This window comes from Bufo bufo, chromosome 5 (assembly GCF_905171765.1).
Source record: "Bufo bufo chromosome 5, aBufBuf1.1, whole genome shotgun sequence".
In the NCBI taxonomy this organism is placed as follows: domain Eukaryota; kingdom Metazoa; phylum Chordata; class Amphibia; order Anura; family Bufonidae; genus Bufo; species Bufo bufo.
In genome coordinates, this window is record NC_053393.1 from 517,106,245 (window position 1) to 517,394,602 (window position 288,358).

General features: G+C 44.7%; 2 protein-coding genes and 2 long non-coding RNA genes across 4 annotated transcripts; 2 read left to right on the forward strand and 2 right to left on the reverse strand.

The window, feature by feature from the left end:
- Positions 1 to 28,211: 28,211 nt before the first annotated feature.
- ST8SIA6 (ST8 alpha-N-acetyl-neuraminide alpha-2,8-sialyltransferase 6) lies at positions 28,212 to 157,588 on the forward strand. Its single transcript, XM_040433041.1, has 8 exons — positions 28,212 to 28,400; positions 96,799 to 96,852; positions 103,578 to 103,661; positions 110,922 to 111,008; positions 112,357 to 112,501; positions 123,915 to 124,027; positions 139,991 to 140,083; positions 156,453 to 157,588. The coding sequence occupies exons 1-8, from the start codon at positions 28,294 to 28,296 to the stop codon at positions 156,919 to 156,921; spliced, it is 1,152 nt and encodes a 383-aa protein (XP_040288975.1). The 5' UTR covers positions 28,212 to 28,293; the 3' UTR covers positions 156,922 to 157,588.
- A 62,270-nt stretch (positions 157,589 to 219,858) lies between these two features.
- LOC121001830 lies at positions 219,859 to 242,876 on the forward strand. Its single transcript, XR_005779151.1, has 3 exons — positions 219,859 to 219,869; positions 234,353 to 234,358; positions 242,790 to 242,876. It is a non-coding gene; the product is annotated as an uncharacterized LOC121001830 (long non-coding RNA).
- LOC121001831 lies at positions 229,799 to 243,017 on the reverse strand. Its single transcript, XR_005779152.1, has 3 exons — positions 243,006 to 243,017; positions 241,473 to 241,475; positions 229,799 to 229,889 (listed from the first exon to the last, which is right to left on the reverse strand). It is a non-coding gene; the product is annotated as an uncharacterized LOC121001831 (long non-coding RNA).
- Positions 243,018 to 245,880: 2,863 nt separating this feature from the next.
- VIM (vimentin) lies at positions 245,881 to 263,271 on the reverse strand. Its single transcript, XM_040434055.1, is given in 8 exon segments — positions 245,881 to 245,925; positions 253,439 to 253,524; positions 254,532 to 254,575; positions 254,675 to 254,915; positions 257,996 to 258,013; positions 262,673 to 262,760; positions 262,965 to 263,126; positions 263,215 to 263,271. Coding segments are annotated over 8 exon segments (741 nt in total).
- Between the last annotated feature and the right edge of the window lie 25,087 nt (positions 263,272 to 288,358).

Genomic DNA, 288,358 nt, shown 5'->3' on the forward strand with positions numbered 1-288,358 from the left:
AAAGACAGTGAGAAACCAAGAGGGTCGGCAGGTAAGAACCCAGAGACAGGAATCCCACAGGATAACTGCAGCGTACTCAAGTTGTGTTTAATAGAGTTTCTGGGTGTAGTAGTGCAATAGACACTAACCTGAGACGGCTGACTCTCTGCAAGGGCAGGTGATGGTAGAAAATGTTCGTGACGCCAGTGCCAATTAAACGGTGGCACGCCGTTTGCTGATAGCAGGAATAAATGAGGAACACCGTGATGTTAAAACAGAACTCCAACTTTAGTAGTTTTCATAGAGACATTAACGGAAGCGCAGTTCCTTTGCATACAGTTGATTTTTCAATACGGTTGATGCAGGCAATACAGATTAAGCAAGGTGACTTCAGAGTGTGAAACACAGGACTTGCAGTACAGGAGCTTGCACTCTATTTCTGACTGATCCTGGGACATAGAAAATCTTCTCCAAGGCCCAATACCTTAACTCTGGCGTATATCCTTGGTTTTCTCTTTATAAAGTACCTCCTCTGTTATCTTGAGTACCTCTTGCTTTTCTGCGCTTTGCCTCTGTCTCTCTCTCAACTTCCTCAGGCTCTAGAAACTTCTGAGCTCTAGACTAGACTGACTTTTGCTTCCCTGACTGGGCCTTATATAAACTAGGGCTCCCTAGCTCCCTCTAGTGACTAAGAGCTGGAATGACACCCCTAGCAGGCCTGTACATGCAAGTTTCACAGTAACAGGGAAATACATAACATTACATTACATGACATTTTATAAAACTGACATATACCAACTTCCCCATAATTAAGGAGGGACGACAGCACACCAAGTGACACTTTTGTAGTGACGGGCATTACAGTCCCCGTACACTACATACCCCACTGCTTTAAGCTGAGTACGACCTCGTACTCCATCAGGGCTCGCCCAACTGGAATCTCTACCTGAAACAGAAAATAGAGACATGCAGGCATACATACATGTAATTCATCTGCATTTACATTCATATCAGGTCCAATTGGCAAAGGTGAAGGGTAGTGACAAGGGGCGTCGTTCTCTTCTCTCAGGATAGTGAATGGAACGGGGGCGCTGACCTGGCACAGCGTAACATTATAACCAGGATAGTCCATGACAATGAATAAGTCCATAATAGAACAGCAAAATAGATAAAACAGTATAAAAGTTCTTGGAGGCTCAAAGAACAAACATGAGTCCGTACCCAGGTTACTTTCCTATAAATCACAGAGGCTCTCGTGCGGTGGAGTCCATCTCTGGGCACATTTCCTTTTAAAAGAGCAAAAATCTCAGAGGCTCAGGTTCTTTTGAGTCTGTCTCCGGGCACGGTTCCTTAGTATGAAGTTGCACAATAAAAGGACAGCAAAGACAAGTGCTGTAATACCCCTGATCAACCTGAAAAGGGGGTGAAGGGTAAAAGGTGCAACTAAGGAACAGGCACAACTTGGCGTGGGGTAGCAAAAGCAGGCAGGAGGTCCTGGAAACAAACTTGGCTTTGTTGGCTTTATTACTTCAGTGGTCAACACCTACCACTGAGCCGTGGATGAACTGGCAGCCGCAACAAACGACCAGGAAACATAGGACTCCTGTCCTGGAAGGGTTAATACCCTCATTCATTGATGAAATAAATCAAAAGGCCTAGCAGGCTGATTTACAGAGGCATATCATAATCACTTGACCCTGCTGGCAAATATGGCCTGTAGTAGTCCTCTACAGGAGGATGGGCCCACATAACGGTGTTAGGGGGCAGCTGCAGAGTAAAGGGGCCCCTAATAGGTATTGGCCCCATGGGCCTAGGGGTAAACCCTTGGGTGGACCGTACCGGTCCCGGCATGATAATGGTGGGATGGAATGGAGCGGTTACCGCCGCCTCAAGCGGTCCGGTAGGCTCTGTGCAGCTACTCACAGCAACAGGAGGCCTTCTTTGGGGCACTGACGGAGCGGTGGCAGCAGAAGGTGGTCTACGGGTGGTGACAGGCACCCTTACCTCGTCCTTCTTTGGCGGCGTCTGGATCCTGGCGGTCGCGATCTTGCGCAGCTCCCGCAACTTCTCCTCCAGCCGGACAATCTGTTCACCGATGCTCTCCGTGTCGGAGTCGCTGTCATCTGCTGGCGCCGCCGGCGCAGGTACAGTCAACGATGGCGCGGACTCGGCCTCTGCAGGTTCTGGTGATGCATCGGGTCTCCGACCCCTCCGGATGTTCTCAAAGGTATTGCGAAGTCCTTTTAAGTTGTCCATATCTTGCATGGTCTTCTCCCGACGAGGCAGCTCGGGGGAAGGATAGGGGCTCACCCATTTTTCCAACACGGTTGGCTGCCAGAAGACGTTGGGCCCAATGAAGGAGCTCTGCTCCTGGAAGGCGTGAAGGGCCGGCTCTGGAGAGCGTTCCGGTTCCCGCTCGCAGCCAGAGTAGTCTTCTTCTTCTGCCTCCCAGTCCTCAGGTACTCGCTTGGGACGGGTCACGGCAGTGGCATAAGGGCCTCTCAGGCTCTCGGCAGGGGTGAACTCCACTTCCTCTCCCTCGCGGAGGCTGTGCTGATAGGAAGGGAGGTAGTCTCTCTTGACAGACCTTCTATTCACATATAGGTCTCTACCAGTCAGGTAATCTTGGATAAACCCGTAGCCACGGGTTTTGTCAAAGGACACCACCACTCCCTTTCTCCTTTCCAGGCGGGGTTGGGTGTTGGTGTGTCGTTCATGAATTGTCTTGGTCAACTCTTCATAGTAGATCTTGGTCTTGGTATTCCGCTTTATTGCGGCCTCCCGGATCTCCGCCATTAGTGAGGACCATTTGAAAGAGGGCTGAAAGAAGTCTCTCCACGAGCCATAGCAGGGCACTGGTTCTTTCTCCCTTGGGCGGCAGGCGGGTTTCTCCGGTCCCGGAGAGTAGGCCGGTGGAGCCTCCTCTGGCTCTACACCAATATCAGTCATCTCTGGTATGTCAGGCGCGGACGCTGCAGCAACGCTCTGTTCACTTTCCAACATGCTCGATCCTTCTCTGGAGAGCGATAGGGTCGCGTCAATTAAATCAGCCAGCTCCTCCCACTGCACTGGGAGGCCGCCCCCCAGGTATTCCAGTATATGGAAGGCGGTGTCCATGCTGGCAGACATGCAAATGTCCAGATAAGCAGTGGCGCCTGACCTTGAACTCCTTCCCGCTTTTTCCTCAGAAAGGCGCCAATTTTTCCCGCCTTTTCGGGATGAAGATGACGCAGCAGCTATTTCAGCAGCCTCAGCGGCCATCTTTGGGTATAAACGCTGTCTATTCACTGACAGCAAGCAGGATTGTAAAAAGTCCACAAAACCACACTCCGATGTGGCGATTTTCTTCCTCTTGGTAGCGCAATACTGCACAGCGCTTTTTAGAGGTTTTGGGTACACTTTGGGTAGGATTTTCAGTCCACAAAGTCCACTTTCAATAAACAGGCAATTTGTCACTTTGGTCACAGGGCAACTGTATAAGGCACAAAGTTCACGCTTCTTGCACTATAAAGCGTGCGTATCCTGTTCGTGACGCCAAAAGAGAGGTGCAGCGTACTCAAGTTGTGTTTAATAGAGTTTCTGGGTGTAGTAGTGCAATAGACACTAACCTGAGACGGCTGACTCTCTGCAAGGGCAGGTGATGGTAGAAAATGTTCGTGACGCCAGTGCCAATTAAACGGTGGCGCGCCGTTTGCTGATAGCAGGAATAAATGAGGAACACCGTGATGTTAAAACAGAACTCCAACTTTAATAGTTTTCATAGAGACATTAACGGAAGCGCAGTTCCTTTGCATACAGTTGATTTTTCAATACGGTTGATGCAGGCAATACAGATTAAGCAAGGTGACTTCAGAGTGTGACACACAGGACTTGCAGTACAGGAGCTTGCACTCTATTTCTGACTGATCCTGGGACATAGAAAATCTTCTCCAAGGCCCAATACCTTAACTCTGGCGTATATCCTTGGTTTTCTCTTTATAAAGTACCTCCTCTGTTATCTTGAGTACCTCTTGCTTTTCTGCGCTTTGCCTCTGTCTCTCTCTCAACTTCCTCAGGCTCTAGAAACTTCTGAGCTCTAGACTAGACTGACTTTTGCTTCCCTGACTGGGCCTTATATAAACTAGGGCTCCCTAGCTCCCTCTAGTGACTAAGAGCTGGAATGACACCCCTAGCAGGCCTGTACATGCAAGTTTCACAGTAACAGGGAAATACATAACATTACATTACATGACATTTTATAAAACTGACATATACCAACTTCCCCATAATTAAGGAGGGACGACAGCACACCAAGTGACACTTTTGTAGTGACGGGCATTACAGTCCCCGTACACTACATAACAAGCTCTGGGACAAATAGCACTTACCCCCCGCAGCAACGAGAAGAAAGACGCTTACTGCCTAGACTTGTGGTTAATCCCTCCGGAAAACCATGGAGCCCACTTCCGCAGGCTGGTGATCAACGATGTTCCCCCTCTGAGGAACACAGAAGCCCCCTCACCAGAGGCACAACACCCAGGGTAACGCCTTGCATACATGCCAGACATAAAACACCAACTGACCAGACATGTAACAACAGCAAGACGAGACACCACAACCTGAACATAAACCCACACCAAACAACCACACAAGTAAGATAGGGGAACAAGGATAGAATGGGAAGACAAACTATGTTCAACAAGGTGGCCCTCAAGCTGGACGATGGAAAGGTCCAGGATGGCAGTACAACTTCAGCTCCAGCTCCAACCTCAGGCTCCAAACACCAGTACTATAAGAGCCAAGACGCCTCACCCAGTGCCACCTTCCTCACACCATGGGAAGGGAACCAGACTTAAAGGGAAAGTGTCAAAACACGCTACAAACTACATGTTGCCACCAGCAACAAGCATGCACGGCAAACTAACACCAGACCATGACACAGCCGTGACACCCGGGCTGAGATCAGGGAAGGCGTTCCATTGCAGTAATAAGCCAGAGCCTGTACTAAGTTTCTAAGCTTATAGCTTCTATATTACAATTAGGCCAGCAGGTGGCAGCACTGTATTGGAATATACTGATCTTTGTATATTGTAATGGATACAATTCCATTACTTTATATAAATTGCAATCTAATGATTGCATGTTAGGCACCTCTTGGGGGCCTAAAAAAGAAAAAGTTAAAAAATATTTTAAAAAAATTAAAAAGATTACAAATTCAAATCACACCTCTTTCACCAAAGTTAAAATAAAAATAAATAAACAATAAATAAGTAAACCTCACAGGCATTGCTGCATCCGAAAACCCATACTATTGAAAAAAAAAAAAATTCATCCCATATGGTGAATGGTGTAACGGAAAAAAATCAATATGGCCGATTTGCTGTTTTTTCACCACTTCACCTCCCACTAGGAGCAATGGGGGCAATGCTGTTACACCTAGAGGCTTTACTTTCTCTACAACTGCCGTGCCTCCTCCACTGTGATCGACAGGGTCAGGTATAATGATGTTCTCACTGCCTGTTCCTGTCAATCATAGGGGAGAGGGTGTGGCAGTTGCAGAGAGAGCAGAGCCTCTAGGTGTAACAGCGACGCCCCTGTTGCTCCTAGAGGCTCATTTGCATATATTTTTCTCAGCAATGCGGGCACATATGAACATGGGACCAACACAGATGCCTTCAGCTGCCAAGCGCACATGTAACAGGTCAGCCAGTGTCATAGGTACAAAACTGCTGACAGATGCTCTTTAAAACAGACACGGAAACCAGCGCAAATAATAAATTCCTCCGTTTGTGTTTTCCCACCAGAGCACTCACTTCTAATGTACAAAAATCAAAAGCTGAACGTCTTGTGCCTGGCTTGTGCTTGATCTACAAAATGTACTTTTTCGTCTTGAAGTCTGACGTGCTATAAAAATCAATTCATTCCATGAGATTACACTGTAACCTGGCCCTCAGGTCTCAACTGTCTAAGTGAAAGACTTATATAGTGTATGCCACTAATTCCGCTCCCTTAGAGCATTGATCAAGGGGAAATGGAAAATGTGTTGGAGCCTAATGAAATAGCGGCAGGCAGTAATAGCAAATTTAGGGAAATGTGAGACAATGGCAGTGCTTGAAGTATGTCATTATTCCAAATTGATTTAGTATGATGAGCAATGCAAATTTAATCACTTCCCTACCACAGCACGACTATACATATCAGCAGCAGAGTCATCAAAGATGGAACCTGGAGCACAGCAGGCTCCATAGCCACCAGGTTTCTGCAGTTTTAAGCAGCAGACACATGGAGGCAAAGTCTGCGATTGGCGATAACACCGGTCACAGACATTTAACCCCACAGATGCTGTGGTCAATTGTGACCATGGCATCTGAGAAGCTTTCCCCGAGAGCACTGTGCTTCTGGGTCCCAAATGGTACCCCTATGCGGTAATCAGGGAGCCGTTAATTCGTTGTGGTAGCCCCGAACCTGCTATAAGCTACCATGCCTTCCACAGCAATGTTCCTATGGAGCCCCATAGACTGCAATGTTAAATCATTGCAGTCTATGGGAGAAGCGATAACATGATAGCGTGTTAAAGTCCCCTGGGGGGAAAGGGGCTTTAATAAAGTGAAAAAAAAAGTTTAAACAAGTTTTTCAAAATATACCAAATAAAGTAAAAAATATAAAAATTAATATCAATTCTCCATTTTAAAATTAAAAATTAACAATAAAAAATAGGGATCATAGGCAGCAAAATGTCCATAGTATTAAAATCTGAAAATATATTTACCCCGTACAGTAAACACTGTTACAAAAAAAAATATTAAAATGGCTGATTCAGTGGTTTTTCATCACTTCACGTGACAAACAAATTGAATAAAAAGTGATCAAAAATTCATACTCACTCCAAAATGGTATCAATAAAAATTACAGATCGCCACATCCATGTGGGCGTTCCACAAATTATACAACATGTCGTATTCTTGTCCGTTTTGTGGATAAGAATAGGCATTTTTCTATAATAGGGACCAAGGAAAGTCCAGGATGCAAATAAAAAATAATTTTTTCAAAGTTTTTTTTTTTGTATTAAAACACAAGAAAACCTACGGTATATAAACGTGGTATCGTTGTAATTGTATTGACCCAGAAAATTAAGGGAACAGGTCAGTTTTACTGCATATGGAATGCTGTAAAAACAAAACCCTTAAAACTGTGGCAGAATTGCATTTTTTTTTTTTATTCCACCTCACTTGGAATTTTTAACCAGCTTCCCACTACATCATATGCAATATTAAATGTTGCCATTAATAAGTACAACTTGTCCGGCAAACAACAAGCTCTTATACGGCAATGTGAACAGAAAAATAAAGTTATGGCTCCGGGAAGACATGGAGTGAAAAATGAAATAGCAAAAACCGGAAAATCACTCGGGAATCAAGTTGTTAAACAGAGATATTTGCCTATGTGTTAATGGAAGGTGCCTACACGCATGCCTCCCAACCATCCTAGATCCAACAGGACAGTCCCTGAATTTCAGCCTTTATACTGGGGTACTGTGGTGGCTGCCAAATGTCCTGACTTCAACTGTATGTGCTTCCTCAGGACGTACATACAGTGGTGAAGCCGGGAGCCGTCAGCTTCCTGCTCCATCATTCCCCTGCCGCCTGTGGTCCTGCGCAGGCAGGGGCAATACAATGACATCATCGCGCCTGCTGCGCCCAGCCACAGACTGGAGGCCAGAGCAGTCCTGTTTTGCACTACTTGTTGTGGGAATGTGAGACAGGTGAGTATTCAAAATAAGGGGGCGTCACTGTGTTTGAGGCACTAATGGGGGTCTTACACTGTGCGGGGGGCACTTATAGGAGCCTCTTACGGTGTGAGGGTACTTATGGGTTCCTCATACTATGTGGGGCCACTTAAAAGGGGCATCACCTTGTACGGGGACACTTTTCAAGGGGCCTCATACTATATGGGTCATGCACAGGGACTTCATACTATGTGCACTTAAAGGGGCATCACTCTGTGTAGGGGACAGTTATGGGAACTTTCTGCTTTGAGGGGGCATTGTGTGGGGGCACTTGGAGGCACTAAACTGCATAGAGGCACTAAGTGGGCATGATACTGTGTGGAGAGGCACTAAGGGTCATTCTTACAGTGCATGCACACTAGGGGGTATTCATACTCTGTATGGTGCACTATTATATTGTGTAGTTGACAGACATGGGGACTGGGCGGAATGGGGTGCGTACAGATAGAGATTGGGCAGAGTTACAGGAAGCTATGGCTTGGTTTTTTAAAAAAATTAGCCTAACGCTGATATTGTCCTTCCTTGGGCTTTTTTTAAAAATTTGGGAGGTATGTATATGGTTATTGCAACGGGGTCTCTGGCTGCAGGGATCTTCTTAAAGGAACACAAAACCTATATTAGAAAGCTACTGTATAAAAGATGAAGACCCTAATATTTTCACTGAGCCCTGTCCGTGGACCCTGTAGGGTGGTACACAGAGGTGGATGGCTCCCTAGTACAGAGCCCCATGGCCTCATTGTGCTGACATACATCATATATGTGTTATTGTATGGGGAGAATGCCCCCATACATGCAGAGTTCAATGAGGCATGCCATTGGAGTTACACAGAGGTACAGTAGAGGTACTATACACCTCTTCAGTATACCCAATGCAGAGCCATAATATGGCCCTTTGTATGAGCCCATCATCTTTATAATTTGCACCCCTGTAATTTTTTAAATGGAGCCAAAATAAGGTTTCCCCAGGCTTTACTGGGAATCAGGTGTTCTCAAGTTAACTGTACCCCAAACAATTCCCAAATCCACATCAGCACACAGGAGGTGGGAGGCCTAGACCTGGGTTGTTACGTGACCATTACCCCCTATGAATGTCACCAGTTTATTGTACTCCTTAAAGGGTTTGTCCCACCAGTGTATCAAACTTTCACTGGATAGGTGGTAAGTATGTGATCTGTGGGGGTCCAACCATTAGAATTCCTACCAACAGTGACTTAGCTATAGGGGTCTCAGTGGTGGCAATTTGCTAGTGGCGCACCGCCAATTACCATATTTTTCCATTATGGAAGCGATCACTAGTATTCAGGAGGAGGAGGAGCAGTAAGTGAAGCACTGTACTCAGCCCTCATCCCTGGTCTTCTTCAGGTGCCGCACTGCACTGTCCTGACTGCGTTAGGTGACGGAGAAGACCAGGGAGCGGAGACTGCAGGAGAGAACAATGGATGTGGAGAGTGGGGGCAGAGCAGGAAAGGTAAGTGAATTTATTTATTTTGGGTCTAATCTGAGGTCTGATATGGGGGTCTGATCTGAGTTCTGATATGGGGGTCTGATATGATCTCATATGGGGGTCTGACATGGAGGTCTAAAGGGGGTCTGATTTGAGGATCTGATATGGGGGTCTGATTTGAGGTCTGATATGGGGGTCTGATTTGAGGATCTGATATGGGGGTCTGATTTAAGGATCTGATAAGGGTTTGATCTGAAGATCTGATATGGGGTCTGATCTGAGGTCTGATATGGGGGTCTGATTTGAGGTCTGATATGGGGTCTGATCTGAAAGGTAAGGGATTATTTTTTTGTACATGCACACATTATGAGTGGGTATTTTTTCATTGGCACACATTGTAAGGGGGGATTTTTTGTACGGGTGCACGTTATCAGGAGAATTATTACTTCTGAGGGACTACGGGGAACATGATTACTAGTATGGGGACAATGGGGGCATTATTACTATTGGGGTCACTGTTAACACTAAGTGCACATTATTTCTATTGGTGTGACTTTAGGGAGCACTATTACTGTGGGGGCACCCTGTCAGCTTAGCACAATTAAGTTTACACTATTAGTGTCAGGGACACTATTTGCTGGGTGCAGTTATTTTTAGGGCACTATGTGCCAATAATTATTGAAGGGGCACTTTTATTGGTGGTACTAGTATTTTCAGGGGGAATATCTGTTTCTGCAGTATTGTATTGGGAAGCACAGCAGCACAGTATTGGAGGTGGTAGGATGATTTGTCCAGAAGGTAGGAGGAGGATAGAAAAGTAGGAAACTAATGTCTTTTTGTCAAACTCAGACAACAGATGGTTGAAAGAAATCATCATGGTGGTCTGGTCCAAATGGAAAAGATGAGGAAAGTGAACATCTACTGTACATCAGAGCAGACATCACTGGATGTAAGAGGTATGTGGCGCTGTATTATCCTGTATTACCCTGAGTAAATGGACGATGGTCACCCACTCAAGATGCTGCTCCATTCAACTCTATGGAACTGCTGAAGAGAAGCCTAGACAGGCTGGCCTAGGAATGCCATAAGACAACCACAATGGGAGTTGACAAGTTGCCCAACATTCCTAGAAACAGATTTCCTTTAAGTAATAAAGAGCTAAAGACATTGAAACCAGCTTGAGAAGAGGACAACTCTAGAGGGAAATGCACTTTAGCATCTGGCAGTAATCTCCAAAACCTACAGGAGATGGAAGGGTCCCTTCTGCTGGATCCTCACCTAGGTGCAATCCCCCTCCCCTCCTTTATTTCCTCTCTCTCCCCCATCAGCAGTATTAGTAGCTGGGGCAGAAGCAGTAAATTACCACACAGGAGAGGTTTTATGATGGAAGGGCTTTAGCAGATAGTTATCAAGCTGCAGGAATCCCCCTCCCATGAGACAGGAGAAAACTGGTGTTCTCATAGACGTATTATGCACTTTGAAGATACCCCGCTAAGCGCAGTCTGTAATTTTCCATTCAGATAATGGTATGCTGCGGAGCCGATAGCTTTGTACCAGGAGCATTATTAAAGCTCTCTTCTGTATATATTTATAGGTGTAGGGAGATAATATACAGATCTGCAAGTTATAGTAGAAAACTGGCTTCCAAGGATTTAACAGACTGCTCAACTCAGTGCAGGAGTTTTCCAGGACTACAATAATAATGTCCTATCCTCGGGATAGGCCATCAATATCTGATCTGTGATGGTCTGACTCCCGCCACCCCAAGCGATCAGCTGTTTTTAGAGTTGGCGGAGCTCTGGTGATAGCGGCAGCCTCCTCCTAAGGCCAGTGATGTCACGTTCACCGAAGCACCACAGCCTCTTTAAACAATTGATCAATGGCGTTGCGGGATGATGGACGCCCACGATCAATATATTTTACTCCCGGTAAACTTTTTTGTGGAGGTTATCAGATATAGGATATAGATAAGCTGTAAGGGGGACGTCAAATGTTACTTAGGAACTTTTTGGACCTGATTGTTGTTCATGGCTCCACACTCAGGGCGCAGATGTAATGTGAACAACCGCTTTGCCGATCTCCCTTGGGGCAACAAGCTTGATGGTTGCAGAGTCTCTTAGAGGCAACAAACCTGGAGCTAACAAAGTTCCTACTTGGTGGCAACAGGCTTACTTGCTTCTCTGGCATTCACCCAGTTTAATGGTGTCAACAACTCTGCCCTGGAGTTTCCCTTTGGTGGTAGCGATGAAGATGGCTAAGCTGCTTGGTCTAGGCTGCAGCTTCTCTCCACGTGACAGACAGTCTTCAGGCTTGGCGCTATCACCGTCATAATAATCTGCACATGCTGACTGTTTCTATTCATCACAGTCTGGTCAGCCACTATTTACACAGGCGTTCCTTAATGCGGCAAACCGGCTAGTTTGTTCCTCCCAACCTGGCTCATCTCAGGTCCACCAAACTCTTGTGGATGAAGACTAGGCAGGGGGTTGGCTGCCCCTGTTCCACACAACCCTCTGCTGTAGGTGTCACTGCCCTGACATCTACCAAGGTCCCTAGTGTGGAGCGCAAATTGATGAGCATCATGCGGAACCCCCCACCACCCTTGCTAGCTAACTAGTATGTGGCTGGTGCTCTCCATACCAGCAGCTGTGACGTTCTCTCGGAGCTCTCTCTCTCTCTGCAATACCGTAGTGCAGACAAAATACCGCCCCAGCAGAAACAAAAACCATAGTGCCCTTACTGCAGTGTTCAACTGTATCACCATCCTGAGGACTTGAATTCAGGAGGGCATCTGCGGCTGCCGGCCAGGTGCATATGCACCAGATGCTCCTAGCATTAATTAAGGGGGTTGTCCCATCTTGGAAATTGGGGGCATATCGCTTGGATATTAAGGATGGTGGATGCATGGTGTGCCCTCCTGCACTTTGTGGGCTCCATTCTAGCGATAGCGATATGCCTCCAATGTCCAAGATGGGACAACCCCTTTAATGCTGTGAGCATCAGATCATTGTGAACCTAGCCGGTGTCGTAAGGTGGACTTAGGTCGCCCCCTGGGAATTGGTTCACTGGGAAATTTCCCTGTAGGGTCTATGGCCAGTCCAATCTTGCCTTGCTACACAATATGGGGACGTCCTAGGCATATCCCCTATGGAAGAAACCCCTTACTCAGCCCAGTGTTGCGGGTTGCATTCATTGGCAACTAATAAACTCCAGCGAATTTAGCAATCCAGAATGCCCGCATTAATAGTACCAGCCACAGTGCCCAACACAGAGCCACAGCATCTCCAGTTAGAGTGCTACCATAATATGTGCCAGCAAGAGAGCCCCCATAATTAGTGACAGTAAGCATGAAAAAATGACTCTTCTTGCTTAAAGGGCTTCTGTCACCCCCCAAAAGTCATTTTTCATTTTTGGCCTAATTAAAATCCTTATAGTGCGATTATTCAATATATAGTGATCTTACCTTTTTCTGTGGCTTAGTTTCTTTAAAAACCGCACTTTTATAATATGTTAATTACCTCGCTACCAGCAAGTAGGGCGGTTACTTGCTGGTAGCCGCCGCATCCTCCTTTAAAAAAAATGCCCCCTCCTCCTGTTGATTGACAGGGCCAGCGAGCGCTCTCCTCCTCCGGCTGGCGCTGTCTGCAATTCAAATCCCGCGCCTGCGCCTTACGTGTCTTCATTCGGCGCAGACGCTCTGAGAGAAGGACGCTCGCTTCCTCAGCACTCCCTCAGTGCGCCTGCGCCGATGACGTCTTCTCTTTTGGGTTTAGAGGTGACGTCATCGGCGCAGGCGCACTGAGGGAATGCTGAGGAAGCGAGCGTCCTTCTTTCAGAGCGTCTGCGCCGAATGAAGACACGTAAGGCGCAGGCGCGGGATTTGAATTGCAGCCGGAGGAGGAGAGCGCTCGCTACTCTTCTGAATGGATTGGCCAGTGACTGATGGCTCCGATCCAAGGACTTGTGTGCTAAAGAGGATGGCCCTGTGGTTCCTATGATGCCAGTGGATAAAGGCTGCATTATTAGTGGTGAGAACTGGTGCAAAAATTACATATAACATTAAATGACCGAGAAGCATGGAAAGAAAATTGGGAGCAAACAAGCACCAAGTCCTCTTGACTATGATGGTGTTTTAACCGGTATCAGATGGAGGTCCTCTTCTCCGCGCATGCCCCTAATGGAGAGTCGTGGCTTTGCAGGAGATGCCTTCAATGCCTGGGGTCTCCTCCTTATCAGTAGCAATACACAGGGCTTGTGAAGTATAAAGGCTTTTGTAGCAGAGATTTTTAGTCCTCAGGTGCAGTGATCTCATGGCCAGGATTACTTTTAACTTGTCTCAAGGTGACTCAGAGTCTAAATTGGGGTTGTCTGAACTGTAACACACCGTTAAAGGGGTTGTTCCATCATTAAAGGGGTTGTCCTGCTGCTAAATATTTTTTTAAAAAAAGGGTCAGAATGGCTGAAAAAATATTAAAAAGCAATACACATGGATCACCCGCCGCTCAGTTCTGACACTCTCCACGTCCCTCACTGCTCTATACTTCCTTATCACTCTCACTGCAGTAAAGACCTGCCTCAGACAGTGATTGGCTGAGCGGCCGCATTTCCGTATCGAAAGGGATTAGGAAGTAGAGACCATAGAGACCAGCACAGCGCCCTGGAAGTGTCAGAATTGGGGTGGCAGCGGTTCAGTGAGGTATTACCTTTCGTGACCTTCTTTTAAAAATTCTTTAGTAGTCGGACAAATATTTCATTTCTCAGACAAAACAAAACCATGTTTCAAAGTTAGGCCCCTTTCACACGGGCGAGTTTTCCGCACGGGTGCAATGCGTGAGTTGAACGCATTGCACCCGCACTGAATCCGGACCCATTAATTTCTATGGGGCTGTGCAGCGGTGATTTTCACGCATCACTCGTGCGTTGCGTGAAAATCGCAGCATGCTCTATATTGTGCGTTTTTTCACGCAACGCAGGCCCATAGAAGTGAATGGGGCTGCGTGAAAATCGCAAGTATCCGCAAGCAAGTGCGGATGCGGTGCGATTTTCACGCATGGTTTCTAGGCGACGATCGGGATGGGGACCCGATCATTATTATTTTCCGTTATAACATGGTTATAAGGGAAAATAATAGCATTCTTAATACAGAATGCATAGTACAATAGGGCTGGAGGGGTTAAAAAAATTAATAAAAAATTAAACTCGTCTTTTCTTCTTCTTTGATGACCTGGGAGGAAAAGGACCTTTGGTGACGTCACTGCGCTCATCACATGGTCCATCACCATGGTGATGGACTATGTGATGGACCATGTGACGGACCATGTGATGAGCACAGTGACGTCACCAAAGATCCTTTTCTCCCAGGTCCTCAAAGAAGAAGGCAAGTCGGGCTGCGCGAACAAGTGGATGAGGTGATTTATTTATTTATTTTTTGACCCCTCCATCCCTAATTTACTTAGCATTCTGTATTCAGAATGCTATTATTTTCCCTTATAACCATGTTATAAGGGAAAATAATAACATCTACACAACACCGAACCCAAACCCGAACTTCTGTAAAGAAGTCCGGGTTCGGGTCTGGGTACCAAGCATTAAAACGCTTTGTACTCGCGTGGAAAAATTGCGCATTTTCCCACAACGCACCCACATCCTATTCAGCCCTCACACGCGACGCCCGTGTGAAAGAGGCCTTACTTTTTATTGCGTCCCCTGGTTTTATTCTGATTCCCTCACAGCAAGGGCGTACATAGAAATCAACAGGCCCCCATAGCAAGATCTGGTATAGTCCCCCAGCCCACCCAGTAAGGCTACTTTCACACTTGCATTTTGGGCGGATCCGTCATAGATCCGGAAAAATGGATACGTTACAATAATACAACCGCATGCATCCATCATGAACGGATCCGTTTGTATCATCTGTAACATAGCCAAGACGGATTCGTCTTGAACACCATTGAAAGTCAATGGGGGACGGATCCGTTTTCTATTGTGCCAGATTGTGTCAGAGAAAACGGATCCGTCCCGACACACAATGTAAGTCAATGGGGATGGATCTGTTTTCTCTGACACAATCTGGCACAATTGAAAACGGATCCGTCTCAGTTTCGTCAAGTGGACAGCAAAACGCTGCAGGCAGTGTTTTGGTGTCCGTCTCCAGAGCTGAATGGAGACTGAACGGAGGCAAACTGATGCATTCTGAGCGGATCCTTTTCCATTCAGAATGCATTAGGGCAAAAACGGATCGGTTTTGGGCCGCTTGTGAGAGCCCAAAAACGGAACAGAAACGGAAGACATATGGATGCATTTCCGTATGTGTTCCGTTTTTTTGCGGACCCATTGACTTGAATGGAGCCACGGAACGTGATTTGCGGGCAATAATAGGACATGTTCTATCTTTAAACGGAATGGAAAAGGAATGCATACGGAGTACATGTCCGTTTCGTTGCCCCGCAAAAAATAATAGAACACGTCCTGTTCTTGTCCGTTTTAGGCATTGTTACAATGGATCCGCAATGGATGTCATCCGTTTTTTTTTTTTGCGAATCCGCAATTTGCGGACCCCAAAACACATATGGTCGTGTGCATGAAGCCTAAGCAAAATGTTCTTTGAGCACAGGAAAATATATGGTTAATATGTGTTTACCCATAAACGCGATACAAGAGACAAGATGGAGTCTTGGGCAAGTCCGAGTTCTTTCACATTTGGAATGTCTGCCATGTGTCCCCTGCAGCGGCCGTCAGCAGTTTTCTCTAGCGGTAGCCAGCTGCTCTGCATTCAGAAATGAGATTTCAATCATGACAGCAAAAAAAAAAAAATGTCTTTTGTCAAGAAATGAATTTGGTCTGACAAGTTAGGAAGGATGATTTATTGTGTGGTACATGGAACATCATGACGATCCAACAGAAAAGGTTTTTTATGGCTTTTACTTTTATGTTCTCGGAAATGAAAATTGAATCTTTTTTTTTTTTTTCGGATTCAGCCTCTGAGCTGACATCTGGAGGACCAGCGCTGTATGGGTGGTACATATTTGCTTCATGCATGTCCGTCTGATTCCCAACATATTGGCCGGAACTCTGCCAGATCCCATTATAGTTAGGGTCCATTCACACATCCGCAAAATGTGCGGACCCATTCCTTTTTAATGGGGCCGCAAAAGATGCGGATCGCACACCGTGTGCTGTCCGCATCCGCACTTCCGGAACGCAGCCCCGCAAAAAGATAGAACATGTCCTATTCTTGTCCGCAGCCACAGACAAGAAAAGGCATTTCTATTATAGTGCTGGCCATGCGCGGTCCGCAAAATGCGGAACGCACATGGTCGGTGTCCGTGTTTTGTGGATTTCGCAATTTGCAGACCGCAAATGGACCCTCAATGGGATCCAGTGGGAATGCGGCACTACCTAGAAACACCAGCAAGGCTTTTCTCTGCCGGAACAGCCTGCCGGATGGTTGTGTCTCGGATGTGAAAGAAGCCTTGACTTGCATTGTGAGTTATACTGTTTTATACTGTTTAATTGAATTGGATATGATATATCCTGTCCATTTGCACTGGTATTGGACTGTATTTGCACTGAATTATGAAAAGGGTTAATGCACAGCCAGATCACACTAAGAGACTGTGGGAATTTCCAGCCTGTGCACTGAGAAGCTAGTCATTTTCCGCTGCTGCCACAAAGGACTATGCAGAGCCGAGTTTTGGAGGTGAAAGCCACACACAGTGAACATTTGACCATCTGGTTTAGATAGTTGTTAACTTCTGGAAACCGCTTAGTCATTCTCATTGACTTGCATTGAGGAATCCTTTTGAGATTCGGTTATATTAGGTTCGCCAAATTTTTCAAAAACTTCAATTCGGACCTGAAACGATTCTACCTTAGGGCTCATGCACACGAACATATTTTCCTTCCGCTTCCGTTCCGTTCCGTTTTTTTTTTGCAGATCGTATGCGGAACCATTCACTTCAAGTGTCCGCAAAAACAACGGAAGGTACTCCATGTGCATTCCGTTTCCGTATTTTCGTACCGCAAAAAAAGTAGTGCACGTCCTATCATTGTCCGCAAATCACGGTCCGAGGCCCCATTCAAGTCAACGGGTCCGCGAAAAATACGGAACGCACACGGAACACATCCGTATTTTGCGGATCCATACTGTAGAAATGCTATGCCCAGCCCGTATTGCTCATGTGTTTGGTGATTAATAAGTTACTGTTTCCATTTCCGATCTGCAAAAAAACGGATCGCATAAGGAAACCATACGGATATGTTTTGTGGAAAAGCGGAACGGAAGAGGACTTAAATCAGAGAAAAAAAACCCTCAGATATGGAACAACGGATCAGTGAAAAACGGACCGCATAACAACAATGGTCGTGTGCATGAGCCCTTAACCAAAGTTGCTCTAATTGCCCTGAAAATTGGTGTATGACTCCCTCTAGTCTCCTAGGGCTCAGAATTTTTTGGAAAATATGTCATCTTTATATGTTATATTTTTAGGAATTTTTGCACTTTCCCTCCCCCCTCCCTAAGCTCTTGAACGCAATGACAGCAACAGCAAATTATGTTAGAATGACACTAACATACATAGTGTCCGAGTAGTTCAATATTCAGGTACAGGTAATCAAGATGAAATAATTAAATCAATCAGTCGACACAAAGAGACAATCAGGTTTGATGTGTCTGTGGAGATCTCTCTTGAGACCGCCCCAAACTCTTTATTATATACCCTTAGGATATGGGAGTAACATGGGGGGTTCAGGGCGGTTACACTGCATATTATTGGACAATATAGGTTACATAATTGCACGTGATATACAGTCAGGTCCATAAATATTGGGACATCGACACAATTGTAACATTTTGGGCTCTATACAACACCACAATGGATTTGAAATAAAACGAACAAGACGTGCTTTACCTGCAGACTGTCAGCTTTAATTTGAGGTATTTACATCCAAATCAGGTGAACGGTGCAGGAATTACAACAGTTTGCATATGTGCCTCCCACTTGTTAAGGGACCAAAAGTAATGGGACAGTTGGCTTCTCAGGTGTGTGTTATTCCCTCATTATCCCAATTACAATGAGCAGATAAAAGGTCCAGAGGTCATTTCTAGTGTGCTATTTGCATTTGGAATCTGTTGCTGTCAACTCTCAAGATGAGACCCAAAGAGCTGTCACTATCAGTGAAGCAAGCCATCATTAGGCTGAAAAAACAAAACAAACCCATCAGAGAGATAGCAAAAACATTAGGCATGGCCAAAACAACTGTTTGGAACATTCTTAAAAAGAAGGAACACATCGGTGAGCTCAGCAACACCAAAAGACCCGGAAGACCACGGAAAACAACTGTGGTGGATGACTGAAGAATTCTTTCCCTGGTGAAGAAAACACCCTTCACAACAGTTGGCCAGATCAAGAACACTCTCCAGGAGGTAGATGTATGTGTGTCAAAGTCAACAATCAAGAGAAGTGTTTCGGGCAATATTATCTGCTCATATTCAGCCAAATGCTTCAGAACTCATTGCACGGTGCAGATGGACAATGACCCAAAGCATACTGCAAAAGCAACCAAAGAGTTTTTTAAGGGAAAGAAGTGGAATGTTATGCAATGGCCAAGTCAATCACCTGACCTGAATCCGATTGAGCATGCATTTCACTTGCTAAAGACAAAACTGAAGGGAAAATGCCCCAAGAACAAGCAGGAACTGAAGACAGTTGCAGTAGAGGCCTGGCAGAGCATCACCAGGGATGAAACCCAGCGTCTGGTGACTGACAGTCTGCGGTTAAAGCACATCTTGTTTGTTTCATTTCAAATCCATTGTTCTGGTGTATAGAGTCAAAAATGTTAGAATTGTGTTGATGTCCCAATATTTATGGACCTGACTGTATATTGGCAATGTCTTATAGTCATATTATTAGGTAATAGATCCTTGAGACAATACTCTAAACTAAATGTCAGGCTCCCAGGAATTGAATCCAACTTTACCACATGTCCTTCATTTGAAAAACATTTCCTAAAATTTGATGGACATAAGCTCAAATATCACCACAAAAATACATTTCTCAATACTCTTCTTTGTTGTATGAAATACTCCCTTTTCCTCAAATTATGCAGACAAACAACTTTACCGAAAAACATCCCCAGCCAGGCCAGTCACGAGACATAGGAATATGATCATCTTAAAGGTTCACACTAAATGAAGCAATGCAATCATATAAATATTCATGTATATGAAATATACACTGCTCAAAAAAATAAAGGGAACACAAAATAACACATCCTAGATCTGAATTAATTAAATATTCTTCTGAAATACTTTGTTCTTTACATAGTTGAATGTGCTGACAAAATCACACAAAAAAAAAAAATGGAAATCAAATTTTTCAACCCATGGAGGTCTGGATTTGGAGTCACACTCAAAATTAAAGTGGAAAAACACACTACAGGCTGATCCAACTTTGATGTAATGTCCTTAAAACAAGTCAAAATGAGGCTCAGTAGTGTGTGTGGCCTCCACGTGCCTGTATGACCTCCCTACAACGCCTGTGCATGCTCCTGATGAGGTGGCGGACGGTCTCCTGAGGGATCTCCTCCCAGACCTGGACTAAAGCATCTGCCAACTCCTGGACAGTTTGTGGTGCAACGTGACATTGGTGGATAGAGCGAGACATGATGTCCCAGATGTGCTCAATTGGATTCAGGTCTGGAGAACGGGCGGGCCAGTCCATAGCATCAATGCCTTCGTCTTGCAGGAACTGCTGACACACTCCAGCCACATGAGGTCTAGCATTGTCTTGCATTAGGAGGAACCCAGGGCCAACCGCACCAGCATATGGTCACACAAGGGGTCTGAGGATCTCATCTCGGAACCTAATGGCAGTCAGGCTACCTCTGGCGAGCACATGGAGGGATGTGCGTCCCTCCAAAGAAATGCCACCCCACACCATTACTGACCCAATGCCAAAACGGTCATGCTGGAAGATGTTGCAGGCAGCAGAACGTTCTCCACGGCGTCTCCAGACTCTGTCACGTCTGTCACATGTGCTCAGTGTGAACCTGCTTTCATCTGTGAAGAGCACAGGGGGCGCCAGTGGCGAATTTGCCAATCTTTGTGTTCTCTGGCAAATGCCAAACGTCCTGCACGGTGTTGGGCTGTAAGCACAACCCTCACCTGTGGACGTCGGGCCCTCATATCACCCTCATGGAGTCTGTTTCTGACCGTTTGAGCAGACACATGTACATTTGTGGCCTGCTGGAGGTCATTTTGCAGGGCTCTGGCAGTGCTCCTCCTGTTCCTCCTTGCACAAAGACGGAGGTAGCGGTCCTGCTGCTGGGTTGTTGCCCTCCTACGGCCTCCTTCACGTCTCCTGATGTACTGGCCTGTCTCCTGGTAGCGCCTCCATGCTCTGGACACTACGCTGACAGACCCAGCAAACCTTCTTGCCACAGCTCGCATTGATGTGCCATCCTGGATAAGCTGCACTACCTGAGCCACTTGTGTGGGTTGTAGACTCCGTCTCATGCTACCACTAGAGTGAAAGCACCGCCAGCATTCAAAAGTGACCAAAACATCAGCCAGGAAGCATAGGAACTGAGAAGTGGTCTGTAGTCACCACCTGCAGAACCACTCCTTTATTGGGGGTGTCTTGCTAATTGCCTATAATTTCCACCTGTTGTCTATTCCATTTGCACAACAGCATGTGAAATTGATTGTCACTCAGTGTTGCCTCCTAAGTGGACAGTTTGATTTCACAGAAGTGTGATTGACTTGGAGTTACATTGTGTTTTTTAAGTGTTCCCTTTATTTTTTTGAGCAGTGTACGTATAACCAATAAATGTATGGACCATTACCCTCACAATAGTTACGGGTAAACGCACGGTTGACGGGGGTTATCAAACAGCACCACGCCGTCACTTGTTTTGCTTTTTCCTAAAAAGCTTCGGAAAATTGTTACTTATCGGGGGGCAGGTGGTGTTATGGGAAAAAACAGTGGCTTGTTGGGGGACCAAGTGTCCAAAAATTATGTGACTGCACCTCCAGCAACTTTTTAAGCTTGCACCCTTTTAGATTGCAGATTGTGTAAAGTTGTTTCCTGGTTACACATTCCATTATCAATGGCCAACGATGGAGCGGAGGAGAAGTCTTAGTGGGAAAAGCAGAACGTGATGACAACAATGGCTGAGACAACATACTGCCCTTGGATATGGCCTGGCTGCTGCAAAGGAGACTAGGGGAAGGAGGAATTCATCGGGTAAGGGGATCGTTTGTGCGGTCACCTAAACCATTGTTTGTCAGCACCAGATTGTGCCATCTAAAAAGCCTCTGCTGCCTGCCAACAATGATTCAGTATAGGGAAGAGCGATGGCCTTAGTTATTACTCCTCCCCATATTGTAGAGGACATCACAACATGAAAATGTCTCCTCCACTGATGAGCAGGTGATTCTTGGGAAGGAATGCTTCTTTCCCAACAATTATCTGCTCAATTGAGTAGTGTAAAGAAGCCTCAAGTCCTGGAAAACCCCTTTAACTAATCAGAGAAGAGACCTGAAGGTCCTGCTCACAAGAGCTTACAATGGAAAAGCAGATGGCGGTAGAGCTAAATCTGAAGAATTTCAGAACGAGAAAAAAAGGAATTGGAGAAAGAAGAGATCTGGTTGTGAGGACTGAGGCAGAGTCAAGTAAGGGATGAGATAGACCCACCTAAAAAGATGGCATGCTTAAAGCTGTGGATGTCGGGAGGGAAGCGCAATCCAGAGAACAGGGGCAGCACGAGAGAAATCTTGGAGAACAGGTCTGGACCATGGCGGATGTTTTTGTAGACCATCGACAGGAGCTAGAGCATGGGTATGGTGGTAGACGGATGATGGAGGAGATGTAGCGAGGTGCAGCACTTGGGGATAACTCCCACATTCTGCTCATACACGGCCGTTCATCAGGACACTCCAGTGTGAAAACAGACGCTGGTTTTATGGTATTTGACTTGAATCCCATTGTTAAGCTGTAAATGTAACCAGCAAGAGCTAATAATGTTTATTGGTGACTGGGCTGAGGCCGACATGGGCTGGGGTCCTGCACTTTGATCACTGATGGTTGGTGTAAGGAGATGACAGCAGCTTGCTGCAGCAGAAGCTCCTCTGCTGGGATAAATCCCTCTCAGCCAGCGGTGCACAGACATGTATTATCAGTAATGCTGGGGGAGCAGCAGAATCCACTCACACACAGCCGGGGGACTGCTCGCATCACTGTACACATCACCATCCCTGTGCACATCATCATCATCCCTGTGCACATCATCATCATCGTCATCCCTGTACACATCATCATCATCTTCATCCCTGTACACATCATCATCATCGTCATGCCTGTACACATCATCATCATCTTCATCCCTGTACACATCATCATAATCGTCATCCCTGTGCACATCATCATCATCTTCATCCCTGTACACATCATCATCATCCCTGTACACATCATCATCATCTTCATCCCTGTACACATCATCATCATCCCTGTACACATCATCATCCCTGTACACATCATCATCCCTGTACACATCATCATCATCCCTGTACACATCATCATCATCCCTGTACACATCATCATCATCGTCATCCCTGTGCACATCATCTTCATCCCTGTACACATCATCATCATCGTCATCCCTGTACACATCATCATCATCATCCCTGTGCACATCATCATCATCCCTGTACACATCATCATCATCATCCCTGTACACATCATCATCATCCCTGTACACATCATCATAATCCCTGAACACATCATCGTCATCCCTGTACACATCCTCATCATCATCCCTGTACACATCATCATCATCCCTTAACACATCATCATCATCCCTGAACACATCATCATCCCTGAACACATCATCGTCATCCCTGTGCACATCATCATCATCATCCCTGTACACATCATCATCATCGTCATCCCTGTGCACATCATCATTATCGTCATCCCTGTGCACATCATCATCATCTTCATCCCTGTACACATCATCATTATCGTCATCCCTGTGCACATCATCATCATCTTCATCCCTGTACACATCATCATCATCGTCATCCCTGTACACATCATCATCCCTGTGCACATCATCATCATCGTCATCCCTGTACACATCATCATCATCATCCCTGTACACATCATCATCATCCCTGTACACATCATCATCCCTGTACACATCATCATCCCTGTACACATCATCATCATCGTCATCCCTGTACACATCATCATAATCCCTGAACACATCATCATCATCGTCATCCCTGTGCACATCATCATCATCCCTGAACACATCATCATCATCCCTGAACACATCATCATCATCCCTGAACACATCATCATCATCATCATCCCTGTACACATCATTATCATCGTCATCCCTGTGCACATCATCATTATCGACATCCCTGTGCACATCATCATCATCGTCATCCCTGTACACATCATTATCGTCATCCCTGTGCACATCATCATCATCGTCATCCCTGTGCACATCATCATCATCTTCATCCCTGTACACATCATCATCATCGTCATCCCTGTACACATCATCATCATCATCCCTGTGCACATCATCATCATCGTCATCCCTGTGCACATCATCATCATCGTCATCCCTGTACACATCATTATCGTCATCCCTGTGCACATCATCATCGTCATCCCTGTACACATCAATATCGTCATCCCTGTGCACATCATCATCATCGTCATCCCTGTGCACATCATCATCATCTTCATCCCTGTACACATCATCATCATCGTCATCCCTGTACACATCATCATCATCATCCCTGTGCACATCATCATCATCGTCATCCCTGTACACATCATCATCATCCCTGTACACATCATCATCCCTGTACACATCATCATCATCGTCATCCCTGTACACATCATCATCATCATCCCTGTACACATCATTATCCCTGTACACATCATCATCATCGTCATCCCTGTACACATCATCATAATCCCTGTACACATCATCATCCCTGAACACATCATCATCATCCCTGAACACATCATCATCATCCCTGAACACATCATCATCATCCCTGAACACATCATCATCATCATCGTCATCCCTGAGCACATCATCATCATCCCTGTACACATCATTATCATCGTCATCCCTGTGCACATCATCATCATCATCATCATCCCTGTACACATCATCATCATCCCTTAACACATCATCATCCCTTAACACATCATCATCCCTGAACACATCATCGTCATCCCTGTACACATCATCATCATCGTCATCCCTGTGCACATCATCATCATCGTCATCCCTGTGCACATCATCATCATCATCCCTGTACACATCATCATCATCATCATCCCTTAACACATCATCATCATCCCTTAACACATCATCATCCCTGAACACATCATTGTCATCCCTGTGCACATCATCATCATCGTCATCCCTGTGCCCATCATCATCGTCATCCCTGTACACATCATCATCATCGTCATCCCTGTACACATCATCATCATCTTCATCCCTGTACACATCATCATCATCATCGTCATCCCTGTACACATCATCATCATCTTCATCCCTGTACACATCATCATCATCGTCATCCCTGTACACATCATCGTCATCCCTGTACACATCATCATCATCTTCATCCCTGTACACATCATCATCATCGTCATCCCTGTACACATCATCATCATCTTCATCCCTGTACACATCATCATAATCGTCATCCCTGTGCACATCATCATCATCTTCATCCCTGTACACATCATCATCATCCCTGTACACATCATCATCATCTTCATCCCTGTACACATCATCATCATCCCTGTACACATCATCATCCCTGTACACATCATCGTCATCCCTGTACACATCCTCATCGTCATCCCTGTGCACATCATCATCATCATCCCTGTGCACATCATCATCGTCATCCCTGTACACATCATCATCATCCCTTAACACATCATCATCATCCCTGAACACATCATCATCCCTGAACACATCATCGTCATCCCTGTGCACATCATCATCATCATCCCTGTGCACATCATCATCGTCATCCCTGTACACATCATCATCATCCCTTAACACATCATCATCATCCCTGAACACATCATCATCCCTGAACACATCATCGTCATCCCTGTGCACATCATCATCATCATCCCTGTACACATCATCATTATCGTCATCCCTGTGCACATCATCATCATCGTCATCCCTGTGCACATCATCATCATCTTCATCCCTGTACACATCATCATCATCGTCATCCCTGTACACATCATCATCATCATCCCTGTACACATCATCATCATCATCCCTGTACACATCATCATCCCTGTACACATCATCATCCCTGTACACATCATCATCATCGTCATCCCTGTACACATCATCATCATCATCATCCCTGTACACATCATCATCATCGTCATCCCTGTGCACATCATCATCATCTTCATCCCTGTACACATCATCATCATCGTCATCCCTGTACACATCATCATCATCATCCCTGTACACATCATCATCATCATCCCTGTACACATCATCATCCCTGTACACATCATCATCCCTGTACACATCATCATCATCGTCATCCCTGTACACATCATCATCATCATCATCCCTGTACACATCATCATCCCTGAACACATCATCATCATCCCTGAACACATCATCATCATCGTCATCCCTGTACACATCATCATCATCCCTGTACACATCATCATCATCCCTGTACACATCATTATCATCGTCATCCCTGTGCACATCATCATCATCATCCCTGTACACATCATCATCATCATCATCCCTTAACACATCATCATCATCCCTTAACACATCATCATCCCTTAACACATCATCATCCCTGAACACATCATCGTCATCCCTGTGCACATCATCATCATCGTCATGCCTGTGCACATCATCATCATCCCTGTACACATCATCATCATCCCTTAACACATCATCATCATCCCTTAACACATCATCATCCCTGAACACATCATTGTCATCCCTGTGCACATCATCATCATCATCCCTGTACACATCATCATCATCGTCATCCCTGTACACATCATCATCATCGTCATCCCTGTACACATCATCATCATCGTCATCCCTGTACACATCATCGTCATCCCTGTACACATCATCATCATCGTCATCCCTGTACACATCATCATCATCTTCATCCCTGTACACATCATCATCATCGTCATCCCTGTGCACATCATCATCTTCATCCCTGTGCACATCATCATCTTCATCCCTATACACATCATCATCATCGTCATCCCTGTACACATTATCATCATCCCTGTACACATCATCATCATCGTCATCCCTGTACACATCATCATCATCTTCATCCCTGTACACATCATCATAATCGTCATCCCTGTGCACATCATCATCATCTTCATCCCTGTACACATCATCATCATCCCTGTACACATCATCATCATCTTCATCCCTGTACACATCATCATCATCCCTGTACACATCATCATCATCCCTGTACACATCATCATCATCATCGTCATCCCTGTGCACATCATCATCATCGTCATCCCTGTACACATCATCATCATCGTCATCCCTGTACACATTATCATCATCATCCCTGTGCACATCATCATCATCGTCATCCCTGTACACATCATCATCATCATCCCTGTACACATCATCATCCCTGAACACATCATCATCGTCATCCCTGTGCACATCATCATCATCGTCATCCCTGTGCACATCATCCCTTAACACATCATCATCCCTTAACACATCATCATCATCCCTTAACACATCATCATCATCGTCATCCCTGTGCACATCATCATTATCGTCATCCCTGTGCACATTATCATCATCGTCATCCCTGTACACATCATCATCGTCATCCCTGTACACATCATAATCGTCATCCCTGTACACATCATCATCCCTGTACACATCATCATCATCCCTGTACACATCATCATCATCCCTGAACACATCATCATCATCATCCCTGAACACATCATCATCATCGTCATCCCTGTACACATCATCATCGTCATCCCTGTGCACATCATCATCATCATCCCTGAACACATCATCGTCATCCCTGTACACATCATCATCATCGTCATCCCTGTACACATCATCATCATCCCTTAACACATCATCATCCCTGTACACATCATCATCATCGTCATCCCTGTACACATCATCATCATCTTCATCCCTATACACATCATCATCATCCTCTGTATCCTTATTCCAAGCTGCCACCTCTGAAAGAATACAGCATGGGTTAATTCTACACCAATAATACTGTTTATAAATATAATCCACACCTCAGATGCTGCAGATCTTACTTTTGAAATGTGGGAGGGAATTTTATATCAGCCTGTAGTGGACAGGACTCTCCCCTTCACTCTTCCAAAAGCTGTTCTGCAGCAGCTGAGGTGTGTATTATGATGTTCTGCAGCAGCTGAGGTGTGTATTATGATGTTCTGCAGCAGCTGAGGTGTGTATTATGATGTTCTGCAGCAGCTGAGGTGTGTATTATGAGGAATAACTTACCCCCTACTGTACAATATTAGAGCTCCCTGTATGAATACCTCCCTGGTGTCCTGTGTTATTCCTGTACTGTACAGTAGGGGGCGTCTTTCAGCACCTGCCATTTAATAAGGGCTTTCACCCCTTTCATGAGGGCTTCTGGAGCCTCCTGACGGATTATTAGATGCCGGATTAAGGGGATGTATTATCCCACAGGCGCTGTGTAGTAATATGTATGGCTGGCGCAGACGGTATATGCCGGTGCCAGGGATGACAGGTACCTTAGGTGGAGGGGCTCCCGGGGGCCCCGCAGCTGGGAGGCTGTGACTAGAAGGTGAGGACATGTGGGACGCCCGGGGGAGGAGGAGCGGGAGGAGGAGGAGGCAGCAGGGTGGGCTACAGGCGGAGGCGGGCAGGGGACAGCGCAGGCTGGATGCTGGTGCCACGGTCTGCAGACAGGTGGGGGCTCCCGGTGACCTGGGAGGGCGGCTGGGCAGCTGCCGCTGTCATACCCGGGGGCACGCCTGGCATGTGGGTGCAAGACATGAAGAGGAGCGCGGGCATCCTGCTGCTGACCTGCCTGCTGCTGCTGCTGCTCACTGGATGGCTGACCATCCGGGACCCGCCACACTACAGGTACCGACCGCCTACATACGGTGTACATACCGGACAGTGTACATACCGGGCAGTGTACATACCGGACAGTGTACATACCGGACAGCGTGCATACCGGACAGCGTGCATACCGGACAGCGTGCATACCGGACAGTGTATATACCGGACAGTGTGCATACCGGACAGCGTGCATACCGGACAGTGTACATACCATCCAGGGCTGCCACCGGGGCACCCATAGCCGGGAGCCTACAGCCTGTGTACAGCTATGGAGGGGTCAGAGCTAGAAGTTGTATCATCAGTGTCTGTCATCTGTGTGCAGTGTCCTATCATCTATCTATCTATCTATCTATCTATCTATCTATCTATCTATCTATCTATCTATCTATCTCCTATCTATCTATCTATCTCTATCTATCTATCTATCTATCTATCTATCTATCTATCTATCTATCTATCTATCTATCTATTATCTATCTATCTATCTATTATCTATCTATCTATCTATCTATCTATCTATTATCTATCTATCTATCTATTATCTATCTCTATCTATCTATCTATCTATCTATCTATTATCTATCTATCTATCTATTATCTATCTATCTATCTATCTATCTATCTATCTATCTATTATCTATCTATCTATCTCTATCTATCTATATCTATCTCTATCTATCTATCTATCTATCTATTATCTATCTATCTATCTATCTATCTATCTATCTATATCTATCTCTATCTATCTATCTATCTATCTATCTATCTATCTATCTATTATCTATCTATCTATCTATCTCTATCTATCTATCTATCTATCTATCTATCTATCTATTATCTATCTATCTATCTATCTATCTATCTATCTATTATCTATCTATCTATCTCTATCTATCTATCTATCTATCTATCTATCTATTATCTATCTATCTATCTATCTATCTATCTATCTATCTATTATCTATCTATCTATCTATCTCTATCTATCTATCTATCTATCTATCTATCTATCTATTATCTATCTATCTATATCTATCTATCTATCTATCTATTATCTATCTATCTATCTCTATCTATCTATCTATCTATCTATCTATCTATATCTATCTATCTATCTATCTATCTATCTAACTCTTATCTATCTATCTATTATCTATCTAACTCTTATCTATCTATCTATTATCTATCTATCTATTATCTATCTATCTATCTATCTATCTATCTATCTATCTATTATCTATCTATCTATCTCCTATCTATCTATCTATCTATCTATCTATCTATCTATCTATTATCTATCTATCTATCTATCTATTATCTATCTATCTATCTATTATCTATCTATCTATCTATCTATTATCTATCTATCTATCTATCTATCTATCTATCTATCTATCTATCTATTATCTATCTATCTATCTCTATCTATCTATATCTATCTCTATCTATCTATCTATCTATTATCTATCTATCTATCTATCTATATCTATCTCTATCTATCTATCTATCTATCTATCTATCTATCTATCTATCTATCTATCTATTATCTATCTATCTATCTATCTATCTCTATCTATCTATCTATCTATCTATCTATCTATTATCTATCTATCTATCTATCTCTATCTATCTATCTATCTATCTATCTATTATCTATCTATCTATATCTATCTATCTATCTATCTATCTATCTATCTATTATCTATCTATCTATCTCTATCTATCTATCTATCTATCTATCTATCTATCTATTATCTATCTAACTCTTATCTATCTATCTATCTATCTATCTATCTATCTATCTATTATCTATCTATCTATCTATCTATCTATTATCTATCTATCTATCTATCTATCTATCTATCTATCTATCTATCTATCTATTATCTATCTATCTATTATCTATCTATCTATCTATCTATCTATCTATTATCTATCTATCTATCTATCTATCTATCTATCTATCTATTATCTATCTATCTATCTATCTATCTATCTATCTATCTATCTATCTATCTCTCATATCTATCTATCTGACCCCTCCGCTCCTGTTCCTCCTCCTGATCCGTTGCTCTGTATTATAGTTTTCTATCACCACAGTTGCTTTATATGGTTGTGGACTGATAGGATCACTTTGTACTGGTAACATTCTGTCAGTATATCTGTATTACAGAGCCGTGATTTGTGTTGCTCTGGATTAATAGACTACTCTACTTTGTAAAATTTTGAACATTTTTTACTTGGCTTCTATATTGTTGATAGATAGAGAAATAGAATAGATAGATAAAAAATTAAAACAATCCTAGTAAGGCTACTTTCACACTAGCGTTAATGTTTTACGGTATTGAGATCCGTCATAGAGGTCTCAATACCGGAAAAAAACCGCTTCTGTTTTGTCCCCATTCATTGTCAATGGAGACAAAAAAACGTAACTGAACAGAACGGAGCGCTCCGAAATCCTGGGATGCAGAGCAAGACAGATCTGTCATGACCCACAATGCAAGTCATTGACTTTCAATGGGGTTCATGACGGATCCGTCTTGGCTATGTTAAAGATAATACAACCGGATCTGTTCATAACGGATGCAGATGGTTGTATTATCAGTAACGGATGCGTTTTTGCTGAACCCTGCCGGATCTAGCAAAAACACTAGTGTGGAAGTAGCCTAAGAGGACTGAAACATTGCGTTTTCTGGTGAATAAAGGACTTGAACTACTACGGGAGTGTTGTAGAATTTCTTTACTTTTTGTAAGATAAAAAGATAGATAGAAAATAGATAGAAAATAGATATGAGATAGATGATAGATAGATAAATATTAGATGGATTATAGATAATAGATAGGAGATATATAGATATACATAGACAGATATAGATTTGAGATAGACAGATATAGATATATAGATAATAGATAGATAGACAGACAATCCACCGGCAGTGTGGTCGGGTAGCTTGTATTTCTTCCTCTCTGTGGGTGTCGCTCTTATAGCCGTTATGGACAATTATTTATACCACTTTGCTGCTCCAAAAGTCAAAACTGTCACAAAATGATCTTTGCTGTTTTTATACACGAGGCTGAATTAAGATTTTCTCCCCGACCTTGTGTTGTGTGTTGTACACATGGACAAACATACCGCCACACAGACATTCCCAATCTGCACCCATATTTTGTACCTTACATTGCATGTACACACATAAACACCTATACAGACACTAAAAAGTTACTAGGATTCACCGGTCTGGCAGCTTCAGCACACATAGTTCCAGTCTGATTTACCTATATACAGACAGTACCAGTCTGATTTACCTGTATACACACAGTACCAGTCTGATTTACCTATATACAGACAGTACCAGTCTGATTTACCTGTATACAGACAGTACCAGTCTGATTTACCTGTATACACACAGTACCAGTCTGATTTACCTGTAAACACACAGTACCAGTCTGATTTACCTGTATACACACAGTACCAGTCTGATTTACCTGTATACACACAGTACCAGTCTGATTTACCTGTATACACACAGTACCAGTCTGATTTACCTGTATACACACAGTACCTGTCTGATTAAACTGTATACGTACAGTACCAGTCTGATTTACCTGTATACACACACAGTACCAGTCTGATTTACCTGTATACACACAGTTCCAGTCTGATTTACCTGTATACACACAGTTCCAGTCTGATTTACCTGTATACACACTGTACCAGTCTGATTTACCTGTATACACACAGTACCAGTCTGATTTACCTGTATACACACAGTACCAGTCTGATTTACCTGTATACACACACAGTACCAGTCTGATTAAACTGTATACGTACAGTACCAGTCTGATTTACCTGTATACACACAGTACCAGTCTGATTTACCTGTATACACACACACAGTACCAGTCTGATTTACCTGTATACACACAGTTCCAGTCTGATTTACCTGTATACACACAGTACCAGTCTGATTTACCTGTATACACACAGTACCAGTCTGATTTACCTGTATACACACAGTACCAGTCTGATTAAACTGTATACGTACAGTACCAGTCTGATTTACCTGTATACACACAGTACCAGTCTGATTTACCTGTAAACACACACACAGTACCAGTCTGATTTACCTGTATACAGACAGTACCAGTCTGATTTACCTGTATACACACAGTACCAGTCTGATTTACCTGTAAACACACAGTACCAGTCTGATTTACCTGTATACACACAGTACCAGTCTGATTTACCTGTATACACACAGTACCAGTCTGATTTACCTGTATACACACAGTACCAGTCTGATTTACCTGTATACACACAGTACCTGTCTGATTAAACTGTATACGTACAGTACCAGTCTGATTTACCTGTATACACACACAGTACCAGTCTGATTTACCTGTATACACACAGTTCCAGTCTGATTTACCTGTATACACACAGTTCCAGTCTGATTTACCTGTATACACACTGTACCAGTCTGATTTACCTGTATACACACAGTACCAGTCTGATTTACCTGTATACACACAGTACCAGTCTGATTTACCTGTATACACACACAGTACCAGTCTGATTAAACTGTATACGTACAGTACCAGTCTGATTTACCTGTATACACACAGTACCAGTCTGATTTACCTGTATACACACAGTATCAGTCTGATTAAACTGTATACGTACAGTACCAGTCTGATTTACCTGTATACACACAGTACCAGTCTGATTTACCTGTATACACACACAGTACCAGTCTGATCTACCTGTATACACAGTACCAGTCTGATTTACCTGTATACGTACAGTACCAGTCTGATCTACCTGTATACACACACAGTACCAGTCTGATTTACCTGTATACACACAGTATCAGTCTGATTAAACTGTATACGTACAGTACCAGTCTGATTTACCTGTACACACACAGTACCAGTCTGATTTACCTGTATACACACACAGTTCCAGTCTGATTTACCTGTATACACACAGTACCAGTCTGATTTACCTGTATACACACAGTACCAGTCTGATTTACCTGTATACACACAGTATCAGTCTGATTAAACTGTATACGTACAGTACCAGTCTGATTTACCTGTATACACACAGTACCAGTCTGATTTACCTGTATACACACACAGTACCAGTCTGATCTACCTGTATACACAGTACCAGTCTGATTTACCTGTATACGTACAGTACCAGTCTGATCTACCTGTATACACACACAGTACCAGTCTGATTTACCTGTATACACACAGTATCAGTCTGATTAAACTGTATACGTACAGTACCAGTCTGATTTACCTGTACACACACAGTACCAGTCTGATTTACCTGTATACACACACAGTACCAGTCTGATTTACCTGTAAACACACAGTACCAGTCTGATTAAACTGTATACGTACAGTACCAGTCTGATTTACCTGTATACACACAGTACCAGTCTGATTTACCTGTATACACACAGTACCAGTCTGATTTACCTGTATACACACACACAGTACCAGTCTGATTTACCTGTATACAGACAGTACCAGTCTGATTTACCTGTATACACACAGTACCAGTCTGATTTACCTGTAAACACACAGTACCAGTCTGATTTACCTGTATACACACAGTACCAGTCTGATTTACCTGTATACACACAGTACCAGTCTGATTTACCTGTATACACACAGTACCAGTCTGATTTACCTGTATACACACAGTACCTGTCTGATTAAACTGTATACGTACAGTACCAGTCTGATTTACCTGTATACACACACAGTACCAGTCTGATTTACCTGTATACACACAGTTCCAGTCTGATTTACCTGTATACACACAGTTCCAGTCTGATTTACCTGTATACACACTGTACCAGTCTGATTTACCTGTATACACACAGTACCAGTCTGATTTACCTGTATACACACAGTACCAGTCTGATTTACCTGTATACACACACAGTACCAGTCTGATTAAACTGTATACGTACAGTACCAGTCTGATTTACCTGTATACACACAGTACCAGTCTGATTTACCTGTATACACACACACAGTACCAGTCTGATTTACCTGTATACACACAGTTCCAGTCTGATTTACCTGTATACACACAGTACCAGTCTGATTTACCTGTATACACACAGTACCAGTCTGATTTACCTGTATACACACAGTACCAGTCTGATTAAACTGTATACGTACAGTACCAGTCTGATTTACCTGTATACACACAGTACCAGTCTGATTTACCTGTATACACACACAGTTCCAGTCTGATTTACCTGTATACACACAGTACCAGTCTGATTTACCTGTATACACACAGTACCAGTCTGATTTACCTGTATACACACAGTATCAGTCTGATTAAACTGTATACGTACAGTACCAGTCTGATTTACCTGTATACACACAGTACCAGTCTGATTTACCTGTATACACACACAGTACCAGTCTGATCTACCTGTATACACAGTACCAGTCTGATTTACCTGTATACGTACAGTACCAGTCTGATCTACCTGTATACACACACAGTACCAGTCTGATTTACCTGTATACACACAGTATCAGTCTGATTAAACTGTATACGTACAGTACCAGTCTGATTTACCTGTACACACACAGTACCAGTCTGATTTACCTGTATACACACACAGTACCAGTCTGATTTACCTGTAAACACACAGTACCAGTCTGATTAAACTGTATACGTACAGTACCAGTCTGATTTACCTGTATACACACAGTACCAGTCTGATTTACCTGTAAACACACAGTACCTGTCTGATTTACCTGTATACACACACAGTACCAGTCTGATTTACCTGTATACACACAGTACCAGTCTGATTTACCTGTATACACACAGTACCAGTCTGATTTACCTGTATACACACAGTACCAGTCTGATTTACCTGTATACATACAGTACCAGTCTAATTTACCTGTATACACACACAGTACCAGTCTGATTTACCTGTATACACACACAGTACCAGTCTGATTTACCTGTAAACACACAGTACCAGTCTGATTTACCTGTATACACACACAGTACCAGTCTGATTTAACTGTATGCACAACTGTGTGTGTATACAGGTAAATCAGACTGGTACTGTGTGTGTATACAGGTAAATCAGACTGGTACTGTGTGTATACAGGTAAATCAGACTGGTACTGTGTGTGTATACAGGTAAATCAGACTGGTACTGTATGTATACAGGTAAATCAGACAGGTACTGTGTGTGTATATAGGTAAATCAGACTGGTGCTGTGTATACAGGTAAATCAGACTGGTACTGTGTGTGTATACAGGTATATCTGACTGGTACTGTGTGTATACAGGTAAATCAGACTAGTACTGTGTGTGTATACAGGTATATCAGACTGGTACTGTGTGTATACAGGTAAATCAGACTAGTACTGTGTGTGTATACAGGTAAATCAGACTAGTACTGTGTGTGTATACAGATAAATCAGACTGGTACTGTGTGTATACAGGTATATCAGACTGGTACTGTGTGTGTTTACAGGTAAATCAGACTAGTACTGTGTGTGTATACAGGTAAATCAGACTAGTAATGTGTGTGTATACAGGTAAATCAGACTTGTACTGTCAGTACCAGTCTGATTTAACTGTATACACACAGTACCAGTCTGATTTACCTGTATACACACACAGTACCAGTCTCATTTACCTGTATACACACACAGTACTAGTCTGATTTACCTGTATACACACAGTACCAGTCTGATTTACCTGTATACACACACAGTACCAGTCTCATTTACCTGTATACATATAGACACAGACTGTGAGGTCCAGAAGCGCCAGAAGTAGACTTAAACTGTTTTCATACACATAGCCCCAATTTTAAGATGAAAATTTGACCTTTGCCCACTGTGTCTTGTGCACCCGAGCCTCGTACATGTCACACACAGGTCCATCTTCAGGACATAAAATTGTCTTATACTATTTGTATGTATTTGATACCAAGTATAAAGACTGATTTAGGGCTAATGCACACGACCGTTGTTGTTTTGCGGTCCTTGGGAACGGATCTCCCGGCCCCTAATAGAACAGTCCTATCCTTGTCCATGCGGACGTTCGGACACGGAATGCACACAGAGTCATTTCCGTTTTTTTGCTGCCGAATTGAAGCGAATGGTTCTGTATACGGACGCAAAAAATGACGGAACGGACACGGACAAAAAATAAGTTCTTGTGCATGAGTCCTTATTGTGTATACTTCAGCCTCACAATGTGCACACACGGTGAGACACAAATACTCAGAAATGAACACAAAATTCTGTATATACGGTACACACAGACACAGGTACACAAACATAAAGTACAGACCAAAAGTTTGGACACACCTTCTCATTCAAAGAGTTTTTTTTATTTTCATGACTATGAAAATTGTAGATTCACACTGAAGGCATCAAAACTATGAATTAACACATGTGGAATTATATACATAACAAACAAGTGTGAAACAACTGAAAATATGTCATATTCTAGGTTCTTCAAAGTAGCCACCTTTTGCTTTGATTACTGCTTTGCACACTCTTGGCATTCTCTTGATGAGCTTCAAGAGGTAGTCCCCTGAAATGGTTTTCACTTCACATGTGTGCCCTGTCAGGTTTAATAAGTGGGATTTCTTGCCTTATAAATGGGGTTGGGACCATCAGTGGCGTTGAGGAGAAGTCAGGTGGATACACAGCTGATAGTCCTACTGAATAGACTGTTAGAATTTGTATTATGGAAAGAAAAAAGCAGCTAAGTAAAGAAAAACGAGTGGCCATCATTACTTTAAGAAATGAAGGTCAGTCAGTCAGCCGAAAAATTGGGAAAACTTTGAAAGTAAGGGCTATTTGACCATGAAGGAGAGTGATGGGGTGCTGCGCCAGATGACCTGGCCTCCACAGTCACCGGACCTGAACCCAATCAAGAGGGTTTGGGGTGAGCTGGACCGCAGAGTGAAGGCAAAAGGGCCAACAAGTGCTAAGCATCTCTGGGAACTCCTTCAAGACTGTTGGAAAACCATTTCAGGTGACTACCTCTTGAAGCTTATCAAGAGAATGCCAAGAGTGTGCAAAGCAGTAATCAAAGCAAAAGGTGGCTACTTTGAAGAACCTAGAATATGACATATTTTCAGTTGTTTCACACTTGTTTGTTATGTATATAATTCCACATGTGTCAATTCATAGTTTTGATGCCTTCATAGTCATGAAACTAAAGAAAACTCTTTGAATGAGAAGGTGTGTCCAAACTTTTGGTCTGTACTGTACGTACACAGCACACACACACATATGTACATATACACACATATATGCAGACTTACTCACACATAGAGACACACGCCCGTGTGCACACAGTTACACACGCAGACACAAATTCTCAGACACGCATGTTCATACAGAGATACATGCTTTGACGCAGAGAGAGACCCATTCATGCACACACATACATACTGTACACAGACAAATGCAAACAGTGACCCAAACATATACACATAGACATACACACATATGCACACTCACATTGAGACTCACACATATGTGCATGCAGGCGCACACATATCAAAACACACTCTGGCACAGAGATAGATGAAAATACAAAGACTCCTTCATGCGCACACATGCACATGGGCACACAGATACATACACAGTCCCAGACACACGCACACGCATTCACACAGAGAGACACACATCTATGTGCACACGGAGCCAGATATAAATACACAGACACACATGTTCACACGCATGTATACACAAGACAGATACCCACTTTGACACAGAGACATACACACACATACGCTGGCACATTCACACATGTATGTACACACAAACACAAATAGTATTCATGAACATGCACACACGCACATACGCTGGCACATTCTCACATAGAGACACATATACACCAACATTCATAAACATACACAGACATGCGCACATAGACACACCTATATAAACACGCACTCATACACACATAGACATACATATTAGGCTACTTTCACACTTGCATTTTGGGCGGATCCGTCATGGATCTGCAAAAACGGATCCGTTACAATAATGCAACCGCATGCATCCGCCATGAACGGATCCGTTTGTATTATCTGTAACATAGCCAAGACGGATCCGTCATGAACTCCATTGAAAGTCAACGGGGGACGGATCCGTTTTCTATTGTGCCAGATTGTGTCAGAGAAAACGGATCCGTCCCCATTGACTCAGTTTTGTCAAACGCTGCAGGCGGCCTCCAGAGCGGAATGGAGACTGAACGGAGGCGAACTGATGCATTCTGAGCGGATCCTTTTCCATTCAGAATGCATTAGGGCAAAACAGATCCGTTTTGGACCGCTTGTGGGAGCCCTGAACGGATCTGACAAACGGAAAGCCAAAACGCGAGTGTGAAAGTAGCCTGACATACACATGCACACACCCACATACACCTGTACACACAATTTACTAGCTGGGTATCGATTTCTGTGCATCTGTGTGTATGCTGTGATGTCAGGTAATGGTGATGAATACTCGAAGTCCTCGTCATTACGCCGCACACGCGATCATGTGTCACAGTTTATATTTCAGGGCTACCTAAGGCGATTTTCCTGGGTGAGATCAATAGATGCATGTGGGGTAGATCAGGTAATCCATTTCAGGACGAGAGCTGGTAATGGGGACTTCATCATATTAGTGCAGCCGCACGACTGAGAGAGTTATGAACTGCTCAAATACCATTACGGTGCAGTGAATTATTAAAGGGGTTATCCCATGATTAGTGTAAAAAAATGTAAATCAGACATCATATAGTACATGACAATCTCTTTCCAATAAAGCTAGAACCAGCCCTGCACCTCCCATGGATCCAGAGATCTCCTCATTCATTGCTAAAGAGGGAGTGTCCACTCTGCTGCAGCTCAGGGGGCGTGTCTTTTCTGCTGCAGCTCAGGGGGCGTGTCCATGCTCTCCCTATCACAGCTCAGGGGGCGTGTCCATGCTCTCCCTATCACAGCTCAGGGGGCGTGTCCATGCTCTCCCTATCACAGCTCAGGGGGCGTGTCCATGCTCTCCCTATCACAGCTCAGGGGGCGTGTCCATGCTCTCCCTATCACAGCTCAGATGGCAATTGGAGGATGAAACTGAGCATGTGCAGCCTCCTCAGTCAGCAGGACAAAGAAATAAGAAAAAACAAACAGCAGGTGGCGCCCTTCAGATACATTTTACTCAGTGGCTATACAACATTTTTAATTACATGCAATTACAAAAGTATTCAGATCCAGGCGCTGGTTTAAAAACTGTAGAATATTTTTAGTGGAACAACCCAATGAGTATAAGTATTTTCCCCCCATTACCTAGCTCAAGCTGCAGGAATGGACGGTCACTATAACCACTAATGGCATGGCAGTATCTGACTACGGGGATCCCTAAGGCCTCCTTTCACACGGGTGTCCCGGATTTGCTCCGGATGCGTCGCGTGTGCATTGCGGGAAACCGCACGCAATTTCAGTCAGTTTTGACTGCGATTGTGTTGCGTTGTTCAGTTTTTATCGCGCGGGGGCAATGCGTTTTGCACGCGTGTGATAAAAAAACTGAATGTGGTACCCAGACCCGAACCCGGACTTCTTCACTGAAGTTCAGGTTTGGGTTAGGTGTAGGGGTGGGCGATATAGACGATATGCGATATCAATTTGTGCCACGATATGGATTTTGTGCATATCGCCTATATCGCCGGACCGCGATATGACCACAGAGCGGTAGTAAATGATCGCGCTCTCGGCGCGCACCATGTTCTCCTGAGCCGGCACAGTGGAGATGGAGGGAGTCCCTCCCTCCCCACTGTGCGCGGCTGCCGCTGGCCACTAATAAGAACAGAGTAGGAGGAGGAGGGGAGGGACTGTGGCCACTGCGCCACCAATGAATGCCTGAATACCAACGTAGCGTTCATGTGCCGGCCATATCCCGGCCCCTATGACTGCACGCTGCGATCCGCCGCAATTAGCCCCTCAGTTGAGGGGTTAATCGCGCGGATCACAGCGTCCTGTCAGAGGTTACACTGCTGGGACTCCGATCGGAACTGCCCACTGCCACCAATGATGGGGGGAAGGAGGGGGACCCTGTGGCCACTGCCACCAATGATTAATACTGGGGAGGGAGGGGGGGGTGGGTTTGAGTTACCAGAGGGGGCTGATAAGAGGGAGAGGCTGGGGGGCGGATCAGAGGCTGGGGAACACATGAGAGGCTGGGGGGCTGATCAGAGGCTGGGGGGCTGATCAGAGGCTGGGGGGCACATGAGAGGCTGGGGGGCTGATCAGAGGCTGGGGGGCACATGAGAGGCTAGGGTGGCGGATCAGGGGCTGGGGGGCACATGAGAAGCTGGGGGGCGGATCAGGGGCTGGGGGGCACATGAGAAGCTGGGGGGCGGATCAGGGGCTGGGGGGCACATGAGAGTCTGGGGGGCGGATCAGAGGCTGGGGGGCTGATCAGAGGCTGGGGGGCACCTGAGTGGCTGGGGGCACATGAGAGGCTCCCTGCTGTGTGTACTATGCACAGGGCAGCAGGGAGAGTGTAAAGTCCTATTTACCATAGAGCTCTATTAGGGTGAATATGACAAGGGTTCTAGCCCTTAAGGAGGCTAATAGTTTAGATAAAAAGTAAAAAAAAAAAAAAAGTTTAAACCCCCCCCCCAAATATAGAAAACAATATATTGCGATATATATAGCATATCGCACATGCTTAAAATTATATTGCAATATAGATTTTAGGCCATATCGCCCACCACCCCTAGTTAGATGTTCTGTATATTTTATTATTTTCCCTTATAACATGGTATAAGGGAAAATAATAACATTCTTAATACAGAATGCTTACTAAAATGTTGATTGAGGGGTTAAAAAAAAATAATAATTAAATCACCTCATCCACTTGATCGCGCAGCCGGCATCGTCTTCTTTCTTCTTCTTTCAGGACCTGCAAAAGGACCTTTGATGATGTAATCGCGCTTACCACATGGTGAGCGCGATGACGTCATCAAAGGTCCTTTTGCAGGTCCTGAAAGAAGAAGAAAGAAAACGATGCCGGCTGCTCCCATTCATTTCTATGGGCCCGAGCCAGCGCTCTGCTATTTTCCTGCGGCCCGATAGAAATGAATCGAGGGCAGCTGCGCATGCGCAGTATGCTCTCCGCCACTTTCGGAGCTTCGTGATGAGACAACCCCTTTGGACGTGCACTGAACCACAAAAAAATGATCTGATCGTTAAGGAGGGGTTGTCCCCTCTACTGACATGTCTGTTTTAGTAGCTACTTGCATTCCTTGTGAAATAATAATACTGGATCATCTATTCTTATGACACTATTCTGTGCCGTTCCTCTGTTATTCCTACTAAATGTTTTGAATGAATTGCCAGCAATTTGCAGTAAAGGTCCAGATATGTGTTACCAGTTAGGGGGTGTCCCTGATCAGTCTGACACTATCCAGATTGCTGCCCAATCTTTGTTAACCAGTCATTGTGACCACGGCGTCTGAAACGTAAAAAAAAAAACTAGAAGCGTGCTCCTCCCAGGCTCTTCCCCTTCACCTGGCTGAGATTGTGGAAGGTGTTGCATGTAATAGGCTAGGTCAGGCATCCTCAACCTGCGGCCCTCCAGCTGTTGTAAAACTACAACTCCCACAATGCCCTGCTGTAGGCTGATAGCTGTAGGCTGTTGGGGCATGCTGGGAGTCGTCGTTTTGCAACAGCTGGAGGGCCGCAGTTTGAGGATGCCTGGGCTAAAGCCTATAAAAGGATTCTAGGCCTATTACAGGTATATTCCAATGCAGACCTGCAGGTGGCAGCACTGAATTATAGAAAATACTTATCTTTATATTCTGGAATGGATACAACTCCATTACTTGATGCAAAAGGCAATCTAAATGAAGAAGACAAAGTTTAAAAAAAAATAAAAACTTAAAAATTTTGATAAATAAACAGCCAAAAAATATAAACATCATAGGCATTGTCATGTCTGAAAACGCCCCTGTACTAAAATAAAAATATTATACAGTAAAAAATGTTTAGCCCATAAATCGAATGGCGTAACAAGAAAAAAAAAAAAAATTTGATTTGTTTTTTCATAGCTTCACTTTTCCCAAGAAATGGAATCAAAAGTGATCAAAAAGTTATTCACACCCTAAAACATTATCAATAAAAACTATAGGAGAGAGTGTGCTACAAAAAACGAGCCCTCGCACAGCTCCTGAGACGTAACTATAAAAAGTTATGGGAGGCAGGATATGGCGATGAAAAGAAAAAAATGAATATTACCGATATGTTTTTTTCAGTATTAGAACACAAGAAAAGCAATATAAATGTGTTATGGCTGTATCGTACTAAACCAGAGAAGGAAGGTAACAGGTCCGTTTTACGGCACAGTGAACGACGTAAAAACAAAACCAATAAAACTATGGTGGGATTTGGAATTTTTGTTTTAGATTTCCACTACATAATAGTACAAGAAGCCCTCATACGGCTATATGAATGAAAAAATAAAAAAAGTTATAGCTGGCTCCAAGAAGTCTGGAAGTAAAAATTGAAAATGCAAAAATGGAAAATCGCCCCTGTCAGGAGGGGGTTAAAATTGAGCAATTGACATCTGCCTCATAGGGGTTTTTGCCTTTCTCTGGAATAACAAGCTAGAATTATAGGTTGAACTTGATCGACCCATGTCTTTTTCGAGCCTTACCAACGGTATAACTAGGTACTTTATCGCCTCAGTGAGCGCTCGCTCATGACGGCAGTCTGCTCCTGCAATCTAGCCCGATGAATGAAATGGCCCTTAAGGAGTGGACTATACTGTCCGACTTTCTACAGTCCCTTTATTCTAGTGACCGGTGGGGGTCCCAGCGCCTGGGTATATACTATTTTATATTCCTTGTGTTCACCATGTTGAATATTTGCTGCCTTTTACAGCAGCCTGTAGTCTGCTAGTGGACTGTGGACTGAAGCCTTACACAAAATGTGTTGTACCTCCCAACTATGCAACTTGTATTATTAATTATTATTTGTATGTATGTAGCTTTGTTACTCCGTTGGCCTGTGCTCTGCCATCTAGAAAAAAATTCAGTGTTGCATTGCCATAAGAAGATGGAGATAAGCAGCTGCTATACACATCTGGAGCCGCTGATCTCTCTGGAGAACAAAGGTCAGACTTCTTAAAAGCCAACCCAACCCAGCTGCTGGTTGTCCTCATATGTGTCAGGGCATCATTACCAGGGGGTCAACAACTAAGGGAGCTCATTTCTGATCAGATTTGTTTGCTATGGAGCCCCAATGATTACCCCTGTTCTGTAATTTCTGCAGAATTACTTTTTTGCCATTAATTCTTGCACTATGACATCATTATATTTTTTTGCCATGCTGTGATGTCATCGTGTGCATGGCGACCATTTTTGTGTGCATTATTCCTGTGTTCCTGTGATATCATGATGTGCATTATCCCTGTACTGTGACATCACATTTTATTATCCCTGTACTGTGACATCACTGTGTCTATTTTCCCCTGTACTGTGACATCACTGTGTTTATTATCTCTGTACTGTGACATCAATGTCTACTACACCCCGTACTGTGACATCACTGTATTTATTAACCCTGTACTGTGACATCACTGTATTTATTAACCCTGTACTGTGACATCACTGTGTTTATTATCCCTGTACTGTGACATCACTGTGTTTATTATCCCTGTACTGTGACATCACTGTGTTTATTATCCCTGTACTGTGACATCACTGTCTACTAGATCCCTGTACTGTGACATCACTGTGTTTATTATCCCTGTACTGTGACATCACTGAGTCTATTTTCCCCTGTACTGTGACATCACTGTGTTTATTATCTCTGTACTGTGACATCACTGTGTCTACTACCCCCTGTACTGTGACATCACTGTGTCTATTTTCCCCTGTACTGTGACATCACTGTGTCTATTTTCCCCTGTACTGTGACATCACTGTGGTTATTATTAGAGATGAGCGAATTTCATGTTATGAAATTTGTTGACGCTTCGTTTGGTGGTAAAAGTTGAATTGCGTTATGGATTCTGTTACCACGGACCATAACACAATTCTACGATGGACCGCAACGCCTTTAGCGGAATTCTGTTATTTATTCCGTCATAATAGAAGTCTATGGCCTTCATAACGGATCCGTCCGCTTTCCATTATGCTGGAGTCCTCTCCTGCATAATGGAAACGGGGCGGGTGTATGCGTGAGCCTTTAAAGGGGTTGTCTGACTTCAGCAAATGGCATTTATTATGTAGGGGAAGTTAATACAAGGCACTTACTAATGTAATGTGATTGTCCATATTGCCTCCTTTGCTGGCTGGGTTAATTTTTCTATTGCTTTATACACTTCTCGTTTCCATGGTTATGACCACCCTGCAATCCAGCACGGGCGGTCGAGCTTGCACAGTATAGGAAAAAGCGTCAGCCTATGTGCATTCTTACTGTCCCAGTCACCCGAGAGGCTGACGCTTTTTTCATAAAGTGTGCAAGCATGGCCACCGCTGCTGGATTACAGGGTGGTCGTAACCATGGAAATGAGCAGTGTATAATGTGATGGAAAAATGAATCCAGCCAGCAAAGGAGGTAATCTGGATAATAACACTACATTAGTAAGTGCCTTAACTTTCTCTACATGATAAATGCCATTTGCTGAAGTGAGACGACCCCCTTAAAGGGGTTATCCCATCTTAGACGATGGGGGCATATCGCTAGGATATGCCCCCATTGTCTGATAGGTGCGGGTCCCACCTCTGGGATCCGCACCTACAAGGAGAACGGAGCCGGGTAAAGTTGTGGCTGGAGGACCCCGGGTTGTCCGGGGTCCGTCCACCACCAGGCGCAGCTCCCCGCCTTTCCCATTGAAGTGAATGGGAGCGCACCGCTCATTTCTATGGGGCCGACGGAAATAGCCGAGCCAGCGCTTGCCTATTTTCGGCGGCTCCATAGAAATGAATGGAGGGCGGCTGCGCATGCGCGGTGCGCTCCCATTCACTTCAATGGGAGAGGCGGGGAGCTGCGCCTGGTGGTGGACGGACCCCGGGAAACCCGGGGTCCTCCAGCCACAACTCTACCCGGCTCCGTTCTCCTTGTAGGTGCGGGTCCCAGAGGTAGGACCCGATCCTATCAGACAATGGGGGCATATCCTAGCGATATGCCCCCATTGTCTAATATGGTATAACCCCTTTAAGCCAGATTCACAAGTGACTGATAATCCAGCAGAAAAATCAGCTCCGGTGTTTGGGGCATTGCCACAGGAAAAACTAAGCATGTAATACATACATTTTTTACCATGGAAAACCAGCAGATTTCACTCTCTCCATTGCAAAGGGTGAATACCACAAGATAAAGACATGCTGCGGATTTCCGCAAATCCGCCATGCTGTACCTTTTCAATCTTTTCTGCTGCATTTTATTTTTTTTGCGCAGCGTGTGGATAAGAATTCAGAAATACTCCTCCATTCTGCCGGTACTGTACAACGCTGCGGATTTGCTGTGCAAAAATCCGCAACGGCAAATCCGCAGCTAATTAGTCACGTGTGACCCCGACCTTACAGTGTCTCTACGCTGACACTTCCCTTTAATACATCTACCAACATTCTGCAAGATCTGCAGTCCCGCCAGCCAAAAAGAAGTCGGTGTACAATTTAGCGTCTGGCCAGGAGGGTATCAGTGACAGGTAATCCCGGAGACGTACACATGTGCCCTCTGTCTGCCGGGTCCACGACGCCTCAGTTTGTTTGCTATCCGTTTGTAGTTCAAGATGCCAGGAACTTCTTAGGAGGAATCCCTGCTTGTGGGAGATGAATAGTAACCAGATGTGGCCTCGGTGATTACAGAGGCTTGTTTTACGTCTGCGCCATCAGACTCGCCATGTTTCCTATTTACTTTAATCTCATTTAGCATCATAATGGGAGCAGTGTGTAATTATAGGACCCGGGTGAACATTATCGGGAGGGCGTCTCATAACGTCTTCCATTTAGACATATACAGTATCTGGGAGGAGAGCGACGTATGCAGAAACATTCGCGGATCAGATGATCCATGCTGGATGCAAACCAATAGGTCCTTCTTGGATGATTAGCTGGGAACGATCACTTCAACAGCCGGACGATTTTCAAGGAGCTGGTGACATGGTCCAACGTGGCCATGAATGGGTGCTCATGGCACCGTCCAATGGGTGCCATGGTACCTACTACCTGGTTTATGTGGGATCATCGTTGTATCCCACATATGTCATACTTACCCATCCAGCGCGTTTCTTATGCCCTACAGCTGCCACGATAACCCTGGCGGGGGCTGCTGCTCAGCCGGTGGGGAGACGTGGCACAATATTTCGTTACTAGACCCGTTTCCTTGTAAATTGTGGCGGACTACTGTTTACCCCGGCTTCCATTGGACTCTGTACTCGTTCTGCTGCAGCTCTGCTACTGGTTTGTCTGACTGCGTTCCTGACTGCAGCACCACATACCCAGCTCTGCTACATCTTGGTTACTGACTCCTATATTCTTGTCTCACCCCTTCTGTTGACAGATTCCAAACTGCTTGACCTCGCAACATCTCTCGCCGCCTTCCCTGAGTATTTTTATAGACTTTTTCACCCATTCCCTCTTGTATTTGGCCAAGGTTCTCCACAGTCTTACAATTAACCAGGTGCGGTATATTGACAGCAAAAGTCCTCCAAGTCAATGGAAAAGTGGGTGCTGTAGGTGAAATTTTGCTGTCTGCTTTGTTCTTTTTCTGGGTATTATAGGAATTAGATCAGATCATCAACTGAGGGAAGGTTCTGTCCCGCACTGGGCCCCAGGCGACCTTCTAACATGCCCCTCTATTCAAATAGACCTACCATGTAATAATGATTTGCTTTAAAGGGAGTCTATCTCCAAAATTAGCTTCAAAATAAGCATACCGCCATGTAGGGTAGGATAATCGTACCTTTCTTTTGAAAATCTATGGCTCTGTCAATCAGAGGTGACAGGCTCCCTTTAAAGGGGTTTTCTCACTTCGGCAAATAGCATTTATAATGTAGAGAAAGTGAATACAAGGCACTTACTAATGTATTGTGATTGTCCATATTGCTTCCTTTGCTGGTTGGATTCATTTTTCTATCACATTATACACTGCTCGTTTCCATGGTTACGACCACCCTGCAATACAGCAGTGGTGGTCGTGCTTGCACACTATAGGAAAAAAGCCCCAGCCTCTCTGGTGGCCGGGACCGCTGGAGTGTGCATAGGGCAATGCTTTTTTTTTCTATAGTGTGAAAACATGATCACCTCTGCTGGATTGCAGAGTGGTCGTAACCATGGAAACGAGCAGCGTATAATGTGATAGAAAAATGAATCCAGCCAGCAAAGGAGGCAAAATGGACAATCACAATTCATTAGTAAGTGCCTGGTATTAACTTTCTCTACATGAGAAATGCAATTACTGTAGCTGAAGTGAGACAACCCTTTAAGGGTTAAGTCCATACAAGACGGTGGAAAAAATTTGCAAAAACAGTGTTACATGCAGATTTGCCTTGTGTAAAGGGGTTAAAATGAAGTGCTCCCCCTCTTACAATAAGTAGCTATATCCTTTCAGTTAGGCCTCCTGCACACGACCGTATGGCTTTTTCAGTGTTTTGAGGTCCGTTTTTCACGGATCCGTTGTTCCGTTGTTTGTTTCCGTTTCTGTTCCGTTTTTCCGTTCCATTTTTCCGTATGGCATATACAGTATACAGTAATTACATAGATAAAATTGGGCTGGGCATAACATTTTCAATAGATGGTTCCGCAAAAAATGGAACGGAAACGGAAGACATACGTATGCATTTCTGTATGTGTTCCGTTTTTTTGCGGACCCATTGACTTAAATAGAGCCACGGAACGTGATTTGCGGGCAATATTAGGACATGTTCTATCTTTAAATGGAACGGAAATACAGAAACGGAATGCATACGGAGTACATTCCGTTTTTTTTTGCGGAACTATTGAAATGAATGGTTCCGTTACGGGCCGTATGGGGAATGCAAAAAACGTTTACTGGGGAATCCAGTAAACGGGGAAAAAAACGGTCGTGTGCAGGAGGCCTTAACCTGTTGCATTGGGTCACGGTTTGACCCTGTTGTGGTGGTCATTCCATCTCAGTTGACATGTTGGACTGATGGGCGACTGTACTGAGCCTCCGCGCTCTTTGAATTGTCACCTGTCGTTCATATGTGTATGATATACCTTGTGATACGTAAAATGTTACTTATGTTCTAAGGTGGATCCGGTATCGCTGAGAAGCCCCAGTGAAGCTACCCAAAATGTATTGCACTGAGGTGGGTAGTGTCCTGCATGCACAGGACCTATGTTTAGGTTAATGTAGGCAGCCTGCTCTGGGCAAATCATATTGCCCCAGTCAGAATGTGATGGACATTGCAGTGCCGTCCACAATGAGATATTCAGAATGAGATATGCTACACTGTATATGTTGAATACTGTATATGTGTATGCTGTAAACAGCATAGGTTGTGCTGCCCCCTAGTGGTATTATTGTCATTGGATAATATACTGCTCGATGCAGAGGACCTTTTGATCATGTGGTCTCATTATGCACAGATCTGTGAGTTGATAATCAGCAGTGACCTGCAGACCTTACGTCAGTAGTAAGCAGGCAGAGCTGCTGCTGGAGACAGACCCAGCCAAACTTCTGCATGTAGCTAGCTAGTAGTGGAGGTGTGAAGTACTAGCTATAATGGTACACCGCCTCAGTTCCTAGCTTCTCCCTGAAGCAGGTAGAGACCTGTGAAGTAGTCCAGGCCTTTAATAAAGATCAGCCAACCACTGGCTCTTGCAAAGGGCATGCCGGTTGTGTGCACCATACGATGTCGCGAGGAAGAGGGATACCACAGCCGGTCAGAAACAATTCACATTGTGCAGTACTGCAGAGATAGCTGTGATTATGACTACGGAATGGATAGATGTTTTCATTGCTGCTGCTCTGAGGAGATGGAAGCCAGCAAATCCATCCGGAAAGTCTGCATTGTTTCTACTATGCAGCAGTGCTACCCCTTCATTGTCAGGATTGGGAAGGCACCCCGGAGTTAGCCCCTCTCAGTGGCGTAGCTTTAACTGACTGCCCCCCCAAAAAATAATAGTTACCTTTCTTCTCCTCTTGTGGGCGCCTCCGCTCTTCGTGCAGCACTTCGTCTAGGCATGCACTACACTGCGTTCTGATGTCGCACAGCATCCGGTCATAGTGCGCGTCCTGAAGCTGTGCGCTGCCAGGACAAAGTGCAGCACAGGTACCCGGAGAAGGAGACCAGGGAGCGGTGAGTAATACCAGCGCTAGGACTAGAAGCACTAGAAGCTCCCTGGGTCCTGTTGCTTCCCCTGCTTCCATGGTAGCTACAGCCATGGTCCCCGCTGATCACAAAGTGATGGCATATCCTAATTCTGTGACTCTAATTCTTTTTGTGATATTATTTCCAGTTGTCCCAGATCATTTTTCACGTTTAGGTATTATGAAAAAAGGCAGTCCCTATTTTTGCCCCAATTATTCAGATGTATGCGCCAAACGATCGGCTTCAGATAACGTTTTCACGTCATATTTTGATTCGGGAATCAAAACTGATTGTGTTAAAAAGCATTTACGGCAGAAAATATAGAGCAGAACGCATCGGCCATTGTTCACGCATGTTATTGTAAAGGTTAAGTTATGCAGTGCAGCGACCATGATAACAGCTATTTTGAACGGTGAACGCTCATGTATTACGGGAACATCTGTCATTTACCACGCCATAATACTATGTTGTAAGGTCTTTTGTCAGATGAAACTGCACGCTGCTCCGGAGATGCATTTTACAGTCATTATAGATGTCAGTTTTACAGAGAAAAGTTAAATGTGAGCATTTTTGTCATAACATTTCATAAAGGTAAAAGTCAAAGAGGAACCTTGAGATTTGATTCTTTTCAGTTAAAGGGAATCTGTCACCAGAACCATCACCATTAAACTAAAACTATTGTCTTGCAGCACTTATTACCTCCTTTCCTGATGTGCTTATCTTTCCTTGCTGCTTGGTTTCTATCTTGAAAAAAATCTACTTTATTCCTATGCAAATGAGCCAGTAAGGTGCCCAGGAACGGCCCCATTGAGTGCCCAGGCCCGCCATCCAGCAGAGCCCAAGCACGCCTCTCCTCGGCTCATACTCTACGCCCCCAGCAGCGCTGTTGCTGACGCCCACTACATCACTAACAGCAGATAACCTCGCCCATCCTTGCCTTCAGTGTCACTGACAAATCTTGCTGCGCTTCTTCTTTCTGATGGTCCTATATTTATATATTTTATTCCCTAGAGGTCTAAAGCCATACCTGAGGTTGTATAATGGCTGTGCTTCTTTGTACAATCATAACTGCGAAGGAACAGTTATATTTGGTCTTCCCTAAAGTCTCTTTCAGCCATAGTATTCCCTGTTTCAGCTGCACAGCTAGATGCATTTCTCTCAGGAGCAGGGGGTGTCTCCTTTCTGCCAGTACTGTGTGCAGTGACCTCACTTCCCTTACTTCCCACTATGTTTGTTTTCTTCTACGGAGCTCAGATAAGAAGGCATACATCACACTTACAGAAAGGCAGGAGGTAGAAGCAGTTTTATCAGGCTCATAATCTCAGCTAGCTCTGACACACACCAATTTCCTGGAGCCATCTTCTGAGTCTCTGTTACGAGGGAAGGATCTTTCCTTGACGACAGGCAGTTCACTGTAACTTAGATGGAAATGAGACCCCTAGTGGCCATGACAGCACAGCTTTTTTTCAGGTGAATGCAGGCTTATTTTTTAAATAAAGTGATTTAGAAATTTGCTAGTTACACTATTTTCTATTAAATGGAATGAAATTGTGTGAAAGTACAGTGACTCTTTAAAGTAGGGGTTCGTGCTTAGACCTGAGCTGCATTACCAAGCACAGCCACCATACACAGTATGGCGCTGCTGTGCTTGGTATGCTGTGTAGGGGTTGCTTCAAACAGCTGATCGGTGGGTTTGCCGGGAGTCAGGACCCCCACGATCATATACCGATGACCTATCCTCACGATATATCATTAATATTATTGGAATCTGGTCCTAGCTAAATATGTTCTTTTACAAAGAAATTATAGGATACAATTTTTGGTAGAAATATCCCTTGTTTTTATAAATTATTAGTAAGCGCCACAAGACGTAAAACATTACTTTACACCTACCGTAATAAGAATGGAGTTGAAAAGGGCACGTCTGGGATTTTGTATGTGATCGGGTTATAAAAGATAATGGATATGAAGTTATACTGGGAATTGAATTTCAATTAATACAGATTATGCGGTGGCGAGATAAGGGAACATCTGTTAAAATCTGCTTATATCATCCGGAGGAATAAAGACTATAAAGGCGTTTAATTGTACTACATAAAGAGGATGTAATGATAGCGCTCGTAACTGAGGAACACAAACTTAGGTAGTCTATGGTCATAAGTTCTGTAAGTGGATGGAATTGTTACGCTTGGTAGTAACATTTTTTATACTTTACAAATTCTTTCGATTGGGTTATAATCCGTGGAGGTCCGAGCGCTGAGACCCCCGACGATCACTAAAACCAGGAGTTGGAAGCGTTGTGCTGGAGATGGAAGTGAAGACGGCGCCAATAGAAAGTCTATGGGGAGATTTATCATCTCTCTTGCGCCTGAAAAGTGGGGTTAAAAAGTCGCAAACACGTCACTCGGTTTTTACGCCGCCCTCGCCACTTTTACTAGAGGGGGCGTGGCAAGGGCAGGAAGGGGGTGTGGCCTGTCACAGTTCCACATTTATCTTCATTTTCGCCAGTTTTCTGGCGCAGTTGAAGCCAGACGTCCACGGCTGCTCTGAGCTGTCGATTATTTTATATAAAGTCCTGAATTTGCAGGGACTGTCCCTAATTTTCAGGGTCAGTCCTGGGACATTCAGACTATCCAGGAGTGAAGATGGTTGAGCATTATGTTGACCACACTCACAAATGGGTGGTCCCAGATAGGTTTGTGGGCAAATTTACCAACTACAATATTGGTATGTGTATGGCTGGAAAGACAGATAGATAGATAGATAGCCTTGATGAAAAAATGGAACATATAGACCAAGATGACTGAAACCTGGGGCCTCGGTTAGCAAAACTGCCTAACTGTAAAACTGTTGTCTTAGTTGCCCATAGCAACCAATCAGAGCTCAGCTTTCATTTGTTCAGAACCCTTTTGGAAATGAAAGCTAAGCTGTGATTGGTTGCTATGGGCAATGAAGACAGTTTCACTGTATTTATTGCCTAGGACAACCAATCACAGCACAACTTTCATTTTAACAGAGTATGAAATAAAAGCTGCGCTATGATTGGTTGCTATGGGCAACAAAAACAGGTTTCCTTGTAGGCAGTTCTCATACATTTCTGGTCGCTTTGTGGCCACTCTGTTACTGCTTTGTACAAAACAGAGCCACAACTCGCCTGTGATCACGAGCCCTAATATGTCAGGTCTCTGTCACAGTCTCTGACTGTACTGTACAGAAAGTAGCTGCTAATAAAACTACAAATGGCCCTGTAGGATGCAAGTTCTGCGGCTTATGATGCAATTACTATTATTTCCGCTCATCACCTTTCGGTCCCTAGTTGCTTAGTAATTATGGAAAACAGGTTGAAATGAGACACGCTGCCAGATGGATCAAACACTGAAAAGGTGAAAAATCATTAAAAAATAAAGCGTGCCTGCTGCCGTAGTGCAGGGCCATCACACAGAGGTGCTCCAGTACCATGGCGTGTCATACAGCACATTCTGAGGCGTCACAAGCCCACACAACGTGATAATCACCCGATCTGTGACCTCTTCATGGCAGATCCTGTGATCTAAGTGACAAGCGAGACATTTATGGATCACCTCTCATCTCACCAGAACACTCCTGTGGCTAAAAGCGTGCGTGTCATGTCAGGTGACGTTTCAGAACAAGCTGTCATGTTTTACATTAGGAGCGCCGCTTTATCTTGGCATTTAATGACCTGTATTCTGCCATTTTTGCCAGTTTTAGGCAGGCTCTTTCTATAGCCGCCAGTTTTCCTGAGCTAGCTTCTATGATGTCTCACATACACAGCACAGACAGAGAAGAATATATCTCCTAGCACACCTTCAAATGCAGCAGCAGCATGGAGGACATCATAGGACACTACTGAGCAGTGTAGCTGTGAATCCAGCAATGGGGTGAGAGAGAAAATGTATGACTGAGCAGTGTAGCTGTGAATCCATCACTGGGGAGAGATAGAAAACCTATTAGAGGCTGTTGCAGCATCACTTTACGTTTGTAACTCTGTCTCCCTCCAGCAGCTCTTCCTTCCTATACATTTCTATCGGCTGCGGCTGTAACTTCAGAGCTGAACCCGGACATATCTCTGTTTTCACCCTCTGATATAAGCATTGGAGCATTTTATGCTTCTGTGCTCTACCTTGACCTCTGCTATATGGCTTTTTTGTTTATATTTTTACACTGCTAGGCTGAGGCCTCTGCCTAGCAGGGTGTCACAGTCCCTCCCGTGACAGAGGTGAGAAGATCGGATAGACTTGCTGCACGTGAGGCTATCTGACAGGTCTCTCTGTTTTCCTCTTTGTATATTGTTGTTTGGCAGGATCTCACCTCTCCTCAGGTTTTGCTTGTTGTCAGTTATGGGGCTCTATTTAGGTCCACCTCACACTGCTGACCATGCGGTTGATCTTTCCTCTTGGCGTTGCTAGAGCTTGTTTGTCTTGGATCTCCTGCGTCTCCATTCATCTCAAAGCTAGTACAGGTTGCCTGTTCTGTTTGTTGTTCTCTAGTGTTTTTTGGTTCTAGGCCTCAGGGAGACGTGGGTTTCTTCATCTGGGAAGGAACCTGCTGTCTCGTCTCCCGCTACCTATCCTAGGGCTCGTCAGTTTTAGCAGGGCATAGGTATCCGGCGTTTGAGCATGTCCACACTCAGGATCTGCTAATACTGGCAGGAGTTAGGGAAAGGCCTAGGGATTACTAGGAGGTCACCATCCCTCTTCCTTAGCTTTTGAGGCTTAGACTGTTGTCTATTTCTTTTGTGTGTATCTGGTGTTTTCCCCTATCCCCATTACTCGTGACACAGGGTTCCCGGTGATGTCATTGGTACTGATGGTCGGGCTTTAGTGCTGCTCTAGCCCAATGCTAAAGCCCGCCCATTAGTGCCAGTGACGTCACCTGGCTCACTGCTAGGCGGAAGCCTCCTAGCTTTCCCCATGGGGAGCCCGGTACGTCATTGGATCTCCAGAAAAAGCTCTTTGTGATTCAGCTCAGGGCAAGAGAGAGCATCAGGCCACCAAAGGAGGCAATATGGAGAATCACAATACATTAGTAAGTGCCTTGTATTCACTTCCTCTACATGATAAATACCATTTGCTGAAGTGACACAACCCCTTTAATACCGCAGTAGTCTGTCTAGCCTCTCAAGATGGATTTTATCAGTGAATTAAGGGTGAATGGTAAGTGCAGGAGAGGGAATAGGAGAAGTGGCTCATAAATAATAGTTGCTCAATAGCACTATTGAGCAACTATTATTTAATATATACAGTACAGCAACTGTTATTGTTGTAGTGTAAACCATCATCTTGTTAGCCATCATCATTATCTGGTTTTATTTCTAAAGAATGAAAACCAACCAAAAGGAGTGGGTCAATTGAATACAAAACACTTATAATACTGAGGTAATCAAAAAATGACATAATTTTATTTGAAAATCACAACAAGACATAATTGGCACAAATCACAAAAGACAAATAGTACAGGTCACAATACATAAAAATATTAAAAACCAAGAGGACCGATGGTGGACTGCTGGTATATATTTATAAAGTGCAAGTGCAATAATCCTGATGGGTCATTAGTAGAGAGGTATATTACACCAAACCACTATGGCTCCAAACTACATAATACAATAGAACCCATATTCATATACTGTATATACAACAGATACCAGAATTGGGGGTGAAGATACACACCACAAAGGCTCACTGAGGCAATAGGGTAACCAAAAATGGAATAGGCACATAGAAAATACTGACCAACCAACCTAGTATACCACACAGAAGCACCACCGGTCCGCTCCCCAACGCACGTTTCGCGTTTAGCTTTTTCAAGGGGTACTCAAGTGCTCACTAACACAGATTTAGACAGATTTGTGAACAATATTTGAGAGTAAAGGGTCTTTTGTGTATGTAAAAATTTTTTCAGATCTTTGAGTTCAGCTCATGCAAAATGGGAGCAAAACCGAAAGTGTAGCATTTATATTTTTGCTCAGTGTATTTGAGGCACCTGTTCCACTTTTTCCAACATAAGTCAGATAAAGTGGTTGAGGCCAAAGGCAACTTTTTATTACAGTTCGTAGTTCATTAAAATTTCTTCCACTTTTTTTCTTCCAAAAAAACCCGTAAATTCAGCATTACGCATGTTCTGCATTGGCTGGGCATGATTGACGTGCACTCCATACACGGGTAAACTAGGTGCACGTGGCCCATGCTAAGTTTTGCTATGGGGCCCTAGGAGATCTGTGTGCGCCCCTGAAGCGATGTATTCAGATAATGCTAATTACCAATATTTAATCCTATTCATTTGCTATAAGATTGAGCATTCAGCCATTTAAATTGTACGCGTGTGAACAGGACTCTGCACAGTAGTTACCGTATGTTTGATTTAATTCATTATTTTAGCAAATAACGCATCCGATGAGAACAGAATGTTAATATGAGAGATCGTAATATGTGAACTTGGGGGAGACATATTAATACCATTGAAAAATCTCACTTTAAGGGCTCATGCACACGCTGTTGCCTGGCCGTGCCCGTATTGCGGTCCGCAAACAGTGCCTCCACACCGCCAAAAAATAGGACATGTTCTATTTTTTTGCGGTGTGGACGGATCACGGACCCATTCAAGTTGAATGGGACCGGATCCATCTGTGGAATGCGCACAGATGTTGCCCATGCATTGGGGACCGCAATTGCGGTCGCCAGCGCATGGAACGGCCGTCCAACGACCGTGTGCATGTGCATGAGCCCGTATATTTTCTAGTTAACCACGAAGGCCTCACGGTAGATTTTTGGACCAAGATGTATTTTATTATTATCTGGTTATTATTATTTTCATTTTCCAATTGAATTATTTTTATTATTGTTTTATGTTTTTAATATATTTTATATTATTAGTTATCTCTTCTCTGCCACTGTAGTAAGAAATACTGGGATACTTGTGAGTCTATTGTCTCTTGTCCCCAGAGTATCTCCGCCCCCATGACTCCAGCGAGGTAATCAGTGTATAACGCATTTTTGCCAAAGTCCTCCTTCTACTTTGCCACACAAGGACATCTTTAGGCCTCTTGCACACGACCGTATGCCCTCCGAGACATACGGTCCGTGAGCGGGCCATATGTCCCGAAGCGGCATTGATTGTGCACACGGGAGCACACAGCATCATGGATTACAATGATGCTGTGCACGTCGGGCCGCCCGCGGGGCTATTGTCCCGCACTCATATGATCATATGCCGTGGTGGGTGGAGCTTTGGAGTGGATAGTCCTTCTGACACATTCACTTTAAATCTCAAGAAAATGTTTTTGAAATAGCAAAACATTATATGACGATCGAGAAGTGATGTGTGCTCTGCTCAGGAGACCTTTCAGAAGAGAAAAGGAAGACAGATGAAGGTCTTGAGCTAGAATTGGGTCATATGCCGCTCATTAGGCAGTTCTAATGGAGACTTCCTGACACACGGTAAAGCAGGTCTAACGATGTTGAAGTGCATGATAAGAACTACGTGTTCTGTCTAGAAAATAATATTTCTTGGAGCTTACAGGTTTCCGAGAACAAAGGTCTTGTCTGGAAAATATCAGCCAAAACGGGAATTACAGAAGATGCACTAATGTCAAGTGCCAATCAGAAATGTGGAAGTGTGCGGAGCTTTTATTACATTTTTAACTAGGTTATTATTCATCAGAACATGGCAAAAATATATCTCGACGAAGGAAAATATTCTAATACAATTTTCCTTGTCAGCAATACAGTGGAGCGTCGAATGGAAAACATGCCCCATGCCCTAGTCATTACAGTATTTCCTCCTCACTGGGAAGAGGACTATTGTAAAGGACTACTTCCGTCAGAAGGGGATATTTTTTAAACTCAGTGGCAGAGATTTATCAAAACTAGTGTAAACGAAAACTGTTTTAAGGTGGATTTAGATAAAGCAATAATCATCCAGATTATCGGGAACGAACTTTCCTGCGGACGCTCGTTCCCGATAATCTGGCCATCTATATGTGCCGCTGATCACCCGATAAATGAGCAAAACGCTGCAGTACTGTACCATTAAAAATGAAATGCTAAATATTATCCTTCTGCTGCAGCCAGACATAAAGCAGCTGTATAGATAGGTAATCCATTGTCAGTTTACTGCTGTTGTGAGGGGAAGTTCCTAACTGCCCGTATAATAGTATGTATAGAATAGGGATAACAGTATGTCAGCTAAATTGTGACGTTGACATGTGATGCTGTAATTGAGTCACTACTGTGGAATTATCTCTGGTCACAGTGATGGTCTGACTAGGAGAGTTAAGAGACACTGTTTTCTGTGCTAAAAGAAAGAAGAAGTTAGGCTAGTTTTACACTGCCTGAACAGCCTGCTGGGAATTCACACCGGAGGTGCCAGGACAGGATGTAGAATACGCGGAGTGACTTCTAAAAATTATTTCCAGAAAACCATCCACTTGTTTTTATAAAAAAAAAACAAAAAACATCACATATAGGCTATTAATATGTGATAAAAAATGATGGTAGTGTTTCTTAAAGGATAGAGTTCAACCATAATGGTTTAGATTTCAGCATGTTATTGCCACGGGGGCCAACAGACAAATGATGAAGCCGGCTAGGTTAGAGCAGGGAGTGGAGTCTAAAGGGTTATTCTTTGTCACCCTTTACTCCCTCATGTAGGTATGGATTTTTCCAGAGGGAATTCTCAAACCTTTGCCCCGACACAGCAGGCTGAAGACACCAAGCACAAGACCAAGATACCAGAGACCTAGTTGTGACAAAGCTAGGGCCAGGACAGGAGGAATTCTTGCAATACAGGTCACTAACCACAGGTTCAGGGCGAGTGACGCACAGATAGTGTCGAAGTCAAGCTGCATCGAAACGAGTGGCAGCAAACACCTTTGGAGATAACCAAAGGAGAAAAGGAGTCCCAAAAAAGCTCCTTCCTGGCCCTTTAAAAATTCACAGCAACTTGTCACTACAGCTGTTTGTTGGGGAGGAGAGAGGAAAGACAGTGTGGAGGTAAGTAGCACATCAGTAGAAGATACAGTGCCCCTCCATCCATGAACTCAAACTCCTCAGATTCTACATAATCTACAGTATATTTAATAGGGTTGTCCTACCATAATGACCTATTGCCTATCTACAGGATAGGTGATAAATATCAGATTGCTGGGATCTGACTGCTGGAACAACCACTGATCATGAAAAAAGGGGTCCTGAGACATTCAATTACATTACCACCAATCTAAGTACACAAGGGTCTTAAGACCACTTTCCCTTGATCATGGGGGTCCCAGCAGTCAGACCCCCACCAATCAGACACTTATCACCTGTCGTGTCATAGCTGTTGGACCTTTTCACATTTCCTATCTTTAAAGGTTTTCTTTTGGTGTAAAAACTAAAATTAAAATAAAAAATCTGGCCTAAAATATGTGTCAAACTAAACTAGAAATGCTCGCCTGTTAAAGGTCCTGTGTCCACTTTTCTAGTTATCCTCTATCCACAGGAACGGGGATGTCTAAGTGATCCGGGGGGGTCTGAACGCTGGAGCCCCCACTGATCCCCCTTCTTGATTGAGTGACAGGTGGAGCATATGCCCTGCCTCTCCATCTATTCTCTATGTTGGGGTCGCTGGAGATGGCGGAGTACAGCGCTGGCTATTCCCAGTGGTCCCAAAGAGAATAAATGGAGCAGCAGGGCGTATGTGTGGCCTGCCACAACATCAAAAAGTGGGAACAGGACCCGTTCCTGGGATCAGTGGGGGGGTCGCAGAATCAGACCCCACTAATCACATAGTTATGCCCTATGGTGTGGAGAGAATAACTTGAAAACCTGCACAACCCCTTTAAATCCTCCACCACCAGTATCTCTTTACATGGCAGCAGTGATGCCTGTAAATATGGAATATCATCACTGCAGCCATGTAAACTATACCTGTCAGTACTGGAGAATGTGATAGTGGTGATCCTGGAGCAGAGGTATTAGGGGGGCAACTGGAGAAGAAGCAATATTAGGGGTGCATTTAGAGTGAGGGCATCTGGAGCTGTGGCACCTAGGGCAGAGTCCCCCCAATGCCACTCTGAACTCTGCAGAGAGCAGCACACATACACAGATCTGAGTCTGCTATAAACAAATCCCCTATTTCCCCCTTACAGTCTCCTACAGCTCACTACTGTCACACACCTGAGAAATCAGCCCAGCACTGCAGAGGAGTCCTTCTCTCCAGCAACCACAGTTTTCTGACAACAGGGAGGGCAGAAGGATGGCCAGACATGTTCTCTCCTCCTTCACTGCCAGCAGCCCGGGAAGCTTAGAAGATACTGCGGGGCTTCCTGTACAATGTACACCAGTAGGAGGCTGCATCACTGTGCAATACTGCCACCTAGTGGCTACAATAATTATCTCTCCTGAGAAAAGAGAAATAATTACTCCTCTGTCTTATCTCCGGGCGCAGGAGACTGGGGGCCCACCGAGGAATCCCCCGCCTCCCCGGTGGGCCAGTCCGAGCCTGATTGTGTATACATTTGTGCCCCCTGTACTTTGGCCTCTGATGACCTTCCCGGTTGAGATAGCATTTGGTGCGGTATCTGGTTATGGTTTTTAGCCTAATGAATACAAGTATTCCGGGTCGTCTGCTGGTACCCTTTGAGGTTTTCAGGATTTGTACACTGCCCTTTCTGTAGTGCAAGTCTCCTGACCTGGGACTGATTCTGAACCGGTGGCAATGAATTACCCTCACAATTTATTAAGACTTTCTGCGGTAGTAACTTGGCCGTATGCCCATGTCTACACTACACTGTGCACCAAGAACTTTCTCCTCTTATTCATGTAATGTGTTCATCTTTACTTATGGCTGAAGATTGGTTTGGATGGCAGCCAAGAGTTGATTTCAGAAGCTGGAGTTCCGTATATATAGATTATAGAGGACGGAGATGTGTCTCATGACGGATCAATCATTTTAAGATAATATGGACAACATTATAAAATAAGCAACCAAAGCCTCGTCATTGTTTGCTCCTCTCACGTGACATTTGCGAGATCCACTCTCTGGTTTGTCTATCGTAACAAAGATGAAGATCATATCTCGACACAAGGGAAGAGAAAGATTCCCTAATTTTTAAAGGGATTGTTCAGTTTAGAAAACTCATTTACATACTTAAAAGGGTTGTCCTGGTTCAGAGCTGAAACCGGACATATCCACTTCTTCACCCAGGCAACCCCTCTGAGTGGAGCATCAAAAAACTCCACTCAGGGATAAAGCACAGGGCAAGGGAGAGCATGGGAGCAGCTCCTGTCAGAGGGGCTGGAGGGTGGACAACCCCTTTAATAGAGGGAGTCCTCTATTCAGGATCGTCATCTCTTGGCCAGAGTGGACAGTGGCTGCAAAGAGCGTCTCTGGCTCTGGAGGACCTGTACTGTCCTGCTTAACCAAAAGTCCCATTGATTTGAATGAATACTGTGTAATACTTCATTTCCCATGGTGGTGGCGCTGCAGAGAAACTTTACACTTTACTGACAGTTTTCCCCACAGTGTACAACAGACTGCTGGGGATGCCAGCAGGGAGGACAATTTTTGCTCTGCCTATGGTTAAGGGACCCTTCTAACGAAAATTAATTGTCCAAAATGGAGAACCACATTCTCTCCCTTGTGTCATAGGGGTTGTCTCACTTCAGCAAATGGCATTTATCGTGTAGATACTAATGTATTGTGATTGTCCATATTGCCTCCTTTCATTTTTCCATCGCATTATACACTGCTCGTTTCCAGGGTTTATGACCACCCTGCAATCCAGCAGCGGTGGTCGTGCTTGCACACTATAGGAAAAGACACTGGCCTCTCTGGTGGTCGGGACCTTGGGAGCGCACATAGGCATGCATGCGCAGAAGCTTTTTTCCCAGCACCCTTTTATCTGCGCCGAACACATGCAAACCACAGTTGATCATGCCAAAACCCACGGAAGGGAGCAGATGGCGCAGGCGCAATCAGACGGGTGATATGCGCCTGCATGAGCTTTCAAGCTCTGGGTTTCTCATGCCAGGAGTGGAGGGAGGTGTAAGAAGATAGGAGGATCAGGACTCGATTCTAATGAGATCGGGTGGATTCCGATGCCCAAGGGTACTACCCCTTGGGCTCTTTCAACCTCTTCCGGACACAGGGCGTACAGGTACGCCCTTATGTCCTGGTACTTAGGGACCTGTACGCCCTGTGTATTTTCGATCACCGGCGGGCGGTGATCGGAACCCAGTGCCTGCTCAAATCATTGAGCAGGCACCTGGGGAAAATGTGCCGGGGGGTCCTGTGACCCCCCCCCCCCCCCCCGTGTAGGCGATCGCAGCAAACCGCAGGTAAATTCAGACCTGCAGTTTGCTGCGTTTCCGGGTTATTCGGGTCTCTGAGGACCCGATAACCCGGAACAGGATGGTGATCGGTGGTGTGTTTTTACCCCACCAATCACCATCCTTAGATCCTGAGTGGTAATGGTGACATCACCTCTCAGGATCGCCTCTGATTGGTAGGAGGGCGGATCGGCGGGAGATTCAAATCATAGCAGTGCTCCTCTCCTCCTCCTTTTGTGTCCGGAGCCCGAGGAGAGAGGAGCACTGCCTGCATGTGTGGAGCATCACCCCATCTGTGCCCCCTCACCCATCCTTGCCCCCAGGACCCGATCTGTGCCCCAGCACCCCCCATCTGATCAGCAGGTAATTAGGGAAAGTATAGGGAAAGGTTGGGCTAGGCAGGGATAATAAAGGGAAAGTTAGTGTGAAATTTTTTTTTTATTGCATCACCCTAAGTAGGGTGTCTGGGGTCCACAGCACAGCTGTGTGACCCTAGACCCCCCAGGGGTGCTGCCTCTTGCCCCCACCCCCCCACAACTTTTTTGGGGCGCAGGCATTTTTTTTTTTTGTGTGCGTATGCTGACTGTGGCCGGCACTCTTAGGCTAGGTTCACACCAGAGCGTTTTACAGCGCGTTCCTACGCGCTGTAAAAAACGCTCAACAGGCAAAAACCAATGTTTCCCTATGGGCATGGTTCTCACCTGAGCGTTTTACAGCGCGTACGAACGCGCTGTAAAACGCCCTACACCCCAAGAAGTACAGGAGCTTCTTTGGGGCGTATTGTCGCGCGTAACACCTCTGTTTTTCATTGTACGCCTTTGTGGTCAATAGCAAGAACAAAATACAAAAACGCCCCAAAATATGCCTCAAAAACGCCCGATAAAAACGCCTGTAAACAGCGCTTATCGAATATGCTCAGGTGTGAACCCAGCCTTAGCGTCCGGCCACTGTTAGCGCATCGCACACCCCACCGCTGATCAAATTCGGACGGTTGATCAGCGGTTTAGAATTTTTATTTTTATTTTTTTCAAATTTTTCCCCTTTTTTTTAGTTAGTCTTTTTTTTTCTGTTAGTTTTAGGGATAAGTACGTGAACACCCGTGCCCCCACACACACGCACACTGAATAAAGATTTACCTTCACACACACACACACGCAGACACACACTCCCCTATGGCCCGCCGGATGTTCTCGGCCGAGGAGGCATACGCCCAGCTTGCCTCTGAGTCCGAGACTCCTAGTGAGGACGAGGATGACCCCACTTTCCTGTTGTCATCCGCGTCCTCCTTATCATCTAGCGATGATGATGAGCCCCCAAGGCGGCAGAGACGCCGCCAGGCGGAGCAAGGGGACCACCATGCTAGGGACCCTGTGGCCCACCCTAGTACGAGCAGCTCTGGGGCTCGTACTAGTTTTTCGGCCAACCAGTTAAATCCACCGGAGCCCCCTGCCGGTGAACTTGTCTGGTTTACCCCAGAGCGATTTGAGCCCGTGATTCCTGAGTTTGTAGGCCAATCAGGAATCCAGATTTCCACAGTGGGCTTCACTGAATATGCCTGCATTATTCAGATAATAATGGTGGTCCTGCCTATGACCGTCTGTATAAGATACGGCCGGTCATCGATCACTTTGGGGCCAAATTTGTACAGGCCTATGTACCTGGAAGGGAGGTCGCGGTTGATAAGTCTCTCATTGCGTTCAAGGGGAGACTCATTTTCCGCTAGTATGTTCCCTCAAAGCGGGCGAGGTATGGCGTGAAGCTGTACAAACTTTGTGAGAGTACCTCAGGGTACACTTGCAAGTTTCGTGTGTGCGAGGGGCGAGATTCCCGTATTCAACCCCCAGAATGTCCCCCCACTCTGGGTGTTAGCGGGAAACTTGTGTTGGACCTTATGCACCCACTGCTAGATAAGGGTTACCACCTTTACGTGGATACATTTTATACTAGTATCCCCTTGTTCCAGCCCTCGCCGCCAGATCCACGTCCGCTTATGGGACCGTGCGTAAAAATCAACGAGGCCTCCCTGCCCACCCCCTCCAGGTACCTATCCCCAGGGGTGAGACCCGTGCCCTTACCAGTGGAAACCTGTTGCTGGTCAGATATAAGGACAAGAGGGATGTCCTTGTACTGTCCACAATTCATGGTAATGGCATCACCCCTGTCCCTGTGCGAGGTACCGCAGTGCGAGGTCCTCAAGCCCGATTGTATCGTCGACTACAATCGGTATATGGGAGGAGTTGATCTCTCTGATCAAGTCCTCAAGCCATATAACGCCATGCACAAAACCCGGGCATGGTACAAAAAAGTTGCGGTCTACTTGGTGCAGGTTGCCTTGTACAACTCTTTTGTGCTGTCCCGGAGCGCTGGCAACACAGGGACATTCCTCCAGTTCTATGAGGCAGTCCTCAAGGCCATGATCTTTTCGGACCGGGAAAGAGCAGGCCGGAGTACCTCGGGAACTGTAGGCGCCCGGATCGTCCCTGGCCAACACTTTCAAGGTGTGGTCCCCCATACTGGAAAGAAGGGACGAACCCCAAAAAAGTGCAGAGTGTGTCGCAGGAGGGCGATACGGAAGGACACCACTACTCAGTGCGACACGTGCCCCGATCATCCGGGCCTCTGACGGTTGCTTCAGGGAGTACCACACTGCCATGGAGTACTAAATTTATATCCCAATTTAGCCACTGACTATTGGATAAAAAAACTGGTTCTCAGACTTGAGACACCCAACAAATCTGTAAAAACTAAAATAATAAAAAAAAGTATACAAATTAGGTATCGCCGCGTCGGTAATAATCTCCTCTATAAAAATACCCCATGACCTAACCACCCAGATTAACATGGCCCCAAAAAAAAAAAAACGGTGCAAAAAAAGAACTTTTTTTGTCACCTTACACAACAAAAATTTTAATAGCAAGCGATCAAAAAGTCATATAGCCCCCAAAATAGTGCCAATAAAACCGTCCTCTTATCCCGCAAAAAATGAGCCCCTACATAAGATAATCGGCTAAAAAAAATGACTCTTAGACTTTAGAGATACAAAAAAAAAAATGTTTTTATCAAAAAGGATAATATAGTCGAAAACCTAAATAATTGTAAAAAAGTAGACTTATTAGGTATCGCCGCGTCCGTAAGAATCTCCTCTATAAAAATACCCCATGACCTAACACCCCAGATTAACATGGTCAAAAAATTAAAATAAAAACGGTGCCAAAACAGCTATTTTTGGCACTTTTCCATTTCAATCCGTTTTTTCCTGTAACAAAGCAAGGGTTAACAACCAAACAAAACTTAATATTTATTACCCTGATACTGCAGTTTACAGAAATGCCACATTTGTGGTCGTAAACTGCTGTATCAGTAAAAGGCAGGGCGCAAAAGGAAAGGACCGACATGGTTTCTGGAAGGCCAATTTTGATGGCCTTTTTTATTGATCCTATGTCCCTTTTGAAGCCTCCCTGCTGCACCCCTAGAGTAGAAACTCCCTAAAAGTGACCCCATCTAAGAAACTACACCCCTCAAGGTATTTAAAACTGATTTTACTAACTTTATTAACCCTTTAGGTGTTCCTCAACAGTTAATGGCAAATGGAGATGAAATTTCAGAATTTAAATTTTTGGTAACCTTACCTCACAAAAATATAATATAGAGCAACCAAAAATCATATGTACCCTAAAAATAGTCCCAACAAAACCACCACCTTATCCCGTAGTTTCCAAAATGGGGTCACTTTTGGGGAGTTTCTACTCCAGGGGTGCATCAGGGTGGTTGAAACAGGACACGGTGTAAATAAACCGATCCATAAAAATCAGCCATCCAAAAACCACACGGCGCTCCTTTCCCTCTACGCCCCGCTGTGTGGTCGTACAGTAGTGTACGACCACATATGGGGTGTTTCTGTAAACGGCAGAGTCAGGGCAATAAAGATACAGTCTTGTTTGGCTGTTAACCCTTGCTTGCTTAAATGTGTTAAAATGGAAAATTTTGCAAAAAAAATGAAATTCTCAAATTGCATCCCCATTTGCCAATAACTCTTGTGCAACACCTGAAGGGTTAACAAAGTTCGTAAAATCAGTTTTGAATACCTTGAGGGGTGTAGTTTCTTAGATGGGGTCACTTTTATGGAGTTTCTACACTAGGGGTGCATCAGGGGGGCTTCAAATGGGACATGGTGTGAATAAACCAGTCCAGCAAAATCTGCCTTCCAAAAACCATATGGCGCACCTTTCGCTCTACGCCCTACTGTGTGCCCTTACAGTAGTTTACGGCCACATATGGGGTGTTTCTGCAAACTACAGAATCGGGGCAATAAATATTGAGTTTTGTTTGGCTGTTAACCCTTGCTTTTTTACTGGAAAAAATAGATAAAAATGGAAAATTTGCCAAAAATTCAAAATTCTTAAATTTTATCTCCATTTGCCATTAACTCTTGTGGAACACCTAAAGGGTTAACGACATTTGTAAAATCAGTTTTGAATAGCTTGAGGGGTGTAGTTTCTAGAATGGGCCGGTCATCCATTTTTGGGTGGTTTCTATTATATAAGCCTCACAAAGTGACTTCAGACCTGAACTGGTCCCTAAAAATTGGGTTTTTTAAAATTTCTGAAAAATTTCAAGATTTGCTTCCAAACTTCTAAGCCTTGTAACATCCCCAAAATATAAAATATCATTCCCAAAATGATCCAAACATGAAGTAGACATATCGGGAATGTAAAGTAATAACTATTTTTGTAGGTATTACTATGTATTATAGAAGTAGAGAAATTGAAACTTGGAAATTAGCAATTTTTTTCAAATTTTTGGTAAATTTTGTATTTTTTTTATAAATAAAAATATAAATTTTTGACTTCATTTTACCAGTGTCATGAAGTACAATATGTGACGAAAAAACTATCTCAGAATGGCCTGGATAAGTCAAAGCGTTTTAAAGTTATCAACACTTAAAGTGGTTTGCAAAAAATTGCCTGGTCCTTAAGGTGAAATAAGGCTGTGTCCTTAAGGAGTTAAGCAAATTTGCTTAGCATAATAAAGATCTTTTTGGGAAGAAACAAAGATTGACCTGCATATCAACAATAAGGTATGTCTGGGATACAGTAATTGTGATCTACAGGACACGGGAGCAGTTTATAATGAAAAAGGTGGTGACAGACTCCCTTTAGTACGGTACTCCTATACGACACATTAATTGATGAGAAAAAAATTCTCTGATTGACATGAAGGTATAATATGGACCCATAGATTTTTGTTTGTATTGTATTACAAATCCATACAATATAAACCCACCATATGGTTGAGTACACGAGGCCTGAGGTTTCTCTTGTTAAAAACCCAATACCTTTCCTTTCTTTTCACACATGTGTATATCAGGCCATGTACTAGAGTGAGAGGAATTGAGTTGGAGGGTCCTCTGATTAGGATCGGCTGTCAGGCATACCTAAAATAATAGGGTTGTTTCGATACCAAAATTTTGATTCGGTTTCAATACCATAAAAAAGTATTGCGATACTCGATACCATTCGATACCACGCGAAAAAAATAAAACACCAAAAAAAGCAGCGTGCATTCCGCATTTTATGGAACATCCGGCCCATAATAGAACAGTTCGATCCTATTTTTTTGGGGGGACAAGGTGGCTAAAAAAAAAAGGCGAATAGCGCAGTTTTTTTTTTTTCTTTTTTTTTTTTTTACGGCGTTCACCACATAGGACTTTTTAAAATATTTTAATAGTTTGGACTTAGCGAAGCCTAGTATCGAAGCCTAGTATCGAAAAAAGGCAAATCCTAATTAGCCGTCAGCTGAGCTGCTTGGAAAGAGTAAAAACACAGATCCTGCTACTATAGAATCTCAGCCTTGTACAGAGAAAAGGGCTCAACATTTTTAATATAGAACAATTGAAAAAAAAAATTGAGCTAAAAATGAGTACAATACAATAATAAACAAAATGCCCCCAAAGGTGTACATAGCCTTTAAAAACTTTCTCTTTTTAAATTCCACTATAATTCAATGTACATACCACAGTGCTATTTATTAGCAGAATTGCTGGGACTATTTTATGCCCATGAGAGGAAGGGTTGAACAAGAGCTGACTGCAATGCACTCCTGGAGATGCTCACATGGGACAAGCTGCTGCCCACTCACAGAAAGTGAAGAGACCAGAGCTGCAGAGTGATGAGTGAAAAAAACATGCCGCTTAATAAATATGGTGCATCTTCTTGATATTTGTTGATCAGAAAATGAAATCCTAGCTGGCTTAGATTTAAAGAGGACCTTTCACCATAATAAAACCTCCCTGCACTTACTGTTATCCCCGGGCGCCGCTCCGTTCTCCGGTATAGGCTCCGGTATCTTCATAGTTAGGCTCCACCCAGGGGAACCTGACGGCGTCTCTTTCTCCTATGCTGTAGGGCTGGCCAATCGCAGCGCTCAGCTCATAGCCTGAGAGTTTTTTTTCTCTCTCAGGCTATGAGCTGAGCGCTGCGATTGGCCAGCGCTACAGCATGGAAGAATGAGACGCCGGCAGGTTCCCCTGGGTGGAGCCTAACTATGAAGATACCGGAGGCTATAACTGGAGAACGGAGCGGCGCCCAGGTATAACAGTAAGTGCAGGGGGATCCCTGGGCGCCGCTCTACGCGTCTGTATAGTTAGTTTAGAGGTTTTATTATGGTGAAGGGTCCTCTTTAAGTAATAATTTGTCAGCTACTAGCGCCACTGGAGGCCATGCCCCGGCCCTTATTTAAGTCCCACCCACATTTTTACACCATGAATAGTGATAAAAAGTAGGAAAAGTTACAAATTATTCCACAAATATTTAGATTCAGTAAACTGCTCTTGTTATCCAGGAGAGTCCTGGGAGTCTTAGCCCCTACCCCACCAAATTGTTAAAGGGGTTGTCCGGGTTCAGAGCTGAACCCGGACATAACCCCATTTTCACCCAGGCAGCCCCTCTAACTTGAGCATCGGAGCAGTTCATGCTCCGATGCTCTCCTTTGCCCTGTGCTAAATCGCACAGGGCAAAGGCATTTTTTGGAGATCCGGTGACGTACCGGGGCTCTCCATGGGGCTACCAGGAAGCCCAGTGGCATCACCAGCACTGATGGGCGGGATTTAGCGCTGCCCTAGCCAGTAAAACGGATAGGGCAGCGCTAAAGCCCGCCTATCAGAGCCGGTGACGTCACCGAACACACTGCCGGGCGGAAGTTTCCGCCCGGCAGTGTGTTATTGAAAACAAAAGAGACCTTGCCCTGCGCGATTTAGCGCAGGGCAAGGAAGCGCATCAGAGCATGAGATGCTCCGATGCTAGCCTCAGGGGGGCTGCCTGGGTGAAAATAAGGGTATGTCCGGGTTCAGCTCAGAACCCGGACAACCCCTTTAATCCAGTGGGGCATGGAAGGCTGGGCATGTGGTAGGCATTGTATACAGGAGCAGGCACTGTGTATGATAGGATTTGTGCCTGGAACCTATAGGGACATATATACCTTGCATTTCTGGGAGGTACGTTGTAGGCACTGTATATAGGAGTATGTATCATGTACTGCATGTGGGAGAGAATGTGGCTGCACTGTATATAGGAGGATGTGTGGCTGGGACTGTGTATGGTGGAGCACCTGTTTAGCACTGTATTTGGAGTCCTGTGTCCGCTGCTGTATACAGAGTGTACAGTATATATGATGTTCTGCTGCTGAGATTTTATTTGCACCCTGTAGCTGGAATTATGTAGACTCTTAATAGATCCAGAGAAGCAGGAAATGAAAACTTGGTGTAAGGGTACTTTCACACTTGCATTGTGAAGATCCGGCAGCCAGTTACGTGGCCGGAAATCCGTGTGCAAACGGATAGCATTGAAACACCGGATCCGTCTCTGGTGTCATCCGGAAAAACGGATCCGGTATTTTCTTTTTTTTTTTTTTTGCATTTTCAAAGGTCTGCGCATGCCAGATCCCAGGTCCTTTTTGCCGGAACACTTGGTGCCGGATCCGACATTAATGCATCTCCTCAGGATAGGTCATCAATATCAGATCGTCAGGGGTCCGAATAGAAGAGGGGTCAGTGCGAGCACAGCCGTGTTGCGATGTCGACAGCAAGCAGGTACAAGCAAACAATGAAGGAAAGGCTGCACACGGAGTACGGCCTTCTTTTCAACCAGCGGATCAACTGGGGTGCCGGGTGCCGGACCCCCACCGGTCTGATATTGATGACCTATCCTGAGGATAGGTCATCAATATTAAAATCCTGAAAAACCCCTTTAAAGGGGTTGTCTGAGATAATAAAAATCTTAGATGTGTCCCCGAATGGTGTAAAATAAAAATGATGGCATATTCTCTGCGCTGTTCTCTTCGCCGCTGATTATTTACAGACTGCAGGCGTCCATCCATGCTGCAGCCCGTAAACAACAAAGTAGAAGTGGAACTTACGCCAGCACTATCTAAAACGTTCTCTTTGCGCGGGCCCGTTCCTGCTCGTAGGTACCAATTTTGAAGAAGAGAATGTCCAGCACCGGAATAAAAATTTGAGCTCTATTGTAAGATTTATTAAAATTGCATCTCCACAGTACAAGGATAATTTATAGCCAAGACGTTTCGATCGAAATGTTCTTAGTCATGACTGATCGTTCCGATCGAAACGCGCTGGATGTAAATTATCTGTGTACTGTGGAAATGGAATTTTAATAAATCATACATTAAAGCTCAAGATTTTATTCCGGTGCTGGACATTCTTGTCATGACCGGCGTGCCGATCACATACGTGACGCAAGGGGAGGGAAAAGGGAAGGCCCTGTCCAGGGGAGAGGGAAAGGTGGTGACCCCTAACTCACCTTGAGGCTGGCACCTGACGTCCCTAGACGGGTTCCTTACCCGTACGCCGATCACGTGCCTAAACCCTGGCTTTCCCTAAGATGAGCCCTACGTAGTGAATAGGGCGGTGGGATCACTAGTCCGCACCACTGACACTAAGAGGAAAACACCAAGGAGAGGACAGACAATACAGACAAACATATAATCCCAGGTGGGCGACAACAGCAGACAACAGAAGCCCAACAGGAATCCGGAGGGTAACGCTCTGGAACAACAACCAGGGATCTCAGCTACTCAGCTCCAGTGGGTCAGTATAGAAGTCCAGGCAGGAAGCTCTATATCTGGCAACCAGAGAAGTGGGAGAGGGGAATATAAGGAGGGTGCGAGTGCTGGACAAGAAACAGCTGAGGAGAAGGAGCTACGGATCCCTGAGTGAGCCAAAAAGGGTTGCAAGGCAAACCCAGAAAGCTATCATTAAGAAGCAGCGCGATCTTTATACATAGAACGCGCAGCCACCCGCTGTAACTTCCTGACCCCGGGTATAGCGGAGTCAGGCGTGGCTCTTGACACCCTCGTGACAATTCTCTTCTTCAAAGTCTGTAAACAAGAAGCGACAGTAGGACCAGGCTGGAGGTGCAGAGAACGAGATAAACTTGCAATCATTTTTATTTTGCACCATTTTGGGATTTCTTCGAGAATTTAAATTATCTTCGACAACCACTTTAAAGCAAGTCTATTACAGGGAGTGCAGAATTATTAGGCAAGTTGTATTTTTGAGGATTAATTTTATTATTGAACAACAACCATGTTCTCAATGAACCCAAAAAACTCATTAATATCAAAGCTGAATATTTTTGGAAGTAGTTTTTAGTTTGTTTTTAGTTTTAGCTATTTTAGGGGGATATCTGTGTGTGCAGGTGACTATTACTGTGCATAATTATTAGGCAACTTAACAAAAAACAAATATATACCCATTTCAATTATTTATTTTTACCAGTGAAACCAATATAACATCTCAACATTCACAAATATACATTTCTGACATTCAAAAACAAAACAAAAACAAATCAGTGACCAATATAGCCACCTTTCTTTGCAAGGACACTCAAAAGCCTGCCATCCATGGATTCTGTCAGTGTTTTGATCTGTTCACCATCAACATTGCGTGCAGCAGCAACCACAGCCTCCCAGACACTGTTCAGAGAGGTGTACTGTTTTCCCTCCTTGTAAATCTCACATTTGATGATGAACCACAGGTTCTCAATGGGGTTCAGATCAGGTGAACAAGGAGGCCATGTCATTAGATTTTCTTCTTTTATACCCTTTCTTGCCAGCCACGCTGTGGAGTACTTGGACGCGTGTGATGGAGCATTGTCCTGCATGAAAATCATGTTTTTCTTGAAGGATGCAGACTTCTTCCTGTACCACTGCTTGAAGAAGGTGTCTTCCAGAAACTGGCAGTAGGACTGGGAGTTGAGCTTGACTCCATCCTCAACCCGAAAAGGCCCCACAAGCTCATCTTTGATGATACCAGCCCAAACCAGTACTCCACCTCCACCTTGCTGGCGTCTGAGTCGGACTGGAGCTCTCTGCCCTTTACCAATCCAGCCACGGGCCCATCCATCTGGCCCATCAAGACTCACTCTCATTTCATCAGTCCATAAAACCTTAGAAAAATCAGTCTTGAGATATTTCTTGGCCCAGTCTTGACGTTTCAGCTTGTGTGTCTTGTTCAGTGGTGGTCGTCTTTCAGCCTTTCTTACCTTGGCCATGTCTCTGAGTATTGCACACCTTGTGCTTTTGGGCTCTCCAGTGATGTTGCAGCTCTGAAATATGGCCAAACTGGTGGCAAGTGGCATCTTGGCAGCTGCACGCTTGACTTTTCTCAGTTCATGGGCAGTTATTTTGCGCCTTGGTTTTTCCACACGCTTCTTGCGACCCTGTTGACTATTTTGAATGAAACGCTTGATTGTTCAATGATCACGCTTCAGAAGCTTTGCAATTTTAAGAGTGCTGCATCCCTCTGCAAGATATCTCACTATTTTTGACTTTTCTGAGCCTGTCAAGTCCTTCTTTTGACCCATTTTGCCAAAGGAAAGGAAGTTGCCTAATAATTATGCACACCTGATATAGGGTGTTCATGTCATTAGACCACACCCCTTCTCATTACAGAGATGCACATCACCTAATATGCTTAATTGGTAGTAGGCTTTCGAGCCTATACAGCTTGGAGTAAGACAACATGCATAAAGAGGATGATGTGGTCAAAATACTCATTTGCCTAATAATTCTGCACGCAGTGTATATTCTGTATGCTTAATATCTCGATAGTAGCGCCCAGTAAACACATGTGGGAATGCAGTGAGCCCATGAGGAGCCAGAGCAGAGGATGGGAGTAGTAGTGGCTGCTGTCATAACACAGTCTATTATGGTGACTGTCCTCTCACTGTTGGTCCCTAGGGCAAGGACATTGCAGGGAGGGGGCACCCATTCTTCCTTTGGGGCACACCCTGATTCTGGAGCTCATGCCTGATTCTAGCTGGATTACCCTTGATGTTAGATGTTTGGATGGGTGCAAGGCAGGGCGTGTATGGCCAGTGTATGATATAGGAGTCAGCAAACCAGGCCAGATGTCGTAGAACAGATGTCTCACTTTACCATAGTACAAAATAGGAGTTGTAGTACATCCAACAACAATCTTTACAAAGTGCAAATTCTTTCCCCAAATGGGGAGGTATGAAGGCTGGAACAGTGGCAAATAGTATGATATCTTGCTAAAGTCTCTCTCACTAGATTCTCTGGCTAGTGACTGTAATCTGCCAATAATGACTGTAGTGTGATGGGTGTCTTAACTGTAATCCCGCACAGGCAGCAAAGTCTGTACAGCTGTGGTCGTAGGTTACCTTGCTGACTCCTATGCTTGGCCATGCAGATTCCAATTTCTTCTTTCTTTCTCTTTTTTCTTTTTGTAGCAGAGGCAGTAAAGTTCACAAAGATCTGTTAGTCTCTGGATCCAGAAGCCTAAGGAGAAGGCGCACACGGACTTGCTCCCTCCCTCCTCACACAGTAGCCTGCTCTCTCTCTCCAGTCAGGAAGGGGTGTAACAGGGTGATTAACCATGTCCCTGCGAACCATACCAGACCTTACTGGGTGTACGTTAGATTAAATAACAACATTATATTACGTATCATCACAAACTAATTGCAGATACCCCTCTACTGGGGTACTGCAGAAACCTACCTTGTGGCAGTAGAAAGAGTTAGCATTGCAGAATTGATAAAGCAGCTTGCACGTGTCCCGTGGGTTTTCCCAAGGCTGACAGGTTCTCCGACTCTCATCAGTAAGCCGTACGATTGACGGCTCCAGCGGTGTACTGCGTCACTGTACTTGGCGGAATGCTGGAGACCAAAAGGGAGGCAGTGGGCACGGTTTACTGACGAGAGTCAGAGCACTTGCCGGTCAGGGGACCACCTGCGGGGCACTTCCAGGCTCAATTAAAGTTTGTTTTCTCTACGGACCCACGCGTTTTAGTCCCTGACCATTTAAAGGCCTTACCTTTGGACACGGGTCGCGGTCACTGGTGTGTTACATGTGATGCGGCCGCTGTGTAACCTACCGTATAATGTCGTGTGAGTAATGAGGCAGGAAGAATTTTACGCGCTTTGAGAAGGTTACTGACGGCCTCATTAGCTGGACAGGAGAAGGGCACTCATCTGCTCGGATCCCGGCGTCACCTTTATCCTGCCTGCTGTAATCTTTGCTGACGCGCTGGCAGTCGGAGCGGTTGGTATGGCAATTATTATCCTATTCAGGAGGACTGCAGTTGGCGCTGCCAGCTGATCGGCTTGTTGACAGGATATTATTAGGTTATGTATTCAGAGAACAATGCAGGAATCACGAACATCTCCTCATCTCGTGTCTGTAATTTAAATATCCTCCCTTTTTATCACACAAATTAAAAAGCCCTGACACCCTACTGGGGAGATAAAATGGTCTTAAAGGGAACCTGCCAGCATGAAATTCACTGTTACCCCAGGCACAATGGCTTGTAGAGCAAGCACAATGATAGCTTTCTCTTAGCAATCTGTTGCTTTATTCTAGGGAAAAAGTACTTTTAATCCATATAGTTAAGTGCACTGGGGGCGGACCCAAGCCGCTCTGTGCACCGTTACTCCTCCTCCTTCCTCTGCCAGCCCCTCGCTCTCCTTGATTGTCAGGGCTGGTTTACTGCCGGGTCATCTCTCCTGACCCTGTCAATCGGGAAGGAGAGGATGGAAGAGGAAGCATGAGGAGCTATTGCCCGCCCTCAGTGCACTTAACTGTTCGTTTGCATATGGATTCAGAGTTTTTTTCTCTCGAATGAAGCAACGGATCGTTAAAGGGGTTATCCCATGACTAATGTAAAAAATTAAAATCAGACTCCATATAGGACATGACAATGTCTTTCTAATAAATCTAGAACCAGCCCTGCACCTCACATGGATCCAGAGATCTCCCCATTCACTGCTCTGCTAGATTTATATCAAGGGGAGTGTCTTTTCTGCTGCAGCTCAGGGGGCGTGTCCATGCTCTCCCTATCACAGCTCAGGGGGTGTGTCCATGCTCTTCCTATCACAGCTCAGGAGGCAGTTGAAGGATGTAACTGAGCATGTGCGTCCTTTTTAGTGAGCAGGTCAAAGAAATAAGACAAACAGCAGGTGGCGCTATACAGATTTTTTTTTTTTTATAACTCAGTAACTGTGCAAAATTTTTAATTACATGCAATAACAAAAGTATTCAGGTCCAGGTGCTGGTTTGAAAATTGTAAAATATTTTTCGTGGGACAACCCCTCTAAGTGAAAGGTATCACTACCAATGTGTCTGGTTTTACAGGGAGCTTCCTGGTGACAGACTCCACTTAAAGTGGGGCTCCGATACAGGATGGCGCAAAATAGGCATTAATTGTTGCAACGCCCAGCGCTGCCATTCTGGTCCTCCTCCCTGGTCTTGTTTTACAGGGCTGCAGCTGTGACATTGCATTGACAACCAGTGACCCTCCAGCCAATGACCACAGCCATCATGTGTAGTCGGGCGGTGGTCACTGGTGGAGCAGCAGGTAAATAATGCTTCTTTGGTTATTTTGCCTGTACCCCACTTTTTCCTAATTTCAGAGAACCCCTTAAAAGAAACACTGTCTTTGTTGCCCACAGCCCAGTCCTCACCATTTCCAAGATCTCTGTTTGCTGTAAGTGAATAGAACCATTCTTGTTTTTATGTAAAGGCTAAAAACCTTCGCTGAACGACTGCTTTGTAAAGCCCCTGCTGTTTTTTTCTGTCTCTGTTGTCAATAGCTGTGTCATGTGTGACTGATTTTATAAAGGCTTTTCTAAACTGACAGCCTCAGTAGTAGCAGCAGCATCCTATTCCTCAGAACAAGCAGGGAGATCAGTGTCCCTGATTCGATTACATATGACTGGAGTAAGATGGCGGTGTGGGCTGAGTGCCAACAATTTCTAAGTTAAAGGGTTTGTCTCACTGCAGACAAAGTTAATACCAGGCACTTACTAATGTATTGTGATTGTCCATATTGCTGCCTTCGCTGGCTGGATTCATTTTTCCATCACATTATACACTGTTATATACAAACCGGATTCCAAAAAAGTTGGGACACTATACAAATTGTGAATAAAAACTGAATGCAATGATGTGGAGGTGCCAACTTCTAATATTTTATTCAGAATAGAACATAAATCACGGAACAAAAGTTTAAACTGAGAAAATGTACCATTTTAAGGGAAAAATATGTTGAATCAGAATTTCATGGTGTCAACAAATCCCCAAAAAGTTGGGACAGGGCCATTTTCACCACTGTGTGGCATCTCCCCTTCTTCTTACAACACACAGATGTCTGGGGACCGAGGAGACCAGTTTCTCAAGTTTAGAAATAGGAATGCTCTCCCATTCTTGTCTAATACAGGCCTCTAACTGTTCAATCGTCTTGGGCCTTCTTTGTTGCACCTTCCTCTTTATGATGCACCAAATGTTCTCTATAGGTGAAAGATCTGGACTGCAGACTGGCCATTTCAGTCCCCGGATCCTTCTCCTACGCAGCCATGATGTTGTGATTGATGCAGAATGTGGTCTGGCATTATCTTGTTGAAAAATGCAGGGTCTTCCCTGAAAGAGATGACGTCTGGATGGGAGCATATGTTGTTCTAGAACCTGAATATATTTTTCTGCATTGATGGTGCCTTTCCAGACATGCAAGCTGCCCATGCCACACGCACTCATGCAACCCCATACCATCAGAGATGCAGGCTTCTGAACTGAGCGTTGATAACAACTTGGGTTGTCCTTGTCCTCTTTGGTCCGGATGACATGGCGTCCCAGATTTCCAAAAAGAACTTCGAATTGTGACTCGTCTGACCACAGAACAGTCTTCCATTTTGCCACACTCCATTTAAAATGATCCCTGTCCCAGTGAAAACGCCTGAGCTTGTGGATCTTGCTTAGAAATGGCTTCTTCTTTGCACTGTAGAGTTTCAGCTGGCAACGGCGGATGGCACGGTGGATTGTGTTCACTGACAATGGTCCTCTCCCAATATTAGAAGCATCATACTTACCTGCTGCGCTGTCTGCGACCGGCCGAGAGCTCCTCCTACTGGTAAGTGACAGATCATTAAGCAATGCGCCGCACAGACCTGTCACTTACCAGTAGGAGGAGCTTCCGGCCAGTCACAGACAGCGCAGCAGGTAAGTATGATGCTTCTAATATTGCTAAGTAACCATGGCAACCAGGACTGCAGTAGCATCCTGGTTGCCATGGTTACCGATCGGAGCCCCAGCGATTAAACTGGGACTCCAATCGGAACTCTCCGCTGCCACCAATGATGGGGGGGGGGGGGGGGAGGGGAGGCCACACACTGTGCCACCAATGAAAATAATACAATAGAGGGAGGGGGGCCGCACACTGTGCCACCAATGAAAATAATACAATAGAGGGAGGGAGGGCCGGGGGGGGGCCTCACACTGTGCCACCAATGAAAATAATACAATAGAGGGAGGGGGGGGGGGGCCGCACACTGTGCCACCAATGAAAATAATACAATAGAGGGAGGGAGGGGGGGCGCACACTGTGCCACTAATGAAAATAATACAATAGAGGGAGGGAGGGGGGCCGCACACTGTGCCACCAATGAAAATAATACAATGGACGGAGGGAGGGGGGCCGCACACTGTGCCACCAATGAAAATAATACAATAGAGGGAGGGGGGGCCGCACACTGTGCCACCAATGAAAATAATACAATAGAGGGAGGGAGGGGGGGCGCACACTGTGCCACCAATGAAATTAATACAATAGAGGGAGGGAGGGGGGTCTGCCCCCTGCTGCCTGGCAGCCCCTGATCTCTTACAGGGGACTTTGATACGCACAATTAACCCCCCTCAGGTGCGGCACCTGATGGGTTAATTGTGCGGATCACAGCCCCCTGTAAGAGATCGGGTGCTGCCAGGCAGCAGGGGGCAGTCATGTACAAAGTTCTTAGTATATTCTAACTTGAAGCATCCCCATCACCATGGGAACGCCTCTGTGTTAGAATATACTGTCGGATATGAGTTTCATGATCTAACTCATATCCGACAGTATATTCTAACATAGAGGCGTTCCCATGGTGATGGGGACGCTTCAAGTTAAAATATACCATCGGATTGGAGAAATCTCCGATCCGATGGTATAAGAGGGACTCCTGACTTTACATTGAAAGTCAATGGGGGACGGATCCGTTTGAAATTGCACCATATTGTGTCAACGTCAAACGGATCCGTCCCCATTGACTTGCATTGTAATTCAGGACGGATCCGTTTGGCTCCGCACGGCTAGGCGGACACCAAAACGACTTTTTTTTCATGTCCGTGGATCCTCCAAAAATCAAGGAAGACCCACGGATGAAAAAACGGTCACGGATCACGGACCTACGGACCCCGGTCGTGTGCATGAGGCCTTAGTGGTGTATATCTATGGCAGAGAGGCCTCTTCCCATTAAAAGGGGGCTCTCATTCTGCAATGGGATTGTTCAAAGTAGACCAAAATACAGACCATAAATGAGAGATGCCCCAAAGAGCTGTGGCTGGATTACACGGTGCAATGAAGCAGGTGTTTGTCAGGAAGGGAGCGTTCTTCCCCACAATCCCCTGCTTGTCAATGAAGGTGACGCTCTGCATTTACATGCAGCCATTCCCCCCCTATACCCATTGTATAGGAATGAGTGATGACTACCTCTATCACCCATCCTCATACAGCTGCATTGTTTGTGGGCAGTAGATCCCCGTTCACACACCACGACCTGCTGCCCAGAAATGATGATTTAGGTATCTGCATGAACGGTTGTTTCACCTGATGAATGAGTGTTTCTCTTCTCCATCGGTTGATCGGCGGCACCTATACACAAGCCGGTTATCTGGAACAAGCATTCGTATGAACGTTCATCCCCGATAATCTGCCCAACAATCAGGCTGTGTAAAACCACCCTTAAAGGGTACCAGTCCCCCCCCCCCCCTGACATGTCTGTTTTAATAAATACTTGTATAACCCCATGAAATAACAGTTTTGGAGCATCGATTCTTAACTCTGTGATGTATTTTTCTGCTTATAATTGTATGTATTCATTGACAACAGGGTGTTACCAGATGGGGGCGTGTCCCTTCACACTCTGATACTGTCCAATCAGTGCTCACAGTGACAACCGTGTAGGAACACATTCTTTTCACATGCGAAATGGTAACGCCCAGCTGTAAATTTTTTTATTAACCAGCTCTCCCGTGCGAGGATCGGGGGAGCCAGATGTAGTGTTCGGTAGCCTCTGTCCTCCTAAGTGACACAAGGCTGCCACACATTCCTATGGTAATAATGAAAAGTACAGAACCCTCACGCAGCTCCGTACACATAAAAGTTAAAAAGTTATGGAGGTCAGAATATGACGATGCAAAGAAAACATTTCCAAAGTTTTTTTTTTTTTTCAGTATTAAAAACGCAAAAAAAAACACTATACATATGTGGTATCTTTGTAATGTTAATGACCCAGAGAATAAAAATAACAGGTCAGTTTTACCGCATAGGAAAACCCAGAAAACTGTGCGCAATTGTGATCTTTTTTTAATAATTCCACCCTACTTGGATTTTTTTTTTCCTGCTTCCTACTACATTGTATGCAATCGTAAATGGTGCCATTAAAAAGTAGAACTTTTCCCTCAAAAAAAAAACAAGCCATGAGATGGCTATGTGAATGAAAAAATAAAAAAGTTATGGCTTTGGGAAGTCTGGGAGGAAAAAGGGAGGAAAAAATTGAAAATTTCCTGGTCATTGAGGATAAATTCAGTTCTAAGTCTGTATATTTTCAGTCAAACACTTGTGAGCTTGACTTATTTTTCCTTAAAAATAATATATGCCAAGCTCCATGCCGGATTATACCCTTCCGGGAAGAGCCAGAGACAGCGCCGTGATGTGAAGTGACAGGCAGAGCACTTCCCCCGTCTCCGCAGACCTGGTGTTCAGAACAAAACACATTTAAGTAAATACAGACATAGAATGAAACCTCTGCGGACTCGGTGCTCGGCAGTGAGCGTTCCCACAGTCTTCTCTTTTTTCTTATTTTGATGTCTCGTTAAATAGCTTTTCATTAACACTGTGCAGTGTAAACAGAACTGACACGTCATAAGCTAGGTTCGCTTTACTGCTGTGAGGCGGGCACAGGTGAAGCTGGCGGGCGGAGGGCTGCTGTCACTGGCAGGGTATGTACTGCAGGGACTGTGAGGGGAAATGCTGTTGTCAGGTCTATAGCTAAACCTGCCCAAGAGCTGCGTCCCAGACAAGGGATCCAACTTGACACAGCAATTATCACTGCAGCACTCTGCCCATTTATACGGGGGGAGACCTGCAGACCTCCTGTAGTGTACTCTGCCTCCGCACCACCTGTGACATACTGTTTCCTCAGGAAGAAATAAGTAGCGTCCCATGTAGTGCTGCTTATCTCTGTATCAGCATCAGATTCTCACATTCAAATGTAATGTTTATACACAGTAGATTTTAGCCTGCTCTATTATAATGATAGTAAAAATGCTAATAATTATAATAATAATAAACTGTAAAATGTACCATGAATAGACAGTGTCCTTAAAAGACCCCTCTGGAGGCAATTTTTGTTTATGATTGCATTTTACTCATTTTTGGCTAAAAATCATATTTTCAATTGGTCTTTATTAAAAGATATTGAGCCATTCTGTCACAAAGGGTTAGCTGTTTTTCTAACTGTGTGACTTCACTTTCACTTTGTCAGTAATATAAGAATTGAGCTTTAATGAGTGTTTATAAGGTCAAAGAGCAGAGATAAGGAGCAGTGGCGTCTCTAGCTTTCAAATTTTGGGGGGGCACACTGGGGGCCAGGACAAAAGTAGGGGGGGGCAGCTATAACAACGATACATTTACACAAGTATGCTTAGAAATGCTGCGATACTTTACCCAATACCTAAAACCGCAACAGGGAAGAATAGTCCTGCTTTCTGTGGTTTAAAAAAAAAAAAGCAATCACTCAGATTTCAACATGTCCTAGTTGCCTGTGGATGACACTGTTATAGGGAGAGGGATCTGTGGATGACACTGCTATGGGGGGGGGATCTGTGGATGACACTGTTATGGAGGGGGATCTGTGGATGACACATACCGTATATAGCTATATGTGTCATCCACAGATCCACCCCATGACAGTGTCATCCACAGATCCACCTCCCTATAACAGTGTCATCCACAGATCCCCCTCCCTATAACAGTGTCATCCACAGATCCCCCTTCATAACAGTGTCATCCACAGATCCCCCTCCCTATAACAGTGTCATCCACAGATCCCCCTCCATAACAGTGTCATCCACAGATCCCCCTCCCTATAACAGTGTCATACACATATCCCTCTCCCTATAACAGTGTCATCCACAGATCTCCCTCCCCGCCGCTCACAGGAGTGTACATTTGACATTTCTAAACTGTAGTCAATATCCTCCAGTAACTTTAACTTTAAATCAGGATTCAGAGGCCGCTCATCTCTACTAGTACTACTATCCCCCCATCATGTGCCAGTAATAAGAGCCCTCCCATCATGTGCCAGTAACAAGAGCCCCCCATCATGTGCCAGTAACAAGAGCCCCTCCATGTGCCAGTAACAAGAGCCCCTCCATGTGCCAGTAATAAGAGCCACCCCATCATGTGCCAGTAATAAGAGCCCACCATCACGTGCCAGTAATAAGAGTCCCCATCACGTGCCAGTAATAAGAGCCCCACATCACGTGCCAGTAATAAGACCCCCCATCATGTGCCAGTAACAAGAGCCCCCAATCATGTGCCAGTAATAAACCCCCATGATGTGCCAGTAATAAGCCCCCCATTATGTGCCAGTAATAAGCCCCCCATCATGTGCCAGTAACAAGAGCCGCTCCATGTGCCAGTAATAGGAGCCCCCCATAATGTGCCAGTACCAAGAGCCCCCCATGTGCCAGTAAGAGCCCCCCCATCATGTGCCAGTAACAAGCCACCCCATCATGTGCCAGGAATAAGCTCCACAGTAACAAGAGCCCCCTCATCATGTGCCAGTAATAATCCCCCCCATCATGTGCTAGTAATAAAAGCCCCCCCAATGTGCCAGTAACAAGAGCCCCCCCATCATGTGCCAGGAATAAGCTCCATCATGTGCCAGTAACAAGCCCCCATCATGTGCCAGTAATAAGCCCCCCATCATGTGCCAGTAACAAAAGCCTCCCACTGTGCCAGTAAGAGCCCCCCATCATGTGCCAGTAACAAGAGCCCCCCATCCCGAGGACGGCGATACAGATGACTATCGAGATGAAAGCAATGGAAGCGCTCATCTCCCTGTGCCCTGCGGCCGCCGCCCCCCTTCCCCCGAGCTCCACAGATCCACCTCCCTATAACAGTGTCATCCACAGATCCCCCTCCCTATAACAGTGTCATCCACAGATCCCCCTTCATAACAGTGTCATCCACAGATCCCCCTCCCTATAACAGTGTCATCCACAGATCCCCCTCCATAACAGTGTCATCCACAGATCCCCCTCCCTATAACAGTGTCATACACATATCCCTCTCCCTATAACAGTGTCATCCACAGATCTCCCTCCCCGCCGCTCACAGGAGTGTACATTTGACATTTCTAAACTGTAATCAATATCCTGCAGTAACTTTAACTTTAAATCAGGATTCAGAGGCCGCTCATCTCTACTAGTACTACTATCCCCCATCATGTGCCAGTAATAAGAGCCCTCCCATCATGTGCCAGTAACAAGAGCCCCCCATCATGTGCCAGTAACAAGAGCCCCTCCATGTGCCAGTAACAAGAGCCCCTCCATGTGCCAGTAATAAGAGCCACCCCATCATGTGCCAGTAATGAGAGCCCACCATCACGTGCCAGTAATAAGACCCCCTATCACGTGCCAGTAATAAGAGCCCCACATCACGTGCCAGTAATAAGACCCCCCATCATGTGCCAGTAACAAGAGCCCCCAATCATGTGCCAGTAATAAACCCCCATGATGTGCCAGTAATAAGCCCCCCATTATGTGCCAGTAATAAGCCCCCCATCATGTGCCAGTAACAAGAGCCGCTCCATGTGCCAGTAATAAGAGCCCCCCCATAATGTGCCAGTACCAAGAGCCCCCCATGTGCCAGTAAGAGCCCCCCATCATGTGCCAGTAACAAGAGCCCCCATGTGCCAGTAAGAGCCACCCCATCATGTGCCAGGAATAAGCTCCACAGTAACAAGAGCCCCCTCATCATGTGCCAGTAATAATCCCCCCCATCATGTGCTAGTAATAAGAGCCCCCCCAATGTGCCAGTAACAAGAGCCCCCCCATCATGTGCCAGGAATAAGCTCCATCATGTGCCAGTAACAAGCCCCCATCATGTGCCAGTAATAAGCCCCACATCATGTGCCAGTAACAAAAGCCTCCCCCTGTGCCAATAAGAGCCCCCCATTATGTGCCAGTAACAAGAGCCCCCCATCCTGAGGACGGCGATACAGATGACTATCGAGATGAGAGTAATAGAAGCGCTCATCTCCCTGTGCCCTGCGGCCGCTGCCCCCCTTCCCCGGAGCTGCACAGTTGGGGGGGCATTTCAGTTGGGGGGGAACATGGGGGGCACAGCGTGATGTAGAGGGGGCTGTGGTCCCCTCTGGCCCCCCTTGGCGATGCCACTGATAAGGAGTCTGTTGACGGAAAAAACTGAAAATTCAGAGGCAGCTAGTAGAGCATGTTAGCTATGTACATACAAAAGGATTCCAAATTATTAATAAAGACCAATTGAAAAAATTATTTTAGCTCAAAATAAGTACAATGCAATAATAAAACAAAATTGTCCCCAAAGATGTACATAGCCTTTAAAGGCTATGGACACCTTTAGGGCAACTATTTTGGGCATTTTACTCATTTTGGGCTAAAAATAATTTCTTCAATTGGTCTTTAAATTTTCAGCAGTTGTGATACCTGGGGCTAAATATCATTCTATTTGCAGACTATCCCTCCTGAGTTCCATCAGCTGACTGCTCATGTGAAGTCTTATCTCTGATCTCCTGACCTCATAAACACTCATTTAGGCCATATTCTTATCAGTTTGATAAGAGTTCAGCTATAATGCGTGTATATGACGTCAGGAGAACAGAGATAAGGCTTCACATGAACCATCAATTGATGGAACTCCGGAGAGGCAGTCTGATCTTTAACCATATGTATCACAAAAACTGCTTTTTAAAGGGTTTCTATCACTTCGTATGACATAATTAGCTCTCAGACACTAGCGATCCGCTAGTGTCTGCTCTGGCCAACCATCCTAATATAACAGCTTTTGGGGCAGCCGTTTTGCTAAAAAAAATAACTTTTATAAATATGCTAATGAGCCTCTAGGTGCTATGTGGGCGTCATTAGCACCTAGAGGCTCCGTCTACCTTCATACACAGCCACCGCCCAGCGCGTCCCTCCAGCCCGCCCATCTCCTGCTGAATGCGATCCTCCGTGTGAGGCAACGGACGAATTCACGCGCATGCGCCATGCGCGGCTGTATTCGGCGCATGCGCAGTGAATGTCTGACCGCTTCCCTGCTCAGACATCTCCACTGCGCCTGCGCCGATGACGTCATAGTGCTCCAAGGAACAGGCGCAGTGGAGATGTCTGAGCAGGGAAGCGTCAGACATTCACTGCGCATGCGCCGAATACAGCCGCGCATGGCGCATGCGCGAGAATTCGTCCGTTGCGTCACACGGAGGATCGCATTCAGCAGGAGATGGGCGGGCTGGAGGGACGCGCTGGGCGGTGGCTGTGTATGAAGGTAGACGGAGCCTCTAGGTGCTAATGACGCCCACATATCACCTAGAGGCTCATTAGCATATTTATAAAAGTTATTTTTTTAGCAAAACGGCTGCCCCAAAAGCTGTTATATTAGGATGGTTGGCCAGAGCAGACACTAGCGGATCGCTAGTGTCTGAGAGCTAATTATGTCATACGAAGTGATAGAAACCCTTTAATAAAGACCAATAAAAAAATTTGATTTATTTTTTGCCCAAAATGAGTAAAGTGCAATAATAAAAATTGCCCCAAAGGTTTCTATAGCCTGTAACTCTCAATTTTGCTAGCAAAAATGATCTCACACAAACAGTATTCAAAATTTTGACCCGCTATGTTCAAGAGCAACACTTATACACCTATATCTAATAACTGCACAGCACTCCCAGAGTCGGAGTCATATATCACAGGCTGTACAGGCTAGAAGATATATTATAGCATAGCCGTGCTGCAATGATTCATATCTCATTTCCTCTCTCTTCTTCTACGGCTTTTACCACTATTTGTCACTGACTGGTGGAATTGTTCCTAAAAAAGATTTACAGTTATTTTTAGCTATATATCTCATTGGAAGACATGGCCAATATACAAACATGTTATTAGCATCTACCGGGTTTTTCGGACTATAAGGGCTCTTTCACACTTGCGTTCTTGTCTTCCGGCATAGAGTTCCGTCGTCGGGGCTCTATGCCGGAAGAATCCTGATCAGTTTTATCCTAATGCATTCTGAATGGAGAGAAATCCGTTCAGGATGCATCAGGATGTCTTCAGTTCCGGAACGGAACATTTTTTGGCCGGAGAAAATACTGCAGCATGCTGCGCTTTTTGCTCCGGCCAAAAATCCGGAACACTTGCCGCAAGGCCGGATCCGGAATTAATGCCCATTGAAAGGCATTGATCCGGATCCGGCCTTAAGCTAAACGTCGTTTCGGCGCATTGCCGGAGCCGACATTTAGCTTTTTCAGAGTGGTTACCATGGCTGCCGGGACGCTAAAGTCCTGGCAGCCATGGTAAAGTGTAGCGGGGGAGCAGTGTACTTACCGTCCGTGCGGCTCCCCGGGCTCTCCAGAGTGACGTCAGGGCGCCCCAAGCGCATGGATCACGTGATCACATGGACACGTCATCCATGTGCATGGGGCGCTCTGACGTCATTCTGGAGCGCCCTGGGGAGCCGCACGGACTGTAAGTATACCGCTCCCCCGCTCCCCGCTCCTACTATGGCAACCAGGACTTTAATAGCGTCCTGGGTGCCATAGTAACACTGAACACATTTGGAAGACGGTTCCGTCTTCAAATGCTTTCAGTACACTTGCGTTTTTCCGGATCCGGAGTGTAATTCCGGCAAGTGGAGTACACGCCGGATCCGGACAACGCAAGTGTGAAAGAGGCCTTAGATGTACCGGACTATAAGAAGCATCTGGGTTTTTGAGGAGGAAAATAAGAAAAAAAATATCCCCATTCTTCATCAGACCTTAGATCAGACCCTAAAATCAGACTCCCAAGATCCATCAGCCTCAGATCAGACCCCCCCTGCCTCCATCAGCCTCAGATCAGACTCCTTAGCCCTATCAGATCAGACCCCCAATCAGCTTTAGATCAGACCCCCAAATCAGCCTCCGATCAGACCCCCCCAACCCCCATCAGACTCAAATCAGAGCCTATTAGCCTCAGATCGGACCCGACAGCCCCAAGCAGCTTCAGATCGGACTCCCGTGCGTGAAGCAGCCTCAGATTGGACACCCATCAGACCCTCCTAGCCCCTATCACACTCAGGTCAGACTCCCAATCAGCCTCAGGTCAGACTCCCAATCAGCCTCAGGTCAGACTCCCAATCAGCCTCAGATTGGACCCGAGAGCACCAATCAGCCTCAGATCGGACCCCCTAGCCCTCATTAGCTTCAGATTAGACCCTAGATCACACGTTACAATAAAATTAAATAGACATACTTACCTCACTTGCTCCGGACGACGCAGCAGATGCAGGACACACTGCTCGTGCTCCATCGCTTCTGGTAGAAGCTGTGACAGTCACAGAGAAGGGGCTGCAGCGGAAAGGACACATCTTCTGAGAAAGAACACACCCCTTGAGCTTTGACAGGAAGAGATCTTCAGCAGAAATGACACACCCACTGAGCTACCAGCTTGAAATACAGTCAGGTCTATAAATATTGGGACATCAACACAATTGTAAAATTTTTGGCTCTATACACCACCACAATGGATTTGAAATGAAATGAACAAGATGTGCTTTAACTGCAGACTGACAGCTTTAATTTGAGGGTATTTCCATCCAAATCAGTTGAACGGTGTAGGAATTACAACCGTTTGGATATGTGCCTCCCACTTGTTAAGGAACCAAAAGTAATGGGACAATTGGCTTCTCAGCTGTTCCATGGCCAGGTGTGTGTTATTCCCTCATTATCACAATTACAATGAGCAGATAAAAGGTCCAGAGTTCATTTCAAGTGTGCTATTTGCATTTGGAATCTGTTGCTGTTAACTCTCAAGATGAGACCCAAAAGCTGTCCTTATCAGTGAAGCAAGCCATCATTAGGCTGAAAAAAACAACAAACCCATCAGAGAGATAGCAAAAACATTAGGCGTGGCCAAAACAACTGTTTGGAACATTCGTAAAAAGAAGGAACGCACCGGTGAGCTCAGCAACACCAAAAGACCCGGAAGACCACGGAAAACAACTGAGGTGGATGACCGAAGAATTCTTTCCCTGGTGAAGAAAACACCCTTCACAACAGTTGGCCAGATCAATAACACTCTCCAGGAGGTAGGTGTATGTGTGTCAAAGTCAACAATCGAGAGAAGACTTCACCAGAGTGAATACAGAGGGTTCACCACAAGATGTAAACCATTGGTGAGCCTCAAAAACAGGAAGGCCAGATTAGAGTTTGCCAAACGACATCTAAAAAAGCCTTCACAGTTCTGGAACAACATCCTATGGACAGATGAGACCAAGATCAAATTGTACCAGAGTGATGGGAAGAGAAGAGTATGGAGAAAGAAAGGAACTGCTCATGAAGCATACCACCTCATCAGTGAAGCATGGTGGTGGTAGTGTCATGGCGTGGGCATGTATGGCTGCCAATGGAACTGGTTCTCTTGTATTTATTGATGAGGTGACTGCTGACAAAAGCAGCAGGATAAATTCTGAAGTGTTTTGGGCAATATTATCTGGTCATATTCAGCCAAATGCTTCAGAACTCATTGGACGGCGCTTCACAGTGCAGATGGACAATGACCCAAAGCATACTGCAAAAGCAACCAAAGAGTTTTTTAAGGGAAAGAAGTGGAATGTTATGCAATGGCCAAGTCAATCACCTGACCTGAATCCGATTGAGCATGCATTTCACTTGGTGAAGACAAAACTGAAGGGAAAATGCCCCAAGAACAAGCAGGAACTGAAGACAGTTGCAGTAGAGGCCTGGCAGAGCATCACCAGGGATGAAACCCAGCGTCTGGTGATGTCTTTGCGTTCCAGACTTCAGGATGTAACTGACTGCAAAGGATTTGTAACCAAGTATTAAAAAGTGAAAGTTTGATTTATGATTATTATTCTGTCCCATTACTTTTGGCCCCTAAACAAGTGGGAGGCACATATGCAAACTGTTGTAATTCCTGCACCGTTCACCTGATTTGGATGTAAATACCCTCAAATTAAAGTTGACAGTCTGCAGTTAAAGCACATCTTGTTAGTTTCTTTTCAAATCCATTGTGGTGGTGTATAGAGCCAAAAATGTTAGAATCGTGTCAATGTCCCAATATTTATGGACCTGACTGTACATCTAGCAGAAAAACTGGAGCAATAAATGGGGAGATCTCTGGATCCATGTGAGGTACAGGGCTGGTTCTAGCTTTGCTAGAAAGAGATCGTCATGTACTGTATTGTCTAAGGACCCTGAGGATATGTCATCAATACAGGGAGTGCAGAATTATTAGGCAAGTTGTATTTTTGAGGATTAATTTTATTATTGAACAACAACCATGTTCTCAATGAACCCAAAAAACTCATTAATATCAAAGCTGAATATTTTTGGAAGTAGTTTTTAGTTTGTTTTTAGTTTTAGCTATTTTAGGGGGATATCTGTGTGTGCAGGTGACTATTACTGTGCATAATTATTAGGCAACTTAACAAAAAACAAATATATACCCATTTCAATTATTTATTTTTACCAGTGAAACCAATATAACATCTCAACATTCACAAATATACATTTCTGACATTCAAAAACAAAACAAAAACAAATCAGTGACCAATATAGCCACCTTTCTTTGCAAGGACACTCAAAAGCCTGCCATCCATGGATTCTGTCAGTGTTTTGATCTGTTCACCATCAACATTGCGTGCAGAAGCAACCACAGCCTCCCAGACACTGTTCAGAGAGGTGTACTGTTTTCCCTCCTTGTAAATCTCACATTTGATGATGGACTACAGGTTCTCAATGGGGTTCAGATCAGGTGAACAAGGAGGCCATGTCATTAGATTTTCTTCTTTTATACCCTTTCTTGCGAGCCACGCTGTGGAGTACTTGGACGCGTGTGATGGAGCATTGTCCTGCATGAAAATCATGTTTTTCTTGAAGGATGCAGACTTCTTCCTGTACTACTGCTTGAAGAAGGTGTCTTCCAGAAACTGGCAGTAGGACTGGGAGTTGAGCTTGACTCCATCCTCAACCCGAAAAGGCCCCACAAGCTCATCTTTGATGATACCAGCCCAAACCAGTACTCCACCTCCACCTTGCTGGCGTCTGAGTCGAACTGGAGCTCTCTGCCCTTTACCAATCCAGCCACGGGCCCATCCATCTGGCCCATCAAGACTCACTCTCATTTCATCAGTCCATAAAACCATAGAAAAATAAGTCTTGAGATATTTCTTGGCCCAGTCTTGACGTTTCAGCTTGTGTGTCTTGTTCAGTGGTGGTCGTCTTTCAGCCTTTCTTACCTTGGCCATGTCTCTGAGTATTGCACACCTTGTGCTTTTGGGCACTCCAGTGATGTTGCAGCTCTGAAATATGGCCAAACTGGTGGCAAGTGGCATCTTGGCAGCTGCACGCTTGACTTTTCTCAGTTCATGGGCAGTTATTTTGCGCCTTGGTTTTTCCACACGCTTCTTGCGACCCTGTTGACTATTTTGAATGAAACGCTTGATTGTTCGATGATCACGCTTCAGAAGCTTTGCAATTTTAAGAGTGCTGCATCCCTCTGCAAGATATCTCACTATTTTTGACTTTTCTGAGCCTGTCAAGTCCTTCTTTTGACCCATTTTGCCAAAGGAAAGGAAAGGAAGTTGCCTAATAATTATGCACACCTAATATAGGGTGTTGATGTCATTAGACCACACCCCTTCTCATTACAGAGATGCACATCACCTAATATGCTTAATTGGTAGTAGGCTTTCGAGCCTATACAGCTTGGAGTAAGACAACATGCATAAAGAGGATGATGTGGTCAAAATACTCATTTGCCTAATAATTCTGCACTCCCTGTATAAAACACCCTAAAAACCCCTTTAAAAGAAACTTTTAGAATGAATATCATACTCAGTTTACACTCTTACCAAGTTCTGAAAAGAAATAAGATAAGAAATGCCAACACAATATCGAAGCTGCCTAGCACTGTAAAGCATGGAGAACATTACATGAATGGTAGAAATATGCTGAACCCCAATTAGATTTAGAACTCATTCCTTATAGCAGACCTAACAGACAGAGCTGTAACTAGGATTTCCAACCTGCGGGCATAGATTCAATTACACCGACGAGCAAAAGGTTAACAATGTTTTGAACTTTTGACTTTCAGGCTCCATATCTCACCATTCACTACAGCTTCCAACGTGAGACTACCATCATTTTATAGACAATCATCTTGGCTATCTCATACATAAATTGGACTTGCAACTATTTAGCATATGACATTGTTAGGCCCCTTTCACACGGGCGAGTATTCCGTGCGGGTGCAATGCGTGAGGTGCATTGCATTGCACCCGCACTGAATCCGGACCCATTCATTTCTATGGGGCTGTGCACACGAGCGTTGATTTTCACACATCACTTATGCGTTGCATGAAAATCGCAGCATGCTCTATATTGTGTGTTTATCACGCAACGCAGGCCCCATAGAAGTGAATGGGGCTGCGTGAAAATCGCAAGCATCCACAAGCAAGTGCGGATGCGGTGCGATTTTCACGCACGGTTGCTAGGAGACGATCGGGATGGAGACCCGATCATTATTATTTTCCCTTATAACATGGTTATAAGGGAAAATAATAGCATTCTGAATACAGAATGCATAGTACAATAGCGCTGGAGGGGTTAAAAAATAAATAATAATTTAACTCACCTTAGTCCACTTGATCGCGCAGCCGGCATCTCTTCTGTCTTCTTCTTTGCTGTGTGTAGGAAAAGGACCTGTGATGACGTCACTCCGGTCATCACATGATCCATCACCATGGTAAAAGATCATGTGACGGACCATGTGATGGCCGGAGTGACGTCACCACAGGTCCTTTTCTTGCATGAAGAAGACAGAAGAGAAGCCAGGCTGCGCGAGAAAGTGGATTAAGGAGAGTTAAAATATATATTATTATTTTTTAACCCCTCCAGCACCATTTTACTCTGCATTCTGTATTCAGAATGCTATTATTTCCCCTTATAACCATGTTATAAGGGAAAATAATACAATCTACAGAACACCGATCCCAAGCCCGAACTTCTGTGAAGAAGTTCGGGTTTGGGTACCAAACATGCCGATTTTTCTCACGCGCGTGCAAAACGCATTACATCATTTTGCACTCGAGCGTGTTCCCGCAACGCACCCGCACCTTTTCCCGCAACGCCCGTGTGAAAGAGGCCTTACTCTTTTGGTCGTCAGTGTATCTAACCTAGCCTTGTATCCAAAGACCATGGCCCAGCTTATTGCCACCCCATGGCACTCGGAGTACAAGCCCCACCAGTACACCCCTTTACATCCCTGTGTAGACAAATATCTATGGTTCTCAAATATTCTGACCTTGGTTCCTTTCTGCGATGCATGACTATTTCTTTACTATTTTGACACATCTTAGTAAGAACTCATTAGCTATAATTATATGAAATTGCAAAAGTATTCAGATCCAGGTGCTGGTTTTAAAACCGTACAATGTGTTTCGTGGGACAACCCCTTTAAGCTCATATGAAAATAGGATGAAACTATTAGGCAATAAAAAAAAAATACTAAGTGTAATGTTTTGTTTTGCAGCATGACATAAAGCAATTTAGCAATTGAATGCTTTTCTTCTCCTAATTCCACCACCTTATTGCCTTTATGTAACGAATATAAGCAGTCACAGCTACCGCAAATGCTTCACTGTGAGAAATAAAATTAGACAAGACCTCATAAGCGCCGAGCACAACATCATGTTTTATTTTCACGCCGGCCAAGGTATTGTTATTTCATCAGTCTCGTTTTTCTCTCTGCAGAAAATGTACTGTAGATGCAAAGCGAGGTTGACTTTAATCAGAGCGGGAATCAAATCACTAGCCGAAAATACACACAGCCATTCATCTGGAAACGAGATATCTGCTCGGTGTTTGAATGCACTGCCTGGTCAAATACAGATCTGGGAGATTAGTCTGTGAGGTGATGGTGCCATAGCCGCAGCAGAAGCAGATGACGTTTTCAAGTGACTCAACATAATAGTTCATTCAAGTTGACTTTTAGAAATGGAAATACATGGCTTATTCTGTAAGAAAACTGAACCGACAGAAAACAGCATGTTAATTACAGTATTTTTCGCCCTATAAGACGCACCTGCACATAAGAGGTTTTAAAGGAGAAAAATAGGAAAAAAATATTTTTCATTAGACCTCAGCTCAAACCCCCAATGTTAATCAGACCTCAGATCATACTCCCAATGTTAATGGGACCTCCAATCACACCTCAGATCAGACCCCCAATGTTAATAAGACTCAAAATCAGACCTCAGATCAGACCCCCAATGTTTAGAAGGTCCCCAATCAGACCTCAGCTCAGACCCCAATTTTAAGAAGACACCAATCAGACCTCAGATGAGACTCCTAATGTTTATAAGACCCCCAATCAGACCCCCAATGTTAATAAGACCCCATTCAGACCTCTGCTCAGACTTTCAATGTTCATAAGACCCCTAATAAGACCTCAGCTCAGACCCCAATTTTAAGAAGACACCAATCAGACCTCAGATTAGACTCCCAATGTTTATAAGACCCCCAATGTTAATAAGACCCCATTCAGACCTCTGCTCAAACTTTCAATGTTCATAAGACCCCTAATCAGACCTCAGATCAGACCCCCAATGTGAATGACCCCAATTAGAACTCAGATCAGACCCCAAATGTGAATGACCCCCAATCAGACCTCCGATCACAGCCCCAATGTTAATCAAAGCTCAGAGCAGAAAAAAATTTAAAAAATCAACTTACTTCTCCTGCTCCGGCCGCCGCCGCTCCTAACATCCGGTCTTCCTGCTGCGGTGTGCTGTGACCCAATGTCACACAGCTTAAAGTCCTCGCACAGCTGATGTCCTCGCACTGTACAGAGGTCACAGCGCACCATGCAACAGCCAGCAGATGATGACCAGGAAGCGGTAAATACAGAGCCTGCACAAGGAGCGCTGCATTCAGAGCTCCATGGTCCTCCTGTACTAATGAGCGCTTTCATAATGGAATCATTCGTTAGTATTTTCCCCATAAGACACACTGACATTCACCCCTATTCGTCTTATAGGACGAAAAATACAGTGATTTTTTTTAAATCTGTGTTTTGCTTTTATTGCATTTATTTTTGTGACTGTCCTCATAAAAAAAATATTCAAATATTTCAGTTTTTACACTGACCCTTAGAGCAGTCACAAAAAAAACCTGATGCTTCCTGCATTCTGGAGCTCCCTTTTCAGCTTGACTGTATAGACTGGGACAGGATGAGCAGAGTCATCAGAATTAATAGCCATTTATAAAATAAAAAAAAGACGGCTCACTTGTTGAACACAGAATATTTTTATATATGTAATTAAATATAGTCTGAGGACTTCTCACTTATCTGGTGCCAACAGACGAAAAGGAACCATAAAATTTGCAAAAAGTGAGTACCTCCAAGAATAAATTAAAAATAAATCTAAAAAAAAACAAACCACACATAAAATTACATAAATATAGCAAGGGTTCAGACAGATAGTAATGTCCAGAATAATGAAATAACCTGCGGGCCCAGCAGCTAAAAATGGGTCAAGGTATATGGATCCATACAACAATCCCAAAACAGTGCATAAGAAAAGTTTAGGATCTACTTCTATGTCTTTTTATTTTAAAGTTCATTTCCTATAATCCCGATATGGAAAAGCAAATGATTAGGTCTTGTCCATAGTGAACAAAAATGGCAGGGTCCTTAAAGGTATTTTCTAGAAGTTGAATATTGATACCCTATTCTCGGGATAGGTCATCAGTATGTGATTGGTGGGGATCCAACTCCCAGCACCACCACTGATCAGCTGTTTGAAGATGCTGCGGCGCTTCTACACAACTCACCAAGCACAGCGCCCTACATTGTATAGTGGTGGCGCCTGTTATTGCAGCTCACGCATATTCACTCAAATGGAACTGAGATGTTCCTAGACCATGTGACCGCTGAACGTGACATCACTGGCTTAGGAAGAGGCCGCGGTGCCTTCAATTAGCTGATCGACGGGGGGGGGGTCACACCTCCACCATTTAGATATTTACTCCCCTTTAAGGGGTTAATAATTGGCCATATCATGTGTTGCAGCCTTGTTATTCATTTGATATGTCATCGCTCAGATTTTCGAAATTATTTTAGTTTGGTTTTGTACAAGGCGTTTCCCCCCCCCAGTTTCTTATTATTTTACAGAATGCATTCAGTACAAGAAATCTCAAGTGTTGTATTCAGATTTGGCAGCGCCTTGGACACGTTCTATAATTTGGGCAGTAAAGCAGTTTGTACCTTCTGGGCCATCGAGCAATACACTTATAATGTATCATTTGTTTTTAAGCGCCAGTCGGTTTACGACCGGCTCTCGTCTGCAGTTCAGAAGCTTATCTTGTTCTCTTCATGGTTTGGTCTTAAATCATGACACCCGGGAGGCAGAGGAACTGCAAAACTCCCTGTCTTCATTAAGTTGATGCATCTCCATATTGCTCCGTAGATGCCAACGCTCCCATCTTGGCCCTTTCTAATTGCTCCAGGCTAAGTCTCATAATACTGCATATCAGTAACTTTGCAGAATACACTAGATGATGTGGATAGGATCTTGGAAAGCACTAGGAACTGGAACCTTGGCCATTTTATCCCAACGTACAACCTCTGACCTACAGTATATGGAGACTTCTGGGAAATGTAGTATTATATGGTGACCACTCAATTAAATGGCCAACCATTGTAATGCACGGAAGAGCCAGGTCCACTGGAGAGGAAGCCACCCTTACAGAGCAGCTCCTCGGCCTCGCTCTTAGATGGGGTCCATCCATATTATCATGTACACGTAACATCGTTTTAATGTGGGGTCTCTGTCAACCTAATTGTCCTGGCCGACTGAAGTAATGGTCCAAAAAGGTTTAGAAAAGAATGTGAATAAAGCTCCTGGAGCGGATGCGTTACATCCTTGTACTCTTAAAGAGTTGTCCAATTTTTTTTACGTATGGCTCACAATGGGTTAAAAATGCGCGTCACCCTCTCTGATTCCTCCCTTCTGCCGTTTGATGCTGCTCTGGTCCCCTCTGCTGTCCACTCCCTGAACCAGGTTCGACACACTAGTGAAGCCAGAAGATGCATGATCAGGTCAATGCTACGGCCAGTGATTGGGCGCGCAGGCGCCTACGGGCATTCCAGTGTGCCGATCCGGGCACCAGGAACCGGAGAGGGATCGGTGAGGTAAGTATGGCTTACCTAAAAAAAAAACTTCTAGAGCAGGGATGCCCAACCTGCAGCCCTCCAGCTTTTGCAAAACCACAACTCCCAGTATGCTTGGCAGCCGACAGCTATTAGGGCATGCTTGGAGTTGTAGTTTTGCAACAACTGGTGGGCTGCAGGTTGGGCATCCCTGTTCTAAGGTATGTTCAGGTGACAGATTTCTCCGCTGTAAAAATCTTTGGCTGAATCCCCAGAAGAGATCAAAGTCTTTTTTTTTTTTTTCCAGAAACAGCGCCACTCTCATCCATGGGCTGTGCCTGGTATTGCAGTTCAGCCCCATGCACTTGAATGGTGCTGTTTTTTTTTTCTAATTCCGTTAATTAGAATGACTTTGTGTCCGTGAGGTTATTTAGCTCAGTCATAAACAAGCTGTTTCATGCCCAGGCGAGGATTTAATTGCCGTTTAATGGGTGATAATTGCTTAAAACCTGCTGTAAATGAGTAACAATAGGAGCAAATAAAGCAGTTCTGAGTATCGATCAGGTCGTTTAGTAACGAACCGCTTTCCATCTGCTGTTTTACATTGTGTTCTGTATAGTAACCATCTATCGACCGGTGATCGCTGACTTCCCAAACACATCAATACCTGAGTGTGATCTCTGCTTCCTCTACAGGCCTGGAAAAACCACAACCAGAGTGGGACTGGTCAAGCCTGAAGTGAACCACAGGTAAGTCTTCCTTTTAGCCTTTTTGCTTGTGTCTCTATTCTGACCTACTGGCCACGGCATGCGTGGGAAAATCCACAGATCTGAAACCTTTTTAGGCAGGCATGCTCAACCTGTGGCCCTCCAGCTGTTGTAAAACTACCACTCCCACAATGCTGTTCGGGCATGCTGGGAGTTATAGTTTTGCTCTCCGGTATGAGAACGGAATGCATTTCGGAGCGCTCCGTTCTGTTCAGTTCAGTTTTGTCCCCATTGACAATGAATGGGGGCAAAACTGAAGCGTTTGTTTCCGGTATTGAGCCCCTATGATGGATTTCAATACTGGAAAACTAAAACGCTACTGTTAAAGTAGCCTTAGATCGTAAAGGGGTACTCTTATTTTTACAACTCTGTTTTCTTTTCTTTTTTAAGTGTTCCTGAAAAATAATCTGATCACAGGTTGTCCACATGTTGAGATCCCCATTGATCTGCTGTAATGTGCAGGGGGAACCAATGTTTAAAGCTTTTATGGAAATGAAGCATTACATGTGGCTTCTACGGTACCATAGACTGCACTGGCTTACCAGTGCAGTGTATAGGAGAATCATTGTGTTCCTGTTAAGCCCTGCCCTGCCATGTTCCACTTTCTCAAGTCCCTCATAGGTGGTCACTGAAGTGCTCTGCTCTCTGCAGTAAGCGCTCCACAACCACTCCCCCCGATCTTGAGTGATAGTGTCCAATGAGGAGTCACTTAGTGCACAGTAAAAGGGTTTTAGAGAACTTATTGCAAACAGCTGACACCACCTAAGTGTCAGGGACCACCTACGAGGCTGAAATGCGCAATTAAAACTTCTCTTTCACAGTGCATGCTGATAAGAAAACCATACACAGAGGTGAGGGTTAAACAGCTCAGCTCTCCAGGTCTCCTGCCTAGAGCTGACAGCAGTTTTGCAGGGACAGGGTTGCTGTCAGACTCCTATTAATCCTTTCCTGATATGTTGGCTCTTTAAAGATGGCTGCAGCTCAGAAGAGGAGCAGGCGCCATAATGGGCAGGTGCCTGATGTTTTACACAGCATGGTAGTATGCAAGAATAGACAATGGGGACTGTTTCCAGTGACCGACACCCCCACCCCCTCCCCATTATGAGATTGTCGGAGCCATTTGCTTCCTGTAGCAGCTGGGAGCCTTGTTAACGCTCCCAGGTCTGCCATAGTAAAGCTCTTTAGGCAGGGCTTAATAGGAACACAGTGATTTTCTCATAGACTGCAGTGGTAAGCCATTGCAGTCCATGGTAGAAGCGATCTATTGGTCGCATGTTCAAGTGCCTTAAGGGGGACTAAAAATAAGGTAAAAAAAAAAAGTTAACAAAAGTTGTTAAAAATATATAAAAAATGAATTCATAAAAATTATGAATTAAAAATCCAGATCACACCCTCCTTAAAAGTAGAGATAATTGGTATCGCTGCATCGGGAAATGCCCAAACTAGTAAAATATAAAAGTATTTATGCAGGACAGTGCATTCTGTAATGGAAAACAAATCATAATACCAGAATCGCTGTTTTTCAGTTGCTTCTCCTCCTCCAAAAAATATGATATAATAAAATGCTATCAAAATGTCATACACATCCAAGTATGGGATAAATAAAATACATATAGCCCTGCAAGAAAAGAAAACATAAAATGTTACAGGTGTTAGAATATGACGATGCAAAGAAAAACATAAATATAATAAAATATAACAAAAACTATACAAATATGGTATCTATGTAATCGTACTGACCAACAGAATGTAGGTAATGTGTCACTTTTACCACACAGGCAATGCCGTAAGAGCAAAACCTGCAAAACTGTGGTGCAATTTTATTTTTCCAATTATACCCTTTTAATTTTTGCCCAGCTTCTCAGTACATTTTATGAAATATTAGATATTGCCATTAAAAGGCACAACATGTCCGGCAAATGAAATTAGCCCTGAATAGAACATTTTAAAAGTCAGTGCATTTGGAAGGCAGGATGTAAAAAACAAAAATGGAAAAAAATGTTTTTGCCCTTTTTCCAATAACAATAAAGTAGCACTGACGCTGGGGTTCACCTTTCTATATTAGCTGATTGTGGGGCTTGGAGCAACCCCGTCCCTCTATCAGAGCCCCTCTTACAAAAGTACAAGCTGTGGATAATTGGTGAAAGAGGGAGAAAGCAAGGCCCTGCCGCCTTCTCTTTCTTCCAGTGACGTAAGGAATGTGCTTGCCATTAACCGCTAGGATGTGGCGCACATTAACACGGATACCTGCGAGTCTTGCTGGGGTGCAGCACACTTGTAAACTGGTTTTATGAGACTCACAATGGAACGGAAAAGAGCAGCTTTTGTTTTACAAGACAAGAGAGAGCTGCAAGGAATAAAGCTGTTAGCGCGCTCGCGGAAGACGCAGGCATTCGGCGCCTGGCTTCTTAACCGTTTAAGTACCAGTCTATGCCGATCCATGCCAAGGGCCAACAGAATGACATGTATTGTATGCAGATATTTTTCTGGAGTATGACCCGTCAGATACCACGTTCCCAGTCAGTTAAATCAAGCCTTCTGCATTGACTATTAGGGCTCATGCACACGACCGTATGTATTTTGCGGTCCGCAAAACAAGGATCCTAAAAAAAAAAAAAACGGATGACGTCTGTGTTGCATCCGTTATTTTTGCAGATCCATTGTAACAATGCCTGAAGAATCGGACATGTTCTATTTATTTTTTTTGCGGAACGGACATACGGAAATGGAATGCGCTCTGAGTCATTTCAGTTTTTTTTCAAGCCCTATTGAAATGAATGGTTCCGTACACGGACCGGTAAAAAAAACGGAACGGAAGAAAAGTACATTTGTGTGCATGAGCCCTTACAGCATGGTTTCTACATTGTAGCAAAGTACTGTATGAGTATTATCTCCCTGGCACTAGGAGATGTTTGAGTCACATACACCTTCAATACCTTTTAACTAAATGCTCTCCTCCCAAATCCCCCCACACATGCATGCTCAGTACAGCCGAGCATGCATTTTTGAAGGCAAGAAAAGGCTTTGAAAAAAAAACTCCTGCCAGAACAAAAGGATTGGTTGTAACAATTGAACTTGCCTTTCTTTCCTCAATAGGAGAAAGGGGAGAGTCGGGAGGCCTCCTTGCACCTGATAGTTGGCCGGCCGCTCCAGATTTGGTCAGCATTGATCTAATGTGTGCGGGGGCCTTTAAATAATGGGGCGTCTGACCTAAATAAGATTCTCCATAAGGGGTTTATACATTTCCATTCTTACGTCACAGGGGCACATACGTGTTAAATATTAGATGTAATACCAGGCGTAGCCCATAGATAACAATGGTGCTGTTTCTATTCTCTTACAACACATAGAGTTTGAAACATAAAATTTTCCATGGTTCATTTAAAAATCAGACATCATACAGTACATGACAATTTCTTTCTAACAAAGTTAGAACCAGCCCTGGACCTCACATGGATCCAGAGATCTCCCCATTCATTGCTCTGCTAGATTTTTGTTCAAGCTGGCAGATGATGGGGTGTGTCCTTTCTGCTGCAGCTTTCAGCCTATCACAACTCAGTGGGCCTATCCTTTCTCAGGTGGCATGTTGTTTCTGCTGCAGTTCTCTCCTTGTCACAGCTCAGAGTGCGTGTTCTTCCGCAGGGGCATGTAAAGGTTCTTCTAAAAAAAATTAGCATATTGTGATAAAGTTCATTATTTTCTGTAATGTACTAGACTTTCATATATTTTAGATTCATTACACAGAACTGAAGTAGTTCAAGCCTTTTCTTGTTTTAATATTGATGATTTTGGCATACAGCTCATGAAAACCCAAAATTCCTATCTCAAAAAATTAGCATATCATGAAAAGGTTCTCTAAACGAGCTATTAACCTAATCATCTGAATCAACTAATTAACTCTAAACACCTGCAAAAGATTCCTGAGGCTTTTAAAAACTCCCAGCCTGGTTCATTGCTCAAAACCGCAATCATGGGTAAGACTGCCGACCTGACTGCTGTCCAGAAGGCCATCATTGACACCCTCAAGCAAGAGGGTAAGACACAGAAAGAAATTTCTGAACGAATAGGCTGTTCCCAGAGTGCTGTATCAAGGCACCTCAGTGGGAAGTCTGTGGGAAGGAAAAAGTGTGGCAGAAAACGCTGCACAACGAGAAGAGGTGACCGGACCCTGAGGAAGATTGTGGAGAAGGACCGATTCCAGACCTTGGGGGACCTGCGAAAGCAGTGGACTGAGTCTGGAGTAGAAACATCCAGAGCCACCATGTACAGGCGTGTGCAGGAAATGGGCTACAGGTGCCGCATTCCCCAGGTCAAGCCACTTTTGAACCAGAAACAGCGGCAGAAGCGCCTGACCTGAGCTACAGAGAAGCAGCACTGGACTGTTGCTCAGTGGTCCAAAGTACTTTTTTCGGATGAAAGCAAATTTTGCATGTCATTCGGAAATCAAGGTGCCAGAGTCTGGAGGAAGACTGGGGAGAGGGAAATGCCAAAATGCCTGAAGTGCAGTGTCAAGTACCCACAGTCAGTGATGGTCTGGGGTGCCATGTCAGCTGCTGGTGTTGGTCCACTGTGTTTTATCAAGGGCAGGGTCAATGCAGCTAGCTATCAGGAGATTTTGGAGCACTTCATGCTTCCATCTGCTGAAAAGCTTTATGGAGATGAAGATTTCATTTTTCAGCACGACCTGGCACCTGCTCACAGTGCCAAAACCACTGGTAAATGGTTTACTGACCATGGTATTACTGTGCTCAATTGGCCTGCCAACTCTCCTGACCTGAACCCCATAGAGAATCTGTGGGATATTGGGAAGAGAAAGTTGAGAGACGCAAGACCCAACACTCTGGATGAGCTTAAAGGGTTTCTGTCACCCCATTAAACCGTTTTTTTTTTTTTTTCATTAATAATAATCCCTATAGTGCGATCTCATGATACATAATCAAATTAATAATTTTGGTTCAGTAGATTTTACTAAAAAACGATTTTTAAAATATGCTAATTACCTTGCTACCAGCAAGTAGGGCGGCTATTTGCTGGTAGCAGCCGCATCCTCCGATGGTAATGACGCCCCCTCGGCATGCTGATTGACAGGGCCAGGGAAGGTAATCCTTCTCTGCTGGCGCTGTTAGAATTTGAAATCTCGCGCCTGCGCCGTACCTGGCTTCAATCGGCGCAGGCGCACTGAGAGGCGGCCGCTCGCTCGACCGCTCCATCCTCAATGCGCCTGCGTCGATGACGTCATCAAGTACACCCGGAAGAGAAGACGCCGGCATCTTCTCTTCCGGGTGTATGCGATGACGTCATCGACGCAGGCGCATTGAGGATGGAGCGGTCGAGCGAGCGGCCGCCTCTCAGTGCGCCTGCGCCGATTGAAGCCAGGTACGGCGCAGGCGCGAGATTTCAAATTCTAACAGCGCCAGCAGAGAAGGATTACCTTCCCTGGCCCTGTCAATCAGCATGCCAAGGGGGCGTCATTACCATCGGAGGATGCGGCTGCTACCAGCAAATAGCCGCCCTACTTGCTGGTAGCAAGGTAATTAACATATTTTAAAAATCGTTTTTTAGCAAAATCTACTGAACCAAAATTATTAATTTGATTATGTATCATGAGATCGCACTATAGGGATTATTATTAAAGAAAAAAAAAAAAAACGGTTTAATGGGGTGACAGAAACCCTTTAAGGCCGCTATCGAAGCATCCTGGGCTGCCATAACACCTCAGCAGTGCCACAGGCTGATTGCCTCCATGCCACGCCGCATTGAAGCAGTCATTTCTGCAAAAGGATTCCCGACCAAGTATTGAGTGCATAACTGAACTTAATTATTTGAAGGTTGACTTTTTTTGTATTAAAAACACTTTTCTTTTATTGGTCGGATGAAATATGCTAATTTTTTGAGATAGGAATTTTGGGTTTTCATGAGCTGTATGCCGAAATCATCAATATTAAAACAAGAAAAGGCTTGAACTACTTCAGTTGTGTGTAATGAATCTAAAATATATGAAAGTCTAATGTTTATCAGTACATTACAGAAAATAATGAACTTTATCACAATATGCTAATTTTTTTAGAAGAACCTGTACTTTCTGCAGCGCCTCTCTCTCCCTATCACAGCTCATGGGGCATGTCCTTTCTCAGGGGCTGGTCCTTTCTGCTGCAGCTCTCTATCCCTGTAACAGTCACAGCTTCTATGATACGGCTGGTGGCAATTGAAAGATGGAACTGAGCATGTGCGTGGTGGACAGAGAAATAAGGAACAGTACAAACAGCAGGTGGCGCTATACAGATACATTTTATTGAATGGCTCACTGGCTGTGCTAAATGTATAATTACATGCAGTTACAAAAGTATTCAGATCCAGGAGCTTGTTTGAAAAATTTTGAATATCTTTCATGGGTCCCTATAATATCTGTCTGGGTTTCAAGGCCGTCCTGTTGAAATAACGTGGCTTTTTTGGTGGCCCAATGTGCGTGTTGTGGGGGTTGTATTGGGCTGGGCAACCACTTCTAAAATATTAGAGCATTTTTAAATGTGTAAATAATGACGTCCCCTATTACCTTAGCTTGAACGGGGGTAAACTCTGAAATCCTTGGTTGGCCTGTTCATTTTAATGGGAGGCAACTTAATTTCAAGGACCCGCAGCCACTAAAGTCCTGGGTATCTCACAATGTCATAAAATAGTTCAGTTACTTATTTTTGTTCATTTTGTAGAATTTTAGCACCGAACAATTACACGACCGACGTATTCTGCAGAGATATTCCGGATCGCCTCCTGACGGTGTCCCTTAGGAAAAGGTAGGATAAGATGTTTCAGCAATGAGAATGTTGGTCCTTATCAAAACCCCGGATGTCAAGAATTCAGTAAAAAAAAAAGACTGCATTGGGTGCACTGGGAAACACGTCCTCAAGGCAACTGTTTTGGCCCCTGCCCCAGTAGAGAAGACATGTCCTGGCATGGACTTCATATGCCCGGTGACCTTCATTAGTACACTTGGATAGACAGGCTTGAAGAAGAAACCAGTGATCTGATTAGTTGCAGGGGTCAATTCCCCGTTTTAGCCATTTATTAGTTGCTAGGTATGAGGACCATATTATTTATCACCACTTTATACTATTCCATCTCTTTGATATTTTCTCATCCTTTCATGTCCAAAGCTACATGTAGAAACATTGTAATGCGTTTTGCACTCGCGTGAGAAAAATCGGCATGTTTGGTACCCAAACCCGAACTAATTCACAGAAGTTCGGGTTTGGGTTAGGTGCTGGGTAGATTGTATTATTTTCCCTTATAACATGGTTATAAGGGAAAATAATAGCATTCTGAATACAGAATGCATAGTACAATAGCACTGAAGGGGTTAAAAAATAATAATAATAATTAAACTCACCTTAATCCACTTGCTCGCGCAGCCCGGCTTCTCTTCTGTCTTCTTTTTTGCTGTGTGCAGGAAAAGGACCTGTGGTGACGTCACTCCGGTCATCACATGGTCCATCACATGATCCATCACCATGGTAAAAGATCATGTGACGGACCATGTGATGACCGGAGTGACGTCACCACAGGTCCTTTTCCTGCACACAGCAAAAAAGAAGACAGAAGAGAAGCCTGGCTGCGCGAGCAAGTGGATTAAGGTGAGTTTAATTATTTATTTATTTTAACCCCTCCAGCGCTATTGTACTATGCATTCTGTATTAAGAATGCTATTATTTTCCCTTATAACCATATTATAAGGGAAAATAATAATGATCGGGTCTCCATCCCGATCATCTCCTAGCAACCGTGCGTGAAAATCGCACCGCATCCGCACTTGCTTGCTGATGCTTGCGATTTTCACGCAGCCCCATTCACTTCTATGATAAACGCACAATATAGAGCATGCTGCGATTTTCACGCAAGTGATGCGTGAAAATCACCGCTCATGTGCACAGCCCCATAGAAATGAATGGGTCCGGATTCAGTGTGGGGGCAATACGTTCACCTCACGCAACGCACCAGCGCGGAAATCTCGCCCGTGTGAAAGGGGCCTAAGGCTTTTTATTTCAAAATAAGTGAACTATTTGCAAAGTTTCCAGTGGCTTCCCCATTGAAGTGGATGATTTCGCAGTTTACTATGATCGCTCTGATATCTGCGTTATTTTTTGTCATAGACAATAGAAATGTAAGTAAATGATTTCGCTGTCAGTCGCCGGAGGATGGCTTGCTGTACATGCTCGTTAGTTCTAATGTAATTACCAGCAAAGCAGATGTGTGACCGGCACAGGCAGATTCACTGTAATCACTTTATTACATAACCCCTGGCAAAACTGCCGCTCCAGCAGGCCCCTATTTCCTCCATAAAAGGTTTAATTGACCCTTAGACGTATTTACATCCCTGACAGTTTCCTTTATCCGCCCCCACCCCATGCATTTTTCAGGTAGAGCTGTAAATCTCACCGAGCAGATGATTACTCCCCGATCTATAAGGAATCTGATTAGGTTATGATGAATGCACATGCGTTTTCTATAAATAGGGAAGCCATACCGCCTGCAAACCTCCTCACACGCTAAGCCATGCAGACAGTTTTCAATTCACTTAAAAGGGTTGTCTGAGATTAGGAAAAAAAAACAGTTTTTTTTTTTCGCCAGCAACAGCGCCACCCCTGTCCATGGGTCATGCATGGTATGGCATGCCATTCAAATCAATGGGGCTAAGCTGCAATACCACGCACAGCCCATGGACAAGAGTGGTGGTGTTTTTTAAGAAAGCAGCCATGTTTTTTTTTTTGTTTTGTTCTTTCCAAGTGATCCAGGGTAATCAGGTAATGGGAATTCATCAGATTGGGAATACAGAAAGACCAGTCGGCCGGATCGGGGTAGCAAATCCGGTGTACTGATCCCGCTCCAACAACGTGATGAATCGAAGTAACAAAGGATTGATCCGGCACCAGTATATTCTTAGTATATTCTAACTTGAAGCGTCCCCTTCACTATGGGAACGCCTCTGTGTTAGAATATACTGTCGGATCTGAGTTTTCACGATATAACTCAAATCCGATGGTATATTTTAACATAGAGGCGTTCCCATGGTGATGGGGATGCTTCAAGTTAAAATATACCATCGGATTTGAGAAAACTCCGATCCGATGGTATAATAGGGACTCCTGACTTTACATTGAAAGTCAATGGGGGACGGATCCGTTTGCAATTGCACCATATTGTGTCAACGTCAAACGGATCCGTCCCCATTGACTTGCACGGAAGAAAAAACGGACATGGATCACGGAGCTATGGAACCCGTTTTTGCGGACCACAAAAAAAAAACGGTCGTGTGCATGAGGCCTTAGGCTGCTGCGATTTTTTGGGGTTTTGCTTTTTTGAAAAAAAAAACAAAAAACATGCCAGCCTTGAGCTGTGGTTTTCTTTTTAGTGCTTTTAGCAGGTTTTTTTGCTGCTTTTATGTGATATAGCAGAAGACATTTATCAAATGTTTTATGGTGCTATTGCGCCATAAAAAAGTCACAAATTATGACACGCTCCATATTTCCTCCATAATTTGACGACTTTTTGAGCTTCTTGCCACTTTTCAAAAGTGAAAAGAAAAGGGTCTAGTAGCCTGTAGCTGGCAGGGCCAAAAAAAATTGTGGATGTCTATAGGACGAATGCGCAAGAAAATGCCAGACCAAGTCCACGCCGCGATTCCAAAAGAATGCCATTGGCCCTAAAAAGCAAATGTACTGTACAATACAGCATTCCATCATACACAGCCGGGTTTGCAGTGTGGCACACAAAGGGTGCCCCTGCTGGTCCCTGGCTCTGACCGCTGGAGGATGCGGTGTGCCCACCCCACTGGTGTAATCCATCAAGTCCTACTCAATAGCAGGAGGCAGAAGTGCTCTAGTCAGCATGGCTGCTCAGGACGAGATGATGAGCTTGTCTCATACTGTGACCTGAAGCTTCTCCCGGGGGTTAATGCATACCCCCGGCCTTGGTGGCACTGCTGAACTAATATCATTGAGGGTTCAAGAGATGTAAGAAAATAGAAGAAAGGTTTGCCCCCCCCCCCCCCAAAGAAAAAAACTGCTCCACTCTTGACTCGGGCAGAGTTGCCAACCATATTTTTTCTTTTTTCTGGACAGCTTTTTCCAAAATCACGGACAGCCAACATTTTTTACGGACGAATTGGAAATCTAGAATGAATGGTGCGGCAAAGGATTCCGGCAGCAGTTGTCGGCAATCCGGACGCAAACTGATGGCATTTGTCAGACGGATCCGGATGCGGATCTGTCTGACAAATGCATTGAAATATCGGATCCGTCTCTCCGGGGTCATCTGGAAAAAACGGATCCGATATTATTTTTTTTTGCATTTTTAAAGGTCTGCGCATGCGCAGACGGGAAAGCCGGATCCGTTTTGCCGGAACACTTAGTGCCGGATACGGCATTAATACACTTCAATGTAAATTAATGCCGGATCCGGCATTCCGGCAAGTGTTCAGTATTTTTGGCCGGAGAGAAAACTGCAGCATGCTGCGGTGTTTTCTCCGTCCAAAAAACGTAAAAGGGACTGAACTCATGCATCCTGATGCATCCTGAACGGATTACTCTCCATTCAGAATGCATTAGGTGGAACTCAACACCGGAAAAGAAAAACGCTAGTGTGAAAGTAGCCTAATACGTGTCTATAGCTCAATAGTCTCATAAGTACCAACAGCTTTAAAAAAAAAAATCACAGAGACATACAGTATTTTCTTTTTTACTGACACAGGAAAAATGTTGCCTATTTTTACGGACTGTCTAGAAATTTCTGGACGGTTGGCAACCCTGGTCCCGGGCTGTGTCAGGTATTGCCACATACGGCCCATTCATGTCAGCGGAGGTGAACTTCAATATTAGAAGTGGCGCACAGGCAAAAGTGGTCTCTTTTTTGGAAGAAAAAAAAAAAGACGAGTGACCTGTACCTATCAGACAATGGTGCCATATCCTAGCGATATGCCCCCCATTGTCTGAGATGGGAATACTCTTTTAATGGCCAGAGTGAAAACTGCAGGATTTTATGGTTTTTATTTAAATAAAGATATTGACGTGGAAAATAAAAAATGACATCACCAAAAATTCTATGGAAATACATTACATTTTCTGATGACACATTCCCTTTAAGTGGTTGCATTTTCCATTATATAGGGAATCTCCATAAAATTTGGAGCGCTGTCTGGCGGCATACACTCGTGCAGTCATACGTTATACTGCGGTTAGGGCAGTTGATTACACTGCAGTATTACATGGCGTCTAATCTTATAATAACCCTTTTACTGGTCTAGTGCTGGGATGTCTTATTGATCAGACAACTTGCCCTACAGATCACAGGTTCATTAGTGACGTATATGTCATGGTATACGTGTGAAGTCATTTATAAATGGATTATATCGATATTTTGTGTTGGATTAATTTATGTCATGTGCATAATGGATATGCAGGCCAAACACATTAGATTACTGTTGCTAGCCCGCAAATTTTTGCTGAACCAGCTGATCATTCGGTGTAGATGCGAGTGTCCTGACCCTTTAATTTTCAGGGGAGATAAGCTGCCTCCAGGGCTGTCTGTTAACGGCCCATTCCCCTCTCTGCATTCAGAACACATGCATGCTCAGCCGAACCTGAGGGTACATGTTTATGGGGGGGAAGGGCGGTCGACAAGAAAAATTAGCTAACAGCCAAACAAGCCTTCATCTGACTGCCATCTGAAGTGTATGGCCACCTTTAATCTTGAAGCTCCCATGTCTATGGGGTTGGTTTCTGAGAAGTGGTGGAGGAGATGGTGTGTCAAAGGTGGAGACTAATAGGCCCCTTTCACACGGGCGAGTATTCCGCGCGGATGCGATGCTTGAGTTGAACGCATTGCACCCGCACTGAATACCGACCCATTCATTTCTATGGGGCTGTGCACACGAGCGGTGATTTTCACGCATCAGTTGTGCGTTGCGTGAAAATCGCAGCATGCTCCTCTTTGTGCGTTTTTCACGTAACGCAGGCCCCATAGAAATGAATTGGGTTGCGTGAAAATCGCAAGCATCCGCAAGCAAGTGCGGATGCGGTGCGATTTTCACGTACGGTTACTAGGAGATGATCGGGATGGGGACCCGATCATTATTATTTTCCCTTATAACATGGTTATAAGGGAAAATAATAGCATTCTGAATACAGAATGTATAGTACAATAGGGCTGGAGGGGTTAAAAAAAAAAATATATAATTAAACTCACCTTAATCCACTTGCTCGCGCAGCCAGCATCTCTTCTGTCTTCTTTTTTGCTGTGTGCAGGAAAAGGACGTGTGGTGACGTCACTCCAGTCATCACATGGTCCATCACATGATCTTTTACCATGGTGATGGACCATGTGATGACCGGAGTGACGTCACCACAGGTCCTTTTCCTGCACACAGCAAAAAAGAAGACAGAAGAGATGTCGGGCTGCGCGAGCAAGTGGATTAAGGTGAGTTAAATTTTTTTATTTTTTTTAACCCCTCCAGCCCTATTGTACTATGCATTCTGTATTAAGAATGCTATTATTTTCCCTTATAACCATGTTATAAGGGAAAATAATACAATCTACAGAACACCGATCCCAAGCCCGGACTTCTGTGAAGAAGTTCGTGTTTGGGTACCAAACATGCACGATTTTTCTCACGCGAGTTCAAAACGCATTACAATGTTTTGCACTCGTGCGGAAAAATCGCGCATGTTCCCGCAACGCACCCGCACCTTTTCCCGCAACGCCCGTGTGAAAGAGGCCTTAAGGGTTACAACTCTTTCTTTCTGACCCAGAGCTCCAAATATGATTTTGCATGCTGTGACAGAGTTAAAAGATAAAATTCTGCCTACAGCCACTAGGTGGATTATTCTTCTCCCATTGAAGGCTTTTATATAATATATACATGTATACGTTATCTGCAGTGAGCTCCCCCTAGTGGAAACTAGTTAACATACATTTCTTGGAAAGGGAATCAGCAGGGGCAGTTCTCTCCTCACCATTGTCCCAATAACAGTGTTGTGGCCAGCCCAGTGCCGGACTGGGGTACTAGTAAAATTTGTGCAAATATTACCTGACCCCTGTTCGCAAATCCATAAAATTGCACTAGCCTGCTGCCTCCGACTGTTCTGTCTTGGACACCCTGTCAGCATCCTACTGACTGGCTCTTGCCTTGGACTAGGACTCTTTAAGCAAGGAACACAAGCTCACACAGCAGCAACAAGACACTGCATGATTGGTGATGGGCCCCCCTGCAGTAACACTGGGCCCCTGGCAAAAGAGGATACTGGCTGGCCTACCTCTGTGGACAGAGGTCATCTCAGCCACCCGATGCATCTATAATAATAAACTGGGCAGTTTGTTAGATAGTCTAGCCAGTTCTTATATGGAGGCATAGGCTGGTAGAGATGCTGTATGTTGCCTGTCATTATATAGTGCAGTCAGTCTACTGAGTTGTGCTGGGTGTGGACGACTGGGGGCCCACACTTACTCAAGGGCCCACCATGGTGGTTATCTGTTCCCCTGTGGGCCAGTCGAGCCTGGAAAGGCCTCTGTGGTGGGTAGGTCACTGCACTTCATATAATTAATCCTTCCCATCTCAGACATTAATGGCATATCTCTAGGATATGCCGTCAATGTCAGATAGGTGAGGGTACCACCTCTGGGGCCCGCTCCTATCTCCAGAATGGGCTTCCAAAGTGAACAGAGAGCAACCCCACATCTGCACGGCCACCCTCTGTTCACGTCTATGGGAGCTCTGAAAATAGCGTCCAGCTATTTTCAGAACTCCCATAGCAGTGAAGAAAAAGCACTGCGCTCCACTTCGGGGGGCCCTATTTGGGGGAAAAGAGAGGGTCTTACACCTATCTGACATTGGTGATTGACCCTAGTCATACGCCGTCAATGTCTGAGATGGGAATACCCCTTTAAGAATTAGGCTACTCAATTAGAAACTGAAGCATTGTTCAGATAACAAAAAAATCTAATCAATTTCAAGAGAGGATATTCTGGTTCTGGAAAATTGCAGTCTGACTCCTCTGTTTCTGCAGGTACTCAGAAGATTGCTACATCCAGGCTGTAAATGAAGTGCAGAACTGTACGTGGCAAAAGAATCCTCAGGAATATAGTAGATTCAGGTACAGTGCCAGAAAGACATTCTTCAAAACCAGTTTTTCAAATGCGCTCAAAATGACTTATTAAAGGCCAGTATCTTAAAGGGTATTTCCACCAAAAAAATAAATAAATTTGGACCCCATACCTCACGCCTTTCACTTGCACAGCAGTTCACAACCTCCTCCTCTGCCCATAATGCCTAGAGTGTATGGGTTTCTGGAAGGCTTCAGTTATGTGAAGAGGTAACATGAGATGGATTCTGAGTCGTTTCTTGGTAGGTCTGGATTCCTGCACATATGTCCTTCAACAGTAACAGAGATCAGCATTACTTGCAGAAGGACCTGAATATGGTCATATGACCATGCACGTGCAGGTCCTTCTGCAGGTTCTGCTGATTATTGTACAGAATGGTTTTGTTGTGTTTGTTTTGCAGCAGTTCACTGCTAAAACCACAGTAAAGCTGCAGTGTCTTTGGGCACTTTGAAAGGCATTGGGCCCCCTTGAAGCCTTGGGCCCTTGGGATGAGTTTGCTGTTTGTCTGTGACTTTAGGCCTTAAAGGGATGGTTCATCTTCTGGGGATCCTTCACAGACCTCCCCCCTCATAGCTGAGAGAAGCATACTTACTTGCTCCCTGCCACTTGGTTCCGGCTCCTTCAATCCCCTGCCGATGCTGCAGTGCTCTCGGGCCCTTGTTGACAACATCTGGTTTGACGCAGTTTTAGCCAGTGACTGGCTGCAGCAGTGACCTGCACTCTTGCATCACTTGCTCCAATTGACATGATGCAAGAGAGGCAGGTCCCAGCTGAGGCCTGTCATTGGCTGCAGTGGTGTCAAACAGGATGTTGACAGCAGGGGACCAGAGCGCTGCAGCGAGGGAGCAAAGGAGCTGGAACCCAGTGTCAGGGAGAAGGTAAGTATGCTTCCCTCTAGAGGTCCATCGATGGGACCAAAGACCACCAGAAGATGAGCAACCCCTGTAAGTCTAAAGTCTTTGGGCACTTAGATTGGCCTTGTATCCCCTTGAAGCCATGAGCGCCAGGCGGCCGCTGGGAATGAGTATGACACATACTGTAGCACATCCCTCCTGTGTGCTTGAGTGTTTAGAGAGAGGGGAGGGGGAGGAGATACATTAGGAGCTGCCTGGAGGGGAAGAAGAGCTACTGTTGAGGAAGAGTGATGCTGGCGATACAGACGATCCTGGGGAGGAGAAGTGCAGTGTAAAGTAATTTGTGTAGGCCCGTTCATTTAAAGATAAAAAAAGCAACAGTAAATTATATTTCCTTTGATAGTAAAATTATTACTCACACAGGCTTATAACTAATAGAGAACCTTCCGTGATGTCTGGATTGATCATTTGACTTTCTTTGCAGATTTTACCTGTCTTCCTGCTGCAACGCAGTGAACAACTTCATAGTATCCCAGAACAATACCTCACTTGGAAGTAACATCACTTACGAAGTGGAAAGTAAGAAGAACATTTTAATTGCAGAAGACATTTATAAGATGCTACCAAAGGTAAGAAGCCTACCAGGCGATAAGTCCATGTGCGAGGAAATGAACTATACCATATTACTGGTAAATGAAATGTCCACTTCTGAGAAGCTGCAGAGTCTTAGAGAAGTCCCAGGGGTGACGTCTATGACTGATATGTTGATATATTGCTGTGATCATGTGACAGGTCTGTATATTGGCGTGACTACACGCTGCTGAATACTCACATAGGTCAGTCTAAACACACGATCTCATAGTTGCCAACATATCCCGGGACATTTAAACCTCGCCCCTGCGACTGGCTGCCCTTGCCCCAAGGATCACCTTGAAATGCCCGGGATACTTCCGTAAACCGCCCACTTTGGGGTACATTTAGTAACATAGTAACATAGTATATAAGGCCAAAAAAAGACATTTGTCCACCCAGTTCGGCCTGTTATCCTGCAAGTTGATCCAGAGGAAGGCAAAAAAAAACTGTGAGGTAGAAGCCAATTTTCCCCACTTAAGGGTGAAAAAATTCCTTCCTGACTCCAATCAGACAATCAGAATAGCTCCCTGGATTAACGACCCCTCTCTAGTAGCTATAGCCTGTAATATTATTACGCTCCAGAAATACATCCAGGCCCCTCTTGAATTCCTTTATTGTACTCACCATCACCACCTCCTCAGGCAGAGAGTTCCATAGTCTCACTGCTCTTACCGTAAAGAATCCTCTTCTATGTGCAGCCAGCCAGTAGCGCAGGGGGTACACGTGAGGTGCACGGTGGACCGATGAGGGGCCAAATTATAACACACAGTTCATCAGTTTACTCACTGTTAGCAGAAAGCCTCCCTGGGCTGGCAGCACAGTGTTGAGGTGGACAGCACGAAATCCTCCGGGGCACGATCTGTGGTAGGGAAGCATCAGCCAAGATGGTGGTGTTAACAGAGTTGATTCTGCAAATCCACTGTTTCTAGGCTTTTTAGGCTTAGCTTGGAGCTGTGGGTAAGGAGTACCTTGTTCCTGTTGATGTGCTATTCCTTGTCCTTTCCCTACAAGCTGAACATTGGGACAGGTAAACTCATCTGTCTCTCAGAAGTATGGTGTGGCTGCCAGAAGCTATATGTCCTCCACCATGCGCAAAGGTGTCTGTGGCCCTCAATAATGGCTTCCTTAGGAAGCTTGTTTCTATTCCAGGGAGGCAAACTCTCTCCTACTGGTCAGGGATGCAAGTGTATAGTCCGGCCACAGAAGGAAAACGCTCTTCTGCGCCTCACATCTTACTATCACCTCATAGCGAACTTGGTTCCACTCACTAATCTGTGTCATGGAGTCTTCACTCTACATTCTCTCCCACTAATCTGATCTGAACTACTCAGATCTGCTCTGATCTGAACTAACTACATTCTCCACTCTGATCTGATCTCCTCAGAGAGCCCTCAACTAGGCCTGACCTAGGTATATATAGAACCTACGTTTTATCCCCATCTAGTGGTGGGATGTATAAATTACACCTAATCTGCCTGGTAACAGGGATTTTGCAGATACATTAATACAAAGTCATACAATACAACATAATGCAATTGACAAGATAAAAAGTGCTTTTAAGCGGTGCCCACACACACGTAGTGGGACGCTGCATATGTTTGTGTAGAAACCTTCTTTCCTCCAGACGCAGAGGATGTCCCCTCGTCTCAGTCCTGGGGATAAATAGATGATGGGAGAGATCTCTGTACTGACCCCTGATAGATTTATACATAGTAATTAGATCTCCCCTCAGTCGTCTTTTTTCTAAATTGAAGAACCCTAATGTTGATAATCTTTCAGGGTACTGTAGTTGCCCCATTCCAGTTATTACTTTAGTTGCCCTCCTCTGAACACTCTCCAGCTCTGCTATGTCTGCCTTGCTCACAGGAGCCCAGAACTGTACACAGTACTCCATGTGTGGTCTGACAAATGATTTGTAAATGGTTGTTCTCATCACGGGCATCTATGCTTATTCGCATTAGCTCTTGATGCAACCCATTATCTTATTAGCCTTGGCAGCAGCTGCCTGACACTGGTTTTTACTGCTTAGTTTGCTGTTTATTAAAATTCCTAGGTCATTTTCCATGTCAGTGTTACCCAGTGTTTTACCATTTGGTATGTATGGGTGATTTGCATTATTCCTTCCCATGTGCATACCCTTACATTTGTCAGTGTTAAACCTCATCTGCCACTTATCTGCCCAAGCCTCTAATCTATCCAGATCCATCTGTAGCTGTATATTGTCCTCTTCAGTGTTAATTACTTTACACAGTTTAGTGTCATCTGCAAAAATTTCTATTTTACTGTGCAAGCCTTCTACAAGATCATTAATAAATATATTGAAGAGAATAGGGCCCAATACTGACCCCTGAGGTACCCCACTAGTGACAGTGACCCAATCTGAGTGTGTACCACAAAAAACCACCCTCTGTTTTCTATCACTCAGCCAGTTACTTACCCACATACAGATGTTTTCTCCCAGTCTGAGCATTCTCATTTTATATACTAACCTTTTATGTGGTACAGTGTCAAATGCTTTGGAGAAGTCCATATATACGACATCCATTGATTCGCCGCTGTCAAGTCTAGAACTTACCTCCTCATAAAAACTGATTAAATTAGTTTAACATGACCGATCCCTCATGATGCCATGCTTATATGATGTTATTTGCTTGTTTTCATTGAGATCCTCCAAGATAGCATCTCTTAGAAAACCTTCAAACAGTTAACCCACAACAGATGTTAAACTTACCGGCCTATAGTTTCCGGGGTCTGTTTTTGCACCCTTTTTGAATATTGGCACCACATTTGCTATGCGCCAATCCTGTGGAACACTCCCTGTCAGTATAGAGTCTGTAAATATCAGAAATAATGGTCTGGCTATGACATTACTTAATTCTCTTAGGATACGGAGGTGTATGCCATCTGGCCCTGGCGATTTGTCTATTTTAATCTTTTTAAGTCGCTGTTGTACTTCTTCCTGGGTCAGACAGGGCACTTTTAATGGGGAATTTACTTTTACATTCTGCATTTCATCTGACAGTTTATTTTCCTCAGTGAATAAAAAAATATTTAATAGCTTTGCTTTCTCCTCATCGCTCCCTGTAACTTTCCCCTCATTGCTCTGTAGAGGGCCGACACCTTCAGATTTATACTTTTTACCATTTATATAATAAAGAACATTTTAAGGTTAGTTTTTCTCTCTTTGGCAATTAATCTCTCGGTCTCTAGTTTGGCGGCTTTTATTTGTTTTTTACATATTCTATTTTTTTTCTTAGAGTTTTTCAGTGCTTCCTCGCTGCCCTCCTGTTTTAGTGATTTAAATGCTTTGTTTTTGTCATTTATTGCCTTCTTTACAGTTCTATTTATCCACATTGTTTTTTTCTTGTTGCTTAACCTTTTATTCCCATAAGCTATGTACCTCTCACAATTAGATTTTAGGATGCTTTTAAAGATATCCTATTTTGTGGCTGTATTTTTATTTTTGAGGACTTTGTCCCAGTTGGTTAGGCCTATGGCCTCTCTTAGTTGGCTAAAGTTAGCTTTTTTGAAGTTTGGTATTTTTGTTCCTCCCTGTAGAAACGCTCGTTTGAAGGATAATTGGAAGGTTATTCCTTTATGGTCACTATTTCCCAGGTGTCCCCCAACCTGCACATCTGTTGTTCTGTCAGGTCTATTGGTTAATACTAAGTCCAGTATGGCCGTCCCTCTAGTCGGGTCCTGAACCAGTTGGGAAAGGTAATTGTCTTTGGTTATTGCCAAGAACCTGTTTCCTTTATGAGATGTACAGCTTTCAGTTTCCCAGTCTATATCTGGGTAGTTCAAGTCCCCCATAATAAGCACCTCATTATGATTTGCCGCCTTCTCTATCTCGTTTAGTAGTAGATTTTTGGTGGACTCTGGTATATTAGGAGGTTTATAATAAACTCCTATTAGTAATTTATTATTATTTTTGCCTCCATGTATCTCTACCCACAGTGACTCCACATGTTCATGTCCCTCACTTATATCTTCTTGGACTGTGGGCTTTAGACAGGACTTTACATAAAGGCAGACCCCTCTCCCTCTCTGTTTTTGATGATCCTTTCTAAACAGACTGTAACCCTGTACATCAACCGCCCAGTCATAGCTATCATCCAGCCATGTCTCAGTTATTCCCACTATGTCATAGTTCTCCTCACACATCACTAATTCCAGTTCACCAGTTTTATTAGTCAGGCTTCTGGCATTAGCATACATACAATTAAGAGGTTTATGTATATTTTTTACCCTACACCTTTCCTTCTAAACCAGGGGTGTCAAACTCTGGCCCGCGGGCCAAATTTGGCCCGCAGTGTAATTATATTTGGCCCGCGAGGCTATACCAAATGACTACTAGAGCTAGCCCGCCGGTATTATACAGCGCATTCATTCATCGCTAATACTACAAATCCCATAATGCCTTGCTGATGTTTTGGCGTGTCAATAAGGACAGGTCCCAGAAACGCCCTCTCCTGTGTGACAGAAGTCATAGCGATCTCAAGCTACAACTGTCACTGTGGAACCCCTTCCCAAAAATGGCAAAAAGAAAGGCAGACAACAGGAACTCTCTGGACAGGTGGGAGACAGAATATCTGTTTACATATGTAAAAGACAGACCTGTTTGTCTGATTTGTGGAGTCAACGTGGCTATAACTAAGGAGTACAACATTCGACGACACTATGAAACAAAACACCATGACAAGTACAAGGACCTGGACATGACTCAAAAGAGCCAGAAAGTGGAGGAGATGGTTTCACAACAGAATATGTTCAAAAAAGCCACATCACAAAGTGAGGCTGCTGTAAAAGCTAGTTATATTGTAGCAGTAGAGATCGCAAAATCAGCCCGGCCCTTTAATGAGGGAGAGTTTGTGAAAAAGTGCATGTTGAAAGTTTGTGACATTGTGTGCCCAGAGAAAAAGCAAGCCTTTTCAAACGTGAGCCTGAGCAGAAACACAGGAGCTGATCGCACATGTGATCTTGCCACCAATCTGTATGACCAGCTTTTGGAAAAGGGAAAAGATTTCGTTGCATTCTCCCTTGCTGTGGATGAGAGCAGCGACGCATCTGATACTGCTCAGCTGTCAGTCTTCATCCGTGGAGTGGACTCAAATATGTGTGTTACGGAGGAGCTATTGGGATTCAAATCAATGCATGGCACAACCACAGGAAAGGAAATCTTTGAGGAGGTTTCCAAATGCGTAACTGAAATAAAGCTGTCGTGGGATAAACTCGTGGGATTAACGACAGATGGTGCGCCAGCGATGTGCGGTAAAACAAGTGGACTGGTGGGCAGGGTCCGGGAGAAGATGCAGGAAGAGAACTGTGCAGGTGAACTAACTGTTTATCACTGCATCATACATCAGGAATCACTGTGTGGCAAAGCCCTAAAGATGGAACATGTTATGACCACAGTAACACAAGTAGTTAACTTTATAAGAGCCAAAGGTCTGAATCACCGCCAGTTTAAGTCTTTTCTGGAGGAGTGTGGTTCGGCGTATTCAGACGTGCCGTATCACACAGAGGTGAGATGGTTAAGCCGAGGAAAAGTACTGAATAGATGTTTTGAGCTGCATGAGGAAATATGTCAGTTTCTGGAAAGCAAAGGGAAGGACACAGCAGAGCTTCGGGAGAAAAAGTTTCTGTGTGAGCTGGCCTTTCTGTGTGACATCTCGAGCCATCTCGATGCGCTGAACCTGCAGCTTCAGGGGCGCGGGCGCATCATCACAGACATGTACGCTGCAGTGAGGGCTTTTAAAACTAAGCTGTGCCTGTGGGAGAATCAGATGCTGCAAGGAAACCTTGGCCATTTTCCCTGCTGCCAAACCATGAAAACGCAGTTCTTTACCAACTTGTTCCCATGCGCACAGTTTGCTGAAAAACTCAGTGTACTCGGCGATGAGTTTAGCCGGCGATTTGCCGACTTTGATGTCCAGAAATGTAGGTTTGAACTGCTCAGTAATCCCTTCGCAGTTAATGTGGAAAACGCACCAACCAACCTCCAAATGGAGCTAATTGAACTCCAGTGTAATGACACGCTGAAGTCAAAGTATGATGCTGTGGGCGCCGCACAGTTTCCACAGTTCATCCCTGACACAATATGCCAAGCTGCTCAGATGCTCTCCATGTTCGGCAGCACTTATCTATGTGAGCAACTTTTCTCCTCGATGAAGATGACCAAAACATCTCACAGGAGACGTCTGACTGATGAACACCTTCGCTCGATACTGAGGATTTCCTCAGCTCAAAGCCTGAGCCCAGACATTGATGAACTATCATCCAAGAAGAGATGCCAGGTATCTGGCTTGGGCACATCAGATTAGATCAGTGTGCAGCAAACTGAGCAATAATTAATGTTTTCTTTATGTACTTTTTCTTGCTACTCCAAGACATGGGCTTGAATGGTTGATTGATTTTATTATTGTTATTTTATTTTAAAAATTATTATTATTTATTATTATTTAAATCTTATTTAATAAATGAATATGCTTGTTCCATATTCAATGTTAAAGCAAATCTTGTTTGGGTCCATGTTAAAAGGTTCATTTGTTCAATGCTGGCCCACGACTTTGTTCAAGTTTTACATTTTGGCCCACTGTGTATTTGAGTTTGACACCCCTGTTCTAAACTGTTCTAGTCCCTCCTTCCATTTCTCCCCCAGTCCCATTACCTTGCCCCGGGTCTCTATCTGCACTATTTTCCCATCCTATAACGTAATTATCCTCCCCCCCAGTCCCTACAGTAGGTGAACCCGATTTTGTGTCAATCTCGCTGTATTTCTCGGCGAGATTGAGCACATACGAGCCCCATCGCGGGAGCCAGCGCCGAGCTGGCTTGCCGCGATGGAGACAGAGCCGTCATAGAAGCGACGGGAGATCCGACTTGGATTCCCGCCAATTCTACACGTGTGCGGCGTTTGTTATGAATCCTGAGGGGGAAGTCCCCGCCGGATTTTAAATAAAAATCCGGCCTGGGTCCCGCCCTCAGGAGCATACCGGGCCCTTAGGTCTGTTATGGGTTGTAAGGAGAGCCCCCCCTACGCCGAAAAAAACGGCGTAGGGGGTCCCCCTACAATCCATACCAGACCCGTATCCAAAGCACGCTACCCGGCCAGCCAGGAAGGGAGTGGGGACGAGCGAGCGCCCCCCCCCCCCCCCCCTCCTGAGCCGTACCAGGCTGCATGCCCCCAACATGGGGGGTTGGGTGCTCTGGGGCAGGGGGCGCACTGCGGCCCCCCCACCTCAGAGCACCCTGTCCCCATGTTGATGAGGACAGGGCCCCTTCCCGACAACCCTGGCCGTTGGTTGTCGGGGTATGCGGGCGGGAGGCTTATCGGAATCTGGGAGCCCCCTTTAATAAGGGGGCCCCCAGATACCGGCCCCCCCACCCTAAGTGAATGAGTATGGGGTACATCGTACCCCTACCCATTCACCTGCAAGAAAAGTGGTAAAAACACAAATAAACCACACAGTGTATTAAAATATTTTATTTTTCTGCTCCGGAGGCCGCCCCCTGTCTTCTTTATTAGCTCTTTTACCAGGGGGGGGCTCTTCTTCTTCCGATATCCCGACGGGTCTTCTCCGCTATCCGGGGGGGTCTTCTCAACTCTCCGGGGTTCTCCTTCTGTCTTCTCCTTCTGTCTTGTTGTCTCCTTCTGTCTTCTGTCTCCGGGGTTCTCCTTCTGTCTTCTCCGCTATCCGGGGGGGTCTTCTCAACTCTCCGGGGTTCTCCTTCTGTCTTCTCCTTCTGTCTTGTTGTCTCCTTCTGTCTTCTCCTTCTGTCTTGTTGTCTCCTTCTGTCTTCTGTCTCCGGGGTTCTCCTTCTGTTTTCGCCTCTCTCTGTTGTTGACTCGGCGCACCCCGGTTCTTCGTCTCGCGAGACTCGGCGCACCCCGATTCTTCGTCTCGCGAGACGAAGAACCGGGGTGCGCCGAGTCAACAACAGAGAGAGGCGAAAACAGAAGGAGAACCCCGGAGACAGAAGACAGAAGGAGACAACAAGACAGAAGGAGACAACAAGACAGAAGGAGAAGACAGAAGGAGAACCCCGGAGAGTTGAGAAGACCCCCCCGGATAGCGGAGAAGACCCGTCGGGATATCAGAAGAAGAAGAGCCCCCCCCTGGTAAAAGAGCTAATAAAGAAGACAGGGGGCGGCCTCCGGAGCAGAAAAATAAAATATTTTAATACACTGTGTGGTTTATTTGTGTTTTTACCACTTTTCTTGCAGGTGAATGGGTAGGGGTACGATGTACCCCATACTCATTCACTTAGGGTGGGGGGCCGGTATCTGGGGGCCCCCTTATTAAAGGGGGCTCCCAGATTCCGATAAGCCTCCCGCCCGCATACCCCGACAACCAACGGCCAGGGTTGTCGGGAAGGGGCCCTGTCCTCATCAACATGGGGACAGGGTGCTCTGAGGTGGGGGGGCCGCAGTGCGCCCCCTGCCCCAGAGCACCCAACCCCCCATGTTGAGGGCATGCAGCCTGGTACGGCTCAGGAGGGGGGGGGGCGCTCGCTCGTCCCCACTCCCTTCCTGGCTGGCCGGGTAGCGTGCTTTGGATACGGGTCTGGTATGGATTGTAGGGGGACCCCCTACGCCGTTTTTTTCGGCGTAGGGGGGGCTCTCCTTACAACCCATAACAGACCTAAGGGCCCGGTATGCTCCTGAGGGCGGGACCCAGGCCGGATTTTTATTTAAAATCCGGCGGGGACTTCCCCCTCAGGATTCATAACAAACGCCGCACACGTGTAGAATTGGCGGGAATCCAAGTCGGATCTCCCATCGCTTCTATGACGCGCTTGCTGGGATGTGCTGTCACTATCCCAGTGAGTGCGAGATCTCGGCACCATGTTGCCGAGTATCAGCGCGACGCTGTCGTGCTAAAAACACAATGTCAGAAACACCTACTGTAGTTTAAACACTCCTCCAACCTTCTAGCCATCTTCTCCCCAACACAGCTGCTCCTTCCCCATTGAGGTGCAGCCCATCATTACGAGCCACTTGTTAACCTCCCTTATCTCCCGCTGCCTTTTTTGTGTGGCTCGTGCAAAAATTCTACCCCTCCCCCTTTCCATGGACCCTTGCCATCTACGTGACCCCTCTTAGTGGAGAGTGATACACGCTCATTTGTATACTGTGTATGCCTTTTAACCCTTCCTTATCAAGAATGGGTTCAGGGGACGCTCAGTGAGTCCAGTTGCACCCACCTACACTGTTTAACCCCCTTTCCACAAAATGCAAGAAACTGACAGCTGGACTGTTTCACTAACAGGAATATTAGACTGGTGGGAGTCCGACCACTGGGACCACTACCGATCATGAGAACAGGGGCCCCATACAGTACAATGTGCTCAGCTTTTTCCGGCAGTCCCATAGAGATTAATGGAGGAGTAGTACGCATGCTCGACCTGCCGCTTCATTCATTTTGGGCGGTCTCTAGCGGTCAGACCCCCAGCCAATCTAATAGGTGGATAGACGATAACTTGCTGGAATCAGAATACCCCATTAACTTCCTCTGCTCGGCAATCAGTGTTGACCAGACCAGAGTTATGTAGGTCCATCTTTGTATATGGAGCAGGTAGCATCTGAAGTCCAGGTCTTCAGAGCATGGCTGAGCGCCAATCTTTAAAAAAAAATTCCTTTTCTTTTGCTTACATGTTAAGCCATGGGCTGAAAGGCCATGCGTGTCAAGTAGAGTTGCACTTGTGGCTAATTTATCAAAAATGGTTTTGGAGGCCATGCCGTCACCAGCACCAGGCAGACCTGGGGGCCAACTGGGGTTGGGAAGAAGTATTGCAATGTGGATAAAAATGCTTAATACTTCGTATAGTCAGGGGCCCAATGTGACAATGTCACCCAGTGGCCCACAGGGTCCCTATGCAACTGTTCAGCCTTAAAATATCATGTCTGCCCCAGTCCAGTTGTCTTTATTGTACCTGTATTCATAGTGTGAGGAGCTTCAGCAGCTCCTCTTTAATTAAAGATGTGGAATTAGTGCGTTACGACTGATAACTAGTGGGCACTTTTGAATTTTTACTGGTAATAAAGCTAATTGTGTGGAACTGATGATGTTGGCACCGTGCCTCTAATCACTTTTTGTGTTGAACAGCACTAAAGTTAGCACACCGTGTCAGCAGAACTATAGCATCTCATCGCCAACATACAGTGGTAGCCAGCACCCCCAAATTAAAAATAAGGACAAATTATGCCACTTTCTTTTAAACTGCCATGCACCTACAACGATTGGGCACCACGTGGCACGTTACAATAGATGGTAGCAAACTCCACAAACAATGCCTAGAAAGGGCATGCTGTGGGAGTGATATCTAATTCATTAAAAGAGTTCAAGAGGGGCCTGAATGTATTTCTGGAGTGTAATAATATTACAGGTTATAGTAATTAGATTTCTGGAGAGGTTGTTGATCCAGGGAGTTATTCTGATTGTCTGATTGGAGTTAAGAAGGAATTTGGCATCTACCGGAGAGGGTTTTTTGCCTTCCTCTGGAAACATACAAACTATGTTACTATTTTACTGAAACTGTTCTCCTGTTCCTGCCAAGAGCAAGAGAAACCATCAAGCTGTGCTCCATTTCTAGGGACTGTAACCATTACGTGTAGGTACCACTGTAAGTGACAATAACTGTTAAGAGTATTGTGCTTCTACACAAGAAAATAAAGCATTACTGTTTGCATCCAAAAAGGGTCATCAACATTCCATCGGGGCGTAGTATGTGTTTTTAGTTTCTGGCACAGGTGGAATTACTGGTTGAATAGAGTTCTAATACATTCGTCTCATGAAGGACTCCACTGACAGGTGCTTACCCATTTCTCAACATGCACCCCGGCAGCCCAACATAATTTATGCCAGAAAAATGCAGTAGATTACAGAGCTCAGCTGGTTCAGCTCCTGACACACAGACAGTCCAGAGATTCTTCAATTGGACCTCTTAATAAATTTCGTTGCATCTTACTCCCACACTCTTCTGATAACCTAGGAAATGTCAGTCTTAATAAATTTCCCCTACTGTTTTAAAGAAGGACCTATGGCCTGAAACAGGCTGTCTATGATCTATCCCATACGTAGAGATTCCATTTTGGAAAAAGAAAATACAGTATCTCAAAGAAAAATTGCATTGACCTACTACTAAGCAATTTGGTAGCTCTTCTCACCCATGCTGGACACAACTGCGGAGGTGGACATGCCTTTTAAATATATGGCAGGGTCTGGAAGCTTTTATCAGCGTGTTTTACTATATTTTTCACTGTATTATATTGGGTTACATATTGTTCCATACCGTATAAAAGCATTCCTCTGCTTTTGCTCGTGCCACCAATTGCTTGGCCTGAATTGGACGGAAAATGACCAGAAAACACCTGTTAATGACATTTTGTGCTTTGTATTATTACAGTCACAACCCTTTGAAGGAATCCCCTTCAAGCAATGTGCTGTAGTTGGAAATGGCGGAATATTAACTAATAGCAGCTGCGGTGCTGAAATCGACCAGTCAGATTTTGTCTTTAGGTAAGAAAAAAATGATTACTTTGGGTTTCAATTCAAACCAACATTAATATATAGAATTTGTAGTTCTCTGAGGAGGGGAAGCGAAGCCCGATTTGAGATGGTCAGGCAGTATGCAAAAAGTAAAAAAATAATAATCTCACTTGTCATAAGTGCTCCAAGTCCAGTGCTGAGCTCCTTTCTCTTCCACTTCCAGTCCTCACTGGACCAGACGTGCCAATCAGTGACCTCAGCAGTATAGTGTACAGGCATGATATGTGACTGCTGCCACTCCTGAAGCCATTAATTGGCTACCACCGGTGGTGTGTATATAGATGGCATATCACACTTACGGTCCATCGGGACCGGATGCAGCGGAGAAAGGAGCTTGGCTCTGGACCTAAAGCACATGTGACAGATTAACTTTTTTTTTTTACTTTTGCACCCTGCCAGGCCATCTAAACAGGTGTACCCAGTCTCAAGACAACCCCTTTAAAGGGATATTCACATCTTAAGCACATACAACATAATATTAAGCACATACAACAAAATATTCCATTAATGATTGATAGGAGCAGGTTCTGCCTCTTGGACCCTCATTGATTAAGAGAATAGGAGTCCACTGGCCTCCATTGTATGATTTCTTGCACAGCCTTCTCCGTAGAGAGGTGGATGGTTGTTACAGGACTGTCGAGTAGAAGTTCTCACAATGACAGCCCTTCTCTGACATCACTTCCTGCTCTGCAGCTATTGGCTGAGGCTGCACTTCACAGACTTCCTGCTCTGCTGCCGCCTCCATGCACTTTCCACATAATACTGGTAAGACTTCATGCAGACGGCGGTGTTCATATTTTGGTCTACAAACAATGGACCCACAAGATATGTATACCTTCTGTGTGCATTCCATATCTTTCTCACTACCATCTATAGAAGGGACTATTCTCAATGTGGACCTTATAGGATGTTTTCTATAATTTGTGGAACGTCCATATAGGTCAGTGTGCTATCTGCAAACAATGAGGATAGCACACAGCTGAAAATACGGTCGTGTGCATGAGGACTTATACTGAAAGGCCCCAGCTCCATTTCAGGTAAGTATTTTCTTTAACAAAAATCACAGAAATAAGGTAATAATGCACTTAATAAAGTAGATGCAAGATTATATATGGACAAAGTCCTCACTCTGATATGATAAAATCTGAGAGACTTAGCCAATATATTTTGATCAAAACACATCTGTGCCCGCCTACCAAGCGCCAAGTTGGTCTCAGGTCAGGCAGGTCCTACGATAAACCTACTTAAGCCATTGGGCTTCTATGTTCAGGAGCGCAGACCCCGCACATATGCACACATGCGGGGTCTGCGCTCCTGAACATAGAAGAGCAATGGCTTAGGTAGGTTAAGCGTAGGGCCTGCCTGATCTGAGACCACCTTGGTGCTTGGTAGGCGGGCACAGATGTGTTTTGATCAAAATATATTGGCTAAGTGTCTCAGATTTTATCATATCAGAGTGAGGACTTTGTCCATATATAATCTTGCATCCATTTTATTAAGTGCATTATTACCTTATTTCTGTGATTTTTTTTCATGAATATGGCCAGGGACATCTGCACATTTATTTATCATACCATGCAGGATGTTTTTATCTTTGTTTTTTCTGTGATTTTTTTGTTTATTAAGTATTTTTTTTCTGGTTCAAATGTACAAGGAAGCATCTAAAATATTTTTAACAGTATTTTATACTTAATGCATGCAGAGGGTGGCAGAACAGGAAGTCTGTGAGGTACAGCCTCAGCCAATAGCTGAAAAGTAGGAAATTATGTCAGAGAAGGGGTGTCATTTTGTTATCTTCTCCTGTAGAACCCAGTAACGTGCAGCAAGTTGCTTATTTACTGTGGTGTTGAGGACCTATAGTCATAGCGGTGAAAACTTGCATATGGGTAAAAAAAGGTTCTTCATTGAAAAAAAAAATAATGGAAATAAGAAAAATGATATGTAGACTTTCTGTTCTCTCCCTAAATTTGATTTAAGGATAATGTCACATGTCCTACCTCCTCTAAGAGTGTTGTCTAAGTAAACCCCTCGATCTTCACAGTACCCCTGATGGTGGGGATAGACTTTCCCGAGGGGAACACCAGGTCGCTACCTCTTGAGGAGGATAGGCACACGAGGCAGCTGGTCCAGGCAGACCAGGAGGTACCTGAGAAAGGTACCAGAGGTACAGGCATTGTCAGCAGGCTGAGTCGTTACCAGGAGCAATAGGTCAGGGCAGGCGGCAATAGGTCAGGGCAGGCGGCACGGGTACAGGTCAAGCAATCCGGATCGGCAACAGGAGAGTCAAGGCAGGCAGGGATCAAACGGGTAGCAGAATCTAGGAACACAAGTACGAGTCAGGAACACAAGCGAATATCAGGAACCTTAGCAGGACACAAGGACCTTGACACTGAGGCATCTGGGAAGGGGTCTGAGCCACTTATATATGTGCAGGAGGGCTAGGATTGGTTGGCGAGGTCACATGATCCAACCCATGAAACACATGAAGTGATGCCCTTAAGGAAATGCTGCAGGAAACAAGCATGCTGTGGCCGGGGCAGAAAGGAATCACTGGCTGTCACGGCGGACATGCAAAGTTAGATAAAACACCAACCAGGCTCTGGACGAGAGACGGGGGAAGGGTCACCTCCTAATTTATCCCTGACCTCTTTCCCTACAATGCTCAGCCCACAGACCAAATCTTGATGGTAGATTTGCTGTGTCCACCAGCCTATGCTAACAGAACCCTGAACTCCCTGAGATGGTGAAGTGGGGAGAAAGGAGCTGCCAGCTCGCACAGAACCTGGATGGGTAAGATGACATAAACAACCAAACAATAAAATACACTTATCTGCTGAGAGCAGGAACAAACAGCCAACCTTCCTTCCAAGACCACAATGAAGAGTATAATCCGCTCAGAGCACCTTGGCTGGAGACTATTTAAACTAATGACTCCACCCAGTGCACCTGATGAGGGGCGGATGCAGCACAGCATCAAAACAAATACTAGACTCGTGCTGCAATCCTGGCTGACCTCCGCACATCGTCAGAGTGGGGCATGACAGTACCCCCCCTTCTACGGGTGACCTCCGGACACCCTGGACCAACCTTATCCAGATGGGACCTATGAAAGGCCCTCACCAGACGGCTGGCGTTGACATCTGACGCCGGAACCCACATCCTCTCCTCAGGACCGTATCCCCTCCAGTGAACCAGGTACTGGAGGGAACCCCACAGAACTCTTGAGTCGAGAATCCTGGAGATCTCAAACTCCAAGTTTCCCTCGACCAGAACAGGAGGAGGAGGCAATGGCGATGGTACCACCGGTTTAACATATTTTTTTAGTAAAGACTTGTGGAAGACATTATGGATCCTCCAAGTCTGCGGCAGATCAAGTCGAAATGCCACAGGATTGATCACAGCAGAAATCCTATATGGACCAACAAATCTTGGACCCAGTTTCCAAGATGGCATTCTCAACTTGATATTCCTAGTGGACAACCACACCAAATCACCCACACACAGGTCCGGACCAGTCACACGTCTCCTGTCAGCCATTCGTTTATACCTCTCACCCATCCTCTCCAAATTCCCTTGAATCCCCCGCCAGATAGAGGATAAGGCAGAAGAGAATCTCTCCTCCTCTGGCATCCCGGAGGAACCAGACCCAGAAAAGGTACCAAACTGAGGATGGAAACCGTATGCGCCAAAAAATGGCGACTTACCTGTGGACTCCTGCCTACGGTTATTCAATGCAAATTCTGCTAAGGGCAAGAATGAGGACCAGTCCTCCTGATTCTCAGCCACAAAGCACCTCAAGTAGGTCTCCAGGTTTTGATTAGTACGCTCAGTCTGACCATTCGACTGTGGGTGAAAAGCCGACGAGAAAGAAAGTTGAATGCCAAGTCGAGAGCAGAACGCCCTCCAAAACCTGGAGACAAACTGCGTGCCCCTATCAGAGACAATATCCGAAGGAATACCGTGCAATTTAACAATATTATCCACAAAAATCTGCGCAAGAGTCTTAGCGTTAGGCAGACTTGTTAGTGGTATAAAGTGAGCCATTTTACTGAAACGATCGACTACCACCAAGATCACTGTTCTCCCGGAGGAACTCGGTAGGTCCGTAATAAAGTCCATGGACAAATGTGTCCAAGGACGAGATGGAATAGACAATGGAAGAAGTGAACCAGGCGGTCGAGTATGAGCAACCTTAGACCGAGCGCAGGTTTCACAAGCTGCCACGTAATTCTCAATACTCTTACGCAAACCTGGCCACCAGAACCTCCGGGACACCAGATCACAGGTGGACTTACCACCAGGATGTCCAGCGAGAACAGTATCGTGATGTTCCTTGAACACCTTGTATCGTAGGCCCTCAGGAACAAACAACCTCCCTGGGGGACACGAACCAGGAGCCCCCTCCTGAGCTCCCAACACCTCCATCTCTAATTCAGGGTACAGAGCGGAGACCACCACTCCATCCGCCAAAATCGGCGCTGGATCTTCTGAATCACCTCCCCCAGGGAAGCTGCGAGACAAGGCATCTGCCTTGACGTTCTTGACCCCTGGGCGAAAGGTAACCACGAAATTGAACCTGGTAAAAAACAATGACCGTCTGGCCTGTCTAGGGTTCAGACGCTTGGCAGATTGCAGGTAAGCCAAATTCTTATGGTCTGTAGACACAGTAACGGGGTGAGAAGCCCCCTCTAACCAGTGACGCCATTCTTCAAAGGCCAACTTGATCGCCAACAACTCCCTATCTCCAACATCATAATTCCTCTCAGCGACCGAGAGCTTCCTGGAGAAGAAGGCACACGGGACCCACTTGCCAGGAGAAGGACCCTGCGAAAGCACCGCCCCAACCCCCACCTCTGATGCATCAACCTCGACCACGAATGGCTGAGATACATCCGGCTGCACCAGAATGGGAGCAGACGCAAAACGCTCCTTAATAGCCGAAAAGGCCTGCAATGCCTCATCCGACCAGACAAAGACATCAGCGCCCTTCTTGGTCATATCAGTAAGAGGTTTGACTAGCGTGAAATAATTCAAAATAAATTTTCTATAATAATTTGTAAACCCCAAAAATCGCATCAAAGCTTTCTGATTCTCCGGTCGGTCCCACTCCAGAACCGCCTGGACCTTTTCAGGGTCCATACGAAAACCAGAATCAGAAAGCATGTATCCCAAAAATGGAAGCTCTTGCACCGCAAACAAACATTTCTCCAATTTGGCGTATAACTTATTCTCCCGCAGGATCGTCAAAACCTGTCTCACATGATCCTGATGGGTCTTCAGATCAGGAGAATAAATTAAAATGTCATCAAGGTAGACTACTACGAACCTCCCCACCAAATGATGAAAAATATCATTGACGAATCGCTGAAATACCGCTGGCGCATTCGTCAACCCAAAAGGCATTACCAGGTTCTCAAAATGACCCTCGTGCGTATTGAAGGCCGTTTTCCACTCATCCCCCTCCTTGATCCTGATCAGATTGTATGCTCCTCTCAAATCCAACTTGGAGAACACCTTGGCTCCAACAATCTGATCAAAAAGATCAGAGATCAAAGGAAGGGGATATGGATCCCGGACTGTAATACGATTCAGCTCCCGGAAATCCAAACACGGTCTCAGTGATCCATCTTTCTTCTTCACGAAGAACAAACCTACAGCCACTGGAGACTTAGATGGTCTAATATGACCCTTTGCCAAACTCTCAGCGACATACTTTCGCATGACCTCTCTCTCGGGTTGAGAGAGGTTGTAGAGCCGAGACTTGGGCAACTTGGCGCCAGGAATGAGATTCACAGGACAATCATAGTCACGATGAGGGGGCAATTCCTGAGCCCCACCCTCCGCAAACACGTCCGAAAAATCTGAGAGATACTGAGGCAAGGCCGTAACGGACACTTCAGAAATAGATGTGACAAGACAATTATCCGAACAAAACTTGCTCCAACCAATAATTTGTCTCGCCTGCCAGTCTATAGTTGAGTTATGTTTAGACAACCATGGCAACCCCAAAACTATTGGAGCTGGCAAATCCTTCATGACAAAACAGGAAATAATCTAAGTATGTGAATCACCCACCCTTAAATGAATATCATGAACAACGTGAGTAAGGCTCCCTTGAGAAAGAGGGGAAGAATCAATGGCAAAAACACGAATCTGCTGAGAGCAGGAACAAACAGCCAACCTTCCTTCCAAGAACACAATGAAGAGTATAATCCGCTCAGAGCACCTTGGCTGGAGACTATTTAAACTAATGACTCCACCCAGTGCACCTGATGAAAGGTGGATCCAGCACAGCATCAAAACAAATACTAGACTCGTGCTGCAATCCTGGCTGACCTCCGCACATCGTCAGAGTGGGGCATGACACTGGCAGCAGATCACCGCTCAACACGGCGCCCGGGACCGTGGTGGTAAGCAGGGGAACAGTGGCGTACAGCAGCCGCTGTTACAGTACCCCCCCCCCCCCCCAAGCCCCTTCTTCTTGAGTCCACGACAAGACAGAAACTTTTCTATCAAGTTCCAAGCATGAATTTTCTCTTCTGGTTCCCAAGACCTCTCCTCAGGACCAAAGTCCTTCCAGTCCACAAGATAGTACAGTCGTGGCCAAAAGTTTTGAGAATTACATAAATATTGGAAATTGGAAAAGTTGCTGCTTAAGTTTTTATAATAGCAATTTGCATATACTCCAGAATGTTATGAAGAGTGATCAGATGAATTGCATAGTCCTTCTTTGCCATGAAAATTAACTTAATCCCAAAAAAAAATTTCCACTGCATTTCATTCCTGTCATTAAAGGACCTGCTGAGATCATTTCAGTAATCGTCTTGTTAACTCAGGTGAGAATGTTGATGAGCACAAGGCTGGAGATCATTATGTCAGGCTGATTGGGTTAAAATGGCAGACTTGACATGTTAAAAGGAGGGTGATGCTTGAAATCATTGTTCTTCCATTGTTAACCATGGTGACCTGCAAAGAAACGCGTGCAGCCATCATTGCATTGCATAAAAATGGCTTCCCAGGCAAGGTTATTGTGGCTACTAAGATTGCACCTCAATCAACAATTTATAGGATCATCAAAAACTTCAAGGAAAGAGGTTAAATTCTTGTTAAGAAGGCTTCAGGGCGTCCAAGAAAGTCCAGCGAGCGCCAGGATCGTCTCCTAAAGAGGATTTAGCTGCGGGATCGGAGTGCCACCAGTGCAGAGCTTGCTCAGGAATGGCAGCAGGCAGGTGTGAGCGCATCTGCACGCACAGTGAGGCGAAGACTTTTGGAAGGTGGCCTGGTGTCAAGAAGGGCAGCAAAGAAGCCACTTCTCTCCCAAAAAAACATCAGGGACAGATTGATCTGCTGCAGAAAGTATGGTGAATGGACTGCTGAGGACTGGGGCAAAGTCATATTCTCCGATGAAGCCTCTTTCCGATTGTTTGGGGCATCTGGAAAAAGGCTTGTCCGGAAAAGAAAAGGTGAGCGCTACCATCAGTCCTGTGTCATGCCAACAGTAAAGCATCCTGAGACCATTCATGTGTGGGGTTGCTTCTCATCCAAGGCAGTGGGCTCACTCACAATTTTGCCCAAAAACACAGCCATGAATAAAGAATGGTACCAAAACAGCCTCCAACAGCAACTTCTTCCAACAATCCAACAACAGTTTGGTGAAGAACAATACATTTTCCAGCACGATGGAGCACCGTGCCATAAGGCAAAAGTGATAACTAAGTGGCTCGGGGACCAAAACGTTGACATTTTGGGTCCATGGCCTGGAAACTCCCCAGATCTTAATCCCATTGAGAACTTCTGGTCAATCCTCAAGAGGCGGGTGGACAAACAAAAAAACACTAATTCTGACAAACTCCAAGAAGTGATTATGAAAGAATGGGTTGCTATCAGTCAGGAATTGGCCCAGAAGTTGATTGAGAGCATGCCCAGTCGAATTGCAGAGGTCCTGAAAAAGAAGAGCCAACACTGCAAATACTGACTCTTTGCATAAATGTCATGTAATTGTCAATAAAAGCCTTTGAAACGTATGAAGTGCGTGTAATTATATTTCACTACATCACAGAAACAACTGAAACAAAGATCTAAAAGCAGTGTAGCGGCAAACTTTGTGAAAACTATTATTTGTGTCATTCTCAAAACTTTTGGCCACGACTGTAGGTCTTCTTGCCACGCTTCTTTATGTCCAGAATTTTTTTGACCTCAAATATCTCGTCAGAATCTTCAGATACCGGAGTTGGAGTAGAAGGATTTGTCGAGAAGCGATTAAGAACTTCGGGTTTTAGTAAGGACACGTGGAAGACATTAGGAATACGCAGAAAGAGAGGCAGACGTAACTTATTTGTCAATTCGTTGATCCTCCTCAGTACTTCAAAGGGTCCAAGGAACCTATGAGCAAACTTGAAACTGGGAACCCTTTAACTGATGTTTTTAGAGGAGAGCAATACCTTTTCTCCAGACGAGAACTAAGGCGGTTTTCTTCTTCTCTTGTCTGCATTCGTTTTCATGCGAGTCACCGCTTTGTTGATGCAGTCCTTGGTGTCACGCCAAATCTTTAAAACATCCCTAAAAGAGGAATCCGCAGCTGGTACCCCAGAAGATGTAGGAACAGGGAGAGGAGTACGAGGGTGTTGTTCATAAACTACAAAGAATGGAGAGGATCCAGTAGACTCACTAGAGTGGTTGTTATAGGAGAATTCAGCCCAAGGCAGCAATTGTACCCAATTGTCGTGTTGGGCTAAAACAAAATGCTGGAGATAGTTCTCTAATATTTGATTGACCCACTCTGCTTGCCCGTTGGTCTGGGGATGATAACCGGAAGAGAAGTCCAGCTCAATTTCGAGCAGCCGGCAAAGAGCTCTCCAGAGCTTAGAGGTAAACTGGTCTCCGCGATCGGAAACAATATGCCAAGGAAGGCCATGCAAGCGGAATATGTGTCACGGATGTAGTAGGGGAGAACACCAAAGGGCAACAAGAAGGAAGGGAAAAGACACTAGGCCTCACCGCTAGGGAAGGAAAAGGGTCACCACCTAAAAAATCCTACTCCTGGCCCTAACTCCTATCCGTATGGGCACCTCTCGATGGTAGAAATGCCCATACACAGGAACCAAGAAAACCCTGGTGGCCCTCAGTTGCCCTAATAGTAATGACCAGGCAGAGACAACCCACTCCTTCCCTGGTGAAGGAACCAGCGTCTCGCTGAGGCCTAGTAAACAACAAAGGTGGGGGGGAATACAAAACACAACAAGCGGAACAGTTAACTTCTGAGGCTGATGGATGATGGACGAACAGGACTTCACCACGAACCACACTCCAGCTCTTCCAAAAACCAAATTAAGCTATCCAGAGCAAGGAGTGATGGGTAAAGTCAGACTAAATAGGGGGAGGTGAAGGTCACATGATCCACACCTGAACAGGGGGTGTGGACATACCAGCAAGACACAGACAAAGTCAAACCAAAAGAGGCTGTCAGATAACTAATGTGCAGATATTCTTTCAGACCTTCTCAAACCTGTCACCAGCGTGACAATATGTGTCTCATGAACAGTTTAGCAACTTCAGCAGCCGAGGGCAGTCCAGCCAAAGGAACGAAGTCCGCCACCTTGGAGAACGGTCCACAACCACCCAGATAGCTGTACATCCGGCAGAAGAAGGCAGATCTGTAACAAAGTCCATGGCAATGTGTTGCCATGGGGCATCAGGAACAGGAGGAGGTAACAACAGCCCGGGTGGTTTGGTCCTGGAGACTTTATTCTGAGCAAAGATGGTGCAGGCAGACACATAATCCCGCATATTCTTAGACAGTGTGGGCCACCAGTAGTGGCGAGACAAAAGTTCTGTAGTCTTGCGGATCCCTGGGTGTTTTCTCTTGGCAGATGGCACGAATGTCTTCCCGGGAAGGATGTCTTTTACCAGGACAGGAGCCACTGTGATCAAGCGAGCAGGATCTACAATGTACTGGGGCTCCTCCTGCTTTTCAGAGAAGTCAAATGACCGAGACAGAGCATCGGCCTTAATGTTCTTCTCGGCCGGGCGAAAGTGAAGCTCAAAACCAAAAAGGGAGAAGAAGAGTGCCCATCTGGCTTGGCGAGGGTTCAGACGCTAGGCTGTCTGCAGATATGTAAGGTCCTTGTGGTCGGTGAAGATTATCACTGGATGCTGGGCCCTCTCCAATAGATAACATCACTCCTCAAAGGCAAGTTTTATGGCCAGAAAAATCTACATGTAAACATCTTACTCTTGGAACTTTTCTGTAGTAAAACAGTACGGCTCCTATGGAGGAGGGGTCCACTTCTAAAAAGAATTGGCAGGAGACATCAGGATGACGCAGAAAAGGTGCAGAAGCAAAGGACCTTTTTAATTGGATGAAGGCGGCCTCCGCCTCAGGAGTCCAGACTCTGGCATTCACCCCTTTCTTAGTAAGACCGGAGAACGAAGATGTAAGAGATGAAAAATTCGGGATGAACTGACGATAGAAATGAGCAAATCCAAGGAAGCGCTGTATAGCACGAAGACCCTGTGTGTGGGTGGGGGTAAGGTTGTATGCGCCACACAGCTCGAATTTTGTGAAGACCGTAGCTCCCTGGATCCTGTCAAAGAGTTCAGAGATTAGCGGAAGAGGGTATTGATTCTTGACTGTGACCTTATTCAGACCTCGATAGTCGATACAGAGCCTTAAGGATTAATTTTTTTTCTGCACAAAGAAGAACCCGGCAACGGCTGGTGAAGTAGATTTCCAAATAAACCCCTCTTGAGATTCTCCTTGATGTACGGTAATCAGACATCGCTTAGGCCTCAGGATGTGAGAGTGGGTAGACTCGACCACGAGGAGTAGTGGCACCAGGCAGAAGGTCAATCGGACAATCATAAGGACGATGAGGAGGCAGGGTCTCTGCCTCTTTCTTACTGAAGACATCCGCAAAACTGGCATACTGCTGTGGAAGTCCAGGCAGATCTCCAGGTACAGTAGGCATGGAAGCAGGTCAGACTTCTGATAAGCAGGTGGACTGGCAGGATGATCCCCAACGCAGAATCTGACCGGAGTGCCAGTCCAGAACTGGAGTGTGCTGAAGCAGCCAGGGAAGACCAAGGATAATCAGATTCACAGACGCTGGCAGTGCGTAGAAGGAGATCATCTCTGAATGCAGAACCCCTATTTTCAACTTAAGGGGCATAGTAACAGAAAGCACCAGTCGGGGAAATGGCAGTCCATTTACGGAAGCCACTGATAGAGGCCTTTCTAGACGGATGGTAGGAAGCCAGTACTGATAGACCACAGCTTGCTGAATGAAGTTACCGGCTGACCCAGAGTCCAGGAATGCAGGAACAGACTGTGTGACTACCTTGTGAGAGAGAGTCACCGGAACTGAAGGTTTCAGAGAGGACTTCTCCTTGTCTAGGACCACCTCTCCAACTGACCCTAGACATTGGCGTTGTCGGCTTCTGTGGACAATTATTCACAAAGTGGGCCTTGCCTCCACAATACAGACACAGGTTCTCTGCTTTACGGCTTAAATGTTCCTGGTCAGAAAATCGAAGGCGCTCTATTTGCATTGGCTCTTCAGATGGGATTGACACTAGAGGAAGAATCGGCCTCTGGAAGTATGGAGCCAAACAGGGCTGCAACCTCCCTAGAAACTTTCCTTGAAACGCATATCTATCCTTGTGGCCAAGGTGATCAGGTCATTCAGAGTAGACGGACGGTCGCGACCAGCTAATTCATCCTTAATCTGGTCAGAAAGACCCTCCCAGAACACTGCCAGTTGAGCCTCATTGTTCCATGCAAGTTCGGAAGCCAGGGTATGAAACTGGATGGCGTACTAACCCACAAACAAGGAACCCTGTCGTAGACGCAGCAGAGCTGATGCAGCGGAGGTGCGGCCAGGCTCTTCAAAGACTAGTCGGAAGGTAGCCAGGAAAGACTGTAGATTAGTGGTCTCTGGACCTCCATGTTCTCAAATAGGATTTGCCCAAGCAAGGGCCTCATCAGACAGCAGGACACAATTAAGTCAATCTTGGACCGCTCAGTGGAAAACTTCTGCCCATGCAACTCAAAGTGGATCAGACACTGGTTCATGAATCCACAACAGGTTTTTGGATCTCCACCATAGTGTGATGGCAGAGGGAGTTGCACACCAACGGCACACAAATCCGGATTCACCAGTGTGGGAATTGCAGGAGTAGAAGCGACTGGCGGCCCTGCAGTAGCTGGAGAAGAGATGTCATCCAGACGAGCAGCAACATTTTGCATGAACTGTATTATGACATTCTGACGTTTGCTCTGACGCCTCACTTCATGTAACAATTCCTGAACGACAGGCTTGGGGTGACCAGTGGGGTTCACGGCCTCAGTGTACTGTCACGAACCAGCGGGTGTGAACCCACTGTGCCACGTGTCATAACTCCTCTAATGGCATTGTCTAAGTGAACCCTTTAATCTTCACAGTACCCCTGATAGTGGGATAGACTTTCCTGAGGGGAACACCAGGTCGCTACCTCTTGAGGAGGATAGGCACACAAGGCATCTGGCCCAGGAGGACCAGAAGGTACCTGAGAAAGGTACCAGTGGTACAGGCGTTGTCAGCAGGCTGAGTCGTTACCAGGAGCAACAGTGCAGGACCGAAGGATGAGGCAGAGGCGAAGTCAGACAGTCAATAGGGCAGGCGGCAGAGGTACAGGTCAGGCAATCCAGGTCGGCAACAGGAGAGTCAAGGAAAGCAGGCAGGGATCAAATGGGTAGCAGAATCCAGGATCACAAGTACGAGTCAGGAGCACGGGAACACAAGAAGATATCAGGAACCTAAGCAGGACACAAGGACCTTGACACTGAGGCATCTGGGAAGGGGGCTAGGATTGGTTGGCGAGGTCACATGATCCATTCCATTAAACACAGGAAGTGATGCGCTCCAGCCCTTAAGAAAATGCTGCAGGAAACAAGCAGCAAGCATGCTGTGGCCAGGGCTGAAAGGAAACACTGGCAGCAGATCACCGCTGAACACGGCGCCTGGGACCGTGGCAGTAAGCAGGGGAACAGCGGCGCACAGCAGCCGCTGTTACAGATAAGTACCCATCATGATCGTTCTGCAGTTGGGCAAGCGTTAAATAAAACAAGGAGATGTACAATGCTTTATTAAGTGTAATAAATGACGGCAATAAAAGTATCAGATTAGTTATTTTTCTAGAGCTGCTGTGTAAGCATCAGTATTTATGAGCCATATTAACTTTTGTAATGTTCTCTCCTGGATGTGGCCGTCATCTGGAGACCACAATTTAGCAAGATAAAATAATCAGATTCATTTTTGATGGTGGTTATTCCTCCCGCCATAAATCTTTACATGGTAATGATCTGGGAGATTAATGAACACTTGAGATCTGGAGAACATTAAGTCATTGTCCTTTGCTTTGTTCTTGAAGAACTAATAAGGTTACGATTCATGTCCGCGCGATTTATGGTATATTAACTAGAGATGAGTCTTGCGTATCCCATGAGATGTGAACTCTGGTAAATCATGGTGGTGAGAGGCAGCATTCTAATGTAAACTGTGAGGACAAGGGATAAATAGACAGGACTTTAATTGGTAGTTTTATTACTTCTTTTATCTGCTGAGGAATAGCAAATGCAAAATAATGGGGGAGATTGGTATATCGGTTTATATAGTGGTTTATGAACCTAAGAATGCACATTGGTTTTACTGTGAATTCTGGGATACAGGAATAAATAGGCTTAAGTGAATAGATGATTTACTAAAAAGAATTTAAAGTAAAGAAGCAGTCCCTTAGCGCGGATCAGATTAGGAAAAGGGAAATAACGCTATGTAGCTGACTGACATTAGCGATGTGCTAATGTCAGCAGTACATAACAGTATGCTTTATAACTCCCTGCCTGCCGCCGTTCTCTTAAAATAAAGATTTTCTAAATATGCTAATGAGCCTCTAGGTATTATTAGGGCGTTGCTTCAGCACCTAGAGGCTCGGTCTACGCCCCCTTTGGCACGCCCAGATCCAGTTGATTGACTTTCAAGTTCTCCGCGCCATCTCATTTAGTATTCAGTGCAGGCGCAGGGAGTGAAAGACGCACTCCTGCTGCCGGCTTCCTTCCTTCGGCGCAGGCGCAGTGAGGCAGGGAGTTATAAAGCATACTGTTATGTACTGCTGACATTAGCACATTGCTAATGTCAGTCAGCTACATAACGTTATTTCTCATGACAGAAACCCTAAAATTCGAGTAAAAATTTATTTTGGCATGCCTGAAAGAATCGGACATTTTCTGATATGCCCTTTAATTTATTTATTTTACGCATTTATGTAGCACTACTATATTCCGCAGCACTTTACAGACATTAGCATCAACCTGTCCCCAATGGGGCTCACAATCTAAGGCCCCTATCAGTATGTACTTTGGAGTGTGGCAGGAAACTGCAGTACCCGGAGGAAACCCACGCAAACACGGGTAGAACATACAAACTCCATGCAGATGTTGTCCTTGGTCAAATTCAAACCTAGGACCCCAGCGATGCAAGACACCAGTGCTAACCCTTGAGCCACCGTGCTGCTTTAAAATTCTTATTCTAAAGTTTATAAAGATAATGATAATATGGTAAATAAAGGAAAACTCTAAGACAATCTTAAAGGTTTTAGCATATTCAAATAACATTAAAAACAATTAGACGCCACATCTTCAGTCGATGCCAGGCAAATCTGTTTGTAGCTGACATGACCGTTTTAATATTACCTATCCATCAGTCATAAATGTATGATCACTGGGGACCCGACTGCAGGGACACCCACTCACCCACTTCTCACCAGGATAGAGATCCTGAGTTCCTCCATTCCTTCTTACCCCACAACCACTGTTGAGGAGGAGGAGGTTGTGTGAAGTGGCAGTCATGCATATGGCCTGCTCCATTCAAAGTCTATTGGGCTAAGGGAAACAGCTGAGCACTGTACTCATATAGCGAAATAATGTCTTTTTTGGGAAAACACTTTCAAGGGACATGAGTCCAACTATAAAACCATGCATATATCACTTATTGTATGGTGGTATTGTTTGGGCTTGGCATGGTGGTATTTTTTGGGCAAGGTATTGTGATATTGTTTGAATGCTGTAATTATCACCAACATTTTCATCAGTATATTCAGGACATTTAAGCCCTGCATCCGGGCATGGCCAGATCTGCTGGCATCACCCACTTATGGTTGGTGTTCATATGACCCGCCCATTTTCAGACTGGGACAAGCCTAACTTCCTTGTATTATCTCAGAAAATTCATAACAATCCCTGCAAATTTGCGACTGTTGACATATTGTTTAGGTTTTGTATGGTAATGATGTTAGGAGGATCCTGTATGGTGATATTGTTTGGGCGATGTATAGTGATATTGTTTGGGTCTTGTATGGCGATATTGTTTCGATCTTGTATGGTGATATTGTTTGGGTCTTGTATGGTGATATTGTGTGGGTCTTGTATGATGATGTTGTTTGGGTCTTCTATCGTGTTATTGTTTGTGTTGTGTATGGGGATATTGTTTAGGTATTGTATGGTGATATTATTTTGGTCTTGTATGGTGATATTGTTAAGGTCTTGTATAGGGATTTTGTTTGGGTCTTGTATGGTAATATTGTGTGGGTCTTGTATGATGATGTTGTTTGGGTCTTCTATCGTGTTATTGTTTGTTTTGTGTATGGTGATATTATTTTGGTCTTGTATAGTGATATTGTTAAGGTCTTGTATAGGGATTTTGTTTGGGCCTTGTATGGTGATTTTGTTTCGGTCTTGTATGTTGATATCACTTGGACCTTGTATGGTGATATTGTTTGGGTCTTCGATGTAGATATTGTTTGGGTCTTGTATGACAATATTGATAACTGTTTAGTGGTTTTATAGGGTCAATTTACATAATGCCTAATTCCTTTGATTTATAGCTGTCCTTTTTCTTCCAGGTGTAACCTCCCACCCATCTGGGGAAATGCGGTTGTCGATGTTGGAAATAAGACAGATTTGGTCACAGTCAACCCAAGTATTATTGCTCTTAAGTAAGTGGTGGCATGTTCTATAGCTTAGTGATTACTTGTTCCTTAGTTAATAATTTTTGTTTGTATGAATCCAGATAAACGTTTTTATATAAAAACATAATTGTTAGACACCCCTAATACCGGTAAACTATTGCCCCATATGGCTGATAGTGGGCAGTTTGGGCTACAGCCACAGACCTCATGAATAACAACTATTGTAAGAAAATGGATCAGTGTAGCCAAAGGTAGAACAAGCTACTGTATATCCTTGCCAAAATATCTGGTTTCAGATGGTTCCCTGCACCTTCAATTCTTTAACTTAGGCATCAGGAGCAAACATATGATTTTTAAAGGAGAGGTTACAAATGCATTGGTGCCTACAGTAAAATGCCCCATCTGCCAATCTAAATAATTTCTAAATTCGTTATGGGGTCAGGCTCTGGTTTTATGATACAAAGTTCCAAATTTCCTGTTTACCTTCACACATGAACATACTGCAATTACCTGATAAAATTCTGCTGGCAGCCACCACTAGGGGGAGCTTACTGCATAGAAATTTATACAGCTTCCATTGAATTTTAAAATAAGTTCATATGCAGTTGGCTCCCCCTAGTGGCAACAGGAATAATTTTATCACTTAAAGGGGTTTCTCCATATACAACATTTATCACCTATCCATCGAATGGTTAATATATGATCACTGGGACCCCCACAAATCACAAGAACGGCAGTTTCCAATCCCCCTGTGTGCAGATGTGTGACCACCACCATTCACTGCCTCTGGGACTGTGGATAGGTGTTAAATGTTGTTTATGGGAAAACCTCTTTAAAGAGGACCTTTCACCGATTATGACAATGTGAACTAAGTATACATACATGTGGAGCGGCGCCCGGGGATCTCACTGCACTTACTATTATCCCCGGGCGCCGCTCCGTTCTCCCGTTATGCCCTCCGGTATCTTCACTCAGTAAGTTATAGTAGGCGGAGATTTCAGTCACTAAGTTATGGTAGGCGGAGTCAGCCCTTGTTCTGCTGTAGCGCTGGCCAATCGCAGCTCAGAGCTCACAGCCTGGGAGGTTCTTTTCTCTGCAATGCGATTGGCCAGCGCTACAGCAGAACAAGGGCAGACTCCGCCTACCATAACTTTGTGACCGAAGATACCGGAGGGCATAGCGGGAGAAAGGAGCGGCGCCCAGGGATAATAGTAAGTGCAGTGAGATCCCCGGGCGCCGCTCTCCATGTCTGTATACTTAGTTCACATTGTCATAATCGGTGAAAGGTCCTCTTTAAATTGGTTTCGCATTAACAGCTCAGAGATGTATGTCCAGGCCCTCTCCTAAATGATGCCCCCTATTGCACCTCTCCTACCAATCCGTAGCCTGGAAGAACATTGCTTTAAGAGGCTCTGTCAGCACAATCGACCCTATTAAATCAGGCATACTGCCTGGTAGGGCTCATTATTTTCACTAAAACAATACCTTTCTTTTGTCTGTATGCTAAACATCTGCAGAGATTGTGTTTTTTTATTTGCAAATGAGCAAGTTAGAGCACCAGAAGGCAGGGCTGAATCCTTCGAGCACTGCTTTGTAACACTGCTTGTGCACTGCACACTCCCCCCTCCCATTGATTGACAGGGCTAGACATCAGCATACTGAATGCAGAACTGTGTTCTAGAGCTGTGTCCTAGCATCTGCATATCATATACTATAGCATTACCAGATTGAGATATGCTCACAAAGCTAATATACATATCACTGCTTTATTCACAAGCACAATATAGGATTGTAAAGACTCCAGTAATATGTGTTAGCTTTCTAAGCACAGAAAAAATAGCTTTTTTTTCTGTGGTGATCCTATAGCTTAATAGTAAGTGCTTAGTTTTGCATGTAGATATCCCAGGTTTTCTTGGGAGAGACTTTCTTTTTCAGATATTCCACATTTAACACATATAAAAGTCAATGGGGCCCATTATATTTGGTTATCTGCGACTTTCCCCCTCCCAGGCCAGGTCTAAAAAAGTGGGTGGGAAAGGAGACGGGCCAGCAGGCCCATCTCATTCATAATTTTCTACACCCTTTTTAGGCATAGAAATGCCAGCAAGGGAGCTGGCATAATATTAGACCGGCGTTGGATATGCCAAAGTTATGTAGAGGCCAGCACCTCTACATAACTTTGGCAGATCTACCGCCTGCGCAGGGCTTTATTAAGACCAACGTCTAAAACACCGGTCTTAATAAATGACTCCCTATATCCTTGTATTGAGAATAATGTTTTTTATGCTTAAAAGGCTAATAAATATTGCTGGTTTCTTTATAATCATATATTGTGCCGGTGAATAAATCAGTAATAGGTTTTAGGTTTCTAAACAAACCCCCCCCTCAAAAAAAAAATAATCCCCACTATTCTCAGTATAATAAGACCTTTTTTTATTATTATTATTATTATTATTATTATTATATAATTATATATTATTTATTATAGTATAGCCTTTTATTACAGGTTAAGTGAGAGATGAAAACAAATAACTGAAAAAAACTAGATGGTGCAGTTTCTGAAGAAACCACAGGATGTTCGCTTGAAAACGATAGAGATATAAGCAAAGTCCGGTTAACCTGGTTTATTAAAATTTGAACCCAAATTTGAGGACCCTGCCATTAACAGTCTAAGAGTGGCGGCAATTTAAATTTTCCCATATAAAATTAATGGCTGAAATGTGATTGGCCTCTGGCCTTAAAACTGTGAGAATGGCAGTATTTGAAAGTTTTACATTGAAGTCAATAGGTGAAATCTGATTGGCTGTTTTAGGCTCCACCCACTTTTCCTAAATTTTACCCGCAGTCGCCTAGTGAGTAATTGTGCTGAGTTTGGGACATTTGGCATTTAAACTGTGATAATAGCAACAGTTTATCTTTTTTTCATTAAGGTCAAAGGCTGAAATCTGATTGGCTGTTACCCCGCCCCTTTTTTTGTGAACCACAGTCACCCAGTGACTAACACTTTAAGGTTTGTGAATTATGGCCTTTAGGCCTCATGCACACGACCGTTGTGTGCATCCGCGGCCGTTGTTCCGTTTTCCGTTTTTTTTTGCGGACCCATTGACTTTCAATGGGTCCGTGGAAAAATCAGAAAATGCACTGTTTGGCTTCCGCGTCCCTGATCCGTTTTTCCAGTCCGTGAAAAAAATATGACCTGCCCTATTTTTTTCACGGACAACGGTTCACGGACCCATTCAAGTCAATGGGTCCGTGAAAAATCACGGATGCAAACAAGATAGTCATCCGCGTCCGTGATCCATGTCCGTGATCCATGTCCGTTTTTCCTATTATTTTAAATGCAAACTTGACTTGGTTTTCTTTTTCACTTTTCATGTCCGTGGATCCTCCAAAAATCAAGGAAGACCCACAGAAGAAAAAACGGACACGGATCACGGAACTACGGAACCTGTTTTTGCGGACCGCAAAAAAAAAAACGGTCGTGTGCATGAGGCCTTAATGTGTAAAAATGGCAGCAGTTTTATTTTTTTCTATTTAACTACTTGCCATCTGGGCCATTTGCCCCCTTCTTGACCAGGCCTAATTTTGCAAAACTGACATATCTCACTTTATGTGGTAATAACTTTGGAACGCCTTTACAAGTCATTCAGAGATTGTTTTCTCGTGACACATTGTACTTCATGATAGTCATAAATTTGAGTCAATATATTTCACCTTTATTTATGAAAAAATCCCAAATTTACCCAAAATTTTGAAAAATTTGCAATTTTCTAAATTTCAATTCCTCTGCTTTTTAAACAGAAAGTGATACCTCATAAAATATTTATTACTTAACATTCCCCATATGTCTACTTTATGTTGGCATCATTTTGGAAATGTCATTTTATTTTTTTAGGACGTTAGAAGGCTTAGAAGTTTAGAAGCAATTCTTCACATTTTTAAGAAAATTGCCAAAACCCACTTTTTAAGGACCAGTTCAGGTCTGAAGTCACTTTGTGGGGCCTACATAGTGGATACCCCCATAAATGACCCCATTGTAGAAACTACACCCCTCAAGTTACTTAAAACCGATTTTACAAACTTTGTTAACCCTTTAGGCGTTCCACAAGAATTAAAGGAAAATGGAGATCAAATTTTAAAATTTCACTTTTTTGGAAGATTTTCCATTTTAATCCAATTTCTTCTTTAACACATCGATGGTTAACAGCCTGTCACGGAACCATGAACCAGACGTACAACAAGAGATAAGTGAAAATAAGAAGGCTTTATTGAAAATAAAGCTGTAAAGCAAAAGTCCAAACGGATGGTGAAACCGAGCAGAGTCTTTGCGAAGCCAGAGGTCAGGAACCAGAAGGGTAGTCAGACGAAGCCAGGATCAGGAACCAGCAGGGTAGTCAGACGAAGCCAGGATCAGGAACCAGCAGGGTAGTCAGACGAAGCCAGGATCAGGAACCAGCAGGGTAGTCAGACGAAGCCAGGATCAGGAACCAGAAGCAGCAGCAGTCTTAGAAGCATGTGAACACAAGAGGACCAAGCAAGGAACTGAAGCCACAGACCTCCTATATATATGAGCTAGGCATCCAGCTCCTCCCAGGGGAAGGAGGAGCCGCAGGGTGGAAGGCTACAAGAAACCCAGGACCCAAGATGGCCGCCAGCACATGTCAAACGAAGGAGAGCAGCAAGCAGGTAAGACCATGACAGTACCTCCCCCTCAAGGGCCCCTCCTCCGCGGAGCACAAAACGGTTTCTGAGGGAAGCGTGCGTGGAAGGCTCGGAGCAAGGCAGGAGCATGGACATCTGCGGAGGGAACCCAGGAACGCTCCTCTGGACCATAACCACGCCAATGGACCAAAAACTGCAACCGACCGCGGACCAGGCGTGAGTCCAGGATATTGCTCACCTCATATTCCTCACGATTGCCCACTTGGACCGGACGAGGCCGAGGAACCGAGGAAGTGAAACGATTACACACCAGTGGCTTCAACAGGGAGACATGAAACACGTTGGAGATCCGCATGCCAGGAGGAAGCGCAAGGGCATAGGCTACCGGGTTTACCTTGCGAAGCACTCGGAAGGGACCAACAAAGCGAGGCGCCAGCTTGGGAGTGGGCACTCGAAGGTTGAGGTTGCGGGTGGACAACCATACACGGTCTCCGACCTGGTAGGAAGGAGCAGGCGCTCGTCTGCGATCAGCCTGGAATCTCTGGCGCTGCGCAGAGACCTCAAGGGACTTCTGGATCTGTACCCAAGAAGCACGTAGGACGGAAAGGTGATCCTCCACAGCCGGAATATCCTGGGGAGAGAATACCTCCGGTAACACGGCAGGTTGGAACCCATAATTGGCCATGAAGGGAGACGTCCCAGAGGAAGAGTTCACCGCCGTGTTCCTGGCAAACTCAGCCCAAGGCAGGAGGTCAACCCAATTGTCTTGGTGATCGGAGACATAGCAACGAAGGAATTGCTCCAAGGCCTGATTGGATCGTTCTGCGGCCCCATTGGACTGAGGGTGGTAGGCCGAGGAGAAGGAGAGATGAATCCCCAACTGGGAGCAAAAGGCGCGCCAGAACCTGGACACAAACTGACTCCCCCGATCCGACACAATCTCCTTAGGCAAACCGTGCAACCGGAAGACCTCCCTGGCAAAAATCGTGGCCAACTCTTGTGCAGAGGGTAACTTCTTGAGAGGAACACAGTGGCACATTTTGGAAAACCGATCCACAATCATGAGAATGACCGTATGGCCTCGGGATGCAGGGAGGTCCACAATGAAATCCATCCCCAGGTGTGACCATGGGCGCTCCCCGGTGGCTATGGGTTGCAGAAGGCCCAACGGAAGGTGCCGAGGGGACTTACTCTGGGCACAAACGGAGCATGCCGCTACATATGCGGCGATGTCGGAACGTAGGGAAGGCCACCAGAACAGACGTGAAACAGCCCAGGACAGCTGATTCTTTCCAGGATGCCCCGCGGTCTTGGAGTTATGGTAGGTTCGCAACAACCGAGTGCGCAACTCCTCAGGCACAAAACCTCTGCCGTTGGGTCTCCCAGAGGGAGCACCAGATTGAGCCGCCAAAATCTGCTCACCCAGGGGAGAGGTCAGGCTGGTGCGAATGGCGGCCAGGATCTGATTCGGAGGTATGACCGAAGTCGGAATCGACTCCTCCCTGGACAGCTCGGAGTACTGCCGTGATAAGGCATCCGCCCTGATGTTCTTGGAACCGGGTAGGTAGGAGACCACGTAATTAAAACGTGACAAGAACAGAGCCCATCTGGCCTGACGTGGTGTCAATCTCTTGGCCTCAGAAAGGTAGGTCAGATTCTTGTGGTCCGTCAGGATGAGAACCGGAACCACCGAACCCTCGAGCAAGTGCCTCCATTCTTTAAGGGCCTGCACGATGGCCAATAACTCCCTGTCACCAATCTGATAGTTGCACTCCGCGGAAGACAGTTTCCGGGAGTAAAACCCACAAGGAAGCAGAGGACCCTCTGGTGTTCTACGCTGAGACAGAAGGGCGCCTACTCCCGTCTCAGACGCGTCCACCTCGAGGACAAAGGGCAACCCAGGGTTGGGATGCGACAGAATCGGAGCCGACACAAAGGCGGACTTTAGGGCCTCAAAAGCTCGGATGGCCTCGAGCGGCCAGACCTGGGAATTACTGCCCTTCCTGGTCAGATCCGTGAGAGGCTTGGCCAGCATGGAAAAGTCCCTGATGAACTTCCGATAATAATTGGCGAAGCCCAAAAAGCGCTGCAGGGAACGAAGACCACTGGGCTGGGGCCACTGTAAGACAGCCGAAACCTTCTCAGGATCCATGGAGAACCCCTCAGCGGAAATGATGTAACCTAAGAAGGTTACCTGGGATCGGTGAAATTCGCATTTCTCAAGCTTACCGAACAGCTTGTTCTCTCGTAACCGTTGCAACACTCGTCTGACATCCAGAATGTGGGCCTCCATGGATTCAGAATATACCAAGATGTCATCCAAATAGACTACCACACACTGCTGCAACAGGTCACGGAAAACATCGTTGATGAATTCCTGAAAGACTGCGGGCGCATTGCACAACCCAAAGGGCATAACCAAGGATTCGTAATGACCAGTCCTGGTGTTAAACGCGGTCTTCCACTCATCGCCCGCCTTGATCCTTACCAGGTTATATGCCGCCCTCAGGTCGAGTTTGGTAAAGACCGTGGCCCCTTTAAGGCGATCGAACAGCTCGGAAATCAAGGGTATCGGGTAAGCGTTCTTGATCGTGATGCGATTGAGACCCCTGTAATCGATGCAAGGCCTCAACTCACCGCCCTTCTTTTTCACAAAGAAAAATCCAGCCCCTGCCGGGGACGAAGATTTGCGAATGTGTCCGCGTGAAAGCGCCTCCCTCACGTACTCCTCCATGGCCTCATTCTCCGCTACCGACAGTGGATAGACTTTGCCACGAGGAGGAACGGCACCAGATTGTAACTCTATGGCACAATCGTATGGGCGGTGCGGAGGTAGGGCAACCGCGCGCACCTTATCGAATACATCCCGGTACTCCTCGTATTCAGGAGGCAACAGAGAGTCCGAGGAAGTACACAGCAACTTGACAGACCCATGGATGCAACTAGCCCCACACTGCGGTGACCACGAGAGGATCTCGACCGATCTCCAATCGAAAGTCGGATTATGCTTCTGGAGCCAGGGGTACCCCAAGACCACCGAGTAGTGTGGAGACGAAATAACCTGGAGGCAGACCGACTCTCTGTGAACGGCACCAATGGCTATCCCCACTGGAAGGGTCTCATGAGTCACGTGTGGCGGCAGAAGGGGTCTGCCGTCTATCGCCTCAAGAGCCAGTGGGGAACCTCGAGCCTGCAGAGGAATGGAATTGGCGGCAGCGAACACACTATCAATGAACAAACCACCAGCACCAGAGTCCACCAACGCCTGGGTTGTCACCGAGCCCCCGACCCAGGAGAGGACAACAGTAATCAGTGGTTTGTCAACACGGGAAACCGGGGACGAGGAGACTCCACCCAAGATCTGCCCCCGACAGGATCTCAGGGCACGAGCGTTTCCCGGACGGTTCGGACATGCCAACCGAAAATGCCCACCGAGACCACAGTACATGCATCGGCCCTCGCGTCTCCGGAGTGCCCTCTCCCCCTCGGACAGGCGAGCAAACCCCAGCTGCATGGGTTCACCCCCAGACAAGTCATCCCCAGGAGGCGTGGGAGGAGAGGGAGGCACGGGTGGGACAGCAAACGTAGGCACCAATCTGTTAGAAGACCTCCGCAGGTTCTCCTTAAAGGAAGGTCTCTCCCTGAGTCTGGTGTCAATCAAAATCAGGAAAGAAATAAGAGACTCGAGCTCAACTGGTAGGTCCTTAGCTGCAACCTCATCCTTCAAGGCATCCGAGAGACCATGAGAGAAAGCAGCGACCAGAGCCTCATTATTCCAGCCCACCTCTGCTGCCAGGGTACGAAACTCAATGGCGTATTCAGCTACGGATCGTGAACCCTGTCTGATGGACATAAGGAGCTTCGCAGCAGAGGCAGCACGAGCCGGCACATCGAATACCTTCCGAAGAGAAGCAACAAAACCGGAAAACTCGGCAACCACCGGATTGTTGTTCTCCCATAAAGGGCTGGCCCAGGCCAAGGCCTTGTCCGAGAGCAGCGAGATCAAGAAGCCCACCTTTGATCTCTCAGTAGGAAAGGCATGTGGCAGCAACTCGAAATAAATGCCCACCTGGTTAAGGAAACCTCGGCACTGAGTTGGCTCTCCCCCAAAGCGCTGTGGAAGAGGGGCAGAACCGGTCATACCCCGAAACACCGCAGGCGCAACAACAGGTGTCGGGGTAGACTCTGGCGCAACAACCGGAGCGGCAGTAGGAGCGAGCCCAGGAGCGACAACCGACCCATCGGCAACGGGAGCGAAATGAGCCGTGCGTTCAAGCAGGGTTTGCAACGCCACAGCGAACCGACCCAACAGGTGATCCTGCTGATCAAGTCTGGCAACCAGCGTGGGTAGCGAGGATGGCCCTGTACCGTCAGAATTCATGGCTTGGTCCTAATGTCACGGAACCATGAACCAGACGTACAACAAGAGATAAGTGAAAATAAGAAGGCTTTATTGAAAATAAAGCTGTAAAGCAAAAGTCCAAACGGATGGTGAAACCGAGCAGAGTCTTTGCGAAGCCAGAGGTCAGGAACCAGAAGGGTAGTCAGACGAAGCCAGGATCAGGAACCAGCAGGGTAGTCAGACGAAGCCAGGATCAGGAACCAGCAGGGTAGTCAGACGAAGCCAGGATCAGGAACCAGCAGGGTAGTCAGACGAAGCCAGGATCAGGAACCAGAAGCAGCAGCAGTCTTAGAAGCATGTGAACACAAGAGGACCAAGCAAGGAACTGAAGCCACAGACCTCCTATATATATGAGCTAGGCATCCAGCTCCTCCCAGGGGAAGGAGGAGCCGCAGGGTGGAAGGCTACAAGAAACCCAGGACCCAAGATGGCCGCCAGCACATGTCAAACGAAGGAGAGCAGCAAGCAGGTAAGACCATGACACAGCCAATCAAAACTCAATATTTATTACCCAGATTCTGCAGTTTACAGAAACACCCCACATGTGGTCATAAACTGCTGTATGGGCACATGGCAGGGCGCAGAAGAAAAGGAACTCCACATGGCTTTTAGATGCCATGTCCCATTTGAAGCCCCCCTGATGCACCCTTACAGTAGAAACTCCCAAAAAGTGACCCCATTTTGGAAACTAGGTAATAAGGTGCCAGTTTTATTAGTACTATTTTTGGGTACATATGATTTTTTGATCATTAATTATAACACTTTATGGGGCAAGGTGACCAAAAAATTTGTTGTTTTAGCACAGTTTTTATTTATTTATTTTTAAAGCGTTCACTTGAGGGGTTCAGTCAAGTGACATTTTTATAGAGCAGATTGTTACGGACGTGGCGATACCTAATATGTATACTTTTTCTTATTTATTAAAGTTTTACCCAATAATAGCCTTTTTGAAACAAAAAAATTATGTAGGGGCTCATTTTTTGCGGGATGAGGTGACGGTTTTATTGGTACCATTTTGTGGGACATACGCCTTTTTGATCACTTGGTGTTGCACTTTTTGTGATGTAAGGTGACAAAAATTGCTTGTTTTGACACAGTTTTTATTTTTTTATTTTTACGGTGTTCACCCAAGGGTTTAGTTCATGTGATATTTTTATAGAGCTGTTTTTTACGGACGCGGCAATACCTAATATGTATACTTTTTTTTATTTATTTCACTTTAACACAATTATAGCATTTTTTAAACCAAAAAAATGATGTTTTAGTGTCTCCATGTTCTAAGAGCTATTAGTTTTTTTATTTTTTTAGAGATTTTTTTATGTAGGGGCTAATTTTTTGCGGGATGAGGTGACGGTTTTATTGGTACCATTTTGTGGGACATACGCCTTTTTGATCACTTGGTGTTGCACTTTTTGTGATGTAAGGTGACAAAAATGGCTTTTTTTGACAGTTATTTATTTTTATTTTTTATGGTGATTATTGGACTGGGTCTATTATGTGATATATTTATAGAGCCGACCGTCACGGACGCGGCAATACCAAATATGTCTATTTTATTTAATTTTTTCTATTTTTTTATTATTTTTTTTATTCCTTACTTGGGGAATTTTTTTTTTTACATGTGAAAACTTAATTTTTTTATTTTTTTTTAACATTTTATTTTTATTTTTTTTATTTTACACTTTGCATCCCCCATAAGGTCATACAAGACCTCTGGGGGACATTTAACTTCACTTTTTTTTTTTTTCTTTTCACTGTTGATTTCTCCTATAACTGGGGCTGACATAGTAGCCCCAGTTACAGGAGAAATGCACCCCCCAGAATACAGAGCTGTACAGCCTCAGTGCAGGGCTGATCGAGGTCTCTGGAGACCTGACAGCTCCTGCACTCACCCGGCTCAGACAGTCACATGTCCTGGAGATCGTGCTGATTAGACTCCAGTGAAAACAGCTGCTGGGTGAGTGTAAATGTTCCGATCTCTCTCTCCTGCTAGCACTAATGAGAGGGAGACAGTACAAGCCTTTCTGAGCGCTGTAACTGCAGATTACAGCGCTCACAACACATGCTCTGGAGACAATGCTTCTGATTTGTCTCCAGTGTAAACAGCTGCTGGGGGATCGCTGCTGGAGTGTGAATGTACCGATCTCCCTCTCCTGCCAGCGCTACAGAGAGGGAGACGGTACAAGCATTTCAGAGCGCTGTAACTGGAAATTACAGCGCTCACATGCCCTGGAGACCATGCTGATCGGTCTCCAGGGCTTACAGTTAAGAATTACGATCGCGATGCCTACTTTAAATACCGATCTCCCTCTCTGACTGGCAGTAATAAGAGGGAGATGGTAGATGCATTTGTGATCGCTCTGACTGCTTGTCAGAGCGATCAAAAGCCTGGAGACCAGCAAAAAAGGTCTCAGGGTAAAGCTCCATGTTCTTGGCTGTCAGGAGGGAGATTAGTCATGGAGTTTCTATGTACAGGGGCAGAGCACAGGAGGGAAAGCTGCAGGACGTTTTAAAACGTGCTATCAGAAATAGAGATCCACCTCCTGGACGTTTATAGTCAATGGGCAGACGGGAGGTGGTTAAAATAAATAAGGGAAATTTGATTCGTTGTTGGTGGCTCCTCCCACTTTTTCTAACCTTGAAGTGGAAACACCCAATGACCACATTTGTGATATTTGAGGTCCATGACATCAATAATGTGAGAATTGCAGAATTTTTAATTTGTCCCATTTAAATCAATCAAATAAATCTGATTGGTTGTTTTTGGTTCCGCCAACTTTTTTGAATTTTAATCCCAGTCCTCCAGTGACCATCTGTGTCAAGTTTGAGGACCCAGCCATTAACAGTCTAAGAGCAGCGGCAGTTTAAAATTTTCCCATTTAAACAAATGGCTGAAATTCGATTGCCCATTGTATACTTTTTATCAATTTTAACCCCAGTTACCCAGTGACCCACGGTGCCAAGTTTGGGTATTCTGGCTTAAATACTATGAGAATGACAGCTTTTTACATTTTCTCATTGAAGTCAATAAGGAAAATCTGATTGGTTGTTTGTGGTTCCGCCCACTTTTTAGAGTCCCCAAAATGTGACAGAAATTTTCAGGTTGACCCCATGACTAGGTGACCCAAGTTTGGTGAGTTTAACTTCAAAGCTGTACGAGTGGAAAAAGTTTACAATTTTCCAATGAAAGTCTTTGACAAAAAGTGGGGTCTTCGGGGGGCCGCCCCAGGGGCCCAGAGGGTGGGATCGGTTAACAAAGCACAAGCAACCTATTTGGGTATGTGCCGAACAAGTGTGCAAAGTTTGGTAATTGTACTCCTAAAACTGTGGGAGGAGTAGCGTATAGAAAATAGCTTTGGGGTGTCCCCTCAAAATTTACCCTTTTATTCGGGTTGACACCAACAATATGTGATCCGAGTTTGGGGAGTGTAGCTTCAAAACTGTGCGAGTGGGAGCGATTTGAAAATTTTCCCTATCAAAGTCAATGACAAAAAAAGGGGTCTTCGGTGGTCTGCCGCAGTGGCCCGGAGGGTGGGATCGCTTATTAAAGCACAAGCAACTTACTTCACTATAGGTTGAAGAAGTGTGGCAAGTTTGGCGTTTGTAACCCCAAAACTGTAGGAGGAGTAGCGTATAGAAAAAGGGGGGACGGAGAAGAATATCAAAACGGAACTACAGTCAGGTCCATAAATATTGGGACATCGACACAATTCTAAGATTTTTGGCTCTATACACCACCACAATGGATTTGAAATGAAACAAACAAGATGTGCTTTACCTGCAGACTGTCAGCTTTAATTTGAGGGTATTTACATCCAAATCAGGTGAACGGTGTAGGGATTACAACAGTTTGCATATGTGCCTCCCACTTGTTAAGGGACCAAAAGTTTTGGGACAAAATAATAATCATAAATCAAACTTTCACTTTTTAATACTTGGTTACAAATCCTTTGCAGTCAATTACAGCCTGAAGTCTGGAACGCATAGACATCACCAGACGCTGCGTTTCATCCCTGGTGATGCTCTGCCAGGCCTCTACTGCAACTGTCTTCAGTTCCTGCTTGTTCTTGGGGCATTTTCTCTTCAGTTTTGTCTTCAGCAAGTGAAATGCATGCTCAATCGGATTCAGGTTCGGTGATTGACTTAGCCATTGCATAACATTCCACTTCTTTCCCTGAAAAAACTCTTTGGTTGCTTTTGCAGTATGCTTTGGGTCATTGTCCATCTGAACTGTGAAGCGCCGTCCAATGAGTTCTGAAGCATTTGGCTGAATATGAGCAGATAATATTGCCCGAAAGACTTCAGAATTCATCCTGCTGCTTTTGTCAGCAGTCACATCATCAATAAATACAAGAGAAGCAGTTCCATTGGCAGCCATACATACCCACGCCATGACACTACCACCACCATGCTTCACTGATGAGGTGGTATGCTTAGGATCATGAGCAGTTCCTTTCCTTCTCCATACTCTTCTCTTCCCATCACTCTGGTACAAGTTTATCTTGGTCTCATCTGTCCATAGGATGTAGTTCCAGAACTGTGAAGGCTTTTTTAGATGTCGTTGGCAAACTCTAATCTGGCCCTCCTGTTTTTGAGGCTCACCAATAGTTTACATCTTGTGGTGAACCCTCTGTATTCACTCTGCACTGAATCCGGACCCATTCACTTCAATGGGGCTGTGCACATGAGCGGTGATTTTCACGCATCACTTGTGCGTTGCGTGAAAATCACAGCATGCTCTATATTGTGCGTTTTTCACCCATCGCAGACCCCATAGAAGCGAATGGGGCTGCGTGAAAATCGCAAGCAAGTGCGAATGCGGTGCGATTTTCATGCATGGTTGCTAGGTGACAATCGGGATGGGGACCCGATCTTTATTATTTTCCCTTATAACATGGTTATAAGGGAAAATAATAGCATTCTTAATACAGAATGCTAAGTAAATTAGGGATGGAGGGGTTAAAAAATTTTTTTTAACTCACCTCATCCACTTGTTCGTGCAGCCCGGCTTGTCTTCTTTCTTCTTCTTTGAGGACCTGGGAGGAAAAGGACCTTTGGTGACGTCACTGCGCTCATCACATGGTCCATGACCATGGTGATGGACCATGTGATGAGCGCAGTGACGTCACCAAAGGTCTTTTTCCACCCAGGTCCTCAAAGAAGAAGAAAGACAAGCCAAGCTGCGCGAACAAGTGGATGAGGTCAGTTTAATTATTTTTTTTTATTTTTTAACCCCTCCATTCCTAATTTTCTTAGCATTCTGTATTAAGAATGCTATTATTTTCCCTTATAACCATGTTATAAGGGAAAATAATAAAATCTACACAACACCGATCCCAAACCCGAACTTCTGTGAAGAAGTCCAGGTTCGGGTCTGGGTACCAAACATGCCGATTTTTCTCACGAGCATGCAAAACGCATTAAAATGCTTTGCACACGCGCAGAAAAATCACGCATTTTCCCGCAACGCACCCGCATCTTTTCGCGCAATGCCCGTGTTAACCCAGCCTAACAGGGTTGATCATACTGACAGAGCCATTTTAACCCTTTCAGGCCCGGGCCATTTTTCATTTTGCGTTTTTGTTTTTCACTCCCCGCCTTCCCATAGTCCTAACTTTTTTATTTTTCCCTTCACATAGCCTTACGAGGGCTTATTTTTTTGAGGAACAAGTTGTACTTTCTAATGGCCCCATTTACGGTTGCATACCATGTAGAGGGAAGCGGAAAAAAAATCCAAATGGGGTAGAATTGGGAAAAAACACAGTTCTGCTAAAGGTTTTTATTTTTTTTATTACACTGTACACTATGCAAAATTGACCTGTTATCTTCATTCCCCAGGTCAGTACGTTCTAACGATACCACACTTGGATAATTTTCCTTGCGTTTTAATACTGAAAAAAAATATTAAAACCTTTGAGGGGAAAAAAAATTCATTTTATAACCATATTCTGACCCCTATAACTTTTTTGTAGTAATGTGTACGGGGCTGTGTGAGGGCTCATTTTTTACGGGACGATCTGTTATTTTCAATTATACCAATTTGAAGTGTGTGCAATTTTTTGATCACTTTTTATAAAAATATTATTGGGTAGTTGTAGTGACAAAAAATGGCAAATATAGCCATCATTGAAGACTTCATTTGCGCTATACCAATACAATGCTGCCACCTAGTGGCCTGTATTGGTATAGTCCTGAAATAAGCTCCGAAGCTTGCTTGAGGCTTCGGGCTATTTCAGAGATATAACAGTTTCCCCGATCTCAGTCAGGGAACGCTGTTACCGGAGCGGAAGTGCGCAACTTGGGCTTTCGGACTGCGAAAATGCCGTGGTCACATTTGACCACGGCATCTAAAGGGGAAAATGTATGCCATCAGCCTTATGGCTGATCGCATACATGTGCCGCGGATCTCTGCTATTTAAAATAGCAGAATTCCGGCGGCTATGGCGCCCTCTGCGGGCGACATGTTTAAAGACCGGCCCAATGTCATCGGGCGTGAAAGAGTTAAAAAAATTCCATTAATTTCACTCCCTTTCTCCATGGCCCCCTAGATGACTACCTACTTTGCCTACTCCTTGTATTATGGAATAGAAATACTGGGATCTGATTGGTTGTTCTGATGATGTTTCTCAAAAATGAAGCCATTGCCTCTATGATTTGTATTATTGTATGGTCATAGAAATGTAGTATTAAAGGGGTTTTCTGGACTTTTTAGGAAATCAGTCCTTTCTTCTCTTCTGTGGAAGAAAGACAGTTTAGTTAGTACTTACCTCGCCGCCGCACCGCCGATGATGCTGTTTCTGCGGCACTCACACAGGCTGCGGGCTCTTCCGCTCGGGTCCTATCCGGATGTGCACCCTTTTCTTCACCTGTATAATAGTAAATGCTGCTGAACAGAAAAAGAAGAGTGCACAGGCTGAGCAGAAGAGCCCGCAGCCTGTGGTGGGATCAGCTGCATGGCGGAGGGGTAAGTACTAGCTAAACTGTCTTACTTCCCCAGAAGAAAGGACTGATTTCCTAAAAAGCCCAGACAACCCCTTTAAGGGTATGGCGCAGTGATGCAACTGGAGCCATGGAGCCAAGTCAGGCCCACGTACGGCAGCCAATGGCTGTTTGAATTTACCACAAAATCGCGCCACAAGGTTGTTGTGGATGGGAATGGCTTGGAGCCACACTGCCGTGCAGTACCCTAACAGTTCTAATTAGTCTGACGAGGGTCGAGAATTTCCTGGTAGACTATCTGGTAGACTATCAGATGCTAGATTAGAGGACTTCTACTGTAAATATAAGAACACAGTTTACTTTACCCTAAATGACTTCTCTTTTTCTTTGCAGATATGGAAAGCTTAACGAGAAGAAAACAGCCTTTCTGAGAAACCTGACGAGCTACGGCGGCTCGTTCCTCTTGTTACCTGCATTTTCATACAGCAGTAACACTGCCATCTCTTTCGAGGTTCATAATTTGCTGAAGAAACACCAAGCGAAGCAGAGAGCTATTTTTTTCCATCCCAATTATCTTAAAAGCCTGGCTCAGTTTTGGAGGGGGAGGGGGGTGAGGGCCTATCGGCTCTCCACTGGCTTCATGATAACCAGTGCCGCCATAGAACTCTGCGAGGACGTGAAACTCTACGGATTCTGGCCTTTCTCCAAGAATCCCAACGGGAAACCAATTAGCCATCACTACTATGACAACCAGCTGCCAAAGCCAGGCTTTCACGCCATGCCCAAAGAATTTTATCAAATCCTGCAACTCCACTACAAAGGGGTACTCAAACTGCAGATAGGGGAGTGCCAGAAGAGGTGAAGGGTGTATCGCGCTGCTCGGATACACCATTAAAATGCTGAAATGCGGATGTCAGATTATGTGCCCTTCCGGGAGTATACGAGATGCCATAATGAGGTCGGACAAGGTGCCCTCATGGACCACTGTGCGCCATGTCACGGAAGCGGGCGACTTTTTTTTTACCGCATGCATATGGACACACGGTGGAAATATAAAAAATCGCTTTTACTTTTACCCCATGTTATCCAATTAATGTTTCAGGTGTGTAGAGCGTCAGCGTCGCTGGATTATAGGCGCATGTCAAGTTAACAACTAGCAATTTGCACCTGGGTTGGGGGTGAAAATGTGACGTATGAAGCCAGTGTGGATCTGTATTGGCTAAAGTTACTTCATTCAACCATCTCTATACCCATATTATTTGCAATATTATTTTTATAGATAAAAGAGCACCCCCCGCCCTCTTAGAATTAAAGGGGTTCTCCAGGCATTTAAAGGGGTTTGCCGGTTTGCATCAGCATCTTCTAAAACAATAATTTATAAAGGTCGCTGTAATTCTGTAATGTCTTTCTTTTACCTATCTCCCATTCTAGACTGTGGTCACATGACCGTGTCCATGCAGATCTTTCTTATTTCCTGTGATGTTATGTCCATGGGCGGGGCAGTGATAGGCGATGTAATTTGCTGGGTGGGAGGAGCTATAACCTAGGGTGTGGCAAAGAAAGGAGAAGTGCATCATGGGTTTGGTTGCATACAGCAACAGGAAGTGCTACATACAAGATGGAAACAGACAAGAGGGGTTGGTTTACATGATGAAAATGTGTCCAGATTTTTTTTTTAAAAGCAAGGGTAGATGTACATGAGGTAAGAAACTACATCAGCGTATCTGTTAAAACCCATAATAATCCTAGAAAACTCTTTTAAAGGGGTTTTCCAGTATTTTTTTTAAGTCCCTGCAGTATGGCCCTGAAACAGAAGATTGATATATTTACCTGCTCCACGCCTCTCCGGGCCTCCGCACTGCCCCCACTGACGCCATCTTCCGATCCCCGCACTGTTTACATCTGACTGGCTATGGGCATGGTCACATGCATTGCTGCAGCCAATGACTGGCAGTTTGTAGCCACATTACCTCTGGCTGGAGCAGTATATATGTATATATGTTCCCCTCTACTTATTATAAGAGTTTTTTTGAATAATAAGTAGATCACAAAATATCCTCTTCTAAGAGCCTGGGAGGTCTCCCAGCCATTCCCAGATTATGGAGAACCTCCGCTTAGAAACAAGGTTTCTGTTACAAAGTTGTTGTTTTTATTTTATTTTATATATAAACAGCTTTATTTATTAAACGCAACCCATTTCAAGAGGACATGCCGCCTCTTCTGACTTACTAAAATATTTGTATTTATCATAAAATTATTAACTCTGAAGCATCTTTTTCTCGTAACTCTACACTGTCCTCTGTTATTCATCCAGGAAGTGTATGAATTAATTTACTATTCCACACTTCACAGGGATGTGTCCTGGCACTGTCCTGGATGATCGGATATCATCAGAACGCATAGGGACCCACTCCCAACTGGTAACATCCATTTATCACTATAGTCATAGAATTTTAAGAGGAATAACAGAGGAGCAACACAGTGCAGATTTTTTAAGAACCTTTTCTCCAGAATTATTTAGTGAAGAATACAAGTATTGGCCGGAGCAGACATGTCAGGGGAGGTGACAGCTCCTCTTGAAAGATATTGGAAACGTTCTTGTTTGTGATTGTTGCGATTGCTTTCTGCTTTTACATTATCATTTTTTTCACATATGATGAGATGAATAGATTTATTTATTGACGTGCCAACCAAACTCAGGAACTGGGATGATGAATTTCACGATGGAAATTGTTTACATTTTTTATGCTATTAAAAGAGAGACGTGAACTGTATTTTTGTTAGCAAATGGACACGTAAATTGAAAAAAAAAAAAAACATCCAAATGATCAATGGACTTCTGAGATGACGAGAACTTGCTGTTTTCTATACAGTAAACGCCTTATAGATGTGGAAGGAGTTACGGTATGTTGTTTGTACATAGAATGATTTTATTAATATTCCGCTATTCACCGTGACCAATGTACTAAAAAGTTGTGTATGTGACTCACATTGGCTCCAGTAATGGCTGAAAACCAATAGTCATAAGCAACTACATCTTTTATGTTTAACATTGTTTCTTATTGTGTTGCCTAGCAACCAACAGACTTCCTTTTCCGTGACCACCAATACTTCACGTAGCGTTATGTATACAGTGGTGTTTTTTTTTTGAGGTTTACATATCTTCCTATCTTCCTAAAGTGCCGGCCTGGAAAAGAAGTTGGTGCCCATGATATGTGGGCACAGATGCTCAGCTTAGGGCCGCCATCAGGGCAGTACTGGCGGTACTGCAGTCATGGGCCCAGAGCAGATCGGTGGCCGGGCCCAGGGTCTGTAAGATTGTCAGCCTCATTAGTATTCAGTGCAGTGAATAGTAATGAAGCTGTGTGGCCCTTCCATTCACTATGGGATGGGGAAAGGGCCTCCTCCAAGGACACAGACGTTTAGGGTCCATTCACACGTCCGCAAAATGGGTCCGCATCCGTTCCGCAATTTTGCGGAACAGGTGCGGAACCATTCATTTTCAATGGGGCGGGAATGTGCTGTCCGCATTTGCGGATCCGCACTTCTGGATCCGCATCTCCGTTCCGCTAAAAATTGTGGACAAGAAAATACATTTTCTATGAGTGCCGGTGATGTGCGGTCCGCAAAATGTGGAACGCACATTGCCGGTGTCCGTGTTTTGCGGATCCGCAAAACACATATGGACATGTGAATGGACCCTTACTAAGCTGATTATTTTAAAGGTTGTGTCAAAAAAAACTGAAGTTTTAACCTTCTTCTAGCTTTTCATTTACCATAATAGAAAAGCTGGATAGGAAGTTTCATTTTTCTGCCCCAAACTTCACTAAAGTAGTTATTTTATGTGTCTGTGTTGGAAATTGAATCCCAGACATTGTGTATGGCAGGCAGCTGGTTTACCACTACACTATAGATCTACACCGTTGGAAGGAAGAATTTTCTGTGCCTGAAAAGCTACTAAATATTATAACTGTTCTCTTCACAGGCATAATATTAAAGGCCTACAGTCAGGTCCATAAATATTGGGACATCAACACAATTGTAACATTTTTGGCTCTATACACATCACAATGGATTTGAAATAAAATGAACAAGATGTGCTTTAACTGCAGACTGTCAGCTTTAATTTGAGGCTATTTACATCCAAATCAGGTGAACGGTGTAGGAATTACAGCAGTTTGCATATGTGCCTCCCACTTGTTAAGGAACCAAAAGTAATGGGACAATTGGCTTCTCAACTGTTCCATGGCCAGGTGTGTGTTATTCTCTCATCATCCCAATTACAATGAGCAGATGAAAGGTCCAGAGTTCATTTCAAGTGTGCTATTTGCATTTGGAATCTGTTGCTGTCAACTCTCAAGATGAGATCCAAAGAGCTCTCACTATCAGTGAGCTCAGCGACACTAAAAGACCCGGAAGACCACGGAAAACAACTGTGGTGAATGACCGAAGAATTCTTTCCCTGGTGAAGAAAACACCCTTCACAACAGTTGGCCAGATCAAGAACAGTCTCCAGGAGCTAGGTGTATGTGTGTCAAAGTCAACAATCAAGAGAAGACTTCACCAGAGTGAATACAGAGGGTTCACCACAAGATGTAAACCATTGGTGAGCCTCAAAAACAGGAAGGCCAGATTAGAGTTTGGCAAACGACATCTAAAAAAGCCTTCACAGTTCTGGAACAACATCCTATGGACAGATGAGACCAAGATCAACTTGTACCAGAGTGATGGGAAGAGAAGAGTATGGAGAAGGAAAGGAACTGCTCATGATCCTAAGCATACAACCTCATCAGTGAAGCATGGTGGTGGTAGTGTCATGGCGTGGGCATGTATGGCTGCCAATGGAACTGGTTCTCTTGTATTTATTGATGATGTGACTGCTGACAAAAGCAGCAGGATGAATTCTGAAGTGTTTCGGGCAATATTATCTGCTCATATTCAGCCAAATGCTTTAGAACTCATTGGACAGCGCTTCACAGTGCAGATGGACAATGACCCAATGCAAAAGCAACCAAAGAGTTTTTTCAGGGAAAGAAGTGGAATGTTATGCAATGGCCAAGTTAATCACCTGACCTGAATCCGATTGAGCATGCATTTCACTTGCTGAAGACAAAACTGAAGGGAAAATGCCCCAAGAACAAGCAGGAACTGAAGACAGTTGCAGTAGAGGCCTGGCAGAGCATCACCAGGGATGAAACCCAGCGTCTGGTGATGTCTATGCGTTCCAGACTTCAGGCTGTAATTGACTGCAAAGGATTTGCAACCAAGTATTAAAAAGTGAAAGTTTGATTTATGATTATTATTCTGTCCCATTACTTTTGGTCCCTTAACAAGTGAGAAGCACATATGCAAACTGTTGTAATTCCTACACCGTTCACCTGATTTGGATGTAAATACCATCAAATTAAAGCTGACAGTCTGCAGGTAAAGCACATCTTGTTCATTTCATTTAAAATCCATTGTGGTGGTGTATAGAGCCAAAAATTGTTATAATTGTGTCGATCTCCCAATATTTATAGACCTGACTGTATGTACACCTTCGGAGACACTACTTTTTGTTCATGATTGCATTTTACTCATTTTTGGCTAAAAATCATATTTCAATTAGTCTTTATAAAAAATATTGAGCTGTTCTGTCACAAGGGTTAACTGTTTTTCTAACTGTGTGACTGGTACTTTCACTTTGTGCTGGTCATCTAATAAACCTTATCTCTAAACTACTGAGAGGTCATAAGCACTTATTTAAGCCACATTCTTATCAGTAAGATAAGAACTGATAATGAGTGTTTATAAGGTCAGAGAGCAGAGATAAGGAGCCTGTCAGCTCCCCAAATGATTGAAAAGACAGAAAATCCACAGGCTGCTACTACAGCATCTCAGCTATGTACACAAAAAAGGATTGCATATTTTTAATAAAGACCAATTGAAAAAAAAAAGATTTTTAGCTCCAAATAAGTACAATGCCATAAAAAAAATTGCCCACAAAGGTGTACATAGCCTTTAAATACTATAAATAGTATTACCATTTAAAAGCTTTTTAGGCACTGAAAATCCCATTCTGTAGCAGCATACTTCCATGTTGTAGTGGTACACCTGCTGCCTCCCAACAAAGAATTCTTCTAAAATATATACCGTATATACAGTACAGACCAAAAGTTTGGACACACCTTCTCATTCAAAGAGTTTTCTTTATTTTCATGACTATGAAGGCATCAAAACTATGAATTAACAAATGTGGAATTATATACATAACAAATAAGTGTGAAACAACTGAAAATATGTCATATTCTAGGTTCTTCAAAGTAGCCACCTTTTGCTTTGATTACTGCTTTGCACACTCTTGGCATTCTCTTGATGAGCTTCAAGAGGTAGTCCCCTGAAATGGTCTTCCAACAGTCTTGAAGGAGTTACCAGAGATGCTTAGCACTTGTTGGCCCTTTTGCCTTCACTCTGCGGTCCAGCTAACCCCAAACCATCTCGATTGGGTTCAGGTCCGGTGACTGTGGAGGCCAGGTCATCTGGCGCAGCACCCCATCACTCTCCTTCATGGTCAAATAGCCCTTACTTTCAAAGTTTTCCCAATTTTTCGGCTGACTGACCTTCATTTCTTAAAGTAATGATGGCCACTCGTTTTTCTTTACTTAGCTGCTTTTTTCTTGCCATTATACAAATTCTAACAATCTATTCAGTAGGACTATCAGCTGTGTATCCACCCGACTTCTCCTCAACGCAACTGATGGTCCCAACCCCATTTATAAGGCAAGAAATCCCACTTATTAAACCTGACAGGGCACACCTGTGAAGTGAAAACCATTTCAGGGGACTACCTCTTGAAGCTCATTAAGAGAATGCCAAGAGTGTGCAAAGCAGTAATCAAAGCAAAAGGTGGCTACTTTGAAGAACCTAGAATATGACATATTTTCAGTTGTTTCACACTTGTTTGTTATGTATATAATTCCACATGTGTTAATTCATAGTTTTGATGCCTTCAGTGTAAATCTACAATTTTCATAGTCATGAAAATAAAGAAAACTCTTTGAATGAGAAGGTGTGTCCAAACTTTTGGTCTGTACTGTATATATATATGCACATGTATGTAGATATATAAAATTATTAATTATTTATTTTTTAAGTTATGGCAGAAAAATGAAACTTACTTTCCAGCTTTCCTTTCACATCTCTGGCACGTCTGATCCAGCGAGCTGTCCCAGCATAAATGTCTGCTGTCGGCCAGACAAAAACGACTGCATGCAGCTGTATTTACCTGGCCGAAAGCCAGCATTTATACCAGAAAGCGGCACAATCACCGCCAGATCCCATTATAGTCAATGGGGATCCAGCGGTGAACTGTAGAATGCGGCAATTTGAAAGTAGCCTTACATTTTTCTGCAAAGTAAATGTAACACGGTTTACGCTGTACCCTGTAAAAAATAATGTGTTAGGATAGCAGAGTTTGACACAACAGTGCCATGGTCCCCAGATGCTGAACTGGACGGGCACAATGCCCAACCCAATGCAAATCTAGGAGGATCAACTCCATTGTGCTTCTATTATGTAGAACGGTATGAAAAAATATGAAAAAAGGGGAGTAAATTGTGCCAAGAACAAGAGCAACTAACTAGCAGCCATTCTGTCCCCGCCGTGGGCAGCCGGTCGTTGAGTGCCGAACCTACTGACAATTGGAATGCCGCCAATAAATACGCCCCGAAGGGTTGTTTCAGATTTATTAGATAACTTACAACAAATCTGTTTTACATTTAAAATGCACCAAAGAAAATGCCATTTATGTTGTGTGTTATTTTCAGATAAATTCGGAAATTCAGGCAGGCCTTGAGAAGAGCGCTCTCCAGCTTGCGGCTGTCAGTTGCAGTTTTGCAGCAGCTGGAGAGCCACAGGTTGGAGACCACTTCATAGAATATCTTATTCTTCCACAGTCTCCACGTCCTGCTTATGATGGGGCTATGACTGTATGTGATGGGAGATACATTCTGCATTTGGAATGAAATAAAGACGTGTAAAAGTTCATTACAAGTTGTGAAGAAATAAAAAACTAAAACTGATTTTGTAGATTTCGTCTCCGTAGATTCACTGGACTGAACACTCGCAAATAAAGTCATTCAATTCGGAAGTACCAGTATATTTTTTCATCATATTTTTAGGATTATACGTAAAGGGATATTCCAAAAAATAAGAATTATTTGTTTTTTTATTTTTTTGCTGTAAAAAAAATAATTTACTTATATTCACCTCCCCGATCCCCCACCACTGCTGCGCTCCACATCCTGCTTTTATCTCGGCAGCACAGGAAATGCCTGGGAATGCCGCTCAGCCAATGACTGGCTGTAGCGTTTTCCTTCCTCAACCAGTGATTGGCTGAATGGCATTCTAAGCTATTTCCTGCTTTGTCGATACGGTAGTGCAGCGCAGCGAGGACCCCCGAGCAGAGGTGGGGGATCTGGAAAGTGAGCATTATCCGGTTTATTTTCTCAAATAGGATCCTGCTGCAAGTAATTTTTATTTTGTTGGAATACCCCCTTAACCAGAATGCCATTGTAATGGGAAACCACATCAGCATGCCCTTATACTGGGAGTCAATATATCAGTGTACCAATGTACTAGGAGCCTGTATATCAATATGCCATCATACTGGGATTATGTTCAACCATAACATTAGTTACCTGTGTATCAGTGTGCCATGTATTCACTTACCACCAGTGTACGATTCTTCTGGGAGCCCATGCATCAGCGTACCATGATTGCTTCACACGTCCACACATCATTGTTCTGCATATTCAATATATCTAGCATGCGTACATTTAATAATAAAAGCAGCCACATTACAGATGGTAAAAATATACAACCCAAATTTCTTGGGTGGATCCAGGTCCCCTTCTGGACACCCTTTTGTAGTTGGTCTCCCGAAGATCAGCTATTGTTTTGTGGTCTCCAAGGTGTTGCTCCCGGTTAGCCAGAATCCTACTCCACACTGATGAGGGGCAACACCCCGAAACAGCTGTCTGTGGATGGATAACTGGCTTAGGTCTTCCCCTGTCACATCCTTAAGGCTTGTAAAAGAGCTGGATCTTGACATAGGGGCCTCTTAATATGGTGGATCTGGGTATCTCTATAATGGGGACACCCCTTTGCTTGGTTTTCCCTCCCTGGAGGCATTACTGGCTTTCACTGTGTTAAAGACCCATAACTGGGGCTCCATGGTTATTTTGCATATTGCTGTTTCCCAGGGAATTGTTGCAGTTTGGATTGCCGTGTTGAGACTCTTAAATGAGGCTCCACTGTGTTTTTTGCAGTTGGTCTCCCTAAGATCAGCTATTGTTTTGTTTGAGCCTTGTGGACATGAGGGAAGGAGGAGGTCATCACTCCATGGGTGCAGCTCCAGATTCTGCAGGACAACTTTCAGGACTCTGGTCTGACAGGTCCCATTTCCCCGACTCAGGTTCCCTCCTACTTTGCTGTACATTTCCTTCAATCCTAAAATGAGGTTGAACAAAAAGTTTAGATTACATTTCATGTAGCGTATATTGACAGTGTGAGGGCTGATAACATTTCTATGACTGGGTCCTCACCCTTGGAAACCCTCCTCCTGACCAGACATGGAGGAAACGCAGGGACACGGCATTGTCTAACATGGCACCCAACTGGCCTAATGGGTATCTCCTCCCTATTGACATTGAGTATCGCACTGCTGTTGTCCTGTGACTCCCACCCACACCATGTAGCCGTTTGTATATATGCAGCAAGCCGCAGGGGTGGTGTGGAGGATGGGAGTAGTTGTATTCACATTTGGACGCTCTGTGGGCCATGCAACGATAGGATGGGTGCATTGTTTACTCCCTTCGGGACACACCCTGGTTTTGGCATTCTCCTGCCTGGTGGTGGTTCAGGGCGCCGAGGCATCCGCCCGGCGCCCACGTCATACCGCCCTGAGCATGTCAGACGCATGTGAACTGATTAATTAGTGCTCATATGTTCGTATGAATGCACTAGTCTATAAGGCACATGCGTCCGTACTTAAAACTCAATAAGTAACGATCAAGATCCTGCGCTTGCACAACAAGACAACAGAAAAGATGAAGCTAATCTAGGTCCTGCACGAGCAGGATCTTGATCGTCACATATTGAGTCTTAAGTACGGACGCATGCGCCTTATAGACTAGTGCATCCATACGAACATATTAGCACTAACTATTCAGTTCACCATTCACCAGGAGAACCTGAAGTGACCTCATTGTTTACTTACTACCCTCACTGCCATTCCATCAACAGTATCGTGAGTAACCGCGGTGTGGTAACCTTTTTTGCATGTGCCTTCTTTCATGTACCTAAGTCCCATTGGGTCAAACGTCTCCCAAAAGATATTTTTCATTATCAATTATCAATATAGGTTTGTGGCTATATGTTTTAAATGTAATAATAAAAGTGATGTTTTAAGGGCATTTAAATTAGCTTCAGTGATATACATGTAATACCTACCCTTCATTATCTACAGGTCCAGTGATTTCAGTAATGGCAAGTTTTCTGACGGAACCAATAAATACTGACTTGTGGCTACAGGAAGCCTCCCAGGTGTTTTCAGATAAGGACTTGGATTTAACAATACCACCAGTAAATCATTTAAAAAATCTGTTCAAAGACCTCTACCGTATGTTGCATATAAGAACAATATAAAATCTTGGTGGGAATCACAGTCTCTTGAAAACTATATAAGAGCTATAATAGCTCCCAAGGGACTGAGAATACCATTGGTGCCGGCCGCACGTGCTCAATCATCAGACCTAATTATTAAGTGGGAACAAACAGATAGCTCCATTAATTTAATTAAACTTTTGCTCACTGAAAAAAAAACCTGATACTTCTTAGGACATCAACAGAATTGAACACGCTTATTGAAATTTTAAACCGATCCAGACTTTTCCAAACGCGAAAGCAATCTACAGACATCAGTAGAAAGATTTCATACATTATTAAAAGATAGAAAGCACAAACAATTCAGGAAAGATCTACTAGAATTTAAGGAAAATCAAGCATACAAGATCAGGATTCTTCACAGCCGTCGCGATCATATGCATTATCGGGGGGGGGGGGGTTAGAATCGGAGGGGGCAAACCAGTATCATTTGAGAGAACGGACCCATCTAGACAAATAAATCGGACGGTTCCTATCTCCGATGAAGGTCAAATAATGAATCTATCAGACGGATGAGGTTGATGTCCTCTCGAAGGGCATTACCTTTGTTCCAACGACCAGGTTTGATGGATAAAGGACGTTCACCTCTTTGGTCGCAAACTTAAATGGCAAAAATTTTATAAGAACAATGATATCGCTGAAAGTATAAAATTAGGGATACCTCTAGAGGATCTTCCAGGTAACTAGGTTATTGGCTGAATTACTTGATGAAGGGGAGAGAGATAGGGGCCAAGGTCCATTTACTAACCTAAGACCCAAGAGCAAAAAGTCTCCTCCACCCCAAGAAAGTAATACCATCGACTTGTGTTGTAACTAAGGAAATAGAAAAATTGGAATTTATAAAAGCTGATCAGGGCTCAAATCTGAGCAAATCCGAAATCAAAGCTATGGTTGCATTAGAGTCAGACGAGAACATTATTATAAAACCCTCCGACAAGGGAGGGAATCTTGTTATTCTGAATCACCAACAATATCTTGAAATGTGCAACTGTATCCTAAATGATAAATGCTCATATGAAGTAACCCCATCTCTGAATACCAACATAAATTGGAATCTATTTTAATTGAAGCCCTAGACAGTAGAAATGAAGTTTATGTATATTAATAGACCTACAACACCTACTTTCTATTCCTTACCGAAAGTACACAAAGGCTTATGCCCACTCAAAGGACGTCGCATAGTGTCTGGAATAGATTCAATTTCCCACAATATAGGGATTCACATTAATAGGGTATTAAGAGACTTTGTAGTCTCTCTCCCCTCATATATTAGGGACACCTCTGATCTGATTAAAAAACTAGATGGCCTTACGGTGGATAACAACATCATACTTGCCTCAATTGATGTTGAAGCCCTTTACACAAATATCCCTCATGATAAAGGGCTTATAGCAACACGACACTATCTGAAAACAAGGGGCACTCATTGCAACCTGCATAATGAATTAATATTATGTTTACTGGACTATGTCCTTAAACATAACTATTTTCTCTTTAATTCTGTCTTTTACCACCAGCTCAGGGGCACCGCTATGGGCAGTGCCTGTGCGCCAACTTATGCCAACTTGTTCCTGGGCTGGTGAGAAGATACTGTGATATTCACTGAAGACAGTAAAGGGATGTCCTATATCAGCTTTTGGGGCCGTTTCATCGATGACGTTTTTATTCTGTGGAACGGCCAAATGGACGTCTTCAGGGATTTCATAAAGGACATCAAAAATAATAATATTGGGATGCATTTTACCTATGAAATTAATAAAAAACATATGGCGTTTCTTGATTTGGATATTTGTCTAGAACATGGACAAATATCTACTCGTACTTATAGAAAACCCACTGCAACAAACAGCCTCCTTAGATGGGATAGTCATCATCCCTTTAGTCTAAGAAGTGGCATACCAAAGAGGCAATATCTGCGTGTCCGTAGAAATTGCTCAAACTCAGATGACTTCCACCATCAGGCTAAAGAACTACAGGGCAGATTCCTGAGCAGAGTTTACCCACCAAAATGGCTGAAGGGTGCCTATAAAAATTCTTTAAGCAAAGATAGGACTAAACTAATAGAGCCACAACAAAATGTAGGGGACATTGAATCAAATACCTGAAAATGTACCCGGATTAAAGGCACTTTTGATGCACAACATAAAAAGATACGAGGTATTCTGTCCAAATACTGGGACCTTCTCAAAATGGATCCAGATATAAAGGAAGTGATATCGGATTACCCAGCCATAATCTTTAGAAGAGGTAGATCTCTAAAAGATCGATTTGTACACAGCCACTATGACCCTGCAAGCAGACCAGACACCTGGTTGCAGAGAAGACCCTGTGGCATGTACAGATATGGAGGCTGTATAGCCTGCCCGTTTATACATGCCACTAAGAGCTCTACGAGCACAACTACACAGAGAATATATGACATTAGAGATTATGCCAACTGTAAAAGCATGGGAGTAGTCTACCTCTGCACGTGTTCTTGCCCACTACAATATGTAGGCAAAACGAGTAGAGAGATTTGGAGACGAATAGGAGAACACCTAGGAGATATTAAGCACAAACGGGACACCCCCATCGCACGTCATGTCCATGAAAAACATTCAGGAGATCCTAATTGCCTTAAGTTTTGCGTTATTGAAAACCATGAATCCGTTGGGTCTAAATGAAACCCTGTCCTTTACTAGTTTTTTATAAATACTCACCTGGGGGGCCTCAATAAAGTAGTCACAAATAGAGTTGAGCGAACACCTGGATGTTCGGGTTCGAGAAGTTCGGCCGAACCCGACCCGAACTTCGTCCCGAACCCGAACCCCATTGAAGTCAATGGGGACCCGAACTTTTGGGCACTAAAAAGGCTGTAAAACAGCCCAGGAAAGAGCTAGAGGGCTGCAAAAGGCAGCAACATGTAGGTAAATCCCCTGCAAACAAATGTGGATAGGGAAATGAATTAAAATAAAAATTAACCAATATCAATTGGACAGAGGTCCCATAGCAGAGAATCTGGCTTCACGTCAGCAGAGAATCAGTCTCTTCATGCCATAGCAAAGAATCTGGCTTCATGTCAGCAGAGAATCAGTCTCTTCATGCCATAGCAGAGAATCTGGCTTCATGTCAGCGCAGAATCAGTCTTCATGTCATAGCAGAGAATCAGGCTTCACGTCACCCACCACTGGAACAGGCCACTGTCACATATTTAGGCCCCGGCACCCAGACAGAGGAGAGAGGTCCCGTAACAGAGAATCTGGCCTTATGTCAGCACAGAATCTGTCTTCATGTCATAGCAGAGAATCAGGCTTCACGTCACCCACCACTGGAACAGGCCACTGTCACATATTTAGGCCCCGGCACCCAGACAGAGGAGAGAGGTCCCGTAACAGAGAATCTGGCCTTATGTCAGCACAGAATCTGTCTTCATGTCATAGCAGAGAATCAGGCTTCACGTCACCCACCACTGGAACAGGCCACTGTCACATATTTAGGCCCCGGCACCCAGACAGAGGAGAGAGGTCCCATAACAGAGAATCTGGCCTTATGTCAGCGCAGAATCAGTCTTCATGTCATAGCAGAGAATCAGGCTTCACGTCACCCACCACTGGAACAGGCCACTGTCACATATTTAGGCCCCGGCACCCAGACAGAGGAGAGAGGTCCCGTAACAGAGAATCTGGCCTTATGTCAGCACAGAATCTGTCTTCATGTCATAGCAGAGAATCAGGCTTCACGTCACCCACCACTGGAACAGGCCACTGTCACATATTTAGGCCCCGGCACCCAGACAGAGGAGAGAGGTCCCGTAACAGAGAATCTGGCCTTATGTCAGCACAGATTCTGTCTTCATGTCATAGCAGAGAATCAGGCTTCACGTCACCCACCACTGGAACAGGCCACTGTCACATATTTAGGCCCCGGCACCCAGACAGAGGAGAGAGGTCCCGTAACAGAGAATCTGGCCTTATGTCAGCGCAGAATCAGTCTTCATGTCATAGCAGAGAATCAGGCTTCACGTCACCCACCACTGGAACAGGCCACTGTCACATATTTAGGCCCCGGCACCCAGACAGAGGAGAGAGGTCCCGTAACAGAGAATCTGGCCTTATGTCAGCGCAGAATCAGTCTTCATGTCATAGCAGAGAATCAGACTTCACGTCACCCACCCACTGGAACAGGCCACTGTCACATATTTAGGCCCCGGCACCCAGACAGAGGAGAGAGGTCCCGTAACAGAGAATCTGGCCTTATGTCAGCACAGAATCTGTCTTCATGTCATAGCAGAGAATCAGGCTTCACGTCACCCACCACTGGAACAGGCCACTGTCACATATTTAGGCCCCGGCACCCAGACAGAGGAGAGAGGTCCCGTAACAGAGAATCTGGCCTTATGTCAGCACAGAATCTGTCTTCATGTCATAGCAGAGAATCAGGCTTCACGTCACCCACCACTGGAACAGGCCACTGTCACATATTTAGGCCCCGGCACCCAGACAGAGGAGAGAGGTCCCATAACAGAGAATCTGGCCTTATGTCAGCGCAGAATCAGTCTTCATGTCATAGCAGAGAATCAGGCTTCACGTCACCCACCACTGGAACAGGCCACTGTCACATATTTAGGCCCCGGCACCCAGACAGAGGAGAGAGGTCCCGTAACAGAGAATCTGGCCTTATGTCAGCGCAGAATCTGTCTTCATGTCATAGCAGAGAATCAGGCTTCACGTCACCCACCACTGGAACAGGCCACTGTCACATATTTAGGCCCCAGCACCCAGACAGAGGAGAGAGGTCCCGTAACAGAGAATCTGGCCTTATGTCAGCGCAGAATCAGTCTTCATGTCATAGCAGAGAATCAGGCTTCACGTCACCCACCCACTGTAACAGGCCACTGTCACATATTTAGGCCTAGGCACCCAGACAGAGGAGAGAGGTCCCGTAACAGAGAATCTGGCCTTATGTCAGCACAGAATCTGTCTTCATGTCATAGCAGAGAATCAGGCTTCACGTCACCCACCACTGGAACAGGCCACTGTCACATATTTAGGCCCCGGCACCCAGACAGAGGAGAGAGGTCCCGTAACAGAGAATCTGGCCTAATGTCAGCACAGAATCTGTCTTCATGTCATAGCAGAGAATCAGGCTTCACGTCACCCACCACTGGAACAGGCCACTGTCACATATTTAGGCCCAGGCACCCAGGCAGAGGAGAGAGGTCCCGTAACAGAGAATCTGGCAGAGAGGTCCTGTAACAGAGAATCTGGCCTTATGTCAGCACAGAATCTGTCTTCATGTCATAGCAGAGAATCAGGCTTCACGTCACCCACCACTGGAACAGGCCACTGTCACACATTTAGGCCCCGGCACCCAGGCAGAGGAGAGGTTCATTCAACTTTGGGTTGCCCCGCAATATAATGGTAAAATGAAAATAAAAATAGTATTGAATGAGGAAGTGCCCTGGAGTAGAATAATATATTGTTAAGGGGAGGTAGTTAATATCTAATCTGCACAAGGGATGGACAGGTCCTGTGGGATCCATGCCTGGTTCATTTTTATGAACGTCAGCTTGTCCACATTGGCTGTAGACAGGCGGCTGCGTTTGTCTGTAATGACGCCCCCTGCCGTGCTGAATACACGTTCAGACAAAACGCTGGCCGCCGGGCAGGCCAGCACCTCCAAGGCATAAAAGGCTAGCTCTGGCCACGTAGACAATTTGGAGACCCAGAAGTTGAATGGGGCCAAACCATCAGTCAGTACGTGGAGGGATGTGCACAGGTACTGTTCCACCATGTTAGTGAAATGTTGCCTCCTGCTAACACGTTCCGTATCAGGTGGTGGTGCAGTTAGCTGTGGCGTGGTGACAAAACTTTTCCACATCTCTGCCATGCTAACCCTGCCCTCAGAGGAGCTGGCCGTGACACAGCTGCGTTGCCGACCTCTTGCTCCTCCTCTGCCTTCGCCTTGGGCTTCCACTGGTTCCCCTGTGACATTTGAGAATGCTCTCAGTAGCGCGTCTACCAACGTGCGCTTGTACTCGCGCATCTTCCTATCACGCTCCAGTGTAGGAAGTAAGGTGGGCACATTGTCTTTGTACCGGGGATCCAGCAGGGTGGCAACCCAGTAGTCCGCACACGTTAAAATGTGGGCAACTCTGCTGTCGCTGCGCAGGCACTGCAGCATGTAGTCGCTCATGTGTGCCAGGCTGCCCAGAGGTAAGGACAAGCTGTCCTATGTGGGAGGCGTATCGTCATCGTCCTGTGTTTCCCCCCAGCCACGCACCAGTGATGGGCCCGAGCTGCTTTGGGTGCCACCCCGCTGTGAACATGCTTCATCCTCATCCTCCTCCACCTCCTCCTCGTCCTCCTCGTCCTCCAGTAGTGGGCCCTGTCTGGCCACATTTGTACCTGGCCTCTGGTGTTCCAAAAAACCTCCCTCTGAGTCACTTCGAAGAGACTGGCCTGAAAGTGCTAAAAATGACCCCTCTTCCTCCTCTTCCTCCTGGGCCACCTCCTCTTCCATCATCGCCCTAAGTGTTTTCTCAAGGAGACATAGAAGTGGTATTGTAACGCTGATAACGGCGTCATCGCCACTGGCCATGTTGGTGGAGTACTCGAAACAGCGCAACAGGGCACACAGGTCTCGCATGGAGGCCCAGTCATTGGTGGTGAAGTGGGTCTGATCCGCAGTGCGACTGACCCGTGCGTGCTGCAGCTGAAACTCCACTATGGCCTGCTGCTGCTCGCACAGTCTGTCCAGCATATGCAAGGTGGAGTTCCACCTGGTAGGCATGTCGCATATGAGGTGGTGAGCGGGAAGGCCGAAGTTACGCTGTAGCGCAGACAGGCGAGCAGCGGCAGGGTGTGAACGCCGGAAGCGCGAACAGACGGCCCGCACTTTATGCAGCAGCTCTGACATGTTGGGGTAGTTGCGAATAAACTTCTGCACCACCAAATTCAGCACATGCGCCAGGCAAGGGATGTGCGTCAAACCGGCTAGTCCCAGAGCTGCAACGAGATTTCGCCCATTATCGCACACCACCAGGCCGGGCTTGAGGCTCACCGGCAGCAACCACTCGTCGGTCTGTTGTTCTATACCCCGCCACAACTCCTGTGCGGTGTGGGGCCTGTCCCCCAAACATATGAGTTTCAGAACGGCCTGCTGACGTTTACCCCGGGCTGTGCTGAAGTTGGTGGTGAAGGTGTGTGGCTGACTGGATGAGCAGGTGGAAGAAGAGGAGGAGGAAGCCGAGAGTAGGAGGAGGAGGAGACAGGAGGCAAAGAATGTTGCCCTGCGATCCTTGGCGGCGGAAGGACGTGCGCCAAACAGCTCTCCGCCTGGGGCCCAGCCGCCACTACATTTACCCAGTGTGCAGTTAGGGAGATATAGTGTCCCTGGCCGTGCTTACTGGTCCACGTATCTGTGGTTAGGTGGACCTTGCCACAGATGGCGTTGCGCAGTGCACACTTGATTTTATCCGACACTTGGTTGTGCAGGGAAGGAACGTCTCTCTTGGAGAGGTAGTGCCGGCTGGGAACAACATACTGTGGGACAGCAAGCGACATGAGCTGTTTGAAGCTGTGTGTGTCCACCAGCCTAAATGACAGCATTTCATAGGCCAGTAGTTTAGAAATGCTGGCATTCAGGGCCAGGGATCGAGGGTGGCTAGGTGGGAATTTACGCTTTCTCTCAAATGTTTGTGAGATGGAGAGCTGAACGCTGCCGTGTGACATGGTTGAGATGCTTGGTGACGCAGGTGGTGGTGTTGGTGGTACATCCCATGTTTGCTGGGCGGCAGGTGCCAACGTTCCTCCAGAGGCGGAGGAAGAGGCCGAGGCGGCGGCAGCAGCAGAAGAGGTAGCAGGGGGAGCCTGAGTGAGTTCCTTGTTTTTAAGGTGTTTACTCCACTGCAGTTCATGCTTTGCATGCAGGTGCCTGGTCATGCAGGTTGTGCTAAGGTTCAGAACGTTAATGCCTCGCTTCAGGCTCTGATGGCACAGCGTGCAAACCACTCGGGTCTTGTCGTCAGCACATTGTTTTAAGAAGTGCCATGCCAGGGAACTCCTTGAAGCTGCCTTTGGGGTGCTCGGTCCCAGATGGCGGCGGTCAGTACCAGGCGGAGTCTCTTGGCGGCGGGTGTTCTGATTTTGCCCACTGCTCCCTCTTTTGCTACGCTGTTGGCTCGGTCTCACCACTGCCTCTTCCTCCGAACTCTGAAAGTCAGTGGCACGACCTTCATTCCATGTGGGGTCTAGGACCTCATCATCCCCTGCATCGTCTTCCACCCAGTCTTGACCCCTGACCTCCTGTTCAGTCTGCACACTGCAGAAAGACGCAGCAGTTTGCACCTGTGTTTCGTCATCATCAGAGACGTGCTGAGGTGGTATTCCCATGTCCTCATCATCAGGAAAAATAAGTGGTTGTGCGTTAGTGCATTCTATCTCTTCCACCCCTGGGGAAGGGCAAGGTGGATGCCCTTGGGAAACCCTGGCAACAGAGTCTTCAAACAGCATAAGAGACTGCTGCATAACTTGAGGTTCAGACAGTTTCCCTGATATGCATGGGGGGTGATGTGACAGACCGATGGGCTTGGTTTTCATGCGCCATCTGTGCGCTTTCTGCAGAAGACTGGGTGGGAGATAATGTGAACGTGCTGGATCCACTGTCGGCCACCCAATTGACTAATGCCTGTACCTGCTCAGGCCTTACCATCCTTAGAACGGCATTGGGCCCCACCAAATATCGCTGTAAATTCTGCTGGCTACTGGGACCTGAGGTAGTTGGTTCACTAGGACGTGTGGCTGTGGCAGAACGGCCACGTCCTCTCCCAGCACCAGAGGGTCCACTAACACCACCACGACCATGTCCACGTCCGCGTCCCTTATTAGATGTTTTCCTCATTGTTCCCGTTCACCACAATTTTGAGAATGGCAAATTTGGGAATAGTTTTTCAACCCAGAACAAAAAGTGTGCTTTTACGGTCACTACAAATAACTTGACCAGCTAAAACAGTACAGATTTGGTTGAATAGAAATGTGAGGCCTGTTTTTTTTTGCGCTGTGTGACAGGTATAGGTTTAATCACAGAATTAGACTTGTATCTGCACGGTAGCGTGTGTGTTAAGTTTTTCTGAATGACACTATCAGCACCTTCAATGTAAGATATCCTTTTTGGGATAGATTTCAAGTAGGCCTCTTATAGCAGAAACTAGTTATTTTGAGAATGGCAAATTTGGGAATAGTTTTTCAACCCAGAACAAAAAGTGTGCTTTTACCGTCACTACAAATAACTTGACCAGCTAAAACAGTACAGATTTGGTTGAATAGAAATGTCAGGTCTATTTTTTAGGCGCTGGGTGACAGGCTCAACTTGCCCCTGATGTAGTATATGGCCAAAAAATAACCACACTATTGATGGTTAAATGCACTTGGGTGACACAGGCTCAGCCTGCACCAGATGTAGTATATGGCCGAAAAATAACCAGACTGTTGATGGTTAAATGCACTTCGTGACACAGGCTCAGCCTGCAGCTGATGTAGTATATGGCCAAAAATAACCAGACTGTTGATGGTTAAATGCACTTGGGTGACACAGGCTCAGCCTGCACCTGATGTAGTATATGGCCAAAAAATAACCAGACTGTTGATGGTTAAATGCACTTCGGTGACACAGGCTCAGCCTGCAGCTGATGTAGTATATGGCCAAAAAATAACCAGACTGTTGATGGTTAAATGCACTTCGGTGACACAGGCTCAGCCTGCAGCTGATGTAGGATATAGCAAAAAATAACCACACTATTGATGGTTAAATACACTTGGTGGTAGCTTGTGCTGGCGCACCACAAGCCACAAAATGGCCGCCGATCACCCCAGAAAAAAGTGATCTAAAAACGCTCTGGGCAGCCTCAAAAAAGTGAGCAAGTCGATATTAGCACTTCAATGATCCACAGCTGCAGATCGATCACAGAATGAAGTCTTTTGGAGGAGTTAATCTGCCTAATCTCGCCCTAACGTCGCAGCAGCAACCTCTCCCTATGCTTGGATCAGCAGAGTGACGTGCAGCGCTACGTGACCCAAGCTTATATAGAGGCTGGGTCACATGCTGCACTGGCCAATCACAGCCATGCCAATAGTAGGCAAGGCTGTGATGGCCTCTTGGGGCAAGTAGTATGACGCTTGTTGATTGGCTGCTTTGCAGCCTTTCAAAAAGCGCCAAGAAAGCACCGAACCCGAACCCGGACTTTTACGAAAATGTTTGGGTTCGGGTCCGTGTCACGGACACCCCAAAATTTGGTACGAACCCGAACTATACAGTTCGGGTTCGCTCATCCCTAGTCACAAATAATTATTTAGGTTATCTGTCTCTAAGTTAAATATATCTGACCGGAAAGGTCTAAATTTTGATATCATCAGTATGGGGTATATCAGAGTAGAGGTTCCTTAATCATGTCTGATAAGGACTCCCCCTTAATCCCCTGTAATAATATAGACCCACTGTTAAAAAACCTAAGTCTAAGTGGGGTATTCTGGGTTGTGCATCATTATTTTTATCCCTTACCTATTACCTTATTCTAAATAGGATATTGACTGATAAATTGGGGCAATTTACAAAAGGCTTGAATAGAAATCAGTATTCACCTTAATAAATAACATTTATGCCTCCAGCGAGTCGTGCACTCCTGATTAGCCTGTCTGCTCCATAGGCTGATTTTAATTAGTTTCAGTATAAAGCTGTGGCCCGCTCTCACTGGAAGCTGTCTGGCACCAGGAAAGGTATGGAGTGGGCTCGGCATGCATGTTGGTACCTGCATCCCTTGGAAGTAATGGAGTTCATTTTGGCACCAAACATGGTAAAAGGCAGAGTGGACCAAGCATGCATGTGGAACCAACACTTCCTGAACGTTATGGCGGCCATTATGGCGCATAACAGGTAGTATTTAGGGTTAGGACCCGTCTTACAGAGATCGCCTTGACGTTCGGCAGACAGGGCTCAAATGGTTTTTGTACAAAATGCATTTGCCAAGCATCTCACTTTATAAAATAAGCGTAGTATTAGTACTATAATATTTTTTGTGACTATGGAATTATTGTACTTTATCTGGTTTGCAGGGGAGCTGTTGCATTGTCTTTTTTCTCTATGTTTTCAGCCATAGCAGCGTGCTCCTGCGCATTGGGATGTGCTGACTAACCCCCTTTTTCTTTGCTCATTCTAAATAGGATATCGACTCATAAATTGGGGCAATTTACAAAAGGCTTGAATAGAAATCAGTATTCACCTTAATAAATAACATTTAGAAAATGTTGCCCAGAACGGCTGGTCTCTTTTATTATTACTGATAATGTCACCTTGTTATGCAGGAACTAGATTAGCTTCATCTTTTCTGTTGTCTTGTGCGCACGCGCAGGATCTTAATCGTACATATTGAGTCTTAAGTATGGACGCATGCGCCTTATAGACTAGTGCATCCATACAAACATATTAGCACTAACTATTCAGTTCACGGCGCGCCTGCGCAAAAACCCCCCTGGTGCGCCTGCGCCCCGCTACGTGACCCGAACTGACAACATGCGTCTGACATGCTCAGGGCGGCATGACATGGGCGCCTGGCGGACGCATGCGCAGTGGATCGACTGAGACACCGTTCTGAATACATAGTAATACCTACAAAATAGTTATTACTTTACATTCCCCATATGTCTACTTCATGTTTGGATCATTTTGGGAATGATATTTTATTTTTTGGGGACGTTACAAGACTTAGAAGTTTAAAAGCAAATCTTGAAATTTTTCTGAAATTTAAAAAAAAACACTTTTTAAGGACCAGTTCAGGTCTGAAGTCACTTTGTGAGGCTTACATAATAGAAACCACCTAAAAATGACCCCATTCTAGAAACTACACCCCTCAAGGTATTCAAAACTGATTTTACAAACGTAGTTAACCCTTTAGGTGTTCCACAAGAGTTAATGACAAATTTTCCATTTTAATCCATTTTTTCCAGTAATAAAACAAGGGTTAACAGCCAAACAAAACATAATATTTATTGCCCTGATTCTGTAGTTTGCAGAAACACCCCATATGTGGCTGTAAACTACTGTACGGGCACACAGTAGGGCATAGAGGGAAAGGAGCGCCGTGTGGTTTTTGGAAGGCAGATTTTGCTGGACTGGTTTTTTTGACACCATGTCCCATTTGAAGCCCCCCTGATGCACCTCTAGAGTTGAAACTCCATAAAAGTGACCCCATCTAAGAAACTACACCCCTCAAAAGTATTCAAAACTGGTTTTACAAACTTTGTTAACCCTTTAGGTGTTCCACAAGAGTTATTGGCAAATGGAAGGGACCACACCTGGAAAGTGTTGGCCAGGGACGATCCGGGCGCCTCCAGTTCCCGAGGTACTCTGGCCTGCTCTTTCCCGGTCAGAGAACGTATGGCGGGGCCATAGGGGGAGTGCGTGTGTGTGGTGTGCGTGTTAAACTTTATTTAGTGTGCGTGTGTGTTCGCGGACTTTGCCCTAAAACTAACAGAAATAAAAAATTTTAAAAAAAGCCCCAAAAATGTAAAAAAAAAAAAAGATCAAACTCGTTGATCAGCCGTCGGAAGCTAAGAGTGCCAACCACAGTCAGCCCTACGCAAAATAAAAAAATGCTTGCGCCCCAAAAAAATGTGTGTGTAGGGGGGCAAAGCTGCAGCACCCCTGGGTGTGGACCCCAGCCCACCCGATCAGGGTGATGCAAAAAAAACCTTTTTTTTCCCCTAAACTTTCCCTGACTATCCCTACATATCTAAGCTCTCCCTAACCTGTCCCAATGTACCTTTTAGTGCCAGATGGCACTATGGTGGCTCAGTAGGTGTTCTGGGCTCTGGAGCTGGACAATACAGGCTGCCTCTCTCTCCTGGATACCGACACAGAAAGGAGGAGGAGGCAGAGCTGCAGTAAGTTTAAACCGCCCGCCCTGCAGCCAATTCGGAAGCGATCCTGAGAGGTGATGTCACCATCACCTCTCAGGATCGCAGGATGGTGATTGGTGGTGTATTATCACACCACCGATCACCATCCTGTTCCGGGTTATCGGGTCCCCAGAGACCCGAATAACCCGGAAAAGCAGCAAAACTGCAGGTCTGAATTGACCTGCGGTTTGCCGCGATTGCCGATACGGGGGGGTCACAGGACCCCCCACGCATTGTCCCCAGGGTGCCTGCTGATTGATTTTCAGCAGGCACCCAGTTCCGATCACCGCCCGCCCGCGCGGCGGTGATCGGAAATACACATGACGTACCGGTACGTCATGTGTCCTTAAGTACCAGGACATCATAACGTACCGGTATGTCAGATGTCCCTAAGAGGTTAAACCCCAGTTTGGGCAGCCATATACGGCTACAAGCCATGCATCCATTACAGAATTATCCTCTCCAGCGCCACAGTGCACAGCTTACAAGATCCCCTGATGAACCTTTCCATTTTAAAGGGGAAACGCGTCGGGAGTCAGATAAGTGGAGACGTGCACCATATGGACATAATTTCATTACAGGCCCTTCTTACCATTGGGATTTTTTTTAGGCAGGGATTCTAATACCAGGGCACAGCTACAGAGCAGGTAGGGAGAATGCAGGTTGATAGGGATAGCCTCCCAATGCACCTATTGTGGATGTGAATTTATTCATCCTTATTTTTCATCAATCCTGTCCCGGTCCCTTCGATGAGCACAGAATTGGTATCCTGGGAATAACAAACTGATCACCATCTCGGATATCCCAAATCCTTATCTTGAGAGCTACCATTCACCAGGAGAACCTGAAGTGACCTCATTGTTTACTTATTACCCTCACTGCCATTCCTCAACAGTATCGCGAGTAACCGCGGTGCGGTAACCTTTTTTGCATTGTGCCTTCTCCCATGTACCTAAGTCCCATTGGGGTCAAACGTCTCCCAAAAGATATTTTTCATTATCAATTATCAATATATGTTTGTGGGTATATGTTTTAAATGTAATATTAAAAGTGACGTTTTAAAGGGTATTTAAATTAGCTTCAGTGATATACATGTAAAACCTACCCTTCATTATCTACAAGTCCAGTGATTTCAACATTAGTTTAGCTCCTTGGGCACCGTCAGTTTGATTCTCACTCGGGCACTATTTGTTTGGCTCAGACACCATTTGATTGGCCCTCACTCAGGCATTACTTCTTTGTGTCTCACTTGGTCACCATTTGTTTTTACCTCTTTCTTGTTTGGTTCATCCCCCTAGATGGAAAACTCCATGGCCTAAGCTTGACAGGGCAGATCACCGTGGACTTGACTACTCTCCCCTGAGGGAATACATTCTTCCAGTGCGCTTCAATGATCCTGGAATCTCCTCTGCTGAACCTTTATCTAAGCTGTAAAGAACTAATTAACTATGCTTTGGCTCAAAACTTACAGGCCTCATTGCTACATTTAGATCGACCACTTTGTCTAACATCTGTGAATGACACCTGGGTAGTTGCCTGCTAGCCATATGTTAAGTTGGCTGATGGATTTAGAGTACTCCACACTATCTAGACTTCGTCTTTCTGTGCTTTCGGGCACAAACACCTCAAGAAACTGGGGTGGACAGGTTTGGATTGTTTGGGGTGGACAGTTAGTGATGATAGATGGTTATGGGAAACTAAGAGGGGTCAATGAGGAGAAGGTTCCTGGTATAGGAGCTTGTTTCTTCCAGGAGTGATTTACATTCTTGCAATTAGATCATAGGAGCCATATGTTTTGGAAGAGGGAACGTGACCTTTCTCCCATGCTGATAACTCCATGTAAAAGATGGTTGATTTTTTTGAGCCATTGACCAATTGAAGGAGATTTGGCCTGGTTCCAGGAAAGGGGAATTGGAGCTTTGTTGCTGCAGTAGACAACATTATGAGGCAAAGGCTTCTATGTTTTGTCTTTTACACAATGTGCTAGGGTCTTCTTAAAGAAACCAGGTGTGTATGGAGACATATTGGAAGCGCTCCATAGTATGGATACTTATAGGCAATGTTCCATGAGAAAATAATATGCAAAGAGGTATCTCCCAAGGAAAGAGAACCATCTCGCTATAGCGACCTTATGAAAGTGGCTCTCTAATCTGACTTTTTAAAAAGCCTTGGGACATGAGAAGGGAATATTTGGCTTGGCTATTTTCCTTTGTCATGTCCCAAGGCTTATCAAAAAGTCCGATTTTGACTGAGATATCACTTTGCATGTGTTGTGGGAATATACTGCAATCTAAGATAAAGTAATATCACACTCTGGAGATACCACATGTTAAAGCTCTCTGGAGGGATGGAAAGAAGTGGTGCACCTCAATGGGAAATAAGTCTAGAGAGTCAGGGTCTGCAGTTAAACAGTGTGCTTCTTTACTGGAGGAGCTAAAGTGCAAAACAATAGAACCAATGCATTGAGCTGGTTTCTCCAGTCTCCTCTCTGGGAGTAGAAGGTTTTGTGCTGAGGAAAGGTCCAAGCTAGCTGTCCCTCTCTCTCAGAAGGCTGATACCCTGGCCAAAGGGCTGGAAGCCCAGGGTCTTTGGCTTGGTTGTCTGGCTAGTTTCCTGGTCAAAGGACTGGTGACCCAGGGTCTATGGCTCAGTATCCCCACCTCACCGTCTTCTTCTGGTCACTTGTGCAGTCTTGCAGAGTCTCTTCCACTGAACACTGGTCCCAATCTACAGACAACTAGGAGCTCTAACTGCTCTCCTTATGCACAGTTTATAGCTGAACTAAAACCTTATGGTGGGAGGGGTGGAGTGGAAAATCACAGGCCTAAACCAGAAACAATGTTGCAATTCCAGTCTGCCATAGACTTGAATAGAGTTTAAAATACAAGTCTATGGGAATGACTAATTAGTTCTTCCAGACAAAAACAAGTCTTGAGACCTAAACAACAGAGCTAAACCGACAGTCAAAAGGTCAGTGTGTCTGGGTTTTCCCTCCAGAACGCTGCATAGTCCCTTATGGTAACTGTGGAAGATTTCTAACTTCTCAGTGCATAGGTAGGAAAGTCCCAAAGTCTCTCAGTATTAGCTGGCTGTGCACAACATATACACACAATAAAAATTACACACCGATATACCCATACGTATATATGGAGTGAGCCTTGAGGAGAGAGGGAGATGATGGTAGTTGTCACACACACAGGGGGTCCGGGTAGTGGCCACTGAACTCCACCCGCACCCCTGTCCCTGCCTTCTTGCCTCGCAAGTCCTAGCGACAAGGGTCAACTGGTCGACGAACCCTTAGCACAAGTAACAGGAAAGTCAAACAAGCCGCATCAATAACCAAGAGAGCAGAAAGGTACCGGAGGAGCAGGCAGAGAATCGTCAGGACAAGCCGAAGTCAAAACCAGGAGGGAACAACAAGACGAAAGGATGAGACGGATGGGAATTCAGAAGCCAAGCAGGAACAAAAAACCAGGTGAGTATCTTGCAGGAGGGACCTCAATAACAGGCAATCTGTGGCCAGCAGATTGCCTGTTTAAATAGGGCGCTGGTGGAGTCATGTGACGTGGCCAGCGTCACATGACTCCTGAGTTCTAATGCTCGGCGCTCAGCCCTATTGTGGTAACTATGGGAGCGGGCGACGCCGGGTGCGCTGATGACGCGAGCGCGCCCCGGCCGTCCCCGCTCCTGCACAGAGCGCATCGTGATAGTAGTGGGTGGTAATGGCAATGATAGTGCTCCCTGGCTCATGCAGTGAAGGGAGGGGCATACCTTTTCTTCCCCTCCGGGCACACCTTGGTTTGCTTGTTGGCAGTAGGGTGCCCTTGGTGTCAGTGGAGTTTTTGAGGTGCAAGGCAGGGCTCCCTTGAAGAACTGGGAAAAGAAGCAATGCTATGGCAGTGCAGGTTGGCGATTCAAGCAATGACATGGCCGGCTTTGGGGGTAACAGGTCCACTACACTTTACTAAAGCAATTTGGGCAGATGGCACACACAGGCACTTCAAAAGTAAATTCAGTCTTTCCAGGTTGCATGCACATTTTTACCAAGGCCGTATATAGTGATATAGGTCGTGCAATAAATTCCTCTCTGAGTCTCTCTTCAGCTAATCCAAACTTCCCAGTTTGGCCAAGGAGTGCAAATTCTTTCTCTCAATAAATTCTCACTCTCAGTATGGAACTACCATGTCCAATTGTGGGCTGTAGTATTTATTAACAGATCGCCAGTCTGTCCTCAGAAGTATGGCAGGGTACCTGAAGCATATCCTCAAAACAACTGCAGTAAAGTCCACAGCCAAGATCCATCTTCACTGACTTTTTGTCCATGCACTTTCCCTTGAAATAGCCCTCAACCTTCTGTAAAGTATTAATACTTCTTTCCCTCAGAGGCTGGTTTGTCGTAGAGTCACTTTTATAGCTGCTCGAAGTCCGCAGGGTTGGTTTATCCCCGTCTGCTGCTTCTCCATGCAACCTCCATACTGTACAAACTGGATATAGCTCCTCACTCATCTGCTACCTGTCACAGAGTCTCTACTGCTCCCAGGTGAGAAGGGTGTGACTAGCCAATACCCTCACAACTGAATATAGGGCTGGTAAATTATCTCTTTCTCCCATATACAGCTCTAGGGATCCCAGAATGCATAGAAAAATATCTTACCACTTTAGCAGTGAACCACGGGGTCACTGCATATACACACATTACACATGCACATAGACATATACAGATTACACACAAACGGTAGATATATACACATTATATACAGATATACACACATACAGTAGATATACACATTATTTAAACCCAGATATACACACACACGTCACATACCTACAGTAGATATATACACACATCACACATGCACATAGACAGACATACACATACACACATATAGATCTACATACATTAAACACACACACAGTATATGTGGAAGGCTGAAAAGTCAGGCCTGAATTTGTGGGAGGGGCATATTACCCTTTTAAGCTCCAGCCCCCAGCTCCTCAGGGGCGCTTCTGTTCACATGCTGGATAAGGAGTCGCCTTGCTCTGATACTGCACCCTTGCACTTTGTTGAGCTGCTTCCACGTGCTGTCGCTTATTTCGCCACCCGTACACCGCCGATTCCCGTCTGCAGGTTAGGTAATTCATGTGTGATGTTCGCCCTGCTCCACAGGGCTCCTCTGAGCGGCGGACACCTACTCCCGCTCGATATGCACTCCAGACCCGAGCGCTCTCCGCCTCCCTCATGCGGCGGCAGACGGGTAGGGTTCCGGCCTGCGGGTTACCCCCCCTCCACAGGGTCTCACCTGTCCTCCGGCTTGGGCGCTGTCACAGGCCGGTGTGCGTCCCAGCGTGGAGCGCACGCCGGGAAAACTCCTCGGCCAGGCCTGGACTTCCGGTCACCCGATCGGCGTGCGTCCAGCGTGGAGCGCACGCCGAATCCGGCCAGGGCCTGGGCCCATGGTCACATGCTCGGCGTGCGTTCCAGCGTGGAGGCGCACGCCGGAATCCGGCCAGTGGCCGGGGCCATGGTCACATGCTCGGCGTGCGTTCCAGCATGGAGCGCACGCCGGATCCCTCACTCAGGCCAGGCGACTCCAGGGCAGCGGCTCCAGGGCAGGTAAGCTCTGTCCCCACCGGGTCCCTTATTACAGAAGCACCCGGTACCTGCTCCCACATCTGGGTCCCCGCTCAAACTTGCGGGGCCCCCAGTCCACCCGTCTACATGGTCACCCCCCACCAGGAATTCTACCCTTGTTTCCCTGCTTCCAGGGGTAGAGGGCGTGCGTTCCAGGGTGGAACGCACGTACAACAAACCGATATGCGAATTAGGCAGGGGTCTAGCCCTGAGCAACAACGGCCATGTGTATAAACGGCCATATTTAAAAAAAATTAAAAAAAATATAAAAAAAATAAATAATATATATAAATAAATCGCAGGGTCACCAAAATGGTCACATGGTAGGTTAGATACTACAGGTTAGCCGACGGGACCAAATTCGTTAGGTTTGGTTGACGCAGACAATACCTCCATACGCGGTCACTGCTCACTGATCATTTGCCTGCCGTTACCTGTACCGATTTGTAGGGACGCAGGACCGTGCGGTATGTGTATGTGCTTTTTATTCAGGTGCCGCTGTTTTCCGCTGGATCGCCCAGGCTCATATCTGCCCCTGTCTCCTGGTTCGCCCAGGCTCATACCTGCCTCTGTCTCCTGGTTCGCCCAGGCTCATACCTGCCTCTGTCTCCTGGTTCGCCCAGGCTCATACCTGCCTCTGTCTCCTGGTTCGCCCAGGCTCATACCTGCCCCTGTCTCCTGGTTCGCCCAGGGCTCATACCTGCCCCTGTCTCCTGGTTCGCCCAGGCTCATACCTGCCCCTGTCTCCTGGTTCGCCCAGGCTCATACCTGCCCCTGTCTCCTGGTTCGCCCAGGCTCATACCTGCCCCTGTCTCCTGGTTCGCCCAGGCTCATACCTGCCCCTGTCTCCTGGTTCGCCCAGGCTCATACCTGCCCCTGTCTCCTGGTTCGCCCAGGCTCATACCGGCCCGATCTCCTGGTTCGCCCAGGCTCATACCTGCCCCTGTCTCCTGGTTCGCCCAGGCCCATACCTGACCCTGTCTCCTGGTTCGCCCCAGGCTCATACCTGCCCCTGTCTCCTGGTTCGCCCAGGCCCATACCTGCCCCTGTCTCCTGGTTCGCCCAGGCTCATACCAGCCCGTTCTCCTGGTTCGCCCAGGCTCATACCTGCCCCTGTCTCCTGGTTCTCCCAGGCCCATACCTGCCCCTGTCTCCTGGTTCGCCCAGGCCCATACCTGAGCCTGTCTCCTGGCTCGCCCAGGCTCATACCTGCCCCAGTCTCCTGGTTCGCCCAGGCTCATACCTGCCCTGTCTCCTGGTTCGCCCAGTCTCATACTGGCCCCATCTCCTGTTCGCCCAGGCTCATACCTGTCTCCTGGTTCGCCCAGGGCCCATACCTGCCCCTGTCTCCTGGTTCGCCCAGGCTCATACCTGCCCTGTCTCCTGGTTCGCCCAGGCTCATACCTGCCCCTGTCTCCTGGTTCGCCCAGGCTCATACCGGCCCGATCTCCTGGTTCGCCCAGGCTCATACCTGCCCCTGTCTCCTGGTTCGCCCAGGCCCATACCTGCCCCTGTCTCCTGGTTCGCCCAGGCTCATACCGGCCCGATCTCCTGGTTCGCCCAGGCTCATACCTGCCCCTGTCTCCTGGTTCGCCCAGTCTCATACTGGCCCCATCTCCTGGTTCGCCCAGGCTCATACCTGTCTCCTGGTTCGCCCAGGCCCATACCTGCCCCTGTCTCCTGGTTCGCCCAGGCTCATACCTGCCCCTGTCTCCTGGTTCGCCCAGGCTCATACCTGCCCCTGTCTCCTGGTTCGCCCAGGCTCATACCGGCCCGATCTCCTGGTTCGCCCAGGCTCATACCTGCCCCTGTCTCCTGGTTCGCCCAGGCCCATACCTGCCCCTGTCTCCTGGTTCGCCCAGGCTCATACCGGCCCGATCTCCTGGTTCGCCCAGGCTCATACCTGCCCCTGTCTCCTGGTTCGCCCAGGCCCATACCTGCCCCTGTCTCCTGGTTCGCCCAGGCTCATACCGGCCCGATCTCCTGGTTCGCCCAGGCTCATACCTGCCCCTGTCTCCTGGTTCGCCCAGGCTCATACCTGCCTCTAAAAAAAAAAAAAAATTTTTTTTTATATATATATATATATATATATATACTGTATATACAGTGAAATCGGTAGGTTCCAATCACCAGCCTTTCATACGCACCTCCTGCCGTGCCATAGCAGGAGGAAGGCAAGTCATCCTCGGTTCCTCAGTTAGGGTGAGGGCCCCGGGGCCCCTGCTGGGTGGAAGGAACCTAGTTTCAGCACGGTGTTCAAAGAAACCGGGGTCTCACCACGAGTAGGGCCAGGTCGTCATTGCCCGCCCATACCCATTCAGCGGTCACTAAATGCTCATTGCAGTCATCTATTCTATGGTGGCAACAGTGCCATGTGTTATAGGTACGTACTTCACGTTACTTCCTGCTGCTGTCTCGTCTACTGGTTCATCCAGGCTCATACCTACCTCTGCCTCCTGGATCGCCCAGGCACGCACCTTCTTCTGCCTCCTGGATCGCCCAGGCACGCACCTTCTTCTGCCTCCTGGATCGCCCAGGCACGCACCTTCTTCTGCCTCCTGGATCGCCCAGGCACGCACCTTCTTCTGCCTCCTGGATCGCCCAGGCACGCACCTTCTTCTGCCTCCTGGATCGCCCAGGCACGCACCTTCTTCTGCCTCCTGGATCGCCCAGGCACGCACCTTCTTCTGCCTCCTGGATCGCCCAGGCACGCACCTTCTTCTGCCTCCTGGATCGCCCAGGCACGCACCTTCTTCTGCCTCTGGATCGCCCAGGCACGCACCTTCTTTCTGCCTCCTGGATCGCCCAGGCACGCACCTTCTTTCTGCCTCCTGGATCGCCCAGGCACGCACCTTCTTTCTGCCTCCTGGTTCGCCCAGAGGCACGCACCTTCCTCTGCCTCCTGGATCGCCCAGGCACGCACCTTCCTCTGCCTCCTGGATCGCCCAGGCACGCACCTTCCTCTGCCTCCTGGATCGCACAGGCACGCACCTTCTTCTGTCTCCTGGATCACCACGCTCATACCTACCTCTGTCTCCTGGTTCCCCAGTCCCGTCACCCTCCTCAGTTATGTTCTCTTTTTCCTTCCGAACCTTAGGATTTGCCCTCTCAGGAACGTGTCCTGATCATTCACTCATGCGACATTTGGATCAAGGTCATGTGACCCAACACATCGATACAGGTAGTAACCTCTAAGCCAGGTACGTTGCCCAGACCGACTCAAACCTTCTCGTAGGCACCAGTCGTACTACGTTCTGATCTCATATCCCTCATTGCTCACGCCAGGAACCTGGTTCAGCTCTCCCTCTCCCCCAACACCATCAGGAACTACCAAGCCGGTGTCAGGGTTTACGAAGGTTTCGCCAGGTCCCACCCGCAGGTGGCTTGGACGATGTCTCCTACACCCTGGCGGTTATAGGCCACTGTCACCGCAACCTCAGGCTGTCATTCAACACCATCAAGCTGTACCTAGCGGGGGGACAGCACTGCGCAATGCTTCATAACCCGAATGGAGGTTCCATTTCTTCAGTGCAGCCGGTAAAAGCTGCCCTTAGGGGGATCCAGAAGTGCGGGGACGTCCCTCCCGCCCGTGGGCAGCCTGTCTCCGGCGAGATGTTGGGCGTCTCTCGCCCGCGCTGGATGGATTTCCTTTTGGCCACTCTCCTAGTTGATCATTAAGGCAGCCATGTATCTCGGGTTTTACGGGTTCCTCAGGCCAGGTGAGTTCACCAGCACCTCCCCTAAGCGTCAGGGGTCGCAGGCGCGACAGTTGTCCTGGGCCCGTGTCCATTTCATCCTCTGGCTCCCTTCCACGAAGGCCAATCAGCATGGACCTCCCTCCGAGGCCAGGTTTTAAAACCTCCAACGATTGGTGGCCAGTCATGGTCCCTGTCAATTGCTGGCCCTGTTGCAAGATGCCTTCCCTGAGGCCTCGCTGCTTCCTTGGCATGGGGGGGGGCCCCCTGTCGTCAATCTAGTTTGTGTCCCACATCAGAACGCTGGCCTCAGGTCTCGGTTATAACCCGCTGGCCATCACAGGACACTCGCTCCGAACCGGAGCCACGTCCTCAGCATCAAAACGGGGTCCCGGCGCACGTGATTAAATGCATGGGTAGGTGGCGCTCTTCTTGCTTCACGTGATACATCCCGAACCCGCATGTTGAGATTTCCCAGGCATTTTGTAATCTTGCTCTCTGGGTGGTATTAAAGGCTTTTGGTCACTACTCTGCTCTCCTCGTTTATTTTTGCCCACTACTAGGCTTACCCTCGCTCCTGGCTTCCGGCACAACACAGCCAGCTAGGTCAGGGGAAGCGCTTCACCCTCTCATCACAGTTAAGCCTCTCCCATAAGTGGAAGGCTGAAAAGTCAGCCTTCCACTTATGGGAGGGGCATATTACCTTTTTAAGCTCCAGCCCCCAGCTCCTCAGGGCGCTTCTGTTCACACCCCCCCCCCCCCCCTGTTCTCAAACACTCCCTTTAGGGTATGCCCACTACTAGGCTTACCCTCGCTCCTGGCTTCCGGCACAACACAGCCAGCTAGGTCAGGGGAAGCGCTTCACCCTCTCATCACAGTTAAGCCTCTCCCATAAATATATATTACACATAGATATACACACATTGCACACACAGATATACACACACACATACAGTAGAAATACACATATTACATAAACATCCAGAATGATATACACACATTACATATGTACAGTAGATACACACATTACACAAACACGTGCATACATACACTCACAAAACCATACACACTAAGCAATAGTACGAGTAACATTTTTATCCTTATATTGAGAGCTTTATCCACAATACTGTCTTTTCCAGTGCAGATTTACTCATAGAAATGTCACAGATATATTGTCACACACTTTGCCATCCCCACAATGCTGTGCCAATTTCGCACTTAAGTAAACATGTTCCCTAAGGTCTTCTCTAGGAACGCGTCAGCCTCTAAATAATTTAATTCCAGCCAAGAAACATCCAAAAAAGCCTCCAGAAGTTATTTGCGCTGTTTTCCTAGATTTTCAGTTCCTTAAGAATATACATGAGCGTTCCTTTACAAGTCAATCTGTGGCCCCTGGAGCCCGGCCAGGACACACACACACAATGTGACCTCAGTGTTGATTCTACCCTATTTACAAGAGGTACAGGGAATAAATAAGGGCGCGTCAGGTGAAATTTTGGATGTGACCTATATAAATAGCTTTGGGTTTTTCATCTTGCAGTGTCGGTTCTGTCTGCTCTGTGCAGTGCTTGTATGGTCTAGGGGCGTCTGCCATTCTGGGTAAACACTAAAAAAGTGATTTCACCAATCCAACCTCTTATTTGTGGAACATGAGGGAGACAAGCTCTGCATTCAGTTATGTAGGGGCAGCAGAACTGTAAGGTGGGTGAATACGGATTTATTATAGGATATAGAGGGTGCAGAGGTTGCCCAATGAAGCCAGTAAGGGCTCATGCACACAAAATTATTTTATGTCTATATATTCTGAACTATTAAATTTAATGGGTCTGCAAAAGAAAAATGGAAATGACTCCGTGTGCATCCCATATCCGTATGTCCGCAAGTCCATTTTGCAAAAAAATAGAACACGTCCTATTCTTGTCCGTTTTGCAGACAAGGACAGGCATTGTTTGGGCTCATGCACAAGACCGTATGTATTTTGCGGCCCACAAAAATTGGATTTGCAAAAAAATACAGATGACGTCCGTGTAACATCTGCATTGCATCCATTTTTTTGCGGATCCATTGTAACAAAACTGACAAGAATAGGACATGTTCTCTTTTTTGTGGAAATGCCATGCGGACATACGGAAACGGTTCTCATTAAATTGAATGGTTTTGCATATGGGCCGTAAAAAAAAGGAATTTACACGGAAAGAAAATATGTTTGTGTGAATGAGCCCTTACAATTGATCCGCAAAAAAAATAAACTATGTAACATGGACGTCACACAGATGTCATTCTTTTTTTTCGCGGATCCGTGTTTTGCGGGCCGCAAAATACATAGGGTCGTGTGCATGAGCCCTAAGTCTCCATTGGATGTCCACTATGCAGGGGCGTAACTACCAGGATAGCAGCCATAGCAGCTTCTATTGGGCCTTACAACTGCGTAAGGTGCAGTTGTCTTAGGCTGCTGCATGCTGCAGTTTTTGTCCGGCCACTTCTCGGCATGTTTGCCGTGCTGCAGCCGGACCTCCGGCCCGTCCCTAATATAGTGAATGGGGCCGGGGCGGACTTCCAGCGGCACACATGGGCTAGCATTAGTACGGATCCAGCAGGTTGTTCCCCTGCCGGACCCTGCTAACACTAATATGAAAGTAGCCTTACTGTGACATCACTGTGTTTATTATCTCTGTACTGTGACATCACTGTGTCTATTATGCCTGTACTGTAACATCACCATGTTTATTGACGAGAAGAGGAGTCACCGGATGGACACTAAGAAGAATCACTTGCTGCACCAGGAGCTTCTAATGAAAGATGTTTATTAAAACATTTATTATCCCTGTACTGTGACATCACTGTGTTTATTACCCCTGTACTGTGACATCACTGTATTTATTATCCCTGTACTGTGACATCACTGTGTTTATTATCCCTGGACTGTGACATCACTGTGTGCATTATCCCTGTACTGTGACATCACTGTATTTATTAACAATGTACTGTGACATCACTGTATTTATTATCCCTGTACTGTGACGTTACTGTATTTATTAACCATGTACTGTGACATCACTGTATTTATTATCTCTGTACTGTGACATCACTGTATTTATTAACCATGTACTGTGACATCACTGTGTTTATTAACCATGTACTGTGACATCACTGTGTTTATTAACCATGTACTGTGATGTTACCATGTGCATTAACCCTGTACTGTGACATCACTGTGTGTATTATCCCTGTACTGTGACATCACTGTGTGCATTATCCCTGTACTGTGACATCACTGTGTTTATTATCCCTGTACTGTGACATCACTATTTATTATCCCTGTACTGTGACATCACTGTATTTATTATCCCTGTACTGTGACATCACTGTATTTATTAACCATGTACTGTGACATCACTGTATTTATTATCTCTGTACTGTGACATCATTGTATTTATTAACCATGTACTGTGACATCACTGTGTTTATTAACCATGTACTGTGACATCACTGTGTTTATTAACCATGTACTGTGATGTTACCATGTGCATTAACCCTGTACTGTGACATCACTGTGTGTATTATCCCTGTACTGTGACATCACTGTGTGCATTATCTCTGTACTGTGACATCACTGTGTCTATTATCCCTGTACTGTGACATCACTGTGTTTATTATCCCTGTACTGTGACATCACTATTTATTATCCCTGTACTGTGACATCACTGTATTTATTATCCCTGTACTGTGACATCGCTGTATTTATTATCCCTGTACTGTGACATCGCTGTATTTATTATCCCTGCACTGTGACATCACTGTATTTATTATCCCTGTACTGTGACGTTACTGTGTGCATTATCCCTGTACTGTGACATCACTGTGTTTATTATCCCTGGACTGTGACATCACTGTGTGCATTATCCCTGTACTGTGACATCACTGTGTTTATTATCCCTAGACTGTGACATCACTGTATTTATTATCCCTGTACTGTGACGTTACTGTGTGCATTATCCCTGTACTGTGACATCACTGTATTTATTAACCATGTACTGTGACATCACTGTATTTATTATCTCTGTACTATGACATCACTGTATTTATTAACCATGTACTGTGACATCACTGTGTTTATTATCCTGTACTGTGACATCACTGTATTTATTAACCATGTACTGTGATGTTACCATGTGCATTAACCCTATACTGTGACATCACTGTGTGTATTATCCCTGTACTGCGACATCATTGTGTGCATTATCTCTGTACTGTGACATCACTGTGTCTATTATCCCTGTACTGTGACATCACTGTGTTTATTATCCCTGTACTGTGACATCACTATTTATTATCCCTGTACTGTGACATCACTGTATTTATTATCCCTGTACTGTGACATCGCTGTATTTATTATCCCTGTACTGTGACATCACTGTATTTATTATCCCTGTACTGTGACGTTACTGTGTGCATTATCCCTGTACTGTGACATCACTGTGTTTATTATCCCTGGACTGTGACATCACTGTGTGCATTATCCCTGTACTGTGACATCACTGTATTTATTATCCCTGTACTGTGACATCACTGTATTTATTATCCCTGTACTGTGACGTTACTGTGTGCATTATCCCTGTACTGTGACATCACTGTATTTATTAACCATGTACTGTGACATCACTGTATTTATTATCCCTGTACTGTGACGTTACTGTGTGCATTATCCCTGTACTGTGACATCACTGTATTTATTAACCATGTACTGTGACATCACTGTGTTTATTATCTCTGTACTGTGACATCACTGTATTTATTAACCATGTACTGTGATGTTACCATGTGCATTAACCCTGTACTGTGACATCACTGTGTTTATTTTCTCTGTACTGTGACATCACTGTGTTTATTATCTCTGTACTGTGACATCACTGTGTTTATTTTCTCTGTACTGTGACATCACTGTGTTTATTATCCCTGGACTGTGACATCACTGTGTGCTTTATCCCTGTACTGTGACATCAATGTATTTATTAAGCCTGTACTGTGACATCACTGAGTTTATTATCCTGTACCGTGATGTTACTGTGTGCATTATCCATGTACTGTGACATCACTGTGTTTATTATCTCTGTACTGTGACATCACTGTGTTTATTATCACTGTACTGTGACATCACTGTGTTTATTATCTCTGTACTGTGACGTTACTGTGTGCATTATCCCTGTACTGTGACATCACTGTGTTTATTATCTCTGTACTGTGACATCACTAACTGTGTTTATTATCTCTGTACTGTGACATCACTGTGTCTATTACCGCTGTATAGTGATGAGCGGCAGGGGCTATTTTCAAATTCACAATATTTTACAAATATTTTGTATAATATTTTGTAGAATATTCATCATATATTCGTGAATTTCAAAAATTCGAGATTATTTTATTGAATGCGAAAAGTCGGCAATGTCAAAATCGCGTAATGCGAATTTGTAACGCGAAATACAGGCGTGGGTCACTTTGGCTACATTTTTCAAGCTGGTATAAGTTTCCTGAGACTGGAGAAAATGGTTGGCACGGCAGAACATTAGAATAGCTTTATATGCAGATAGAGTCACGTGCTCCAATATATTCGCGATTGCTCTAATCGGCAGTGATTAGAATATTTTTTCGCACTACGTGAAACTTCACATTTTAGCAGGTCTGACTACAGATTACTGATTGGTGCACTAAGTATTGTTGTGAACTTGACATTGCTTCCTTCTCATTGGCCCACAAGCAAGAAGCAGAGAGGAATCGTGTGTTCAGATGGAAAAAAATGCCGAATATTCGATATAATGAATATACAGTATAGCACTATATTCAAAATATTCACGAATTCTCGAAGTGGCGATATTCGCAATAAAAATTCGCTATTCGAATATTCGTGCTCAACACTATCCCTGTACTGTGACATGACTGTGTGCATTATCTCTGTACTGTGACATGACTGTGTTTATTAACCCTGTACTATGACGTTACTGTGTGCATTATCCCTGTACTATGACATCACTGTGTTTATTATCCCTGGACTGTGACATCACTGTGTGCATTATCCCTATACTATGACATCACTGTATTTATTAACCATGTACTGTGACATCACTGTATTTATTATCCCTGTACTGTGACGTTACTGTGTGCATTATCCCTGTACTGTGACATCACTGTATTTATTAACCATGTACTGTGACATCACTGTATTTATTATCTCTGTACTATGACATCACTGTATTTATTAACCATGTACTGTGACATCACTGTGTTTATTATCCTGTACTGTGACATCACTGTATTTATTAACCATGTACTGTGATGTTACCATGTGCATTAACCCTATACTGTGACATCACTGTGTGTATTATCCCTGTACTGCGACATCATTGTGTGCATTATCTCTGTACTGTGACATCACTGTGTCTATTATCCCTGTACTGTGACATCACTGTGTTTATTATCCCTGTACTGTGACATCACTATTTATTATCCCTGTACTGTGACATCACTGTATTTATTATCCCTGTACTGTGACATCGCTGTATTTATTATCCCTGTACTGTGACATCACTGTATTTATTATCCCTGTACTGTGACGTTACTGTGTGCATTATGCCTGTACTGTGACATCACTGTGTTTATTATCCCTGGACTGTGACATCACTGTGTGCATTATCCCTGTACTGTGACATCACTGTATTTATTATCCCTGTACTGTGACATCACTGTATTTATTATCCCTGTACTGTGACGTTACTGTGTGCATTATCCCTGTACTGTGACATCACTGTATTTATTATCCCTGTACTGTGAGGTTACTGTGTGCATTATCCCTGTACTGTGACATCACTGTATTTATTAACCATGTACTGTGACATCACTGTGTTTATTATCTCTGTACTGTGACATCACTGTATTTATTAACCATGTACTGTGATGTTACCATGTGCATTAACCCTGTACTGTGACATCACTGTGTTTATTTTCTCTGTACTGTGACATCACTGTGTTTATTATCCCTGGACTGTGACATCACTGTGTGCTTTATCCCTGTACTGTGACATCAATGTATTTATTAAGCCTGTACTGTGACATCACTGAGTTTATTATCCTGTACCGTGATGTTACTGTGTGCATTATCCATGTACTGTGACATCACTGTGTTTATTATCTCTGTACTGTGACATCACTGTGTTTATTATCACTGTACTGTGACATCACTGTGTTTATTATCACTGTACTGTGACATCACTGTGTTTATTATCTCTGTACTGTGACGTTACTGTGTGCATTATCCCTGTACTGTGACATCACTGTGTTTATTATTTCTGTACTGTGACAACACTAACTGTGTTTATTATCTCTGTACTGTGACATCACTGTGTCTATTACCGCTGTATAGTGATTAGCGGCAGGGGCTATTTTCAAATTCACAATATTTTACAAATATTTTGTATAATATTTTGTAGAATATTCATCATATATTCGTGAATTTCAAAAATTCGAGATTATTTTATTGAATGCGAAAAGTCGGCAATGTCAAAATCGCGTAATGCGAATTTGTAACGCGAAATACAGGCGTGGGTCACTTTGGCTACATTTTTCAAGCTGGTATAAGTTTCCTGAGACTGGAGAAAATGGTTGGCACGGCAGAACATTAGAATAGCTTTATATGCAGATAGAGTCACGTGCTCCAATATATTTGCAATTGCACTAATCGGCAGTGATTAGAATATTTTTTCGCACTACGTGAAACTTCACATTTTAGCAGGTCTGACTACAGATTACTGATTGGTGCACTAAGTATTGTTGTGAACTTGACATTGCTTCCTTCTCATTGGCCCACAAGCAAGAAGCAGAGAGGAATCGTGTGTTCAGATGGAAAAAAATGCCGAATATTCGATATAATGAATATACAGTATAGCACTATATTCAAAATATTCACGAATTCTCGAAGTGGCGATATTCGCAATAAAAATTCGCTATTCGAATATTCGTGCTCAACACTATCCCTGTACTGTGACATGACTGTGTGCATTATCTCTGTACTGTGACATCACTGTGTTTATTATCCCTGTACTGTGACATGACTGTGTTTATTATCCCTGTACTGTGACATCACTGTGTGCATTATCCCTGTACTGTGACATCACTGTATTTATTAACCCTGTACTATGACGTTACTGTATTTATTAACCCTGTACTATGACGTTACTGTGTGCATTATCCCTGTACTGTGACATCACTGTATTTATTAACCCTGTACTATGACGTTACTGTGTGCATTATCCCCGTATTGTGACATCACTGTGTTTATTATCTATGTACTGTGACATCACTGTGTCTATTACCCCTGTACTGTGACATCACTGTGTTTATCATCCTGTACTGTGACATCACTGTGTTTATTATTTCTTTACTATGACATCATTGTGTTTATTATCCCTGGACTGTGACATCACTGTGTTTATTATCTCTGTACTGTGACATCACTGTTTTTATTATCCCCGTACTGTGACATCCCTGTGTTTATAACCCCTGTACTGTGACATCACTGTTTTATTATCTCTGTACTGTGACATTACTGTGTTTATTATCCCTGTACTGTGACATCATTGTGTTTATTATCCCTGTACTGTGACATCACTGTGTTTATTATCCCTGTACTGTGACATCACTGTTTTATTATCTCTGTACTGTGACATCACTGTGTTTATTATCCCTGTACTGTGACATCATTGTGTTTATTATCCCTGTACTGTGACATCACTGTGTTTATAACCCCTTTACTGTGACATCACTGTGTTTATTATCCCTGTACTGTGACATCACTGTGTTTATTATCTCTGCACTGTGACATCACTGTGTTTATTATCTCTGTACTGTGACATCACTGTGTTTATTATCTCTGTACTGTGACATCACTGTGTTTATTATCTCTGTACTGTGACATCACTGTGTTTATTATCTCTGTACTGTGACATCACTGTTTATTATCCCTGTACTGTAACATCACCGTGTTTATTGACGAGAAGAGGAGTCACCGGATGGACACTAAGGCTACTTTCACACCTGAGTTCAGGTGTCCGCTTGTGAGCTCCGTTTGAAGGCTCTCACAAGCGGCCCCGAACGCAGCCGTCCAGCCCTAATGCATTCTCAGTGGACGCGGATCCGCTCAGAATGCATCAGTCTGGCAGAGTTCAGCCTCCGCTCAGCGAGCGGACACCTGAACGCTGCTTGCAGTGTTCGGGTGTCCGCCTGGCCGTGCGGAGGCGAGCGGATCCGTCCAGACTTATCCGCTTGAAGATGACACAATATGGCTCAATCTTCAAACGGATCCGTCCCCCATTGACTTTCAATGTAAAGTCTGGACGGATCCGCTCAGGCTACTTTCAGACTTAGAAAATTTTCTAAGTTATAATGCAGACGGATCCGTTCTGAACGGATACAAACGTCTGCATTATAGGAGCGGATCCGTCTGATGACCCGCTCCGAACGCTAGTGTGAAAGTAGCCTAAGAAGAATCGCTTGCTGCACCAGGAGCTTTTAATGAAAGATGTTTATTAAAACCGATGAATAAAACAAAAAAATAGACATGCTATGCATTTCAACGGTGGTCCGCCGTCCATATCAGTGCCTTAAGACCTGACTGCAGGATCTGGTTTGTAGTCTGTAACCATAGAGACAGTCTAAAAGAGTTAACCAACCCATTTCTACGAAGCCAGTGATTTATTTTGTCCTCACATCCAGCAGGAATGTACGAAGAACACATTTATGATTCCGAGTTGCTGAACATTCACAAAGTGTAAATGTAATTTGTGAGCCCATGTGGTGTTCTGAAAGGAGCCTGGGAAAGGTCTAGTGAAAAGGGCGCGCTGTGAAATGAATGTTTACTTCTCTGTTATTTCATATAAAACGTGGTCGGAAATTGTATAACTCTATAGTTGTGAAAAAATGACTTGAATGATCTTGCTGCCACCTGCAGGACAAAAATAACATTACACAATAATTGCTCACCGGCAGTGGAGCCAGGACTGATTAATTGTTCAAGTTCTACTTTTCATGATTTATTATTTTTTTTTTAAGGTTAAAAAAGACAGAAACATCTTATTGTCTGCAGTCTCTTGTTCTTTTCATTACTATCATAGTATTTGTTAGGAATCAGCCAAAATAGTCACTGCAAGAATGTATCTGTTAGGGCTCATGCACACGAACGTATTTTGTTTCCGTATCTGTTCCGTTTTCTTTTTTTGCGGATAGGTGCGGACCCATTCATTTAAATGGGCCGCAAAAAATGTGGACACCGGATGTCCGGATCCTTATGTCCGTTCTGTAGCCCCGCAAAAAAGATATACCATGTCCTATTCTTGTGGACAAGGATAAGCATTGTTACAATGGATCCACAAAAAAAGGATGCAGCACGGATGTAATACGGACGCCATTCTTATTTTTTGCAGATCCGTGTTTTGCGGACCGCAAAATACATACGGTCGTGTGCATGAGTCCTTATGGATTTTGCTATAATCCCCAAGGATATAGTGCAGAATAAGTGCCACCGCTAACACTAGGCATCAGGGGGGTATGTGCCCAGGGTATCTCAGCTCTGGCACATTCTTTGCCCTCACTGATTGCCAGGCACATGCTGGGAGGAAAATACCTGCCTTGCCAGACACAACCCCTCACTGTGTCACAGGTGCGACACATAGCACAGTACTACAAGCACCTGGAGCAGCAGCAAGCACATTATTGGGGGCGCTCTGGGCTGCAGCAAGCTGAATTTTGGGGATAAAAAGGTATCTTCAAATTCTTGCCATCCCCATGTGTGGTGTGAACACGTCAATGCAGAATAAAAGCCATCTCTGTGATAACACAGATCAATTCATCATCCCCTGAGTGATGCGACTCTACAGACCATACATCAAGCCGTTCGAGATGAGACTGTAATCATTCTGATCTGCTGAGAATCTCAAACCCGGTGATTGATTCAACCATCTCTATTGCTCGGATGTCCACAAAATCAGAAACGCTATGGGCAGCGAAAGTGAAGAATAATGATTGTCGTTAGATGGACATTATCCCGCAGGACGTCTCACGGGGCGCATTTCAGGATATAGCTGCTTTAATAAATCACTTGCTTCCATTTAAAGGAAAATTGCGCTAAAATCTAGGTTCTTCTATTGTGCTTGGTAGAGAGCACCAAAGTTTAACCACTTAAGGACCACAGGTTTATACCCCCCTAGTGACCAGGCCCTTTTTTACAAATCGGCACTTCACAACTTTCACGGTTTATTGCTCGGTCATGCAACTTGGCACCCAAATGAATTTTACCTCCCTTTCTTCTCACAAATACAGCTTTATTTTGGTGGTATTTGATTGCTGCTGAGATTTTTCGTTTTTTTTCTGATATTAATCAAAATAGACCGCAATTTTCTCAAAAAAAGTCTATTTTTAACTTTTTCTGGTAAAATTGTTCAAATAGAATTACATTTCTATACAAGTTTGTGTCAGAACTTATTGTGCTACATGTCTTTGATAAAAAAAAATCCAATAAGTGTATATTTATTGGTTTGCGCAAAAGTTATAGCGTTCACAAACTATGGTACAAAAATGTGAATTTCTGCATTTTGAAGCAGCTCTGACTTTCTGAGCACCTGTCATGTTTCTTGAGGTGCTAGAATGCCAGGATAGTATAAATACCCCCCAAATGACCACATTTTAGAAAGAAGACACCCCAAAGTATTCGCGGAGGGGCATGGTGAGTTTATGTATGATTGAATTATTTTTCACAAGTTAGCGGAAAATGACACTTTCTGAGGAAAATAAATAAATAATAAAGTTTGCATTTCTGCTAACTTCTGGCAAAAAAATAGGAAATCTCCCACGGACTCACTATGCCCCTCAGTGAATACCTTGGGGTGTCTACTTTCCGAAATGGGGTCATTTGTGGGGTGTGTTTACTGTTCTGGCATTTTGGGGGGGGCTAAATTGTGAGCAACCCTGTAAAGCCTAAAGGTACTCGTTGGACTTTCGGCCCTTTTACGCACCTAGGCTGCAAAAAAGTGTCCCACGTGGTATCGCCGTACTCAGAAGAAGTAGGGCAATGTGTTTTGGGGTGTATTTTTACATATACCTATGCTGGGTGAGAGAAATATCTCTGTAAATTGACAACTTTGTATAAAAAAAAATTAAAAGTTGTCATTTACAGAGATATTTCTCACACACAGTATGGGTATATGTAAAAATACACCCCAAAACACATTGCCCTACTTCTTCTGAGTACGGCGATACCACGTGTGACACTTTTTTGCAGCCTAGGTGCACAAAGGGGCCCAAATTCCAATGAGTACTTTTAGGATTTCACAGGGCATTTTTAAGCATTTGGATTCCAAACTACTTCTCACGCTTTAGGGCCCCTAAAATGCCAGGGCAGTATGAATACCCCACAAGTGACCCCATTTTGGAAAGAAGACACCCCAAGGTATTCCGTGAGGGGCATGGCGAGTTCATAGAAGATTTTTTTTTTGGCACATATTAGCGGAAATTTATTATTTTAAATTTTTTTTCTCACAGTCTCATATTCCACTAACTTGTGACAGAAAATAAAATTTTGCATGAACTCACCATACACGGAATACCTTGGGGTGTCTTCTTTCTAAAATGGGGTCACTTGTGGGGTATTTATACTGCCCTGGCATTTTAGGGGCCCTAAAGCGTGAGAAGTAGTTTGGAAGCCAAACGCGTAAAAATGCCCAGTGAAAGCCTAAAGGTACTCATTGGAATTTGGGCCCCTTTGTGCACCTAGGCTGAAAAAAAGTGTCACACATGTGGTATCGCCGTACTCATAAGAAGTAGGGCAATGTGTTTTGGGGTGTATTTTTACATATACCCATACTGTGTGTGAGAAATATCTCTGTAAATGACAACTTTTTCCATTTTTTTATACAAAGTTGTCAATTTACAGAGATATTTCTCTCACCCAGCATGGGTATATGTAAAAATACACCTCAAAACACATTTCCCTACTTCTCCTGAGTACGGTGATACCACATGAGGGGTATGGTGAGTTCATGTAAAATTTTATTTTTTGTCACAAGTTAGTGGAATATGAGACTTTGTAAGAAAAAAAAAAGAAAAAAAAATCAATTTCCGCTAACTTGTGCCAAAAAAACAAAACAAAAATACACCCCAAAACACATTGCCCTACTTCTCCTGAGTACGGCGATACCACATGTGTGACACTTTTTTGCAGCCTAGGTGCGCAAAGGGGCCCAAATTCCAATGAGTACCTTTTAGGAGGGCATTTTTAGACATTTGGATTCCAGACTTCTTCTCACGCTTTAGGGCCCCTAAAATGCCAGGGCAGTATAAATACCCCACATGTGACTCCATTTTGGAAAGAAGACACCCCAAGGTATTCCGTGAGGGGCATGGCGAGATTATAGAAGATTTTTTTTTTGGCACAAGTTAGCGGAAATTGTTTTTTTTTTCTCACAAAGTCTCCCTTTCCGCTAACTTGTGACAAAAATTCAATCTTTCATGGACTCAATATGCCCCTCAGTGAATACCTTGGGGTGTCTTCTTTCCAAAATGGGGTCATTTGTGGGGTGTTTGTACTGCCCTGGAATTTGAGGGTCTCCACAATCATTACATGTATGCCCAGCATTAGGAGTTTCTGCTATTCTCCTTATATTGAGCATACAGGTAATGAGATTTTATTTTTTCCGTTCAGCCTCTGGGCTAGAAAAAAAAATGAACGGCACAGATTTCTTCATCTGATTTCTTCAAAATTTCTGCCAAAAAATGTGCAAAAAAAAAAAAGAGGGAAAAGGCGTATGCCAGGACATAGGAGCTCCGCCCAACATCCAAATCCACTTCAGCTCGTATGCCCTGGCAAACCCGATTTCTCCATTCACATCGATCGATGTGGATGAATAAGGCTGGTTTCTCACGGGCGTTGCGGGAAAAGGTGCGAGTGCGTTGCGGGATCATTGCCAGAATTTTTATTTTTTTTATTCAAAGTGTTTGCCAAAGCATATAAACACCGCCCCTCAGCTCATAAGCCTCGGCAAACGCATCTTTTTTTACTGCAGAGGAGAAATCTCGTCTTGCAGCGCCGCATACACCGACTTTGTGTAATCTGACAGCAGCGCAATGCTTCTGTCAGAATGCACATCAGTGCTGCAGCTGGTTGATCGCTTGGTCCACCTAGAAGCTAAAAAAACAAAACAAAAAAAACAGGCAGCAACGCAATAAATTTATTAACATCAACTTTTATAAACTTTATATAACATTTGAAACAGAACATTAACTTTTTTGCTTACCTGTGATTTATTTTTTTTGTTTTGTTTTTTACCTTTAGAGGACAAACCTCTCCTTCCCCATGGGACAATGTGCAAAGCGCAAATCGCCCAGAGATGTGGCGAAGTACATTATGCACTTTGTCCCAGGTGAAAGGAGAGGTTTGTAGCAGCTCTGTGTGAAAGGGCCCTAAGACCCCTGTGTGCCTGTCCTGTGTCACGCAATCCCTATACTAATAGTGTACCTGTGTGTGGTACTTGCGGAAACACTACCCTAAGCATAGGGCAGGCTGGTCAGGACAGTCAGGACAAAAAACGGTGGTGTCACGCCTTATTCCAGCCCTGCTACAGACACGACATCTTTTTCTTGGGGAACGTTGAGTTGGGGTACCAGGATAGACAGACGGGAAGTGTCTGCCATGTAGCCGGCTAACTACATCAGGGACTTGGGGCACGGACCCTCCTGGATACAGGAGTTCCGAAATGATCTCTTCCTGGAATTTTAGAAAGGATCCCGTTCTCTCAGCCTTACTGTAGAGAACAAAACTATTATAGACAGCCAATTGAATTAAATAAACAGACACCTTCTTATACCAGCGTCTGGTGCGGCGGGACACTAAATAGGGAGCCAACATCTGGTCATTGAAGTCTACCCCTCCCATGTGAAGGTTATAGTCGTTGACAGAGAGGGGTTTCTCAATGACTCCAGTTGCCCTTTCAATTTGTACAGTCGTGTCTGCGTGAATGGTGGACAGAAGGTAAACGTCCCTCTTGTCCCTCCACTTCACCGCGAGCAGTTCTTGGTCACACAAGGCAGCCCTCTCCCCCCCGTGCAAGTCGGGTACTAACAAGCCGTTGGGGGAAGCCCCGGCGACTAGGTCGCGCTGTGCCACAGCATTGAATTCCGACTATATGAAAGTGCCGAAAGAGGGCCACGCTTGTGTAAAAATTGTCCACGTATAAGTGGTACCCCTTGTGGAGTAAGGGTGACACCAAATCCCAGACAATCTTGCCACTGCTCCCCAGGTAGTCAGGACATCCGTCTGGCTCCAGTTTTGAGTCTTTTCCCTCATAGACCCTAAAACGATATGTATAGCCTGTGGCCCTTTCACAGAGCTTATACAGTTTGACCCCATACCGGGCGCGCTTGCTGGGGATGTACTGTTTGATGCCAAGGCGCCCGGTAAAATGTACTAGGGACTCGTCTATGCAGATGTTCTGATTGGGGGTATACACATCTGCAAACCTGGATGACAAATGGTCTATGAGGGGCCGAATTTTGTGGAGCCGGTCATAAGCATGACAGGTTTTATTGTCAGCGAAATGCATAAAGCACATGATGACCTCAAAACGTGCCCTGGACATAGCAGCAGAGAACATGGGCATGTAATGTATTGGGTCTTTAGACCAATAGGACCGCAATACATTTTTTTTAGTTAGACCCATGCTGAGGATAAGGCCCAAAAATATTTTAAATTCGGAAACTGTGAATGGTTTCCACCGGAAAGGCTGGGCATAGAAGCTTTCCGGATTGGCGGTTATATACTGTGTGGCGTAGCGGTTGGTTTCTGCCACAACTAAGTCATAGAGATCTGCGGTGAAGAACAGCTCAAAAAACTCAAGGGCTGATCCTAAATGAGCTGTCTCCACGCAAACTCCAGACTGGGCGGTGAAAGGGGGCAATACGGGTGAGGGGATTGCCAATTTGGGTTTGCCAGCACCTCTGGGAGACTAAGGTCTCTACGGGCCTGTGAACGTGGTGGCTGCGACGGGGGAGTTACTGCACGTGCCACCGTACCAGCTTGAACTGCCCTTCTGGTGCTCGCCACTTCACCAGGGAATACGGCAGTGCTGGTAGAACGTCCAGGATGTGCTGCGCTGCTGGTGTATGCCGCACCATAAAAAATATCAGCGCTACCACCACTCTGCTGCAAATGAGGCTCATCACGCGGGGTATGCAGAACACTGACATGGGGTCGGGTGCGCCTGACCATAGCAGGGACCTTAACCTCGTCATCTTCACTAGCGGTTAGAGTGCCACTGCTGTCTACAGGTTCATATTCTGAACCACTGGATTCAGTGGGTGAGGCGTCCCCATCGCTTTCATCCATCAGGGCCAGAATCCTGTAGGCCTCTTCAGCGGAATACCCCTTTTTTGACATTTTGGGCTAACTAAATTTAGGGGGTATTCCTCTGAGACTACCTCGGAAAAAGAGCAAACCTGCCTAGTAAAAAGGAGTGCTTGCGAAGTAAAGCTGCAATCGCTAATAAAGATCCAAAAAGCTCAAAAGTGATCTTTATAGCGCCGCAGTGATTTTACGGTGTTTTTACAGTGATCAGAAAAAAATAATTCTGTCACTGCGGTGGGGCGGACTGAATGCAAGTGTGGACAGAAGATCAGGCCTGATCGGGCAAACACTGCGTTTTTTGTAGAGCCTAAGGTGACCCTAATGTACTGATATAGATCTGATTGCGATCAGTCTTGATCACTTACAGATACTATATAGTACTAGTGCTGATTAGCGACAGCGACTAATCAGTGACTGCCGTGTGGTGGGCTGGGCGCTAACTACCTAACAAGTAGCTAACTAACTGGCGGTGTTAAGGGACCCTTACAGGGGGGTGATCAATGACAGGGGGTGATCAGGGAGTCTATATGGGGTGATCAGGGGTTAATAAGGGGTTAATAAGTGACAGGGGGGGTGTAATGTGTGTGTGGTGCTTGGTGCTACTTACTGAGCTGCCTGTGTCCTCTGGTGGTCGATCCAAGCAAAAGGGACCACCAGAGGAGCAGGTAGCAGGTATATCAGACGCTATTTACAAAATTATTTTTTTTATGATGTTAACCTGAGGGGTTAGGTCATGTGATATTTTTATAGAGGCGGTCGATACGGACGCGGAGATACCTAATATGTATACTTTTTTTATTTACTTAAGTTTTACACAATAACAGCTTTTTTAAAACAAAAAAAATGATGTTTTAGTGTCTCCATATTCTGAGCCATATTTTTTTTTATTTTTTGGGCGATTATCTTAGATCGGGGTAGTTGTACTTTTTGTGATGTATGGTGACACAAAAATGGTTTATTTAGCGCAGTTTTTATTTTTTATTTTTTACGGTGTTTATCTGAGGGGTTAGGTCATGTGATATGTTTATAGAGTCGGTCGATACGGACGCGGCGATACCTAATATGTATACTTTTTTTTTTTTCCCTATTTAAAAATAAATACATTTTACTTTATTTGGGGAAAATGACATTTTTGTTTATTTTTACTTGAAACTTTTAATTTTTGGGGGGGAAAACTTTATTTTTTTAAACTTTTTTTTTACTTTATTTTTTGTCCCACTTTGGGACTTCAACTTTTGGGGGTCTAATCCCTTTTACAATGCATTCCAATACTTCTGTATTGGAATGCATTGGCTGTATGAGTAATACTGTGTGTATTACTCATACAGCTTCCTGCCTGTGAGATTCAGGGGGCTGGATCTCACAGGCTCGTCACCAGAAGGCAGCGCCGATGCCTCAGGAAGGCATCGCGCTGCCTTCCATGCCATCGGGTACCCCCTACACCCCCACGGGGACCCGATGGCACTGCCGCCCGCCGCAACATTGAAAAGCCGCAAACCGCAGGTCTGAATTGACTTGCGGTTTGCGGCGATCGCCGACACGGGGGGGGTCACAGGACCGCCCTGCGTATTTAGCCAAGGTGCCTGCTCAATGATTTGAGCAAGCACCGGGTTCCAATCACCGCCCGCCGGGCAGCGGTGATCGAAAATACACATGATGTACCGGTACATCATGTGTCCTTAAGTATCAGGACAACATGCCGTACCGGTACGTCATGTGTCCGGAAGAGGTTAATTATGGTGTTTGTTTTTTACTCTCTCTCAGAGCTGCCCCTCCTGTTTGTGAGGTTGGGTTTTGTGAGCCCTTTTTTTTTTCTTTTGCCACATGCAGAAATACATTAACTTAAAGCCCTTGGCAGGAGGATATTCATGACTGTCTGAGGAACGTTCTGTCACGCTGAATGTACATTGGCACACAAATAATCAACCACTAATCCGCTGCTAGCAGCTCCCTTTACAATTGCAGACCAATGACGTCCCAAATGTGCTCGATGTGAGAAACGTCTGGAGACGCTGCAGGCCATGGTGGCTTGTTTAGGCCATGCAGGCTGCTCACAGCAGCATGAGCGACATGTGGCCTGGCATTGTCAAAAAAAACTGCTCCTGGGACACTTCGGAGAAATGGCCATACCACTGGTTCCATGACCAAATCGATGTAATGGCAAGCTTTTAGTGTGCCTAAAATGAAGACTAAAGGGGCCCGGTTACTGTACATTATGCCATCCCACACCATAATCCCTGGAGTAGGGCCGGTCTGAAGTTTACTTGTGAAGGCCTCTTCATGGCGTTGCCCACGTGGCCTCCAGACCAATCTCTGGCTGTCATTATGTCCAAGACAAAAGTGGGACTCATCGCTGAAGAAGATAGGTCTTCATTTCAGCCTCCATTTCTGTCTTGCTGTGCACCATGATAGCCTTTGGAGCGGTGGCCTGAGGTCAGTGGAACACCTGTAGCTGGATGTCTGGCTCGTAGCCTAATATTGTGCAGATGTTGGTCTAGATATCTGAGTCAGGATTCTCAAAATACCCGGGAACTAAGGGCCATTCTGCATGCGCTCCGTCAAATGTCATTGAAGATAGTGAGCAGATATGTAAAGATTCTGACAGTGCAACAGCAGTAGCATATCTGAACAAGAAGGGAGGCACCAGATCCCTAGCTCTAATGAGTATTGCTTGAGATATCCCGAGGATAGTAGAGCAGGATTGTCTTTCCCTTTCAGCAGTTCATCTGAAGGGGCCATCACGGCCGCACCGCCAATTAGGCAAGGTGAGGGGATCGCCTCAGGCAGCGCGTCCCTGGTGACAAGTGGGGGGCGGCAGAGGCAGGGCACAGGAAGATGAGCGCTTCCATTGTGGAAGCGCTCATTTCCATAGTCATCTGTATCGCCGTCCTCAGGACAGCGATACAGATGTATGTGCTGCGGCAGGGCAGGGGAGGGAGAGGCGTCTCCCTTCCCCGTTCCTCTGATAGGCTGCAGGCCTATTGCCTGCGGTCTATCAGAGGCTGGTGCAGGCGGCGAGGGACACAGCCTGATGGACGTAAGTATGTGAGTTTATTTTATGGTACAATACAGGAGAAAAGCACTATGGGGGCACTTCTTACTGGCACATGATTGGGGGCATCTATGGAGGCGCACTTCTTACTGGCACATGATTGGGGGACACTTCTTCCTGGCACATTATTGGGGGGCATCTTTGGGGGCACTTACTGGCACATTAATGGGGGGCATCTATGGGGGCACTTTTTACTGGCACATTATTCGGTGGCACTATGGGGGCATCTATGGGGGGGCACTTGTTACTGGCACATGATTGGGGAGCATCTATGGGGCACTTCTTACTGGCACATTATTGGGGGGCATCTATGGGGGCACTTTTTACTGGCACATTATTGGGTGTCACTATGGGGGCATTTCTTACTGGCAAATTATTGGGGGCAAAATGGGGGCATCTACTGAGGCCACAAAGAAGGGGTATTTTATATAGGGGGCTCTGTATAGGGGCATTTTATACTGAGACACATTATTGTGGGTACCATGGGGAAGGGGGGAGAGGAGTACTATGGGGTCATCTACGGGGGGCACTAAGAAGGGGTATTTATTACTTGAAAATTATGGGGGACACTGAGGACATCTACTGGGGCACTATATAGGGGCAGTCTATACTGGTACATTATGGGGGCACTAGGAGGAAGGCGGGAGAGGAGCACTATAGGGGCATTTACTGGGGGCACTATATAGGGGTATTTTATACTGGCACATTATGGGGGCACTATGGGGACATTAGCTCAACTGAGGGCATTATAAGGGGGGGATTTTTTGTACTATCACATTGTAAGGAGAATTGTTACTACTTGGGGCATTATGGTGGGCTTTATTACTACTGGGGGTCTATGGGGAACATGGTTACTAGTATGGGCACTATGGGAGTATTATTACTTCTAGGGCACAGTAGGGACATGTTGGGGGCACTGTAGGAGCACTATTACTACCATGTGTGCTCTAACAGAGAATTATTACTATTGGTGGGACTTTGGGAAGCACTATTACTGTGGGGGCACCTTGGCACAGTATCAGCTTACCACAGCTAATTTTCGGGTACATTATGTTTACACTATTAGTGTCAGGGACACTATTTGCTTGGCGCAGTTATTTTATGCTAGCATGGTTACATGCTGGAGGTAACTGGTGAGTTGTTTGTGAGTCGGCCTCATACTCCTGTAATTTGCCCACTGGCTCCTGGTATTGCCCACATGGCACAGGTAGGTGAGCGTTAGGTCCCGAGCTACTTGAGAAACCTTGGTGCGGTGGTCGGGCTCAGACATGTCCTACACCGTAGGATATGTTGGCTAATCTCTCAATTTTAAAATCAGTTTGAGGGTTTAGTAAGACCGCAGCGTGCACTTGTCTTTGCTATTATTTTGTTATATTGTTATATTGATTCTCACATCCACATAATTGCTATCTTGTGTAGGATGTCTATTGTGGTACTTGTGGTTCGCTGCGGGCATCCTCCACTGTATGCATTTTTGCTGGGGATCGTCATTAGCAACGGGCCACAAGTGCAGAATTTGCTCCCCTGTATATATACAGTACAGACCAAAAGTTTGGACACACCTTCTCATTCAAAGAGTTTTCTTTATTTTAATGACTATGAAAATTGTAGATTCCCACTGAAGGCATCAAAACTATGAATTAACACATGTGGAATTATATACATAACAAACAAGTGTGAAACAACTGAAAATATGTCATATTCTAGGTTCTTCAAAGTAGCCACCTTTTGCTTTGATTACTGCTTTGCACACTCTTGGCATTCTCTTGATGAGCTTCAAGAGGTAGTCCCTTGAAATAGTTTTCACTTCACAGGTGTGCCCTGTCAGGTTTAATAAGTGGGATTTCTTGCCTTATAAATGGGGTTCGAACCATCAGTTGCTTGAGGAGAAGTCAGGTGGATACACAGCTGATAGTCCTACTGAACAGACTGTTAGAATTTGTATTATGGCAAGAAAAAAGCAGCTAAGTAAAGAAAAACGAGTGGCCATCATTACTTTAGGAAATGAAGGTCAGTCAGTCAGCCGAAAAATTGGGAAAACTTTGAAAGTAAGGGCTATTTGACCATGAAGGAGAGTGATGGGGTGCTGCGCCAGATGACCTGGCCTCCACAGTCACCGGACCTGAACCCAATCGAGATGGTTTGGGGTGAGCTGGACCGCAGAGTGAAGGCAAAAGGGCCAACAAGTGCTAAGCATCTCTGGGAACTCCTTCAAGACTATTGGCAGACCATTTCAGGGGACTACCTCTTGAAGCTCATCAAGAGAATGCCAAGAGTGTGCAAAGCAGTAATCAAAGCAAAAGGTGGCTACTTTGAAGAACCTAGAATATGACATATTTTCAGTTCTTTCACACTTGTTTGTTATGTATATAATTCCACATGTGTTAATTCATAGTTTTGATGCCTTCGTAGTCATGAAAATAAAGAAAACTCTTTGAATGAGAAGGTGTGTCCAAACTTTTGGTCTGTACTGTATGCACAACTGCATGTGGGTTTGAGCACCTCCTGCTTGTTTAATACCACACCATTCTTTTCACTTTGTATATGCACAGTTATTTTAGGACACTCCGTGCCAATAATTATTGTGTAGTACTAGTATTATCAGGGTGTTTATCTGTTTCTGCAGTATAATATTGGGAGCACAGCAGCACAGTATTGGGGGGTGGAAGGATGATTTGTGTAGATGATGGGAGGATGATCATGGAAAAGTAGTAAACTAAGATTTTATTTTTCAAACTGCAGAGACGAGAGATGGCTGAAAAATTGTGGTCTGGTCTGAAGGTCTGAAAGGAGAAGATGAGGAAAGAGAACATCTACATCAAAGGAGACATCACTGGATGTAAGAGATATGTGGTGCTGTATTACCCTGTATGTCCTATAGTGATATACGTAATGTTAGGAGGGAAGGGGTTGAGAACTTGGTATGGGGGAAGGGGCTTTTTAAATTTTCGCCTCAGGCAGCAGAAAGGCTAGGTGCACCCCTGGGGGCCAGAATATACCTGGGCAGATTTCCTCAGTCACCACATAGTGAGTCAGGGGGAATGGTGCTTGAATCAGGAGGTCTTCTGTCAGGTAGTAAGATCATGGGGGTCCCCTCAATAGACCTGCTTGCCAATCGAGAAAACATAAAGGGCAGGAAATTATTTTCCTTTAATCCCAGGGACCACCCTTGGGGGGTGGAAGTGTAGTGTCCCACTAGGTAAATGTGGGCACTACACAAGGGTCAATTGGGCCACATTGTTCTCCACCTCCTGTGGGACAGTGGCAGTGTATTTCACAATACATTTTAATGCATTTTAATATGTATTTATGTGTATTTTCCTGTGACATGTGTAGCAGGCCTATTAGGGTGTAGTTCAACATCCTAGGCACTAGAGGGAGCTAGGGAACCCATAGTATATATAGCTAGACCCAGACAGGGAGGAGCAGTCTAGAGTCTGTGGAGTGTAGAGTCAGAGGCCAGAAGACACTTTAGCCAGAGTGGGGCTGAGGTGCAGGCTCTGACATGCAACTAGACAGCCCAGGTTTCTAGTTGATACCAGGAGGCTAGAAAGTGTGGATCAGCCTGCCTGTGGATATTGAGCCAGAGTTAGCTCAGAAGATTATCACCAGGGGAAGAGTTGCCTCCTGAGAAGCCAAGTTCCCACAAGCAGAGCAGAGACAGCATATCAGCTAGACAAGTAAGCTGAAGGGCAGAAGGAGATATACTTAAAGCAAGGATATACACGAGAGGAAGTTTTCTACCAAGGATAAAGCCAGCATTAGGGCATCCGGGCCTTGGGATAAAGACAGACAGGAGTTCTGAGGAACAGTGTACAGTATTTCTGAGGAGAAGGTACAGCCTGATCTATGAGTGTGTTTAACCCTCTGAGTATCTTGCAAAGAACATTGTTGCCTGCCATTTATGTAAAAGCCTGCTTGTGATGTGATCCTGCTATATGGAACTGAACTTACAAAAGACTGTACAAAGTTAACCGTTTTCCAGTAAAGAAAGTTTGGTTCACCACAACAACGTGTTCCTCACTTATTACCACTATCATCAACCGGTGTGCCACCGTTACAGGCACTGGCGTCACAAACCTTAAAGGGACCTTGCCCTAGGCACATTAAACACCTGCAACACCCAGGGCACCTCATCTACCATCAGGCCTGGTCCCTATATACAGAGAGTGCCCCAGAGGACTTCTGTGCCAGCCTCTCCATCACTGCTGTACGCCTGCCCAGGGTCACCCTAGAAACTGTGAGTAACCCATAGCAACCCTCGTTTGCCTAAGTAACCGCGACCTCACATCGCAATACCCTGCAGGGCTGCGTACTGCAGAAGCACTGTCCCAGTCTTGGGGGGACGATCTATGTTATGCGTTTCCTCTTTTATGTCTCCTTCCAAGGGTGATCCAGAAGCTAATGAGCGAGAAAGCTCGGGTAATCTGGCCAAACAGGGTCTGGTTTACCTGGCTCCGAATGCTGTCTCAATCAGACAGGAATGATTTACTTTATCAGGATCCTCTTTTTCATCCGGAGGTAGAGAAATTACATCTGACGGCTTGGCTATTGAAAGGCAATTCTTGATTTTGAAGGGCCCTTCGGAGCAAGTCATCACCACGCTGACTAGTAGTAGGAAAAGCATTACTTCAGATATTTACGTCAGAGTTTGGAAAGCATTCCTTAATTTTTCCGGTCATGCTATCAACATTTCGATATCCCCTGAATATTCCTCTAGTGCTGGAGTTTCTTCAAGAAGGATGAAATTTAGGACAAGCACCTTAAAAGTTCGAATTTCAGCTTTAAGTTCCTTGTTTGATGTTAAACTATTTGACCATCCTTAGATAAAGAGGTTCATTAGGGCCACTACGAGGTTATATCCTTCTCTTAAGAAAAGTACCCCTCCTTGAGAGCTGAACAAAGTACTTACCAGCCTTCATCAGGCCTTATTTGAACTCTTGAAGTCTATTCCTATTAGACTACTCTCTTACAAAGCAGCTTTTCTAGTGGCAATAACAACAGCCAAGAAGGTGGGGGGAATTTCAGCCTTGTCTGCCTTACATCACTATACCAGGGTTCTAGAGAATGGAGTTGTAATTAAGGCTGATCCTACATTGTTAGGCTACTTTCACACTTGCGGCAGGACAGATCCGACAGGCTCCGTCCCCATTGACTATAATGGGGACAGGGGCGGAGCTCCGGCGTGCACTGCCGTGCTACGCCGGAGCTCCGCCCCCGTCCCCATTATAGTCGATGGGGACGGAGCGGCGGTCCGGCGGCACGGTGAAATAGCGGAAGGACGGATCTGACATGGTGAACAGCCTGTTGGATCCGTCCTGCCGCAAGTGTGAAAGTAGCCTTAGAAGATGTCTGATGAGGTGCCTGGAGGTTACTAGACTCTGGAGTCTAGATTCCCAGTTGTTTATTCAATTTCAGGGAGCTAGGAAAGGAAGGAAGATTTCTAGCCGCACTTTAGCCAGGTGGATTACTAGGGCTTATAGAAACTGCATATTCTTCCATTGGCTTGGAGGTCCCTGCGGGCTTCTCAGCTCATTCTACAAGGGCCATGTCTACTTCTTGGGCAGAGAGAGCATCAACATCCATTGACCAAATTTGCAAGGCAGACACATGAAGTCCTTTTTTGAAACACTATAGGTTGGATCTTTCCTTCAATGAAGATCCTTTCCTTTGGTCGGAATGTTCTTCAGGCGATTGTCCCACCCTAGACTCTAGTCTAGTCTCTCCCAGGTGCTGTTATAAGGCAAATTGAAATACTATGATTACACTTATCAGTAATCGGATTTCCATGAGAACATGACAGCACCTCATTATTACCACCCACAAAATAGATATCCAATATATAAAGCTGAGTGTATGTATGTGTGTATGTATGTCCGCTAAAAGAATCCGCACCAGTAGTAGTAAGAGGGTATATGTTTCGTCAAAGTGACAGGTACCACGCCCCTTTTACATGCCCCCTTTTTATATCGCTTGATATTAATTTTATATCGCTTGATATTAATTTTATATCGCATGATATTAGGTTTATATCGCATGATATTAGGTTTATATTGCTTGATATTAAGTTTATAGTGCAGGCTATTAAAATTTATATTGTTTGATATAAAATTTATAGTGCGTGCTATTTGATATTTAAATTTATATTGCCTGATATTAATTTAATATAATCGCATTAAAAATCAAACGATGACAAATATAATTTGTTTAAAAAGCTTTATTCATTTTCCTTATTTGCAACAGTCCCGTAGGGACAGAGCCGTTTGATTGTAATTACAGCATCGTATACATAAGCGTTTCATGCGTTTTGTTACAAATGATCGCACAATACGGTCATTTTTTCTAAAATCGTTAATGAAAATTTTTAACACATTTTCAAAAGATATTCCTTTAGCGAGACATTGTAAGATATAGATACAGTAATGGCCGCACACTGTACTAACGGCATCTTGTATTTGTCTGTTTTGATACCTTATAGTTTTAGAACTTTTATATAAAAACTGCATAAAGTCGCCAGGAAATATTTCATTTGCGGGTGATAAACCATAACTATAGATATATCATTCGGGTATAATATAATTAAAATCCAATGCTTCCCCCGCTGATACGAATTATCCGTATTTACAATGTATGCCGCGGGCCTGTCGATGATTTTACCCCCCCGGTAATAAATCGCATGGGAACACACCATTTTAATATCAGCTTTAATAACACAGGCAATTTCATAATTATTCATGTTTATTGAAAATCATATAATACCTCCTGCCGATTATTTATTTCAATAATATTTTCATGAACTGAATATAAAATCATGTTAATTGTGTTCGCAATCGGTTCAGCAAATCTAATTTCAGCACGCAGATTGCCAGTTTTTACTAAAGAGAAATGACCGCCGGGCTCTTGATCAGGTGATAAATCAAAAGCGAACAAAGTGTAACCGTTCAAAAACTCGTGCCGATCGACGGATAAAGCGTTGTCCGCCTTGTGTTTCCCCGAAATATGTACTAGGGACATATATTCACGAACAGCTGATTCGTCTTGGAAGCTAGGTTGAAATTTGTTGCTGTAGCTCCCTTAGTTAGATTATGTTTTATAAGAATTTATATGTTTATAGTGGGTAGCTTTTATATCAAAAGTTTATCAATGTTCTAATGGGGTTAACAATAAGATTTTATGAAATGAAATTTATCAAACTGTACAAATTGATATAAATCAATATCAAAGTGGTTAGCTTCAATATCAAAATGTTATAAAATTACAAAATTTATTTATAAAACAGCCATGAAATATTTCCTGGCGACTTTATGAAGTTTATATAAAACTTCTCATATTAAAGTGGGTAGCTTTTATATCAAAATGTTATAAAATTACAAACATTTTATTTATAACGCCGCCATGCAATATTTCCTGGCGACTTTATGAAGTTTATATAAAACTTCTCATATTAAAGTGGGTAGCTTTTATATCAAAATGTTATAAAATTACAAAAATTTTATTTAGAAAGCCGCCATGAAATATTTCCTTGCGACTTTATGAAGTTTATATAAACTTCTAAGCCTATAAGGGATCAAAACAGATAAATACATGACATCGGGCATTACTGTACGATTTATATGTTTTATTATAGGCCTGTAAGCAAGTAGAATTAAAATCAATGACAAGAATACAGCCTGTGGAAATGTCCAGATATTTTAATGAGCATGTCTGTAGAAAAGTCATTTAGACCCGTATCGATTACAAGAATACATCCTGTGGCCGGTCCTAAAACCTGTGCTTTTGATGTACATGACAGATGTCATGACCTTGTAGAGCATCTCCGGTGACGGGGGTCTGGGAAAATCGTGATTTAAGCAATGTGCTTGCAAGAGGTCATGACCCTTGCATTAGCAAAGTCTTGATTACATGGTTACAGCCTGTGACAGGTCTGGGAAACTTGATTTTAGCAATATGCTTTACAGATATTTGTGATCTGCAGGTTAGCAGGCATCTGAGAAGTGCCAATATAAACCTAATATCAAGCTATATAAACTTAATATCCTGCGATATAAACCTAATATCATGCGATATAAAATTAATATCAAGCGATATAAAATTAATATCAAGCGATATAAAAAGGGGGCGTGTGAAAGGGGCGTGGTACCTGTCACTTTGACGAAACATATACCCTCTTACTACTACCAGCAATTCTGACGAGCTAAAGGGGAACGATCCGTCGCGAGTTATCGATCTCACAACCCCAGGTCGAAATGAAATAAAACAGACGACCAGGCTAGCCAGAACACGTAAGGATCGATCGACTTCTTTGATGTTGTCTGTTTTAAACATTATCTATATTTCTAATACACTTTTTTAAAACACAGCGCTTGAAAGAAAAGTGTATACAATTGATGACATCACGACACTCTCCGATGATGCCCTACAAAAGCGTAGCAAGCGAGGCAAAGAGCGTAAGGACCAAAACGCATTGCTGCTGTAATATATTTTAAACAATGTCTATAAGTCTAATACTTTTTTTTAAATGCAGCGCTGAAAAGAAAAATGGCCACGACCGGTGTCTCCAAAGCGGTATCAAAGAAATCTAACACAACGGGTAAGGCTCCCTCTACAGCAGCTCAAAAAACAATGTCTATAACTTTTAAGCGGGTATAAACAATGGTGTTTAATCAAACCTTGTAATTTAACGTTTTTCAGCTGCTGGGTAGTAGCGCACGTGTCAACAGAACTGTTTCATTCCCCGAACCACCAGAGACGGTCACCAACGCCCGCGACAGTTGGCTGTCTGAAAATCCCGCAATGCCGATTATCCGCTGTCCTGATGCCTGTAAGTTAATATTACACGGTGCTCTGTTTTAATTAGAACCGCTTGATGTTCTTAATACTTACAGCGGACTGCTTGTCTTTAAATTTTTTATAAAAGGCATAATGACATATCTATCTATCAATCAATTTATCTACCTAGATATCAGCTATCAATCTATCTATCAATTTATCTATCTATCCATTTATCTATCTATGTATCCATACAGCCAAATACCCCAACTATCTAAATTCTATCAATTTATCTATCTATCTATCTATCTATCTATCTATCTATCTATCTATCTATCTATCTATCTATCTATCTATCTTTTCCATCTATCTGTTAGCTATCTACCTATCTATCTTTCTACCCATTTATCTATCTATGTCTCTATACATCCAAATAACCCAACTATATAAATTCTAGCAATTTATCTATATATTTACAATAGCTGTTTTAATTAGCGAGCTTGAAAATTCTTAATACTTATATCTTAATGTTTGTCTTTAAATTTCAGCCAAAAGAAAAGAAAGCAACAAAGCCCGAATCGTTAAAAAGAGACGACGCTCGACCACAAAACAGCATCAGGAACAGTTTACACCGATAGCTAGAGTTCTAACAACGCCGCGGCCGGTTCTGCAGAGTGGTGAGCCAACTAGCGTAATAAATGATATTACAGCTTTATGTGACATAACACCAGTACCCAATACACAGGATGTAATACCTTGTAAAAAGCGCATCACATTTGATATGCCATACACATGCAGCAACGTACAACAGATAAGCGAACCCCAACAGCGATACGCACCTCTTGTCCATTCCTGTTATTGTCGGGGTGGAGAGACGTACGACGCGTTGAGGGATATCGCGAAATGTAATGACAAAATGGCACGCGTGGCGTTGCATTTAAAATGTTACGTTAAAGACTCTACGTCTCTAGCGTTTAACAGTCCCAACAAAAATACTGAGGGACAAATACACGCTACGCGTAACAAATGCATACGCCTGATTACGCATCTTGACACTCTTGAAAAAGAGCTGCTATGCAGAGACTGACTAGTGATGACTGGTGGAGGTGGACGCCCTTTTAAAAGCGCAAAAACAAGTGCTAGGGTTAGAAAGTTAAAAAAGGCTATAAAAATCTGTTTTTCAGTTAAACGTTCTAAAATAGCTAGAGAAAAAAGGCGTCGCCGGCGTAACAATGGGCCGCCGGCGCGTCCGAACAAATTAGTTAGCAAAAAAAGACAGGATTGTCGTAACAAGACTGGTGCGTCGGCTCATCTGAATGCTGGACAAACACATCAGTAACCGCAGACCGCGCAAGCTGGGCACAATCGTCCAAACAGCTCGCACACTAATAGACCTTCAAATACGCAATCAAAGCGTATTCATTCAGGCGACCCACAAAATGGCGACCGGCCCTATAACACGGCTATCACAGACGAACCCCCTGAACCGCGAAATGTTAGATCCGTTTATCTAGAACGTGTATATCATCAACAGCGTGACTTAGCGAATTTTAACAGTACCATGTACACGGAACACTTCATATTATCTAACCTCGAAGCCATTCGCTCATTTGTTCACGCTCTTGATGCAATACACGCTTCTATACAGACATTGTTAGATAGGGTTTTACGGGACGCCGATCCGGGTGATTTCATACAATTGCGTTTAGACGGCGGTGAAACGTTTGATTCGATTTTTTCTAATAGGTATTCTAGAGATGGATTTAGAGCCGAAACATTTTTGGACAATATAGCTAACGCTTTACAGAGTAACGCGGAGTGCATAGCCGGTAATACACTTAAACTAGTTGTCATCATTGTTAGGGGCCGCCGTGGTGGGGCCAGAAGACGTTTGGGTGGTGTCGCGTATAGTCGGATTATTGATCGTGAAAAACAACATTTATACGATTTTAATAATTACGATAATAACGTCTGTCTGGCCGCTAGTGTTTACGCTATTTTGGAGGGTGCTGCTTTGAGCGACGTTGCCTTGTTAGAGAAAGCTCAACAACTGCATAGAGACTTACAAATACCCGAGGGGTATTTGGTGTCTTTTACTGACGTTGCTGAATTTGAAAAAAAAATTTAACATCACAATTAAAATTTTGTACCACAATAGGAGACAGTGGCGTTATTATCACACAGCCCGCACAGCTAAAGAAAAGACCGTCTATATATTGTACCATGAAAAGCATTATTATGGCATAAAAAATCTAAAAGCCTTTATCGGTTTCGATTATTTTTGCGACGTTTGTTGCACTGTATACAAACATAAATACCGACACGGGTGTATGCAGTTTTGTAAAGCGTGCCAGAGCCCGAATTGTGTTGAGCAGTCTAATAATACACGTTGCCCGATATGTAGGACGTATTGCCGTTCAGCGGCATGTTTTAAAACACATAGAAACCTGTCAGTTAGTGATAAAGCTCTTTGTAAGAAAAAAACTTTTTGCGGATTTTGTTACAAATATATAGACTGCGGCGATGAGCACAAATGTAACGGTTTAAAATGCACCATCTGCGGCAGGCAGGTTGACAAATTTGACGACCATGTTTGTTACATGCAGCCATACAACCCCAAAAAAATGACTGACAAGTATATCTTTTACGATTTTGAATGCATGCAAGAAACAGGCTTGCATATACCCAATTTCATTTACGCAACCACACTATATGGCCCCAACTCCTGGCATTTTAACGGAAAGTCCTGTACGCTTGACTTTGTGCGATTTTTTGCCGACGGTAAGTTTTCGGGTTACACGTTTATAGCGCACAATGCCGGACGCTACGATGCTTATTTTGTTTTACAGGAGTTGATTAATGAAAAATTTTAAATTGATATTATAAATCAAGGCGGTCGGTTAATGTGCGTTACCCTGAAGGACTTAAAAATTAGGTTCATAGACTCGCTGAATTTCATGCCTATGAAGCTCAGCAAGATGCCCGAGGCTATGGGTTTTCCAGGCGCCAAGGGTCAAACGTGAAAAGAAATACAGAATGGTCACTAAATGTATTGATCCACTCCAACTTATCACATTGGCATCCGTGTGCATGGTCATGTATCGGTTTAAATTTCTACCCAAAAATACCATAGCGATTGTACCTGCAGATAATTACCACAAGACCCAGAAACGCTTTTCAACACCCACTATACAGTGGCTCATGTACCTTGAACATGCTGAAGGCATTTCTATACAACACGCGTTAAAGGGCGGTGAAAAAAAGGGCGGTAAATATTTTTTGGACGGGTATGCTTTTGTTAACGGTAAACACATCGCTTTTGAATTTCAGGGCTGTTTTTATCACGGGTGTCCTGTTTGCTATAACGAGCAGGACAGCAACGAGCTTACTAAATCGTCCTACGGGCAGCTATACCAATCTTTCCTAGTCAGGAAAAGCAGACTACAGAGACAAGGCTTTACGGTCCGCGTCCTGTGGGAACACGAGTGGCGGGAAATGATTGCAAACGATTCGGGGGTCAAAGACTTTCTGATTAAAATGAAATTCCCGACTCCTTTGGATTCTCGTGACGCGCTTTACGGTGGGTGCACTAACGCCATTAAACTTTATCACAAGGTGCAGGCCGATGAAACAGTGCATTATTACGATTTCACCAGTCTGTACCCTTTTGTTAATAAAACTAAGACTTACCCTGTAGGACACCCAAAAATCATTTATGATCATTTTGGCTACATCAAAAAATACTTTGGCATTGCCCGAGTTAAAGTGTATCTGCCCAGAGATTTATTTTTTCTGGTCCTGCCTGTAAAGCTAAATAAAAAACAAATGTTTCCGCTATGTTACACATGCGCCTTGAGCTGTCATAAAGACATTTGCAGCCACACAGACGATGAGCGGTCCCTAACCGGTACATGGTGCACAATAGAAATAGTTTTAGCTGTTGAAAAAGGTTACAGGATTGCCGATATCTACGAGATCTGGCATTTTCCGAATACAACAGACGATTTGTTCGCCCCGTACATCAAATTACACCTCAGAGATAAACAGGAGGCTTCCGGTTATCCCAGTTGGTGTAAAACGGATTCAGAAAAAACGGCTTACATAGCGGCATTTTAAAAAAAAGAAGATGTCTGCTTGCGATCTGATAAGATAGCTGTAAACCCAGCAAAAAGACAAATTTCAAAACTGTTCCTAAACTGTTTGTGGGGTAAGTTTGGCCAGCGTTCTAACTTGTCACGTACCAGCATAGTCACGGACCCTGACGAGCTTTTCAAATTAGCTTTTGTGCCGTACTACGACCTCTCCGAGGTTAATTTCATCGATGACGATACGGCAGTAGTCAATTGGCGCTATGTAAAAGAGCGCTACACCCACAACAAAAACACAAAAATTTTTATAGCCTGTTTTACAACCGCCTATGCCAGACTCGAATTATACAAGCTCCTAGACAGGCTGCAGGAACGTTGCCTTTATCACGACACAGACTCCGTCATATTCGTGAGTAAGGGGTCTGAATGGACGCCACCCTTGGGTGATTTTCTCGGTGAACTAACTAGTGAAATACCCGACGATGCCCACATTACCGAGTTTGTATCCGCTGGCCCAAAGACTTACGGCTACAAACTTAACAACGGGAAAACCGTATTGAAGGTTAAGGGTATAACACTCAATGTCGCTAACACACGGCTTGTTCATTTTGACAGTTTAAAAGACCTTGTGCTGGACTACTCCCACAACAACGACCCAGAGACGCAGAAAACAATAGGTATCGAGCAAAACGGCATTTACAGAAATAGGAAGCGCTTGACCATAGAGACAAGACCATTACGTAAAACGCAAAAGTGCGTCTACACAAAGAGACAGCTGACGGCTGACTTTACAACGTTGCCTTTTGGCTATTAAACATGACTGCGCATTTTCAACACCCTTTTTCGTGTATCCTAGCAGGGCCCTCAAATTCTGGAAAGAGTTTTTTTGTTAAAAATTTATTAATGCACAAGGATGCGTTAATGTCGCACAAATCTGATAATGTCATTTGGTTTTACGCATGTTGGCAGAAATTGTATGATGAACTAACCCGTTTGTTTACAAATATCAGGTTTATCGAGGGGGTCCCGCAAAATTTTACAGATGCTGATCTATTTCCAACGGATAAGGTAAATTTGGCGGTTGTTGATGATCTTATGGAGGCGGCTTGTGAAAATCTTGAAATACAAAACGCATTCACCAAATACGTACACCACAGAAATTTGAGCATTATGTATCTCGTTCAAAACGTTTTTTTTCAGGGTAAGAAAAGCCGAACTATAAATTTAAACACTAAATACATGGTCCTTTTTAAGAACCCTTGTGATAAATTACAGGTTATTACGTTGGCTCGGCAGATGTACCCCGGTAAAACACGTTTCTTTTTAGAAGCTTTTGAAGATGCTACACACAAGCCTTACGGCTATTTACTTGTAGATTTAAGATCTGACACGCCTGAGGACCTACGACTCAGAACCGGTCTGTTCCCACGAGATCTGCCGGTGGCTTATGTGTGCAAAAAGAAGCTCTAAAATGAGGTATATCACATCTTTATGGTTATTTTTGATAGCGGCGCTGGTGCTGTAAGGATGTCGAACAGGATCCGGCGTAATTGGGAGCCCTTTGACGAGGCTCGAAGCCCTTTTACACCGCAAGTGTTATTAACATCTCCTACTGTGTCAACCCGTGGCTCATTACTACCTAAAAAGAGGCTCCCGCCTTTGTTGCAAGCTGCTTGGCTAACGTTGTAAATTTTCTTACTTTGGCGATTGTATATAAACTTTCTTTGTATTAAGCATCTTATAATGTTTTTATTTGTTTTACACACATTTTTACTTTGCATGTATATAAAATTTCTTTGTGTGTAACGGCTTATAATGTTTTATTTACTATACATAAACTGTTTTAAATAAATTGTCTTGTGTTTTTTCTTTTTACAATAAATATAATAGCTTGATTATTTAAAATTGTATAAACAGTTAGGAGGCGTTGTTGAGTAGACGCTGTTTAAAACACTGCTAAAATGCCTGCAAATAGCAAAATATTGCGAAAACAGTACTACACGCCAAAAGCTGTCGGCTCTTATGGGGGCGTTGAATCCTTATTCAGAGAAGTCCGGAAATTTGGAATAAGAAAAGACTCTGTAAAAAACTGGTTGAGCAACGAGGATACTTACACATTGTACAAACCTGTTAAAAAAAACCTTTACAAGAAACAAGGTTATGGTGTCTGATATAGATGCTCAATGGCAGGCAGATCTTGTGTCGATGATAGATTTTTTGAAAGAAAATAATGGTGTAAAATACCTGCTGACAGTCGTTGATATTCTATCTAAATATGCCTGGGTGTCGGGCCTTTCAAATAAGTCCGGCGCAACAGTGGCTTCCGCTTTTGAGCAGATATTTAAGTTAAGCGGTCGAACCCCCAGAAAGCTTCAGACTGATCGGGGCCGTGAGTTTATAAACAAACCTATGAGGCATCTTTGTGAAACCTATAAAATACATCATTTTTTAACTACAAATGCTGTTAACCCCTTAAGGACACAGCCTCTTTACACCTTAGGACCAGGCCATTTTTTGCAAATCTGACCAGAGTCCCTTTAAGTGCTGATAACTTTAAAATGCTTTGACTTATCCAGGCCGTTCTGAGATTGTTTTTTCGTCACATATTGTACTTCATGACACTGGTAAAATGAAGTCAAAAATTTTTTTTTTTTTGCACCAAAAAATATCTAATTTAACAAAAATTTGAAAAAATTAGCAAATTTCAAAGTTTCAGTTTCTCTACTTCTGTAATACATAGTAATACCCCCAAAAATTGGGATGACTTTACATTCCCCATATGTCGACTTCATGTTTGAATTGTTTTGGGAATGATATTTTATTTTTTGGGGATGTTATAAGGCTTAGAAGTTTAGAAGCAAATCTTGAAATTTTTCAGAAATTTACAAAAACTCAATTTTTAGGGACCAGTTCAGGTCTGAAGTCACTTTGCGAGGCTTACATAATAGAAACCACCCAAAAATGACCCCATCTAAGAAACTACACCCCTCAAGGTATTCAAAACTGATTTTGCATACGTTGTTTACCCTTTAGGTGTTGCACAAGAGTTATTGGCAAATGGGGAGGAAATTTGAGAATTTCATTTTTTTGTCTAATTTTTCATTTTAACCCATTTTTTCCACTAACAAAGCAAGGGTTAACAGCCAAACAAGACTGTATCTTTATTGCCCTGACTCTGCCGTTTACAGAAACACCCAATATGTGGCCGTAAACTACTGTACGGCCACACAGCGGGGCGTAGAGTGAAAGGTGCGCCGTTTGGTTTTTGGAAGGCTGATTTTTATGGCCTGGTTTATTTACACCATGTCCCATTGGAAGCCCCCTGATGCACCCCTAGAGGAGAAACTCCCTAAAAGTGACCCCATCTAAGAAACTACACCCCTCAAGGTATTCAAAACTGATTTTAAATACGTCGTTAACCCTTTAGGTGTTGCACAAGAGTTATTGGCAAATGGCGATGAAATTTGAGAATTTCATTTTTTTGCCTAATTTTCCATTTTAACCCATTTTTTCTACTAACAAAGCAAGGGTTAACAGCCAAACAAGACTGTATCTTAATTGCCCTGACTCTGCTGTTTACAGAAACACCCCATATGTGGCCGTAAACTACTGTACGGCCACACAGCGGGGCGTAGAGTGAAAGGTGCGCCGTTTGGTTTTTGGAGGGCTGATTTTGCTGGACTGTTTTTTTGACACCATGTCCCATTTGAAGCCCCCCTGATGCACCCCTAGATTATAAACTCCATAAAAGTGACCCCATCTAAGAAACTACACCCCTCAAGGTATTCAAAACTGATTTTACAAACTTTGTTAACCCTTTAGGTGTTGCACAAGATTTAATGGAAAATAGAGATACAATTTCAAAATTTCACTTTTTTGGCAGATTTTCCATTTTAATATTTTTTTTCCAGTTACAAAGCAAGGGTTAACAGCCAAACAAAACTCATTATTTATGGCCCTAATTCTGTAGTTTACAGAAACACCCCATATGTGGTCGTAAACTGCTGTATGGGCACACGGCAGGGCGCAGAAGGAAAGGAATGCCATACGGTTTTTGAAAGGCAGGTTTTGCTGGACTGTTTTTTTTTACACCATGTCCCATTTGAAGCCCCCCTGATGCACCCCTAGAGTAGAAACTCCAAAAAAGTGACCCCATTTTAGAAACTACGGGATAGGTTGGCAGTATTGTTGGTACTAGTTTAGGGTACATATGATTTTTGGTTGCTCTATATTACACTTTTTGTGCGGCAAGGTAACAAGAAATAGCTTTTTTGGCACCGTTTTTTTTTTTTGTTATTCACAACATTCATCTGACAGGTTAGATCATGTGGTAATTTTTTAGAGCAGGTTGTCACGGACGCGGCAATACCTAATATGTATACAATTTTTTTTATTTATGTAAGTTTTACACAATGATTTCATTTTTAAAACAAAACATTTTTTTGGTGTCTCCATAGTCTAAGAGCCATAGTTTTTTCAGTTTTTGGGCGATTATCTTAAGTAGGGTCTCATTTTTTGCAGGATGAGATGACGGTTTGATTGGCATCTATTTTGGGGTGCATATGACTTTTTTATTGCTTGCTATTACACTTTTTGTGACGTAAGATGACCAAAAATTGCTTTTTTTTACACCGTTTTTTTTTTTTTTTTTTTTACGGTGGTCATCTGAGGGGTTAGATCATGTGATATTTTTATAGAGCCAGTCGATACGGACACGGCGATACCTAATATGTATACTTTTTTTTTATTTATGTAAGTTTTACACAATGATTTCATTTTTGAAACAAAAAAAATCATGTTTTAGTGTTTCCATAGTCTAAGAGCCATATTTTTTTCAGTTTTTGGGCGATTATCTTGGGTAGGGTATGATTTTTGCGGGATGAGATGACGGTTTTATTGTTACAATTTTGGCGTACATGCGACTTTTTTGATCACTTTTATTACCTTTTTTGGGAAGTAAGGTGGGCAAAATTTCAATTTCATCATAGTTTTTTATTTTTTATTTTTATGGCGTTCACCGTTCGGGTAAAGTAACATGACCGTTTTATAGATCAGGTCGTTACAGACGCGGCGATACCAAACATGTGTAGGGAATTTTATTTTTTTCATTTTTAATCAGTGATAAATGTGTTTTTTGATTTTTACTTTTTTTTCACTTTTATTCACTTTTTTTTTTACCCAGACCCACTTGGTTCTTGAAGATCCAATGGGTCTGATGTCTGTATAATACAGTACAGTACAATATATATTGTACTGCACTGTATTTTACTTACACTGAACAGATCTATGCCTTTTAGCACAGATCTGTTCAGCACCATGGACAGCAGGACGCCTGAGACGGCGTCCTGTTGCCATGGGAGCCTTCCCCGTCTGCTCAGTACTGGTCAGAAGTGTGCAGACGGGGAAGGGTAAGGAGGGGATCTGTCGGGGGGCTGTCTGGGGCTCTCTCCCTCCCCATCGGGGGGCTGCAAAGGCACAGCAGCCCCCGGATGGGAGAGGGAGGGAGCTCCCTGCGCTGTTAACCTTTTCCATATAGCGGTCCGTACGGACCGCTGTATGGAAAGGGTTAAACGGCTGACATCGTATCGCAGATGGCACCCTGGTATACCCACCCTGGTATACCCACTAGAAGCCAACGATTATACAAGGGGAGGCGGGCGGGGGATCGCGATCCCGCCTCCCGCACCACCCGCCTCCCGCACCGCCCACAACCCTCCCCCTGCACCTCCCACCACCATAAAATCATTCGGGGGTGCAAGGGGGGTGAATAAAACGTTATTTTAGGCATATAAAGTTTCTGATCCCCGCGGTCAGGGACCGAGGGGATCAGAAAATGCAGAAATCGCAGCAAACCGCAGGTCTGAATTGACCTGCGGTTTGCCGCGATCGCCGACATGGGGGGGTCACGGGACCCCCCCGCGCATTTAGCCTAGGTGCCTGCTCAATCATTTGAGCAGGCACCGGGTTCCGATCACTGCCAGCCGCACGGCAGTGATCGAAAATACACAGGGCGTACATGTACGCCCTGTGTCCTTAAGTACCAGGGCACAAGGGCGTACCTGTATGCCCTATGTCCTTAAGAGGTTAAGGCAGCTTTGGTCGAACATTTTAATAGAACGCTGAAAACTAAAATGTGGCGCTATCTTAGAGAACAAAACACGTACAGGTACATCGACAAGTTACAAGACCTGGTGTATAGTTATAACCGCACATACCACAGAACTATAAGACGGCGCCCTGTTGATGTGACAAAAGAGAACTCTTTAGCCGTTTGGAAAAATATCTACGGGTATTACGATACTATTAAAAAGTTAAACTGGTATTAAATATAGGTGATCACGCCAGAATTGTGCGCTATAAGGGGGTTTTTACAAAGGGGTATGAACAAACCTATACGGATGACATATTTAAAATTCACGCTGTAAACACTAGGGGCCTTATACCCCTTTATAAGTTGAAAGACCTGGCCGATGAGTTCATTGAAGGCTCGTTCTACCCGGAGGAAGTCCAAAAAGTAACTCTTGACAAGCTACGAGTTTACAGGATAGAAAAAATACTTAAAAAGAAGAAAGTTCGGGGTGAAACGTTGTGTTTTGTAAAGTGGATAGGCTACCCTAACAAGTTTAACTCTTGGGTGCCTGAAAAACAGTTGATGCATCTGTAAACTATGGAGGACGGATCATTTTTTATCACGCTGCCCTGCAACGCATCCGCCAAACTTTACCCCGAAAACAGCATCGCTGATTACACCACTAAGTTAGCAAAAGCGGTCCATCTTCGCGGCCCTTACGAAGTGGCTTTAGTGGAGATTCAGTATCCACATACGTGGGAAACCTTTGGCCCCGGAGATGGTGTATTCTACGTCGCTCAGCGCGACGAGCCGATCAGCGAGCTTTTTGTTAAATCGGGTTATTACTCCAATATGCACGACCTCGTCAAAGCCATTAATAGCAAACTTGAATCTAAAAAAATACCTCCCGATCAACTGCGTCTAAGATACGACGATATTGACAGAACCGTTTATGTAATGAATTCACCAGTATACAAGTTCATGCCTTGTGTGAAGTTGGGGAATATTTTGGGGCTGCCGGGGTATTCACAAGCTCCGTCGCTCAAGAATGTAGACACCGAGCACATCACTCTCCGCTACAAAGGACCCGGCTTACCTGTTTTAGAACATCATGCTGGTGGTATAAAGGGGCTTGCTCTAGTTGCATCAAAAGAGAAAAAAATTAATCACGATATTAAAGCCGGTTTTTATACAATGTTTGTTTGTACAGATATCGTCCAACATCAACTTGTTGGCGATAGTTACGTACAACTTTTAAGAAGTTAGGCGGTAAAAATGGTGAGATAGTCACGCAAAAGTATCACCGTCCGGATTATATACCTGTTTGTAAACATCATTTTGAAACGGTAAGAATATCGATACTCAGGGATCAGTCTAAACCTGTTAAATTCAAATACGGCAAGACTATTGTGCGATTACACTTTAGACCGCGCACTAAAATGTTGTCGCAGAGAGTGTACGGTGACCCTGACGCATATACGCATTATTACATAACGCAACCCGGTCATGGTTTGGACGGATTTCACGGTACCGAATTCATGCATGGTTCTGGCCTCGCCGGGTTATTTCGGGGGCTGTTCCGTCATGTCGTTCCCCTATTTAAGAGGTGTTGAGCTTGTAAAACCGCACGTGAAAACAGCCGCCCGAAACATCGCTAAAGACGTTGTCACTACGACTTCTACCGCGTTTATGGATCGTATAAACATTTTCAATAAACATGAATAATTATGAAATTGCCTGTGTTATTAAAGCTGATATTAACGCCAGGCGCATATTTAAAGGTGTGTTCCCGTGCGATTTACTACCGGGGGGTATCAAAACAGACAAATACAAGATGCCGTTAGTACAGTGTGCGGCCATTACTGTATCTATATCTTACAATGTCTCGCTAAAGGAATATCTTTTGAAAATGTGTTAAAAATTTTCACTAACGATTTTAGAAAAAATGACCGTATTGTGCGATCATTTGTAACAAAACGCATGAAACGCTTATGTATACGATGCTGTAATTACAATCAAACGTGTCTGTCCCTACGGGACTGTTGCAAATAAGGAAAATGAATAAAGCTTTTTAAAGGAATTATATTTGTCATCGTTTGATTTTTAATGCGATTATATTAAATTAATATCAGGCGATATAAATTTTAATATCAAATAGCACGCACTATAAATTTTATATCGCTTGATATAAATTTTAATAGCCTGCAATATAAATTTTAATATCAAATAGCACGCACTATAAATTTTATAACAAACTATATAAATTTTAATAGCCTGCACTATAAACTTAATATCAAGCGATATAAACCTAATATCATGCGATATAAACCTAATATCATGCGATATAAAATTAATATCAAGCGATATAAAATTAATATCAAGCGATATAAAAAGGGGGCGTGTAAAAGGGGCATGGTACCTGACACTTTGACGAAACATATACCCTCTTACTACTCGCACCATTGCATTTACAATCACGAAATGTTGCACAGCCGCCTCCTGTGACTCGGGAAACGTCATAGACTATGTTTTGATTAGAAATTTTCTCCCCGTGCTTTCCAATTATTTGCCAAAAAATACGCTTAATAACCTAACCGGGAAACTCCAGGTCTGTTGGCTGTTGTGGCAGTTGGCCTGGATATTTATCAGGTTGCATATAGCAACCAATCACAGCTCAGCTTCTATTTTGCTACAGGTCATTAATATGAGCTGTGCTTGGTTGCTATAGGCAACGAAGGACATTCTTAGTATAAAAATAACAATTGAAAAGACAGGTGCACTCTGCGGTCTTACTAAACCCTCAAACTGATGTTAAAAATTAGAGATTAGCCAGCATATCCTACTGTGGAGGACATGTCTGAGCCCGAGCACCGCGCCAAGGTTTCTCAAGTAGCTCGGGATCTAACACTACCCTACCTGAGCCGTATGGGCAATACCAAGAGCCAGTGGGCATATTACAGGAGCGTAAGGTCCGACTCACAGCAAGCTCCCAGTTACCTCCAGCATGCAGCCATGCTTACAATGGGAGGAGGGAGGAGGCTGTGAGTCCCATCCAAGACTGGCTAATATGGCCTAGGCCACACAGGTGCACCTAAATGTTGCCTGTGGATGAAAATCAGGCACATTTAAATTTGGAATTTATACACCTCCAAGCAGATCTATATACTAACTACAAAAATGGCGCAATGTTAAAAAGCAGGAAATGCTCAACCCCATATACAGTTGTGCATTTATACCCAGGGGAGCAGATCCTGCACTTGTAGCCCGTTGCTAATGGCAACCCCTAGCAAACATGCATACAGTGGAGGATGCGCGCTGCGGACCACAAATACCACAATAGACATCCTACACAAGATGGGAATTGTGTGGATGTGATAAACCATATAACAATATAACAATAACAATTGAAAAGACAGGTGCACTCTGCGGTCTTACTAAACCCTCAAACTGATGTTAAAATTGAGAGATTAGCCAACATATCCTACTGTGGAGAACATGTCTGAGCCCACACCAAAAAATCCCAGATAATCACTTTACAGGTAATAGTAATTTAAAATGCATTATCACAAATGCCAGAAGTCTATCTAGCAAAATGGGGGAGCTGGAGACTAAGGTACTAGAAGAACACATAGATGTAATTGGTGTGGCTGAGACATGGTTGGACTTTTCACATGACTGGGCTGTAAATATTGAGGGTTTTAAACTATTTAGGAAAGACCGGGTCAATAGAAAAGGTGGTGGCGTGTGCCTGTATGTGAGGAGTGATCTGAAGACAAGTGTGAAAGAGGCAATTGTGGGTGCGGATGGGGAGGATGTGGAAACCTTATGGGTGGAAGTTCAAAGGGATATAAACACTGAAAAAATAATACTTGGTGTAATCTATAGACCCCTAACATCACAGAGGATATAGAAATGCAACTGTATAACCAAATAGAGTGGGCGGCACAGGCTGGTACAGTGGTCATAATGGGAGATTTTAACTTCATTGACTGGGGTCATGGTTCTGCCTCAACCGCAAAGGGGAGAAAATTCCTCAACTTGCTGCAGGACCACTTTATGGGCCAGTTTGTAGACGCTCCCACTGGGGCGATGCTCTGTTGGATCTGGTAATTTCTAATGATGCAGAGCTTGTTGGTAATGTTACTGTTCGAGAAACACTAGGTAATAGTGACCACAATATAATTATATTCCCCCTAAACTATAAAAAGCAAACTCTGTCAGGCAGAGCAAAGACACTGAATTTCAAAAAGGCCAATTTCCCTGGGTTGAGGGCAGCATTTCAGGGCATAGACTGAAGCAGCTACTGTCACATAATAATACTGAGGATAAATGGGAGAGCTTCAAATCCACATTGAGTAATTGCACTAAAAAATTTATCCCTTTAGGTAACAAGTCTAAACGGCTAAAATTAAACCCCCCCATGGCTTACAGCTACTGTAAAAAGAGCAATAAAAGACAAAAAGAGGGCATTTAAAAAATACAAATCTGAGGGGTCAGCTGTAGCGTTTGAAGATTACAAAGGGCTTAATAAAATCTGCAAAAAGGAGATAAAATTAGCAAAGATACAAAACGAACAGCAGGTAGCAAAAGAAAGCAAAACAAATACCAAAAAGTTTTTAAAATATATAAATGCTAAAAAAAACTAGGTCTGAGCAGGTAGGTTCCCTAAATAATGGTAAAGGGGGGGTAGTCACTGAAGATAAGGAAAAGGCAGAGTTCCTAAATAGTTTTTTTAGCTCTGTATATACAAAAGAAGAGAAAGGAGCTGATATCTGGGGTGCTGGGGCTGTTAGTACATTCAGTGATATACTCAATTGGCTAACTGTAGATATGGTCCAAGAGACGTTAATTAGGGTAAATGTGAACAAAGCTCCGGGTCCAGGTGGATTACACCCAAGAGTGCTTAAAGAGCTCAGTTCAGTCATTGCCGTGGCCCTGTTTATAATTTTCAAGGATTCTCTAGGGACTGGTACAGTGCCAAGTGATTGGCGCAAGGCAAACGTGGTGCCCATATTCAAAAAAGGATCAAGGTCCTCCACAGGTAATTATAGACCAGTTAGTTTAACTTCTGTTGTGGGAAAATGTTTAAAGGACTCTTAAGGGACTATATACAGGAGTATGTGACTATAAATAATATTATAAGTGATAACCAGCATGGGTTTACCAAGGACAGAAGCTGTTAGACTAACCTGATTTGTTTTTATGAGGAAGTGAGTAGTAGCCTGGACAGAGGGGCAGCTGTGGATGTAGTGTTTCTGGATTTTGCAAAGTCTTTTGATACTGTCCCTCATAGACACTTAATAAGTAAAGTAAGGTCTATTGGCTCCCAGGTTATAAGTGATGTACCCCAAGGTTCAGTGCTGGGCCCTTTATTATTTAATTTATTTATTAATGATATTGAGGACGGGATTAATAGCACCATATCTATTTTTGCAGATCACACTAAGCTGTGTAGAACTGTACGGTCTATGGAAGATGTCCACACACTACAAGCTGACTTGAACACTCTGAGTGATTGGGCATCAACTTGGCAAGTAAGGTTTAATGTGGGCAAATGTAAAGTTATGCATCTTGGTAGTAATAATCTCTGTGCATCATATGTCCTAGGTGATGTAGCACTGGGAGAGTCACTTATAGAGAAGGATTTGGGTGTCCTTGTGGATGGTAGATTAAATTACAGCATACAATGTCAATCAGCTGCTTCTAAGGCCACCAGGATATTGGCATGCATTAAACGAGGCATGGACTCGCGGGGCAGGGATGTAATATTACCACTTTACAAAGCACTGGTGCGGCCTCATCTGGAATATACAGTTCAGTTCTGGGCACCAGTCCATAGAAAGGATGCACTGCAGCTGGAAAAAGTACAGAGGAGAGCGACTAAAATGATAAGGGGCATGGAGGGTCTTAGTTATGAAGAAAGATTAAAATAATTGAATTTATTTAGTCTTGAGAAGAGACATCAAGGGGGGACATGATTAACCTGTACAAGCATATAAATGGGCCGTACAAAAAATACAGCGAAAAGCTGTTCCATGTAAAATGTGCTCAAAAGACAAGGGTGCACTGCCTCCGACGGAAGAAGAAAAAGTTCAGTCTCCAGAAGCGTCAAAGCTTCTTTACTGTGAGAACTGTGAATCTGTGGAATAGTCTACCTTAGGACGTGGTCACAGCAGGAACAGTGAACAGTTTCAAAAAGGGTTTAGATGAATTCTTAAAAGTAAAAAACATTAATGCTTATGAAAACGTGTAGAAATCTGAGTCTCACTTCCTTGGGATTCGCGTCCCCACCTATCCCTTGGTTGAACTTGATGGACGTATGTCTTTTTTCAACCGTATTAACTATGTAACTATGTGGTACTTGTGGTCCGCTGCGGGCATCCTCCACTGTATGCATGTTTGCTGGGGATTGCCATTAGCAACGGGCTACAAGTGCAGGATCTGCTCCCCTGGGTATAGATGCACAACTGCATATGGGGTTGAGCATTTCCTGCTTTTTAACACCACGCCATTTTTGTAGTTAGTATACATTCTTAGTATAAGACAGCTTAGGTGTGAGTTAATATGATTCGATTGTGACGCTTAGCTAACATTGTTGTAGAGGCTGATGTAACTCACATGACCTTAAGTGTATACTAAAGCCTTACTCACACATTAGTGTTTTGGTCAGTGATTTTCATCAGTGGTTGTGAGCAAAAAACCAGGATTGGAGCCTCCACAGACATAAGGTATAATGAAAAGATCTGCATCTGTTCTGTGTTTAGAGCCGCACCTGGTTTTGGCTCAAAATCACTGATGGAAAACACTGACCAAACACTGACGTGTGAATGAGGCATAATTCTGTGGGGTTTTATGTACTGTCAATTAAAGACAATAATGTCCCGTAAGAAAAGATATTTGATTGGACAATTGTCAGGCCGCTGTGGAGGTCGCTGTTAAAGGGGCGGGCTCTGTGGAGGTCACTGTTAAGGGGGCAGGAGACTGTGGAGGCCACTATTAAAGGGGCTGCTGCTGTGGAGGTCACCGTTAAGGGGGCGGGTTATTGTGGAAATAACTGTTAAGGAGACGGGTACAGTGGCGGTCACTAATAAAGGGGCTGCCGCTGTTGGAGGTCACTGTAAAAATGGGAGGGCACTGTGGATGTTACAGTGACCACTCCCTTAACAGTGACCTCACAGTACCCTGCTGCCCCATTAATAGTGGCCTCCACAGTCCCCTCCTCCCTTAACAGTGACCTCCACAGTGTGCGCCCATTAAACAGTGACCTCCACAGCGGGCCGTCCCCTTAACTGTGACCTCCACCATTCCCTGCCCCCTTAACAGAGACCTCCACAACGCCTGCCCCTTTAACAATGACCCTTCACAGCATCCCGCCCCCTTAACAGTGACCTCCACAGCAGCCCGCCCCTTTAACAGTGACCTCTACAGCGGATGCCCCTTTATTAGTGACCTCCACAGTACCCCATCTCATTAACAGTGATTTCCACAATACCCCGCCCCCTTAGGAGTGACCTCTACAGCAATCTGCTCTTTAACACTGACCTCCCTAGCGGACCGTCCCATGAACTGTTACCTCCACAGCAGCCTGCCCCCTTAACTGTGACCTCCACAGCACTCCGCTCCCTTAACAGTGTCATCCACAGCACCCTGCCCCTTTAAAGCTGACCTACAGCAATGAAGAAAAATGGCTGGTTTGTTATTAGTGTTGAGCGAGCATGCTCGGACGAACAGCAGTTTGGCTCGAGCATCGCTATGCTCAGCACATGGCAGTGTTCGGCCGAATACTGCGGGTGCTCGAGCACAATTGAACACAATGAAAATCAATGGGAAACCCGAACATTAAACCAGGCAGCCCCTGCTCTGAAGAAGAGAGGGTGACTGGTTCGCAGAAAAAGGTTAGAAATTGATGGAAACACCACCAAAATGGTTTGGAAACAGCATGGGGAAGATGTCTAGATGCATCTTGGACTCCCATTACATATAACATACAATAGACAACCACACAAAGGCTATATGCAAAAAGCCAGGTATGTGGAAGCCAACAATCTATCCATGAGACAGATACAGTCAGCATACCTTACAATGGCAGCCTTGTGCACTATGAGACATTCCAAACCAACTCTCATCTGACTGAGAGCCAGTAAGCCTCAAAGTTTCTTGATATCTGTTGGATGGCTTGGGTGGACCTGCGCACCTAGATCATTATCATTAGGGTGACAAAAAGTTTTCTGATTGTCCTAACATAATATTCATTAACCTTTCTATACAGTTTTGTCATGTAAACTCATTTGCATATGGGCATATGGGCAAGACATGCAAATGAGCAGAATCTGCCTTGTTTTTCAGCTAAAAAAAACATTTGCATGGAAAATTCGCGATAAAAATCCACGATTAGAATATTTGCGATCTACACTACTCATAAACAGTGCGATCTATTGGATTCATAGTCTTCCACTTGCCCACTGAAGGCATCTGATCCTATTAATCAAAGTGCACAGAGCGCGGCAGCTGCAGAGAGAGCAGAGCCTCTAGGTGTAACAGCGATGCCCTCATTGCTCCTAGAGGCTCATTTGCATGTATTAAACCCCTATGTGCTGCCGGAGGCTGTGCCTAATTTGTGATGAGGTGTACTCCATAAAATCACAACCTTCAGCAGTCTGTGCATATGAACTAAAATCAGAAAACTGGCGTAAAAGAAGATAAATGTGGCTGGCCACTAGCTTTCCCCCCCTCCCCCCTTTTCAGGAAAGTGGTGAACGCGGAGGAGAAACGGCACTTGCACAAAAATTGTGGCGTTTGTGTTTAAAAGTGGTGCTTAAAAAGTCACAACTTTTTCATGCCAGAAAACTAGTGAAAAAATAATATATTTGAACTTTATGGCCAGTCAAAAACTGTTTGTTGAAAAGCTGGCTCCAACACTGCATACACCAACAGCTGCATCAACACATTATTCCACAGCATCGCTGTGCAACCTCACGGGGACCCTGCCTTGCACCCTCGATACCTACCAACAGCAAGGGCTTCCTAAACCTCCACCAGGCAGGAGATTTCCCCGCAGAGCTCCCAGTGCCGTACATTTTATAGTGGCTGTGCTTGATATTGCAGCCCAGGCCTATTCATTTGAATGGCACTGAGCTGCGCCTAGCCCACCTGACCGATGAACAGGGGTGCACCATCAATGAGGCCAAGTGAGACGATTGCCTCAGTCAGCACCAGGTAGGGGCAAGAGGGGGGCAGCGGAAGGGCCATGGAAAATGAGCGCTTTCATTGTGGCATAGGGGTTAAGTTAATGGGGGGGGAGGGGGGTTGCCATTTTAGTTTTTGCCTCAGGCAGCAGAAAGACTAGGTGCACCCCTGCCGATGAACGTGACGTCACTGGTCTAGGAAGAGACCACAGAGCTCACAGAGAGCAATGGCCTGTCTATACAGCTGATCGTCAGCAGTGCTAGGAGTTGAACCCCCACCGATCAGATATTGATGACCTATCCTGAGAATAGGCCATCAATATCAAATTCCCAGACACCCCCTTTAAACAGACATCATACTTACATCACGACCCTGGCAGGGAAACCATCAGATGGGTGAAGTTGATCCTTTAACTTGAAAAAAAGAGACCTGGTATGAGGTTCTGGATTCTTGACACGTGATTTTTATCGCCCTCGGCTCTAACTGATGGCTGACGGGAAAATTTTTGGCACAGAGAATAGTAAACAGGAAACATAATTCTCATTTGCAGCACTGAACTGTTATACTACTTGTAAACGTTACAGTATGTGTGTATTAGTTTGTAGTGATGTTTCTGAGCCTCAGTGCAAAATCTGTAACAGGGTCCACACCTACCATGTGCCCTTCATAATACTGGTGTTTTTGTTGGATCCCCCCTCCCCCAGCCATCAGGGCCCGATGCAACTCCTACATCTACACCCAATGTAGTTATGCCCCTGGCCTTATGCAGCAATCCAGCCTTAGGCTTCTAAGATACAAGTATAACCAGGGACCACTGTCCATGTAGTGAAGTGATCATCATGAGATGGTCCGACACCCCACAGCCCCGCTGATCAGCTTTTCCCGAGTAGTTGGCTTCCACAGTGCTGCTCCCATTAATGTGAATACTGTGGCAGAGCTATTAGGGAAGGCACGGGTACGGGGTGTCGGACTCGGATCCCCACGGTTTTGATATAAACGGCCTATCATGAGGATGAGCTGTCAGCAGTGGCGTACATAGAGAAGTAAGGGCCCCATGGCAAGGATCAAACCAGGACCCCACACAGGACAGAAGGGTGTCTGCCTAAACCCCTTTTCAATGACCCTTGGGCCATTTATTCCACTGCCTCGTTTGCTAAAAGTTGTTCCTTTAGAGGGTCCTGACCAAGTTTTCACCCCCAGTAGAAGAGGAGGTGATCCCAACTGGGCCCCCTCTTTGCCATGGGCCCCATAGCAGTCGCATAGTCTGCTGCTATGGTAGTTACTGGCTATCAGTACGAAAATCCTGGACAAATCCTTTAAAGTTTTTTAAAAAAAATTGATGCAACCTGTTGGGTTTGTGAAATATTCCTGACCCTCATACAGTAACTGATCTCTGTCCCTCCTAGGTACATCCTAGGAACATAGTGAAAAGATCATTATGAGATGGTCCGAGGTACTTCGTCAGCCTTTGTGATGCTTCATCTATGTAACATCACGTGACTTTTTTCTCCAATAAGCAAGAGCCTGCAATAGCATTTTCATCATAAGGAGGTGAGTCTATGGCTGCTATTGGTGTACCTTTGGGTAGTTAAGGCATCTTCGCCTACGGGACGGTGCCTGAGCAATAGGTTCCTAGCTTGCTAGTTGCTGCAAAGGTGTACAGTATTAGTTAGTCTGCCCGTGACCAACTGCTGCCCGTTTCCTGGATATTGATCTTCTGCTGCCTGACCTGACCTTGGACTGTTTATCAGATTGCTTGTACTTTGCCTGCCCTGACCTCGGTCTGTCCCAGACTATGGTTTTGACTGATCCTTCTCTGATTTTCACCAAAGTCTCTGACCCCCCATAGTTCAGCCATCAATCATAAAGAGGTAGCAGCCAGCTGGTTCCCCTGCAACGAAGTCCAGATCCCTGTACAGGGGGTTAAAGGGAACTAGGGGATTGTCAGGATAATAACCTTAGAAAGTTAAATCTGTTTGTTGTCACAATGGTTCCAACCCCATGCCGTACCATCCGTATTGTTGTCTGAAAATGTTGCCAACCTTACTAGTGTTTACCAAATGTTAGGTTTGATGAGACAAGAATTTACTTTTTGCTATACTGGGTACAAATGACTCTTATTACTGTACTTCTCTGAAAGTATACCCTATATGACATGTTAGTGGAAGCACGCATACTATCTAGCTGATTTCTTATGGTAAAGTCTTGAGAGCTGCAATCTTGTGATTCCATCATGTGGCCTCCTCAGATCTTTAGGATCTTATTTTTTTCCCTAGTTTGCACCATAATAAATACCATGAACATAAAGGTGATTGTGTCTTTGACAAAAGGAATGACATCACTGACGTAAACCATAATGACATAAAGTCATAGGATATTATAAGTATACGCAGGGGAGGAGAGCATTGGTTAACTTGATGGGACATCATAGTCTCCTGGATTGGTTCCAACCATAATGTCCAGCCTGTGACACTAAGGAAAAACTACAACTTTCAGGAACGTTCAGGTTGGACATCACTGCTGTATATTCTCCGGCTCTGTATATTATGTATTACATAACATCTGTTAACACACGGCTGACACCGTATACACCCAACTGGAAGCCATTACCCAGACACATCTTTCCATCCTTCCTTATGTGCAGATTGTTTTCATGAGGAAAATGTATAGACACTATGGAAGGTTTAAAAAACATTTTCGCTAAATGCTGTCCATTACGGAGAATTCCACTGTAAACTCAAATGTGGAACTTTTTTTAGCCAAATAATCTAACTTGAATGTCACTGAGTATGTGAAAACTGTCCGGGCTTTAGAGATCCGCCACACACAGATTTGTCCCTGGTGTTTTTTAGTTTTTTTGCTCAAAGAATGCCTGAGAAAACACTTGATGATCTGTGATTTTTCTAGTGATTTTTAGGTGTTTTTTTAGGTGTGTTTTACTACCTAGTCATTTTTATGGTGTTTTTTTGCAAGCCAAGTGTTTTTTTATTTTATTTAGAGGAAATTATGTGCCCTCCCGGTAGATGGTTAAAAAAAAACTGAGCATATGGCACATGTGTTTTTTTTGAAGCAGCAAAAGAAAAAAGCCAATGGCGTTCTATGTAAAGACACCAGTGAACAAAAAAACACATCAGAAAACGCCAATGCAAAAAATAAAAAATGCCTGTTAGTCCTGCATTTAATATATTTCATATGTTCCATAGATGTTCCTTCAACATCTAGAGCTGGGGTTTTATGCCAAAAAGTGTAAAAAAAAAAAAAAAAAGCACCAAACAAAAGCAACAAGCGCCTGAAATATGCCTCAAAAAACTTATTTTGCCGGGACTGTCTCTGAAAATCAGAGGCAGTCCCATCAAATTTGGGGCAGTTGGCAACTATGCATCTATATAGCCTAATAGACATATCCCGATGGCAGGCCCGCAGGTTTCTGTTAGGCCTCTGGTTGCCATGGTAATCCATAGGCATTCCATGCTCATGTGCCAGGGTTACAGAGGCAGCCCCTCCTAACTACTTATTGACCTTAATCCCACGGGATGGGAGTCATCTTCGATCCTAGCAGTTGTGACGCAAGTAGCATTATGTACACTTTACAACCATGCATTGGACAGTGCTCTGCCCAGCTAGGTTAGTAAATGATTCTAGTTCATACTGCCAGAGCCTTGGTAATTCTGAAGTGTTTCATGTGGTTATAGCACCATCTAGCGGTGTTAAGTTGTATTACACTTTGTTTTTTGTTACAAAGACTACTGCATTGTGGGTGGTGCACTGCATTGTGGGACTAAAAAGCATCTTGGGAAAGAGAAGCCAGTCTCCAGGACACATCAGCAGAGCTGTCCTATGCATGTCTCCTTCTCAAACTCCACCATCCTTGTAAAAGCATATCTGGTGAGAGATCTACCTTTATTTCAGGAATATTGTGTTATGCAGAGCTGTGCAGCTAGTTGTAATGGTTACTCAGGGAGTTGCTACAACTGTTAGCTAAACATGTAATCTTATGTACAGGCAGCCATTTTACCATGTGCTTCAGTGTTAATGCAAATGTTGTAGTACATGCTATCTATACTTTATACTTATACATGTTATTTGAATTCTTGTTTTTTTTAAACAATCCTGTTTTGCCAATCAAATGAACCTGTTGACCAATAAACAAGTTAGACTACAAATAACAGTCATCTTATTTGGAAGACAGGAATGGTTTAAGCTGAATGTCAGACTGCACACTGTGTGAACGTGTATGAAGACTGGACACACAGTACCCACATTAATAAGGGTGGTATAAAATTTGAAAAACAAGACTTTCTGCCAAAAACAGCGTCACTCTTGTCAATGTGATGTGTCTGCTATTGCAGCTCGGTTCGATTTACAGCACTGCAGAATAGGGCAAATTAAAGTGACCCTTCCATCAAATATTGTTTATCACATATTAACAGCCTTTGGGCTCATGCCCACGAAGCGCTTTCAAGGGCTTTCAGATCCGTGCCTCCACACCGTAAAAAGATAGGACATGTTCTGTCTTTTGCCATATGTTGCAGATCATGGACCCGAGTGCACACGGCCAATGCTCATGCATTGCGGTCCGCAGCACAGGCACTGAGCCATTACGCTCATGTGCATGAGCCCTAAATGAGACTACATTTTTTTTTTTCATTTTTTATAAAATCGGGTGCATAGTTTTCTGGATAGAATTTTTGATGTCAATCCATGGCTTCATGCATGCAACATTTTTTGTCCAGCCAAAAGCCAGCATTTTACCATAAAACAGCTGGATCCCCATCCCATTTCATTATGGGGGTCTGGCGGTGAACGGCAGTATCTGGCTAGGCCGTATTCGGAGAACTGCAGAGAACAACCTGCTGGATCCGTTAAATGCCAATGTGAACCTACCCTTAAAGGGGTTGTCCAGCAGTTAATATTGATGACCTATCTTCTAGATAGGTCATCAATATCTGATCGGCGGGGGTTTGACACCCAGCACCCCTACCGATCAGCTGTTTGAAGAAGAGGTAGCGCTCCATGCGAGGAAGTGCAGTGCAATGACAAGTGCTTGTAATTATACTACGCCACCGATCCACAGGAGTTTAAAGACCAGGATGCATGGAGCGTCGCCTCCTCGTCAAACAGCTGATCGGCGGGGGTGTCAGGTGTTGAACTCTCACCGATCAGATATTGATGGCCTATCCTGATGATAGGTTATCAATATTAATGGCTAGACAACCCTTTTAACTCTCTCAGTCAGACCATAAGTGTGACCAGAGAGAGTTCTCCTGTAGTGACTCAATTATAGCATCACATATTACACTAATCAATGCAATACTCTTTTGTGGACGTCTTTATCTAGGCCGATCAAGAGAACAATAGACTTATAATACTATCATCCCAATTCTACACTGACTATTATCACAAAGAGTACCCTTCAGATAAAATGTATCCCTCGCAGCGGCAGTAAACTGACCTTAGGTTCCTGATCTATATAGGAATTTTAGCTCTCTGTTCAAAGTCTAAAGAAGGACAATATCACGTATTTCATTTTCAATAGCATACAGCTAAAAAAAAAGGCAAAAATGTGTTTTTTTTATGAATATTTTTTTTAAATAACCCCCTTCTGATGAAAGTGTCTCAGTCCTTTGTCTTCAGTGAGGCCACAATCACTGCAAGAGCTCATGCACACGAACGTATTGTCCGTTACGTTTTTTTTGCGGACTGTATGGGGAACCATACACTTCAATGGGTCCGCAAAAAAAACTGAAGTTAATCCGTGTGCATTTGGTTTCCGTATGTCCGTATTTCCGTTCCGCAAAAAATAGAACATGTCATATTATTGTCCGCATTATGGACAAGGATAGGACTGTTCTATGAAGGGCCAGCTGTTCTGTTACTCAAAATACGGAATGCAGACGGTTGTCATCTGTATTTTTTGCGGATCCGTTTTTTGCGGACCGCAAAATACATACGGTCATGTGCATGAACCCTAAGTCTGTAATGGAGAATCTCCCGACATATGCGCCAACTTACTAAAAGACTCTGGGCATTAGCTTGGTTGGGATACATCGGGACGACTGCACCAATGCCTATCGTTAGATGTCAGCACAGATATTTTTTATTTATTTTCAGATTTAAGAATGATTAGTACATGTTCCATTATCAGGACCCAACCCTTTGTTCTAGAGCAGGGGTGGCCAACCTGTGGCTCTTGAGCCACATGCGGCTCTTTGCTTCTTCAAGTGAGGCTCTAGCTGTGAAGCCAGGAAGCAGTCAGGACGGCTCACTCTCCACCCCATGCTCAGATCTCTTTTCCTGATCGGGCACTGTTACTAAATTGCAGCTCCAGCTCACTCTTCACTACGTCCTGATGCACACAGTGTGAGAACGTAGTATGTGGAGACACAGACTATGACCTGACGTTGTGCTCATCAGGTCACAGTGGAGAACGTGTCAGATCTGCAGAGTAGCAGGTGCCCGAGCAGGAGCCCAGTGCCTGATCAGGAGAGGGAAGGGATTTTTTTAAATTATAGAACTTAGCATGGGGGTCTGATTTTAGCATGGGAGGTGGGGGTCCTGATCTGGGCAAAGGAGGTCTGATTTGAGCATGAGTGGGAAGATCTGAGCATGAGGGTTCAGATTTGAGCATGGGGGGCAGATCTGATCATGGGGGTCTTGTTTGAGCATGGGTTGGTCAGGTCTGAGCATGGGGGGGGGATCTGAGCACTGAGGGTCTGACACTGGGAGTCTGATTTGTGTTGTCTGATCCGAGCATTGGGGGTCTTATTTTGGGGGTCTGATTTGGAGGTCTGATGAGGTTTAGGGGTCTTATTGTAGGTCAGATTAGGATTGGGGATCTGATTTAGGAGTCTGATCTGAGTTCTGATGAAAAAAATATTTTTAGTTTTTTTTTCTCTGCTAATGAAAAATAAGAAAAAAATATTTTTAGCAGACCTCAGATCGGATGAAAAATATTTTTTTTAATCTTATTTTTCTTTGTTAAAACCTAGGTGCATCTTGTAGGGCGAAAAATATGGTGACTCGTGTGCAATTGCATAGCTTGTGGCTCCTGGTAGTCATACGTTTTTTTTTTGGCTCTTTGTGTATGTAAGGTTGGCCACCCCTGTTCTAGAGGTTCTCAGCAGCTCCTTCATCACTGGTTAGAAAAATTCCGTAATTTTGGAGAACCAGACGGTCAGACCCATTACTAACCAGACTGATACACAGCTTTGGTAAAAAGTTTTAGTATAACATGTATTTAATCCTGTAAAGGGGTTTTCTGGTACTATATAGATAGCCTATCCTCTAGAGAGGCCATCAACCTCTGATCTGCAGGGCACTTGATGCCAGAACTACACAGCGCCATCCATTCTATAGTGGACAGAGCTGGTAATTACAGCACTGCTCCTATTTACTTCAATGTAACCATGTCAGCAGATTTGTACCTATGACACCGGCTGACCTGTTGCATGTGCACTTGGCAGCTGAAGACATCTGTGTTGGTCCCATGTTCATATGTGCCCGCGTTGCTGAGAAAGATGATGTTTTAACATATGCAAATGGGCTTTTAGGAGCAACGGATGCGTTGCCGTTACACCTAGAGGCTCTGCACTTTGACAGGACCAACCAGTAAAAGCATCATCACACTTGGCCCTGTCAGCCAAAGTGCGGAGGGCACAGCAGTTGCAGAGAGAGCACAGCCTCTAGGTGTAATGGCAATGACCCTATTGCTCCTGGACAGTGCACATGCAACAGGTGAGCCAGTTTTCATAAGTACAAAACTGCTGACAGATGCCCTTTAAACCTAGACTGTGGAGAAAAAGATATGGCAGAGGTCTGGAATGTATTGGATAACACTGACATAATGCTGTCAGTGTTATCCAATACATTCCAGAACTGTACGGGTTACATAGCATCATAAATCAATATAATGCTATGCTGGGAGGTCAGGACGGGAGCTGCTGCATACTGTGTATAGGGATTACCTTAATGTATACTGTATTGTATATGGGGACTAGCTGAATGTATATTGCCCTATTGAGGACGATTAGTAAATATAATTAAAAAATATATATATATTTTTTTATTTAATATTAATAAAAATATGCTGAACAGGCACCATTCACATGCTTGACGCATGATTTACCCAAACCTCCGGGTCTCTTGCTCTGTCCTGATCTCCCCACCCCTATGAGATCCTATGCAGCTGCACATATAGTACATCCACCCCTTGTCACTGCATGGTGGGGTTCACTTAAAGGGTTTATCCCATGAATAATGTAAAAACATACATAAACTATAACTGGACAACCGCTTTCTAACAAAGCTAGAACAACCCTGTACCTCACATGAATCCAGAGATCTCCACATATATTGCTCTGCTAGATTTATTTCAGGCTGAAAGCTCAGGGGTGGTGTCCTTTCTGCTGCAGTTGGTGGCAGTTAAAGGATGGAACAGCATGTACTTCTGTCTCGGTGAGGAGGACAGAGGAATTAAAAAAAGAGCAAACAGCAGATGGATTTCATTGAATAACTAAGTAGCTATAATACATTTTTAAAGGGGTTTTCCAGGCTTTTAATATTGATGACCTATCCTGAGTCGGACCCCCACCGATCTGATATTGATGACCTATCCTGAGGATAGGTAATCAATATTAAAAGGCCGGAGAACCCCTTTAATTACATACAATTACAAAAGTATTCAGATCCAGGTGCTGGTTTGAAAAATTTTAAATATTTTTTGTGGTCTTTTAGTCATGGGTCACAGCTCATAACCGATGTATCTCCTACATTCTATTCACTGACATGGAACAGGGACGAATACCAAATACTACAAGATGACGACATAAGACGGGTCGTATTTCTAAAGGTTTATTTAAAGCACTGACAGGTTTTCTGGAGGTAAAAAGCTTTTCTTGGAAATTGTAAAAACAGTATGGCGGCACAAGATATTGCTATGAAGTGTTTTTTTCTTTTTTTTTTGTAAACTAGACTGAAGTAAAACCCAAAGTAAGACTTCACTAAAACCCCAATAACTAATCGCCCTCTACAGCGGGTCTAGGCAACCTATGGTTCTCCAGCTGTTGGAGGAACTACAAGCCCCAGCAGGCCATAACTGGAGAGCTACAGGTTGCCTACCTCCTCTTTTGTAAGAAGTCTATCCTCCCGCCCCTGAAGTAACAGCAAAAGGCACTTGAAAAGCTGGTTTTCTTCAAAGTTGAAACACAGGGGACATTGTTACGTCGCTGGTCAGGAACTTCTCAGGGACAGGTTCAGTCCTTAGTCCTGATAATCATCCTGCTCCTTGGAACTTTCATCGATGACCTGTCAAAAGCAAATGATATCATCAGAGTTAATGCTGAGCTGTAATATTGCCCAGAGCTACATTTACAGTTCTGCTGGAAACCGTCAGTAAGCTTGTAAACACACACCCTTAACCGTTGAGCTCTACACTACAGTAGAATTTTTTTTATTTTTTTTCCTCACTTATACAGCGCTGACATATTTCACAGCGCTCTACAGACATCATCATCACTCACTGTCCCCAGAAGAGCTCACAATCTAAGTTCCCTATCGCTACGTCTTTAGTGTCTGGGAGGAAACCCTCTCAAACACGGGGAGAACATGCAAACTCCATGCAGATGTTGTCCGTGGTCAGATTTGAACCCAGGACTAGTGATGAGCGAACCCGAACTGTATAGTTCGGGTTCGTACCGAATTTTGGGGTGTTCGTGACACAAACCCGAACATTTTCGTAAAAGTCCGGGTTCGGGTTCGGGTTCGGTGTTCGGCGCTTTCTTGGCGCTTTTTGAAAGGCTGCAAAGCAGCCAATCAACAAGCGTCATACTACTTGCCACAAGAGGCCATCACAGCCATGCCTACTATTGGCATGGCTGTGATTGGCCAGTGCAGCATGTGACCCAGCCTCTATTTAAGCTGGAGTCACGTAGCGCCGCACGTCACTCTGCTCTGATTAGTGTAGGGATAGGATGCAGCTGCTGCTGTTAGGGCGAGATTAGGCAGGGATTTAGTCTTCAAAAACAATTACTGAAGTGATCGATGTACAGCTGTGTATCATTCAACCTCTGCTATTTAATTGCTCACTGTTTTAAGGCTGCCCAGAGCGTTCTTCTGTCACTTTTTTCTGGGGTGATCGGCAGCCATTTTGTGTCTTGTGGTGCGCCAGCACAAGCTGCCACCAAGTCCATTTAACCATCAATAGTGTGTTGTTGTTTTTTTGCTATATCCTACATCAGGGGCTTGGCTGTGCTTGCTATTTTATTGAGGGGTGAAATACAATTGCCAAAATAGCAGTACCCTAAATCTGGTGTTTCAGCTGTGGCTAGCCAATTGTAATACTGTCTGCTGTCTGGCAAAGGATATATTTTTTTCTGGGTTGAAATACAATTCCCAAATTAGCAATTCCCTAAATCAGTGGTTTCTGCTGTAGCAGGCCAAGTTTAAATCTATCCATAAAAGGGTATAATTAGATTGAAGGTGCGGATAGGGTCATTCTCAATAACTTCACACGCTACCGTGCATCTCCAAGTGTAATTCTGTCCGTAAACGTATACCTGTCATCCAGCGCCTAAATAATAGGCCTACAATTTATATTCAGCTAAATCTGTGGTTACTGCTGTGCCTGTATTAGTGTAATACGGTACCTAAGTAGATAGCCAGATAGTGTTAGGTGCCTGTAAAAAAAGGCCTGAATTTGAATTCAATACATTGGGCCAAATAATTTTTTTCTTATTGTGGTCAACGGTAACAATGAGTAAAACATCTAGTAAGGGACGCGGACATGGTCGTGGCGGTGTTAGTGGACCCTCTGGTGCTGGGAGAGGACGTGGCCGTTCTGCCACAGCCACACGTCCTAGTGTACCAACTACCTCAGGTCCTAGTAGACGCCAGAATTTACGGCGATATTTGGTGGGGCCCAATGCCGTTCTAAGGATGGTAAGGCCTGAGCAGGTACAGGCATTAGTCAATTGGGTGGCTGACAGTGGATCCAGCACGTTCCCATTATCTCCCACCCAGTCTTCTGCAGAAAGCGCACAGATGGCGCCTGAAAACCAAGCCCATCAGTCTGTCACATCACCCCCATGCATATCAGGGAAACTGTCTGAGCCTCAACTTATGCAGCAGTCTCTTATGCTGTTTGAAGACTCTGCTGGCAGGGTTTCCCAAGGGCATCCACCTAGCCCTTCCCCAGCGGTGGAAGACATAGAATGCACTGACGCACAACCACTTATGTTTCCTGATGATGAGGACATGGGAATACCCCCTCAGCACGTCTCTGATAATGAAACACAGGTAACAACTGCTGCGTCTTTCTGCAGTGTGCAGACTGAACAGGAGGTCAGGGAGGAAGACTGGGTGGAAGACGATGCAGGGGACGATGAGGTCCTAGACCCCACATGGAATGAAGGTCGTGCCACTGACTTTCAGAGTTCGGAGGAAGAGGCAGTGGTGAGACCGAACCAACAGCGTAGCAAAAGAGGGAGCAGTGGGCAAAAGCAGAACACCCGCCGCCATCTGGGACCGAGCACCCCAAGGGCAGCTTCAAGGAGTTCCCTGGCGTGGCAGTTCTTCAAACAATGTGCTGACGACAAGACCCGAGTGGTTTGCACGCTGTGCCATCAGAGCCTGAAGCGAGGCATTAACGTTCTGAACCTTAGCACAACCTGCATGACCAGGCACCTGCATGCAAAGCATGAACTGCAGTGGAGTAAACACCTTAAAAACAAGGAACTCACTCAGGCTCCCCCTGCTACCTCTTCTGCTGCTGCCTCGGCCTCTTCCTCCGCCTCTGGAGGAACGTTGGCACCTGCCGCCCAGCAAACAGAGGATGTACCACCAGCACCACCACCTCCGTCACCAAGCATCTCAACCATGTCACACGGCAGCGTTCAGCTCTCCATCTCACAAACATTTGAGAGAAAGTGTAAATTCCCACCTAGCCTCCCTCGATCCCTGGCTCTGAATGCCAGCATTTCTAAACTACTGGCCTATGAAATGCTGTCATTCAGGCTGGTGGACACAGACAGCTCAAACAGCTCATGTCGCTTGCTGTCCCACAGTATGTTGTTCCCAGCCACCACTACTTCTCCAAGAGAGCCGTGCCTTCCCTGCACAACCAAGTATCCGATAAAATCAAGTGTGCACTGCGGAACGCCATCTGTGGCAAGGTCCACCTAACCACAGATACGTGGACCAGTAAGCACGGCCAGGGACGCTATATCTCCCTAACTGCACACTGGGTAAATGTAGTGGCGGCTGGGCCCCAGGCGGAGAGTTGTTTGGCGCACGACCTTCCGCCGCCAAGGATCGCAGGGCAACATTCTTTGCCTCCTGTTGCCTCCTCCTCCTACTCGGCTTCCTCCTCCTCTTCTTCCACCTGCTCATCCAGTCAGCCACACACCTTCACCACCAACTTCAGCACAGCCAGGGGTAAACGTCAGCAGGCCATTCTGAAACTCATATGTTTGGGGGACAGGCCCCACACCGCGCAGGAGTTGTGGCGGGGTATAGAACAACAGACCGACGAGTGGTTGCTGCCGGTGAGCCTCAAGCCCGGCCTGGTGGTGTGCGATAATGGGCGAAATCTCGTCGCAGCCCTGGGACTAGCCGGTTTGACGAACATCCCTTGCCTGGTGCATGTGCTGAATTTGGTGGTGCAGAAGTTCATTCACAACTACCCCGGCATGTCAGAGCTGCTGCATAAAGTGCGGTCCGTCTGTGCGCGCTTCCGGCGTTCACATCCTGCCGCTGCTCGCCTGTCTGCGCTACAGCGTAACTTCGGCCTTCCCGCTCACCGCCTCATATGCGACGTGCCCACCAGGTGGAACTCCACCTTGCACATGCTGGACAGACTGTGCGAGCAGCAGCAGGCGATAGTGGAGTTTCAGCTGCAGCACGCACGGGCTAGTCGCACTGCGGAACAGCACCACTTCACCACCAATGACTGGGCCTCCATGCGAGACCTGTGTGCCCTGTTGCACTGTTTTGAGTACTCCACCAACATGGCCAGTGGCGATGACGCCGTTATCAGCGTTACAATACCACTTCTATGTCTCCTTGAGAAAACACTTAGGGCGATGATGGAAGAGGAGGTGGCCCAGGAGGAGGAGGAGGAAGAGGGGTCATTTTTAGCACTTTCAGGCCAGTCTTTTAGAAGTGACTCAGAGGGAGGTTTTTTGCAACAGCAGAGGCCAGGTACAAATGTGGCCAGACAGGGCCCACTACTGGAGGACGAGGAGGACGAGGATGAGGATGAGGAGGAGGTGGAGGAGGATGAGGATGAAGCATGTTCACAGCGGGGTGGCACCCAACGCAGCTCGGGCCCATCACTGGTGCGTGGCTAGGGGGAAACGCAGGACGATGACGATACGCCTCCCACAGAGGACAGCTTGTCCTTACCTCTGGGCAGCCTGGCACACATGAGCGACTACATGCTGCAGTGCCTGCGCAACGACAGCAGAGTTGCCCACATTTTAACGTGTGCGGACTACTGGGTTGCCACCCTGCTGGATCCCCGGTACAAAGACAATGTGCCCACCTTACTTCCTGCACTGGAGCGTGATAGGAAGATGCGCGAGTACAAGCGCACGTTGGTAGACGCGCTACTGAGAGCATTCCCAAATGTCACATAGAAACATAGAAACATAGAATGTGTCGGCAGATAAGAACCATTTGGCCCATCTAGTCTGCCCAATATACTGAATACTATGGATAGCCCCCGGCCCTTATCTTATATGAAGGATGGCCTTATGCCTATCCCATGCATGCTTAAACCCCTTCACTGTATTTGCAGCTACCACTTCTGCAGGAAGGCTATTCCATGCATCCACTACTCTCTCAGTAAAGTAATACTTCCTTATATTACTTTTAAACCTTTGCCCCTCTAATTTAAAACTGTGTCCTCTTGTAGTAGTTTTTCTTCTTTTAAATATGCTCTCCTCCTTTACCGAGTTGATTCCCTTTATGTATTTAAAAGTTTCTATCATATCCCCTCTGTCTCTTCTTTCTTCCAAGCTATACATATTAAGGTCCTTTAACCTTTCCTGGTAAGTTTTATCCTGCAATCCATGTAGTAGTTTAGTAGCTCTTCTCTGAACTCTCTCTAGAGTATCTATATCCTTCTGGAGATATGGCCTCCAGTACTGCGCACAATACTCCAAGTGAGGTCTCACCAGTGTTCTGTACAGCGGCATAAGCACTTCACTCTTTCTACTGCTTATACCTCTCCCTATACATCCAAGCATTCTGCTGGCATTTCGTGCTGCTCTATTACATTGTCTTCCCACCTTTAAGTCTTCTGAAATAATTACTCCTAAATCCCTTTCCTCAGATACTGAGGTCAGGACTGTGTCAAATATTCTATATTCTGCCCTTGGGTTTTTACGCCCCAGGTGCATTATCTTGCACTTATCCACATTAAATTTCAGTTTCCAGAGTTCTGACCATTCTTCTAGTTTTCCTAAATCCTTTTCCATTTGGCGTTTCCCTCCAGGAACATCAACCCTGTTACATATCTTTGTGTCATCAGCAAAAAGACAAACCTTACCAGCGAGGCCTTTTGCAATATCACTTATTCACACTTGTTCACAGGGGAACAAGTGTAAGCCAAAGGCGAAGGCAGAGGAGGAGCAAGAGGTCGCCAACGCAGCTGTGTCACGGCCAGCTCCTCTGAGGGCAGGGTTAGCATGGCAGAGATGTGGAAAAGTTTAGTCAGCACGCCACAGCTAACTGCACCACCACCTGATACGGAACGTGCTAGCAGGAGGCAGCATTTCACTAACATGGTGGAACAGTACGTGTGCACACCCCTCCACGTACTGACTGATGGTTCGGCCCCATTCAACTTCTGGGTCTCCAAATTGTCCACGTGGCCAGTGCTTGCCCTGTATGCCTTGGAGGTGCTGGCCTGCCCGGCGGCCAGCGTTTTGTCTGAACGTGTATTCAGCACGGCAGGGGGCGTCATTACAGACAAACGCAGCCGCCTGTCTACAGCCAATGTGTACAAGCTGACGTTCATAAAAATGAACCAGGCATGGATCCCACAGGACCTGTCCATCCCTTGTGCAGATTAGACATTTATAACTACAGGGTGGGCCATTTATATGGATACACCTTAATAAAATGGGAATGGTTGGTGATATTAACTTCCTGTTTGTGGCACATTAGTATATGTGAGGGGGGAAACTTTTCAAGATGGGTGGTGACCATGGCGGCCATTTTGAAGTCGGCCATTTTGAATCCAAGTTTTGTTTTTTCAATAGGAAGTGGGTCATTTGACACATCAAACTTATTGGGAATTTCACAAGAAAAACAATGGTGTGCTTGATTTTAACGTAACTTTATTCTTTCATGAGTTATTTACAAGTTTCTGACCACTTACAAAATGTGTTCATTGTGCTGCCCATTGTGTTGGATTGTCAATGCAACCCTCTTCTCCCACTCTTCACACACTGATAACAACACCGCAGGAGAAATGCTAGCACAGGCTTCCAGTATCTGTAGTTTCAGCTGCTGCACATCTCGTATCATCTGAAGGCAATCGTCTATGCTGTGAAGATACGAGATGTGCAGCACCTGAAACTATGGATACTTGAAGCCTGTGCTAGCATTTCTCCTGCGGTGTTGCTATCAGTGTGTGAAGAGTGGGAGAATAGGGTTGCATTGACAATCCAACACAATGGGCAGCACATTGAACACATTTTATAAGTGGTCAGAAACTTGTAAATAACTCATGAAATAATAAAGTTACGTTAAAACCAAGCACACCATTGTTTTTCTTGTGAAATTTCCAATACGTTTGATGTGTCAAATGACCCTCTTCCTATTGAAAAAACAAAAGTTGTATTCAAAATGGCCGACTTCAAAATGGCCGCCATGGTCACCACCCATCATTAAAAGTTTCCCCCCTCACATATACTAATGTGCCACAAACAGGAAGTTAATATCACCAACCATTCCCATTTTATTAAGGTGTATCCATATAAATGGCCCACCCTGTACATCCACAATATATTCTTGTACTCCAGGGCACTTCATTCAATCCTCTTTTTTTAATTTTACCATTATATTGCGGGGCAACCCAAAATTGAATGAACCTCTCCTCCGTCTGGGTGCCGGGGCCTAAATATCTGAGAGTGGCCTGTTCCAGTGGTGGGTGACATGAAGCCTGATTCTCTGCAATGGGACCTCTCTCCTCTGTCTGGGTGCCGGGGCCTAAAAATATCTGACAGTGGCCTGTTCCAGTGGTGGGTGACATGAAGCCTGATTCTCTGCTATGACATGAAGCCTGATTCTCTGCTATGGGACCTCTCTCCTCTGTCTGGGTGCCGGGGCCTAAAAATATCTGACAATGGACTGTTCCAGTGGTGGGTGACATGAAGCCTGATTCTCTGCTATGACATGAAGCCTGATTCTCTGCTATGGGACCTCTCTCCAATTGATATTGGTTAATTTTTATTTATTTTATTTTTATTTTTATTCATTTCCCTTTCCACATTTGTTTGCAGGGGATTTAGCTACATTTTGCTGCCTTTTGCAGCCCTCTAGCCCTTTCCTGGGCTGTTTTACAGCCTTTTTAGTGCCGAAAAGTTCGGATCCCCATTGACTTTAATGGGGTTCGGGGCGAAGTTCGGGTCAAGTTTGGATCCCGAACCCGAACATTTCCGGGAAGTTCGGCCGAACTTCTCGAACCCGAACATCCAGGTGTTCGCTCAACTCTACCCAGGACCCCAGCGCTGCAAGTTACCAGTGCACCAAGCTCAGTGCAAACATGGAGGCAGCAAGCAACAGTACCAGCAGCATTATGTAGTATACCCACCTGATCATCCGTGGTCTCCACAGTCTTGATCAGAAGTGTTCTTTCGGAGTGGGATTCTGATACTGGGTGAGAGTCCAGGTTAGTTTCTGCAAAACAAGTAGGAAAAAGACCAGGTTAGAAATATATCTGAAGAAATACTAAACTTAGGGTCCATACATACACGTCGGTAATTTGGGTCCGGATTCGTTCCACAAATTGCGGACCCATTCACTGTAACGGATGCAAATCCGCATTTCCGGTATCCGCATCCGCATTTTTGGGATCCGCAATTCCGTTCGTGAAAAAAAATAGAACATGTCCTATTCTTGTCCGCAATTGCGGACCAGAAAAGGCATTTTCTATTAAAGTGTCTGTGATGTGCGGTCCGCAAATTGCGGATCGCACATTGCAGGTGTCTGTGTTTTGAAGATCCGGACCCTTAAAATGATTATTCTTGGAAACAGTCAACAAGCATGTCGAGAAAGAAGGGTCAGGCATTTTGAATTTTAATGCCATAGTCCCATTGACGCTATAAACCATTTTTTAGTTTTACTTTTTCACATTTTCCTCACTGCCCTCCAGGAGCCATACCTTTTACATTTTCTGTTCACACAGCCTTATGAGGGCTTGTTTTTTGTGAGACAAGTTGTACTTACCATTTAAAATCTCATACAATGTATTGCAACATTTATTTTACAGGATAAATGCCTTTATATTTTAATAGTTTAGACGCGGCAGTACCAATGAGGTTTTTTTGGTCTATATATTTTTATTTGTACACCTGAGAATGGGGGTGAATTGAATTTTTATAAAACTTTTTTTAAATGTAATACTTTATTTTTAGCCCCACTCTCTTCAAATAATACACCCTGCCACAAGGAGGAATGCCCCCCAACTGGGAAAAGCCACTTAATATGTACAGTAAATCCGCAAATCCTGCCTTATTGTGATACCATTCCCAGGATGTTCGGGAGGTATGGTATGGAACCGGACTCAACAGTGGTTCAGCCCAAAAATATAGCTTATCCTCTCCCCTGAGAGAACTACGTATTTACATTTGACAAAAATCTAATGTTTCTGGCGTGAAGCTGTTAATGTACTGACTTGTATTTACCTCTCAAGCTCATGTTAGAGAAAGAATGTACAGGAATGGAAATTCTGCAAAAAAAAACAAAAAACATAATATAATAAATAAACGTAATTTATAGAGTATATGATGTATATGTGTGATCTAGATGCCACCGGTTATCCTGTTACCTGCTCTCCTCTCCTTCCAACAGTTTTCTGTAGGTTGCAATTTCAATATCAAGCGCCATGTTCACGTTCAGCCGTTCCTGGGACTGGCGCCGGTGATGTGCCATCTCCTCCTTCATGTTCTGAATCTCGTCTTGCAGGTGGTTAATAGTGTCTTGGTAGTTAGCAGCTTCAAGGGTGAAGTTCTCTTCCATTTCACGCATTTGGCGTTCATAAGACTCATTCTGCAAAACAATGACCTCTACTTGAGCGACTCTGATAACCTTGTGCTAGAGACTTGTCTTTTAAATTCTATGCACACATTCACTACCACAAATTAAAGGGGTTTTCCGGCCATATATATTGATGCCTTATCGTCAGGATAGTGAAGAAAAGCAAGTTGAAGGCAGCATCTCCAGAAACGTAATTTATTCTAAGTGGGTCCATATGACACATGTGCAAAAAATTGCCAATAAAGTGCTGTAACGTTTCAGCTAGCAAGTAGCCTTTGTCAAGCATACATACAGAGTAAATTAAAAGACTATAAATACCATACAGAGTACCGCCCCTAGACGGCTTCAACCAATGGTGATCACATATTATAAAGACAAACACCTGTTCATTAATATCCACCAATAAGGTGTATAATTCATGTGCATGTCCCCTCAATAACCTAATGAACAAAAGATTACCTAAGAGGGGGTGGTAGCCTCTGGAACGCCCGCATCTTGCATCTCGCAATTAGCGTCCCTCTATTCCAAACGCGCATGCCCAGATTTTCCTCCTATCAGCGTAGTGATACTTAACGGTCACAAGCTCAGTCAGTGGTCACATGACCAGCTGCATCATCAAAGGAGCGATCACCTGACCAGACACATGACCGCATCACCTAAGTTCTCCGCCCACATGCCTACAAAGTGCGTCTGACTCACCATGGAGACTGGGTCACGTGTTGTTATCCACACTCATGTGGCCACAAAAAGCGTCTCCATTACCATAGAAACTAACAACTATATCCACAAGGGATCTATACCGAAATCATTGGTAGATCAACCTTGTGTAGTCTAACGTTACAATTAAGGGGCAAGTGTCTGAAAGTATTTGGTGATATATAAACAAATTGCGCTATAAAAATTCACGCTGAAAACTTTCTAAAAGAGAAGAAAAATTACAACAGTTAAAAACAACTTAATAGTTACTGGATTGGCTTTATACTGATAATGAAAAATTAATCTATACCACTCACATTAAATTCAATATTCAAACCATGGGGTTGTAATGTTCTCAAAGTATAGATCCACTTCATTTCCTTCTTTCTTAAAATCGTCTGTCACCCCCTCTTCTCAATTTTGCCCACTGAGTCAATCACCCGAAATCTCAACTCTTTCCACAAAGTGTCTGGCCACTGGTTTATCAAGCATCCTTTTACGAATCGTGCTTTTGTGTTTATTGATTCTTTCTCTAATTTCCATAGTTGTCTCTCCAACGTTCGTCAGACTATATGGACACTGTATCATGTAGATCACATCCTTGGATATACATGTATATAAGTATCAATTAACTCTGTACACAAATCCTGTATATGGGTGTGAAAAAGTATCACCCTTAATCACGTTGCCACAATTGCAACATCCCAAAAATGGGAAATTGGCCTTTTTTTTTTCAGAGCCTCACCTCGTTCATTCCCAATGTCAGTCTTAACAAGTCTATCTCTCAGATTGCTATTTCTCCTAAAAGACATCAATGGAGGAACTCCAAATTCAGTAATGGACGTTAAGCATTTCTAAGGAATATGCCATTCTTTTTTAAGTATCGCTCCTATTCTACAACTATGCTGACCATACGTGGATACAAATGGAATTCTATTTATATTGTTCTTCCTGGGGTTTGTCTGTAAAATATTTTCTCTGTTGTAACAGATCTCCTGGCACCCCGACTAGGTACCTCCGTTGATGGATTCTCCTAGTGCTTCCCGAGGGCTTCAAGCACTCCACTTAACACCGTAACCACCACAGACCCCCACGAACTGCCGCAGCTTGGTTGGGGTCTCACCGTCCTCCACCCACGCTGGACCCAAGACCGGGTTTCAGCTTCCAGTGGGTGAACCTCTCCTAAATCCAGAGTGCAGGAACCAGGAACAAGCTCTTACAAGAGCTTATACTCAGGGGAGTATTGTGATATAGCAATCCCCAAGAGTGTAGTTATCCGATCCCCCAAACATGAGCCAAGACTTCATGAAGGGGTAAAGCAGGACTCTTTAATGGGGCTACCTGTCAGCCTTTTATGCAGGTCTTCCAGCAAGGGACACTCACCCTGGGAACCTTGTGGAAGACTGAGACAGTTTATACATTAGCCAATCACTTGCATTTACAGTATTAAAACACTCCCAGCAATTGTACAACCCCCCCCCCCTGCCTATGAAACAGTTAACAAAATACTATGGGCATTGTCTGTGACGCAATCAACAAATACAATGGGCATTGACTGTGATACTATTAACAAAATACAATGGGCATTGTCTGTGACGCAATAAACAAATACAATGGGCTCTGCCTGTGATACAATTAACAAACACAATTAACTTAATCACTCACAGGCAGAAGACACTAATTTTTCACCCCAAAACACCACATATCCCCATAAAAGTCACATCCCCTGATAGCCTCGATCTGGGTGAACAACCTATCCAAAAATCACCCAGATCGGTTCAAGGTAGGCAAAGAGAGAGTATAGGCGTGCTCAAACCCTGTCACACCAAGCACGGAACACGCCAAGAACCACAGCGTTACTTGAGTAAAAAGAGAAAAAGGTCCAGCTCGGTTAAAATGTTACCTTTATTTTTCAGTGCAGATCGGTTTCACTTTTTTTTTCAGTCCAGATCGGTTCAAGGGTTCAGGAATTTCCTGGAAGTCTTATTTTTGCCCCACCGTGCACATGGGCCCATGCGCAAAATAGTTCTATACACTCGAAGGCAAAACACTGCTGGAAAATTTAAGAAGGCCTCCGCCACATGTTTGAATCTGTTCCAGTAAAAAGTCCAAGGGGCAGAAACAGTGCCTTTAAAATCCAATATGCCCAAATAGTGTCCCAGGGGCCATAGTCACAGGCAGTGATGGCCAGTTCGCCGTGTTCGCCCGCGAACACATGCGAGCTGCCATCTTAAATGACAAGTCCGGCGATGCACAGGTAAGTCCTTACCTGTGCCTGTGCGCGAGCCGGTCTGAAATGAAATGTGGTCTCCGGGTGCGGGCAGTTATGAGAACAGCCCGATGAAGGCCCCCGGTGGCTGTTCTCGGAACTGCCTGCTCCCGGAAACCGCATTTCATTTCAGATCGGCTCGCGCACAGGCACAGGTAAGGACTTACCTGTGCATCGCCGGACTTGTCAGTTAAGATGGCAGCTCGCATGTGTTTGCGGGCGAACACGGCGAACTGGCCATCACTGGTCACAGGGCAAGAGGCTGGCAAGCAGGCCTCTCCAACTCCCAGTGACGAAGGTGCTTTTGTGACATTTGTCTACCCCTTTTTCCCTATCCAAAGATCTATGTAGTAATCTACGTGGATATCCTCTGTTTGTAAACTTCTCACACATTTCTTTCGCTCGGCTGTCAAACCTCTCATGGTTCGAAACCACTCTCCTTACCCTGAGAAGTTGACTCCACGGGAGAGAGTCCACCATACGTCGGGGATGATTGCTATCAAACTGCAATAAATTGTTCCTGTCTGTCGGTTTTTGATATAAATCCATCTTGATGCAATCATCCTCCACATATAATCTCAAGTCCAAGAATTGCAATTCTTTCTCCGACAGAGTCTTAGTGAATTGCAAACCCGGAACCCCCTCATTTAAATGTTGATGGAATCTATCCAACTCGTCAAGTGTACCGCTTCATATTAAAAATATATCGTCGATGTAATGCCACCAGCACAGGACCCTCTCTATAAAAGACAATTGGTACACAAGTCTGTCCTCCACTTCAGCCATATAGATGTTATCATAAGTTGGGGCCCGCACTTCTGCTGATCGAAGGAGTCCCCAAAGAGGAAATAATTCCTCCTGAGGACAACCTCCAAAAGTTAGAGAACAAACCGTGCACCATCTGGAGAGAGCCCTGAGCCGGCCATCGCCACACCGACAGATCAAAGTCCACCGTCATGCTCAATCGATGTATATAGGGAAACTACATCAAAGGAATACTAAATAAAAGTGATCAGGCAATTAAATCTCCCTCAATTTAAGCAAGAAATTACTTGTGTCCCTAATCTAAGAACGGGCCGCCAAAGGAAACCTTTCGCCAAAAAGTGATCAAGGAATATAGCAATTGTGCTGAATACCGAACCCCTCCCTGAGACAATTGGGGGGGGTTTCCCTTAGTCTCTTATGGATCTTTGGCAACGTGTATAATAAAAGAGTGATTGGATGCTGTATCTTTAAGAACTCACCCAAATTTTTGTCAATCACCTTATCCTTGATCGCCTTGTCCACAATCTCACCTATAGTTCTCATCACATCAAATTTCCCCAGGGAGTTCTTCATACACATCCTTATCATCTAACTGTCTCTTTATCTCCCCGATGTATTCCTTTGTGTCTAACACCACCACTACTTCTAAATCTACCTTGGCCAGGCCACTCAGTCAACCAGTTGAGATTTCGGGTGATTGACTCAGTGGGCAAATTGAGAAGAGGGGGTGACAGAGAGACGATTTTAAGAAAGAAGGAATTTAAGTGGATCTATACTTTGAGAACATTACAACCCTATGGTTTGAATATTGAATTTAATGTGAGTGGTATAGATGAATTTGTCATTATTAGTATAAAGCCAATCCAGTAACTATTAAGTTGTTTTTAACTGTTTTTAACTGTTTGAAATTTTTCTTCTCTTTTTGATTGGGGAGAAGCATTCGGAAGGCCAGCCATGCCCTTTAATTGTAACGTTAGACTACACAAGGTTGATCTACCGATGATTTCGGTATAGATCCCTTGTGGATATAGTTGATAGTTTCTATGGTAATGGAGACACTTTTTGTGGCAACATAAGTGTGGATAACAACACGTGACCCGGTCTCCATGGTGAGTCAGATGCACTTTGTAGGCAAGTGGGCGGAGAAGTTAGGTGATGCGGTCATGTGTCCGGTCAGGTGATCGCTCCTTTGATGATGCGGCTGGTCATGTGACCACTGACTGAACACGTGACTGTTAGGTATCACTACGCTGAAAGGAGGATGATCTGGATATGCGCATTTGGAATAGAGGGACGCTAATTGCGAGATGCATGATGCAGGCGTTCCAGAGGCTACCACCCCTCTTAGGTATTCAATAGTGGTCTTTTGTTCATTGGGTTATTGACATGAATTATACACCTTATTGCTGGATGTTAATGAACAGGTGTTTGTCTTTATAATATGTGATCACCATTGGTTGAAGCCGTCTAGGGGCGGTACTCTGTATGGTATTTATATTCTTTTACTTCACTCTGTATGTATACTTGACAAAGGCTACTTGTTAGCCGAAAACGTTGCAGCACTTTATTGGTGATTTTTGCACATGTGTCATATGGACCCACTTAGAATAAATTACCTTTCTGGAGATGCTGCCGTCAACTTGCTTTTCCTCACTATTCGGATGACCAAAGTGGATCTGAGGTCGTGATGGGCTGATGCATTCCAGTGGATGTCTTCACGGTATCGAGTGCTGCTCTGAACACTGTTATTACCCTATCGTCAGGATAGGTCATCAACATCTGATCGGTGGGGGTCCGATATCTGGCACCCCCGCCAATCAGTTGTTTGATGAGGAGGCAGCACTCCAAACTGTAGGAGAACATCCAATCAAGGACCCAAGGCTGCAAGACAACAGTGCGAACCCCTGAGCCACCATGCTGTCCATTTTCCCATCCACTTCTTCTTGGTACAGAAACTAAGTAGGAAGTAGAGAACACATGGCTGGTAATATGACTGCAAGATCAGACTAAGGATTTGTTTGTAGTCTGTTACCATGGAGATGCCTAGGTCCGCACATAAGCAGTAGTCCCAAATCGATAGGAAATTGTTAATCAAGGCAAAATTGCTTCATTCTTCATTTCAGCAATATAAATTGGTTGAAGGGTACGACATAGCCTTTAACGGTTTATATCTACAGGGAGTGCAGAATTATTAGGCAAATGAGTATTTTGACCACATCATCCTCTTTATGCATGTTGTCTTACTCCAAGCTGTATAGGCTCGAAAGCCTACTACCAATTAAGCATATTAGGTGATGTGCATCTCTGTAATGAGAAGGGGTGTGGTCTAATGACATCAACACCCTATATTAGGTGTGCATAATTATTAGGCAACTTCCTTTCCTTTGGCAAAATGGGTCAAAAGAAGGACTTGACAGGCTCAGAAAAGTCAAAAATAGTGAGATATCTTGCAGAGGGATGCAGCACTTTTAAAATTGCAAAGCTTCTGAAGCGTGATCATCGAACAATCAAGCGTTTCATTCAAAATAGTCAACAGGGTCGCAAGAAGCGTGTGGAAAAACCAAGGCGCAAAATAACTGCCCATGAACTGAGAAAAGTCAAGCGTGCAGCTGCCAAGATGCCACTTGCCACCAGTTTGGCCATATTTCAGAGCTGCAACATCACTGGAGTGCCCAAAAGCACAAGGTGTGCAATACTCAGAGACATGGCCAAGGTAGGAAAGGCTGAAAGACGACCACCACTGAACAAGACACACAAGCTGAAACGTCAAGACTGGGCCAAGAAATATCTCAAGACTGATTTTTCTAAGGTTTTATGGACTGATGAAATGAGAGTGAGTCTTGATGGGCCAGATGGATGGGCCCGTGGCTGGATTGGTAAAGGGCAGAGAGCTCCAGTCCCACTCAGACGCCAGCAAGGTGGAGGTGGAGTACTGGTTTGGGCTGGTATCATCGAAGATGAGCTTGTGGGGCCTTTTCGGGTTGAGGATGGAGTCAAGCTCAACTCCCAGTCCTACTGCCAGTTTCTGGAAGACACCTTCTTCAAGCAGTGGTACAGGAAGAAGTCTGCATCCTTCAAGAAAAACATGATTTTCATGCAGGACAATGCTCCATCACACGCGTCCAAGTACTCCACAGCGTGGCTGGCAAGAAAGGGTATAAAAGAAGAAAATCTAATGACATGGCCTCCTTGTTCACCTGATCTGAACCCCATTGAGAACCTGTGGTCCATCATCAAATGTGAGATTTACAAGGAGGGAAAACAGTACACCTCTCTGAACAGTGTCTGGGAGGCTGTGGTTGCTGCTGCACGCAATGTTGATGGTGAACAGATCAAAACACTGACAGAATCCATGGATGGCAGGCTTTTGAGTGTCCTTGCAAAGAAAGGTGGCTGGATTGGTCACTGATTTGTTTTCGTTTTGTTTTTGAATGTCAGAAATGTATATTTGTGAATGTTGAGATGTTATATTGGTTTCACTGGTAAAAATAAATAATTGAAATGGGTATATATTTGTTTTTTGTTAAGTTGCCTAATAATTATGCACAGTAATAGTCACCTGCACACACAGATATCTCCCTAAAATAGCTAAAACTAAAAACAAACTAAAAACTACTTCCAAAATTATTCAGCTTTGATATTAATGAGTTTTTTGGGTTCATTGAGAACATGGTTGTTGTTCAATAATAAAATTAATTCTCAAAAATACAACTTGCCTAATAATTCTGCACTCCCTGTATATCATACATTGGTGAAATATAGCTAAAATATGCCACTAATGTCAGATAGGTGTTGGTCTCAACCTAAACAAATAGCTTCAAGCTTCAGGAGAGATCACGTGAAGAAGGATGTCTGTCACCACACATATCGCTTGACCTTGGGTATCGATCATGTGTTATGTAGGTAGCATGGCTCTGTTTGAGCACAGATCAGAGTGATTGTTTTTCACTATATATGTGGGTTGTTTGTCTGTTTTCACTTTAATATATCTAATCACACTTAGATATTTTTATCACTTAGCCTGTGTAAGCCTATATATTCTCGAATCTTTAAATCTTGGGATCTGTCTGCGGTATTCGTTAGTTTACTGCTTAGCTTGATGCAAGGCCTCATTGTTGCGATAAGCAACTTCAGACAGGTCAGCAAACTGCAGAGGAATACATGATGTTTCAATGGATAAAGTGGAGTTATTTTTTTTAATATTTTATTCACTTGAGATTTTGAATTCTTAAGTCACTAGATATTAGAAGCTGGCCTTCCGTTCAGGACTCCCTTCCGTGAGTCCAGAGTCCTGGCCCATTCACGAATAACACAGGAAATCTCCCACGTGTCTTTTTTTTTCCCCTCTTACCTTGGATTTGTACCATTCTTCGCATTCCTGCAGATTCTTAGCAGCCACATTCTCATACTGCTGACGGACATCGTGCAGCGCTGCTGTGAGATCTCGTTTGGCGACGTCCATGTCATCCTGGACATGTTGTTCCTGGTTTTGTGCTTGAAGTTCACGGAGTTCCTGAACAAAAGGATAAAACGAACCGTATAAACAGTGTCGGACTGGGGGGCCCTTGGGCCCACCAGTGGAATTGATTTTGGGGGCCCACCCTAAAGCTGGAGATTGCTTGTTCATTTTTCAGTCTCACGTACATGAATGTATGCATTTTAGCATACTATACAGTATGCTTAACAGAACAGTATTGTTTGTGCACTGCTCTATATCAAATTGTTTCTAATTAAGCAACTCATTTAGTTCATAACTGTGTCTGTTATTTACAGTCAGTAGTTTGGACAGCGGTCAGACGTGGAAATTCCATGTCCTAGATGAACCATCCAGTCCCCCAGCCAGCCTAAACAATATCCAACGTGAAAGAAATGTTTCCTGCATATTCAAAAGGATAAGTTTATTGAAGTGATCGCAGTAGCGCCACGGTCTCCTCACAGCTCACCAAGCACAGCGCTGTACATTGTATAGCGGCTGTGCTTGGTATCATGCTCAGCACCTTTCACTTCTATGGGGCTGAGGCCACTTGATCAATGAACGTGACGTCACATGGCCTAGAAAAAGCACAGAGAAGGGCACAGCGATCACAGGAGCACCGGTGCCTTCTCAAACAGCTGATCGGCAGTGGTCGGTGTATACGGTACATTGTGAGTTGGATATTGAGATGGCGCCCACTCGCAAGGTGCTATAGCTGCTAAGTGCTTGCTGTTTTAAACAGCAGACACCGAGGGCTAATGTATGCAATTGACAATAACTTCAGTCACACACTTTTAACTCCTCAGATGCCATGGTCAAATATGACTACAACATCTGGGAGCTCAAAAACCTAGTGGGGATCGGGGTGCCCAGATGGTGCTCGGTCCTTCTGAATGATCCGAGGATGCTGCAGCTATGTTCCCAAGAAGACCCTGACTGAAACTCTGATAGATTCCAATGCTAATGAATTGGAGTATAGGTCAGATGCAATCTAATAATTTATTGTTCAAGTTCCCTAGGGGAATAATTAAAAAGTTGAATAAAAAGTGAGCAAAAAGTCGTACACACTCCAACGTGGTATCAATAAAAACTAGATTGTCCGGCAAAAAATAAGCCCTAACACAGCTCCACAGAGATAAAAAGAAAAAGGTTATTGATGCCTACATGGCAATGTAAAGAAAAAAAGTTTTTTTAATGTGTTTTTTTTTCCAGTATTAAATCTAAGCATATATAGTATAGATATAATCATAGTGACCCAGAGAATGAAAGTAACAAGTCAGTTTTACCACATAGAAAGTGCTGTGAAAACAAAACTCATAAAACTGTAGCGGACCTTTTTTTTTTTATATAATTTTACGCCATTCAAAAAAAAAATCCTATTTCCCACTATATTGTATACAACCGTAAATGGTGCCGTTAAATAGTAAGACTTATCCCGCAAAAAAAACAAGCTGTCATACAGCTATGTGAATGAAAAAATAAAAGTTATGGCTCTGGGAGGGCTGGGAGTAAAAAAAAAAAACTATGAAAAAACGTAAAATGGCCCTGTCCTGAAGGGGTTAAACCTGCAACTGTCCCAAGAACAGACATGTCCACTTTTGATGCAGTTTCCATTCATGACTTAGCTCCATCAATGCGGAGTATATAGCAGCAGAAGCACAGCCGTTTCTGCAATGAGCCGTGGTACGGTTAGGCGGACGCCAAAATATGCAATGGGTCTGGATATGGGTATAATAGTCTATGTTTTTTTGTTTGTGACGCCAATTGCAGCGTGCGCAGGGTACAGTCTCAGGGCCCTTTAAGGTGTTGCAACTCACGTACCAGGTTAGGAATGCCAGAGTGGTGTAATGTCTATGTGTAGTAGTAGGTATAGTGTCAACGGTGTCTCCTACCTTGGTACGGCTGGACTCCTGGATCCTGGCTCACTTGCAATAAAATGAGTGTTGCTAGTAGGAGTAATTGAGGAACTTGGTAGTAATGAATGAGATCCAGACTTGAAATATAATTCAACTTGTCTTTACTGGAGGCAGCATTAATCCACATGAGATACAGCAATAGTCTTGGGTCCCAGCAGGTATTGGCAATATATGGCAGGGATCACTATCTCTTCTGCTTCTATAATATGCCTGGAGAATATGGCAGGAATCTATATCTTCTGCTCTGTCTATCTTCTGTCTATCTTCTGCTGTGTATGGGACTGACTAGCTGAGGAGGAATTTGGCTTCTCCTGGTCTCTGGATGTTACTCACAGTTATGCTCACAGGGAATGGTTCGTCCTGGAGATGGCTGCTTGTTTGTCACCAGTTGAGGCTGAAGGCTCAGACTGGGGATGAAGATCTTTGGTCTCAACCGAGACAAGATCCTGGGTTGGGATCCCTATATCTGGGAGCTCCTACTTGCACAGCCCTCCCCTAGCCGGGGTGGCTGGCACACTCACTCTAACTTCCTTTCCCTCCCCCTGAGGCAGGATGTGGGAACATTCCACACCTCCTCAAAGAGGGGGGAGCTAAACTGGAATGAACTATTCCAGTCTAGATATGCTAAACTGTTACTAAGACCCTGGTAACACATTGCTGCCACCTTCTGGTGTACATGTAAATTACAGCAAATACATGTAACAGGCTTAGAAAATGCACATTATTAAGGATGTGATATTAACTTACACGAGATGACAGTACAAATACACTTAACAGGATGTAGCGGGGAGAAAGAGTTTAGTAACATAACTCTGGGATGTTAGATTTCTATCATGGTATACATGGTGTGAAGAGGCTTAGGAGTATTGCATTTTTCAGTGAGGAAAACTACAACTCACAGCAGCTCCTGAAGGTTTGCATCTGACAGGGCATGCTGGAAGTTGTAATTTTCAGAGAGGGGATTGTACACCTTCTTCTGAAATACTTGACCACGGGGTGGGGCCTGAGATGTGCCATTTGTGCCAACATTTCAGCACAATTCTGGGGCAACAATCTGTCTGAAAGTAAGCCAACAGCTGATACAGAGTCAGAGAGAAGTGACTACCCCTGCCCCAAATGTATCATCCAGCCTGAGCCGCTGTGATAGTGTAACGGTCGCGTACACACACACACAGGGGGGAGGGAAGTGACCACTGCGCTCCACCCTTACCCCTGGCCCTGCCTACTTGCCTCGCGAGTCCTAATGACAGGGGACAACTGGACGGCAATCCCTAACTTGGAATAAGTGCAGGGATGACAGACAGACAAACAACAGGACGTGAACGGACCGAGTCAATACCCGGAAAGCTGCAAAGTACAAATGGAGCAAGCAGAGAATTGTCAGGAGAAGCCGGGGTCATAAATACCAGGAGAGCAGAGAAGTACAAGAGGAGTCCTAAGAGAGTAGTCAGGTGGGAGCCGAGGTCACAATACCAGGACGGATGCGCAGTACAGGAGGAGCAGGCAAAAGGATGGTCAGGGAACAGGATCAGGTAAGTATTCAGCAGTCCAACAAATAGCCAGGAACCTAGAAATTAACAGGCAACCTGTAGCCAGCAGGCTGCCTGTATTTATAGTGGGGAGTGAGGGTCATGTGACGTGGCCAGCGTCACATGACCGACAGACCAACCAGTCGAGCACCGAGTGATCAGCTCGGCACTCAAGGCAGACTAGGAGCAGGGAGCCACCCAGCTAGTAAAGCCGCCCTGGGAATGAGGTCAAACACAGAACCTCCTTCCAAAAGCTAAGCAACAGGTCTGCGGGCAATGGGGGACCGAGTGCACCTTCGGAACCCCGTGACAGTACCCCCCCTTTTACGAGGGGCCACCGGACCCAAGACTTCAGGCGATGGCTTTTCAGGGTGTTCTAAATGAAATTTACGAACAAGTCTAGGAGCATGAACCTCCCTGGCAGGTACCCAAGATCTCTCTTCAGGTCCATACCCCTTCCAGTGAATCAGGTACTGCAAGGAATTACGCCCCTTCCTGACATCCACTATTTTAGACACCACATACTCGACAGCATCATTAACAAGAACCGGCGGAGGCGAGGCTTTTGATGGTACTACCGGTTCAAAATATTTTTTAAGCAGAGATTTATGGAACACATTATGAATGTGGAAAGACTCAGGCAGCTCCAACCTAAAAGATACCGGGTTAATCACTTCCGTGATCTTATATGGTCCAATAAAACGAGAAGCAAATTTTTTAGAAGTTACCTTGAGAGATACAGTCAGGTCCATAAATATTGGGACATCGACACAATTCTAACATGTTTGGCTCTATACACCACCACAATGGATTTGAAATTAAACACACAAGATGTGCTTTAACTGCAGACTGTCAGCTTTAATTTGAGGGTATTTACATCCAAATCAGGTGAACGGTGCAGGAATTACAACAGTTTGCATATGTGCCTCCCACTTGTTAAGGGACCAAAAGTAATGGGACAGAATAATAATCATAAATCAATCTTTCACTTTTTAATACTTGGTTGCAAATCCTTTGCAGTCAATTACAGCCTGAGGTCTGGAACACATAGACATCACCAGACGCTGGGTTTCATCCCTGGTGATGCTCTGCCAGGCCTCTACTGCAACTGTCTTCAGTTCCTGCTTGTTTTTGGGGCATTTTCCCTTCAGTTTTGTCTTCAGCAAGTGAAATGCATGCTCAATCGGATTCAGGTCCGGTGATTGACTTGGCCATTGCATAACATTCCACTTCTTTCCCTTAAAAAACTCTGTGGTTGCTTTTGCAGTATGCTTTGGGTCATTGTCCATCTGCACTGTGAAGCGCCGTCCAATGAGTTCTGAAGCATTTGGCTGAATATGAGCAGATAATATTGCCCGAAACACTTCAGAATTCATCCTGCTGCTTTTGTCAGCAGTCACATCCTCAATAAATACAAGAGAACCAGTTCCATTGGCAGCCATACATGCCCACGCCATGACACTACCACCACCAAGCTTCACTGATGAGGTGGTATGCTCAGGATCATGAGCAGTTCCTTTCCTTCTCCATACTCTTCTCTTCCCATCACTCTGGTACAAGTTGATCTTGGTCTCATCTGTCCATAGGATGTTGTTCCAGAACTGTGAAGGCTTTTTTAGATGTCGTTTGGCAAACTCTAATCTGGCCTTCCTGTTTTTGAGGCTCACCAATGGTTTATATCTTGTGGTGAACCCTCTGTATTCACTCTGGTGAAGTCTTCTCTTTATTGTTGACTTTGACACACATACACCTACCTCCTGGAGAGTGTTCTTGATCGGGCAAACTGTTGTGATGGGTGTTTTCTTCACCAGGGATATAATTTTTCAGTCATCCACCACAGTTGTTTTCCATGGTCTTCCGGGTCTTTTGGTGTTGCTGAGCTCACCGGTGCGTTCCTTCTTTTTAAGAATGTTTCAAACAGTTGTTTTGGCCAGGCCTAATGTTTTTGCTATCTCTCTGATGGGTTTGCTGTGTTCTTTCAGCCTAATGATGGCTTGCTTCACTGATAGTGACAGCTCTTTGGATCTCATATTGAGAGTTGACAGCAACAGATTCCAAATGCAAATATCACACTTGAAATGAACTCTGGGCCTTTTATCTGCTCATTGTAATTGGGATAATGAGGGAATAACACACACCTGGCCATGGAACAGCTGAGAAGCCAATTGTCCCATTACTTTTGGTCTCTTAACAAGTGGGAGGCACATATGCAAACTGTTGTAATTCCTGCACCGTTCACCTGATTTGGATGTAAATACCCTCAAATTAAAGCTGACAGTCTGCAGGTAAAGCACATCTTGTTTGTTTAATTTCAAATCCATTGTGGTGGTGTATAGAGCCAAAAATGTTACAATTGTGTCGATGTCCCAATATTTATGGACCTGACTGTAGATTCTTGGAGGACAACCATACTTTATCCCCAACCTGAAAGTTTACCCCCCTTGAACGTCTCCTATCGGCCTTGAGTTTTTGAGAACATTGAGCCTTTTCTAGGTTCGATTGAACCCGGGCCCAAACTGTGCACAGTTCGGAGGAGAGTTTATCCGCTTCAGGGTTAGAGGAGGAGACGGACGACCCAGAATGAAAACGGGGATGAAAACCATGGTTACAAAAGAAAGGGGAGACCCCAGCAGAAGAATTGACACGGTTATTCAAAGCAAATTCAGCCAACGGAAGGAATTTGACCCATAATTGCTGGTCATCAGCAACATACAACCTCAAGAATTGTTCCACAGACTGATTAAGGCGTTCAGTCTGCCCATTACTCTCAGGATGGTAGGCGGAAGAAAAAGACAATGAAATTTTACATCTTTGACAGAAGGCCCTCCAGAATTTGGACACAAATTTGTCAGAAACAATATTTTCCGGGATGCCATGTAAATGAACAATCTCTCTCACAAAAATAGATGCCAGGGTTTTAGCATTCGGAAGTTTAGACAGGGGAATGAAATGAACCATCTTGCTAAACCTATCGACCACTACCCAAACCACAGTCTTACCCTCCGCCAGCGGTAGGTCAGTTATAAAGTCCATCGAGATATGGGACCAGGGTCTACTGGGAATGGGTAGGGGTCGTAGGTTACCAGCAGGGCGAGTCCTAGGTGTCTTGGACCTGGCACAAACCTCACAGGCTGACACGTAGGACTTGACATCCCTAGTTAGAGTGGGCCACCAATAAGATCTAGAAACCAGATCCTTAGTGCCCTCAACACCCGGATGTCCACAAAAGGCAGAATCGTGACACTCACCCAACAGCTGGAGACGAAATTGTACGGGAACAAACAACTTATCTGTTGGGGTGGATACCGGTGCCAGATGTTGTTCAGACCTAATGCGAGCCGAGATATCCTGGGTAAGAGCTGCTAAGAAGATGTTTGCTGGTAGGATGGATTCAGGTGGTACCTCAGTAGGTTGAAAAGCCTGGAAGCTCCGAGATAATGTGTCCGCCTTCACATTTTTACTTCCCGGCCTGAACGTGATGGAAAAATCAAAACGAGTAAAAAACAGAGCCCATCTGGCTTGACGGGGATTCAACCTCTTAGCAGACTCGAGAAACATAAGGTTTTTATGGTCAGTGACAACAGTTACACAATGTCTTGCCCCCTCCAGGAAATGCCTCCACTCCTCAAATGCCCATTTAATGGCCAGCAGCTCCCTATTCCCTATGTCGTAGTTTCTCTCCGTGGGAGAGAATTTCCTGGAGAAGAAGGCACATGGTCTCAGATTAGTGAGGCTAGCAGGACCTTGTGAAAGGACTGCTCCTACGCCGTCCTTGGACGCATCCACCTCCACAATAAAAGGTTTCTCCTGATCAGGCTGGATCAGAATGGGAGCGCTACTGAATGCCTTTTTTAATTTTTCAAATGAAGAAATGGCCTCAGTAGACCAATTCTCCAAATCCGCCCCTTTCTTAGTAAGGTCGGTCAACGGTTTAGTAATTACGGAAAAATTCATAATAAATTTACGATAGTAATTGGCGAAACCTAAGAACCATTGTAAGGCCTTTAAGGATGAAGGTCTTACCCATTCCTTAATTGCTAGTTCCTTACCAGGATCCATCTTGAAGGCGTGAGGAGTCAGAAGAGAGTAGTCAGGTGTGAGCCGAGGTCACAATACCAGGACGGATGCGCAGTACAGGAGGAGCAGGCAAAAGGATGGTCAGGGAACAGGATCAGGTAAGTATTCAGCAGTCCAACAAATAGCCAGGAACCTAGAAATTAACAGGCAACCTGTAGCCAGCAGGCTGCCTGTATTTATAGTGGGGAGTGAGGGTCATGTGACGTGGCCAGCGTCACATGACCGACAGACCAACCAGTCGAGCACCGAGTGATCAGCTCGGCGCTCAAGGCAGACTAGGAGCAGGGAGCCACCCAGCTAGTAAAGCCGCCCTGGGAATGAGGTCAAACACAGAACCTCATTCCAAAAGCTAAGCAACAGGTCTGCGGGCAATGGGGGACCGAGTGCACCTTCGGAACCCCGTTACAGATAGACAGCCTTGGCGTACACCGTCTATAGCAGCGGTCCCCAACCGCCAGGCCACGGCCCAGGACTGGGCCCTGGAAAATAGTTTGCCGGGCCGCGGCGATCAAGGCCGTCTTTAACGCGGTACTAATGAAGCGCTTCCATTATGGAAGCGCTTCATTAGTACAGGAGGACCAGGAAGCGGTGAGTACAGATCTGTACTCACCGCTTCCTGGTCCTTGGCTCGGCTATCGGCTGTGTAGGGCTGCGCACAGCGTGAGGTCGCTCTGTGACCTCACACTGTGCGCCGCGATACACAGCCAACAGCAGGATGAAGAGGATCGCGATGGTGACCAGGAGCAGGAGAGGTAAGTGGGTTTTTTTTTTTTGCGCTGGGGGCTGACATAAGGGCTGATGGCTGACCTGGGGGCTGACATGGGGGGCTTTATGGCTGACATAAGGGCTGGGGGCTGACAAAAAGTCTGGGGGCTGACATGGGGGGCTTATGGCTGACATGGGGGGCTTATGGCTGACATAAGGGCTGGGGGCTGACATATGGCTGATGGCTGACATAAGGGGCTGATGGCTGACATGGGGGGCTGATGGCTGACATGGGAGGCTGATGGCTGATATAAGGGCTGATGGCTGACATGGGGGGCTGATGGCTGACATGGGGGCTGATGGCTGACATGGGGGCTGATAGATGGCTAAAGGTTGGGGGGTTGATCTGAGGCATTGGGGGTCTGATTTGAGGTCTGATTAACATTGGGGGTCTGATTGCTGGTCTGACCTGAGGTGTGATTATTTTTTTTTTCTTATTGTGCTCCTCTAAAACCTAAAACCTAAAACTCTAAAACTCTAAAACCTAGGGCGAAAAATACGGTACAGTGCAGCAGAGACCAGTGCAGCAGAGACCAGTGCAGCAGAGACCAGTGCAGCAGAGACCTTAGTCAGTTTATATAGTCGTTATATAGTGTTATATATTTTAATATGCACCTTGTGTTTTGTTATGCGCGGGAATCAGTCAGCACCGACTAGCACCCACTAAGCCCCGCTCACCCACTAAGCCCCGCCCCAGAACCCCTACCCACTTCCCCCCACCCGGTCCCTGGGAAAATTGTCTTGCGTGAAACTGGTCCTTGGTGCAAAAAAGGTTGGGGACCACTGGTCTATATGTAGTGTCCCACTACGTAAGGGTGGGCACTACACAAGGGTCAATTGGGTCACGTTGTTCTCCACTTCCTGTGGAACATGGTTATGGTATTTTAGATTGTATTGTAATGTGTATTTTCATATTATCTCCTGTGTACCAGGCCTGTTAGGGGTGTAGTTCCTCCTCCTAGGCAGTAGAGGGAGCTAGGGAACCCCCTAGTATATATAGTCAGGTCTAGTCCAGAGAAGGGGTGTGTGGTCAGAAGCCAGTGTGCAATTTAGCCAGAGGATAGCTGAAGAGCAGTTTTTGACATGCAGCTAGATAGCCCAGGCTTCTAGCTTGCAACCAGGAGAAGAAGTTGCCTCCTGAATATATATAGAACCTTTAAAAGTACAGTGCAGAGCCACTTTTATCCAGTCAAATAGAAAGCTGAAGGGCAGAAGGATATTTCCAGCAAGGGGAGATATACCAGAGGAAGGTTTCCCTACCCAAGGATAAAGCCAGCAATTGGGCATACGGGCCTTGGTGAAAGCCAGACAGGATCTGAGGAAAGTACAGCCTGATCTGTAAGTGTTATTCCCTCTGAGTATCTTGCAAAGACTTTGCCTGCCATTTGTATGAAGCCTGCCTGTATTCAACATTATACATATGGAACTAACTGAAGACTGTATATAGTTGGACTGTTCAGTAAAAAGAAGTTCTGTTTCACTGCAACTTTGTGTACCTCCATTATTCCTACAACAAATCGGTGTGCCACCGTTACCGGCACTGGCGTCACGAACTATAAGGGATCTTGCCAAAGGCACACTAAACCTACAACACCCAGGGCACCTCACCTACCACCTGGCCTGGTGCCTATACACAAACAGTGCCCCAGAGGATCCATGTGCCAGCCTCTCCATCACTGCTGTACGCATGCCCATGGTATATAAAAACTGTGAGTACCAAGAGCAACCCTCGGTTTGTTAACTACCCCTGTGACCTCACATTCGCTCACCCCGCAGGGCTGCGTACTGCATATTTTGGCATCACGAACTGGATACAATTATTCCTACGCCATAGTGGAATCTGAACTGTGTGCCATTATTGCCTTTAAAGTGATAAATGCCCTATCTGTTTAATTGAAAATCGGGGCCAAAGAAAAAATCGCGGTGTGAAACTGTACATTGTGGACTGTTTGCTGCTTCCTAAGTCACCGCTTGCTGTCAGTGAATTGACAGCCTTATGCTTAAAGATGGCCACCTAAGCTGAGTGAATTATTGCTGCGCCATCTCTGTATTGTATTGGCGGGAAGAATTTTTTGCCTTCTGCTGAAGAGAGCGGGAAGGACTGTATTTTTGCTCCACCGCCTTTAATTTGCATATTCTACCAAGATGGACTCCGCCTCCCCTGTGTTGGAGTACCGAGGGGGCTGCCTCCCGGAGCAGTGGGAGGTCTCGTGTGAAGTCCTACGTGCCGCCCAGTCGTGTGCAGTAGAAGTATCGGGAATGTTGCAGAGTGGAGAGTCTCCTGCCGGAATGGCCTTACCTGCGAACAAGTACCCAGAGCCTGCAATGATTGAAGAGGGAGAAGCACCACCCGCCTATACTCCGGGACCGGAGAGGCCACCTTGCTTCCCATGGCGGTCGCAGCCAGAGCCATGCCTTGGCTTGCGGGGTGGATTTGCCCAGCCTACTGCGCAATGGCCCTTGCTAATGGCCGAGATATGCGCCACGGCCATACGAAAGACTACCGAGAAAAAGATCTACTTCGAGGAGCTCGCGAAGACGGTATACGAGCACCACTCGAATACTCAGCACCATCTGGAGAGAAGGATGGGAGTGGTGGTGATGTTTGATAAAGGCAGAGGTTTCGGGTTCATCAAGGACTTCTCCACAGGCCGAGACCTTTTTGTGAATCGGAGGTCTGTAAAACGCAGTTACTTACCCGAACATTTGCATAACCTCCGCGAAGGAGAAGTGGAATTTACCCCCGCCGAGGGCCTGAGGGGTCCTTATGCCACGGCCATAACCCGTCCCAAGCCGGGACCAGAGGATTGGGAAGAGCCTGAGGTGCCCACCAGTCAAGTATGCGAGCCAGAGAGTCCGGCGGGGCCTGCTCGCAATACTTACCAGGAGAGGGGTTCCTTCACCGGCCCCAATATCTTCTGGCAGACTACTGTGCTAGAGAAACAGGTGAGTCCCTATCCCTCACCTGAGTTGCCCCGCAGGGAGAAGACACAAGTGGAGATGGAAAACATGCAGAAATTCCATGAGACCCTTGATGTCCAGCGGCGAGGAAAGAGTTGTGACTCAGCACCTGAACCTGCTGCGACTGTACCGGATCCCTGCAGCAGAGCATCACCTGAGAGTCTGGAGGACAAGATCGCCAGGCTAGAAATCCATCTTGATGGCCTGCGCCAAATTGCTGCGTCCAGATTGGCACCAATACCACCTGACAATAGCGATTCGTCCAAGAATTCTGATGTCCCCGGGCCTGCAGCATAAGATCCCATCGCCACCAGTTCAGCGACTCCAATGACTGCGCCAGCGGAGAAACCCGGCGACACCCAGACCTATGGAGCCTCCTGCAACATTCACCCCCAGGCTTGCCGAGCCTATACCATTGACAGGCCCATTTATTCTTCAGTTGCCTGTTAATACTATTTTGTGGGCCCAGCCAAGTGGGAATTCCCGTTCCTGGCCTAGACTCAGAGCGGAACCAGGATGCACCACGTCTGATGATCAGTATGAACTGGACACATACCTGTGAGTAGGCCTGCTAGGCCATGATTGCTGAGGGACCCTACCAGTAAATTTAACTGTTTCAGGACAGGAGTCCTATGTTTTGGCACAATGAGCTGCTGCCAGTTTACCCACGGCCCAGTGGTAGTTGAAAGGCCACTGAAAATACCAAGGTCTCTTCTGCCATATTGTTTTCCAGGACATCCTGCCTGCTTCAAGTGCTATTCTAATTAGGTGCCTGTTGTTTTGCACCTTACCCTTTTTAACCCCCTTTTCAGGTTGAGTAGGGGATATTATTGCACTACTTTTATCTACCAGGACTTATCAGGAGAATACCATATCCCTTAAATGTAGAGTTCTGTGCTGTGACTTTTATGTGCAATCTTAATTCAAGAACTGTGCCCAGAGATGACCACAACGCATGTGGGCCTCTGAGATGCTTTTTTATGGGACTATTGTATTTTATTATTATGGACTATCCTGGTTTTTCCTGATACGCTGTACCAGGTCAGCGCCTCTGTTCCCTATACTATCCTGCGTGAGGAGAACGACGCCCCTTTTCACCGCACTTGTTCCTTTGCCAGCGGAGCTGCCTGATATTTTCCTTGCAAATGTAGTGATTGTGTATATGCCTGCTTTGCATTTTTTGTCTTTCAGGTCACAGTGTCTATCTGGGCGGGCCCCCTATGTTGCGCTGAGGTCGGGCAACCTCAAAGTAGCGGGGTATGTAGTGTCCCACTACGTAAGGGTGGGCACTACACAAGGGTCAATTGGGTCACGTTGTTCTCTACCTCCTGTGGAACATGGTTATGGTATTTTATATTGTATTGTAATGTGTATTTTCATATTATCTCCTGTGTACCAGGCCTGTTAGGGGTGTAGTTCCTCCTCCTATGCAGTAGAGGGAGCTAGGGAACCCCCTAGTACATAAAGTCAGGTCTAGTCCAGAGAAGGGGTGTGTGGTCAGAAGCCAGTGTGCACTTTAGCCAGAGGATAGCTGAAGAGCAGTTTTTGACATGCAGCTAGATAGCCCAGGCTTCTAGCTTGCAACCAGGAGAAGAAGCTACCTCCTGAAGATATATAGAACCTTTAAAAGTACAGAGCAGAGACACTTTTATCCAGCCAAATAGAAAGCTGAAGGGCAGATGGATATTTCCAGCAAGGGGATATATACCAGAGGAAGGTTTCCCTACCCAAGGATAATGCCAGCAATAGGGCATACAGGCCTTGGTGAAAGCCAGACAGGATCTGAGGAAAGTACAGCCTGATCTGTAAGTGTTATTCCCTCTGAGTATCTTGCAAATACTTTGCCTGCCATTTGTATGAAGCCTGCCTGTATTCAACATTATACATATGGAACTAACTGAAGACTGTATATAGTTGGACTGTTCAATAAAAAGAAGTTCTGGTTCACTGCAACTTTGTGTACCTCCATTATTCCTACAACAAATCAGTGTGCCACTGTTACCGGCACTGGCGTCACGAACTATAAGGGATCTTGCCACAGGCACACTAAACCTACAACACCCAGGGCACCTCACCTACCACCTGGCCTGGTCCCTATACACAGAGAGTGCCCCAGAGGATCCATGTGCCAGCCTCTCCATCACTGCTGTACGCCTGCCCAGGTACCAAGAGCAACCCTCGGTTTGTTAACTACCCCTGTGACCTCACATTCGCTCACCCTGCAGGGCTGCGTACTGCATATAGGATCAGTAAATCTGAGCTTCTGTGTTAACCCCTTAACGCAAAATGCTGTGCCGGGGATGCATTGCCAGAATGCATTCCGCCGTACATGCACGGCGGGATGATCGGGCGGGCACCAGAGCGATGCGTGCCCGATCAAAGCAGGGGACCCAATGCGTGACAAGGCAGCCAGATGCCGTGCAGAGGCTGCCCAATGCCCTGCACGGCACTGGCACCTGCCTTCTACGGGTGCCGAGGAGATCCAGCCTCAGGCCCGGTCTCTTAGGCAACCTGTTTGTGTACTACTCATTGTAGTACACGACCAAGCAATGCATTACACTACAGATGTATTGTACTGCATTGCAGAGGGGATCAGACCCCCAAAAGTTGAAGTCCCAGAGTGGGACAGAAATAAAGATTAAAAAAAAAAGTGTTTTGAATAAAAAAAATTAGGTTTCACGTAAAAAAAAAAAAACGCAGAGCTTATCTACAGGTTTTATATGCTAATCCCTCAGCCAGAATACATACCCCAGGTTTTCTCTCTTCTGCATTTTCAATAGGCAAGGGAACGAGACAGGGATGTCCTCTTTTACCGTTACTTTTCAATATTGCTTTAGAACCGTTATCCCGCTATTTAAGGGACACCAGAGAGATAGAAGGAATAAAAGTAGGCACCAGAGAAGTAAAGCACGCTCTATATGCAGACGATTTATTGGTGTTCTTAGAAGAACCTCAGAGAGATTTACCTTACCTGATGGATAAGTTATCGAATTTTGGAAGTGCGTCGGGATTTAGGGTTAACGCAGATAAGTCTGAACTCCTACTTCTCTCTCAGACACGTCGAGCTAAAGATCTAGATTATCGAACTCTCCAGGTGAAACTAGAAAGAAAGAATTCCATCCGATATTTAGGTATTAATATAGGGAAAACCCCGGAATCAATATACTCCATGAACTATCCTCCCTTAATCCAGAAAATTCAGGGAGACATTGATAGATGGTTACATCTTCCCCTTTCCCTGTTAGGTAGGTCCCATTTATTAAAAATGATCAGCTTCGCACGCTTACTATACCGCTATACCGAACCCGCTACTGATTAGACACGCAGATATCCAACCTTTGGAATCAGCGTTCCGTTATTTTTTATGGAAAGGAAAGCGTTCGAGAATTTCATTACGGAAATTGCAACTACATAAAGAAAAGGGAGGAGTGAATTTCCCAGATATCAGGAGATATAATCTTGCAAGCAATCTTAGACACGCCATGGATTGGTTGACGGGATGAAGTAGCTTCTCAAACTACAAATTAGAATCGTATTTAGCTTCCCCTTGGTCATTGTCTGCGCTGCTCCATACTAAATTTGCCAATTTGCCTCAGATTCTGAGAAAAAGCCTAATCATAAAAGACACGGCAGCTACGCGGAAAGCAGTGCGTAAGGAATACAGGTTGCCATTTATGTTATCAAAGCATATGTCTATTTGGGGACACCCTGAATTTTTGGAGGGAAGACTTAAACAGTTCCGTGACTGGAGAGCCAAGGGAATACGCTCTGTAACTGACATGTGGCACAGTACGGAACATCGTTATCTCAGTTTTGAGGAACTGTGCACCAAATACGATTTGAGTTCTAGTCATTATTTGGCATACCTTCAGGTATATAGTTTTTTAAAAGGTAGAATAACTGACCTTAGAAGAGAATTCCCCACAAATAGATTTGACCTCTTAAGAGGCACACCTAATTCTTCGTATATCCTTATCAGAACTACAAGGTAGATTACAAGAGGCTAAACAGGAGAATTCTCCTCTTCAACCATTCAGAGCTTGGGATAAAGAACTAGATAAGCAAGGAATAAATGAAAGTATCTTGAAGGGATGGCTATGCCTGAGAAATACAACCCCAAATGAAATTTGGAGAGAAACGCAATTTAAAATAGCACACAGAGCTATATATGGGTTTTATAATACAAGATCAACTGTTCAGGCAAATAAAATAACGCATTGCCCAAAATGTACTTTGGAGAATTCCAACTTGCTCCACGGATTGTGGAATTGCCCAAAGATAGTGCAGCTTTGGATGACCTTTATACAGTGGTTGAAAGACGTGATGCACATCACGATTTCATTAACTCCAGAGTTAATATTGTTTCATTTTTATCCCGAGGGTACGAAGTTAACACTAATTACTCATATCTGTTTCATGGCGGCAAAAAGATGTATACTCAGGAATTGGCTACTCCAGACAACCCCCTCAATTGAAGAAATTATCAGTCAAATAAAAGGGTGCCTAAACAAGGAGATCTTCGCGGCAGAGCAATGTACAGAAAAAGCACTAAGAAAACTAATGAGCAGGTGGAAAGGTTTTATTAGCAATGTATTAGAACCGGTAGAGATCAAGACACTTATGGATCCTTTGAAGCAAACTTCCTGGTACCTACTAGAGCAGATGAAGGGAACATTAGGTAAATTGGAACAGTAGGGTCTTGAATAACATTAATAATAAAATGATGTTCAGGGTGGTCTAGGGGATAGAGGGAGCACTGGCGTGAGGTAGTGTTCGGTCTTTTTTTTTAGGCTAGGGGGGGTGGGAAGGGAGGCGAGAGGGTATGTTAAATGTTTCTGTTCAAATAACTTGAAAAATTTAAAATTTTGGTTTGTCTCAATGATGTGATAAGCCCTGATGCATTTTTGTAACATCGGTCTATGTATTTATGTTATTGTGAACACTGGATGTATGTAACTTGTACTTGCATCAGATGAAAGACGAACTAAATAAATAAAATTTGGTTTAAAAAAAAAAAAAAAAACGCCCCTTTCCCCTGTTTTAATAATAAAAAATAGGAAAAAAAAGGAAAAACCGCACATATTAGGTATCACCTCATCCGTAACGACTGGCTCTATAAATATATCACATGATCTACCCTGTCCGATAGATGCCATAAAAAATAAAAGCTGTGTAATAAAAAGCCATTTTTGTCACCTTACATCACTAAAAGTGCAACACCAAGCGATCAAAAAGGTGTATGCCCCCAATAATAGTACAAATCTAACCGTCACCTTATTCCGCAAAAAAAGAGCCCCTACACAGGACAATTGCCCAAAAAATAAAAATAAATATGGCTCTCAGACTATGGAGACACTAGAACATGATTTTTTTTGTTTCAAAAATGCTTTTATTGTGTTAAATGTAAAAAAAAAAAAGTATAAATATTAGGTATCACTGTGTCCGTAACTACCTGCTCTATAAAAATACAACATGACCTAACCCCTCAGATGAACACCGTAAAAAAAACGGTGTAAAAAAAGCCATTTTTTTGTCACCTTACATCACAAAAAGTGTAATAGCAAGCGATCAAAAAGTCATACGCACCCCAAAATTGTACCAATCAAACTGTCATCTCATCCCGCAAAAATTATACCCTGCCTAAGAAAATCGCCCAAAAAAAAAAAAAAACTATGGGTCTCAGACTATGGTGACACTAAAACATAATTTTTTTTGTTTCAAAAATGATATTGGTGTATAAAACTAGAATAAAATAAAAAAAAGTATACATATTAGGTATTGCCGCATCCGTATCATCCTCCTCTATAAAAAATATCACATGATTTAACCCCTCAGTTGAACACCGTAAAAAAATAAAAACAGCGTAAAAAAGCCATTTTGTCACCTTACATCACAAACCGTCATCTCGTCCCGCAAAAATAATACTCTACCTAAGAAAATCGCCTAAAAAATAAAAAAAACTATGGCTTTCAGACTATGGTGACACTAAAACATGATTTTTTTTTGTTTCAAAAATGATATTAGTATTTAAAACTAAATTAAATTAAAAAAAGTATACATATTAGGTATCACAAAAAGTGTAATAGCAAGCGATCAAAAAGTCATATGCACCCCAAAATTGTACCAATCAAACTGTCATCTCATACTGAAAAAAATTAGCCCCTACATAAGACATTTGCCCAAAAAATAAAAAAAAAATATGACTTTCAGAATATGGAGACAACAAAAAAATCCTTTTTTGAAAAAGGCTTTATTATGTAAAACTGAAACAAACATATTTGGTATTGTTGAGTCCGTAACAACCTGCTCTATAAAAATAGCTCATGATCTAACCTGTCAGATGAATGTTGTTAATAACAAAAATAAAAACTGTGGCAAAACAGTGTAATATAGAGCAACCAAAAATCATCTGTAAAATAAAATAAGTACCAATAAAATTTCCACCTTATCCCATAGTTTCCAAAATGGGTCCCTTTTTAGTAGTTTCTACTCTAGGGGTGCATCAGGGGGTCTTGTGACATGGCAAGTTAAAATTATCCCAGTAAAATCTGCCCTCCAAAAAACATATGGCATTCCTTTCCTTCTGCGCCCTGCCTTGTGGCCATACAGAGGTTTTTGACCACATATGGAATGTTTCTGTAAACTACAGAATCAGGGCAATAAATATTGAGTTTAGTTTGGCTGTTAGTCCTGGCTTTGTTAGTGGAAAAAAATTATTAAAATTGAAAATCTGCCCAAAAAAGTGAAATTCTGAAATTTCATATCCATTTTCAATTAATTCTTGTGGAACACCTAAAGGGTTAACAAAGTTTGTAAAATCAGTTTTGAATAACTTGAGGGGTGTAGTTTCTAAAATGGGGGTCACTTTTTTGGAGTTTCTACTCTAGGGGTGCATCAGAGTGGCTTCAAATGGGACATGGTGTCAAAAAACCAGTCCATCAAAATCTGCCTTCTAAAAACCATATGGCATTCCTTTCCTTCTGCGCCATGCCGTGTGGCCATACAGCCGTTTTCAACCACATATGGGGTGTTTCTGTAAACTACAGAATCAGGGCAATAAATATAGAGTTTTGTTTGGCTGCTAACCTTTGCTTTGTTAGCGGGGAAAAAAATGATTAAAATGGAAAATCTGCCAAAAAAGTGAAATTCTGAAATTTCATATCCATTTTCAATTAATTCTTGTGGAACACCTAAAGGGTTAACAACGTTTGTAAAATCAGTTTTGAATACCTTAAGGGGTGTAGTTTTTAAAATGGGGTCATTTTTGGGTGGTTTCTATTATGTAAGCCTCACAAAGTGACTTCAGACCTGAACTGGTCTTTAAAAAGTGGGTTTTGGAAATCTTTTGAAAAATTTCAAGATTTGCTTCTAAACTTCTAAGCCTTCTAACATCCCCAAAAAATAAAATGGCATTCACAAAATGATCCAAACATGAAGTAGACATATGGGGAATGTAAAGCAATAACAATTTAAGAGGTATCATTTTCTGTTTTAAAAGCAGAAAAATTGAAATTTGGAAAGTTGCGCTTCAGTACTGATATAACCTCCAGAGACATTACATCACATGTGACTGATATCAGCCGCTCCTCTTATAACGCTCCATGACTGATATAATCTCCAGAGACATAACATCATATGTGGGGGTTGAGGGGCTGGGAACATTTGAAATGCCACTGATGAGAGGGAATGGGGGGTGAGTCACTGGGAGACATAACTTCTTAGGAGCTCTGTATAAAGTATAGGTGAGATAGTTGGTGGAAAGAGGTCTGTGAGGGTCTGGAACAACAGGGGGACACAAGATGTGCAGGGGCAGCAGCTTCACGGCTCTTTTAATTTCCCTCCCACAGTAACTTACCCCAGTGCTGCTGTGTGGAGAAGTAGGAGGACCATTGAGAGAACTGAACATTATACTTGAGGCACAAGTAACACAAGAAGTCAGAAGAAGCAGCGTCCCCATTATCTCCTGCAGTGCTGCTGTCTCAGCGCCTCTGGCTCCGCACCCTCCTCACAAATGAAGGAATATCACACTGCAGAGAGGAGAGGGGGTTGTCTGCTTATGTGGGTTCCGTGAAGTTTACGTTGGAGAAAGGAACAAGCCCTACAAGGTACTGCCCACGGCCCGCCTCCAACACGTGTGCCCGGCGCCAGCCCTCCTCCAGGCTCAGCGTAGAGGCAAGGGGCCCACCGGGGATTTTACCGGTTCACTGGTGGGCCAGTCCGAGCCTGCCTCCACAGCACTCCGCTCCCTTAACAGTGTCGGAATATTCTAAATCCTAAACGGCTCATAACCTAACTTGACTCAGGTAGTAAATCAATTAAAACGTCACTTTTATTTGTGTAATTAAGATGGCTGCGAGCCAACACACAGGTTAAAAACTTTGTTTGCTACTCCTTTGCTTTGTGTACACAGATGTCTCCTGAACGGGTGGTGGAGATGTGCACAATCTCCTCTCACTCCTTTACACCCAGCATTTAATTACCAGTGACTCCGTTTATTTCACTGACCACCAGCTTAGTAATGCCGCAGAAAAAGGTATGTATTTTGATCTGACACTTTATCAGTAGCTGTCAGACCTGTGATTGAACGTCAATTAATTTTCTGGCATTCACATGGCCTAGATACGTGGCTGGGTCTGTGTGCCCTTATTTTGAGAGCTACCTATTGATAGGTTGTAATCAAGTTACTTGTCACGGATGAGAGTGGGGGAAACCCTCATCCGTGTGATGTTAAGGAATAGGGAGGCTGCTTGACCAGGACAACAGAATTAGGGAGCAGGTCACCTTCTAACGCATCCCTAAATCTGACCCTGACTCCTAGCTGTATGAGCCAACCCTGAAGGTAGGAGGACTCATACTCAGGAACCTAGGGTCCCTACTAGCCCTCAGGATAGCCCTGGAACTAGGAGCAGGGTAAGACGACCTGTTCCTCCTAGGCACGGATGAACAGGAGTCTCACTGGCCAAGCTGCAAGGAATGGAGAACATATACAGCAGATGGCAGGTAGTACAACACCTACCTGCCACAGACACATAGACTGGAACCCGTGCAGAAGTGTTAATGTCCACACCAAACACAAAAGGACACAGCACACACACAAAGCACACAGGAACCCAGACAACCATAAGCTGCAATAAACATAGAGACACCACTAGATATATAATAACAACAGAACAACAATGTCTAAACATATCTCATGACCACAAGGGTGGCCCTCACTGGATAGATGGTATAATGCCAGGAGGATGACTCCAGCATAAACATGGCTGAAGTACCCCTCAGCTACAGGCATCCAGCAGAGGCTAAATAGCCCAAGTAGCCACACCCACACACAGACACACCCAGTGTTCACACACTAAGAAAGGAGTTAACCCTTCCTACACCATGCAAAGAACGGAAACCACTTAAAGGGAAATACACACATAAACACCACACTCCACTTGTTACCGCCGGCAACGGCATGCGTGGCAACCATGTCCTGGGAATCAGCCAGAAGGCCGACACACTGCCACCACATGCACACAACACCACACGTTACCGCGAGCAACCACAAGTGAAGGGGAAATGTCACAGTGCACACCATACAAACAAAAGGCACACCTACAAAGACAGGTTGCCAGGTGCAACCGCATGCCCTTAATAGCAAGCTGCCAAGCAACAGCTCAGGCCGCTATACTGTGAATAATATCATGTTGCCAGCGGCAACCACACGTGAGGCCACGTACTTCAGCCCTCACCTGTGATTGATAACAAGACCAGACCGCGGCAACAGCATGCGGGTCCAGGAGTCACGACCATGAGCATGGTCGTGACATTACTTCACTGATGTACACATCCTATCGCAACGTTGAGAACCTATCTGACACTGTGTCAGCAGTTGTCAGATACTTAGTTATTTACATGCTGTCACTAACATTTCTATGCCAAAGGTGCATGGCAGAATTAGCGTGCCCTTATTCTGGGAGCTACCAGTTGTAGGATTTCCAATCAGTTACTTCACTGACATACAAATGCTCTCACAGCGTTGAGAAATAATCTGACACTATGTTAATAGCTGTCAGATGCTGATTCCTTCACACACAGTCACACCGCACACATCCCTTATATAACCACTACCTAAACTAACTGACTGGAAACGCTCCAGTACTGATATAACCTCTAGAGACATTACATCACATGTGACTGATATCAGCCGCTGCTCTTATAGCGCTCCAGTACTGATATAGCCTCCAAAGACAGTTACTTCACTGACATACAAATTGTGGCGAAACCAACCTCGCCACTGGGTTTCGGAGGGGCCTGGCTACCAGCCTCTTGCCTCAGGATTATGGCCCATACTAACTTTAAAGGAGAAGACAGACCGGCCGCACAGCTTAAATCTGTCTTTGGAATTGTAGTGTATGTTATGTGAGGGTACCCAGATAGCTAATTTTATTGTATTCGTGTATTCTGAGTGCCATTCACCTAATAATATGCACTCAGACTTGAGCTATCTGGGGATATGTTAAATGTCTGTGTTTACTGTAAGGGTTGTGACATTGCATGTTTAAATGGTGATTTCTGTCCTGTTGTCCCCACATGTGTATTGGCGATTTCCCTTTGTCTTGAGAGATAATTGAATTACTCCTCGGGTGTCTCCAGGGCAGAGAGGAGGAAACCATGATGCATTGTGGGGATGTGTTGTGTCTGTGTATCCTGAGTTGCTACGTATCTGTCCTGTGTCACAGTCTTCCTTCTGGTCCCCTAGGGGCGTGTCCACCAGATGGGGACCTGCATAAATACGGGCGGGTAGCCCTCAATAAAGAGTGCCTGTTTTATCCTTCATCATGTTGAGGCTGGTGTTTGGGTAACTGATCGACACTGGGGATTGCTATACGCTGAAGATTTGCTATACTCCCCTGGCTATAACTACTAGCTCTTGTAAGAGCTGTGCCTGCTCTCTGGATTTGGGAGAGGTTCACCCACTGGAGCCTGGAGCCTTGTCGTAGGTCCAGGGTGGGTAGGAGACGGTGAGGCCTCAACCAAGCTTCGGCGGTTCGTGGGGTCTGCAGCGCTTATGGTGTCAAGTGGAGTGCTTGGAGTCCTCGGGAAGCACTAGGAGCATCTATCAACGGAGGTACCAGGTCGGGGTGCTAGGAGATCCGTTACACAAATGTTCTCACAGCAGATGCAGCTTTTAAATGTGTGTTTGTCCATTCCAACAATGTCAGCTAGGCAATCATTAATTACCCCCTGACGAAGGTACGCCGAAACGCCCGTCGGGGTAACGCCATCCCAGGCATTCAGGTCGCTGTTATCTCTCGGTGAGTCCATGTCCCTTCCACCCATACTCATGGCTTTTGTTATATAGTCAGGATATAGCCCCGATGGGTTCATACAGCCGCCTCTTGTTGCGGTTTCTTGTGTGAATACCTCTTGGGGATATTACCTGTTATAGCTACATTGTCTGTTAATGCAATGATGTTTCTATATTAGGACTCACTTCCATTAATTTTCGCGCATATCATTGTTGATGTTATATATGTTGACATTGTAATGCTGGGATGGTGTTTGTGCCTCCTATCCCCCTTGTTTTATGGTATTTATTATCAATTGATTTTTTGTAATTAATAAAGTATACTATTTTTCATTATTGGACGTCTATGAGCTTTAGTTCTCTTGTTTTTTCCCCTTCAATCAGTAATTACAATCTAGTGATAGCGCTTTTGCATTTTAGCCGCAGCACTAGCCAGTGAACCAATTGTCAAATAGTCAGCTAGTTTAGCTAGCGAACGTTTTTATGTCAGCCAGTGCACTAGCTATGAGGCCAAATGCAGCATTGCCAGTCAGTTAGTTTAGGTAGTGGTTATATTAGGGATGTGTGCGGTGTGACTGTGTGTGAAGGAATCAGCGTCTGACAGCTATTAACATAGTGTCAGATTATTTCTCAACACTGTGAGAGCATTTGTATGTCAGTGAAGTAACTGATTGGAAATCCTACAACTGGTATTTCCCAAAATAAGGGCACACTAATTCTGCCATGCACCTTTGGCATAGAAATGTTAGTGACAGCATGTAAATAACTACCGTATTTTTCGTTTTATAAGACGCACTTTTTTTCCCTCCAAAGTGGAGGGAAAAAGTCACTGCGTCTTATAAAACGAATGCGATGCAAATTAGGTGGCCATTAAACTGTTGGGTGGGCTGGCGGCTTCACTGAAGGTTTCTGCCTCCAGCCCGCGCTTCCTTAACAAAACCGCACCAGGGATGGGCAGGCTGGCGGCTTCACTTATTATGCTCCGCTGCCGCCAGCGCCCGGGACGGGAGCCCGCAGCTCCAGTAAGTAAAAGTGTTTTCCCCCTGTCCCCTCCTCCAGCAGCCAGCCCGCACGTCCGGTGCACACCCGGGACCGGAGCCTGCAGCTCCAGTAAGTATTATCTTCCCCCACCTGTCCCCTCCAGCTGCTGCCGGGGGCACTGACCTGAGCTCCAGGGTCCCGGTCTTCTCGTCTATGTGCTGGATGCCTGTCACACTGTGCGCTCCAGCGCCTCTGTTATTGTGCCTGCCAGCCCTGCTTCTCTCTGCTCATACATCCCCCATGTACTGCAGTGTATGAGTGGATTGCTATGGATGAGGGGGGTTATAGTATTTAATATAAACACTGTCCAGGGACTGTTCTGTAATTGGCATTTGTTTATATTAAATATGACTATAACCCCCCTCATCCATAGGAATCCACCCATGTACTGCAGTATACAGTTGCAATAAAAAGTATGTGAACCCTTTGGAATGATATGGATTTCTGCACAAATTGGTCATAAATTGTGATCTGATCTTCATCTAAGTCACAACAATAGACAATCACAGTCTGCTTAAACTAATAACACACAAAGAATTAAATGTTACCATGTTTTTATTGAACACACCATGTAAAAATTCACAGTGCAGGTGGAAAAAGTATGTGAACCCTTGGATTTAATAACTGGTTGAACCTCCTTTGGCAGCAATAACGTCAACCAAACGTTTCCTGTAGTTGCAGATCAGACGTGCACAACGATCAGGAGTAATTCTTGACCATTCCTCTTTACAGAACGTTTCAGTTCAGCAATATTCTTGGGATGTCTGGTGTGAATCGCTTTCTTGAGGTCATGCCACAGCATCTCAATCGGGTTGAGGTCAGGACTCTGACTGAGCCACTCCAGAAGGCGTATTTTCTTCTGTTTAAGCCATTCTGTTGTTGATTTACTTCTATGCTTTGGGTCATTGTCCTGTTGCAACACCCATCTTCTGTTGAGCTTTAGCTGGTGGACAGATAGCCTTAAGTTCTCCTGCAAAATGTCTTGATAAACTTGGGAATAAATTTTCCCTTCGATGATAGCAATCCGTCCAGGCCCTGACGCAGCAAAGCAGCCCCAAACCATGATGCCCCCACCACCATACTTCACAGTTGGGATGAGGTTTTGATGTTGGTGTGCTGTGCCTCTTTTTCTCCACACATAGTGTTGTGTGTTTCTTCCAAACAACTCAACTTTGATTTCATCTGTCCACAGAATATTTTGCCAGTACTGCTGTGGAACATCCAGGTGCTCTTGTGCAAACTGTAAACGTACAGCAATGTTTTTTTTGGACAGCAGTGACTTCCTCTTCGGTATCCTCCCATGAAATCCATTCTTGTTTAGTGTTTTACGTATCTTAGATTCGCTAACAGGGATGTTAGTATATGCCAGATATTTTTGTAAGTCTTTAGCTGACATTCTAGGATTCTTTTTCACCTCATTGAGCAGTCTGCGCTGTGCTCTTGCAGTCATCTTTACAGGACGGCCACTCCTAGGGAGAGTAGCAGCAGTGCTGAACTTTCTCCATTTATAGACAATTTGTCTTACCGTGGACTGATGAACAGCAAGGCTTTTGGAGATACTTTTATAACCCTTTCCAGCTTTATGCAAGTCAACAATTCTTAATCGTAGGTCTTCTGAGAGTTCTTTTGTGCGAGGCATCATTCACATCAGGCAATGATTCTTGTGAAAAGCAAACCCAGAACTGGTGT

What these genes read in the sequence shown, in the direction of transcription:
- ST8SIA6 (XM_040433041.1), top strand. Translation starts at nt 28,294, where the DNA reads ATGTGGGTGCAAGACATGAAGAGGAGCGCGGGCATCCTGCTGCTGACC. An exon ending in AAGCCTGAAGTGAACCACAG is followed by an intron (nt 96,853 to 103,577) that starts GTAAGTCTTCCT and finishes TTCATTTTGTAG; the next exon opens with AATTTTAGCACCGAACAATT. An exon ending in CCAAGTATTATTGCTCTTAA is followed by an intron (nt 140,084 to 156,452) that starts GTAAGTGGTGGC and finishes TTTTCTTTGCAG; the next exon opens with ATATGGAAAGCTTAACGAGA.